The sequence below is a fragment of the Carettochelys insculpta genome, chromosome 5 (assembly GCF_033958435.1).
Source record: "Carettochelys insculpta isolate YL-2023 chromosome 5, ASM3395843v1, whole genome shotgun sequence".
Taxonomy (NCBI): domain Eukaryota; kingdom Metazoa; phylum Chordata; order Testudines; family Carettochelyidae; genus Carettochelys; species Carettochelys insculpta.
In genome coordinates, this window is record NC_134141.1 from 100732305 (window position 1) to 101020662 (window position 288358).

Here is a 288358-nt window from a genome sequence, read left to right on the forward strand (position 1 = left end):
TATCTTCTAAATAGAGACCAAATCTAGGGAAAGATAAGAAGATAGTTCAGTCTCCAGGTCCAGTTAATCCTTGGTCTCTCTCCTCAATCTTCCAGAAATCATTCAAATCAAAGCCAAACCTGACTGCAGCGGTACGTATGAGGTGAACACATCCTAACGGAAACAACCAGACACAGAATTAATATCTCCATTTTACAACTTTATCTTCTGCTAGTGGGAAGGAAAAGATAAAATGGGATAAGGAATGCAGTGCACAGTCTGGATGTAAGAGGTAAAGTTCCAAAAAACAGTGTCCTGGAGAAGATGTTCATGGCTCACTAACACAAAACAAATACCCTAGCAAGCTCTGATTTCTGTGAGCTCTATTTGAGAGTGGAACAGGTTGGTTGTGTGCATGAAGGTTTGAACAGGCAAACACTATTATATTTGCCTCAAAAAAAATCTAGATTCCTCTCAAGTTAGTATGCAGACTAGGTAAAATGGATATCCATAATGTAACCTTCCCCAGTATCTCATGACTGGACCTAATTCATCTCTGCTGTAACTCCATTGAAGTCAAAGGAATTATACTAGGAATTAATTTAGCCCAGTAATTCTGAGAACTGTAGCTGAGATTATTATTCACCGGTATTTATAGCCATCTGGACCAATGGCCACTGTGAGCCCAGGGCAAGGTTTATGGGTGGGCCTCAGCTCCGCACCCCCAAAAGAAGCAGGTCCAAGGGTGGAAGGGGCAGAATCGAGGACGGTCGGCCCTTCACACTATCCAGACAATGGCGTTGTGCCCATGTCCCAGCCCTCAAAGCCATGTGGAGTGACACTTCAGCACTCCAGTGGCAATTCTAAGGTGCCCAGGGCTCTGGCAGCTGCGACAGCCACAGTAGCAGTGGTAAGGGCCAGGTCCTTTGAATCTCCATACCCCTATGCAATTGCCCCCTTTGCCCCTCCTTGTTCCTGGGTCTATTTACAGAAGCACCTAAAGAGCCCAGCATAGACTGGAAGTAATATTCCTTTCAGCTGTGCACTTGTGCGGCCGCTCAGACAGCAGGGCCAACAGCCACCATTGGCCCCAAGGCAAGGTGTGGGTGGAGGTCCACCTCTCCACCCTGATAGGGCCTGGCCTTGGTAGAAGAGGTGGGGTTGAGGGCAGTCAGCCCTTAGTGCCACCCAGACCATGGTGCACCCCTCCATTGCCTTCAGACCTGTGCAAAGGGGACTGGGGCTCCAGCTGCCACAGTAGCAGTGGCAGCAGCCAGGAACTGCAGGCTCCTTTGAATCACTGCGCCCCAGGGAATGTGCCTTCTTTGCTCTCCTCCCTGTCAGGAGGCCTGCACTCAGGAGAGATTCAAATGCTGCCCAGCAGGTTAGCAAAAGGCACACAACAGAGTATTTTGTTTCTACCAGTGCACATAAAAAAAATTATTCTGCAGATGGGTGGAAAAAATCCACATATGGATGGAAAAGATTAGAGGAACATTGATTGTGACCCCATTCAGATAAGTTGTGTCCAAATATGTCTCAAGGTCAGAATCACCTTTTTCAGAAAGCTCAAGGTGGAATTCAGATGCCATATTTGTATAGTTTCAGGGGCCAGACACAGAATGAACTGGGTTGGCAGTCAGGTGGTAGGTGGGTTAGGAGTCAAACTGTGTTCTTTACCTCAGATACCACCTCTAGTCGTAAAAGGCCAGTCAATTCTCTCCCCATTCTTACACTGTGGAAACACAATGGTAAAGATGGACTTCAAAACCAAGAAGGCCTGTGGCACCTTATAGACGAACAGATATTTTGAAGCATAAGCTTTCATGGGCAAAGACCCGCTTCATCAGATGCATCATAGAACACAGAAGGACACTTGAGACCTCATCTAGCCCAGTCCCCTGCACTCTTGGCAGAGCTATTACCTACAACATCACTAAAAGATCTCATCCTTTGTACAACATGTTTTTAAAAATCTTGGGGTGTGTCTACACTTGCATTCCTCTTTTGAAAGAGGGATGCAAATAAGGTAAATCAGAAATGCAAATGAGGTATAAATTTTCACATTTGGTACCTCATTTGCATATTCTAATTTTGAAAGAGCTTCTTTGGAAAGAAGAAAGCCAGTGTAGACACTGCTTTTTCAAAAGTAAAACCCATCTTTGAAAGAATCCTTCTTCCCATTAAATAAAGGGAAGAAGGATTCTTTTGAAGATGGGTTTACTTTCAAAAAAGCAACATCTACACTGGCTTTTCTTTCGAAAGAAGCTCCTTCAAAATTAGAATATGCAAACGAGGTGCCAAATATGCAAATTTATACCCATTTGCATTTTCAATTTACCTCATTTGCATGCCTCTTTTGAAAGAGGAATGCAAGTGTAGAAGCACCCTCAATGTTTTCAATCTTCCCTGCTGGATCTTATTTTTTAGACCTTTAATCATTTTGTTGCTCTTCTCTGGACTTTCTCCAATTTGTTCACATCCTTCCTGAAACATAGCATCCAGAACTGGAAGCACTGACCCTGGTGAGGTTGAATCAGCATGAAGTAGGGTGGAAGAATTATTTCCATCTTGCTTACGACACTCCAGTTAATACATCACAGAATGGCGTTTGCTTTCTTTTGAAACAGTGTTCTGTTGTTAGCTCATATGTTACTTATGATTTACTATGACCCCAGATTCCTTTCTGCAGTTCTGCTTTCTAGGCAGTTGTTTTCCATTTTGTATTTATACAACTGATTGTTCCTGTCTATCAGGCATACTTTGCGTTTTTCCTTCTCATATCTCATTCTATTTACTTCAGACCATTTCTCCAGTTTGTCTGGATCATTTTGAATTTTGATTCTACTGTCCAAGGCACTTGCAATCCCTCTTAGCTTGATATCATCTCCAGCTTTTATAAGCATACTCTCTATGCCATTATCTACATAACTCATGAAGATATTGAACACAACCAGTCTAAGAACTGATGCCTGAAAGACATCATTCCATATGTTCTTCCAGCTTGATTGTGAACCACTAAAAACTTCTCTGAAAATTGTTTTCCAATCAGTTTTATGCTCATCTTACAGTAGCTCCTTCTAGGTTGTATTTACATGGCTTGTTTACAAGAAGGTTGTGTGAGGCATTGTGGTTGATACAGCCCTCAACACCATCAAGCTCCTGTCAGTCATGGATGAGCTGGACCAGGAACCAACTGTGGTCGAATTGAAGAAAGCTATTGACAGCACTGCAGTAGGAAAGGCCCCAGGCCAGGATAGTATACCACCAGAGGTAATCAAGTGTGCCTTGGACACACTCCTGGAACCCCTACATGAGCTGCTGTGCCTGTGCTGGAGAGAGGGTGAGGTTCCACAGGATATGCGGGACACAAACATTGTAACCTTGTATAAGAATAAAGGAGACAGAAGTGACTGAAACAATTACCATGGAATCTCCCTCCTAAGTATCACTGGTAAATTGTTCGCTCGTGTCATCCTCAGCAGACTCCAGAAGCTGTCTGAGAGGGTATATCCTGAATCCCAGTGTAGATTCCATGCTGAGAGATCTACCATTGACATGATCTTCTCCCTGAGGCAGCTGCAGAAGAAATGCAGGGAGCAGAGGAATCCACTCAGTCGTTTTCATCAACCTGACCAAGGCATTTGACTCGGTCAGTAGGGATGGACTGTTTAAATTGCTCCACAAGATAGTCTGTCCACCACGGCTACTCAAGATGATCCAGTCTTTACATGAAGACATGAGAGGAACCATCCAATATGATGGCACATCATCGGATGTCTTCAGCATCAGGAGTGGCATCAAACAAGGATTCGTCCTTGCTCCGACATTGTTCAGGATCTTCTTCGCACTCCTCCTGGAGCATGCCTTTGGATCCCCAACAGAGGGCATCTTTTTGCACACAAGATCTGACGGGAAACTGTTTAATCTTGCAAGGCTGAAGGCTAAGTCTAAGGTGAGGGAAGTGCTCATTAGAGACATGCTGTTCGCAGACAACGCTGCTGTAGTGACACACACAGAAGGCCAGCTTCAAAAACTGCTGGATCAGTTCTCCAAAGCATACAAGGACTTCAGGCTTACCATCAGCCTAGAGAAGACAAATGTACTTGGTCAGGATGTTTCTGAACCTCCATCAATCGACACTGACAATTACACACTAGAGGTCGTCCATGAGTTTACTTACCTCGGGTCCACCATCACTGACACCCTGTCGCTGGAGACTGAGCTAAGCAGGAGGATTGGAAAAGCAGCCACAACTCTGTTCAGACTTAGCAAAAGAGTGTGGAACAGCAACAAGCTGTACACCCACACCAAAATGCAAGTCTACAGAGCCTGCATCCTCAGCACCCTCCTCTACGGCAGTGAGTCTTGTACCTTGTATGCCCGCCAGGAAAAGAGGCTGAATGTCTTCCACTTGCACTGCCTCAGGCACATTCTTGGGATATCATGGAAGGACAGAGTGCTCAACAACGCTGTCTTTGAGCAAGCTGGAATTCCAACAATGCATACCCTCCTCAGGCAGCAGCAGCTCCCCTGGCTTGGCCACGTCCACAGTATGAATGATGGAAGGATCCCAAAAGACATCCTGTACAGTGAGCTAGCCTCTGGCAAAAGACCTCCCGGACACCCCCAATTGCGTTATAAAGACGTCTGTAAGAGGGAACTCAAGGAGGCAGACATTGACCCAGATAGTTGGGAAGAGCTGGCAGACGACCACAGCAGCTGGAAGCAGGAACTACCCAAGGGCCTTCAGAAGGGCAAGATGAAGATCAGACAGCTGGCAGAGGAGAAGCGAGCCTGTAGACAGGACAGCAAGGACCTGCCAGACACCTACTACATATGCAGCAGATGTAGCAAGGACTGTCACTCTCGTGTGGGCCTCCACAGTCACAGTCAACACTGCAAATGACGATCTTAAATGGAGTTATGAAGGGCGTGAGCCATAGTCTACTCAGACTGAAGGATGCCTAGGTCTGTGTGAGGCAGTACCAAATGCTGATTTCAATTACTTGTAGCCAAAGTGCTCTATTTTATCACTGATAAACATTTGGGTGTGGGGGAATGGATGGGCTACAGAGAGCTCTGAGGATCCTCCCCAATTTTCTCCCATCCCCATCCTCAAGATGGTGAGATGGTGCATCACATTCATACCAAGAATGCCTGGGTAGGTCTTCAAAGCCCTCTGGTAACAACATTTATTCCTTGGGTGGCTGGGAATGGCTACTAGGCACCCTAGTCCACTGTCAGCTAACTATAATGCTTCGCTGTGTTCCCAACTAATGCTGCCCTAGAGAGCAACAGAGTGAAAGATCAAGAAGTAAACTTCACTGTGCCACATAACAAAGAATTTTATCCCTGGGGCACTGAGCTGTCACCATGGTTACATACTTGACTATAAACTAGACAAGAACAGCTAAATATCTTACTCCCAACAAAGGCCTCCAGGTCACCAAGGCGTAGAATCATGAACAATGGCAACAAGCTCTGCAAGCTGTTCTTTTCCAGCTGACTGCTTAGAAACACAAAGAAGTGGAGTAAATACCTTATTAATAGATAGTCCTTGAGATAGAACATCCAGCTGTATAGAGTCCATATGAGGACAGTCTGTATCAAAGAATGCTGTAACTTACACATCATTAGGACCAGACCATGCATGTAAGCACCTAAGTAAGTGGATGAAATAACACAGTGGGATCACAGGAATATTAACTAATCTGTATGCAACACAGCATTTTTCCAGCTGTGCCTGGACTTTCTTGCATGATACTAGAATGCAGAGAGTATTTTTCCAATAGGAAGCACATGTGAAGATCACCAAGACTTATCTACTGCTGTGACCTATTCAGCTGAAGGTAATCTTAAGGTGCCATTGTAATCCTTTCACTCTTAAAAATAAATGAGCTTTGTTTATATTCATAACCCAAGCTACTATACTTGAAATAGGAATTAAACATTTTGGCCATGTCTACACTAGCCCCAAACTTCTAAATGGCCATGCAAATGGCCATTTCGCAGTTTACTAATGAAGTGCTGAAATACATATTCAGCACCTCATTAGCATGCGGGCAGCCGTGGCACTTCGAAATTGACACAGCTCGCCACCGTGCAGCTCGTTCAGATGGGGCTCCTTTTCGAAAGGACCCCGCCTACTTCGATGTCCCCTTATTCCCATCTGCTCATAGAAATAAGGGGACTTTGAAGTAGGTGGGGTCCTTTCGAAAAGGAGCTCCATCTGAATGAGCCGCGCGGTGGCGAGCCACGTCAATTTTGAAGTGCTGTGGCCGCCCGCATGCTAATGAGGTGCTGAATATGTATTTCAGCGCTTCATTAGTAAACTTTGAAATGGCCATTTGCATGGCCATTTCAAAGTTTGGGGCTAGTGTAGACATAGCCTTTAACTCTGAAAATGAGAGATGAAGATAGTACACGTTAATCCAGGAATTTGCATATGAAATTCTCAGCTAGAGGTACAATAAACAAATTATTACAATACTCCTACAAAATTCTGGGGAGTAAGGACACTTGGAAATAGCGTGGGTACTTCGAAGTGCCTGTGGCTACAAGCATGCTGGCCCTTCGAAGTTTGACACTTCCAAGTTGCCGCGGGGGAGAATTAGCCTAATGAAGTGCCACATATTCACCGCAGCACTTCATTAGTAATCTCCTGTCGCCCTGATTGACATGCCCTCTTCAAATTTGGGGGCAAGCCCTGGGTGTGAGAGTTCTATATGCAATATTGCTAGAGGATATGTCTACATAGTGCTTACATGCTCTTAGTACAATCTCTCTCCCTCTCTCTCTGGGTATGGTTACACTGACATGAACTGCCGGTAGCAGAGTGCAAATGGGCAGTATTGAAAATGCAAATGGAAGTTCATCTGCATATTTGTTCACTGGCATACACTGCAGACAGCACAAAAAAAACTGTGTAGATGTCTTTCTGTTGGCGAAACCCCACTTTGTTGGCAGCTTCTTATGCCTTATTTTCTCCAGGCATGAGAGGCTGCCAACAAAGGTGGGGATTCACCAGCAGAAACATGTTTACACAACTGTTTGTTCTGGCAGCAGCGTATGCCAGTGAGTGGATATGCAAATGAGCAGAAATTTGCATTTTAAGACCACCTATTTGCATACTGCTGCCAGTGGTTCACATGAGTGTAACCATAGCCTATCTGTGTGTGTGTGTGTGTGTATTTATATATAAACTGCACTCAATGCTCAATAGAGCCAGCCAAGACACTATACACTTTGCTGGCTAAGCTTGTGCAGTCCATGAACTGTTCTGACTCTGCTCTCAACTATCCATGACCCCAGGATCCCGATGTAGCAGCCAAAAACAACAAAAGCGTGGTGCCACTTGACTGCAAAGCCCCAACAGTGTGATTAAGAACAGAGTAGTGTATCTTTGCTATTCTGCAGTAACTTCTCCCAGAAGCTAGTTGATTTTTATCTAAGGCTATGTCTACACTACATGATAAAAAATCGATTGTAAGTCAATTAGCCTGATTTGTCCAAGTGCCTGTCCTCACTATGAATTCCATTAGCTTGAGCACTATGAAGCACTAAAATAGACATAATATCAGTATCACAACATCATGGTTACCTGACGAGTGTAGTGTTCAGTTCGAATTTAGAATTCCAAATGAAGGGAAGTGAGGAAGCACCATGTCCTTAAATCAAATTCATTAGTCACCAGACATGTCCCATGTATGCCCCCACAGTTCTCCACTCTGGCCTCTTCCATCTCCACTTCTCTCAGGCATGGAGGAATTAGGCAACAGGAAAACCATTTCAATTCAGCACTCAGATGCCCGTAGCAGTAGGGTCATGAGAGGCTGAAACGGCATCTCTCTTTTTGTTTGCTAGTAGCATGGGTGTGGGGCCTGTGGTTCTGTCTCTACCCTCCTAGCTGTCTTTAATTTTTTTGCGCTGCCTGGCGCCAGCCACTGCCCACCCCTGCCCATACCATGTGGCAGCTAGGCTGTGGGTGGGGCTTGTGCCTGTCTGATAGAACAAGGAACTTCTTTTCAGCCGTTTACGTGTTGTCCCACTCCCACGCATCCCCTCCCTTCCCTCTCCAAGAGGTACCACGCATTCTGGAACTTTCCCTTGCCTGCATCATGTGTCAGCTAGTCTGTGGTGGGAGTCATGCTTTGACAAGAAACTTCTTTTCAGTCTCTTGCATTTTGTATGGTCTTCTTTCATGCTACCTGACCTCTTTGGGTGCGTCTACACTAGCCAGCTACTTCGAAGGAGCTGGCACAATGTTGAAGTAGCACACGTTGCGTCTACATGCGCCGTGTGCTATTTCGACGTTGAAATTGACGTTAGGTGGGGAGACATCAAAATCGCTATTCCTATCCGAAGATGGGAATAGCACCCTACTTCGATGTTCAATGTCGAAGTAGGGCATGTGTAGACGATCTGCGTCCTGCTACATCAAAATAGCGGGGTCCTCCATGGCATCCATCAGCTGAGGGGTTGAGAGACGCTCTGCCCAGCCCCTGCGGGGCTCTGTGGTCGCCATGTGCAGCAGCCCTTAGCCCAGGGCTTCTGGCGGCTGCTGCTGCTGCTGTTGCTGCTGCTGCAGCTGGGAGGTCCATACCATGTGCACGGGGTCTGCAACCGGTTGTCGGCTCTGCGGACCTCGTGCTGTGCAGGCCAAGTATGTCTGGGAGGGGCCCTTTAAGGGAGCGGCTTGCCGTTGCCCCAGAAGGGCTAGTCCTGCCTATGACCCCATCCACAGGCTTTACTGGCCCCTTTTTTTCATGGGAAGTGCTTGTGTGTGTGGACGCTTCACTTTTCCTTCCAGGGCAGCTCCTTTCAATGTTCCCCATCGCTACTTCAACATGGAACATCGACGGCACCAGCCCTGGAGGACATGTAGACGATACGTGTCAAAGTAGCCTATTTCTATGTTCTTACTTAGAAATAGGCTACTTGGACGTAGTGTGCTAGTGTAGACGTAGCCTTTATGTTGCATAAGCTGATGTGCATCTTCAGTAACTACAGGTCAGTGGCTTTCAAATGGCATCATGTTTTCTATCTGCAGTATACAGTGAGCACATATCTCTCTCACCTTTGGGTGTCTGAAGAAATTAAAGCAGGTCAAACATCAGAGCATAAATATGGCCAATAATGTAGCAACTGCAATGTGTGTATTTACGAACCTGTTAAACTGAGATTAGACCGGTCATGCTGCTTTCATCAGAGGCCTCAACGTCAAATCTGAATATAAATAATAAGTAAACAAAGCCTGTGACCTCACCTGACTTCCCCAAAAAGGGATTTTCCCACTCCCAGAACATATGTGTCATTAATGTCTCTGTGGGATATCAACCAACTGGAGAGCTTCACCAGGTATAATTAGGTGCCTCAGTACTAAGTCCAACTGCTCCAATATCAGATTATCTGGAAAGTGTCAAGATGGTTAACATTACCATGTGCTCCTTGCATGCTGACAAAGATAATAAGGCAGCACTGAAATTTGCCTTAGGACTGCTGAGAGTTTATTTACAGTTCTAGTGATGGGCAGCCTAATGATTTAAAGTAGTGGCCTGACAAATAGGCCTACAAGCTTTTATTCTCAGCTCAGGCAATGACTTACTATATGACTTCTGACAAGTCACTCAGTAGTTCAGTGATCTCTCTTTTAACATTGGTATATTTGTATTTGATATACGTACCTCACAGGGATTAGGGCAGGCTTAATTATTGTTGGTAAAGTGTTTCAGGATGTTCAGATGACAGGCTCTATTGAAGTGCAGAGTGTTATCAGATGTATTAATGTTGCTTCTATCTATCTTACCCAGTGTTTTGTGAGCTTCTTTTCAAAGTCATCATTTTAAAAATTTCCAAAAGACAGTAGCTGTGCTGAAGACATTTTGTAGACATGTGTTTTTTGTTTTGTTTTGTTTTTTTAACTTGCCAATAAGGCTAACATAAAATGAATCAAATAAAACTCCCCCACTCAATTCAGGCAGAATCTAGGTTATACAAAAATACAGACAGGTCTACACTATGGAGAAGAACTGATTTCAGATATGCAACTCCAGCCGCATGAATTGTGTAGCTGGAGTCAACGTATCATAAATCGATATTCAGAGAGTAATTCTTAATGGTTCTCAATCCTGCTGGAAAAGTATAATAAGTGGGGTTCCGCAGGGGTCTGTTTTAGGACCGGTTCTGTTCAATAGCTCCATCAACGATTTAGATATTGGCATAGAAAGTATGCTTATTATGTCTGCAGGTGATACCAACCTGCGAGGGGTTGCAACTGCTTTGGAGAATAGGGTCATAATTCAAAATGATCTGGATAAATTGGAGAAATGGTCTGAGGTAAACAGGATGAAGTTGGATAAGGACAAATGCAAAGTGCTTCACTTGGGAAGGAACAATCAGTTTCACACATACAGAATGGGGAGAGACTGTCTAGGAATGACTACAGCAGAAAGGGATCTAGGGGTTATAGTGGACCACCAGCTAAATATAAGTCAACAGTGTGATGCTGTTGCAAAAAAAGCAAACATGATTCTGGAATGCATTAACAGGTGTGTTGTGAACAAGACACGAGAAGTCATTCTTCCGCTCTGCTCTGCACTGGTTAGGCCTCAGCTTGAGTATCGTGTCCAGTTCTGGGCACCGCAGTTCAAGAAAGCTGTGGAGAAATTAGAGATGGTCCAGAGAAGAGCAACAAGAATGATTAAAAGTCTAGAGAATGTGACTTATGAAGAAAGGCTGAAAGAATTGGGGTTGTTTAGTTTGGAAAAGAGAAGATTGAAGGGGGACATGATAGCAGCTTTCAGGTATCTAAAAGGGTGTCATAAGGAGGAGGGTGAAAACTTGTTCTTTTTGGTCTCTGAAGATAGAACAAGAAGCAATGGACTTAAACTGCAGCAAGGGAGGTTTAGGTTGGACATCAGGAAAAAGTTCCTAACTGTCAGGTGGTCAAACAGTGGAACAAATTGCCAAGGGAGGTTGTGGAATCTCCATCGCTGGAGATATATAAGAACAGGTTAGATAAATGTCTATCAGGGATGGTTTAGACAGTACCTGGTCCTGCCATTGGGGCAGGGGGCTGGACTCGATGGCCTCTTGAGGTCCCTTCTGGTCCTAGTATTCTATGATTCTGTGATATTTCCTGCCATCCACACAGTGGGAGGTCGATGGCAGAAATTCTCCTGTCAACTTCCCTTACTCCTCGTGACTGCAAGGAGTACCAGGGTCAATAGTGGAGCCCTGATGGTTCAATTTAGCGTGACCCCACTAGTTGCGCTAAATTGAACCATGGAAGATTGACCACCACAGCGTCATTCTTCCAGTAAGTGTAGCTGTACCCTCCATTTGCCTCACTCTCACCTTGCCGCTGAACTACACCTTTGTAATTATTCTTGGAAAGTCAGTACAGAATCAACTTCAAGATTTTTGTCGATACTTTTGAAGTGTTGGTGAGCAACACATGAATGTGAAACCAGCTCTGCGCTACAGAATGGACAGAGAGCAGTCAATTTTCTTTTGAGGGGATAGACAGCACTTGTTGTGTCCTGCCATTCTTCAATTAAAATGACCTGTTTGATCCTGTAATGCCATATAAGTCAAATCACTCCAGTGATGAGGGTCTTCTGCATTATTCAGCACCTATGGTGGTGTTTTGTGGGTGATGGAGACAGAGGATCAGCTGCACAGGGCATGCTTTGTACCCATTACACACACAAAAGAGTCTGCACTAGGGAGCAGGCCGGGGGGGCTACAGGGACACAGAGCTGCAGTTGTGTGGGGTACGTGGCCCTAATGTGACCCATCCAAAATCACTGTGTCTGTGTTACAGTTGTGTGTTCATGAACAGTGTTGTTAACTCCAAGATTTTATCATGAGTCTGGCAATATTTAGCAAGTTTCACAAAGCCCCAGCTTCTGGAGTCCAGGGATTAAGTGGGAATCTCATCTTTTATTTTCTTTTTCTTTTTTATGTAGGATTCTAGCCCTCTTGGTTGCAAAGAAAGCTTGGAAATGTAACCCAAGTGCACTGTGATGGTCCAAAACCAGGAAGCTGAGAACTGAACATTTATTATTTGTTTTACTTTATGATTTCAAATCAATCTTGCATCTTTTTTTAGGACTCCCTCAATTCTTGAACTCATGGACTGTCATATACTTAAAATAAAACAAATCTATATCTTCCAGGGAAGCTTAAGCAGTGGACTTCACCTCACCACAGGTAGGTGAGTGTGAAAGTCAAGCTCCTTCAGAGGATTTTGGAGGAAGAGGCTGTGTTTGTGTGTACACGTAGGCAGTTGTGTCTATGTGCGCATGCACATCTGGCCCAGAAGCAGGGGTTGTGCTTGATGTCTGTGGTTTGTCTTGTGTGAAGAAGCAACTTGTTTCTTAAACACAAGGGAATTTTCTGCTGTAACATTAATGTTGATTCCACACACTGTTCTATGGCAGAGCAAAGGCTGTGTTCTGCTTATTATGAGTGAGCGTGTATACACAGCCAGCTGCTTTTTGGAAAATATATTGAAAAGATGTTTTTTCTCTGTAGCATTTCAGTGACCATGGAGCTCACAGAGGCAGCACAGAATATTCAGAGGCATTCTTCTCAATTCAGTTTAATTTACAGTAATTCAAAAAATAAGTTTTACAGCAAAGACAGTTTTGACATGCACGCTTGCTCTCCAGATACAATGGTCATGACACACAGGTGTTGGGGGCACATAGCTTCATGGAGAGAACCCACGAGAAAGGTAGCTGGTGGATCTTGCGGGAGCAGAGGCTGCAGACCTGAAAGGTGGGACAGACTCAGGCGTGGGGGGATATATAAGAGGAGGTTCCTTGTGCAGAAGCTGGGCTTGGGTACACAGGCACAAGGGGAATCCTCAGGAGGGGAAGATATGGTGTGATATGAAGAGGCAAAGACTGTTTGTGAGGAGAAGAAAGAGGAAACTGAGAGGCGTTTGATAGAGGCAATACTTTGGAAGTGATGAGGAGAAATTAAAATAAAGAAGGAGGGGTGAGGGGACAGAAGGTGGGAGAGAGAAGAGTTTCTAACCTTCTTGAGGTCAGAAGGAAGATGACGACAGTCTACTAGGAAAGGACCCAGGGGGAATGCTCGTGGTACTGTAAAGGCCTGTATGGGTATCCTCCCTCACCTGTCATTTTTCTTATTAAAATCACTCAAGTGTCCTTTTTATACAAAAATGTGCCTAACTTGTATTGTTCTTAATAATCTCCACTCATAGAAACAGCCTTAGAAAGGCCTTTACATGCTGAACTGCAATGTTCTTTGCTTAAATGCCTCGGTGATGGGCACACTGGGAATACTTGGATTATAGCTAGGAGAAGGGCTTTCTGCCGATAGTAGTTTCACTGTAAAATATTTCCTCCCATTCTTTTCTTTTCTGAGTCTGAAGTCCTTCTGCTAGTAATCTGGGACATTGCAAAGAGCCGCAGTGTTTAGAAGAAAATTTATTGTGTGCTATGAGCCTTGAAAGGAATTTTGGAACACTCTGTTTACTGAATGTTAGCAGCTACTTGAAACTGAACTTTTTCTATGTGTATACATTACCATCCTCGAATCCCACAGGAATTATACACAAGTATCCAGCTTCACTGATGGAAAACACAACTGGGTACATTTGTCAAAGATCTCTCATTTGGAATGGACTTCACTGGCTGGATTTAGAGGCTTATACTGCATTGATTGGACTGTTGTTAGCTAGCACTCCTATTTCTACAAACCATCCACACTATAGACAAAGCTAACTCATCACCTTACTCTGGGTCATTTCTTTTCCATTTGGTATATGCTTCCTAGTGATTACAAAACACAGTGAAGGTTGCCACAGCTTCATTAAACAGTCACACACAGGCCCTGATCTGCTCCCAACTGGAGTTTTTGGCTAAAGCCCTATTGAATATAAAGGCAACAAGACTGGGACTAATTCATAAAGCCATATAGGGATAACTTGTGCAATCCCTTGCTCGTGTGATGTAGTGATTAAGCGCTCATCACAGGGAGTAACATATCTCTGCCATGCCTTCCTCAGTAAATTGGACCAAGATCTGTTAGAAGTCAGTAAGGTGCCAATACACTATCAGGGCCGAAAGAATCCTGATGAGATTTTATTCTGCAATCTTCCTTTTAGACTCTGGCAGGAAGTACAGCTATGTAATGCTTCTCACTTGACCCCATCCCTCCTCTGCATGACTGAGATAGACTCAGCTCTTCATATCTCTTCTAAATGGCTGAAATACACTCAGTTCCTTACCATGGTCCTTCATGATCATTATAGATATCCCTACACACACCTAGCCAAAGTGGATTTCAGATTGTGCAGTATCCTTAACATCTCATCAACAAGAGCATGGCAACTTGGTACCATATGCACATGCCATGGTCTGGAGGAAGTGTCTATCAACTAAATTGGATTTTTTTCATTTTATTTCAATTCCTAACAAGTAACAAGGCTTTGCACCTTGATTTCTGCACTATTTATCGGATCAGAACAGCAAAATCTCAGCCACACACAGGACCAAAGTGACTGTAGGTTTCCAGATCCTGGGGTTGTCCAGACCTCAGAATATGTTATAACAGTACTTCCCAGCCTTTTTGCTAGTGTATGCCCCCAATCAGACCCCCATGCCATTTGCGGACTCCCAACAAAGCCAATTCTAGCCGCTACATACACTGCATCAAATGAAAAAGGAAACTACAATATAGATTTTGAACAGCAGTTAACAACATTATTGGAAGATATTTATTTTAAAAATAATAGATTGTAACTGCAATTTATTTAAAACAATTGCTATGATCATCTTTATCTAGCTGTTGTTATTTTTTTACAGACCCCCTGCAATACCCTCGCAGACCCCCAGGGGTCCACGAACCCTGAGTTGGGAACTGCTGTGTTAGAGCACTATCTCTCTATTCTGACTTGTACGCAGCTGCTCACAGAATCAAGCAATTCCTCCCATATGTGGGGGCACCAGAGCTGAGTACCCATGCCATGCTCCACACCCCCAGGAGAACATCCCATGAATCAAGAAAATAGGAAGGATGTATGGCAGCAAAACAGTGCTATGGCAGCTGTTTGCCACCCAAGAATTGCCTTTTCATGGAGGTATCCCCAGGCCCCTACTTAAGCCAGCTATCTGCATCTTTGCAGCCCCAGAGCTAAAGTCAGTTAGTGCAATGTGGCTAAAGTTGGACACCTAGAATTTGAGGTCAGATCCTAAATGACTTCTTGAAGATCACATAGAAATTTGCAATGCCCAGGATAGAATTCAGACTCCCTGATTCCCAGCCCACTGGACTACACTGCTTCCTGAAGGCATAAAAAGCCCTAGGTAACTTACTAGTGGGTCCAAACTAAAAAGACAGGAGTATTTCCAAACATTCATTACTAAATTACATTTTTATATTTGGTAGTCACTAATTATAGCCCTCTGGAAAGAGATACAATCAGTGTCATTACATATAAAAGCTAAGCAACTGCAATATTCCAGCTGATATTTTAAGACATAGTTTTGCTTCCACTGAAGTGAAAGGTAAAACTCCTACTGACCTCAGTGGGAACAGGACTGAACCTTTAAACAGAGTTGAACATAAGGTCATTTCTTATCCTTCCTGTTTTCTTTGTGTTGCAGGTATTTGTTTGTTTGTATTTGTGTTTACATTTTCCCAGGCTCATTTAGTGCCTCAGGAAGTCATTTAGGGGGCCATAATAATCTAACACATTATTACAAACCCATAAATTACTCCTTGAAGCATTACAAGAGCCTGGGAAAATGTAAATACAAACACAGTTATACAGATACAAAGAATGCATTTGATTGAACAAAAGTTAGGAAACACTGGTGGTGAAAAATGCAATAATTAAAAAAACTGGGAAAGTATTTTCCAATGTGTTTGCTTTTTCTAGAATTCAAGAGAGAAAATAACTGTCCAACACTCAAGCCCTCACAGTTATTTCTTATTTGTTTGCTAATGGACATTAAGCATACAGTAATTAGCAGTTCCCTCTTGTCATATTGAGAATTCCAACTGTTATCTGTACTGATGTGAAAATTCAGTGAGTACTATAGGAAACCGTGGTGACGCTAGCTAAATGGCAACAATAGATTTACTGACCACATTGTTTAGAAAGCCTAAATGTTTAAAAGCGAGGTAATGAATATTTAAGAAAATCTTAAATATTACACAGGCCACAGCGTATCTATTTGTACTTAGATAATCTCTGTAACCATAGAATCTGGAAACTTAACAGTCATTAATGTTATTTATTGCAGCTGGCCAGAGAATCAAAATCCCTTCAAAAACTCTTTAAATAATTTCACACACACACACACACACACACACACACACACACACACACACACACACACACACACACACACACACACACACACACGTGTTATGAAAAAATGTCAAAAATATGAAATTTTTCACAAGTGTTTTAAAGAAAAACTGCGTTTGGGGAGAATCAAACCAGAAGTTTTCAGCTGCCTGCCTGGAATGCCACTGGAAAAATTTGGTTTTGAAAAGGGATTTTTTTTTTCCTGAGAGAAGGGAGTCATTCCTAAAAGCAATCCCTGCCTATCTCTATTATCCCTGTGCAGCAGTAAAGCACTATTATGCCCATTTTGCTGATGTGGATCTGAGGCCCAGAAAAAGTAATTGTCTTACTCAAGATCACACAGGAAGTCCGTAGGGCTATGGCTACGCTATTGTTGCTATATTGGGAGACAAATGTATCCCAAAATGGCAACTCTAGGGCTAAATGCTGTGCTCAAAATAGCAGAGCTATTTCAAGCCTGGTATTCCACTTCTTCTACCCTTCATCATGAGAGGAGTAGAGGAAACCTTGAAATAGCCCCTTATTTTGAATTTTAGTGCCATTTGGATGGCACCAAGCTTGAAATAAGGAAACTCAAAATACCTTATGTAATTTGCCTAGTTGAGCAGGAAGATGAACGAAGGTCTCTTAAGATCTAGCATAGCACAGTAACTGCTCAACTGTCCTTTCTGTCTGGGACAGATTTTGACTCTGCTATAGTTCCTGCAGGCCCATCATGGAAGGCTGTAATAGGAACTCTCTCTTCAGGCGGAACCTTTCTCCTTAACTTGGCCTGTGCTCCCTGCATGACCTGATTCCCATTCCCTCTTTCACACAGGGACCGGACAAGTCACTTTGAAGAATAAAGGCCAGGGAAGATTTAAACTGTGCCAACACTAACATGAGGCATTGGTTCAATATTGTTTCAAAAGGCAGAAGGCCACCTAATGTCTCCACACCAGCTCATTTCCAAGCCTATCACTATTTAGCTTGTGAGCTGAAGAGATTCCCGAAAAAGAGTGCATTGCCATAAACAATCTCCATTTGAGCTGTAATCATGTGAATAGTTTCTTCCTAAGAAATTTTGGACTCAAAACTTAATCTCTGAATATTCAAATGAATGTCTGCGATAAAACAAATGTCTCCATGTTAATAACAACAAGAACAGGCCTGTGTTAGATGATTCCAAAGGTTTTCTTGACTGCTTGGTCTTAGAGGATATGGATTTGAGAGAGAAGTGTTGATGTCAATTACATTAACCCTAACAATGGGCCCTCTGGGACTAATCCCTTGTATATTCATCAGTAAGTGGTGCTCTTGGGCCTGAATCTGCCATCAGTTAATATGCAAATCAAGCATTGGGAAAGAAATCCTAAGATTTGTCTTGTAATATGTTATAGGAGGAACTCTTGGTTATAAAATATTATCCTAGCTATGATGATGATGATGATGACATAGGGTTTGGAAAATGTATTGTTCCCCCTGCAGAAAAAAGATAAGTAGAGAGAACACAATTTTGATCAGATGGGACAGATACAGCTTCTACAAACAGATGAGACTGTCCACTGCACAGTGAAGAAGGGAACAAGGATGGGAGCTTATGGAGGCTCCTTGATCTTCAGCACCTGGATACAATGTTAGATTGACCGGCAGCAACTCTAACTTACACCTCTAATATAACAATGTCCAAAGATGGGAAGTCCAGCATAGGCATTTTAGCATTTGAGAATGATGTGTGGAACAGCAGAATTCCACTAAGTTCAACTCTCCATTGACATGAGTTCCCTGAGAAAAAGGATATGATACAGCCTCGGTACTCTCTTAGACACATCTCTCTCCCTCTCCTTTTTCAAGGTTGTGATGGAAGTAGGAAGAGTTGCTGCCTTTGCCAATGGGCACTTCTTCACTCACCACATGAAGATCACTCAGTGCAAGCTGGACTAAGCAGACTTAGAAAATCCGACACCAGCTTATTTAGGCCACTAAAATAAAGGGCCCCAAACTGTAATTCTTATACAAGTAGTGCCATTGACTTTGAGTCCTTTTTGTGATTTATGGTCACAGAATCAGATCTCCTTACTCTAAAAGCCTTAACCAAGATGGTAATACAATCCAAAGGGCTTACCAACACTTTTTTTTCTGAAAGCTTGAAAGTTATTAAATTATAACAATGTGTTCATCTAACAAATAATTTGCTCATCCCAATTTATTGAACAGCAAGTAGGGGAACAGTTAAGGACATTGCAAGTGGTATACAATCAATAAGCATAAATCCACTTTAATATGTGCTTAAACTGTGCTGAAATTATAAATATCAACTTTTATAAAATGGTTGTAAAGAGGATATTACCTTCCAAAAACTGTGTGATTAGTTGGGGTTTCTTTTTTTTTTCTTTTTTTTTTGGTTGGTTGGTTTTTTCCTTTTATGAGGCTATGTTCAGAAACATCTAAACAAGTGAGACATTTGATTTACTGCAGGCTGCAAACAGAGAGTTTAAGAGATTGGTTTCATTTCACAGGTTTTATAAAGAAGCTACCATGCCATTATACTGCCTGCAATTTCAAAAACAGGCATATGATTAATTTTAAACAAAGTCCTGGCAAGTTAAGAGACTGAAGCTAGATACAGGTTGAACCTCTCTCATCTGGCACGCTCAGGACCTGAGCAATGCCAGATGAGAGAATTTGCTAGACCATGGGAGGTCAATATTTTCTAATACCAACACTCCCACTGCTTACTGGGCTTTTAGAATGGGAGCTTCAACAGCATAAGGCAGAAAATTTTTGTCTTCTAAAGTCAGAACACACTTGACAGTTGGTTCAGTCAGTGAGTTGATTTTGTTTAGTGACACAGAAATAGTTTACTTTAATGCATGCTAGATAAGGCATCATACATTTGCAAAGGACTCTTAACTGGTGTCTAGGATACACACTGCAACACAGAATAAATGATGTGTAGCAGAGAAGTCCATTCAAATATCTGTGATCAAACAAAAATGAGACTAGGTAGGCTGAAAACAGCAAAAATGTAAACTGTTACTGAGCTTGTGACCTTTACGTGCTCTCTCTCTCTTCCTACCCTACAACACATTAGCAGGGCATACCTAAATCCTGTGTCACCTGCCTTTGTATAAGCCTCCCTAAGTCAGGACTCTCCACAGAGCCCTCATGGAGTCAAAGATCCATAGGTGTAAAGAGGATGGGCCAAGAAACCCCCCTCATCTTTCCCTAAAGCCTCATAGGAAATCCAGAGCAAGATACATTTAGCCAGAGACTATGTTAATATTTGCATGTGCTCCATCTCCACGCCCAGAAACTACCCTTATAAAGGTGTCCTGGGAGCTTGTGTCATCTCATGTGTTTGGAAAACATCACAGAAAAGGTTTGCGTTTTCTCCAGTTGTCATAGAGCTCTGAGTATAACACTGGCTATGATATAAAGTAGTCCTCTTTGCAATGACATTGCCTTCCTCACAAAATGCCTTTGTGGTAAAGACAGAGGACAGGTCCACTATCACTTGGCTTTCTGGGAATCCTCTCTTTGCACTGAAACAACCTGAGGTTTTTCAGTATAAATTACATTACAGATCAGAACTCTCTAAGAACTGTCTAGGCTATGGAGCAGCCACTGTGTAAAGGCTCCTGTTTCAGCCATGCAGAATAGCTTCAAAGTACAGAAAAGTTAACTGCCTGCATGGATCGCCATGCCTTTCCCTCCCAGCTGATCAATGGCAAAGTAGGGCCTACTTCAGCTCTTAGGGTAGGATCTCCATCGGCCAGCTGAGTTATTCACATTGGGCACTGGACAGACAATTTAGGACTACAAACAAGGACTAGTTTATGGGCCTATTGTGTGGTCTGTCATCACAATGTGGAGAAGACTACAGAAAGGAAACAGTTTGTTTGGGTACAATAGTAAATATTACGGGCTAAACTAGAACATCAAACTCATTCAGTGGAGAGAAATAAATTGTATTTTAAATTACAGTTTAGAGGCCAACATATAAATGTAGGCTGCCATACTGCTCTTAATCCTGAGCAGAAGTCTACTGATATCAGTGGCAGATTTGCATAGATGAACAGGATAGAATCTTGTCTACAGCAGAAGATTGAATTAAGGTGCACTATTCCAGTTATGTTAATTACACAGCTGAAGTCGAGGTACCTTAATTCGGACTTCTTCTTTAGGAGCAGCAGCCTTTGTTTCACTTTCTTCTCCATCCTCCTTTCTCTGCTTCTGTGCTTTCTCCATGTCTTTATACGTAAATGTCCTCTGTTCTTCCATTACAGAAGCTTCCAAGTCTCACCTCCTCCTAGATCTGTTTAAATGATACACAGTTAATTTTATATAAGCATTAGCAGCTTATCATAATTATGCTTTAGAGTTAATATGCCAATCAGATGAATGATAGTAGGGAAGTTCATACCTTCTGAAGTCATTGTTTCAGGCTGTCTACAGACTCAGGAAGACAGTACTGCATCCACTGCATTCAGATCATATTGGAAGGTTAATTTTGCAACCACACAGGCTGGAAACTGACTGAGTCTTAGCTTTTTAAATTAGTTCAATCATGAACAGAAAAGAATATGTCTTATTGGCCACATAAATATATCACACAGGCTGGAATGTAGCCTGCATGGTGAACATTAAGCTTTTTGGTCTTTTTACACCCTGAGGGGTTCATTAATTGGATATGGTTAAACAGATTTAAAACAGCTTGTGTCTAAATGTGTGGGTTACCTTCACTAACTACCACCATAAAACTGATTTTTGTTAAAACATAAAAGATAATACCTTAAAAACTTCAGATTAAATGCTCTAACATTGCACCAGATCAGTCCCCAAAATGGGTCTTTTATATCTTATTTGTAAAACAGCTTTAAAATCTTACTGCATTTCCATACACAGTAAGCTGGTTCTTATTGTGTTCTTTTGCTTTCCCCTTAAAGAGAGGAATCCCAAGAAGACTATGATTTTCTGTAATGTAGTTTGGTAACACTTACTTTCTAGAGATCATCCAAATCTTCTGAGTCAATGCCTCAGAGTTCACCATTGGTCCTCTTCTATGATAATTACAAAATATACAGTGATTTTAGCAGATGGCACAATGTTCCTTGAGAGAAGATGCAGTACTATGGCCCCTTTACTCCACCTGGTTCTGGTTTGTATCTAGCTGTCATTCTTATTTGTGTGCACTCTTTTTAATACACTGTTTAAATATACAGTAACGTTGCTGCTTGTGTCATGGCATAAATATCAGACACCTAGAGTAGGTGACCACAACTATCTTCCATTACCAACTTTCTTATTCCGAACCACAGAGAGTTTCAACTCAACTGGGGGAGTGTTAAAAGGTGTCTTTAAAAAAATTATTTGCATAATTTTTATAAGGATGCACACAATGAAAGAGCAAAAAGAAGCATCCACTTTAGAAAGCCTTTTCTGAATTTTGGCAGGGAAATTTGATTGAATGTTCAGTAATTCAAAATGGTAAAACCTCCACTCAAAGGAAATTTTTCCTTAAAAAGTTTTTGGGAGTGTTGTTGGAGGGAGAAGGTAGTAAATGCAGCCATCAGCAAATATTTTGTTCCAGAAAGCATCCTGCCTTAGGGCAATGGATCTTAAAAGAGCAGAGTTATGTGGGGAAAAATGTGTGAGGATCTCTTTAAAATCTCACAAGGAAAAAAATTAGAGAGATTTTATTGTATAACAAAATGCCTGGTCTTTCCTCACAAAAGTAGTTTGATTGATCTCAGCAGGATTGCTCATAAAAGAACCATTCACATGACTTTTGGGTTGCAGGGTGAAGCCTCAGAGGGCACTCTTGTTAGGTAATGTACTGTAACATTATATATATATATATATATATATATATATGTATATATGTCTGTATTTTCATATATATATGAATTTCTCTAATGTTACATAATGCTCTCTAACATATAGCACATGAATCTTGACTTCACTATGAAGTTCAAAACTCTAACCTTTTTTAAGCTTTTCTGTAAGATTACCCTTTTAGTTACTAAATACTCTAGAGCAGTTTATATTGACTCCAGATACAGCTGTTGGGGAAAAAAATCTACATTTCAAACCAAATATGGAGTTCATGGCTTAGCTAAGGAATTGGAAACAATCCAAGAATTTAATACTTCTTTTTTTCCTCATGTGAGTTGTCCAATGTCCCCCTTTCTGCTCCCCTCACCTCCCCCCATTCCCAACTCTAAAGTAATAAAATGTAAAGCATCCCTAACAAGCTCTCTGTACATATCATATATTTAAATGAGCAGTGTCAGATCAACCAAGGCTTCAGATTTAGGTTTTGTAAAGCTAAGCTTTTATAGAATATAAAATGTATAGAAAAGTAACATGATTATTTAAAAAAAATTCCAATGAAAATTACTGTATTTAAAGGGGGCCCTGCAGTATTCAAGACTCCATGTAATGTTGTTATTACATAAGAACCAGGAAGTGAAACTAACTATAAACAAAATTGAAACAAATTAGGCTTCTTTCGTTATCCAAGTAGAGAGAAATTCAACTAATAAACTGCAATCATAGGACAAGAGGGGACCTCATGGGTCATCTATTTCAATCTCCTGTTCTCATAGCTGAACTAAGTACTACCTAGACCTCCCTGGCAGGTGTTTGTCTAACCTGCTCTTAAAAACCTCCATTGAGGAAGATTCCACCATCTTCATAGGCAATTAATTCCACCCTGGCATTAAGGAAGATTTTCCTGCTCTACAACCTAAACTGCCCTTGCTGCAATTTAAGCCCATTGCATTTTGTCCAATCATCAGATGTTAAGGAGAACAATTATTCTCCTTCCTCCTTGTAGAAACCTCTAATTTACTTAAAAATTGTTATCTTGTCCCCTTTCAGCCTTCTCTTCTCCAGATTAAACAACCCCAGGGTTTTTTTTCCTGTCTTCCCTTATATGTCATGTTTTCATAACCTTTAGTCATTTACATTGCTCTTCTCTAAACTTCCTCCAATTTGTCTATATCTTTCCTGAAATGTGGCACCCAGACCTGGACATGATACTCCAGGTGAGGCCTAATTAGTGCAGAGTAGAGTGGAAGAATTACTTTTCATGTCTTGCTTAAAACACTCCTGCTAATACATTCCAGAATGTTATTTGCTCTTTTTGCAGCAATGCCACATCATTGACTCATATTTAGCTTGTGGTCCACTCCAACCCACAGATACCTTTCTGCAGTACTTCTCCCTAGGCATTCATTCCCAGTTTGTATATGTGCAGCTGACTGTTCCTTCCTAAGTGAAATACTTTGCATTTGTTTTTATTGATTTTCATCCTGGTTACTATGGACCATTTCTCCAATTTGTCCAATTCATTTTGAATTTTAGTCCTACTGTCTGAAGCACTTGCAGCCCCTCCCAGTCTGGTGTTGTCTGCATACTTTATAAGTGTACTGTCTGTGTCATTAGGTAAATGCTTGATAAGGATCTTGACCAGAAGCAAACCCAGAACTGATCCCTGCTGCACTACTCCTTGATATGCCCTTTCAGCTTGGCTATGAGCCTCTGATAACTACTCTATTGGAATACACAAAACAAACCAGCAGTCATGTAGCACTTTAAAGACTAACAAAATCATTTATTAGGTGATGAGCTTTTGTGGAACAGACCCACTTCTTCAGATCTGGGAATTCTGAAGTTACGATGACTGGTCTATAATCCCCCAGGTTTTACTTATTTTCCATTTTGATAGATTGCCACTGTGTTTGCCCTTTTCCAGTCCTCTAGAATTTTTCCTGTCTTCCCTGACTTTTTGAAAATAATCACTAAAGCTGTGTCTACACAACCCCTCCCATTCAGAAAGGGCATGGAAACGTGGCCAACTGGAAATGCAAATGAGGCACAGCTTTAATTAGCTCATGCGTCATTTGCATATTCCCATGTGATCTGGCTTCCAGAAGTGCCATTTCTGAAAGCCAAAGCAGCCGTGTGGATGGGGCTCCTTCGAAAAGAAACCCCCCTTTCAAAAGCACCTTTATTCCTGAAAAAAAAATGTGTATACTGATTAATAAAGTTTTTACATTCTCGATACTTATTTTCTAACACATACTGAAACGTTTGTTTGTTCGTTTTTTCATATGAACATAAATGAAATTTCCATTGGTTTGAATTATGTTAGGCAAGTTGAAGAGGACCCTGCTAATTGCAGGTGTGATAAGTGGGGACAAACCAAAAGTTTGCTCACTCCTGGTTTAGCCTACCATTTATCTGGTTGCTCTTGTTGGCACACACATATTATAACACAAGAAGCATTGACCAAATACTTCTCAATTCAGTTGAGGGATATATATTAATGAGGAAATCTATATTTGTTACAGTAAGCATCTCAATTTAAAATTTGTTTCATGGAACATGGATTCTATAGATATTTCTTCATTCGGCCTGTGTTCGTTTGAGTCTGAGAAAAAAACATCAAAGTGAAAAAGAACATAATGTTAACACAGCAGGAAGAAAAAGGCAGCCTCGTAAAGACAATATTGTCTCCAGCTAGACAGAATCAGTTACATGAGTGGTAGGGAGAGCTGAGTGGTTTGAGCATTGGCCTCCTAAATTCAAAGTGGTGAGTTCAGTCTTTGAGGGGGACATTTTGTGATCTGGGGGAAGGTCCCTTCCAGCTCTGAGATAGGTATATCTCCATGTATCTTGCAGTAAATACTTTCAACGGATGAGAAACCTCTTAGCAGGCAAAATGGCTGCCCAATTATATTCAATAAAATGGGTGTTGTGTGTAGAGTTGAACACAAATCTGCAACTGATAACTTCAAAAGCGTGGAACACTGAGAGCAAATAATGCATAATCCAAGTGATAGGTGAGGCATTTTACAGTTTTTTTTCTTCGGTTGCAAATATCTGAGCAGCTATGCATTTCACAAAAAATGTTTTTTGAGTGATATGGCACATTCTTGATGGAGGAAGTGAATCTGACTGATGTGGGTCCAGCAATAAATGCTAATTGTGATCACATTGTGGCAGGGTGCCCCCTGCCCTGCTGCTTCCTGATTCTGGAAGACTATTTCTGAGTCATACAAAAAAGCCTCCGAAACCTACCAAATCACTAGTGATTAAATCTACTCAAATTTACATGGATGTTCTGAATGCCTAGATGCAACTAACAGTACAGAAACATACTTTCTGAAACACTCCCTGAAGCTCTATACAGACCGGATAGCCCAGTGGCTAGGGTAGTAACCCAGCACTTAGAAACACACCTAGGTCCAGTTCTCTGTTCTACACTGGCTTCTCATACGATGTTGGAAAAGCTGCTTGTTCTTTCTGTACCTCAATTTCCCATCTGCTCAATGGGAACGATACCAGTTTCCTTCCTCGCAGGTGTGCTGTGAGATTGACACCATGAAGTATTCAGATACCGTGGTAATGGGAAACCACCCGGATTAGGGAGAACAATTAGTTTTGATGGGGGAGCACACTACAAGAATTTGGTAGGTGGCCAACTGTTGCACTCTTCCATGATATTAATGGAGGAGTTGCAGGGTCTGAAATCAAGGTGGGGTGCAGAAGGGAGTTTTGGGGTAAGGACTGGGATCCAAGAGGGGGTGTAGGGTCTGGGAGGGACTTAGGGTGATGGAAAGGGTTGTTAACTGGGGCAGGGAAAAGTTTGTTTAGGCTGGGGAAGAGGAGACTGAGAAGGGATGTTATAACAGCTTTCAAGAGTCTGCAAGGTCAAGTGTCTACAAGGAGAAGAGGGAAATATTCTCTTTAGCCTCTGAGGACAGGACAAGGAGCAACGGGTTTAAGCTGCAGCAAGGGACGTTTAGGTTGGACATTAGGAAAAACTTCCTAACTCTCAGGGTGGTTAAGCAGCGGAATAAATTACCTAGAGATGTTGTGAAATAGTTATCACTGAAGATTTTTAAGATCAGGTTAGACAAACATCTTTGAGGGATTGTCTAGATGGTACTTGGTCCTGTCTCGAGTGGAAGGGAAGGGACTCGAAGACCTCTTGAGGTTCCTTGCATTTCTGTGATTCTATAGTAAAATATATCATTTTTGCTAAGACAAATTTCCCTTTATGGAAGCTGGCCACACTTCTCAGGTGTCCTTTAAATGTTATTTGGAAATTCCTGAAGTGAGAGAGGAATGCTGGTATATGACTGTTATCCTTGGAAAACTGATGAATTATTGACTTGAGTCTGAGTATGTGTTTGTAAAGAATCAATCTTTCTGTAATTCAGCAATCCCACTAAGATATCCAAAATAGTTCTTCCTGCATTTAAAATGCATGATTCTAGTTTGCTCAGAGACACCTACATAGAACCGATTCTCACAGGTACATATATATGCCACCAGCTATTGCATTCACTTCATCAATTCTGCCTGAGTGATAGCTCACTGATACAAGGTATCATTTTGGGATTCATACGTACTGCCCTCATGCACTCAGTTGCTTGTGCTTATAACCAAGGCGGCAGCAATCAGTCTAAGATGGACAGAGCAGAAACGCTGATTTTTCAGACCAGAGGGAGAAACTGGTAATCTGCACAGTTACTGTACTGCTGCCTTTGAGTCTCCATAAACAGTAATAAAAAATAATGACACAATCAATCAAACCCAGGGAGTAGGACTCAATGCTGCCAGCAAAGGGTGGAAATGGGTAAACCAGTCACAGACACTTTTCACTTTTGGTACAAGCTTTTTATGATGCTCTCTCATTCTACCTTCATTCAATTTGACTGAGTGCAGTATTTCTTTGGAAACCTTTCCCTGTTTTCTTTTAATGGTCTTTTTCCCTCAGCCAGGAAAGTCTGATAGAGGTCCAATGGAGTGTCCTGCATGAACTGTTGTAGCATGGACCCATTTGACTCTTTCATAATATAATCATTGGTTTGCTCACTGGTCTGCAGAAGCTATCTCTTTTCACCCCTGTGAGGGGGAAAAGCCAACTAAACATCCCTAGCGATAACGAGTCAATGCCAGATTAAGGCATAAGATAACTAAGCTACAGTTTGGGATCATGAAATAAAGGAAAAATCTGACTCCAGTTCCAATTCGGTCAGAATTGGTTAGTAAATAAAGGTGATATGGAAAAAAAAGAAGAAGACTCTCTCTAAATATGGACACTTCCATTCAAGTATGACAAAAATATACTCATCTGGCTAAACAAATACCCCTATCTCACACTAACTTCTCACTGTTCATTATTGACAGGCTGAAGGGCAGAACTGAGAAAAAGTTATTAATGCCCTTGTAAAATTAGTATGTCTATGTGTGAGTTTGCCTTTAGTCTCCCAAGGCAACATTTTGTTGGCCAACCGCTAATGGTAAAACTTTGACTCTGGATATACCAATAGGGAGCAGATTGCTTTTTCTATCTGTTTTCGGTTACTATATTTCATGATTGTTTCTAAGAATAAAAGTTTTGTTACATTGCAACCTTCCAGAAAAAATATTTTATGCTTTTATGTAACCTCTCTAGGTAGGCACCTGAACACAACACTACAACTCTGCATATAGCTTATGAGAGCCATTTTCTACTGGTATCTTGGTAGACAATATTACAAAAGTCGCTGCCTGGAAAAAAGTGTTTCTACCATTTTGGTCATTTGGCTTCCTTTTCTAAAGGAAAGATGAGTTTTGTTTGAGGTACATGTTACTACTGTGATCATATTTGCCACAATGCAATTATTAGTGCAGCAAACTTCATGTAATCAGTGTCAAGTGTAGATAACCATTAATGCCAACATTAATAAAATAGCTTGTATCTGTGCCAGGAAGTAGTCAGTCTTATTCTAACAAATTTTACTTCTTTATTCCCACTTCTGGCCTGAGAAAGTAGAACTAATGGCATTTTCTCTCTTGCAGTGCCCCTGTTCACCAGAGTACTTTGCATAACACCTATAGTTATCACACTAGTTATTTGGCTTGTACAATCATGGGGTCCTTGATAAAGTCACACTTGGAACCTCCAGGGAAGAGAAAAGCTGTGCTGCTGCAGTTCTGCTAAAGTGGAGTCCTGGAAAAAAAATCATGTAAACTGTGCATAGCTGTAATGTGAAAGAGACCATTTGTTTCTTGAACAGGAATTAGTATGGTGCAAGAGTTATACTGGCAGATAAACAGAATACATTTGGAAAATGTGTAAACAGTGTTTTCTTCTGTGAAAGTGTAAGCAAATGAGCTACTTCTTTTAAAAAGAAAACATGCACCATCTCCTTAACTTCCATACACACTAACGCCAACCTTCTCTTTACCACAGTTGACTTCGGTTGACAATTTTGACCACAGTTAATTTACTGATTAGCAGGAAAAGTGTCAAATGTCAAACTGAAAGAAAATCACTCATGCAAAAACATTGACACAGATAAATCTTCCTATAAAGATGATTCATAGTGTGGGAAAATTGCTTTTCTTCTGCTATTTCCTATGGGATTATTCATATGAACTCTTTTTCCATTACAAAAAACACTTCACTCATGGTTCTCCCTGCTTTAATGAAATGGGTTCTTCTACTGGATGAAATGCTAGCCCTTTTAAATTATGGGCAACAAAGTTCATCACTACTGACTGACATACAGGAGTGTAAACTCCTTAAAGTTATTGCAGCGTAAAACTAGAAGCCCACATTCCTTTTTTGCTCAAGTCACAGGTGGGCTTTGCTTTTGAAACAGCTAGTCCTAGGTTTAGGCTCAGATCCTCAAAAGTATTTTGGTACATAATCACATTGTAGTAGTAGGCATCCTTCAGTCTGCATAGACTATGGATCACGCCCTTTATAGTTTCAATTGAGGACTTCATTTACAGCATCTACTGTGACTATAAAGACCCACAAGAGAGTGAATCACATTGTAGTTCAGCTCCTAAACAGCTTTGAGGATCTGGCCCCAGGTCTACACAACTATAGTATAGCTGTTGATCGTATCTGTGTCAGCAACATATTTGTAATAGTGTCACATTACCTGGTTATTAGAACTGGCCAAAAAAAAAAAACACAAAAATGTAGTCAATATTTTCTCCTCCATTTTTGGCAACAATATGAAACATTGACAAAATAATTCAGATTTTACCAACTTTACTAATTATCTACAGTAAATCTATCAACAGTAGGGTGCCCAGTATTTTATCCCTTTTCCATAAATATTTATTTACAAATCATCAGGGGCATGGGTTTGTTTATAATGGAAGGTTGCCACATATATACACAAGCAACCCTTTGATAACAAAATAACTCTTAACAAAGGAAACATCTTTCCTTTCAAAGGAAACACATTTAGAATTTCTAGCTTTTTGCTAAAAACAAAGAGTACAGAATTCTAAGACAAGAACCAATACAAATGAGTAACCTCTGCTATTATCAATTATATTTACTGTTTGCGTTACAGTAACATCTACGTCCTCATTGTGCTAGGCCCTATAAAAATGCAGACCAAACAGACATGCCCACCTTTTGTCCCTGAGAACCTGGAATCTACCAATAAGACAAAAAAACAACAGAGGGTTATGGTCAGGAGAGTACAAGTAAATAATGAGACAATATTGGTCAGCACAATGAGCAGAGGTCTCCACAATCCAGCAGCATGACTGTTGTCAAGATTTTTTGCGGGAGTCATGGCATGCATAGTCAGTCATACTAAATAGATTGAGACATGTTCCTTTCTCAGGTCTTGATAATAGGTCCCTTACCTATAGAATTTTAAGAAGTCTTTGTATATCATGTTGTATAATTCTAAATACTTCTTTTCTCTGGCTCTGACTTGTTTGTGATGCTGAGAGAAGGAAAACTCTAGTAGGCCAAGTGGTTTTTGTTAGCACTTACTGTTCCTAAATCCTCAGTGCTAGCTCAATGGGAGTTAATTATGAAGTTTTATTATTTCAATTGGCTCTCACATAAGTATTGAATAGCAGCTCTAAGGGTCTATGAGGATTTTCATACAAGCAACAAGATTTTCTGTTGGATGTGGTCTTTTGAGGCATCAGGAATCATGAAGTTATCATGAGTCAGGGTAACGTTTAGTAAGGCATAATTGTGTTCAAGGAGTGGGAAAGTTGGGCTCTAATAGAATTAGCAGCAGAGCTCATTCAAAGAAGCTGATAAAGGTGGAGCTGATTGATCTTTACTTGCTTTGTCTATGGTAGGAGTTACCTACTAGTTGTGGGGAGGTATAACTACCTGGACAATAGTTGGAAAAGTAATAAGTTCTTGAATATTTTGTGGACAATTTTTGTTCCAGGAAGAGGAGGAAGTAATCAGGCCATTTTAGATCTGATTTACAACCAAAAGGCAGGAATTAGTAGTAACTCTGAAGGTCAGATGCAATTTGGGTGGTAGTGAAATGAGAGATTTCATTAGTCTAAGGAAAGGAAAGAGCGACAACAGTGGACTAAGAATTAAAATAAAAAAATAAGACTTTAACAAACTCAGAAAACTGGTAGGTAAGGTCCCAAGGGAAGGAAACATAAGGAGAAAAGGGAGTTCAGAAAAGATGGAGGTTTCTCACAGAGACTTTACTAAAGGCAAAAGTTAAAATTACTGTGGTGTGATGGGAAGAGAGGAAGAACAGAAAAAGTTCAATATAGCTCCATTAAGAGCTCTTTATTAGCTAAAAATCAAAAAGGAATCCTACAAAAAGTGGAATCATTGACAAACGTCTAAGGAGGAACACAAAAGCATGTGTAAGAACAAAATCAGAAAAGCTAAGGTATAACATGTTATACCTGACAAGAGACATAAAAGGTAATAAGAAGAGGTTCTAGAAATATACTAAAAGCAAGAGAAAGAGGAAGGAAAGTGTAGGACCTCTAATTAGCATTGAGAGAAAGCTAATAACTGACATCAAGAAAACTGAGATGTTTAATGTCTGTTTTGTCTCAGTCTTCACTTAAAAGGTCAATGCTGACCAGCTACTCATTACAATTAATATTGACAACAAAGGAGGGAGGAGGAATACAACTCAAAATAGGAAAAGAAGAGGGTAAAGACAATTTTCATAAGATGGAGGTATTAAAGTTGTCAAGACCTGATTAAATTCATCCTAGAGTACTTAATGAACTAGCTGAAGCAATATCAGAACCCTCAACAATGATCTTTCAGAACTTCTGAAGGACAGATGAGGTCCCAAAAGTTTTGAGAATGTCAAATGCAGTACCTGTCTTTAAAAGGGAGAACAAAAAGGATCAAGGGAATTATAGACTAGTCTCAGCCTAACTTCAATACCTATGCAAATATTGGAACATGTTGTTGATCAATTTATAAAGCACTGGGAGAATAAAAGGGTTTTAAGAATAGCCCAAGATAAGTTTCCAAGTACTAATCACGTCAAACCACCTTAATTTTCTTCTTTGACTGAGTTACTGGGCTCTTTCTTTAGAGGGTTGGGACGTGGTCAGTCGCTGTCATAGATCTTGATTTTAGTAAGGCATTTGATACATCATCATCATCACCAATAACCGTGGGCTCAGCACCCGTTGGTGTCTGATGCCTCTCTTACTATTTCCTTCCATCTTTCTCTGTCCAGTGTGGAGTGGCTTAGTTTCTGTAGACTCGCTCTGCACCAATCTGCTATATCATCTATCCATTTTCTGTGGGGTCTGCCTCTCCTATTCGAACCGTCCATTATGCCGAATACCAGGGTCTTCATTTTTCGTTCGTCATTCATTCTGGAAATAAACCCAAATAGTTGTAGCTTCTGTTTTATAACCTTCTGCAGCAGAAACTCTTTCAGCTGTATCTTTTTATATAATTCCTCATTGGTGACCTTCTGCATCCATCCTATTCTCAGAATCTTTCTATAACAACTCCTTTCGAACGCCAATATTCTTCTTTTCAAATCTTTCATTATCACCCATCTCACACCTGTACAACATGCTCCTGAATACATACGTTTTCAAGATGCCCAGCTTCACTCTTGAGCTAGTTGCTTTGCTTTTCCAGATCTTATCCATCTCCTTCAAACTCGCTTTTGCTTTCACTATTCTATTTACCATTTCCTTCTTACAGTCTAGATCATACGTTATGCTGCTCCCCAGATATGTGAACTTCTCTACATTTTCTAGTTCAATGCCATCCACACTGATCTTGCTTCCTATTTCTTTTTCTCCAAATACCATTGTTTTTGTTTTATCGACGTTCATAATCAGTCCGTACTGCTTCCCTTCTTCGTTTAACACCTGCACTGTTTTCGCTAGCTTCTCCTCATCTTCCTCAATGATAACTATATCATCCATAAACCTCAAGCTGTTAATTCTTTTCCCGTGCATAGATATCCCTTCTACTTCTTCCTTGATCTTGTCCATTGCTCTCTCCTGATGTGTGATGAAGATACTTGGTAATATTGGATCTCCTTGTCTCGTACCTCTACTTGTTTTAAACCAACTTCCCACCTCCCCGCATGTTTTCGCTGCTGCCTCCACATTATCACTGATATCCTTCAACAGTCGTATCAGTCTGCTATCCATTCCATGTGACTCCAACACCTTCCAAGTCACTTTCTGATCTGTACTGTCAAATGTCTTTTGAAAATCGACAAAACAAGTGTATACGTTCTTGTTCTTTCGTTGAGCTTTCTCTGCTATCAGTCTTAGTGCCAATATCTTCTGCATGGTGCTTCTATCTTTTCTGAACCCTGCTTGCTCGTCTGCTATATGTTCTTCTACCTGTGATCTTAATCTCTCAGTCAGTATCATCATCAGCACCTTACCTAGATGACTCATTAGTTCCAATGTACTTCCTTTCTTGGGTATTGCCACTAGCACACATATTGTCCATTCTTTAGGTGCCTTCCCTTCTTTCCATGCTATATTACACAGTCAGTGTATTTCCTAAATCATGCTTTCTCCACCGTATTTGATCCTATCATTTCCAGGGCTCTTGTTCTTTTATCATTTCACTGCTTTTTCTACTTCCTCCTTTCAAATATCGGTCTCACTCTCGATGCTTGGTGGAGATATCTCTTTCCGTTCTTCAAACAGTCTCTCTGAGACATTCAGGTCCAACTGTGCTTTGTATAGATCGGTGCAATATCTCATCCATTGCTGCACAATCTTCTCCCTGTTCATGAGCACTTCTTCATTCTCATCTTTGGTTGCCATCTGCTTTGGTTGCCATTTCCAATTAATATTCCTAATTGTCTTATATACCTCCCTGGTCTTACATTCACCGCAGTACCTCTCTATATCTTCACATTGCTTGTCTAACCATTTCTCCTTATCCTTTCTGGCTGCTTTCCTTACCTCATTGCATTTCACCATATATTGCTGTTCTGCCATCTCAGAAACATCTCTTCTGATCTTCAGTGCTCTCTTCTCTTGAACCAACTTCAGTGTCTCCTGGGTAATCCACTTCTTATTGATCTTTTCTTCTTCTGGAGCAGTTTGCTCAATTTCCTCTTCTATAGTGGTTGATATCCTTGCAACTCTCTTATCTAGGTCTTTCTCTGTGGCTATATTCTTAATCTTCTCTTCAAGCCCTGCTCCATATGCATTCCCTGTTTTTTCCTCACATAACCTCACCACGTCACTTCTTTTCTTAAACTGTGCCTTACATTTTGTTTTGAGTTTTATCTTGATGTTTGCGATCACTAGACTGTGGTCTGAGTCTATATCTGCTCCTTAGAAAGTTTGGCACTGCCGTACTGATGTTTTCCATCTTCTTATCAAAATCATCTCCATCATGTTCTTGGACTTCCCATCATTTGATTGCCACATCCACTTCCTACAGTCCTTTTGTTGGAATCTTGTGCTGCAGATCACCATCTCATGCTCTGTAGCAAACTCTATCAGTTTCTCACCTCATTCATCTCTTTCTCCACATCCAAACCTTCCCATTACTCTCTCCCAACCTTCATTATCCGTTCCAACCTTCGCATTCCAATCTCCTCCTATGATCAACACATCTTTCTTTGGTATCTCCTCCACTGCCTTTGTCAAGTCTTTATAGAATAGCCCAATATCTTCCTCCGTACTGTCCGACATGGGTGCATAAGAACATAAGAACATAAGAATGGCCATACTGGGTCAGACCAAAGGTCCATCAAGCCCAGCATCCCATCTGCCGACGGTGGCCAATGCCAGGTGCCCCAGAGAAGGAGAACAGAAGACAAGTGATTTATCTCCTGCCATCCATCTCCTGCCCTTGTACTGAAGGCTAGGGCACCATACTTTATCCCTGGCTAATAGCCATTTATGGACCTGACCTGCAAAAATTTATCAAGCTCTTTTTTAAACCCTAATAGAGTCCTGGCCTTCACAGCCTCCTCGGGCAAGGAGTTCCACAGGTTGACTGTGCGCTGTGTGAAGAAAAATTTCCTTTTATTAGTTTTGAACCTACTACCCATCAATTTCATTTGGTGTCCCCTAGTTCTTGTATTATGGGAAAAGGTAAATAATTTTTCTATATTCACTTTCTCCACACCATTCATGATTTTATATACCTCTATCATATCGCCCCTCAATCGCCTCTTTTCCAAACTGAAAAGTCCCAGTCTCTCTAGCCTCTCCCCATATGGGACCCTTTCCAAGCCCCTAATCATCTTAGTCGCCCTTTTCTGAACCTTTTCTAATGCCAATATATCTTTTTTGAGGTGAGGAGACCACATCTGCACGCAGTACTCGAGATGTGGGCGTACCATAGTTTTATATAGGGGAAGTATGATATCTTTTGTCTTATTATCGATCCCTTTTTTAATAATTCCTAACATCCTATTTGCCTTACTAACTGCCGCTGCACACTGCGTGGATGTCTTCAGAGAACTATCCACTATAACTCCAAGATCCCTTTCCTGATCTGTCGTAGCTAAATTTGACCCCATCATGTAGTACGTGTAATTTGGGTTATTTTTTCCAACATGCATTACCTTACACTTACCCACATTAAATTTCATTTGCCATTTTGCTGCCCAATCACTCAGTTTGCTGAGATCTTTTTGTAGTTCTTCACAATCCCTTTTGCTTTTGACTGTCCTGAACAACTTGGTGTCATCTGCAAACTTTGCCACCTCACTGCTTACCTCATTTTCTAGATCATTGATGAACAAGTTGAACAGGATCGGTCCCAGGACTGAGCCCTGGGGAACACCACTAGTTACGCCCCTCCATTGTGAAAATTTACCATTTATTCCAACCCTTTGTTTTCTGTCTTTTAACCAATTCCCGATCCATGAAAGGACCTTTCCTCCTATCCCATGACCACCTAATTTACATAAAAGCCTTTGGTGTGGGACCGTGTCAAAGGCTTTCTGGAAATCTAGGTATATTATGTCCACTGGGTGGCCCTTGTCCGCATGTTTATTAACCCCTTCAAAGAATTCTAATAGATTAGACAGACACGACTTCCCTCTGCAGAAACCATGCTGACTTTTGCCCAACAATTCGTGCTCTTCTATGTGCCTTGCAATTTTACTCTTTACTAGTGTTTCTACTAATTTACCTGGTACTGATGTTAAACTTATCGGCCTATAATTGCCAGGATCTCCTCTAGAGCCTTTTTTAAATATTGGTGTTATATTGGCCGTCTTCCAGTCATTTGGTACCAAAGTGGATTTAAAGGATAGGTTACAAACCACTGTTAATAACTCCGCAATTTCACATTTGAGTTCTTTCAGAACCCTTGGGTGAATGCCATCTGGTCCTGGAGACTTGTTACTATTCAGCTTATCAATTAATTCCAAAACCTCCTCTAATGTCACTTCAATCTGAGTGAGTTCCTCAGATTTGTCGCCTAAAAAGGCTGGCTCAGATTTAGGAACCTCTGTAACATACACCTGAATGACTGAGATGTTGAATGGTTTTGCTTTGAATCTCGCTACCATCATTCTTGCACTCACTGGCTTGTATCCTAATAATGCTCTTCTAGCTGTTTTGCTAAGAAGGAATCCAACTCTTGCTTCATGGATCATTTCGTTTCCTGAACAAATGACTTTGCAACTGCATACCTCTCCTGATGCCATCCAACGCATCTCTGTCAGTCCAAGTATATCGTGTTGGTATCTCTCCATCTCCTTCCAAAGCAGCTCTAATTTTCCAGTTGTCCACAGTGTTCAGACATTCCATGTTCCAATGGATAGCATATGTATTAGCTGCAATTTTCTTTCAGGAGCCAACTTATCAATCTAACCCAGATCACTCGATTAGTATCGTGGACCTCATTCATCTGGGTGACGTCCAAGCTGGCAGCTTTTAACATTTACTTGTACTGGCATCAAATTTCATTCATATTGTTGTTTGACGGTCAGCACATTGACACACATCTGACGAACCCTTCTCATTCATCCAGGCTTGGGACTGACATGGAGCTCATAGTGGCTTCATGACAGAGTTATTTGATACATCCCGCATGATATTCATATAATGCAAACTAGGAAAACATGGTCTAGATGGAATTACTGTAAGGTGAGTGCATAATTAGTTGAAAGACTGCATTCAAATAAAAAACAATTAGGAGTCCTGTGGCACCTTAAAGACTAACAGATTTATTACAGTGTAAGTTTTCATGGGCTGCAGCTCACTTTATCAGATGCACTAAGTGAAAACTTCAGTTGGCTGGGATATATACTTACAGTGCTAGTGAGGTTAATTCAATGAGGATGATGTGAGTCACTTCCAACAGTGATAAGATGGTGAGAGTACCATTACTTATTGTAATGAGAGAGCCATTCTCAGTCCCTGTTCAGGCCCATTCTGATGCACTTTAAATGAGTAAATTCAAAGTGACCTTGACAAATTGGAGAATTGTGATATCAACAGGATGGAAGTCAATAAAAAATTACAAATGACTACACTTAGGGCAAAAAATAAAATGCAGGAGGACTAAATGGGGAATACATGGCCAGATGCTAGTACTGCTGAAAAGGATCTGGGTGTGATAGTAGATCACAAATTGAATATGTCTAAAAAATGTGATGCAGCTGCAAAAAAAGGTTAATACCATTCTGAGGCACGTTAACAGGAATGTCACATGAAGATATGGGAGGTAACTGTTCTGCTCTACTCAGGACTGGTAAAAACTCAACATGAAAACCTTGTCCAGTCTAGGCATCACTCTTTCAGAAAGATGTGGGCAAACAGAAAATAGTCCAGACAAGAGAAACAAAACTGATGAAAGCTTGGAAAACCTGTCCTCTGAGGACAGTTTAAAAAACTAGGCCTGTTTAGTCTTGAGAAAAGAAAACTCAGAGGCCTGAAGGCCTGGTAAGTCTTCACATTTGTAATAAACAGGACAGTGATCTATTTTTGTGCAAGTACTGTGATTTTAAGACAAGAAATAATAGGCCTACTTTGCACCCACAGAGAACTAGGGTAGACGCTAGGAAAAACTTTCTAACCATAAGGCTTCCACATGAGATTGTAGAATCCCCCTCATGGGAAGATTTTTAAGAGTAGGTTGGACAAAAATCTGTGAGGGATTTTCTAAGATTACTTAGCCTAGCCACATTGCAGAGGGCTGCATGTAATGACTTCCTGAGGGCCCTTCCAGCCCTACATGTCCACATTTCTATGTTTTTTTTTCCTAAGGATCAGACAGATTAATCTCCTCTACAACATGCTGGGGCCCTGGAAGGAGGAACATTCAGGCTATGTCTACGTGGCAGGCACTATTTCAGGATACAGAGGTATATGCCATGTGACTGTTGTCTCGAAACAGTTTTTGAGATAAGGGGCACACTATTCTGGCATCCCTGTACTCCTTATTGCATGGGGAGTAAAGGGATGCCTTGAAATAGGGCTTTATTTCAGCATGTGGCACCATTTAGACAATGCCAAATGCCAAAATAGCCTATTTTGAAGTTGCCTAGCTTATTTCGAGGTTAGGGTGACATCTAGACATAGCCTCAGTGAAGTTGTCTTGTGCAACCTTCTCTCAATTCTGTCAGGCGGAGATCTGTGACAGGTGATGTTTGCTCCTTGCTGACTCTAGGTTTTGCTTCTCTTTCACTCTGCTGCTGCCTTCACAACCCCTCTCCATGAAAAATCGATGAAAACTGGAAGGATTTTCCACACCAAGAGCGTTGCAGAAAAGGGAATATTGTTTGTGGGCCTCCTTTAGGGTAGAATTTACACTGCCTGTTGTTCATGGACTGAAGGTGAAGACATGATATATACCCTCCCTTCCCCTCACATATGGAGCCCAGGAGCTTTGGTCTATCTCCAGACCCAGCATCTGAAGTAGGACAGGACTTTTAAGAATGTTCTTCTTCTGCAAATTAGGAATGATGTTAGCACGCAGAAAGCCCCCTCCATGAAGAATCTTGGTGGGAATAACCTTCTACCTACCCTATTGCCAGGATCACATCTGGGGAAGGGGGGAAACTAATTTGAGATTTCACAGTGGTATTTTGACGTAAGACAAAAAGGGTTTTGAAGAAGGAAAGTGCATGGTGGTGGAGAGGGGAGTAAAATATGAACCCTTAATTGCTTAAGCACACACTTGTGGTCAGTAAAAATGCTAACATATTTCCACTTACATTTGCTAATTAAAACATTCAGTGGAGAAAGTGACTACACTTCACAAGAAAAACTGTTTATAATCCTTGTAATCTGTTGCTAATTCCTTTAGGGCATCATTTACCAAATTTGACCAATATGCTTAACCGTTAAAACAAAATTAGCATAGGCTTGTGTTGTACAGCACTTTGAATGCATGTAATTAAGAGTGCATGAGCTCAGTTTTCCCCTCGGCATTAAATATGGCTTTATAGTTAACAAGGAGAGCCAAACATCACCCTGGGGTAATTAATATTGTATAAAATAATGAGACACAGGGGGAAGAGTCTGGCTGTGGAGGTTATAAGATGCAACAAATTGGAGAGTCAAAGCTGTTCACAAAAGACATGAACCTGGCTGTGATAAAGCAAGAGATATGAAATGCCTGGAATGATGACAGAGCCATACTTCGCTAAAAATAGAAAGTGTGTAGCCAGTAGCAATATTGACACCTGACCATGTGAAGTATTTCCTACCTGGTCCATTTTGATATATCATGAAAGAGTCAAGATGTTGAAAGTACAAATACAGGAAAAATGACTACTAATAATTTTCAATTAAGAGTCACGTAATAGTCGTCTTCAGTGTTGTTCTGGCTGGGTTGAACCCAGGAATTAGAGAGGAAAAGGTGGGTAATATCTTTTTATTAGACCAATTTCCACTGGTGAAAGCCTCCACAAACTTTCCAACTATTTTTAAAGTCTGGGAAAAGTACTCAGGGTACCACAGCTAAATACAAGAGGGCAACAGATACAGTGTTCATCTTGAATTGTTTTTTGAAACATGTGCTAAAGCAGCTATTTATAACTCTATAGCCTAGGGTAAAACCAGGGTCTTCATTAAATCTGTGATGTGTGGCATCTAATAGGGTTATGAACTTAAGTTCCCAGTTTCATCTTTTGAAAGTGTTACACCGGTATTCTTTGAAAATGTGGACTGACAGGTCAGATATGGAATGGTTATTTTGTAAAAAGCTTTTGCCCATGTGTGAGATGGTGTTTGTCTTTCACTATTTTTCTGTGAAAGTGCATTCAAGAATGCAATGATTGTCAGATTTCCCCCATAAAGTTGTTGTAGAGCCTTTTGATGCATTGGATGAGGTATTCCACATTATGACAGGCAAGTGTAGGATGAGTGGATCTGGACAGGTGTGTTGTGAGGGGTAAGGAGGATCAGAGTAGTCAAGATAACACCGAAGGCTTTGCATTTGTTATCTTGGCAGAAGCTGGTGCTCCTCTGAGATGATGTCCTGGCCTGTAGGGTGCTTGTGTCTCATAATGAGGTTGGCAAGGCAGGAAAAAGGTTTGAAGGCCGCCAGATGAGGGGGTTCAGAAAATGGGGGTTTTTTTCAGGATGTTGTCCCTGTAAGTATGGGTTATAACTCTAATTGTTTAATCATACATTTATTCCAGTGCATTTGATCCATGCATTTATACAGCAGTATAACTGATTTTTGCATGTACAGTTTGATTAGGGTTAAAATGAAGGTTAATGTTTTGGTGCATAAAAAAGTGAATTATGATTTTGTTTCCTAACTATTTCTCGATTTGTATGAATTAAATGCTGTAAAATTCAAGAATAACTAAATGGGTGAAATCCTGCAGCTTTGTGAGTAAATGGAAATACAGCCATTGGCTTTAGCGAGGCCAGGATTTCACCCAAGTGCTTGTAACTTCTTGAATGTTTCCCTGCAGTTTCTAATCTTGCCATTCCATCAGAATAAACTGGTCAGCAGCATTGCTCAAGAAGTTAATGATATTTCTGCCAGGACTTATCAATTCCATTTTCTCAAGCACTTGTAGGGAGCTAGACCAACTGTAGCTCCTGAAGTTCAGTGAGAGAAAAATGAGGAATACATTAATTCTCCTCAGTAATGTTATAATAGAAAGTCATTTTCTACTATTTGGTTGTGAACTGGTTTGGCCTCTGATTGTAAAATGGGTGAGATAATCATCATCTTGGTCACAACTCGGGACTGAATTGGTAAATTCCAGGGCTAAAAGTATGGGCCTGTACAGTTGGGAAAAAATGGTTCAGAACTGTAAAAGAATGGAAGAGAGACACCACACACTGGTTACATATGCACATACTGACTTCTGCCCAAGAGAAACTTAACCCAGCTCATGACTGCTTAACCAAGAAGAGACTCCTGTTTTACATCATCCAATAGAGCTGCTAGCATACAGTTCAGTCTTAACTGTGGTAACAAGCAGGCTTCAATTCCACTCTCCATGGCTACAAACAATGGCTCCAATTCCACTCTCTCTTCCCACGCCGTACTTTAAGAGTAAACCACTGTGAGATTACAATTCAACCTACTTAATCCATCCAGCCTCCCAAGATGGGCAATTTAGTAAATTCAAAGTCTGTGGTAGATACTATCTATGAGAAAACTTTGTTTCTCTTTCCTGTTTTTCTCCTTTCTTTATCCTCTTTGTTGCATCTCTTCTTTTAAGACTTAGTTTTAATTCATGGCTTTCTGTCTGTTTTTGCCTTTGAAAGATGAGCTAAGGGAGTGGTGACGAACCCACCACAGCCTCTGCCTTATGTTGCAACCACGTCTGCAGCTGCACAAAAACTCAGAAGCTTTGGTGTGAACGTGACCCGGTCTATGTTCTGAGTCACATTCATGAAGCCAGGAAAAAGCAGGCCTAGTTGTGTGGCGAGTTGAGAGTCCTTCTCCAGCTGCTAATCCTACAGGTGCCAGTGATGGAGAAGCAAACATTGACAGATCACTCAAGAATGTGGTGTAGCAGGCTGGGTTCATAGCTGGTGAACACAGATGACTTCTTGCTATAGATATCTCACACTCTGAGTTGATGCTTAAACACAGGGTATCCCACTTTGACATCTATAAGAGGGAGAGAAAGCTTCTGAGTTAATATCCTCTATCTGCATCTTCCTATCTTGAATAGACTCACAAAAGTATTTTCTCTGCTGCCAGACTATTAACTTGCCAGGTATATTTGTGTGAAACAAGTGACCTCCAGTGGCTGGTTCAGTTTATTACAACTTGTATTTCAAGCTTTCACTTTTTGAGCCAGGTACTCTGATGATCCTTCCTTCCCTTTCTCTCTCCTTTTATTTGCTTCCTGCCCAGGCTAAGGGCTTGCAGCACATTAACCTTTTCTTCTGACTGAAGATAACTAGACAGATCCTTCAGGTGCTGGCCCACACGAGCATGCCAAAGGAGGACACCAGGATTAAGAGGGCAGATAAAGAAGCAATGACCTGACTTTATAACAGCCAGTAGATCTCATGTTTTGTGCCACCATTTGACCACCAGTTCAGTCGTGTCGAGCCTGCTTTGAATATTAAAGCAACACTGACAATGTTTTTATGAAATCAGAGATTCCAGGGAGCTCCATGGTACTTTGGGTCATAAGGAAAAGAAGGAAGGTAACTGCACTTGGCAAAAAATCTAAAGCTGCACTTGACTGTGGGCATTTATGCTTTGCTTCTGAAAAATAGACATTGATAATAAAAAATAGGAGCAGCCAATGAACTCTCAAGAGAGGGTAAGGAGTGAGACTGTAGAGGAGGCTAATGGCAGCCTCCCCAAGAAATGTTTTAAAGCTCAGAAAATGACTTGGGCAGTGTTGGAGTCTTATGGAGTAGATAGCAGACTGATATGGTTGTTGAAGTATATCAGTGACAATGTGGAGGCAGCGGTGAGAACACAGGGAGAGTTGGGAAGTTGGTTCAGAATGAATAGAGGTTCGAGACAAGGAGATCTGATAATGTATGATCTAGACTGTAAGAAGGAAATAATGACTAGAATAGTGAAAGCAGGAGTGAGCTTAAAGGCAATGGATAAGATCTGGAAAAGCAAAGCGATTATCTTAGGAATGAAACCGAGCGTCTTGAAAAACGTGTGTATTCAGCAGCATGTTGTACAGATGTGAGACGTGTGATTATGAAAGATTCGAAGAGAAGAATATTGGCATTCAAGAGGGGTTGTAACAGAAAGATCCTGAGAACAGGATGGCTGCAGAAGGTCACCAACAAAGAATTAGATACAGACGGAAGAGAACCTACTGCAGGAGGTTATACAACACAAGTTACAGCTATTCGGGCACATTTGCAGAATGAACAATGAATGAAAAATCAAGAACCTGGTATTCAGCATATAATGGATGGTTCGAATAGGAGAGGCAGACCCCACAGAGAACGGATAAATGATATAGTAGATTGGTGCAGAACTAGTCTACAGAAGCTAAGCCACGCCCTACTGAATGGGGAAAGATGGAAGGAAATAGTAAGAGAGGCATCAGACACCAATGGGCGTTGAGCCCATGGTTGATGATGATAATGACCTAAAATTTAGTGTGACCACATTTGGAGACATTTTTGTGAGTTCCAGAGATCAGTTATTCCTGTAATGGACACTTCTGTAGAGGATGCCACTGACACAGGTAGGGAAACCATCACTGTTTTCTCATTTGGAAAGAAAAAAAATTAACAGGATGCCTCTGAGGATCACATGTGGATGCAGCTCCTTGAACAGAGTTTGGCAGATCTCTAATTTGGACATTCTGGAATGATTTCAAAAAGTAGGAATAAACAAGATTTTCACTAGGTGTGATCTGAATTACAATTTTTATGTAGTTATTTTTGAAGTGTATCATAGATGTAGGGTAGCTGAGACTCTTCAAAGCAGCACTAGTGAATCCTATGCTATTTTAATACTGCCAGATCAAATATGCAAAAATACAATTACCAAACCATTTCAGAAATTGAAGACAAATTCTGCTGCTTAAAAGAGTGAGGTAAAAAGTGAGTACCAGGAAAAGTAGATTAATGTGGTCTATGTGATAGAGACACAACACGAGTATCTCCCCCAATATGCTTAGAAAAATGTTGGTACAGAAATGTATTAAATGGCATAGATTTTTAATAAACAATCCAATTAGCTAATGAATAGGTATTGCACACTGTGTGATTGTTACAGATTAAAATTCGTTAACCAATAATATTTAAAACAAATATCTCATAAAACATTTTCTTTAATTTCTTGGGTGTCTTGCACAAACATATGGGGACATGCACAGTAACATGACACACAATTTTTCACATACTTCTGCTTACTTAAAAAGTGTCTTGGATAAATGGAAGCAATCCAGTGATCATTTGTTTGTTTAGTTTCTATTCTTTCCAGGTTCTTCTATCCTGCCTATCACTGGGGTTTATGAGTAGCTTGCCTAAATCTGCTTATAAACTCAAACTAGACTTTAAATGTCTATCTTCTAATGTATATTTTGTGACTACAGTGCTTCTGAAAGATCCTGGAATCAAAGGTCTGCAGGCTGAATCCTTATGTTGGAGAACAGAGAAGTAGAAAGTGAGGGTACCAGTACTATTCCGCCAACATGCTTCAAACATGGGCTTGAATACTCAGCCTCCAATGAGACTTAGCCAGCTCTACTGTGACTGCCAATTAAATGTCTCCGTTTTGCAGGCTGCTATTGGCTGAACTAAAAATTCTTTCATGGAGGCATTCATTATATGCTAGATTTTTACCTGCTACAGTAAAATACTCCAATGGCCTAGAGCTGACAAGTGCTCTCTAATTCTGAGACATCAAGTCTGAAGTGAAAGTATTTTAAAGAGCTTTTTTTTAAAGGTAATTTCTGTTTTATTGCACTTCTTTAAAGTTGCTTTTTGCAACCCTATGCCACATACTGTCTCCATATTCTTGCTATGCTTCTTACTTGTACCATAGTGCTTTACTAATGGCTGTGTTACTGTTAACATGCATGCTTTATTATACATTTTCAAATCACGGTTTTCAACACATCAGAGTTAAAATAACTGTTGCTTAGAGGGAAATAGCTATGGAAGCCAGAAATATGCCAATGCCAGCTACAAGATTCAGTAACAGAATTTTAGGACTCCAGCCAATATCGCCCATGAGTAAAGTTTATTAGTAGAAAAAAGTTAAAATCCATCATGGGGTTGGCTGACAGTACTGAATGCTGCCAGTACTTGGGAAGCGCAGGCCGATATGTCCTGCGAAAGGGTGAGTTTAGCAATACTTAGCTCTTACGTGTAATGTAAATACAGTGGTTATAACTTTTCAAGTTGTATGTTGCACCAAACAAGTTCTAAACTGACACTTCAAAAAGAGAATGGTGATCTTAGAGTTGATGTGCTTATAAATTAAAGGCAAATGTCATCTTCATGTATAGTCTGCATGTTAGTAAATCCCTCTTAAAAAAAATAAGTACATGGGGATTTTTGTCTCATAAGCAATCAAGAAAGTAAAACTGATTTTCTGATTTAACATTTAAACAATTTTTTCTATCCACATCTGTAATCTACTATATATTTGAGTTTGTTTGTGGGCATGTATGTCTGTCTGTTCAACAACTCCTCTCCGACAGACTGCCCCCCTATGCTTTAAGCAACTTGACTGACAAATGCAAATATGCATCAGAGAGATGCTTTGGACAAAATACCTTTGGTAAACTATTAGTTTTAATGTTACAATCTGCTGGATCTGTGTATTCTATTTTTGCGCACGTATATGTATCATTCTTGTATGTGAAGTTAGAGATATGGAGTGTATACCTTTATAGTTTTAAATGTGCTAATAAGGACCATTCCTGGTCCTTTTTCCCTCTCCCCCCACCTTAATGACTGGGGGAGGTGATTAACTTAATGACTTTTAAACAGCCCTGTAGCAGCCTCCTGCAAGTCTAGAAGGTGGTTGGTACTAGAAAGACACAGGTCCTACCATCAGGTACTGAAAGCCATTTTGATCCAGTGTTTTACCATGGGAAGGAGGCTTGTAAAACAGGTTTCCCACCCTATGGGAAAGTCTATTTAAGCAATGGGTCTCTATTAGGTCTTTGTTTCCTCTTAGGGTGTGTAGGGCAGAGTCCAAAGCAGGCTGCAGACAAAGAACGATGAAAGGCTGTTGACCCAAATCAGCTCTGGGCTGAAGATTTTAGCTGACATGAGAACAGTTCTTTACGGTGAGAATCTGTATGCAATAAATCTCTTAGGGAAGTTAGAACTAGAACTCTTCTGCACAGAGATTTATTTAGGGTGTTGATTTCCTGGCTGTGGTGCTGTAGAACTTCATCCTCCCAGAGCAGGGAGTAAACCCATGTCTGCATTGCTCCGTGAGCAGGCAATAATCTCAACTCTGTGCTTTAGCTGAGGGAGAGCAGGATATCTGGACAGGGTGATGGGGAGCCCCAAAGAGCAACAAGGTGAGTTTCAGTGGCTAATCAGCACACCCTGGAACAGTCCCAAGAGATCTTCTGTGACAACACCCACATCACATCCTCTTGAATGGTAAGAGCTATGACTATCAAATTCAGTATACAGCTCCCCTTATCATAACTTAAAGCAAGGTCAGAGTTTGATAGTGCCAGGAAAATGGGCTGTGCCTGAAATGGGATTACTTCTCATCAAATCATACAGAAGAGACAATCACCAGGCAAGTGGAAGGGGCTGTCTGGGGGTCTGCCTCCTCCTGGTACTGCCCCAGCTCTGAGCCTTGCAGGTGCCCTTTAGGGAGTGCAGGGGGGAGGCTGAAGCTCCCTCCCCACACGTGTGTGGGAATACTCTTGTAGTGAGGGAAAGTGCACAGTTTGTTGCATTCCTCGCTCTGGATAGGGAGCACAGAGAGCCAACAAACCTGGACCTGCCTCAGGAAGGGCACATGTACTTCTCTTCCTCCCCCCTCAAAGCTGTGCCTCCTGGAGCTGCAGAAACCATAGAAAGGTACATCTCAAATGACCCCAAGCTGCTGCAGAGAGAGGGCTGGGGTAGTCCTCTCTCACCAGGGCAGCTGTCATACAGAATCCCTCCGCACCAGACTCCTCCCCCCAAGCAATGATTTAAATGAAGCATGTACATTTTTATTTTAGTATCCAAAAAACAAAAACTACTTGAGTTGAGGACCTGAGCAATGCCGGGTAAACCTTCTAGTAGTTTAATAAAGAGAACAGGAAGCAGCTATTATTGCATGGGACAACTAACATCTGCTAGGGCTTTTAAAATGCGTGCTAGCTGTTAGTTTCTATGCCACTGGAAATATTTTAATTATTGGGTAGACTATGTAACCAAATAATTTTGTACTGCATTAGAGATCAACCACAATCTTTTCTGTAGACATCTCTTATTGAACATGAAGCCCTCTCAGCCCTTTTGTGGCTTCCTTCCCATACTGGAGATGTGGTTGGACAAGAACCAGCTCTCAAGGTCTAGTCAGCATAGAACTGGGGCAAAAGGCCAAGTAGCAAAAAAGACCACATAGGGCTCGTATGAGCTCACCCCTAAAGGCTGACTGCAAAATATCTACAGTGCAGGCAGATTAAAATAATTATTCAATAAAAGTACATGTGCTACAAAGAGCAAACTCTTGTCCTACACAATAGTTCCCCTCTTCATAAACAAAATGTAGACAAAGCTATCTCAGTGGGTCACTAATTCATTTTTGTTTTATGATTACTTTGTTCCTCTAATTACTTCAAGCTTGTAAACAACTTGCTCTCTTCATGGAAAACTATTGTCTGTTACAAGACCATCACTTAATCACATAGCAACAGCCAGCCCGGTTCAGATTTTCTCCCTGTTTGTATATTAAGAAAATTGATATGAGAGCAACGGTTAAATATGGTTTATTAGCGATTCTTCCTTTGTTGATTCTACAACTGCCTTGCCAGGATTAAAATGCAACCTATATAAAAAGGGGCCATTCAAAAATTTCAAGAGTGGTAGATTTAAAAATTGGATTGAAAATAGCCTCCTGTATTTCATGTGAGTTGTTTTTTTTTTAAATGAGGTAATAAGATGGACCCCAAAATACCAGCATTCTAAACCAATGTTGTTTGCAGAACTGGACTGGATGTTAAGATAGATGACTAAAATAAACGGTTAAGTTTTGTTCTCCTTAACATTTTTCTTCACTGACTTACTGTTATCCCAATGGCTCATATCTATGTTTATGATAATAAAAGGTCTCACATCCAAAAAGGCACTGCAACCAATGTCCCAGGAGCAGCGATTCAATTTTAAAATAATTTTAATTCCAAGCATAGTCTTTCAAAGCAAGAGTGTAAAATAAGTGCTGCAGCAAAATACCTAACCAAACATTTTTAGGAACTTGCATCTTTCAAAGTTTTAAACCAGCTATAATAGTGTTTTCTGCTTCTTTTATACAACATGAAGCATCACAGGAGAATAATCTGTAACCTAATTAATTTAATATTTATTTCCTACAAGCAACAGAGTAGCTGGATTATGCAAGTCATTGCCATTTTAGCAGGGGATTTTTTTTCCCCACCATCCTACACCAATCACAGTTGCTGAAGCAATATGCAGTAAACTGGCAATTCCCATAAACTGAGTATTTGAACCACACTTCCTTGATATACAAATGGGGCAGCCCAACTTTTCCAACACTCAATTCTTGAAGGCAGAAAGTTATCCTGTGGGATCAAAAGTTTGTTCAAAATATACACAAAGTTTATTATTATGGTCATTACAGAGAGTAATAAAGTAAGTCATTACAAAGAAAATCCACAAGATTGGAAGAAGTGAATTGATGCTCATGGTGTCTCTTCTAATGCTTTGAATTTCCATCACTTTCCATCTCTGAAGGAATTGGAATCCTACTATATTTTCCAGGTAACATAACCGTTGTTTCAGTAGAATATAAGCTGTTCATTGCATTCTCATTTTACAGAATGCCAGGTCAAAGCACAAGTTTAATCCCTGGTGGGGTAGGCTTATTCATTAAGCGTTCCTTCTTAAGAGCCACATTAATGCAATATACACTGTGCTGTTACGATGTAAGTTGGAATATAAAATGCAAGTAATTCTGTTGCTAAGTGCTTTTGTTCCAGGACTGCAGAATACTTTACCAATTTATTAATTCAAACTATATATTGGGATCACTTCATCGCCCCACCACTGAATGCAAGCCATATCTAAAGTCAAGACATAACAGAGAGCAAAATTACAGTGTAGGCCAGAAAGTGAATGTGATACTCAGTAGAACATGATGGAGAAATGGAGAAAGGCATGTTGTTGCTGAACCTGAAATGTGGCCTGGGATATTGTATTAACACAGTTTAAAAAACATGTGGACATGTTATTCGCTACAGAGGTGCAAGGACTCTTACAATTTAACCAAATTATGGCACCATGAAGGGTCTGGGCTCCAAGCTGGACTAATCAATCAAGAAGAAGCTACCTATTGAATCAAGAGCTGTGAGTGCTGCTCCTGGATACGATATTTCCAAGAAACAGAAAAGTTCTGACCAGACCCAAATTTGAAGAGACAGCTTCTTTACCATCTTGGGACACCTCTCTGCAAGATGGGCTAAAGTTTGATTGTGTAATTAAATAAGATACCATATGGAAATCATCCACATGTATTTTAAGCATCTTCAAGCACAGTAATGTCTAGCATCAATTACTGATACCAATATAAATAAGACTTCCTCCCACTCCCCCCAGATAAAGGGATTAATAGCGAACAATATACCGAAAACATAAGAATATTATCTCTTCATATCAAGATTTTAAAAAGCACTTTATTTTTTATTTCACATTTTAATCAAGAGCTTGTCAGCTAAGACTGGTAACTATCAGTGAAAAATAGAAGCATCCGAAGAGATTTTGTTACAAAGGGCACACAAGCCAACCTGCTGTCCCTTCAGTGTAATTTTGATGCTGTAACTCCCAGACTGGAGTGTCAGTCTAGTTCCCTTTTTCAGCCATGCTATACTGGATAGAAGACAACAAATGACTGTGAATGAAAACCATGTTTTTAAGCTTTTTTAATTTGCTGATGTTTCATGATAAAAACACATTTCTAAAGTTAACACTGGCACCTCTGATCCATAACAAATAGCATTTTTCACATCAAATACAAAGGAAAATTACCTGTTAAGAAGATATTACCTTTTAGTTAGCTACAAGCAGAAATAAGTTGGACACTGCAGCCAATACTACTTAAATCAGACTTGATCAAGGAGAAAAGTTAATATTCCATCATTACAAAATTGCCCTCTAAGTCCCTTTTTCCCCCTTCCTCTCAAGTGTCTTTTTCCCCCTCACAGATTCAACAGAAATGTAGGTACCAAAATAACTATATTAAGAGGCAATACATATTGCATAAAAACATAGCTGCCCAAATATGTAATTTAGAAATAAATGAATCAAGTATTCAAATGCCGTGTAACAACATATTCATGCTTACGTGGCTAATTTTATTTTTGAGCTATAGAAAAGACAGATTTCTAAAAAGGCTGTTCCATTCATTATTACATTTGATATACTACCTGTTCAAAAATGGGTTTTAAGTTATCGTTACATAAAAACAGAGGTAGCTAAGTGATAACAGTTCTCAAATGCTATTGAGTTATGAAAGGTCCCAAGACATGATGTGCTTAAAAAAAGTCAGTTTAATAAACAGTCAGGATGGATTAATTTTAAAACTTACTTCATAGTAGTTCACCTTCCCAGGTGTTAATGCTTTCTAACACAAGTACAGCTATTTGTATTTAGCCTTTGTCATCAAGGACAGCTGCTACATCATTGTGCAAACATGATAAATTCATTTTATTAGGCAACTATTTGAGTTCTATTCAAGTACACTTAACGTAATAAAAATAAAATAGGACTATATGTCATAAATTGATTTACTGCTTAGCTGTATTTATAACGAACATTTAAATAGGGATCATAATTAGGTTAAGGGAAAGTCAAATACTCAAAACATTGATTGTAAGGTTGGCATACTTTTATGGTCCCCAAGTGACGATTTATTCATTTAAAATGTCTGATAATGAAAGTCTTGATTTACATCTTCTCCAGCACCTCAAATACGTTAATTAAGAAAGTGACTTTTGCCAGCATCACAAAAATGTTGATTAAGAATGCATCAAAATACATTTGCAAGTAACAAAATATAATTAAAATCCAAAAAAGTGAACCGAAATTGAAAAAAAACATGCAGTGGCCAAAATTTCGTAATGAGTTAATGTAGGCAATCATTTGTGCTCATACAGAACTGAATGCAGAACTGGGACCACAGCGTTCTCACAATAGTTAGAAACAGCAACAACTGCAGGCAGACCAAGATTTGAATCGCTTGCATTTGCTGCAAAATATTTCACCATTTTAGATACATAATGTTACATCATGTTATACTTGGAAGTTAATAAAACAGGTCCATGAAATCCTGCATTTCAGTTTATATTACACAGTTGGCTTTCAGGGGACAGGAAAAATAGTCACTCCAACTGAATTCATCAAAAGATACTCATTCTGCTGAAGTGTCCCTGATTCATAAGATCCATAAAAGCCACAAAAGAAACACAACTCCGGTTTTTCTATATACTTAGGGAAGTACTGAGGTTTTTCTTCAGAGGTCAAAATTATAAGTGCTAATTCGTGCACTCATGGGTTTTTTCCCCCCTTCTTCATACCTTTGTCTTACATGTTGATGTACAAAATAATGGTGGTTTTGTTTTTCATACTAGCCAAATAATAGTTTTGATAGGTGGTTATCAGTGTTTATTTCTGGTAGGATTCTCTGACTTTGGCCTGCAGGGCATCACAGGTCTTCTTGGCATCTCCTAAAAGCATAGCAGTGTTGGGTTTGTAAAAGATTGGATTGTCGACAGCTGCATAACCAACACCCAAAGATCTCTTCATCACAATGACCTGCAAAGGGAAGAGGTTTATATTTTACATCACATGTATCAATCTTCTCCCTCAGTGCAGGAGATTTGAAAATAATCTCTATAGACAAAATACACACACAAGGGACTGATGATATGCCCCATAATAGTCCATAACAGACCAAGGTCATTATGCCACATGAACAAGGTAGACAATAGCCTCCAAATAATGTTCCACATTCCTATGCAGGAAACACAGCATTGCACCCCTTGTATGGGCAAGGGGGTTCTAGGATCCCCGAGAAAGAATGGCTTCCTTTAATCAAAAGCAAGATCAACAGCTGAGTAAGGACTGTACTGGCACACACAAGCCCTAACCCAATCCTCTCCATGGTAAGAATAGCAGTATGAATGTTGTGACTAGGATAGACGCTCAGGCTCTGAGTCTCAGCATGAGTAGTTAACCCAAGCCTCGGCCAAATCCACATTGCTAGTTTTAGGATGTTAGGTCAAACCAAGCTAGCACAAGTCAGTCTTCCCAGGCTGGGAATCTCACTCCAACCTCAGGAAAAACTTACCCTGAGGATGACTGAGAGTGTGAAGAATTACTATACTAAAAGACTCCCTGGGTTACACTGGACACTATACATAAATACTAGACTACAATGAAAACAGGCATAACAAAATGAAGGATATGAAACCTCAATTTCAAGTGCATGTAGCTTCTCAGAATCCCAGCACACAAGATTGGGTCCTAAGGATCCAGTTAAAACATCTTGTGGCCCACCCAAGTTACTTGTGGAAACTACTCCTGACCAACACATTTAGGCCACTTCTAGCCAAGAAACCACTGTCAACAGGAATTACTGTCGGAAGGGATTTCCTAGCAAAACTTCTATCAACTGATTGCTCTTTTGCTCAGCTTTTATGTGTTAATGAAATCTGCTCTGTCAACAGAGAGTACCCAGACTGCCCAGCTCTCTCTTGATAGAACAGCTGCCCAGAAGTTCTGCAAACAGGGCTGCCCAGTGAACTGGAAGCCCTGTCTGTCGACAAAAGGGCCCCAGAGCATCTACATGACTGTTTTGTCAACAGAACACTGTCCAGAGTTGCATTATACCTGAACAGGAAGAGGTATAACACTACCGATGGATGTGCCAGGTTTTGTTGACAAACTGTCGATAAAGCGCATTTTGCATGTAGATGATCCGTGGTTTTCCCCAACAAAAGCCCAGTTTTGCTGGGAAAAGCCCCTCATGTAGACACAGGCCTGAAGTTTACTATGCAAGGGAGAACATGTTTAACTGGGCAGAAAAAGGTGACTACAGACAGATGTCAGGAAGGCCCTTAAAACACGACTACCAAATCCCCTGACATCAGTCCCTAACATTTGACTGCAAAGGCTGGGAACTGAATAAAGTGAATAATCCTCTTTTAAAGGTGAATTATCTAAAATCCATTGGTGGTGTACTGAGTCGATTTGATTCTCCGCAAGAGTCTTCCACACTCTGGAGGGTGCTTAGCTACAATCCACAGTTAACCGTTTCTGGCTGTGTCACTCCCAAAAGCAAACATAGCTTGGCTAAAACGGTGCTTTCCTAATCAATACAGATTAACTGAATTTTTATCCTCTAGAAGATGAGCAAATTAAGATTACGCCACCTTCAGGTGTACAGGTTTTCCCTGATACCTTCAGGGAACTCCCTTGTTCTCCACAATGTTTTCATCAGATGAAGGGCAGCTCTACTTTACTATTACACCTTGTCTATCTCAAAAGGAACCAAAGACAGACTTTGGCACTCAAGAATATTATCCAAACACCCCACCTTTCTTTTAGAATCCAGCCTTTTGATAACAGCAAAAAACTTCCGAGTTAAGGTCCAGCACCAATATTGGATGAGATCACATTCTTGGTAATTATTTCCCAAGATAACTCTTCAGGAAATAATGGGTTGTCAGTTCAGACATGTGTCTTTTAGGACAGACATTCTTAAACTGTGGATTGGAGACCCCATTTCAATGGGGTCACCAGAGCCAGTATCGAACTTGCTGGGACTGGGGGCTGAAGCTGAAACCCCAGCTCCACTCCTGATGAGGGTAGTGGGGCTCAGGCTGAAGCCTTTTTCCAGCAGCAGGGCTTAGGCTCTAACTCCTGTCCCTCCTCTCAGGGTTATGCAGTAACTCTGTCGTCAAAAGGAGGTCACACTGCAATGAAGGTTTGAGAAGAAACAAATAAGTGTGGGATAATAAATGTGTGAGCCAATTAAAGAAAATAACCAGTGAACTTGGAAGAAGGAAGTTGACAGCACATAATGTGAAATGAGGCCATAACAAGGCATTGTGAATGGATAAAATATGGTTATATGGATTCCTCCAATCATGATAAAGGACTATTGAGAGAACACTAATAATAACCCCATTGCTCTGAACACTTGAGTGTTTCAGGTTGGCAAATCTGAGTAGTCAGAATGCACACTAGTGATGACAAATAAACCACCTGTGCAGCTGCAGAGGCAGAGAGACTGTTTAGGCGAGATGGGATAAAAATTAGAGTTACACTTGAGAATTTTCTACATGCTAGATCTTTTCCAAATCAGACTAACTTCTTAAGCTGCTTTCTTAGCTTTTTTTTGTATCTGAGGAACAATAGCTACCAAGGAAAGTACATAGCGGTCTGTCCACTCTACCCTTCCCTTCCCCAGCCCAACACACGTTTATTTTTCTAATACACTGCTCTCTGGAAAAGATGGACTCATGTTTTTATATTCCTAAATTTCAGTCCAATTCTTCTGAACTTTAAAAGGAGGCTGAAGTTACTAGCTTAAGATTTTAGTGTTGCAAATACTTGCCCACAGAATTCTACTCTTTAGACCTTGCAGCCTTCATTATTTTCACAGATCACAGCAAAATCATTGTACTGCAACCTTACTAATGCTCTGCAGTGCACTTCTGAAATACAGAATATTCTGCCAAGCACAGCACAGTAGAGGATGGGAAAATTTTATATGCAAACAAAGGAGATTTATTCTATTAATAATGCCAAACAAAAGCTGTTCTAAGAAAAGATGGATAAATGAGGTTGCCACAACAGTAAACTCTTTCATATCAAGCAGCCCCAGGACCAGGAACTTGCAGGATATTCAAATATTCTGGATAACAGACAGGCATACCTAGCAATACATAACACTAAAGAAAAACAAGATTAGATACTAACAAACAAACAAAAGTGTATGCAGAATACTTTCTTTACCAACAACAGTTGTATTGACTTGTACTGTAATTGCTGTATTTGTATTTACTTTCACTATACTGTATTTATGGAAAACATACCTAAAATTTACTTATAATTAAAATGCCAGTTATTTGAGAGTTCCAGATGATAGAATGCCAGATACGAAAGTGTTTACTGTACATTTTATTTGTTCACCTACCTGTTTTGATTTCCAAACTTCTAGAACTGGCATTCCAGCAATGATAGAGTTAGGATCTTCCTGAGCTGCTGAATTAACTGTGTCATTAGCACCAATCACAAGGACCAGGTCAGTTTCTGCATCAAAAAAGAAAACCTTGAAAAATAAGGAACCACAGTACTCACAGTATCTTCTGTATAGAGTTACCTTATGGTAGCACCTACAGTGCCAACAGAGAGCATACAGTACCTCACACAATGGAGCCTAAATTCACCAGTAGAGTCCCCGCCCTGAACAGATCACAATCTAAATACACAAGAAAGACCTAAAGCAAAAGTGGACACGGACTATGAAGAGATGAAGTTTTTCATTCAACTGGTCAGTGGCAGAGCCAGGAATAAAGCCCAGGTATCCTGACTTCTGAAGCCAGTGACTTATTCATTACTCTGTGCTGCCTCCCTGAAGTAAATCCTTTTAAATTCCCATAAATTTTCAACAAATTGAAAACTGAGTTTCAGTACATGCAGCCACACTGTCCCACAGAAAAACACAAGTTGAACCTTTCTAATATGGCACCCTCAGGACCTGACTGGTGCTGAACGAGAAAATTTGCCAGACTGCTGGAGGTCAATATTTTCTAGCACATTACCAACAACTCCACTGCTTACTGGGCTCTTAGAAGTCATCTAGGTATAAATTAGAGCTAAATAACAGCACAGAACACTGAGAGCCAGGACTGGTGGCTGTAAACAAACTTTATGGGACCATGGGAAACTTGGCCACACCCATGATAAGTGGTTGTCCAGCTAGCTAACCTCATTCAGGATTACAGATGTTGCTGGATGAGAGAGTTCCAGATTGGAGAGATTCCACCTATAGTACCACCGAAGCTTTTAGATCCACAGCCACTTCAACTAATGGAGTATCTAGTTGCAATTATCTCCTGTTGACCAGCCACTACAGGGAGATGTGGCACATCACATGCCATTGGTTCCATAGCTGGTAGATTTTCACAGCAGAGTACTGTGCTGAATTTTACATTCTGGGGAGGGGTATACTCTAGTACTGTGGTGTCCAACCAGTTCTGAAGCAAACTAGCCACACTATTCTGAAAATTTATTTGTCATTCAAGCAACAAACCACACTCAACCATCCAAACAGCTGCCTGTGGCTAGTAGCCAGCATCTCGGATGTTAAAGATCATTTTACCCATTCCCTGCCTGACTGTCTTAACATATCCCTCTCCTAGCCTGTTCCCTCTGATCTTATGTTCCTCACACTATACTCCTACTGATCCCAGTCTTGCTCCTTTCCCTCCCCACCCTTAGCCTGCCTACATCTCCTCTTTGCTACTCAATCCTCTAGCTTTAAGCCAGCCTTCTTCTTCCTTCTTCTCCATGCTCCCATTGCATCAGCAGGGGTAACAGTGGAAATACACAAGGGGTGGGGGGTCCAGTCTTCAGTTCTAATACTTGGTACCATATCCAAGGGACAGTCCTACTCAACCCCTGCAGTCTTGGGTTTGGGCATGCTCGGGGCAGATGGAATGGTGCAGAAGTCAGTTGCCAGCCTCTGGCAGACCTCTACTGAACATGTGCAATGACAATTTTCAGAGGCATATACCTTGACCAAATTTGTGTGACACATCCGTGAGACAGAAAGAGGAACTTTTCTGACCCCAAGGCCAGGGTGGGCAATAATTTTTGCCGTGGGGGGAGGGGGGGGGCACTGTAAGAATGTGGTAAACAATCAAGGGCTGCACTTTTCTATGACATTAAGGGAGGCAGTGCAGGGTTTGGGATGGAAGTTGGGTGCAGACCAGAGTTCAGAGTGGAGGATTGTGGAACAGGAGGGAGTATGACGTCCTGGAGGGAACTGGGGTAGAGGAAGGGGTTTGTGACCTGGAGGAGGAGGGATATAGGAAGGAATGCAGGGTCTGGAAGGGGGTTGTGACCTGGGGCAGAGGTACAGGAATTTGGGTGGTGACATAGGACAGGAGGTGGCTGTGACCTGGGGCAAGGATTTGGGATGTAGGAGCTGGGTATTGGTACAGATGCAGGGACACAGAAGGTTTGGGTTGTGAACTGGGGCAGAGTGGATGTCAGGTGCAGGCTCTGGCTGTGAAGTGTTATCTTAGGTGGCTCCCAGCCAGCAGCTCAGTGGGCCCTCAGGCAGGCTCCCTGCCTTCCCCTCCACCACAAGCTGCTCAAAGTGGTTGGCTCTAGGGGGTGGGGAGGGAGAAGGTGGGGCAATTGTGTCTCTGTGTCCCCCCATTGGGAGGTGAGGTGCTCCACACATGACCCGCGGTTTCCAGCCAATGGGAGCTCTGCGATTGTACTGGGGGTGGGGCAATGTGCAACGGCCCCCTCCCACCCGCACCTCCCACCCACAAAATCATGCAGCATACAGAGACATTCATGATCCCCACAGCCAGTCACTCTGAGCAGCATGCAGGGGAGGGCAGGCAGGGAGCCTTCCCAAGGCTCCCACTGGGCCATGAGACAGTGCTGGGCTGGATGCAGCCTACAGACCACATTTTGCCCTCCCCTAACCCAAGGCAACCCTGCTACCACATTTTAAGTCCCTGCTCCAGAGCACAAAGGCATTAAAATTTGTCAGTGAAGCATATGTTAGAATGTTTTAATCCTGGGGGAAAAAAAATTTATCTAACAATCTTCCACTTTTGCTGAAACTTTCCAAAAGATTCACCCTGAATGGTTACAATTTGGTAAATGTATAAAGTGTCTAATAAGAAAGTCTTGCAGTAGAAAGCCTTAAGCAGAGATGGAAAATATTGCCTATCATTATCCATGCCCCCCCCCCACACACACACACACAGAGTCCATGTTGGCATCTCGTTATGTTTGAAAAGTAATCAAAAAATAACCACTTCAAGTTTAATATCCTACCAATAACGTAGTTATCACTCCCTCTCACCTGGGAAGTCTTCATTGATCTCATCCATTTCCAGCACAATATCATATGGCACACCTGCTTCTGCTAGGAGCACATTCAGCTGACCAGGCATACGTCCAGCCACAGGATGAATGCCAAACCTAGCCAAAAAAAAAAAAAAAAAAAAATCAAGAACAGAAGAAACATACCCATTAGCAGATATAGCCTGTATGATTTCATACTTTTAGGAAAGAGAAGTTACTCACCGTAGTAACGGTGGTTCTTCGAGATGTGTCCCCGTGGGTGCTCCACAATAGGTGACGGGCTCGCCCGGCGCCGCAGATCGGAACTCTTCCAGCAGTTTCTCCTGGATCGCGCATGTGCCGGCGCGTGCCGCTCCCTTGCGCACCCCCGGCCACGTGCACGATCTGGTCCCTGCCAGTTCCTTGACCAACCGCCTCGGATGCTCCTGAAAAACACTAGACAGAGATCCGAAGTGGGGAGGATGGGCGGGTGGTGGAGCACCCACGGGGACACATCTCGAAGAACCATCATTACTACAGGTGAGTAACTTCTCTTTCTTCTTCGAGTGGTCCCCGTGGGTGCTCCACAATAGGTGACTACCCAGCAGTAACCCAAGTAAGGAGGTGGGTAGTTGGTTTATGTGCAGCTTGCTTCCGAAAGGACTGCTGCCGACAGACGGGTGTCCTCTTGGTATACCCGATGTAGTGCATAATGCTTGGCGAAGGTGTCGTAGGATGACCAAGTCACCGCTCTACAGATGTCTTAACGCGATGCCCTTGAAAAAGGCTGTTGATGCTGCCACCGCCCTAGTGGAGTGAGCCCTGGGCAGGGCCAGCAAAGGAATCTTTCGAAGTTCGTAGCACATTTTTATGCAGGACACAATGTGCTTTGAGATTCTCTGTGAAGAGAGACCTTCTCCTTTTGACCTGGGAGTGAGAGATACTAGAAGCCTGTCTGTTTTCCGGAAGGACTTAGTTCTGTCTATGTAGAAGGCCAACGCCCTCCTCACATCCAGGAGATGTAGGCGTGCCTCCTTGCTGGAGCTGTGAGGCTTCGGGTAAAACGAGGGTAAAACTATTGGTTCATTAAGGTGGAACTCTGAAGAAACTTTCGGAACAAAAGCTGGGTGCAACCGTAAGGTTACCGCCTCCTTTGAGAATACTGTGAAGGGCGGCGCTGCCATAACTGCTGCGAGCTCACTCACCCCGCGAGCTGACGTAATTGCAAGGAGGAAGGTTGTTTTTATCGTAAGGAGATGCAGGGGAACTGTGGCTAATGGTTCAAAGGGTGGACCTGTTAGCATGCTGAGCACCAAGTCCAAGTTCCACGATGGTGGAAGCGGTTTCTGAGAGGGGTACAGGTTTACCAATCCCTTCAGGAACCTGGTAACGATAGGATAGGCAAATACTGTGGGCCCCTCCTCTGTATGCCGGAAAGCAGATATAGCTGCGAGGTGGACTTTTATCGAGGATAGGGAAAGCCCGCCCCTCTTGAGGTCCAATAAGTATTCTAGTATTACAGTTATAGGAATGTCAAGTGGAGCTAACTGCTTGGCGGAACACCAGGCTGTAAATCGAGTCTATTTCTGCTCATAAGTCTTCCTGGTGGAGGTCCTTCGGCTACTTTCCAGGACTTGTTGTACTCCCTCCGTACATGTGCTTTCTAAAGGAGCTGAGCCATGGATTAGCCATGCTTGTAGGCGCAGACCCTGAGGGTGCGGGTGCACTATGGACCCCTGGGCCTGTGTGAGTAGGTCTGGCGCCACTGGAAGAGGGAGCAGTGGGCGATCCGACATGCGCAGAAGCAAGGGAAACCATTGCTGCCGGTCCCACGTTGGGACTACTAGAATCATGCGGGCTCTCTCCCTTCTGGCTTTCTGCAAGACCTTGTGGATAAGCGCTGTGGGGGGAAACGCGTAAAGTATGGGGCCCTTCCATGAAATCATGAATGTGTCCCCTAAGGAGCCCCGCCCCAATCCTGCCCTGGAGCAGTACTGGGGACACTTCTTGTTGTGCTGGGTGGCAAACAGGTCGATCTGGGGAAACCCCCACGTATGAAAGATCGGTCGTAGCAGATCGGAGCAGATCTGCCATTTGTGCGTGAGTGCGAAGCGCCTGCTCAGCTGATCCGCTTTCACATTGTGAGCGCCCGGCAAGTACGAGGCTTTCAACGTTATGTTGTTGGCAATGCACCAGTTCCACAGTCGGACTGCTTCCGCACATAGGGCATGGGATCGGGCTCCTCCTTGTCGATTTATATAAAACATAGTGGAGGTATTGTCTGTATTGATCCCGACTACTTTGCCGTATATGTGGTCTCGAAAATGTTTGCAGGTGTTGAACACTGCTCTGAGCTCCAGTATGTTTATATGCAGTGACTGTTCCACAGGGGACCATAGCCCTTGCGTCACCTTGTCGCCGATATGTGCTCCCCATCCTATGTGGGAGGCGTCGGTAGTAAGAAACAGAGATTTGTGGTTGGTGAAAGGGTACCCCTGCTAGCAGGGTTTTGGGGTTTACCCACCACTGCAGGGATTTGCGCACCTCTGTCATGGGCGACACCACCCTGCGGACAGTGTGGGATGTCGGTTTGTAGACGCTCGCCAGCCAATGTTGCAGGCTGCACACGTGCAATCTGGCGTTCTGCACCACAAACGTCGCTGCCGCCATGTGGCCCAGCAGCTGCAAGCACGTTAAGACTGGCACCGTGGGGCTGTATGTAATGCCTTGCACCAGCAAACTGATGGCGCGAAAGCGGGCGTCGGGAAGGTACACCCTTGCTGTAATAGAGTTTATACATGCCCCTATGAACTCTATGTCTTGTGTGGGGTCGGTCTTTGACTTCGCGAAATTGATGACTAGGCCCAGCGAAGAAAACGTGTCCGCTGTGACGCGTATCATGCGTAGAACCTCTGCCTTCGAGGCCCCTTTCAGTAGGCAGTCATCCAGGTATGGGAATATAAATACCCCGTCTGTGCAGGTAGGCTGACACCACTGCCAGGGTTTTGGTAAAGACTCTGGGGGCCGAGGACAGGCCGAACGGAAGAACTCTGTACTGGAAGTGTTCCTTGCCGACCATAAAGCGGAGGAAGCGTCTGTGTGCCGGATGGATCGTTATATGAAAGTAAGCATCTTGTAAGTCAAGGGCTGCAAACCAATCTCCATCGTCCAGTGCCATGAGTATGGAGGCGACTGTAATCATCCGAAAACGTTGTTTGCGTAAGTATCGGTTGAGGCCCCGAAGATCTAAGATGGGCCTCCAGCCTCCTGTTTTCCTCTCTGTGAGGAAATAGCGTGAATAAAAGCCTTTCCCCTGGAATTGTTCCGGCCCTCTTTCCACCGCCGCTATGAACATAAGGTGGTCCACCTCCTGCTTGAGTCTCGCCTCGTGGGTAGCATCCCTGAAGTGGGGCCTGGAGGGAGGTTTTGACGGTGGGAGCGACTGAAAGGGGATTGCGTAACCCGTGGCTATGATCTCCAACACCCATCTGTCTGCGGTGATCTTTTGCCATTGGGAGTGAAACGGTCTGAGGCGATGATGGAACAAGAGATGGCAGTGGCATGGCGCGATGGTGGTGATAGTGCAGCCCTCGACATGCCCGTCAAACTTGTTGCCTTTGGGCCTGTCCCAAGGATGTACGGCTTTGTTGAGAACGTTGCCTGGGAGTTCTGTACTGTTGCTGCTGTTGATGTCGCCCTTGGTCGTAGCCCCGTTGATACTGCGCACGCTGTGGTTGGTATGGGTAGCGTCTTTGCTGAGGGTAATATTTTTTCTTCCTAGACGGAGGGATATAAATACCCAGGGTTCTAAGTGTAGCTCTCGAGTCCTTACTGGAGTGGAGGACCGAGTCAGTTGAGTCTGCGAACAACTTTTGCATGTCAAAGGGAAGATCCACAATCTTCACCTGTAGGTCCCTCGGGATACCCGATGTCTGGAGCCAGGATTCTCTATGCATGACCACTGCTGTAGCCGTTGAGCGTGCCGCCGTATCCGCCACGTCCAGGGCGATCTGGACTTCCGTCCTCGAAGCTGCGTAGCCCTCTTGCACAATTGCCTTTAACACCGGCTTATCATCTTCCGGAAGTGAGTCCATGAGAGAAGTAAGCCTGGAGTAACTATCAAAATTATGGTTCGCTAGGTGTGCCGCATAATTTGCCACTCTCAATAGCAGGGTGGAAGAGGAATATACCTTCCTGCTAAACAGCTCTAGCTTCTTGGCATCTTTGTCTGATCCCCCCCGATTTGTACTGAGAAGTCTTTGATCTCTGCTGGGATGTTTTGACCACCAGTGAGTTTGGTTGTGGGTGACTGAAGAGGAACTCCATGCCCTTTGCCAGGACGAAGTACTTCTTATCCGCTCTCTTGTTCATAGGCGGAGCGGAAGCCGGGGTCTGCCATATGGTAGTGGCTGACTCCATAATGGCTTCGTCCAGCGGGATAGCAATTTTGGATGAAGCTGGGGGTCTCAAATTTGTCAGGAGTTTGTGATGTTTCTCCTGCACTTCTGCCGTTTGGATGCCTTGCGTGAAAGCCACCCTTTTAAACAGCTCCTGAAACTGTTTGAGGTCATCTGGGGGAGCAACATCCCTGGGGGCCGTGGCCTCATCTGGGGAGGATGAGGAGGAACCACTAGGGTAAACCTCCCTCGAACTCTCAGGTTCCTGCAGCCGATGATACACCCGCTCGCTGGAGGATTGCAAAGGGAAGTCTTGGGGTTCTAAAATTAACTCCCCTTGAGATCGCTGTTTCTCCATCCCCGGCTGGGAGTGTCCCCGGGGGTATTGGACAGCAGGAGGGGACCTGCCCCTGGGTGTAGGCCCAGGGTGTCTGTGTCCAGCATGATAAGGACGACCATGGCAGCACGGGTCCGGGGATGGAGACCTGGACCACTCCCGGGGTGTGTACCTCCGATGTCTGGGACAGCGAGATCTCCGCGACGACACAGATAGAGGTGAAACTGGTTTGTGATAGTACTCCAAGGGATCCAGTCCCAAGAAGGGCGAAGGTGGCCCAAGCCATGGTGACATTGGCTGGAGGAACGGAGAAGCGGGTTCTGGATAGGCCGGTGGAGACCCCGACCTTCTGGGTGGCGTGTGCAGCATAAGGGGAGGGCTTGTTGATAGCAGCAGTGCAGCCCTATCCAGAGAAGGGCTGTGGTGCCGGGTTTTTCCTTTTACATTTCCCCTCCCCTGCAGTGCTGGCGCTGCCCCCTCCTGCGCCGGGGATCTCAGCCCTGCTTTTGGCGCCGCGCTTGGCCCGCTCAGCTGCGGTGCCGCGCGGATAACGTCCTCCGGTGCCTGCAGGCTCCTTGCCTGTTGGCCCTGCACCGTTGGTGCCGCGGGAGTCGGTGCCGCCTGTGGCAGTGCCGCCGGTTCCGGTGCTTGCCTGGCTACTGGTCTAGGTGCCGCGCGTGCCAGCTGTTTTGTAATCGGAGGCTCAGCCTCTGCCACGTGTGCTGCTGCGCTGCCGCTTGTCTGAGTATGCGGCTGGGGGCTGTGTGCTCCGCCCGTCCCGCTCGCTGAACCCGCTGGCGGGGATCGGGCTGGGGAGAACTTCCTCCGCTTCTGCACCAAGGGGGTGAGAGAAGCCGCCTTCCTCTTGTGGAGCCCAGAGGGCCCTTCTGGTTGAGGCCTCTCCGGCAAGTCCGGCTGGAGAGCCTTATCAAACAGGAGCATTTTAAGCCGCATTTCTCTGTCTTTCCTGGACCTGGCTGTGAGCTTAGCACAGTGGGAACACTTCTGGGTAACGTGTGATTCCCCCAGGCACCAGATGCATTCACTATGCCCATCGGAGGCTGGCATAGCTTCGCAGCAAGACTCACACTTTTTAAAGCCTGAAGAGGACATCGCGGTGAGTCTTTTTACTGTTAATAGGGTACTTGACACTTAATTCGTGCCTGTATACCGGAGTCGCGGACACCGGCCTGCAAGGGGAGGCCTACTGGCCTTCACATCCACTCATCTTCTCCACTCCTCTCTCTCTTTTTATTGTGTGTATGTGTATATATTTTTAATATTCTCTTGCTTTCTCTCTCTTTTTTTTTTTTTAAACCAGAAAAAAACCAACAATTTACACGTAGAAACACTATCTAATCTGACTCTGGCCGTAGCCTGAGTGGATTCCGTCTGCAGCCGATGGTGGTTGAGAAGGAGCTGGCGGGGACCGGATCGCGCACGTGGCTGGGGGCGCACAAGGGAGCGGCGCGTGCCGGCGCATGCGCAATCCAGGAGAAACTGCTGGAAGAGTTCCGATCTGCAGCGCCAGGTGAGCCCGACACCTATTGTGGAGCACCCACGGAGACACTCGTAGAAGAATTAGCATTCTAGGTCACACTTGGCCACATCTTTAATGCACTAATATCAGCAGAATTACTCAAAAAAATTAATTTTTCCAAGACAAATTAGATGTATTTTCCAGACTTTCCTGGGAACTTGGGGAAAGTGTAGAGGGAAGAAGATATTTGAAATTGCATAAAACCACTAAACAGATTTTAAATCTTCAACCCTCTGCTTCAAGGACCACAGATTAAATCCTTCAAAATAAAGCTCTGTTCAAGACCAAATTCATGTGGTGGAAATCGCAGGCAGGAAATGCTCCTAAATTTGGCTCTTTCCCTGAAAGGAGATGGCCATTTTTAAGATTAAAGGACCACTCAGGAATCCAGAACAAGAGAAAAAAAGTTTCCAATTCCAGCAGATCTTACTGAAATTGAGTTGATTTTAACATCTAATTTATGGAGCAAGCCCTTTTAGTAAGCTGATCCACATGGAAACTATCCTGTAGGAATGAGAATGACAGAGGCACTCCCAATTAGAGCAAGGGAGGAACTAGTGGTAGAGGCTTTCAAGGATCTCACCATCACTGGTGAGCAACATAGCAAAGTAAGTTACCACAAGGCAATATTCTGCTTCAGTAGGGTGGGTTTTTAAAAATTATTCTTAGAATAATTGGCTTTTACCTGCTCCTTCTAGACTCACAACTACCTTCTGTCACCAAAGTGAAACATTTATGTCTATCTCCCAAATACTATAAGAATTTAAAAAAAATGCATAGCATATTTGTCTCATATTTAAAAATAAGCCCATCACCAATAAGAGTTGGATCCCAATACAGATGTTGTGAACACCCCTTAGGTTATCAAGAGCTGTAAGTGTCACATACAGTAAGGGATGTGGGCCAGAATCAAGAATTCTCCTATGAAAAATGGAAGACAACGTGAGGTGTTCCAAAACCAAATGATATCTTCCAACTTTTGCCAGAAGAATCTGTAAGGCTAAAGGACAGAGGGAGAACTTTACTCTATTGGTTACAAATAAAATGCATCCTTGCAAGAATTCACACAGGAACACAGTTTCCTTAAATTAAAGATTGTCTCAATTATCTTCGACTTCAGCTGCTTCTAGGTAAAACTATTCAAATTACTGAAAAATGGGAACCGTTGAATTTATCAGGGTAACAAATAATTGCCATAAAATTACTCCCATGAATTGGTAAGATAAAACTGGGGATGGGTGGGGTAGGAATGCAGAAGGCTGGCCACTCCATTTTATTTAGTTCATGTAATGAACTCCAATGGGCAATTAGAAATCTGTTTTTAAGAAGCTGACATGCAGCTGTTTGCATCTTTCAAAAACATGACATGCTCCTCAGAATGAAAGAGGCCATGTCATCTCATAGTATGTATTCCTCTGTTCCCCAGATTCTATCATTAACAACTTTATTTCAATAAGACAGACAGGAGTAAAATAAGTCATCTGTATTTCGCCCAATCTATTATGCTGTAACTTTCAAATATGATGCTATAAAAATGTAAGATGGGTGACAAATGTGAGCTACTTGTTACAAATTGTCAGAGAATTATGACAATTTCATCTGGTAGTCATTAAAATAAAAATGCAAGCAATTAAAGTCTTTACACTAGGAACAGACGTCCGATCTCTTTTTGTGATTTAGTCTTTACTTAAATTTATTATTTTCTTAGAGTGCACATTCTGAGAGCTCTCCTTTTTTCTCCATTCAATACTTCACCACATCAATACTCTGACATGAGATATGAGTGAATATGGCAAATCTATCTACCTGACAAAGCCTTACTTAACAGGTGACCCCTTTCTTTGCCTCCAGCACATATTTAGGTGACACCACAGGACACAATTACAAGTATATAAAGTTTCCCAGAACCTTACGGGTGCAGCAAAACAATAAATAATGCAGGCTAGAATAGGAAGTTTTTATTCTAGTGACATCATAGGGCAAGTTTAAGAACATAAGAACGGCCATAGTGGGTCAGACCAAAGGTCCATCCAGCCCAGTAGCCTGTCTGCCAACAGTGGCCAGTGCCAAGTGCCCCAGAGGGGGTGGACCGAAGACAATGATCAAGCGATTTGTCTCCTGCCATCCATCTCCAGCCTCTGACAATCAGAGGCCAGGGACACCATTCCTACCCTTGGCTAATAGCCTTTTGTGGGCCTATCTCCATGAATTTATCTAGCTCTTTCTTAAATTCTGTTATAGTCTGAGCCTTCATAGTCTCCTCTGGCAATGAGTTCCACAGGTCAACTATGCGCTGAGTGAAGAACTCTCTTATTAGTTTTAAACCTGCTAGCCATTCATTTAATTTGGTGTCCTCTAGTCCTTCTATTATGGGCACATGTAAATAACTTTGCCTTATTCACCCTCTCCACACCTGTCATAATTTTATACATCTCTATCATGTCCCCCCTCAGCCTCCTCTTTTCTAAACTGAAAAGTCCCTATCTTTTTAGCCTCTCCTCATACAGGACCTGTTCCAAGCCCCTGATCATTCTAGTTGCCCTTTTCTGAACCTTTTCCAGTGCCAGGATATCTTTTTTTAGGTGAGGAGACCACATACCATAGATTTATATAGGGGCAGTAACATACTCCTTGTCTTATTTTCTATCCCTTTTTTAATAATACCTAACATCCTATTTGCCTTTTTGACTGCCTCTGCACACTGCGTGGATGTTTTCAAGGTACTATCCACAATAACTCCAAGATCTCTTTCCTGATCAGTTATAGCTAAATTAGCCCTCATCACATTGTAAGTATAGCTGGGGTTATTTTTTCCAATGTGCATTGCCTTACACTTATCCACATTGAATTTCATTTGCCATTTTGTTGCCCAATCACTCAGTTTGATGAGATCTTTTTGAAGTTCTTCACAGTCTGCCTTTGTCTTGACTATCTTGAACAGTGTAGTGTCATCTGCAAACTTTGCCACCTCACTGCTCACCCTCTTCGCCAGATCAGTTGTGAATAAAATGAACAGGACTGGTCCTAGGACTGACCCTTGGGGGACACCACTAGTTACCTAGTTCCAGAGCCCCGGGGAAACAGCATCAGCGAATAACTGAATTCACTAATGTTGCACTTGCAAATGCCGCAACTTTACTGCATAGATGCAGTAGTGTTCTCTTTTTAATACTTACTGAGGGCTGAAAAACTTCAGAGTGGCATTTACTATTTCCAGTAAATGTCTTCAGTCTTTTTACTCAAAACAGCTAATAAGGAAACCATACTGTTGTCCTCAATACTAAACAAGCTTATTTGTATTTAACCTGTTGCAGAAGTGGTTCAAGATCACATCGTCATCGTGTGACTGTGGAGTTTACATTCAGAGAATGCATTTTGCATGAACGATAAGCACGACGCACAGGAGTCAGTGGCGAGCAATCCTGCTCCCAGAGCATTTCAGCCATATAAATATAGGGTTTCTGTAATTATGCCAAAACTGATGAAACATGGAGTGCGCTAAGTAAATTACATCTGTTGCTTAATGCTTATTTTAGCTGGCTCGACAAATTTCCTTTCCTCATGTCTGAGCATTTGTAGAAGTTAGACAATCGCTGAACAGTTTGCTCATAGAGCCCAGCTTCTCCTCTTTTAACTTTCTGTGCCCTCTGTCCTACACGAGCAGCCTCTGCTCCCAGTACATATACATCTGCCAACTCTCTGAAAAACACACTCTGGTTTCAGGGAGAGATCACATGGGTGACAATTTACATACAGAGGGAATTCAGATACTCTAACACTTGTTTATTGCTCATGAAAATCTGAGTTACACAGAATATAAATCCTGATTGGAATAGTGTTTTAAACTATCCATTTCTACAAAATAAACCTTTCAGTCAAGAAATGCTCCCAGCTTTTCCTCTATAGAGCTAAGTCTTTCCTCTGCAGTATGGGGAGCGGGTCACTTGCCAGGATTTTCTGGTTATATTTCACCTAATCAATTCCCAGGGATCGCAGGGCACTGATGCACCTCAGTGCCTACCATTCTTTCCCTGTGGCACATAACAGTATTGCAGACCACATGACAGCATGCTGTGGCTGAATTTCTGTTGTTGGGGTTGATGTGTGCATTCTGGCACATGTTTGTCATCTGTGACATACAGCTCAGACTAGATAATCTGAAATTCCTTCTGACCTTAAACTCTATGGCTGCATCTACACAGCTCCCTCCCTTCTCAAAGGGGCATGGTAATGAGCAAATGGGAATACTCAAATAAGGCGTGGATTTAAATATCTCACACCTCACTTGCATAGTCCCGCGAGATTTCACTTCCAGAAGAGCCCCTTCTGGAAGCCACAGAGCCATGTAGACAGGGCCCTTCCAAAAGGAACGCCCACTTCCAAGAGCCCCCTTATTTCTCAAAACACCTCTCGAGGTAATGCATTCCAGTGTGTCACCACCCTCCTAGCAAAATAGTTTTTCCTAATATCCAGCCTACACCTCTAGCTCTTTAACTTGAGACCATTGCTCCTTGTTCTGCCATCCATCACCAGTGAGAATAGTTTCTTTCCATCCTCTTTAGAGTCCCTCTTCAGGAAGTTGAAGGCTACTGTCAAATCACCGTCACTCTTCTCTTCTGCAAACTAAATAAGCCCAGATCTTTCAGTCTCTCCTGATAGGTCATGTGCTCTAGCCCCCTAATCACTTTTGCTGCCCTCCACTGGGCCTCTCCAATGCATCCACATCCTTTCTATACTGGGCAGCTCAAAACTGGATGCAATACTCCAGATGCCAAACAGAGGGGAATAATAACTTCTCTAGATCTGCTGCAAATTCTCCTCCTAATGCACCCCAGTATGCCATTAACCTTGACTAGAAGGGCACACTGTTGAATCAGATCCAGCCTCTCATCCACTGTAATCCCCAGGTGTTTTTCAGCATAGTGCCATCTGCAAATTCAAAACTAATTAATTTTATTTAAAATGAAAGAAAAGCTGAAGATGGCACCCTCTATATGGTCAGGAAGCCCTTGGTGAAACTGAAATACAAAATCTAGTATCCTACATGCATCAGTACAATTTGACTACATCCCAGCCCTCATAACCTAGGTAAATTTTAACTTCAAGTCCATCTAGTTCACAATTTCCCCCATTTTCAAATTCCTGGGGGAAAAATAAAAAGATTAGAGCTTTTTCTTCTGTCCTGAGATTGTGGGATTCTGGTGCATAAATCCTTCCAAGATATTAACCTATAAAAATTAGATAAGACAAGCCACCTAGGAACTGAAGTCTGAGGAAACTATTCAGAACATAATCTAGATTTTTCTCTCACAACTGCATATTCTGCTGACGATGGTCACTAAAAAGTAAAAAACCCACATTCCTATGGCATTATTCAATGGATTTAGGAAGCGCACACACTTAAGTTTAAGAATGAACTTGCGTGCAACTTCCTTTACCCTACTATAATCTGTTACTACTGCAACTTGTGCAGAAATTTTGAATATACATGTGCTAAAAGAACAGCTAATAAGTCATTCAAAATATAATGAATCTCAGACCACTTCAGAATGCCTGTAGATGGTGTTCAATATGCTATGTATCTGAGCATTTCTGTATTTTAAACAAGCCACATATTATATAATATTAAAATTCTATGGTTGCATGTTTAGGATTTACCTACTCTGAATTTAATTTAGATTAAGGTAGGGCATGAATTTAAAATAGATTAGCTTTTCCTGATTAACTCCCTACACCAATGTTTTTACTATAAATTAAGAATGCCTTTTTCTGAATTATGTTGATCCACTTTTGCAGTGCATTAAGGTAATTCAGAATCAACCCCTTGCATCCGCTGCAGTGAACTATTCAAGAGGTATGGTATATAGAGAACTTTCAAGACAGTTCTGTACTACTACAAGGGCAGTAACAGAGAATAAAACTGATTGAAGACCAAGTGTCTTCCCTTAACTTCTAATGGATTCTGGGAACCTTCCAGTCTATGACATTTTTGCTGTTCCACCGGTCAACAACAAGAAAGGAAAAGCCAACAGGAACCTTGAGTAACATGCAGTTTTCTTACATGATTTTGCCAATACATTTAATGTGATCTGTTGCAAGAGAATTTCCAATCAGTGGTGATGCTAGCAATATATTTTAATAACTAAAGCAGATTCAAGTTTCCAAACCCACCTGTATTTCTGCATTTAAAACCTAGTCATAAAATGTTATACATCATGTTATATAATCTAGGCTCTTCACTAAGCATGTTATGGCTATAGGCAATGTTAAAGAACCAGCGTCCCTGAATCAACCAAGAGCCACGAAGCAAAAAAAAGACCATATGACAGATGCAATTTTTCTTGGCACAGTATGGGCATAACAAATTGATGACAATCGTATGTCCATGCTGGCGCTCTTCCATAGCGGATGTGTGAGTGTGTCATTGCATCTGGATGCTGAGCATGCTTGGGTCCTGAGGCACTTCAGCCCTACTTGAAACCAGAACGACAGCAGCTGCACTCAATGAGCACTGTGGGAGCTCCACAAAGTGATGAAAGGCCCAAATTACCACATACTGTAAATACAGATTTATTTCATTAAAATACTAGGTAACCACTGCAGCAATCTCTTCCTGAAATTGACTCATTTTAAATATAATCAAGTTACTTCACAAAAGGTTCATTCATATTCCTCTCATGAAAAGCTGAAAGAAGGTGAAATCAATAATACTTTATATGATCATGAATAAAGGAAGCCCACACAGAAGCTATAAAAAGGAAAAAGCAAAGAAAGAACAAGACGTTGTCATCACATTACCCAAAATAAGGTTCTTTTGTTACATGCCTAATGGGTCTTCAGTGTCTAACACAATTCAGCTATGCAAACAGCTTCCACAAATGGTGAGAAAATAATGGATAAAAAAGAATTGCCATGGGAAAGAGAGACATCAGGACCTTAATCGATTTTCCTACATAGCAAGTAAACCGCTACACAGAAGTATATTATTTTGGGCAATTGCTAATGAACGATTTCACTAACTGGTGCTATTATGCATCAAATTATATACTAGACACACTGCAAGGCACTATCAGTATAATTTCTAAAAATGTGGAAAGTATCGGAGAAGGAAAAACACGCTAATTGCTGGAACACTAACTTTAAAGCAGAGTCACTATGTATTTAAAAGAAACATGCAGAAATTAGAGAATGAGACTGGCTAACCAACATCTGTTAAAGTATCTTTGGGGGGGGGGGAAGGCCACCAAGACTTAACTAGTTTTTAAGATATTAAATTACCATAATTAAAAGTAGTTTCCAAAACAATTTGGCTATGGAGAGTACTGAAAGCTCTAGAAAGCTAAGGTCAATGAGGAAGGAAGGAGGAGAGGCATAAAGTTTCCATTTTGTTAACTTCACTGTGAATTACTTACCCACTTTGTAAAATTTTATTGAGAAATTCTGTGGAGTTTGACATTTGTTTTGGAATTCCAACAGCCTTTACCTGCAGAACTAGGGGAGTTGATGTAGATACAGTCCAACATGCAACAGTAAGTACAAGATAAGAAACCTGGCCTCCCAAGTCTCATGACTGGACACAATGGCAACAAAAGCCTACCTCTTCAGAAAGCAGCCAGCGCCTGGGGTATAAAAGACTAGATAATCCAGCCCTGTCATTTGGGAGAGCCCAATGGTGATCTGCCAAGAGATCAGAGGGCTCAAACACAGCTCTCAGTATATCCTTTGAAAGTTACAGTCTCCACACTGACAACAGAAACAAGACCCTCTGAGGGCTTTCAGGAATATGCTAAATAAGAGAGCTAACCTTCTTGGAAGGGATGACCTGATCTTGCCCACCTCATGATTAGAGGTCCCGGAGAAACCTTTTGACACAGTTTAGAGCATGTGCTAACACTTAGAATCATAGATTACGAGACTGGAAGGAACCTTGAGAGGTCATCGAGTCCAGTCCCCTGCCTTCATGGCAGGACCAAGCACCATCTAGACCATGCCTGACAGATGTCTGTCTAACCTGCTCTTAAATATCTCCAGTGATAGAGATTCCACAACCTCCCTAGGCAATTATTCCAGTGTTTAACCTCCCTGACAGGAAGTTTTTCCTAATGTCCAACCTAAATCTCCCTTGCAGCAGTTGAAGCCCATTGCTCCTTGTCCTATCCTTGGAGGCCAAGGAGAACAATTTTCTCCTTCATCCTTGTAACCCTTTTAGGTACTTCAAAACCACTACAACGTCCCTTTTAAGTCTTCTCTTTTCTAAGCTAAACAAGCCCAGTTCTTTCAGTCTTCCCTCAGAGCTCACGTTCTCTCGACCTTTAATCATTCTTGTTGCTCTTCTTTGTACCTTCCCCAATTTCTCCACATCTTTCTTGAAATGTGGTGCCCAGAACTGGACACAGCACTCCGAGGCCTAATCAGCACAGAGTAGAGCAGAAGAATGGCCTCTCGTGTTTTGCTCATGATATTCCTGTTAACACACCCCAGAATCATGTTTGCTTTTCTTCTGCAACTACATCACACTGTTGACTTGTATTTAGCTTGTGGTCCACTATAACCCCCTATACCCCTTTCAGCAGTTCTCCCTTCTCGACAGTTGCTTCCATTTTGTATGAAGCTGATTGTGTCTTCCTAAGTGAAGTACTTTGCATTTGTCCTTATTCAATTTCATCCTGTTTACCTCAGACCATTTCTCCGGTTTGTCCAGATCATTTTGAATTATGACCCTATTCTCCAAAGCAGTTGCAACCCCTCCCAGCTTGGTGTCACCTGCAAACTTAACAAGCATACTTTCTATACCAGTATCTAAATAGTTCATGAAGATATTGAATAAAACCAGTCCCAAAACAGACCTCTGCGGAACCCCAGTTGTTATGCCCTTCCAGCATGAGTGCAAACAATTAATAACTACTCTCTGAGAATGGTTATCCAGCCAGTTATGCACCCATCTTATAGTAGCCCAATCTAAGTTGCATTTGCCTAGTTTATTGATAAGAAGATAATGTGAAACCATTATCAAATGCCTTACTAAAGTCTAGGTATACCACATACACCACTTCTCCCTTATGCACAAGACTTGTTATCCTGCCAAAGAAAGCTATTAGATTGGTCTGGCATGATTTGTTCTTCAGAAATCCATGCTGGCTGTTATCTATTACCCTATTTTCTTCCAGATGTTTGTAGATTAATTCCTTAGTTACTTGCTCCATTATCTTTTCCAGCACAGAAGTTACACTGACTGGTCTGTAGTTTCCTGGGTAATTCTTTTTTCCCCTTTTTATAGATGGGCACTATATTTGCCCTTTTCCAGGCTTCTGGAATCTCTCATGACTTCCAGGACTTTTCCAAAGATGATCGTTAAAGGCTCCAACATCTCCTTCTATCAGCTCCTTGAATATTCTAGGATGCATTTCATCAGGCCCTGGTGACTTGCAGACATCTAATTTTTCTAAGTAATTTTTAATTCCCCCACTCCCTCAAATCCTGTAAACCTATCCCTTTCCCATTAGCATTCACCATGTTAGGCATTTCTGCATCAGAATTCTTGGTGAAGACCAAAAAAAAAGTCATTAAGCACCTCTGCCATTTCCAAGTTTCCTGGTATCATTTCTCCCTCCTCACTGAGCTGTGGACCTAGCCTGTCCTTGGTCTTCTGCTTGCTTCTATATTTATATTTATAGAATATCTTCTTCTTACCCTTTATGTCTGTAGCTAGTCTGAGCTCATTTTGTGCCTTTGCCTTTCTAATCTTGCCCCTTCATACACATATTGTTTGCTTATATTCATCCTTTGTAATTTCTCCTAATTTTCAGTTTTTAAATGACTCCTTTTTGATTTTGAGATCATGCAAGATCTCCTGGCTAAGCCAGGGCGGTCTTTTACCACACTTTCCGCCCTTCCTACACATGGATATAGCTTGCTTTTGGGCCCTTAATGATGTTCCTTTAAAAAACTGACAACTCTCTTCAGTTGTTTTCCCTCTTAGGCTTGCTTCCCATGGGACCTTACCTACCAGCTCTCTGAGTTTACCAACGTCTGCCTTCCTGAAACCCACTGTTTCTATTTTGCTGTTCTACCTTTCACCATTTCTTAGCATCATGAACACTTTTTCCCAAGCTGCCTTCCACTTTCAAATTCTCGACCAATTGATACCTATTTGTTAAAATCAAATCTAGAACTGTTTCCCCATCTAGTAGCTTTTTCCACCTTGCAAAATAAAAAATTGTTGTCAATAAAGTCCAAGAACTTTCTGGATAGACTGTGCCTCATTGTGTTAGTTTCCCAACATATGTCTGTATAGTTGAAGTCCCCCATCACCACTAAATCCTGTGCTTTGGATGATTTTGTTAGTTGCTTATAAAAAGCCTCATCCACCTCTTCTGCCTTGGTAGGTGGTCTGTAGCAGACCCCTAGCATGACAACACCCTTGATTTTTTAACCCCTTTTAACCTAACCCAGAGACTTTCAACTTGTCTATCTCCCACATCCATTTCCACCTCTGTCCAGGTGTGCACCTACTTAATATATTAAGCAACACCTCCTCCCTGTTGACCCTGCCTCATGAAAGATGTCCAACTGCTCAGTATGCCTTTCCTACCCCAACATCAACGTCTCCTAAGGGCCCCAGTATCTATCAGCTTGCCAGCACTTTGACATTTAAGAATGAATTTCCCACGAAGTACTCTGCATTCTTAGCTAACTCATTAACAGTTCAGATGAGGGGACATTTAGTGGGAATGTGTCAAAGTTGGAGTATAAAATTTTTCTATAGCTTTTTTGAGACAGATTTGTCAAATACTTTAAATGAAGTTCTCTTCTCCCCCAGCCGCACCCTTTTTGGTGTAAATAAAGCCATGCAGAGTGGGATCCCACTTTCCATATTTTTATTGGCTACTACTGTGTGATTTACTGGCTCCTGAGACACTAAGCATTGATCCCATGTGTATAAATCACTTACTCTGGATTTCATTGTTTAGTTTCCTGAGGGAAATAAAGCCTGAAATCATGTTATAAAGATTGCTGTCTGAGGTGGAGGTATCTTAGCATCCTTCCCATCTGTTATTGGATTGGTTTTTCCTAGCATTCCCTTCCCCTTCTTTTTTGTCCCCCAACCCGTCAAGTTCCAGGAAAGCCTCTTTTAAATCTCCCCAGAAGACAGTGACCGTGTAAAAGGAATGGGGCTTGATTCCCCACAAGAGAGGCAATATTTTAGGAAACAGAAAAGACCACAGATTATATTTCAGTGAAGCAGTGATTCTGGCACAAAACTCTCCTGTGTGTGTTGTGTCTAGAAAAACAATCAAATGACTGCCCTTTCTCCAAGGGAAAGGGACAATAAATAAAAGACAGACTGAACTTTCCAAAGATATCAGGACACTTCTATTGAGCAACAGTAGTAAAAGGTTAAAAAGAGTATTGTCACCATTGCTTGTCAGGATGGAGCCACATCACAACACCCCAAACAAAGGAGTATTAAGCTTAAAAGGATAAAGGTTAGTGCTCTAATCAAACATCAGATTAACTGCTGGCATAAGTGAAATCAATAATTGGCACCAATACCTAGAATATAATAGAAACATAGAAGTGGAAGGGACCCAAGAGGTCATAGAGTCCAGTTCCCTGCACTCACAGCAGGACCTAGCACCATCTACACCATCCATGACAGATGTTTATTTAACCCACCCCAAGAAACTTGAAAGCTGTTATCACAAAATACATTTGAGGTCTGAACTCACAACCCCTGGTTTACAAGGCCAGTGCTCTAACCATTGGGCTTTCTGGGAGTACATAGTACCATGCAATTATTAAACTACTGGATACTAGAGCATTCCTCTAATTAGCTCCGTCTCAAGACACTGGCACAAGCATCACCGGTGGCAGCAAAAAGCAAATGTCTAGGGAAGTTTCACACAATGAAACACCCTTTGTTATGTCTACACGCACACACACTCGTACTTACCTGACATGTTTGCCTTGTTCTCTCAGCATCTTCACTAGATCAGCTATGGGGTACTGAGCTTTTGCTGCGCACAAACCATAACCTGAAAGAAACATTCCCCGTGCTTAAACTGGTTCTCCAATTCAAACTAGGGAAACAAAAAAAAACTTTTCCTATCACATGCAGCAGAACATCTAAGCATAAAAAAGCTGCATTCAAACATCGCCATAACTCATGAGAGTTTCAGCACCACCTAATTTTTCCTTCTTTTTACTCTCCAGACTTAGTCGGAAAAGGGGAATGCCAGGTTTCCTGGCCCCAAAATGTTGGGAGGGCCAATTGTGGGGTGAGGGGGTTGCAAGGGAGCAGCAAGGCTCCCCCTGTGGGGCAGTGGGTGGGGCAGGTAGAGTCACGAGGCCTGTCTCCACCTGGCCACTGTTTTCTTGCTGTGGCTGCATCCAGTGGCCATTCTGCAGTATTACTTTCCCTGCGTTCACTGCCGCAGTGGTGAGCCTGAAGTATGTTGTCCCTCCTGTCAGTGCCCCTCCCTTTCAATGCTCTGGGAAATCCTGAGATTTCAGGCGTTTCCCACTTTCCAGGCACAACCAATCCTTGACCTTGGTTTAAGGTAAGGTGAGAGGAATCTGCCCATCAAATTTCGAGGTTTTAGCTCTTGCAGTTTAACAGGAATTCTTGAACAAACGTAGCAATGACAGACCGAAAGACAGACAGACGCAAGTAGATTGTGCTCGATGTTGGCCGTACAGACAGACAGACAGACCTTAAAAGTTTATGAACAAAAACCAGATAAAGGGTAGAAAGACACCAATACACACAAAACTGAAGAGACTTGCCCAAGCAGACTACACAGGTGGTCAGTGCCCAATTTAGGAATAGAACAAAAGCACTACTGCCTCCAAGTTTAGTACCTTAACCACTAATTCACACTGATTCCTCACATAATTATGAACCATGAAGATTTACAACCTACATCCCATTAGTATCTTACAACATTCACTGTCACCACCTCTTACCTGGAGTAATGATAATGCTATTGGCCTCCCTTATCATTTCAACAGCATTATCCAAGTTGACTTCTGTGTGAGTACCAGTGATTTCCATAGGTTTCCCTCCAGCTGTTGAAGTAGTACCATAGCCACCAAGTATGACATTAGCAAGAGAACGATTCATGGCCTGAAAAACAAAGCAATTTTGACCGCCTGATCACCAATTCTAAGGACAACAAAAAATAGCTTCAGGAAGCAAACTTTCTATCTTATTTTTTCTGAATATACACTCTTTTTTATTTATTTATTTTTTAAACAACAAATTTAAAACATTTCAGCAAAAAAAAACAAACAAACAAAACACTGACATTTCAACAACAAAAGGGATCTTGGGATTGGAATAATAAAATTGCTGCAGAAGATGTTCCTGAGCTTTGACCAATTCTTCGTGTAACCACAGAATCTCTAAACCATAATATGACAATTAAACGGCCTGTACAGGAAGCCCTACACAGTGCCACCACAGCTTCAAGAAGAAAAACAAAACAAAACAAAGGAAAACACACGAAGTAAAGCTAACCAAAGGCTGACTCAACACTCTAGGGAACTGCAGAGTACCAAAACCAGATACTGTCAGGCCACCAAAAAGAGTTCTAAAAACAAGTGTTCTCAGCTGAAAATAGTATTCCTCCTGAGAACTGATTCCTTGGACTGGCAACAGGAACACCAACAGACACTAACACTTATGAAGCATGCTCCTTCTAATAGCTGGGTCCCAAAACATTCACGTACTCAGGTGAAACAGGCAAAATTTGTTGTAATTGCAGTCTAACAAATTTCAAAGGGGAATAAAAAGGGAAATAATTTGGCTCTTATGTTAAGAGTATGTGCACCATGCCAAGTTACAGCCCAGGGCAAACCTTTTAATAAGGATGGCTGCAGATTTGCAAACATGTAAATGAGAGGAAAACCCACAAGAAAGTATACAGTTTCAAATTAAGCATTTAAATTTCCAACACCTCTAAGAAGTAGGGTTGCTGAGCTTTCAGTTTTCAATAGGAATGTTATTAAAAGTCTGGTTGGCAGTGCAGTTGGGGGTGGAGCTCAGGCAAGCTCCAAAGTTCTCTGTAAGCTGAGCATTTGGGCAGCTATCCACAAGAGATTCAAATGCCACCCAGCAGAGCACCAACAGTTGGCAGCACATTTCTCTACTGGTGGTGCCTCAGTTCACACAACAAAAATTATTCTGCACATGGTGGAAAACATTAGAGAGACCAATGACAGGCTCCCTAACTGCCCTGGCTCTGCGCTGCTCCCAGAACCAGCTGTCAGGTCCCTGCATTCCGTATGCCCAGGGATGCTCCATAAACTCCCACACTCTGAATCCCAGTTATGAAGCTCCCATTGGCTGGGAGCCACAACCAATGGAAGCTGCAGGGGTGGTACCCACAGGCACAGCAGCAGCACACACAGCCTCCTTGGCTACCCATGTGCCTAGGGATAGGGGTGAGAGGGAGATAGCTCAGTGGTTTTTGACCTCCGAGTTCAATCCTTGAGAGGGCCATTTAGGGATCTGGGGAAAATAGATTTTATTTTAAAAAAAAAGTCAGTCAGTTTTGGTGGTAGGTCCTGCTGTGAGGACAGGGGACTGGATCTGATGCCCTCTGAAGGTCCCTTCTAGTACTATGAGATACATATATCTCCATATTTCAACTGATTCCTAAGTGCCAGGCTAACTGCTGCTGGGAGCCCACACCCTGAATCCCGCCTGAACCACAACCTCCTGCCCCAGCCCAGAGTCCCCTCCTGCACTCAAATTCCCTCCCACAGCCCATACACTCCCATACCCCCAACCTCCTATTTCAGCCTTGAGCCCCCTCCTGTACGCCAAACCCCTTATCCTCAGACTCACTGCAGAGCCTGCCCTCCGAGCCATAGACCTGTGCCTCCACCCTCACCCAGTGAAAGAGACCAAGTGTGGAGAATGGTGAGCAGTGGGGCAAGCAGGGGGGCAGGGCAGCAGCTGGGCCTGAGGACAGAGGGCAAGGCAGAGGTGTTCACTTGCGTGTGATTAGAGAGCTGGCAACTCTACTCAGAAGAATAAAGAAAGGGAGACAAGCATATTACAAGTGGAAGGCCATGGTTGGCAAGTAACATGGTAGTAGCATTTTGGATATCAGGAGGACACAGGATAGTCCTGATCCAAAGTCCACTGGAATCAAGGACAGTCCTTCTCTTGACTTAAACGAGCACTGGATCAGAAGCACTCTTAGACCTATAAGTTGAACACAATTGTCGATGTATGCTTTGCTCATTTAATTTTTCCCCTGTTTCAAGGGGAGAAGAGAAAAACAGAATATACTAGTAACTGCACTATAGTGGCTAATCGCCTGGTAATGTGGTCTGGAAAGAGAAGGATGCTCCCAACAAAACTTAAAGACACATGGGCTAACTCTGCAAGATACAATGCAATCACCAATCTCAATGAAGTTTGTGCATCGGGAGGAGAAAAAGCAGCAGCTCCCTAAAGATGCACAGAATGCCAAAAAACTTGTACTTTTCTTGGAAGGTCTTTACAAAAGAAGTTAAGCTACTTTACTGTGCAAGAACACAAAAATCAGAAAAGGAAACTGTGTCCCAATATATTAACAGAATAGCTAAGTCTTCTGCCTAAATTTCACTGTGCATTCCAAAGGACCATGCAGATTGCCTGGCTAAGTATTAATTAAACAGCCTGTCCACTTATATGTGCAAGCCAAAAGCAAATAGGAAAAAGGTTCTTTCTATCAAAGCAAAAACCTTCTAAGAAAAAAGGCCTGTGTTAAGGTTGTAAAGAAAAGAACCAATTCCAGTGAAAAGGTGGTTCTCAGGTGGTTTTCTTGTTTGAGGTTAAAACTATGTTGTTAACTCACCTAAGTTCAAGGCACAACAGGGAAAGTCAAGCAGACTCATCTACGAATGTCTTAGGAAAATTTTGAGATTATTGGAATGTTTCTCGAGATTAAGTTAGTTTTAATCACAAAAAGGTTATTAAAAATCCCACAGAATGAACCTTCAACCATTAAGACATTTCCACAAACATCTCCTCTGCAAGAGATAAGTTACGATAAAAATATTATTTTGGATGGAAGGTCACATTGAGAAGAATGTTGTTTCACTGGCACCTTTTAAGTCATGTTTGCATTATAAAAGTTCATATCAGCTTAAAGCTGACTGCCTACCAGTTCCCTTTCATTACAGCTTGCTGAAGAATAAAAGCTGTTCAGTCCCATGGAGTAAAGTAATGTATTTAAAGTGACATTTTGGAAGGCAGTTCATAACATAAAACAAAGTCTGTTAGTTAGAGGAGGTTAGATAATGGTCACCTGCTGAAAAATACCACCACATTATTGTGTTTATTGCTCGGCAGCAACTCATTTGCAGTTATGATAACTGACTTCTTATACAGGGTTAAAAACAACACTAGAGTCACTGAGCATCATCTTAAAAGGTGAACTCTAGAAAGTTTGCAAATAAGATGATTGTCCCTACTGTCCAAACTTCAGTATATAGACTTGATTAGGCCATGCACACCATCGCATATCTGTTTAGTCAGTTACAATCCATTTCTGTTGTCTCTTTTGATGTAAATATCTCAGCACTGCCTTTGCAAGCTCATTGAGAAGCAGCAGGAAAGGGATATGAGAAAAAAAAAAAAGAGAATCGAGGAGGAGTGTGGAGCAGGGTTAGGAACATATTTTGGTAAACAGGTGCATACTATGAATTGACAGGAATTTGTTTTACGTTTGAATGAGCAGACTGCAAATCGGTATTTTCCCTCCAATCATTTGCATTAAATCACACTTACTCATTTCCTTTAACCATCAAGTTTTCAAGTGGTTTTGGCTCAGTTGCTGCCTAGGACAAGAAAAAGCTAGAGATGGATTATGTACCAAATGATCTCTTATTTTCAAAAACAGGAAATATGAGGCACATTGGAAAGCACAAGGAGCTTCCAAATCCAAATCGGTTTTGCAAAATTTGAACTGGAGCACCCCTCTAGAGATCTGTACCAATATTCCTTTTTAATTTATCTTTCTTGAGCAAGAGTTGAAAAAAAAAAATCAAACAACTATACATGACATTTCACAAGATACCAACTCTAGTGGAAGTGGAACAGAGTAATGGAACACCTTCACAGTTGGCAACCAGGAAATATCAGAAGGGGAAGAGAGGACAACTTTAAATATGAAATAAAGCAAGAGTTGGAAGAGAAATGGAAGGCCCAAAATTATATAATGGAACTGACAGGAACAGCCATTATTGCACACTAAGGACACAGATTTTCTGCTACCTAACTTAAAATATGAGGAAGATGGAAGAAAAAGAAAAAAAGACTAGTGTGGAAGCATTCAAGGAGCACAGACCATTACTAAAACTAAAATCACACACGAAGGACTAAACTTAAACCCTTAACATTATTCCAATGCAGAGTTGTCATAAGATTAACGCGCATCTGCTGCCACCCAGTGGAGATTCCGATATCATGGCACCCTGAACAAACCAATCAGACATCATTTAGGACTATAGATTACCAACTCAAATGGTGAGTAAAGACATCATCAGACTGAATCTCACACACATCCCAGGCTTTGTAAAGCTTCATAGCAGAATTCACTCGGGAAAATAGGTTTTCCTCTTACCATAAACAGACAAGTCTCAGCCTCATATACACTGCTAATGGGTAAAGATTACAAAGATGTTCAAGTCTGAGGAGTCAGTCTCTAAGTATTCATCGCACAGTCCTCAGGCCAATGAAGCCACTCGACTGACTCTCCTTGATTTCAGCAGATTTTGCATCTGATTCCTGTGCTCCAGTTCTACAGAGCATGCTTGATTTTGAACTGAACGCTGAGCCAGTGGGAATTAAAAGCGGAGTCTAGTACTTCACTGACTAGGGAAGGGGTTGTTGAACTGTGACTTTATAAACAAAAAATGTTTCAAAATTGCAGCAAAGTCAGGCATGATTAACCTCCAAATCACTTCTACTTTCACAAAAGGTTTAGGCTGTCCAGTCCAACACTTAATTAAAGCCCATAAAAACATTTACCAGTCTCTAAACAGCCTTAATGTGCCATAGCAGTTTTGCTTCACATCCCTTCCCCGGCCCAGTGCAGATTCGGAGCATTGCTCCCCTGTTATTTTATAATACAACTTCAAGTACAAACTATTTCTATTTCATTCTTACCACACACATGATGTAAGAGAGGATGGCACCAGAGGAACCAATGAGAGCGCCAACAATGGTCAGCAAGTTGTTATTGAGCAGGAAGCCTTCTGCACACAGAGCCCATCCAGAGTAACTGTTCAGCACAGTAATAACTACAGGCATGTCAGCACCTCCTATAGCTGCTGTTAAGGTGACACCCTGAAGATCGGGGGGAAAAAAAAAATCACACACACACTTCAGCATAATCTTACAAACTATAAGTTTCACAGAGATGTTAGTCTTACTGCAGATATTTAATAAAAGGTATAAAGTTAGATTCCAAAATTATTTGATCCACAAACCCAATATGTCCCATATAAAGGTAATTAATAAGAGAGTACCATACAGGAATTCTGATCATTTCTGCCTTCAAAGATTGGATACCAAAATACTTCACACAGTTTCACAAGTAAGGTCTTTTGTTAACACTGATCGAGATTAAAAATAAGTGAATATACCTCTAAAAGCAGCAGGTTTACAATTCAAAAAGAAATTGTGCTGCTGATGTACCAAGGTGAAGAAATATGATCATTAAGTGCAAAAAGAGACATGCAGAAGATCTAGAAATGTGTTGTGGCATCATTATACTGGTCCCTCCATTTTCCCCTATTTGTGAACAGTTCCATGATTTGACATACTTGAGGTTTAAAAGGTGAACTGCAATTCTACTGTATTTTATTTATAAAGTGAACTAAAAGGTGTTTGTAAGATGATGGATGAGCAAAATAGCAAAAGCAAGACGGAGATTCAGCATAATAAACTAGTTCTTTTGCTCACCAAAGTCCAGATTTAGCAGATCTAAACATATTCTTAAATACTTTGCTAAATCAAGGCCGAATTTCAGATCATTTAAAGTCTCGTGCCAGCACCCATTCCACTCTGTAGTACTACAGTTTTTACCCAGGTCATCAGAGCAGAGTGGTCCAACTCATGCAGCTTATGATATAGCATAGTTTAACAAAAAGGGGTATAAAATTACACATCTTGCACAGCTATAAACTAAACCAGAATTCACCAGCATTCTGACAGATTATCGCGGAACCCTATGTGCAACTGAAGCTACAGTCACTCTGGTTTATGGCATCATAACCTGCGCATTGCACCAAGAAGTGATTGTGGGGCAATTTTAGTATGTGGAAGAAACAGCTGACAATTCTATACATGCTGACTCCCGTTGGCTCCCTTGCTATCTGGTGATTCAGCACATATTGCAGCAAAACAGATCCTGCAACAAAACGAAGTCCATACGTCAGTATTCGCTGTTCACTTTGAGTAGCACGTAACCCATTGGCTTACCATAACAGCAGAAAGTGCCGACACTGAACCTAAACAGGTAAGTCCTGTAGTGTAACTAGGATCGATCATATATGGAATCATTCCACCGATACTGGCAGCCAGCAAACCTGCATTCAGTAAGTGCCGGCCTGGCAGAAGCAGTGCTGCAGAGTTCAGGATACCTGGAATCAAACATACTATCACATTTAAAGCCTAAAATGCACGAGGGAGAGTTTACACATGCACCTCTGAAAAGAGATTAAAAGGAAAATAAACCACTGACGAACAAAGTGATATTCAAAGCGAAGTCAGAAACTGACAGCTATGGCAGTATCTTGGGCAAACCTTATGAAACTAACAGAGAGTAAGCCGTGCTAGTCTATACACTATCAAAACAAAAAGCAGTCAAGTAGCCCTCTAAAGACTAGCAAAATAGTTTCTTAGGTGAGCTTTCGTGGGACAGACCCACTTCTTCAGACCATATCCAGACCAGAACAAACTCAGTATTTAAGACACAGAGAACCAAAAACAGTAAGCAAGGAGGACAAATCAGAAAAAGATAATCAAGGTGAGCAAATCAGAGAGTGGAGGGGTGGGGGGGAAGATCAAGAATTAGATTGAGCCAAGCATGCAGACGAGCCCCTATAGTGACTCAGAAAGTTCACACCCCGATTTAAACCATGTGTTAACGTTCCGAATTTGAATATAAATGTCAATTCGTAGCTTCCCTTTCTACAAAGGAGCGATAATCTAAAAGAGATTATCTAAAAGAGATTATCGCTCCTTTGTAGAAAGGGAAGCGGACGAATTGACATTTATATTCAAATTCGGAACGTTAACACATGGTTTAAATCGGGGTGTGAACTTTCTGAGTCACTATAGGGGCTCGTCTGCATGCTTGGCTCAATCTAATTCTTGATCTTCCCCCCCACCCCTCCACTCTCTGATTTGCTCACCTTGATTATCTTTTTCTGATTTGTCCTCCTTGCTTACTGTTTTTGGTTCTCTGTGTCTTAAATACTGAGTCTGTTCTGGTCTGGATATGGTCTGAAGAAGTGGGTCTGTCCCACGAAAGCTCACCTAAGAAACTATTTTGCTAGTCTTTAAAGGGCTACTTGACTGCTTTTTGTTATGAAACTAAGTTTCCCTACCTTAAGAGCTCGTTATATTAAAAATGCAAGTGTGTATATACTATTGTGGGATTTTGTGTAATGTCTCTAGGGCAAAGACACAGCTGATGAATACCCAGGGAAGTGTTATGAGCTTCAAAGGACTCAGTGAAATAATGCATTAGATCAGGGTGTACCAAACTTTATATAGTTGGGACCCGGGTTTTTTAAGTGCCTTTTTTTACAGCCCGAAAATACAAACGCATATTTAAAAAATGAAAAAAGAATAAATTTTCACGGGTTTATTATTTCTTCACAACAATAGCAATACATAGAGATAACCTGTATATTCTCTAAGGACTGGTACTGAACCAAAGACCACACTTTGGGAAACGCTGCATTAGATAAAGTTAAGCAGGACTCTGAGGAACATCTAATCTTTTCTTGCTTGAAAACGTTTTTGGTGGGCCCTTGGAGACGAGTGCTAGGACTTTGCCAGGAGGAAGGAACAAATATGTCCTTTCTCCCAAGTGTTAATACATATGCCAATGCTTAATTAACAAAAATAAAAGTTTTAAACTGTCAGGAGTGTTCTGCCGACATCCCGGTCTTCCTCATCCCACGAGGAAGAAGGGATGTGTTGGCAGAGGGTTTTCTCCCAAACAATGGGAAAACATCTCCCGACAGAACTGTCAGCAGGAGATAAGAAAACGTGTTGTGCAACTTGCGTATCTTTTGCCAAAAATTCTCAGCAATATAGACATACCCCTAAAGGTTGCAGGGAAGTGGCCAGCCAATCAGAACCCAAGATGCTCAGTTTAAAGGAGCTGTAGGGCCTAAGCACATCAGTACCTGTCTGGCACCTGAGAAGCAAGAAACACTGATTGTTGCTGGTCACTGAAGCTCAGGAATAAAACTAGTAGACAGGTTCTGGTGGTTCAGCAACTAGAAAAAGGGCTTGAGAATCTGAGTTCAAAGGTCAAGGAAAAGGAAAAGGAAAAGGACCAGGGAACAGCAGCAGCAAATTGAAGGAAGCAGTATGCGGGCTGCTGGGTGTAGGGTCCCTGGGCTGAGACTTGGCATATTGAGCATGCCCAAATCCCTGTACCAGCCCCTGAGAGAGGGACAAGGCTCTCTTTGGAAGCCCAAGTGAGGAGAGGAACGTAAGGGGACCCAGTGGTTAAGACTCCAGTGAAGGGAGGCCAACCATTCCAGTTGGACTCTTCACTAAAGACCCAAGGAAGAGGCTAGATTTGAAGGGCCCCAAGACACTGCTGGAGACCCTAGTAAGAGCAGATTGTGAACTGAACTTCTGCTACCCCAGGAAGGGTTCATTCATCAAGTGTGACTTAGCCACAAGGCTGAGCCACTGGAGACCTATCCAGCAAGGGCAACAACTCATTGGGAATGCCTGAAACAAGAAAAATTGCAGCCCCTCACCCAGACAACAGGAGGCGAGTGTCACAAGCCAAAGCCTATTTATTCAGAATTAGGACCATTCTCAGGGACAGGGCAAAAAAGGGGACATCTTCTGGGGCTAGGAACAAAGAAGAGTAATCTTGTATGTCTGGCTCACTACTATCCCAACAATGGTACTATAGAGGTGAAAAGGGGCAGTCATCTTGGTATTTGAGTTCACGGGATAGTGAAAAAGCAGAACACATTAAGTGGCTGCTCAGATTAGCAGGGTGTGTCAATTGTGACCTAGAGAAATAACCAAAACAACCACCTTATTTGTATATTATAATTCCACCTTCAGTTTGAAACCTGATTATGCAGCAGAATTTTAGCTAAAAATTCCCAGTGGGGCTCCTGCAAACTATACCAGCTTTAGCACTGCTGGGAATTTTTAGCTAACGTGCCCTCAGGTGGACATGGTCTTCAATATCTTGTAACTATGCATTAAAGTGCTCCTTCAATGTATTCCGCAGCAATGAATTCACGAGATAACTTCAGTCACAGAATAAGCATCAGGTGCTGATGAATCTTTAAAGATCTTATGCGTCATGGGAATGTTTATAAATGTAAAAAGAACAGAGATAAATTTCACATGGTATGTTAGCAGAAGGACATCTAAATAAAATTACTTTAATGAATTACACTGCTTAAGTAGAGTCATGTCACATTTGCAATATCAACTGGTCTAGTAAAAGAAATCTATACTCAGAAATTCGATGGAAGTCAATGACAGAACATGTAGACTTTAATCCTAAATTGTCTACTCAGCCGGATGGTGAATACACTTTTAATTTTAGTAAGTTTTATGAAAAAAAAATTATGTCCAGACAATAAGAATGTAGAGTGCATTAAACAAAATATCCAAAAAATACTAAAATTTTGACAATGTGATTTTGGGATTGTTTACAGTATTTGGTAATTACCATGGGAAATACTCTCCATAATTTGACACTGACTGCAGATCATCCATAAATAAAGCACTACACAATAAAAACAAATTAAAAAAGAGCAAGGTACTAATTTAATAAAACTCTTAAATTAAAACTATATTAACTCATCTCAGACATTTTCTGTAAAACAAGAGGTTTTTTTTAACTCTGCACACATAGAGTTTATTAAATGGGTCCTAGAGTCAAAGAAGCGACAAAAGCAAAATCAATTAAAAAAAATTAGCTTGTATCCAACATGGACAACACTCACCTTGTAGTTTCCCATAAGCTACGAGGGAGCCACTAAAAGTCACACCACCAATGTATGTGCCAAGATACGCCACAATCTTGGTGAGGTTTGCCGCTGGATCAGTAGCAAAGTGAGGATACTCAATCATGTACTCTGCCACACAGGTAAGCACAGCAGCTAAGCCTACCAAACTATGGAAAGCAGCCACTAATTGAGGTAAATCTGAAATCTGGATCCGTTTAGCAATTGTTAAACCTGGCAAGAATTGAAAACAAAGAATTAGACTATCAGAAGGTACTGTTTGTGTGATCATGAGCTTGTGCATTCTGTTCAATAAACAAATTAGGGGAGAAAAAACAACAAATAAAATACGAATAAAACTTGCTCTGCATTACGAACGATTCCAGCAGAAACATTTACCGCAAGCCCTAATGTTATTTTTATACCTAGCCGACACTGCAAATGAGGAAATCAAAGTCAGAAGTATTCTTCGCTGCCACCTGAGATGCTTCCACTGGAGCTGGTGTTCTGCAGCATAACCCCAAAACGGGGGCATCCGACTAGACTTAGGAGACCAGATTTCAGTTTCTCAATCAGTAACTAACCTGCAGTGTGAGCCTGGGCAAATCATTTAGCCTCTGTTTCTTAATTTTCTTACGGAGCAAGTGGGGCAACTACAGATCCATTAGTCTGACCTCAATAGCATGCAAGCCTTTAGGACAAAATTTTGAAGGAAATAAAAAGTAAAGACATGGTGAGAAATGGAAAATTGGATAAAATGCAACAGGGTTTACCAAAGACAGACGGTGCTGTGCTACCCCAATAGCTTTGATAATTGATTTTTTTAAACAAGGAACTGTGACAGATTTAATCTATTTGGACTTCAGCAGCAGAGCTGATAGCCCTACTGGGCCTGTGAGCAAGGTAGGGGGCGCTCCATGCCCCTGAAAGGGGTGTGGCCTCAGGCAGAAGAGGTGGGGCTGGGGATAGGCAGCCCTCAGTGTCAGTTGGAAAGTGGCGCATCTTCCCCAGGCAGCCCTTAGTGCTCTCCAGAGCATGCCATGCCCCCTTGCCCCTACTGCTACCCAGAGTGTGCTGTGTAGTGCTTAAAGGGCTCAGAGCTCAGATATTTGAACCACTGGGCCCAGAGACAACTCTCTCCTTTGCTTCCTTTCCTTCCCAATTTGGCAGACCAGGACGATAGTTTGGCTGTTGACCCATTAATAAATGGGAAATTATTAGTTAAAATGAAGAAAATGGGGATCGTACCAAAATGCAGGTGGGTGGCTAAGGACAAGACACGAGTGATTATGCTGCAAAGTAAATTATCAAGCTGCAGGAAGGTTACTAGCAGAGTGCCTTAGGGATCAGTCTTTGGGGTTACTCTCATTGAACATGTTCATTAATGATCTCGCAGCAAGCCTGGGATCCCACATGTCCCACTGCCATAATAATGGGAGTGACTAAAATGTAATTTGTTGCAAGCAGGAAGTTCCCTAACTGCTAAGTGGAGACATGCCATCAGAGCTAGGTGCTTTGACAGATGGATGAGAAAGTACTCTATATGTGCTCAGCTAAAGATATCAAGTGTGGCATGTAACCATGAGCTACTAATTTTTTTCTCAAAGTTATAAAACTGTAACTTTTGCATGTACTCACCTATGGTGCCACCAAGCGTCATTGCACCTGACATCTGAGCCAACAATTCTGGTGATGGTTTAAGGCCTCCAAGAGTGGCTGCCAACCCTCCAGCAACACCTATCATACCCAAAGCGTTGCCAAGGCGAGCAGTTCCTTGCGTGGACAGACCGGCCAGGGCACCAACACAACACAAGCCTGAGCCCAGATACATCATCTTTAAAATAATGGGGAAACAAATGTATTCATCAAAATATTTCTGATGGTTACACCAAAGACAGACTTTTAGCACTGATGAGTCACACAGGTGGGTTTGATCTTAATCAACACTACTGTGGAGGACTTAGAGATTTTCCTTTGCTGTGCAAATGTTGTTGTTGTAATAGGACTGCGGCCATTTTAAAAGGTTACATTTATAAATCAATTTGGAGGATTTTTTTTCTTTTAATTTGGTTTACCTGCTTCCTGTGACATTAATTTTAAGTTGCAATGACTTCTCAGAAGTTTTCCACTCTAAAGCAGTCCAGAAGCAGGATTTTCTTATTGTAACACCCATAAATGCTGTCAGAGTTCAACTGTCTTAATGGGCATGAGAAATACTTTTGAGGTTTACTCATGGTAACTTTGGCTTCCTTTTCACAAAAGGAAACAAAAATAGCTTACGTGGCAGGAATACAGCCATGAGTTGGCCTGAGCAGGTCATGGTCCACCCAGTTTGCAACCAGGATCAGCCCTGTGCTAGCCTGCCCAGCATTTCAGACAGAGAGCGGGATCAGAGCCAGTGCTCACACCACTCTGCTCTGACACTCCAGCTGGGGAACAGGGCTGAGGCTTACTCTGCTTCATCCTGGCACTTTGGTTGGGGTGTAAAGACAGGTCTTACCCCCACCATCCCTCCTGTCTGACTCCCCCTCAGACCCTCATTCTTGCCCACCCACCCAAAGTCAGGGTTCACCCAAATGGGTCTTTCTGACTATGACATTGTTACATGGATAAACTCAATTTAAATAATACTTTAAAACAGCATAAAATGGGTGTTTGTAAATTACCATGCTCAAAATCCTTGAGACAAAGTTATGTTAAATTCAACAAGAAGTCTTGTGGCACCTTATAGACTAACAGATATTTTGGAACATAAGCTTTTGTGGGCAAAGTCCTGCATCTGGCAACGTGGGTCTTTGCCCACAAAAGCTTATGCTCCAAAATATCTGTTAAAGCTATAAGGTGCCACAGGACTTCCTGTTGTTTTTGAAGATACATATCAACTCGGCTACCTCTCTGATACTTATTTTGGATTGTTACTTCCACAAAAAATAAAAGGCAACTGACTTCCATTTTCTTAACTAGTCTGATTTGAATCTGAACATTTCGCCATTTTGTGCAAACCTGCAAATATGAGAAAAGTCGCTTGACCTTGTCTTGCTCAGTTTTGATCCCTTGCCCATGTCATCTTTATCCATTGTACAAATAAGAGAAAAAACAGAAGTAATTTGAGGATGAGCTGGATGAGAGATGAAGATTAGCAGCATACAGCCCTTTTGTGGGTTTATTTCAGAACATCAAAGTGATTCGAGCAATGTATACTTTAAGTCCAGTTGCCAAATGGGAAAAGAGACATGTTGAAAGCTGGATCTGTAAATGACAGAAAACAAGGGATCTTCCTACCTGTTCAATATTATAGCCACCCTGGAGAGCAGCAGCATATCCCCCTACAAAGACACCAGCAGGGAGCAGGTACAGATAATTGTATTCCGGGGGATCAGTAGGACGCTTGAACATATCCAGCATTCTCTGCGTAACCAGAAAGCCACCTTGCCAGGTACAAAAGAAAAAAATAAAAGAAAGCTGAAACTGGGCCTCAGCCAATCTCCTAGAAAAAACATTCAGTTAGTCCTAGTAACCACTGGGACAGAAGTTAGTGACTGACGTGTTAAGAGCTTTGAAAAGCCTGGACCTGATGCACCAACCAGTATAGAGGTATCTAGGATTAAATTCACATATTACTACTTTCATGGGACTACACAGGAAATTCATCCAAATGGAGGGAGGGGTTTGTGGGCTGGCAACTGCAAAGTGACCCCAAAATCTGCAGGACACCCCACAGATTTGCAAGATGGCCTACCAGTCTGCTCTTACTCTCAACTGTCCACCTGCTCAGCAACCCAGTTCATTGATGATCACACCACTGCCTCATCATCAACCCAAGCCTGTATCTTCCCTAGTGTGGGACAGAAATGCATTGACACACACTGGAGTTTTCAATGAAAATTCTGGTCTGGGTTTCCTCTGTTGATTCAGCCAAAACCCTAACCATGTGTCACAGCTTTTGCCAACAAAGAGATAAGAAGGGAGATTAAGTCTGCTCCCTTCCCTCACAGTCCCAGCTCCAGCCAGGAACAGTCTTCATAGGAATCAGGTGTCCTTCCATGTTATACAGTGGAAAGGATGTTATATCACCTATTTTTATTATGAGTCTTTTTGTAGCTTAATGGTCAAAACTGTGGCAAAAAAAAGGGGGCGGGTGGGAGATGGACACATACAATTGCAGATCAAGACACAAAGGAATACTTGTATTCCATGCAATCACTGAATTGATTAAACTATAAAGGACAACAGGTATCCCAAGACTTTCTCCAACAGGAAGTCACAGAAGGGACAGACAAGGAAGGAACTGTCACCAACCATACTAGCTTGTTTGCCTTTTTAAGTGATCCCAATCCATAAATTAGAGTCCTCTAAAACTATACAACTACCAACGTGGAAAGCACTAGTTGACTCTGGTCACAGTGGGTTTTGATTCATGTTCCTAGAAAGTTAATGTGCTCATACCAGCAATGTTGACAGATGACACAAATGCAGCAAACACGGCAAGACCTTGAGGAGTAGTATCAGGGAAATAGTTTCCTCCCATCAATGCCAGACCACCAACTGCAGTCAGTCCTATTTAAAAGATATAAAAAAAGATATTAAACATAAACGGCTCATTGTAGGGCAAGCAGCAATCTTTGATACAAGAATCAACACATATCACTTGATTAAAGTTTTAACAAGCACTGTACACAATCACTGCAGTTTAATCCCTCTGAATGAAGATCACCAATACCTTTTATTTCACTGCAAAGCTACCCCAGTGTGCCACAGAACACATTAGAAAACAGACCAATATATCTTTAGAATATAAAACATCAAGGCCATGTCTACACTAGCCCAAAACTTCGAAAGGGCCATGCAAATGGCCATTCTGAGGTTTGCTAATGAAGCACTGAAATACATATTCAGCGCTTCATTAGAATGCCGACAGCCACGGCACTTCAAAATGACACAGCTCGCTGCCGCGTGGCTCGTTCAGATGGCGCTCCTTTTTGAAAGGACCCCGGCAACTTCGAAATCCCCTTATTCCTATCTGCTGTTAGGAATAAGAGGATTTTGAAGTTGCCAGGGTCCTTCGAAAAGGAGCCCCCTCTGAATGAGCCACATCAATTTCAAAGTGCCGCAGTTGCCGGCATTCTAATGAGGTGCGGAATATGTATTTCAGCGCTTCATTAGTAAACTTCAAAATGGCCATGTCGAAGTTTTGAGCTAGCGTAGACGTAGCCCAAATGTTAACTTAAGCAGGGAGATGCTACTGTGCATCTGAAAGGCTGAGTTTTCAGGCCACAGATATCACTTACTTTGCTGCTCATGAGAACAACAACTATTTCCAAAATGAGAACCAGTTTACCATCAATTCAGATTTCATTACTAAGCTGGCAGCAATTCCAATTTTGCACAGTGCTGTACAAACATTAAGAGGAGACTGCCCATGTCTGAAAGATCTCACAGTCTAAGGAAAGAATGACAAAACTGCCCAGACTCATTATCTGAAGTGTTGGTGTATTTTTTTTCCTTTCTAAGGAAAAGAAGAAGTTATAAAGCTCACGGAGGTCACGAGTGGAGGAGTTTCCAGAAGAAAGTTTTGAAGAGGAACACAAAAGATGACCAGGAAAAGGAGAGAAGGGGAGAAATTAGGTGACAGGCTTGGGAGAACTGAAGTGATTAAAATGGGAAGTAGAAGAAATGAAAACAGATGTAATCAGGGCAGATTTGTTTAGGACCTGAAAGGTGAGGGCTAAGGCAAGGTCGACACTATGGGTTAAAAAACTGATTTAAGATATGCAATGCCAGCTACTTGAATCACAGCTGGAGTTCACGTATTGTAAATCAGTTTTTCCTGCCATCCCCACAGTTGGAAGTCCACAGGAGAATTGCTCCCATTCACTTCACTTACTCCTTGTGACTGTGAGGAGTACCAGGGTTAATGGTGATCATTTAATTTAATGCAGCTCCCTAGATGCGCTAAATTGAACCCTGGAAGATCAACCGCCACCACATTGATCTTCCAGTAGGTGTAGATGTACCCTAGGAGACTTGCATGTGATGTGAAAGGGGAGGGAAGCAGCAGCAAATATGCCAGAAGGAAAGGAAAGGGAGATGATTTAAGCAGCAGGATTTTGGACAGACTGGAGGGAGACACATGGTATGCAGGAAGGATGTTACCAAGTCTGAGCCAAACCAAACCAGTTCCATGGTAGATTACTTAAAAATACAACATGTTTGCCTGCACAAATTCTCTTTGAGGGACACTACCAGCAGTCAGAACCACATATAAGGGCTGTTATCTTTGCTATTTATAACAAAAGATTAAGTTGGGATAGACCCAGAAGTGGCTCCCTGGCATCTTTAAATACAAAGGACTAAACTTTTATTAAAAGCTCAAAAAATGTCACAGCTGTGCCCAGTATTTCCTCTACACCAGACAGCTAGCAGCAGGACAGTCACCTACCTGAGATGGCATTAGTCACAGACATGAGTGGAGAGTGAAGTGCAGGGGTTACACCCCAGACTGTGTGGTACCCTATTATTCCAGCTAAACCAAATGTTGTCACCATCTGTGTGAATGCAGAATTGGGAGCTGCAATGCCCAGTCCCAGCAAAGTACTCAGACCTAGAGGAAGAGGACATGGTTAATGCAAAATTGGGATCTCAGAATGGTTTATTTATGTCTCCACTGAAACTGTAAATATGTAAATCAGATTTAGGAGTTGATGGATGTATCTTTCCCTGTATCCATCCCATTTCCCTAATGTATCCAACTGTTGTTTCCAATTATTGAACACATTTTGTTTAGTGAAATTTCTTGGTACTCAGATACACTGATAAAGCAGCTTGGATTTAAAAGCCTTCCCTCTTCCTCCATTCCAGCATTGTACGTACATTCATTCATTCATTCACACCTTGGACAAACTGAACAGTGTACACCTAACGCCAACATTATCCTGTTCGGAGAACAAAGAGGAAGTGCAGACCTACACTGGAAAGTTTTCCTAATTATGGAAATGTGTAGTTCCAGTGTGGTGTACCCAGCTAAGTCTGTGCCACTTACAGAAATAAAATGTTTCTGTCAGCCCAAGAAAATGGCACATGGGATATGAAAATCAGATGGCTGTCAAAGAGGACTGGGAGAGAGCGTTGACTTAGGTGGCATCACCAGAGACCTGCAATCACGAGGGGCACTGGGAATATCACTCCCAATCTAACCAGCCCACGAATACCAGAGAACATAGCCAACTATGTCATCCTGTCTACCCTCCTGCTGACCTGTGTAGGAAGTAGCACTGGCTCTCCACCTCTACTTTTGCAGAGAACTAGTTGTTGTGATGGGAGCCAACAGAAAATGTCAAAATCCGAAGACCAAGGAAGATTACTGCCTTGAAAAGTAAAGTGTGAGTGGAAGCCAATTATTCCTTCTGGCAAATCTAGACCCAAATAAAAGCCAAGGTGGCAAGACAGAGAGATCTCTTTTCTATCAGTTCTCTCCCAGAAGGAAAGAAAGAGGGAAGTGCCATCCCCTTTAAACTGATAGTCACAAACAATTAAACGAATTAATCTCAGCCAGACTTGCATTGCGATTACTATTTTAATCCAGTTACCCAATAGCTTGTAATAGCAATCTCTCAAGCGAAAGAGTCCACTTGGAGACTCCTTGATCAGTGATCATTAAGCCAGCAGTTATCATGTGGAAGAATTATGGTCTATCATCTCAAAGCTTACTTTGAAATTTGAGTTGGCAAATCCAATAGACTAACTGCTTGTGTCAGCCCAGTACTGGGTGGAGTTCATCTTCTATTACTACTATTATCCAGACTGCAAATGTAGTTATAGCTTTAAATTCTGTACAATGGCAGTAAAGAACTTGAGAAAGATTGTCCAAGGTACTGTCACAAACTGACTGCATTAATTTTAACTTAAAATGGAAAATGCTAATTGGAAACCTCTTGACAACTCCTGTGGCCTGTAGCTAATTCTTCAAAACAAAAACACTTTTTCTTCTTACTTGGCAAAGTTTGAAGGCAATCAGCAGCTCTTTTTTACTAAATATTTCACAAATTCTTAAATAAGTAAGCCAAGCATACACACATGTATCTCATTACTCTGGGCTTTGAAATGCTGAAATAAAAAGTTTCACTCTACAAGAAACAATTATTCCATTATTTTTGCAATAAGTCAACATTCAATCAGTCCATTTTTTTTCCCACATGCACAAAAATGAGGTTAGAACTAGTTATTAATGGAATGATTACAAGTTATTTTTAATTAAGGACTTGTCTACATAGAAAATTAATTTGAAGTAACTTTTAAAGTAGATTAAACTGTATCCTATGGGGCTGTTTTTATTCAGAATTAAAGTGATATTAATTCAAATTATTTACTTCCAAAATGACTTAAGTTGAACTATTTTTCACCATGCAGAAAGCCACTGAGTTTTCAAGAGGCTGAATTTGGCTTATAGCACACTGACAATCGAACTATATCCATGATTAGGTGACTGAGTCCTTTCACCTGCTGTGTAGGCAGATGCTGTAGTCATAGTTTTTCTAAAAGGTGTTATTGTGGCTGCTTTTTCAGCTTCCAGCTCAGCCACAGTCTTCTGTTTCACAGGGACTCCCTGAGGAATGTTGTTTGGTGGAGGTGCAGGAAAAATCACCTTGCCATCCTGGCAACACACAAAGTTACAGTTACCCTAACATGACAGACAGCTTGCACAACTCGACACTGCTTGTTCTCAATAAATAAATAAATAAATTCTTCAGACAAGTGTCAAGACCAAACCCAAAGAATGATGGGTGAAAATCTGGTTTGTGGCTTTCCAAAAGGAGCCATAATTATAAAGAGGATTTTCTTCATAACAAATCTTTTCAGTCAAAACTAAAGATTATTATTTGACCCAGTAGAACTAGAGTTGGGCAGGGAGTTGGTATGCCTGTAAGGGAAATATTGAAGGGATTGATGCTTGTTTTTTCCCTCCCAACTCCACCTCATCTCTCAGAGGTCAGGGCAGGATCCACATATGTTTCTGACCAAAGTTAGGTGCAAGAGTGGGACCCAGAGCAGGAGCTGGGACTTGAGACTAGACTGGCCATGAGGCAGCAAGTATGAACAATTCTCCTCTCCTCATCTTCCAGCCACTGCAGGTCCTTCCAGACACCCAGCCTGGGTTGGGGAGACAAGGCATTGGCCATCAGCCACAGAAGAACTGACATATATAGGAGTAGGAACTTGCAAGTTATCCCTTTGTCAACCAGGATTTCCCCATCCCATCTCAGTTGTGTCAATTGCTCCCTCTTCCTGTCCTCCCTTTTCCACACAGACAGAAGCTTCTCAATCCACTCTACCACCACCTCATTACTTTGAGTCACCATATAATGACAGAGTACGCCACTGAAAGGGAGTGTATCTGTATCAGTATGTACCAACTAATGTTGTATTAATGTTATAGTAAAAACAACAAGAAGTCCTGTGGCGCTTTATAGACTAACAGATTTTTTGGAGCATAAGCTTTTGTGGGCAAAGATCCACTTCCTTGGAATATGCACCTGATGAAGTGGGTCTTTGCCCACAAAAGCTTATGCTCCAAAAAATCTGTTAGTCTATAAGGTGCCACAGGACTTCTTGTGGTTTTTGCAGATACAGACTAACACGTCTACCCTCTGATACTTGTGTTACTTTATTCATAGTATATTAATACAATGTGAATTGGTAGATACTGAAACAGATACACTCCCTCTCAGGGGTGTCCTCTTTTTTGAGACGTCAAATATGGTAACCCCACATTATCTGCCCTCTGAATTAACATTGTGCTAGGCACCTGAGGGAATACTAACACCTACAATCCCCAAACAATATCAGTACCCTGCTGTGTTAGGTACTGTGAAACACACAGAAAGAAGAGAAAGTCCTGTTCCACAGAACTTATGATCTAACTACACAAGACAAACAAAAGGACAGAAGGGCAAATAGAAGTACAGACAGATGAAGTGACCTGTGCTTGCTTATTCAGCATATCAATAATAGAGCGGGAAATAGAACTCCGGTCTCATGACTATCTGCCCAGTGCCTTATCATCTGCTAAGCCACGGTGCCTCAAAACACAGACAAACATTTCATATCCAGAGGAATTTGTCCTGATTAAGTAAACTGTCAAGCACACATCAGGACAAAAATTCATTATCTGAATATAGCTCACCTCCTTCCCAGCTAATGCTGAAATATGAGTAAACTAATTAGATGTCTTTGTCCACTATGGCCTGCAGTGACACTGATATCACAAACCATCAGCCACAACTGACACCTTTGTTAGGCCAGAAGAAACAAGGACAAGGAATCAATCAATGAACTATCCCTCTCACAAGTATTCCATAATATCAAAAACAAGCCACATTAATATGGAGAGAGAGGAGAAATCTGCTTTACCATTGCGATGTTGTATCTGTTCTATGAACTGAGGTCTTCAAGTTTCCTTTGACCTAAGCTAAAAAAATAACTGAACAGCACTGTCAACTTGACGCCTTTTGAAATATAATATTAAAATTCCATTTCTGCTAGAGCTACCACTAAATAGCATCTCCTAATTTTTATTTGTTTAAAATTCCTTGAAAATAGATTTTAGAGGAGTTCCTTTTGGAATTTGTATATGGAACTTTTCAGCAAGGGAAAACTCACTGTATGTGGGAACAGCAGAAATGTCTACTCAGAAAGTGCTGTCAAATTCACAAAGCAAACAAAAAAATAAATAAAAATATTTTCTTCTAGCATCTATTAATTAGAGAAATCTTAAGAGTTTTTTGTTAACTGTAAATGGCACAGCATTTTCTGACAAATGCGATTTTCAAGTTGATGGTGGCCCTTTAATAACAATGGTAGTGATAACACAATCATTACACAGAGCAGAGGAATGTTTAACATGAACACAAAAACAAGGTTGCACACCTTGCATTATGTGTAGCTTGTGAGACAATGTAAACAAATATTTACTTCCTTAGATGGATTTAAGGAAATTTCAATGATAGGTCTGGAAGTAAACAAAAAACATTATAAAGACATAGCATGCTGACTTACCTTCAATACCACAGTTCCTCTAACCACATGGTCCAAAGTGCCATAGTCAAATTGGTCCTTCAGATCAAAGTAGAAGTTTTCCTTGTCAGGACTTATAGCCTTTAAAAGCTTGGTAATATTGTTGGAGTAGAGAGTACTGGCTTGGGTAGCCATTCTACTTGGAAGGTCTGTGTAACCTATGTGTGCAACTCCCTAAATAAAACCAAGAGAAATAGTTAAAACTCCAGTACAATTCTCAGAAGAAGAAACACTGGGTCTAAACACCCAAAACTTTTCTGAACATGCACATTTCAAGTAGCAAATTTAGTTTTGGTATGAGATTGATTCTGTTTTGTACAGATTTTAATGAGCTACAAAACAAATTGTTACATTAAGATTTACACTATTTATGGCTTTTTTTTTAAACCAACAACGTTTATCCAACAACAATATATACTCATCCTCTTCGCAGATGACTGGCATTATGCCTGAATATGTAGAGGAATGCTCTGCTCGAGCATTTTTTCGATCTGTGTCACTAATTTCTAAAATACTCTTACAATGTCAGTTACTTTAAGCAGCCAGGTAAGAGATGGACAGTATAGCCTATTAAGTCTTTTCAGTCTTTCTGGAGAGTGTGGAGTGTGAGTTCTCAGACTGATGAGGGCATGAAAAGGAGATTTTTTGTAGTTGGCTGTCTTCCTGAGTTGAGTTATTTGTCCTCTGTGCTTGCTTTTTTAATCACCGATTCAAAAATATGGGGCTGAAAAAAGTGACCTTAAAAGTTCATCTAGTCCATCCCCCCATGCTGAGGGAGGATCAAGTATACATACACCATCCCGGGCAGGGGTTTGTCTAATCTAAACTGATCATAAGAACTTCCAATAGTGGAGCCTCAACAACCTCCTTTTGTAACATATTCCAGTATTTAAATATTCTGTAGGTAGGATGCTTTTCCTAATATCTAACCTAAATCTTTCTTACTGCTGACTAAGCAGATGACTTCTTAACAGAGGTTCAATTTAAATGTATACTCCAAATTAAAAAACATAGTAAGAGGACCAAAAAATTGCCACTGTGACTTAAAAGCCAAGTAAAAGAAGTAGTGAGAGAAAAAAAGGCATAGTTTAAAAAGGGCAAGTTAAATCCTAACAAAGAAAATAAAAAGGAGCACAAATGCTGGCAAAACAAGTGTAAAAATATAATTAGAAAGAAAGGCCAAAAAAATTGAATAGCTAAGCCCAAAAATCAAAAAGCAATAGCAATTTTTTAAAACTACAGAAAAAGCAGGAAGTCTGCTAAACAACCACTGAGTCCCCTAGATGACTGAGATACTAAAGAAGCACTCAATGATAATATCACTGTGGAGAAAGCAAATTAATTCTTTGCATTTATCTTCACAACTAAGAACATGAGGGAGATTCACAAACCTGAACCATTTTTTTAGGTGAGTAATATGAGAAACTGTCCCAGATTAAGGCATCATTAGGGCCGGTTTTGGAACAAACTGATGAACAAACAGTAATAAGTCAACAGGATCAGATGGCACTTGCCAAAGAGTTCTGAAAGAATTAAAATGTCACTTTGCAAACCTACTCACTGTGGTTTTAAGGCTATCTTTTAAATAGGCCAAAGTACCAAATGACTGGAGGCTAATGCCATGCCAATTCTTAAAAAGGATTCCTGGCAATTACAGGCTGGTAAGTCTAACTTCAGTGCCAGGCAAACTGGTTGAAAACATAGTAAAGAACAAAACTGTCAGACACGCACACATGAACCTAATGTGTTGAGGGAAGAGTCAACATGGTTTTTGAAAAGGGAAATCATGTCTGACCTATCTGTTAGAATTCTCTGAGGATAGGTCTACCAATGGCTGTTAGGCAGGATGGGTAGGGATGGTGTTGCTAGCTTCTGTATGTCAGAAGCTGGGAATGGATCACCTGTTCTGTTCCTTCCCTCTGAGGCACCTGGCATTAGCCACTGTCTGACAGAATCGTACGGTAGAAGGACCTTTGGTCTGACCCAGTATGGCTGTTCTCATGTTCTTGACCTACTTTTAATTGATAGAGAACAACTGATCACCACTGTCTTCATCATACTGTTCAATATACCTCAAGACTATTTTCTTCAGACTTCTTCCCTTAAGACAAAAAGCATGCCTTTAAAAAATAAACACTTTATTCATACGTCAGGTTTGCTAAATTTTCTGATGCTCTCCTTTGGTCTATCTTCAGTATGTCCACATCTCTTACAGTGTGGCACCCAAATCGGGCAAAATATTCCAGAAGAGGCAGCACCAATGCCTAGTAAGTGGTACCAATGCCTCCTGTGTCTTAGTGTCAACAGTCCTATTAATTCAAACACACACCGCCAATAATATTCGCCATTTTTGCAACTTACTTTCATTGTTAGCTCCTGTTCAATTTGTGATCCATTATGACTCCCAGATCTTTTTCTGCAGTACTACTGCCTAACCAGTTGTTTCCCATTTTGTATTTGTGTATTTGACTTTTCCTTCCTAACAGTACCACTAAATGTTGCAGCTTTATGCAATGTATCATTTTATTGTTCAAGTTTAGAAAAATAAAACAATTTAACTTCTAAGACCATGAAGACATATTTCAAAGGTGTGAAAGTGAAGTTTGCCAAGGAAATGTAAATTACATTCACTACAAAAACAAACAGTTGTTACTATCCATTTTCAACAGAATACAACATTTAACTGAAACAGTAAAATTCTGAGGAGTAAAGGCACTTTAAAGTGCCCGCAGCTACACAGCATGTCATCACCTCAAAGTTTGACACTTCGAAGTTGCCGCAGGGGACAATTAGCTTCATATTCACCGCAGCACTTCATTAGTAATCTCCCATCACCCTGATTAATATGCCCCCTTCTAAGCTGGGAGCAAGTGTAGACCCAGCTGTGGAGTTAAATAGAGGAGGAGAAAAATGTATCAGGCTCTGGCAACAGTACAGCTTATGTCAGTATGTCACTCAGAAGTGTGAATAAACCACCCCAAGTGACATAAGTTACACCCACCTATGCACTGATGTGAACACTGCTATGCTGATGGAGTAGCATCTGCTACCAATGTAGCTACTGCCACTTCTAAGGGTTGACGTAATTAAAATCAAGGGCAACATTCTATTCCATTGGCCTCGCCCGCTGACAAGGTGCGCCCAGGGGACAGGGGGAGTGGAATGAACGGAACGGATTGACAGACATGGACAATGGTGTCACAATTGTTCCAGGCCCTGACATTTCAAAGGGGCCCCAAAGCTCTGGCCACCACTGCTGACAAAATAGCAGCAGTGACAGCCAGAGCTCCAGGCCCTTCTGAAAAGCTGCAGTTGCCCTAGCCTGATCCTCTGCATGTACCTGTGAGGGAGCATGGGGGAAGGGAGGGGCACCAGGGCTGACTTCCCTAAGCCCCACCCCTTTCTCTGCTGCCACTGGCACAGAACACCTGCACTAGCGCCACAGCCTGTGTGATACCTGGGTCAGATCAGTCTCAACCTAGTGTAAGGAATGATGTCTTAGGCAGTCCCTCTTGAGCAGGCCTTGAATTGCATTTGTCTTAATAAAATGACTGGTGACAAAATGTTAATCTTAAAAAAATATATTATTTACAAGCCAGTATGGTAGACCAGGAAGCGACACATTTTGAGTGTTGAAATTTATAAGCTATTGAGTCCACAAACGATGTACATTCTTATAAATCTAAAACAGCTGCTTAAGAAAGTCCATACCTTGTGAACATAAAGCTCTCCTGGCTTAGTAGTTTCAAAGTTTCCTCCTGCTTCTGCAGCTAAATCCACAACAACTGAACCTTCTTTCATTGATTCAACCATGTCTTTACGAAACAAGATAGGAGCTTTTTTACCTGGTAAGATAGGAAAACAAAGCCTGCTACATATCACAGTGATGTTGGCCAATAATGTCCCAAAACGAAGTTTTCCCCTCAGAGAAATGCTATCTACAGAACTCAACAGAAGTTGCATGTGCATATTAGAGAGAGAATTTGGTCTCTAATTTGAATATTTTCAACTGATATGCGACCTACATTTGTGTGTACTTAGAGAGAAAAGATAACAATTTTTTTCCAAAATATGTGGAAACCACCTCATGAGCCCTCAAGAAATAAAATGTTGTTCTCCCAAAAGCATATTTTACTCATGTAAAAGACAATGTTAGAAGATGTATTTTGCAATTACTTTTATTTTATTTATCTTTAGGTTATGACTTGCAAATTTAGGGGGGGACGGGGGAGGGGTGTGAGGGCAGTGGGACATTTCTGAAGTGCCTCTGGTATCCAAATGCCAACAGAAATGGTATTACAGTAAGTGAACCTTCACTATCTCTCTGACGGGGACATATGGTTTCTGCAGAAGGTAGGCTTGGATCCCATCAAGGGATTTACCAGTGGAATCCCAATGAATCTAACCCAACTCTGTGCAAATGATTCTCTTATGCATTAAGAGCCTTAAAGCACATTTTCCAGCTTGTTTAATTGAGAGCACGAATTTATTTCTGGATTTTTCCTATGTGAGCAAACACCAAAATACCCTGTTGACAAGAACTTTTGGTAAGAAAGGTCTATGAGAAGACTAGTGCAGCATAATTTGCTGGTTACTCCAGCAAATTTGTTTTTCAGAAGGCATGAGCTGTGACACACATGGTAACCTCTTCAAGAATGGGAGCCCACCAGCAAAAGCAGAGAGCAGATACACATAAAGTTCAATAATCAACAGCTTCTCTGCCTTCTGGAACCTCACCCTGGAGACAGACAGCCCCAAAGATGTACAAACTTACCTGAGGTTAGTGGAGATGGGATAATAAAAGTATTCAGAGCAGGAGAGGAAAACATGTCTGCTGCATTGGTGACGTACCAGGAATGAGAGCTGTACTGATGATGATGTCAACTTCTTGGCATTGTTTGGCAAAAAGTTGCATTTCAGCTTCAATAAACTCTTTGGACATTTCTTTTGCATACCCGCCTTGCCCCTCTCCAGATTCCTTTAAATCCACTTCTAATGGCTCAGCCCCAAGAGATTTGAACTGCTCCAAAGCTGCAGCTCTAAAGGGTTAGGATGAAATACAGACCACATTTATAAAATCAATTGGGGGGTGTGTGTGTGTGTGTGTGTGTGTGTGTGTGTGTGTGTGTGTGTGTGTGTGTGTGTGTGTGTGTGTGTATGTATATATATACACACACACACACATATAATGGGCAGAAAGCTCTTTTCATAATCGAGAGCTTCTGACAGAATGTTTTCAGCATTTCAGTCCATAAAAATTATATGTAACCATTTGTATTACTTCAAATTTTATAAAAGATACATACAAGCCCTGGGCACTTGAAAACAGTGAGATGTGTAACATTACTACACATACAACATATGTGCGCAATAAGTCAGTATAAACAGGTCCTTTAATAAGACAAGTAAACATTTAAGGCTTCTGAGTGAAATTTTTTTCTGGGCCACTATTAGTTCTGCCTTGCCTCATAAAAATGCCTTTGGGACAGGGAAACAATTGCTGAAGTAGAAGAAGTGGTCTCAGGAAAGCAGCATTTAAAATGGCTCATACTCATGATTCTGCTTCTATAAGTCATTGCTCATGTTCCTGGAGCAAGATAGGTTGGATCTCCTCTCCCCACTCAATGACATGGAGAATGCCTAGATCAGGAATTCTCAAACGGCCTCACTCTGGGATAAAGAGCAGCGGGGTTTCTGGAAAACACAGTCCTTCCTGGCAGCCACTTCCTGGTCTGAGGCAAGGGAGGCTGGGAAATAAAAAAGTAAGTCAGCTTTGCCTCCTCTATTTCTTGCCTCCCTTGAATCTTCTAAGCTGCGTCTACACGTGCACGCTACTTCGAAGTAGCGGCACCAACTTCGAAATAGCGCCCGTCGCGTCTACACACGTCGGGCGCTATTTCGAAGTTGAAATCGACGTTAGGCGGCTAGACGTCGAAGTCGCTAACCCCATGAGGGGATGGGAATAGCGCCCTACTTCGACGTTCAACATCGAAGTAGGGACGTGTAGACGATCCGCGTCCCGCAACATCGAAATAGCGGAGTCCTCCATGGCGGCCATCAGCTGGGGGGTTGAGAGATACTCTCTCTCCAGCCCTTGCGGGGCTCTGTGGTCACTGTGTGCAGCAGCCCTTAGCCCAGGGCTTCTGGCTGCTGCTGCTGCAGCTGGGGGTCCGTGCTGCATATACAGGGTCTGCAACTAGTTGTTGGCTCTGTGTATCTTGCACTGTTTAATGAAAGTGTGTCTGGGAGGGGCCCTTTAAGGGAGCGACTTGCTGTTGAGTCCGCCCCGTGACCCTGTCTGCAGCTGTGCCTGGCTCCCTTATTTCGATGTGTGCTACTTTGGCGTGTAGACGTTCCCTCGCTGCGCCTATTTCGATGTTGGGCTGAGCAACGTCGAAGTTGAACATCGACGTTGCCGGCCCTGGAGGACGTGTAGACGTTATTCATCGAAATAGTCTATTTCGATGTTGCTACTTCGAAATTAGCTATTTCGATGTAGCGTGCACGTGTAGACGTAGCCCTAGATGAGCAAAGACCTGAAAGTGGATGATGGGTTTCCTCCTGAAAGGCTGGTTCATTTACTCATAGTCAGCAGGTTTTTAAGTGGATTTTGACACAGCCACTTCTTATGAACAATGTAAATGATTGGGAATACACTTTTTCTATTTTGGGGTGAACTGGAATAAAATCCTTGGCAGGACTATCTGTTGACAAATTCAGCAGATGTATTATGGTGGATGTGGCAGACCAGAGAAAACACAACTGTCCCCTGTGCCACCCCCAAAAATCACTTTTCCCAAGTCCCTCACTTCACAGAGCTCAAAAACACAGTTATGCTGACAGCATGTTCTGTCAGTAAGTTCAGATCTGTCAGATCATAAAAAGAACATACAATTCCAGAGCTGAAGACCCTTCAAATGCCCTCCCAAGAGCTTCCTCCCTTTAAAACTTGGAAGCTGTCAGCTTGAGAAACTCCCCTGGTTGCAAGTGTTGCAATATCACCCTTAGGGCAAGTCCATTCCTTCAGGGTCTAACTAAACAAACACCAACTGGCAGATAATTAGGGAACACAAAAAATGGAATACTCAACTAAACACAAAGGCTGCATCTACATTACATTCCCCTTTCAGGGGAGGAATGCAAATGAGGAAGATTGAAAATGCAAATGAAATGCTGATTTACAAATCTCACACCTCATTTGCCTAATCTCTTCTGATCTCTTTTCCAAAAGCAAAAACAGTCACATAGACAGGGCTCCTTCCAAAAAGAATCCCCATTTTCGCAAGAACCCTTCTTCCTATTTTATTTCAGAAAGAAGGGTTCTTTCAAAAGCAGGGATTTTTTCCATAGCAACCCCATCTACATGGCTGTTTTTGCTTTTGGAAAAGCTTCTTCCAGAAATGCAATTGGACTAGATTATGCAAATGAGGTATAAAATTTGTAAATGAGTACTTCATTTCCATTTTCGATCTCCCTCACTTGCATTCCTCCTCTGAAAGGGGAATGTAGTATAGCCGTAGACAAAGAAAAAACATTACTCTGCACCATTTCACGAAAAACTAAAGATGAACTTCAGTTTCCACTAACATTTTAATAACTCAGACCTACCTGGTATCAAAACCACGAACCACTGCTCCCATTGACTTAGCTGCTCCTGCAGAAGCCAGCCCGGCAACTCCCCCTCCAATTATAAGGACCTAAAAAAACATTTGTTATTAAAGATCAAGCTAAAATCAAAGTATCTGGAAAAGCAGCAGCAAGTCTGTTTGACGTAGTACCAGAATTCCCCATAGGGAATGTGGCTTACTGACCAGGTCTACTGAATAGGCTATCTTAGCGTACTGGGTATAAATTGACTGGCATACAGTTAATAATATAGTATTTAATTAAATTCACTTTTAACTTTAAATTATTTGGGAATTAGCCTATATGTACAATGGAACCTACACAAGACTGACATAAGAAATAGACATTTCCTCCATTTTATTTAAGCTTTGGTTTCCCATGCTCAACTGATTTTCATTCCCCTCATCAATCCCAACCAAAGGCTACTTCTGTTCAGATTCTAAGACACCAAAGTTCCAGCCTGACAATCCAAAAATGTTTCCACAATTCTTTTCACCCTGGAAATTCATGAACTGATTTTATGTCAAAAGCTTGGACTGAAAAGTTGAGCACAAATATAATTTATTAAAGTTCAACAATCTTTATACTGAGTGTAGCTTCCTTTGCAGACAATGGAAGCTTTGTCCGAATAAGGACTGATTTAGAACTAATAAACAGGGCTCTAAATTCAATCTAAACCCAAAACATTGATGTACAAAACATTTAACACCCATGAACAGTGGTTTACTGTACTCATGAGATAGTCTCTGCTACAGGGTAAGTTCTTACTTTACACACCTTGGCAGGAGGAACTTTACCAGCAGCTGTGATCTGACCAGTGAAAAATCGACCAAAGTGATTTGCTGCTAGTACAACAGCCTTATAACTGTCAAAGGAAAACGTAAGAACATGTGTATCAATATTTTTTCACATCCATCTCCCATCCAGCCACCACAGTAATCAAAGTAGTACATATTTAAACACAGGTGTAGTCTGACTTCTATATTTGAGGGGGTAGCTCCAGTCTGGCCAATGTGGCTACATGTGTGGGGGAGAAGGAAAATGTCTCCCCAGAAAAGTGCTTGTTGATTAAGGACGCAGCTAGTTTATAACAACGTACTTTAAAGGCTTATTTTTGCACCTCTAACTTTGACTGAAATTTGCAATATTTATTCTGAAGATAAATATTCCTCAACTTTTTCAAATAATATGTCTTTAAAGTTCCAGATTATTTTAAAAAAATAGCCCAAATGAAACGTGTGCCTGCAAGCACCTCTTTAGCTCAAAATGTTTGTTATTTCTTTCTACATAGTTATTTAAGACATCTTCAAACCTTATAGTACATTTCTTTGCACTTAAGATCAAGTATTTGCAAGCAGTGGAAAATTTCTGATGTCTTATCACACATTCTTTGCTGGAGTGATAAAATGTGAAATACATTGACACTTGGCAACTAACTTTTACACTTTACAACCTCTGAAGTTAAGGTTGACAGCACCAGCTGTTATGTAGGTACAACGTGAGGAACTGTTACAGAGAAACAGCAAAATCAAGCACAGTAATTGTGCAAAGATGACACAGCACTGGGAGTCAAGGACTTTCTCACTCCAGCTTTACCAACAAATCCTTGTGTGCCTTCGGAAAAGTTGCTTAATTTCTGGGCCTCAGCTGCCTCATCTGAAAAACTTAATGCTTTACTTGGCCATAAAGAAGGCCTGGCTGATGTTACTACAGCAGTGTGTAAACATAACATGCTTATCACTTGGTGATGCTCTATTTCCTTGGCCATGTTGCATTCTATAAATAGCAACAGGTTGCCCAGTATACTCTTTTCCCCATTGTGCTCATTTTCCCCCGTCTCCCTGTGATTTTCCAGAGGGTAAACTGTAAGAAAAGGAGTAAATGTTATTTTATGTTCAGGAACATCATTACTAATGTTTCCAGTGTAGAATGTGGACAGACTGATTTATTACGGGCAGCTTAGTCTAGCTGAGAAGGAAAAAAGACACTTTGGGGTCTCCGTAAGGGAAAACGTTTTTCTGGTGTGCACTTTATGCCCGAGTTCCCAATTCTCTCTTTTCGTCTCTGGTTTTGTTAGAAAAACTGAGACTTACTTCCTGCCCAATGTGAGTCCAGATATTTTATTCTGGAGATATGAATAGTGACAATCCTATTATCTAACAAAACAGCATAAATGTAGCACTCTAAAGACTAACAAAATGATTTATTTATTTTGTTCGTCTTTAAAGTGCTACATTTCTGCTGTTTTGTTTTGTTGGAGTGCAGACTAACACAGCCACCTCTCCGTTACTAATCCTGTTATCTGTGCTCAATAGGTGCTTCATGTGATTAAAAATAATGGTTTGGTGTATCCAGAACAATTTACAGATTTATAAATGTATCTTCTTTATTAGGTCTTATGATGATTTCTGGTTCTATGCACAAAAGAATGCCTAAAGCTTACATTTTTCAAGTTCTAAAACGTGTACTATTATTTCCTATCACATTTTATTAAAACTATACCAGGTGAATGAGAGGACATGCTGAATAATTATTTGGGCTATTACCTTGTTTCCTCTGGCATAATTTTTTTAAATCAGCTGTACTCATCCACTAACAAGTTGTATTTTGCCTAGATCAAGAAGCTAAATCAAGAAGGGCACAAAATGTTTTCTTACTTTGAAGAATGATACTTCCACCTCTGTACAAATGCTCATAATATTTGCTGTCAGACAATTTATGAACATTCTAGGTTGCCACCACAGATGATACAGAAAAAGCAAACCTTAGGGGTAGTTTTGGCTTTCAGTCTCCTCTGTCATGCTGCTGAGTTCATTTAGAGCATTTTATATTGTCTTATCCTATGCATCTATGTGGGACATTAATCACTTTGTGTCTCTTATCACTACAGAAACCTTAGCTTAAGCACACTGATTCAACTCACCCAGTGAGGCACTACATGCAAGTTCACAGAATAATTGCCTTCCAGTGGGGAGGGGGGAAAAAACAACAACAAAAAAACCCTGATCATTGCAAGGCTGACAAGTTTAAGTAACTCTTAGTTACTGATTCTCCTTGAAAGAGCTTCGTGAAAACAAATGCAGAATTGCTTTGGACACAAACACAGTAATATCAGAATGTCAGATTACTTTAATCTAGTTATATACACAGTCAAGCTGAAAAAGTGAGTTCCATACCCAGCAATGTTGGCCATGGAGCTAAGAGCATCATATCCCTGAGCAATGGTGACCCGTGGAACCTGATCCATAGCCAAGACAGTAGTTTTCTTTTCTGCAAGTTTCTTCAGTAAGTCTGGGTTTTGAGCTGGGTAGATAAAACTAATCAAGGTAGCACCTGTCTTAAAGAGATCTGCTTCATGTACTCCTAGCGCAGGGTTAAAAATAGGAGCCCTCACCTGAAGGAAAAGAGAAGGATTCCGATTAATTAATACAACACATCAGTGCACGTCCCATGGAGAAATATCAACAATTAGGTTAATTAAGGATTGTTTACACAATTAAACTAACAAAAGGTGTCATTCACCAGTAGGTCCTTGGTTAAAAAAAAAAAAAAAAAAAAAAAAAAAATCACACCTAGGTAATGAAGTAACAGTACAGAAACAGAATTTAGGGACCTGTGTGAAATGAATTAATGACCCCTATATAGTTGATAGTTTCTGTGATGTTCATGTTTGCCTTAGGGTAACTAACAAGTACGCTCACCTTCTCAGACCTACTCCTAAACCAATCTGGAAGCCAGGGTATTCTTAAAGAGATCCGGCTTAGATGTCCAAATCTGTTAGCCTAGCCCAGGGGTCAGCAACCAAAATAGCAAGAAGAGCCATTTTTTACAATCTAGTAAAAAAAAAACTCAGTAATTCAAGAGCTGCAATGCATAGGAATACAAGATTCTTTAATTCAAACCATACTTTCTGGAACCCCTGTTTAAGAGCAGCATACACACAATGATTTGTTATGCAATGCATATTTACTGCAGAACATTCACAAACTTTTCATATTTCCTCACACTTTATCTGCATGTTCCTACCACTGCCTTCCCGACTTTCACTCCTGAACCTTCTCTTTCTCTGGAGTATGCTAGGTGGAATTATCCAGTGTTTTCAGATCACGTATGAGTTGCTCTTTCTTTTTTTTAAATACTTTGCAATTACAGTGTCAGGAGTCACAAACAAGTCCTTCAGGAATCACATGCAGCTCTGGAGCCACAGGCCTAGCCAGGGCTTTTCTTAAGCATATATTTAAGATTGCTGGCATTCCATTATAAATCACCACTTTTATGAAGGGTCAATATTGTGCCAATAAAAACCTTTCTATGTCATACCTAAACCTTAAATTAAAGAAAATTAGATTGATCTGAAGAACTGGGTCTGTCCCATGAAAGCTCATCACTGAATAAATCATTTTGTTAGCCTTTAAAGTGCTACATTTCTGCTGGTTTATACCTAAATCTTGACATGCAACTAAAATTTCCAGAGGAAGTCCCACCGTTAAGCTTAAGTTTCTCTACATTATTTTCAAAGGTACAACTTGCCTACAGCTTCTGTCTATGAATACCCCTCATGCTTGTTTTCAACATTCTCACAGTATCTGCTGACACTGTTCTGTCTCATAACCACTTCAGAACACACTGCTGCTGTGTAGTCTTTGAATGGCAACTAGAAGGAGGCGAGCGGCCTTCATTCTTATATACTGCTACTTCAAGTACAGCTATTTACTATTGCTCAAAAAAATAACTGATTTCTTATCTATTACTAGTCTTAAGAATGTTCATTCCACGGGAAAGGGATCCACTCTACTTGGAGCTCTCCCTGTTTTGCTGTGGGAAATGCCATTACTCTAAGTGGGTGAACAGTATGAAGTTGTCTTCAAATCATTCAAAACTGCCATTCAGAGGTTTGGTTCTGTTTTCCAGTTTAGTAGAGAATTTTGTGCCCAGAACTGAGTCATCAAATAATGAACTGATGAAAACTGAAAACAAAGGTAAAACCAAAAATGCATAAGATGTGAATTTAACAGGAGTTCTCACTTGGAAAAAAAAAAAAAAAAGAAATACACAACAACAAGGAAAACAACCAGACTTCAGCAGACTACATGAAATGGTTTGGGAAATGTTATATCCTTAAAAACATTTAAATACATTATAGTGAGGGAAAAATAATTACTTTCAGCACTAAATCAGAAGCCAGTACTTCCTTGCTTCCTTGGATTTTTGCTCCTGCCTCCCTGTAGTGATCATCAGAGAATTTGGAAGCTTCTCCAGCACCTGATTCCACCACAATGTTGAATCCTTGTTTAATCAAAGCCTGAACACCAGCTGGTGACAAAGCTACCCGCTTCTCATTCTGGAATATCTCCTTAGGAACACCCACAGTCAACTGTTTATATGGGATTCCTGTAAATACACAGGAAAAGATGGCATTTAGTTTAGCAATAGTAAGAACTACTAGATTGTTCCATTTCAGCATTTTTCTTGTACTTTGTTTTACACTAACAGATACATCCCACATATAACCGTCCTCTTTCCTCAGACTAAATGTAAGAGACTAAGCAATTTTTTATGGTAATATAACTTACAGTTCATCTGCTCCCAAGAATGACTCTCCTTTGATTATCAACAACAGCTGACAGTACAAGTTCAATGTTGAAAGAGAGTCAGCTCGCAGGTAGCAAGAAGGCTTTTGAGGTTCAGATGGGTATGAAACTATGTGCAAATGGTATGGCGGGGTTGGCAACCTGCAGCTCCAGGGCCACTTGCATCTCTTTGGCTGTCATCTGGTTTCTGAAGAAACTGAATGTACAGCACGTCATGCCACGGCCCCACAATGCTCCCTAAAGTAAGGCTGGAATGTCTACATGCCCCGGGGGGCGGGATATGTCCTCAGAGCTCTCATTGGCTGGCTTCCAGCCAATAGGAGGAGCTGCACAAGCAGTGCTTGAGGGTGTAAGCTGTCCCCAGAGACCCACTGTCCCCTTCCTTAAAAGGTCACTTGGAGTAGTACAGCAACCAGATGCTCATAGGAGTGGTGTGGGGCCACTGTATGCAGGCAGCCTGCCTGCCTGAACCTTGCTGTGCCACCAGCTGGGAGCTGCCTTCTAACCAGAGCTGAACCTCCTATCCTCTTCTGAACCTCAAGCCCCTGCCCCAGGTCAGAACTTCCTCCTGTACCCCAAGCTCACTCCCAGACCTTGAAACCCCCTCCTGTAACCCAATCCCCTGCATAGAGACCCCTCCTGCACCAAATTTCTTTCTAGATACCACCCCCCTCACCTGTACCTCCAACCAAACGCACCTTCCCATGCCCAAACTCCCTCCCAGGGCCCATATACCTCACCCCTTCCTGTACCCTAATCCTCAGCACCAGCCTGGAGCTCTGCATGTGTTGTATGTCTCAAAATATTTTGGTCAAACAAAAAACAAAAAAATGCTGTTTCTCTGAAAGGTTGCTGATCCCCATACTATGAGCTTGACTGGCTTATTGAAAGCACGGTAAAGCCAGATTTGAGCCTGTACTTATTCGAGACTGAGTGCACCTTTTTTACAAATGAACTTAATACTCACCTACCTTCCAGAGGTGTCTTGTAAAACATAACTGTTTGTAAAGCACTTGGGCATCTTGGATAATAGTTACTATGGAAGCTGTTAAAGACTACATGAATTTAAAAAAAAAAAAAAAAAAAAAACCTGGAATGCCAGCCTTTCATTTTTCTCAGTTTGGAAATTACACCAGACATCCTCAAGAGAAATTAGAGCACAGAGTTGGCTTTTCACTCCCTCAGAAGTTGTGTTTATTACGAACATCTTTGGTTCTCTAGTTATCAACACCCCCCCGCCTTCTTTTTTTAAATAAAAGTACTGGTTTTGAGTCTCAACTGCGATATAATTTAAAATTGTTCTAAACCAACTAGGAATGTCTAATATCCTCCAGACTGTTAGAGATAGATTTATAAAATGCATCCTTCACACACAGTCAACCCACAGCATTTTGGCACAAGAGCATTGAAACAGTGTATGCTTTACCCAGTCTCATCCCAGTCCTGAAAACAATTACTGTCACGGCTAATTATTCCCCACTCTGGGGCTTCAAGTGCAGGTAATGGGGTCCATCTAACCACATAAAACACTGCTAGACCATGTCTCTCTAGTTTCCAAGGACAAAAAAAGAGTTTTCCTGATTTCAGTTTTTCCTGAAATCCTTCACAAACTGCCACCACCAAATGTTCAAAATCACCTTTCCACGGAAGAAGTCACTTGGACTCTCTTCCCTGAGGGCAAACCCTCAACCTCCTTTTCCCAAGGAGTTGGAAGGGGGAGGGGAAATCCTGCAGGGAACAGTGAGTTCTATGGTAACATGTCTGTGGCCAGTCACATAGTTTTAAGCCCCCACAGGACACAAAGGATCAATCAGTACTTGTTAAAAAAAAGTAAAGCACTTTTATTATTAAAACAAGACTAGCTTTGCAAGCATTGCACATGGCTTTAAAAAAAAACAAAAACCGTGAATTAAAGCAAAACATGGGGATTTTTCCCTGGGTCAGATTCTTGGTTGCAGAAGAGAACAAAAGGAACAAATAATCATGGTGTCGGAGGCTGCTGCCCACTGGCAGGCTGAGGGCGGCCACACTCTACCTTCCTGCGGGTTGCTCGGAGCCAGGGGCTGGAGGAGCCACCGCGCTGAGAGCTGCAGGAGGTGGAAGGAGCCAGGCCACCATTCAGCTTCTCTCCTGGTAATCGGGAGAGGGAGATGGAGGTATGGCGGGGAGGGAAATGGGGCAGGAAGTGGGAAGGGAAGAAGAGGGGCAGAGGACAGGAGTTGAGTGATGGGCTGGGAAGGTCAGTACATCATCATACAGTATAATAATTCTGATATAACAGACCTTCAGCATTAAATATAACAGACCTTCAGCATTAACAGACAGCCCTTCCCCCATTAGTCCTTTAAATCAAGGGTTTCCTGTGTGTCACAAACCATGAAATCTTGTTCTCCTTCCATGAAACTGTCTTTTGTGTGCTTTACCCCACACTAATCAGATTTCTCAAATTGGGGGTCCTGACCCAAAGGGGGAGGTGTCACAAGGTCAATTCAGAGGCAGTCACTGAATCCCTACCCTCACTTTTATACTTCCTTCAGGCTGGGTGGCCAAAGAGTGGTGGCTGCTGCCAGGTGCCCAGCTCTGTAAGTGGCACCCCCACCAACAGCAGCACAGAAGTAAGGGTGATAATGCTATTCCATGACACCCTTACTTCTGCACTGCTGCCTTCAGAGCTCGATGGACAGAAAGTCACAGCTGCTGACTGAGGGCCCAGATCTGAAGGAAGCAGCACAGAAGTAAGGGTGGCAATACCATGCCTACTTCTGCACAGCTGTTGGCAACAGCTCAGAGTTGGGGTCCTGGCCAGCAGTCATCACTCTCCAGTTGCTTCCACTCTGAAAGCAGCACCACAGATGTAAGGGTATCCGTACTGCAAATCCTCCTTCAATACTGTGAAATACACACACAAACACAAACTCCTTTTTTTGGTCAATTACAACACTGAAATTTCAGATTTAAGAATAGCAGAAATCATGAACTTTACTACTTTTTAAATCCTATATCCATGAAATTGACTAAGATGGACCATGAAAGTTGCCAGAACCTAACATACAACCCACCTAGTTTGTAACATTAACAAGATTCTACAGAAATCAAGTTCAAATTGGAACAAGACAACATTCTTGCTGCTGTGGTGCTGCAAAAAGTAACCAGCGAACTCAGCTGTTCACTGATAAGACTTTAAAAAGCAAACATGGCTGTAAAAATCTCTTTACAACACTAAATAGGTAGATAATTAGATTTCCAAGAATTTAATAAAAAATTGAAACTGACCCTATTAGGAGTCTAATCTCCTTTTAACTTCCACTTAAAATGATTAAATCCTGAACAAGTTACTGTATTAAACTAACAGGACAAGTTAGCAAGAATTGTGTAGAGAGATCAAAAATAAAATACAAACTCCTTTCTTCATAGTACTGTGACTTCAGGGAGTTGATACCAGTAAACGCTATCAGAGAGGAGTGTCATAATTTGCAGGGGAAGAGAGACTATCAGACTACATGCTCTCCCAAGTATGGCGAGGAAGGAGGCAAAACTCTGCTAGTTACCAGCTTTAACATCAGCTTCCAAAGAAGCTGCTCACATGTTTTCAGAGTTCTGAAATAAGATGAGGAAACATACTGAAAGACAGGGATGTGAAAAAGAAATGAATGGTGCCGAGAAGACAAAGTAGATGCTTTCATCATCAAAGTAGATGCTTTGATGGGGGAAGGGGATGCCGAGAAGACAAAGTAGATGCTTTCATCATCAAAGTAGATGCTTTTCATGCAAATTCAGCTGATGAAAGAAAATGTTCAATTTTCTTTTTTTTAATAAACACAAACTGTTGGCCTATGGAACTCGCTGGTGCTACGAGCTTAACAAGATATTGAAAAAAATGACAATTTTTTAGAATATGAACTATTACAAAAGGAAAGATTTTTTTAAAAAGCCAAAAAAAAAAAAAGTGTTTTGGGAGGGATAGACATCACCACACTTCAGGAGATAAAACAACCTCTAAGGGCAGATGTAAGAAGAAACTTTCTCTGTAAGCAAGTTACTCCATACTGGCCTACTGGAGGGTTATTTCCACTTTGCTCCGAAGCATCTGGTAGTGGCCACAGATATAGACAGGATACTGGACTAGATCGACCACTGGCCTGCTACAGTATGGCAATTCCTATGTTCCGAACAGATGAAGAAAATGGCAACCAGAAAAAACAGTGACTTGAAAGAACCTACTCTTCAGGTTTACCTTTAATTTCAAATTTTCTACAGAGGTTCTTTCTCTAATCTGTTTTAAAGACCAGACATGGAATGCTATGCATCAGCCAGTCTGGAAAACAATCTTCCAGGGCATCTTCCCTATTTCGCTTAGACTATTCAATCCCGTGAGGAGGGGAACCAGCACAAAGTTTCCTTTCTTAAGGCTTAGTCTCTTAGCAGTACAAAGTGAGACATGGGAATATATTCCAAGGTAGCAGCTACAAGCCTAAACAATGTATTAGCATTTTTCAAATCATCATCTTTATAATGAGCTGATTCTGAATACCAAATAATGTGAAATCAAGAGCAATTTTACATCAGGATGTTTGTTTTTTTTTAAATAGAAATTGTGATTTTGAGACTGCAGTGAAATTTAGTAATTTAGTTTATATGCAGATGAATTTCTTTACAGAAACCCCAACCCAAAGAAAAGCATTCATAGAAATAAAAGTATATGTAATCAACAATAGGGATGTGCATGAGAGTCTGTTCAGTTGTTTTCACTTTATTTGCTTTTGGTGGTTACCGAATCCCAATGTTAACATTGACAAAAACAAAAAAAGCCAATGGGACAGTTTAATCATTGACTGATAGGTTATCAAGTTTGGTTAGTTTCAGTTTTAAAATACTGAATGGCAAAACAGTAAGAGTCACACTTAAGTGATATTTCACTCCTAATGACAGTTCTGAATATAAAAGTACTGTGTAATTAGTAAATACTTCAGTACATAACACCATGTATCATATGACAACATCCTAATCTATGGAAACAATCACTAATAACTACAAAGGAAGCTATCAAACTACAATCTGGTCTGTGGACTACTAGCAAAATCATTTGAGGGCCAAAGGCTAAATTTCATCTTCTGATTTTAATCCACTGAATTTCCATAAGACCCTAGGAAGGATCCAGATTTTGGGATGCACATACTTACACACATTAGCCTCCTACACCTCATCTACAGCAAGAAGGATTTGCCTACATAGCTACACCAGCAAACATCCCTAATGCAGAAACAATTTGCCAGCAGCAGTTCTTTATATGGCATATCTTATGCTACTCCATGAACTAAATGAGCTATCCTCCCAGAAGAGCACTTGTTGAAATGACTGCATCTACCCTACGGCATGGTTACACCTGTTGGGATGTGCATTTTTCCACACAGCCATATGAGCAAAACTTAAGTGTAAATCAAGCCTTAGACTGGAACAGAACCTAAATATATGCATAAGTACTTTCCTATCTCAAGGTTCTATTCTGTCAAAGCCCAGGAATGCAGTGGGGCGCTAGGGTGTTGAAAACTGGGAGAGCAGACAATTAAGAAGAAACTGTTACACAGTTTGATCCATGAAACAAATGTAAAGTTGATAGCCTTTGATACATTAGTACTAACACAAATTAAGCAAATTTCATACAGCTTCACTGTAGCACAGGACCTTTTCAAAATATACCTACTTAAGAAAATTACTATCCATGTTCAGAAAATGGAAAACTATCAAAAGGGTAGCCATGTTAGCCTGTATCCACAAAAAACAACGAGAAGTCGGTGGCACCTTATAGACTAGCAGATTTTTTGGAGATTAAGATGAGAAAGCAGGTCTTTGCCCAAGATAGCTTATGCTCCAAAAAATCTGTTAGTCTATAAGGTGCCCAGGATGTCTTGTTGCTTTTAAATGAAAAACTAGTTACTCTACAAGATTCTTTTCTTAAAGTAACTTACCTGGTTTTACAGGTGCCTGACACCAGAGTATCTGATGGGTTTGGAACATTCGCAAGCATGGGGTCTTCACAGTCTGCATTTTTTGCGATATTACATTGCTGAAGAAAGGATTTGAGCAGCTGGTAACTGTGGTACGCAGGAGGCTTGCCATGTTGCCTGGGATCTAACAAGGACTGCCACGTGTAGAATGCTTGCCGCAACCTTGCTGTGCACAGAAATCACAAACAGGGGCATTAACAATTAGTGGTACTAGAAAGATGAACTGTATAGAGTCAGATGCTTATTTCAACTGATTAAAAACCACAAATGCAAACCTGTCCCCTTCCAGTGGAAGGCAAAGGTCAGCTTTTCTAAGAAGTCTGAGCAACCATCAAAACTACAGAGATTCATGACAAGAATAAAAGCACAGTCAGTTTACACAGCATTTTAGACATACTACTTCAAACTTACAACACCCAATGGGCAGGAGAGAGATCAGTCCCCTTTTACAGAGAAACAGAAAAAGTTTACTTGCCTTGACAAAAGTTACACACTAAGTCAATGACATCATAGATCTATTTCTGTATAGCCATGGTTTCCAACATGCTAGTCGCATTTGGCTATTTGAGTATGGCTAACAATAAATATATTTTAAGAATAACGTGGCTAGTTTGGTATAACACTGTAGTGGTCAACTGCAAAAGAACTTTGTACACGAAACCTTAGGGGTGATGAGGCATGCACAACCCCCTACATATCTAATGAGCCAGGAACAAGCCTCAGGGAAAAACTACCAAAACAAGATAAGCAGTGACACTGTAGCAGAACAATTTGTAGATAGCGCTAAGAGGAATGGCATAAACATGCAACAATCTTGTATGATGAGATGTGGTAGACACATAAGCAAGGTTAAAAGTACAATGGCCGTGTCTACACTAGCCCCAAACTTCAAAATGACCATTTCAAAGTTTACTAATGAAGCGCTGAAATACATATTCAGCGCCTCATTAGCATGCGGGCGGCCGCGGCACTTCAAAGTTGACGCGGCTCATCCAGATGGGGCTCCTTTTCGAAAGGACCCCGTCTACTTCGAAGTCCCCTTATTCCTATGAGCAGATGGGAATAAGGGGACTTTGAAGTAGGCGGGGTCTTTTCGAAAAGGAGCCCCATCTGGACGAGCCGCGTCAACTTCGAAGTGCCGCAGCCGCCCGCATGCTAATGAGGCGCTAAATATGTATTTCAGCGCTTCATTAGTAAACTTCAAATTACCATTTACATGGCCATTTCGAAGTTTGGGGCTAGTGTAGACATAGCCAATAAGTAACAGAACCAATAACAGATCAATAACTGACAACTAAGGAAATACCATAAATGGTACCGAGTGACCTAATGGAACTGTATGAGGCAGAAAACTTGCATAGAACCAACACAGAAACCAATGCAATTTGGACCTCACCCATGGGTATGGCTGGGTGCCTTTGACTTGAAAAAGAATTCCCATTCATCTGCAGCTGACTGGGGTCCCCAGCTAGCCAAAGGGATATAAAACACCGCTTTCCTATCATGCTTTTTCATTAAGGTTTGTTAAAACTTGTCAGGAAATAAACTGCTTGGCTGTGTCTACACTTGCATTTCTCTTTTGAAAGAGGCATGCAAATGAGAGAAATTGAGTATGCAAATGTGGTACAGATTTACATATATTATGCCTCATTTGCATATTCTTATTTCAAAATAGCTTCTTTCGAAAGAAGAAAACTAGTGTAGACCCTGCTCTTTTGAAAGTAAAGCCCATCTTTGAAAGAATCCTTCTTCCCATAAAAAAAAGGGAAGAAGGATTCTTTTGAAGATGGGGTTTACTTTTGAAAAAGCAGTGTCTACACTAGTTTTCTTCTTTCAAAAGAAGCTATTTCAAAATAATATGCACATGAGGCACCGGATATGTAAATCTGCACCTCATTTGCATGTTTGGTTTCCCTCATTTGCACGCCTCTTTTGAAAGAGGAATGCAAGTGTAGACACAGCCCTTGAGTTTAACTAGTATCTTGTCAGTGTGTTTTGTACTCGGAGAGCCCAGTGTCGAACCTGAGATAATTTTTGACTGCAACAAATACTACACCCGCGGTGTCCAATACGCTGTCCAGTCACCACATGTGGTGAACAGGACAGCATGGTGTGGTGAAGTGGCTCCTTAGAGCTGCACATGTAGAGTGCCCTCCGGCCTTCTGCCCATGCACCGCACCACTTAGTGGGAAAAGCACGCAGTGAAAGCAGCTTGCTTGGGGCTGTGGGATGGCTCAGGGTGAGTCACCAGCAGTTTGCACAGAGGGGTGGAGGGAGCTTTGTGGCGATTGCTAAAATTTTCTTTTGGACACCACTGCAATAGATACTAAAGTTGCACCTGCTTCAGAACTGGGATGGACACCATAGCCCTACAGTCACATGCTTCTTCAACAGCCATGCTGCCTCTTCAATATAAGAGGCGTTTATGACTTTCAATCAATATTTCCTCTAACTTTTTTTATCCATGTGCAGAATAAATTTTGTCATGTGCACCAAGTCATGAGCAAATGAGCATCACCAATGGAAATGCATGCTACCCACTGTGGGCACTCTGTTAATCAGCTGGGTGGCATTTGAAACTCACCTGGGTGGTGGCCCAAACACTTAGCTTACAGGGAACATTGGATTTTGTAAACTGATATTGGACCATTGACACTAAACTTTCTTTTAAGTGCTATAAACTAATGTTGATTCAAATAGTGAGAGCCAACTTTCAGTGACCCTCCTACAGAGAAATCTGCCAATTAATATGCTTACTTTTGCATTAATTTTAAATACAGACTGATAAACAAAAGCAACTGACTATACACATTACCTTTTTATTACTTAATTCAGAGATTTGTATTGCATATCAAAAATAGAGACTATGTTAATGAGGTTTAGCTGCAATGTACACACCACTATACATAGCTACCAACTGCCTCACTATTAAAACAAAAAGCAGTCAAGTAGCACTTTAAAGACTAGCAAAATAGTTTATTAGGTGACCTTTCGTGGGACAGACCCACTTCTGTCTGAAGAAGTGGGTCTGTCCCACAAAAGCTCACCTAATAAACTATTTTGCTAGTCTCCAAAGTGCTACTTGACTGCTTTTTGTTTGGATAGTGTATAGACTAGCAGGGCTCCCTCTCTGTTACTATGCCTCACTATTATTATCAGTATATTGTCCTTCAGGGTTAAGTCAGGACTTATGAAACCTGGGGTACGAGGTGCACTCTGCAGAGTCTAGACTGTGAAATCTGATAAAGCCAAACTGTGGAATAAATCACTTGTAAAAAATGAGAAAATGGAGACCAAAACCAACTTGCACAGATGGCACGTAGATGTTTGGAATAGTTCTTAAGAAATTCAAAGTACAGTTTCTTCTCCTGAGAGTTTTAGCACCAACCATTCCAATTTTGGACCCTAACCACAGCTAGCAGAGATGTTTTCAAATTTGGGAGGGAGAGTTGTGGCCAGCACTGTCCACTACACACAGATGGATCTCTGCACCCCTGTGTGGCCCCATGAGGGCCTAGTCACATACAATGGCTTTCTGATGCATCTGTCATGCTTGGTACCCTAATTTGCTGGCCTCCTCTTCAGTGCCTAGCACAGCTCTGAGAGCATGCACCAAGCACTGGCAAAATAAAACAGCCATTAACCACGTGAGTGCATTGCATCACAGGCAACATTTAATTTTTTTAAAAAGAGCACACTGAAATGTGAGGCTAATTCCCCTCTTTTGGCAACACACAGAGCCCTCCTAGCTGTAAAAAACTACATCCTCTTCCCCACCTTCCCCCAATCACCCAGTCATCACACAGCGTTCAGCAGGCAGCTATGGTTTCCAAAGGACCTACCAAAAATAGAGGACAGTACAGCGCAGTAAGTTACAAGTGTGTGTGGCACTTATGCCGACTGACACTTTGGGTTAAAAAGAGAAAAGAAAAAGAAAATCTACCCCTTCACTAGTAGTAGGAACACACAAACATGAACCCGTGCCACGTCAGTTACAAAGCAACACCTGCCTGGAAAAGCTCCCCGCTTTAGAGGACAATCCTCACCCCCAAACCCATCCCAGCCCGCCCTACCACGTCTGCAAGCTCCACAAGCACAGCAGCCGGCGTCCCGACGCCGCTCTCATTAGCAGCGTCTCATTGGCTGCTTGCAGACAGAAACGCTATCCATGCCTCACCAAGAGCCGGTAGGATTGGCTACCGCCCCTAGGCTTGTCAATCACCCTCTCCTTGGGGTCTCCACGGCCACTCATTGAAACAGCCCTGAAATCACATGAAATTCCTTGCCTACAGCTTCCACTCCTCGTTTAACTGCCTAGCCTGCTCCTCTGTCAGCCACTCGAGGAGGCACGCACAGAGAAAAGCAGCAGGGCCTGGTTGTAGCACAAGAGCGGAAACAGCAGTTTTATTCCTAGTGGCCATCAACAACCTTTCTTTTTTTACCTTGGCCAAAGTATTCCAGCCTCATTCTGTTCGTCTGTATTTAGACTCTGGGCCAAATGTCTTGTAGCTAAGAACTGTTTAGCATAGGTAGTTGCTGGTACTGGACAAGCGATCAGCTCTTCATTTATAACTATTTGTCACTCAGAGTTAACTTCTACTAAAGGAGTATTCTGCAACTTTTAATGAAAAAAATGCTACAGCCATGCAAGCATGACAATGAATCAAACAGATTGCAGCTTCCTTCCCCTCTACGTAAAATACATGCATGCACCGAGGCAACAAGAGCCTTTTCTTAGTTGGTCTCGCGTCCCGCCCCTAGACCTTTACAAACACTGTTTCCATGAAAGCTACAGTGTGTCACGGTAAGACAAGGTCATCTATCCCCTTTGTACTGTAGCTCTGTCCTGCATTCTTGCCAAAGTCAACACATGAACCTTCTTTATAACAGTGAATTTATTGAAACAATCTTTGCTCCCCTGCAAGTGTGAATCGTCAAACTTGATTTTTCCAAGTGTTCTTGATCACGAAGTTTAATTGGACAGTATATTTAAATATGATAGAAAACTGAAAAGGGCTGAACAAGTTGTTCGTACCTCATCCTTGTTCTGCTATTGTGTAAAATAAAATCAACCTTGTATTATTATTTTCCCCCTGAACACCTTTTTACATTCAAGGTCTCTTGAATCACCCAGTTATACTGAGTCTTCAGGATCTAGTTCCGCTTAGTTTTGCTTGGTGTCCCCCACGTCTCGCAACTTAGCGCAATGGAGGTAGGGCAGGCAGCAGCTGCAGCTCCAATGAGACCAGCACGGTTTCACCTGCTCCTTCCCTGTTCCCCAAGCCCTTACTGCACTTTCAGTAGAAGGAAGGCGATAGAAAGAATAAAATCAGCCTCTAATCCATTGAACGCGAAACATTTGCGACACAAGCTAGAGGGACAACAGCAGCGGCAATGACAACGGTAAGGCAGGGTACACAGCAGCCGCTTAACACGCGGCTCCGCACGCAATCGCAGCTGATACCCTCCTGTCTACCAGAGCATAACTAAGACACCGCCCCCTCCCCCCTTATTTGCAGGAAACAATAGCACCCACCAGCCTCCACGCTGCGCTCCCGCCTGTCTCGGCTCACGCTGCACTGACCTTCGAGCTGGAGCCGGCGCGCGCCAGGGCCCGGCTGAAGGGGCGGAGCGAACGTCCTCTAACCCGGAAGTGCTGGGAAGACATCTGGGTCCACTGCGCGGCGGTCAACGCGGCTCACATGATCTGGGGAGTTCTTCATGCAAATACTGGGGGGGGGGAGCGGGTAGAAAAGCGCTTTAGGTGCTTGTTCTCTTCTTCAGACAACCTTTTATGAGGATCCTCGCAAACAGCCACAGTCTTTACCCCAGGAACACCAGTCCTGGAACCTTTCCCTGCTAGAAAGCCCGCTGCCAGCTTTGTCCACATATCGTCTCTGGAAATACCATCACCGGACCCAGCCAGGTTACTCACAGAATCACGGGCACTTTCTCATGCCCCTCAAGTAACATCATATATGCCATCATGTGCCAACAATGCCCAGATGCTTTGTATATTGGACAGACTTGTAACTCCCTTAGACAAAGGGTTAATGGGCACAAAACAGACATAAGAACATACAAATGGCCATACTGGGTCAGACCAAAGGTCCATCGAGCCCAGCATCCCATCTGCCGACGGTGGCCAATGCCAGGTGCCCCAGAGAAGGAGAACAGAAGACAATGATCAAGTGATTTATCTCCTGCCATCCATCTCCTGCCCTTGTTCTGAAGGCTAGGGCACCATACTTTACCCCTGGCTAATAGCCATTTATGGACCTAACCTGCAAAAATTTATCGAGCTCTTTTTTAAACCCTAATAGAGTCCTGGCCTTCACAGCCTCCTCCGGCAAGGAGTTCCACAGGTTGACTGTGCGCTGTGTGAAGAAAAATTTCCTTTTATTAGTTTTGAACCTACTACCCATCAATTTCATTTGGTGTCCCCTAGTTCTTGTATTATGGGAAAAGGTAAATATTTTTTCTATATTCACTTTCTCCACACCATTCATGATTTTATATACCTCTATCATATCTCCCCTCAATCGCCTCTTTTCCAGACTGAAAAGTCCCAGTCTCTCTAGCCTCTCCCCATATGGGACCCGTTCCAAACCCCAAATCATCTTAGTCGCCCTTTTCTGAACCTTTTCTAATGCCAATATATCTTTTTTGAGGTGAGGAGACATCAAAACACTACAGATCCACAAACCAGTTAGTCAATATTTTAATGAAATGGGGCATTCTATTAATGACCTAAACGTATGTTACTGAAAAAAAACTTTCGCACTGCTCTTCAAAGAGAAACAGCCGAGCTGGCTTTTGTATTCAAATTCAGCACATTAACACATGGTTTGAACCCGGATGGGAACTTTCTGAGTCACTATAGGGGCTCGTCTGCGTACTTGGCTTAATCTAATCCTTGACCTTCCCCCCACCCCTCCACTCTCTGATTTGCTCACCTTGATCCTTTTTTTTCTGATTTGTCCTCCTTGATTACTGTTTTTGGTTCTCTGTGCCTTAAATATTGAGTCTGTTCTGGTATAGCTATGGTCTGAAGAAGTGGGTCTGTCCCACGAAAGCTCACCTAATAAACTATTTTGCTAGTCTTTAAAGTGCTACTTGACTGCTTTTGTTTTGATAGTATAGAGACTAGCACACCTCCCTCTCTGTTGCTTTCTATCATGTGACGCTCCTTGAATGCCCGTGGCACAGAGAAGCGATGCCTGCCTGTAACCTTTCCCCCAGCTGGCCTCCATGCAGCGCTAGTGGACAGCGTGTTTTTAGGCTGCCGTGTGGGACCCCCAACCGTGAATGAGAAGTAGTAAAAGCTAATCGATGGGCGGACGGGAGGTTATTTGCATTGTGGTTTCTCTGTGCCTCGGGGGGTAGGTTTCCAAACTTTTTTTACTAGCTCTGCAGGTTGAAACCTTAAGGGAAAGCTGAGAGCCTCATACCATGTCCCCATTTCAGCAGCTGAGGATGTTAAGAAAAACTCCACATTAAGAAACTTGTCTTAAGAAAAAGGAAAAAAAAAGCTGACTTGGAAGACACTGGTGAGATGTCCTTTGTTCATTGTTCTTGTCATTAGGGCTAATGGTACCTAGGTGTGTAGCTGCACCTTTGCTGTGTGCAGTCTTGTGATGTGGGTGGACGGATGCATTCAAGAAAGCTAAGTCTGGGGTAAAGAGTGCCTTCGGTATCTTGTTTAATTAGCTGTGCATTTTTCAGAAAGCAGTCTGACAACGTAAAGCACTGTGTAAATAGCACATTTTATTTCTTGAAATATGTGCTTTGTAGCAAAAGATCCCCGCCTTGTTTGTCAAGTTTAGTGTGGCCTACACTCCACAAAAAGGAGCAACTGTATAAGTTCTAATTATTAGGATTAGTACCTACTAGTTAATAAATATGGTGTTTTACAGAGAGCATCCCACAAAGAATAATTTGTCTGTTTTGCCCAAATTGCCTTCCATTTGTGTAGTTACAAAATTCCTCTCTAGTGTAAACAATTTATTTGCAGGTGTAATTTAGACATTTATAATATGTAGTCTATGCCTCTGTACAATGAGTATCTGTGAGTGCAAAATCCACACCAGTTCAGGTTTGTAAATAACTCAGATAAGTCACACCAATGAGTTCTAAAGGCTGATTTTGTACTGTACGAAGAAGTACTTTTTTAAACCTACTGCCTATTAATTTCAAGTCCACAGACAATATTCATAGTATTTCAAATTTTAAAATGTTAAATTTAAAATGGATTTGAATATAGATGAATGTGACTTGTAAGAAGATTTTTAAAGAAAGAGGCCCTACCCCTAAATCAGAACAACTGGATCAAGCTCAATAGCAGAACTCTAGTCCTGTAACAATACTCAAAATATCAACCTCAAAAGTTCAGAACCACAAAAAGTAATTAAATTATTATTTTAAAAGGATTAAATTATATGTTGTCCTGTCCAGTCTCATTTTGAACTATTCCCCCTGCCACACACACTAAGGGGACAAAATCTTGATTAACTGGTTAAGCACTAGCAAAACAAAAAAGCAGGCATAGAGCACTTTAAAGACTAACAGTGTATTAGGTGATGAGCTTTCATGGGTCAGACACAGTTCTTCAGATCTGGAGATAGTGCTGTGCTGGAAATAGTAGGTTAAACCTACCATTTAACTAGTTAATCAATTAAGGGGGTGTTAGTCTGTAGCATCACAATAAACAAGCAGTCCTTGAAGACTAACATTTATTTATTTTATTTAGGTAATGAGCTTTTGAGGGTAAATAGGAGAGCTTACCCAAGAAAGTTCACTACCTAATAAACAAATATGTTATTTTTAAGGTGCTATGGGACTGGTAGTTTGTCTAAAGATTGCACAGGATCAGATACAACCAAATTGAGGGAATGGCAGCTACAAAATATGGAGCAGGATCTTGGAAATGGTGCCAGGGATCCTTGCCTGCATGCTGTGTTTCTTCATGTTTGCAATATTGTAGCCTTGGATGTGGCAGTTACATATCATATATATCTCGCAGAACTAGAAGGGACCTTGAGAGGTCATCACACCCAGACCCCTGCCCTATCAGCAGGCCCAAGCCCCATTGCTGACAGATTTTTTTTTAAATCTATTTGCCTCAAACCCCTAAATGGACTCCTCAAGGATTGAACTCACCACCCTAGGTTTACTAGGCCAATGCTCAAACCACAATCTGAAGCTTTATTTTATTGTCATTCAAAATGTTTATAAACAATCCTATTAGGCCTTTTCAAGTAGAGTTGTCCACTAATCATATCTTGATAAATGTTCATTTACCTGGAGACAGCCATCCTTGTCATCAGCTATAAATACCATCTTCTCACTCTGACTGATGTCAAGAGTGCAATCCATACTTACAGCCTAATACTTAGCTTTGCAAGCTGCAGTAATATGTTACCAAGCAATAGGTTCAATTTGATTTGCTGCAGCAATAATCCATAGCTTCTTTATGAACTATAATACATGTGTGCGCATGCATAACATCATCATATTTCCCATGGAGCTGCAACAAACTGAGAAAATTACCATTATGTTTAGTAATAACTTATCTGCCAAACCCCAGAAAGCCAAATTATTCTTTGCCGGGAAGAGGGTAATTGAGATCAGGCACTAGAGCACATTCCTTCAATGCTGACTTTTTATGCTAATAATGCACTGATGTTCTTCTAAGCATGTATTCAGATTGAGCCTGGACTTGACAGCCATCCATCTGGAGTACACAATAAAATCTCTGGGTAAATTTTTGTTGATTCAGAGTATCAACTAAATTATGCCAGTGACTGTACCCAGAAAGTGCTAGCAATGATTTGGCATTCTGACCAAATATTTTGCACAAAAACAGAGCACGTTGTTATCCGATTTGGAGAAAACTAGATAGCACCAGTTCACTTTCTCAACATTCTGGAGCGCTCTTTTGCAGGTTGATTTTTGAAAGTGTCACTTCTGCTTATTAATTGGAAATGTTGTAGGCTCAGTTTTGCCCAGCCCCTCCAAAATTGTACAGTGAATACTGGTAGAGGGGCTAGCATGGTCACAGCCACTGAGTTGTGGTACCAGGCTCACCAGGTGGGGTAGATAGGGGTGGGGCCAATGACACAGTAGCTGTAGGGCCAGCACTTTAAAAGGGGCAGAGGCTGCTGGCTACCATGAGGGCAGCAGTGGCTGGAGCATGCTGGATAGAGAAAACTAGCCCCTAGCCTTGTCTGTTCCACGGGCCAGAGCTGCCCCCTTTCCTGTTGCCCAGGATGGGTGCTGGGCAGGGAGCCATGCATGGTGATCTGCCCCTTTTATGGCTGATGACCTTCTAGGGGGGTTAAGGGAAATGTTCCCACTACACGTGGAAAGTTCCATGAGAGTCTAGGCAGGCCCAGGCCCTTCTCAGAAGTTAGTGCAGGGTGCTTCCACACTGAATACCCCAATCAGAGCTGCTACTCCCCTTCTCTAGCTAACCAAACAGCCCCCAGACTGGTGCTCTCCCCCCACCCTGCACTCAGGGCCTCCTTATGTCTTTGCTTGCCCTACAGCCCAAGCACCTGCCTCTCCCCCGCCCCCAACGGGGAGCAAGGTAGCGACTCTGCAGGAACGTGGGAGCTGTGGTTGGGTGCGGGAGCAGGGCTGGGGGGTGGGGAGCAGGTGCACGGGGGAGCGGTGCCGCAGGACATTGGGGCCACCGGAGCTGGGGTCGCTTAGACCAGGGGGATTCGGCCAATGGGCGGCATAAGGGCCGATGGACTGAGCCTGCTTGAAGCAGCGTTGTCCTCCGCCTAGGCTGGGCATACGCAGGCGCAGTACGGAAGGGGACAAATGGTGCCCCACGCAGCGGCGTACTCTGCGTACGCCTGCAGATGGCTCTGCTCCCACCCCAGCTGCTCGCCTGGGATACGTGCCGCTAAATCCAGCCCTGCTGCCGTGCAAGGCTCCAGCTAGCACACAGCGCGGCCCAGCCGCCCCAGCCCAGAGCGCGCCCTTACCCGAGGCGGGGCAGCCCTGTTCTACTGAACGCCCCGAGAGGGACGGCACGGGGCCCGCGCCCCCCTCCCCGCCTCCCTCCCTTCCTTCTCCGCAGTGCCCAGAGGGCCCGGCGGGGCCGGGTTGCTATGGTAATGGGGCGGCGGGAGGCCTCCCGGCCGCTGGGGGGCGCTGTGAGCCGCCGCCGAGCGTGGGGTGAAACTGAAAGTGAAGGGCTCCGGCTGCAGCTGCCGTGGGAGGGACGCGGCCCGCGGGAGCTGCCTCGGCCCCGGTGTCTGCCCCGCTCCCTCCCCCTCTCTCTCCCACGAGCGCCTGAGCGAGCCGGTTCGAGCATGTCGGACTGTTTCGACCGGGCTCCAGGAGCCGGCCGGGGTCGGGGCCGGGGCGCCGCAGCGGAGAGCGGGAGCGGCGGGGCCCGGCTCGGAGGCAGCGGCTTCCACAGCCCAGGGGCCGCCGAGGCGCAGCACAAGGCGGGCTTCGTGCAGCAGCAGGAGCCGCTACGGCCGCCCAAGACAGCGCCGCCGGGAACAGGAAACGCAGGTACTGCGCAGGCCTGGCACTGCAGCCCCGGGGAGCCCCCTTCTCCAGCTGGCGGAGCCGCCTGCACAGCAGCCCTGGGGAACCCTCTCCTTCGCCTGCTGCTGCTGCTTGTTGGGACACCCTCCTGCCCACCAGCGCACTACAGCCCAGGGACAGCGGCCCCGAGACTCCCGTCCCGTTTCACTGGCCCCTGAGCGAGCAGCGACCTAAACCCCGCCAAGGGTTGAGTTTTTCCTCCACCCTTCGCACGCCCCACGCAAGCAGAGTCGAGCCTGGGCGGGCATCTGCCCTTCCGTCCCGTCCCCCCCACTTCCCCCACGCCTAGGCGTTATCCTCTTCTCGCTGACGCCCGTAGTCAGATTATTAGATGTGATGCTGCGTTATGTACTGTACCGCCAAAGGCTTCCTCCTGAGCAGTTGTGTTCTGTTTTCTGTATCCGGCCCCACTTTTCTTTTATTTGACGTCAGATTGTGAGGTCTTTAGTTCAGCCTCTTATAAATGCTTCCCTTCTTAGCGGTCTTCCAAAGGATTTTTTTTTTCGGGGAAAATAAATTAATTGAAATGGGTAACAAAGACACACTGCTAGGTATCAACATTTTGACTTCCACAACTCACCTAATTCCAAACTAAAAAGATACAAATGTGCACGTGAAAATGCAAACAACTTTTTCAGACAAGAAATAAATCTAGATCAGTTTCTCAGGCAATCATTTATAACTGAGTAAATAAAAGAAGCTGTCTGCTGAATTATTAGTTAGTACTTGTCAATAAATGATTCTTAGAGTTATTTTAAACTAGTTGAGAAATCTACCAGATTAGCCAAGTGTTTCTTCAGCTATCCTGTGATTTAGGAAGGATGATTGTTCTAATTTCAGATTTTTTGTATAATTGTCTTCTGCATCTGAAAAAAGAATAGACTTTTGCTTCTTTCCAATGTATCAGAAGCCTGAAATGATATGTTAAACAAAAGCATATATGTAGTGGTGTTTATTGTGGGTTTTTTTTAACAGTTAGAAAATCAGATCTTCATTCTGGAAATTTTTGTGGTGAGTAGAGAAGTATTTAAGTTTCTGATCCTACAAGCCCCGATGTACACACGTTACAGTACTACCAGGTGTAATTTACTACTATTCTAGTAATTTCCCTACTTATGGTAATAAAGAAAAGCAGGTGTTGGTGTTTTTATCAGTCTAAATTATGAGAAACAAGATTTGTTTCAGGTATTCTGGGGGTGGAGTCATTAAATCATAAGAAACAGAAAATCCAACGGTTGAAGGAAGAAATTTTTAGTTAAATGGTATAGAAATACATTGTTAAAACATCTGGAAGAAACGATGTTTGCTACAGATTCAGAGCCTTCTCTTGTTTTAGTTGAGGGGTGAGAAATCACAAAAATCTGAAATACTCACTGAAAGTTTTCTAGCAAAACCAGTGAGGACCAGGTTTGATATTTCTTAGAAATACTAATTTAAAAAAATCACTTGAAACTAAAAACCTTTTAGGCCATTTTCCACCTTAATGGTCACAATACTAACTTTAAAAAGTTCTTTGCGGGTTGCCTTATGTGGCCTCCTGAAGTCACCATGCTTTCTCTTTCATGCCCCAAGAATACAATTCCATTGTATGGCTGTTTTTCTTGCAGAAATTTGATAAATTATAGGATTGAGGTGTTCCTGTAAAGTGATGACTTTTAAAATCTTTACAGAACATGTGCAACAGACAAAAGTCAATCCTATATCCCTGGATAAAATTGCAGCTCACGACTGTGGATCAGCAATGGTTAACCCTCAGTTGGTTGTGGCGCCTGTGGCAGCATCAAAGTTGTCGGTGAATGCACCGGAGTTTTACCCATCAGGATATAATCCTAATTTTACAGTAAGTATTTAATATTCTGTTTTTAGTATCTAACTCAGTTAAAATTGTCAGGTTTTTTTTCCTTATAACATTTTGGTGTGAGATGTCACCATCTTTTATACTCCACCAACTTCAGCCATGCCACTGGTCCAATTCCTTTGGAATGTTAAGTAATGTGAATGAATGTCATTGTATACCCAAAAGTGTTTATTGTGGTTTGATTTTCTGTCCGAGATAACTGCATTCCTTCCTGATTACAGCACGCATTGATTTGACCAATTTCCCAACAAGCAATCTCTTCCTGAGACTTTACTACTGCTTCATGACCTGCTTATAAGCATAATGCAGAATAGACCTCCCTGACCTACCCACACTATTGTCTTGAGTGGTACCTCTGTAATAAATCCAGTCGTGAGGAGGCATGTGTGAATTCCTGGGGTCTTAGTTTCCATTTTTTCCATGATAATCACTCAGATAATTTACCATTCAAATTGCATGGTCTGGAAAATCAACCCTTAAAGTTTAATACTCTCATTTTGTGAATGATGGAACAATACTTTTATACTGAAAAGCTGTTTGAAAATTATAGGTGGAAAAATAAAAAATGTTTTTTTTTTCATGTCCTTTAACATCAATTGTGACCAATTAAATGCTGATGTGTTGAACTGGCTAACGGGATAAACAATTGTACATGGATGAAACTAAATTTGTGTGACATCTGTGGTTGGCAGCTTCCTATTTTTTAATCGTATTGTCAATTTTAACACCAGATATACTAAAACATGGGGAAAGAAAACTGATAATTGCCATAGAATCCATCACCTTGAAATGAGTGGCTTATATATGGAGCAACTCGCAGTCAGCTGTCCCATCTCCTTATAATCTGCAAATTGAGTACATGCTTGCAGTAGCAAGTGTACTAATTTGTCAATTTCTGAAAACAAAGGTGTAGGGATGGAGATTGATCTAAACCTTCTATGAAGGAAGTGGCAGAGCAGGGCTGCCCTTGCGGGAGGTAGAGGCTCAGAGTTGGAGTGGGGAGGGAGGCTTACATCCAGTTGAATGGGAATTGGGGTTGGGGATGGGCATGCAGCATTGCCTGCAGATGGGATAGGTTTCTGTTGGTGGAAACCCCAGCTTTTTCATCCAGGGTAAGAGCAAGTTTTATCCCTTCCTGTCGTCCCTAGCCCAGCTGGGAATGGCAGCTGAACTTCACATAGGACAGGGAACATCATCTGGGGCATTCCTGACCCTTTCCCTTCCCTCCTGTTCTCTCTGTGCCAGTGGTGTTTTAGCTCTCCATTGCCTACTCTGGGAACCCAAAATCAGGAGCCTATGTTGCTGGATAGGGGCACATGATCATTCTTGGATTTTCTCCTTGCTTCCCTATTAGTCATTTTTTGTGAGAGAAAGCAAATAAATCTCTGGAGGACATGAATTCTGTGCCTTTGCAGTGACTCAGAATTCCCCAGGAATAGAAAATAAGAGAATAATGTGACTGTAACTCCAGCAGAAAGCTGATGTAACTTTCAAATTAAGGTGGAGTCCTTTTCTTGCCCACCACAGTCCCTTTGCAGAGGAGGCAAGTCCTGTAAGATTCAGCTGTTGCTCATATCATCTGAAGGGAGTGGAGTATGTTTTTTCTGGAAAATCTAAAAAAAAAAAAAAAAAACTATTTAAAATGATAAATTTGTGGGTATGTTGGAACAGTGCTCACTATAACTTTTTACTGCCCTGCCAAACCTCCCTGTGCTAGAGGTGGGACATATTTGGCTGCAAGTATGACACAGCCTTTCATCGTTTCTTTTTGTTCCTCTAAAACAAACATTTATTATTGCCTCTTCAATTTTTTTCATTAATTGCATTTTCTAAATTAAAATATTGGTAGGCTGTGTCTATACTACAGTAGTCAACAGAAGGGGCTTTCTGTCAACATAACTCAGGGAGCATCTGCACGCAGTGTTCTGTTGACAGCGTCTTGAGAGAACTCTGCATTTGTTTTGACAGCGTTATCCCATGAAAACTTGAGGAATAACACTTCTGTTGATGGAGAGGGCTTCCGGTTCACTGGGCAGCCCTGTTTTCAGAGCTTCCAGTCAGCCGTTCTGTTGACAGAGCAAGGCGGTCTCGCTGCTCTCTGTCGACAGAGCAGAGCAGATTGCTCTGTCAATCTGCTTTTGTGTGTAGATGCACTCGTCAACACAATTCTGTCAACAGACACTTCTAATGTAGACATAGCTGTAATGTTTGGGGGGAAAAGTAGATTTTGTTATGGATAGATTGGATTCTAGTCTTGCCCGACTGCTGTTAACTTTAGCTGGAGGAAGAGTAGTTACTTTGGGCCTAAAACAGATCTCTTTGAATTTAATAAGAATTTTACAACTGCTTTTAGTGGCATAGGATGAGACCCCATATGAATGTGTGCACATACTGTCTTTTATTAGCTGATGGCCACTTAGAAATAACTTGGATCACTTTGGAGTTGCTGGCTGGCAAAGGCCTTAGTTTAGTTAACATATGAGTGATGGTAATGATGCTTCTCTTCTTTTGTAAAGTGCTTTGAGGTCTACCCATGGTGAGTGCTATATAAGAGCTAGGCATTATTTATTACTTTATTAGTTGCTTAAGGGGATTTTGAGACTGTTAAATATGTGTGTGGAACTTAGTCGTAGGAAGTTATTGAGGACAGATGCTTAGGAAGATTCAAAAAAGGATTGGAAATTTATATGGATAACAGGAATATCCAGAGTTATGATACTAGATGCCAGCAATATTTTTGGAGGGGATATTAATTTTTGTGCTTCCTAATTAAACCAATGTCTAATTATTAGAGATTAGGATGGGATTTAATATGGGAGGCAATTCATCCCACGCCAAGGTTCTTACACTTTCCTTTGAAATATCTGGTATTGGTCACTGTTATGAATGGGATATTGGCACATATTATTCTAGGTTACTTTTTAAATAGCCTCTAACCATAGGTATACTACTCCATTGATCTAGGATTCTGCTTTTGAAGATGGATGTGATGGTTATCCAACTCTGACGGAGTATGTGCAGGATTTCTTAAATCATCTCACTGAGCAACCAGGCTGTTTTGAAACTGAAATAGAGCATTTTGCAGAGACACTGAATGGTTGGGTCACTACAGATGAAGCATTACAAGAGCTTGTTGAACTCATATATCGACAGGTAGCCTGTATTTTTTTCCAATTTCTAGCATTTTTCTGTTGTAGGGTTTTGTTACAGAGCACAAATGTACTAAGATACATATTGCCATGAATCCTAGTTTTCTGAGAGACCTCTCCGCCCCAAAAAAATTTCACATTTAAAAAACAGAAATTCATGGTTTTTTCCATAATGAAAATAAAATCCCTATTGCCCAGAGTTTACAGCATCGATTTTCCATATTTCTATGCATGTGCTGGCAGTACGGAGTTCTACTGTGCGTGTTGTTTTTATTTCTACAGAATGTAAAAACTAAAGATTCTCTATAAAAACTTATTTTGCTGTTTTTTGCAGCAAACGGAATTCTAGCATTTCTGTGTATATATATTTTAATAGTGTATTTCCATTCATATGTGATATTGAAGTTACTGGGAATAGGGGGTTATTCTTTAATTATTGCAAGGCAGAGGATAAGTATCACGTTTGTTTGTGCTACCATGTCTTGGGCATAAACGTTATTTCAAGCACTTTTAATTTAAAAAAAAAAGACAAAGCAGTGAGCCTCAGAACCTAGGTTAAAGGATTCAAGTGTAGAGTGTTCTTTCTAGGGGGCTAAAAATAGCAGTGTAACTGCTGGGACTGGAGACCAGGTTCTGAAACCTGGCAAGACAGCTGTGTCTTAAAATCCGGGTTCTGGCCTGAGGCCCAACATCTCCTCTGCTATTTTTAGCCCTGTAGCACTAGTCCTTTGACCTGAGGATATGAGACTTATTGCCACAAATCTATTTTTGCGCCCCTGTTTGCAGTGTGCGTATACCCTTACTGTAAGACTTACTATTTTGTGGGAATTGAAAATATACTTGTAGTCTTACTTTGGAGGCTCGGTTTTAGTCTCTTGACATTTAAGAAAAGCTGAGACCTGTAAAACAGTAGACAGCTGTGCCCATATCCCTTTGAGTGCCTGACACTGGGAATGCTTCTCTGTCTGCTAGAAGTTCTTTGCTGCCATTGGTATATCTACTTTAGAAGATCGTGATTGAAGAAAGAGCTAAACCCTGGAGTAGGCAGGTCCAATCCCATGGATGGCCAGGATAGGTGAATGGAGATTCTTAACTGAATGTGGGAGAAGCATTGGAAAGAACAGTGTGCAGGTTGAGCCTCTCTTGTCTGTCCCTCTTGGGACCTGACCAGTGCTGGATGAGAGAATTAGCCAGACCACAAGAGGTCAATGTTTTCTAGCAGAATTACCAACCCTTCCACTGCTTACTGGACTCTTAGAAGACATTTAGGAATTTTACATCCAGATAACAGCACAGAACACTGAGAGCCAGGACTGGTGGCTGTAAACAAACTTTGTGACCACGAGACACTTGTCCACACCCATGATAAGTGGTTATCCAGTTAGCTAAAGTCATGCCAGATTATGGATGTTGCTGGACAAGAGTTCCAGATTAGAGAGGTTCAACCTGCAATTGCATTTGCTAAAATGAGATTAATATTAATTTCTGTTGCAGGGGTTTTGTGTAAAGTTGTGAAAATTTTAATCAGAATTTGTTACAAAAAATGAAAAATAACCAGTGTTGATTTAAAACAAAGATTTTATCCAGTTTTAAAATAGGATCTGAGAATGATCCTAAAATATTTCAGGAGGGTATAAATTTGTAAAGTGCTTGTAGTATCTGAAGTGTGAGATAATTTGAAGAAAAATAAGCTGGATGAACAGTTGATCAATCATATGGGAGCCTAGTCTGTATTGAGTTTATTTCTATTTTTCAAGAAGACTAATTCAAATTAAGCAAACAGTTGATCCTGCCTTGCTTGATTCCATTATCAGTGTTTCAGCTGGCAGTATCATTATTTCTCCAACTTCTCCATGTAGCACCAGGAATAGAGAATTAGTGCATACAACTCAAGCTTAACGTGCGGATGGGAGGGAATAGTTAAAATTATCTCATATTAATATGGAAGAAGTCAAGAGGTTTCCTGTGGGGTAAAATTGTCCCAGTATTAACCAGTTTTTGAGTTGTGATTTTCTCAAATGGAGGATGTGATCCAGTGGAGGTATACCACTCAAAATGATACAGCACATAATGTATCTTAACTGCATCTTAAACATAAGTCTCTTATACTAACCAAATTTAAAAAGCTTGCAATTCTGTATATCCAATACAAGGCAATAATATTTGAGTTCCCAATCTACTAATTAGTTACAATTATTTTCCTATTCCTATCTCAGTCTAGACAGCATTACACTTTTCCCAACTTAATTCATCTTTTAGCATCTGACCTATTAAAAAATTTTTCAACCAATTTCAGTGTTATAAACTCTTGCTTAATTGATGCTGTCCTAACTAGGCAGAAATACATATTCTTAAAACAAACCCTCTGTCCGTTCTAAATTCTTTCTATTTACAACTTTATACCATTTTGATGCAGTGGCATTGTCACACTGTCCTTTAGGAATGGATTTGGGCTAGAAAACTGAATATTCAATTTTTAAATATTAGCACAGGACAGAATTTAGGATTACATTCCATCAGCTACATTTTGGGTGTCAGGGTTTGAGGAAGCAGGATTGTTTTGGATTCTGCCTCTAACGTTTGGTGGATCATTCATGTTGGCAATGTAATGAAAGGTTCCATAGAATCAATTTTCAGTTTTGTTCTTGTGTTTGGTGTGATCTAATGGAAGAACTACACCAAGTCCAATGAAGCTGCAGCACTTTCATCAGCCTGTAGTCTTTGAAGTTTCTTTGAAACCTCTTTCAGTTAGGTTTATAATGTTAGTAATCTCTTGTGTCAAATTTGAGCTGTTTTTGATGGCTACCTTTTTGCACAGTGCAAAGTTGAATGCAAATACAGACACAGTCTTATCAAGAGATGTAGTGTGTCTTGGGGAAGCTGGGGTATAATTTCTTTTTTCAACACACTGTCTCTGTCTGTCTGTCTCTCTGTGTTTTTTGAATGCCCATATATCAGATGTTTCAGGTGACCATATTTTATTTTCATTTTAAAAAAAAAAAGGTAAAGACCTCCATGTTGGTATTTTTCTCATCCTTCTTGCATGGCATATTTCGTGTTTTAGACATAAAGCTGTGTCTTTGTAAATCTAGATGTAGAATTAATAATTAAGTCAGAATGCATTTTTCCTTTATGGAACGTAGCCACTGTTAGTTATTTTCCCTGTTTTGACAAATTTATGTTGTCAGTGTTGATTCTTCATTCTTCCTTTACTTCTTCCTTATTTCTCTCCATTTTCAGTCTCTAGCAGTGGAGTTATAAATGTATATTTGTCTTCAGTATATCAGGGGAAAAGTGTATCAAATGCACAAGTGCTTTGATCATCTCTTAAGTTACTCTTTTTGTGCTACATTGAAGGTGGTATTAGCATGAAAGAACTTTGTATCTTTCCTGTTAAGTTCAAGTCTAGTGTAATCACAGAATTTTCTAGTCCCCTGCGCTCATGGCAGGACCAAACACCATCTTAGACCATCACTAACAGATGTTTGTATAATCACCACTGAAGGAGATTCCACAACCTCTCAAACCAATTTATTCCAGTGCTTAACCACCCTGACTGTTAGAAAGTTTTTCTTAATGTCCAGTCCAGCTCTCTCTTGCCCCAATTTAAGCCTTGTCCTATCATTGGAAATTAAGGAGAATAACAACTTTTTATGTACTTGAAAACTGTTATGTCCCATCTCAGTTAACTAAACAAAGACACTTCTTTCAATCTGCCTTCATAAGTCATGTTTTCTAGACCTTTAATTATTTTTGTTGCTCTTCACTGAACTCTTTCCAGTTTGTACGCATCTTTCCTGAAATGTGGTGCCCAGAACTGGGAACGGTACTGCACTGAAGTTGAGGCCTAATCAGCACAGAGTAGAGGGAAGAATTACCTCTCATTTGTTGTTTATAGCACTCCTAATATGTACCAGAATCCTTCCTTTTTAAAAGTGTCATGCTGTTGATTCACATTTGGCTTCTGGTCCACTAAGTCCTGGACGTCTATCTGCAGTACTGCTGTCTGGATAGTTAGTTCTCACTTGTGGGTGTGCAACTAACTGACAAAAGATAGTATTTAAGTGATTGCAGGTTAAAACAATCAGACCAAAGTAAATCACGAGATTAAAATGAACAAAAAGGCTTAGCTAGTTCTAATTCACTAAGAAACTTGCTTTGTGCAAATTCTTATCCTGAAGAGCTGTTCTTATTTCAGGTAAAAGCTTCAAATTAGAGTTATATTTGCTCAGACTTGGATCTACAGCTTCTTCAAGGTTCTTCGCCCCCTCTTAGGATTAACCAGGCAGTTTCAAAGGCCAATTTAAGACAAAAACTAATTACTTTCTAATGTTTAAACAGACTCCCCCCTCTCCCCAGCAGAAATACTTTGTTTGGCATTCCTCATCCCCATGGAAAAACATCAGGTTGAAGATGGATTCCCATACCACGTGTTATGGTCACAAGTCCTTCTAGGACTAAGCACAGTTTGGACTTACTGGAAAAACAAGGCTGTTCACAGGTTATTGATTTGATCATCGAGCCATTAAGTTTGCTGGAGCATCAGCAGTGATCCTCCTTAGCACTTTCAGACTTATAAGCAGAGTCACACTTCATATTTCTAACTTCATATGCAAAAATGATACATGCATTAAAAACAGGGATATACAGATCCAGCAGATTGTAACTATAAAACTGATGTTACGTGACCTGTTTTGCATAAAGCATTTTTGAGTTATGCATATTCATATTTTCAGTTTTCATAAAGCAGGGGGAGAGCTGTTACACTCGCTTCTTCCCAAAATTAAGTACATCTTTTTTAGGAGAGCAGGGAGAAAACTAAGATTTTTGTAACGTTGTACAGTTTATAATGGTTCTGAGACTTTCTCAGGTATTAAGTGCTTTGCCCATTGAGTGATACACAAGCATTTTTAGTTAAAGTTTTGGCTATGTTGACAACATTCTTAGGGGGTTTCTAAACTTTCATTTAAGTATTGATGTTTAGATAGACAATAAAGTACTAGTGGAAGATACAGTAAACTCTTTCATATCCAGCATTCTGTCATCCAGAACTCTTAAATAACTGTCATTTTAACCATAAGGAAATTTTAGTTACATTTTTCATAAGTACAGTATTGTAAAAGTAAATACAGAAAATACAGCAAATACAGTGAAGTTTACAGTGTACAATACTACTGTTAATAAATAAAGTACTCTGCATATATTTTATTTCTTAATACCTAATCTTGTTTAGTGTTACACATTACTAGGTATACTTCTCTGTTATCCAGAATATTTGAATATTCAGCAACCTCCCAGTTTCAGAGCTGCCTGATATGAAAGCGTTTACTGTAACTTTCAAATACACTAGGCATTGGGATGTGAGGGGGAGGAGGAATTAGGGACACACAGATTCATAAGGTTAGGGGGAATCATGAGGGTCATCTAACCCCTAGTCAAGATGCAGCATTTGTTGTAATTAATCTATCCAAGACGGGTGGTTATCCAGACTCCTTTTTAAAGCCTCCAGTGAAGGGCTTCCACAACCTTCCATAGTAGTCTGATCCATTGTCATGCTGGTGGATGTTGTTATTTTTACAAAGTGAGGAGGACTTCAAGGTATAGGAAAGCCTGAATAATATTGAATTACCAGTAGAGTCTGAGCAATCCCTTGCTGAAAATAAGCATGTTACAAATAACAATTATTGAAGCTCTTTCTGCTCAGTCTGCTACTCAATAATATAGCCAGCTTTGTAGAAATCTGTTGGTGTTGATCAAGTGCTAATATCTTTGTTTCCTATTGAGCTAATTTTCATTTATTGTGAATAATTTATTTTCTGAATTTATTTTGGAAGGCCACGTCTGTCCCCAATTTCTCCTACATGGGAGCACGGCTGTGTAATTATCTATCTCATCATTTAACCATTAATCCACAAAGTGGAAACTTCCGGCAGTTGTTACTTCAGAGGTCAGTATCTACATATATTTTTATGCTGAGGGAAAACTAGCATGCTTAAAAATAACTTGTTTTTCCTCCTTTTGTATTTACCCTTGAACTTTATTTAAAGAAGTCAAAATATATATTTAATATATGCAAGGTTTAGGTTGAGATTTTAAATTAAATATATGTATTTTTGAGATCAAGACCCCTCATTTCTGATGAATTAGTGAATTAATAAATTACTAATGAATCAGATTAGAAATTATTTCCTCCAGAAATCAGTGTAGAATCCCCCACAGTCTTTTTCCAATTTTGTATAACTTTTGAAGAGACCTGTAGTAGTCTTTTGTTTGAAAAGGAAAATACGCATCCTCGGTGAACAAACGTGCACCTTCCCCTTGAAATTCAAGAGTGCCAGATCTCTGCGGTGTGCCTATATCATATTGCTTCTCAGTTTCTCTTGTATGTCACTGTGTGGTGCTGGTGTCACTAATAGTTCTTTAAATTCCCTGAATTCCCTGTGTTAAAAATGTTTTTAGGATTTTGATATTTCACTTTTTTCCTGTCAGGTTGTTCATGTCTTCTAATTAGAAATGTGGAAAAATACACTTATGAGACTGAGAGGTTAAATGCAGTACGAAAGTAGGATTCTCTCTTCAGAGTTCTTTTGACAAGGCACATTATTTTGAACCAAGGGTTCTGTTGAGGTAATCCTATTTTGAAAGAGGTTTTTTTTTACTTGGCCTCATGTAACTTATAGGGGGCACTTTTTATTAGCCTGCATGATAAAAGGAATGACAGAATAGTGCACTGGAAAGGTATTCTTAAATTTATAGTTTTTCTTCATAAGTGTCTCTAAAAATAAATCTTTTTTCCAGGGTCACTGTCAGGGCTGTAAAGATTTATTTTCCTCTTACATCTTTTACATTCCCCTGTAGTTAGTATATTTGTAGCTAAACTCATTGGTGAGTATTAAGGCTATCATATCAAGTGAATCGGGAGAAATCTACTGCGGAGCAATAGGTGACACTAATTCTTTCCCCATTTGAGTATGAATTTCTAACTCTTTGACCACCCAGGAAAAATATTAGATGTCGAGTAATTTTTCTTAAATTACTTTTGACTACTGTATTTTGTTAAGGATCTCTCCAAAGAATTCACTGCTGTATTTCGTGATGAATACAAATCTTGATTGGAGTAGGGGCCGTTAGCATGTTGTTGAATTTCCTTCTTTCCCTGAGTGATTTGCGAGCATTGTAATTACAGATTTTTTTTATAATCAATATTATGCAGAATGTAAATACAAATCCTATAATTATCAAGTTATATATACATTAATATCGTCGGTCATGGAAAATTCAAGGTGACTTTTGATAAATTGTTCCAATAGTTTATTATCCTCACTGTTTAAAAATTTATACTTTACATTGTAGGTAACTTTATTCTAATCAGAAAGCTATTCTCTGCTGAAAAGGCAAGCTTGATCACAACTCTGTGAAACTGTAGTGCACAAGTGATTTGAGAGAGATTATTTTCTTAGAAAACAAATTAAGGGCTTGTTCAACCTCCCTTCTGGTTCTGTCCACTTCTTTTATTATGTAACAAATAAAATGGGGGGTAACTCTTGTTACACCCATAAGAGTGTAGCTTTTGGAAATCTGCTATTAGATATATATATTAGTTTGAGGTAGAGGGCTAGCTACACCTCTGTCCCCTTTCTGGGTTGGATTTCTTGCATTTTCCTGTCTTAGACTGGAAAATGTCTTCCACTCTTAGGCCACATTTTGCGATACAGACCAACATTCATTACTGAGGCTCCCCCCCTCAACCCCCTACTTTAAGTCATTGTTAGAATTCAAGTTGCATGGTTTTGTTTGTGGAATTCAGTTTTTGAAACGTCAGGCTGTCAAAGGCACTCATGGCTGCAAGTGTCATCTTAGGACAGAGTACTACAAACCCCAAACTGATTGTAAGCTCTGAATCAGATTTCACCCATCAGTTAACAAATGTTAACTTTACAAGCATTATGAAAGACGGTCCCCATGTGTTCTCCGGCCTATCTTGCCACCCTCTCAAGCCTGTCTTTGTGGTAGATGATCCCTTACACCAAAAATCCCAATGATATTCTGGTTACTTTAAATCTCAAAGGGCCAGTCGATTACCAGAGGTCAGTTGTATCTTTGATCTCTTGCCAAAGACAGTGCTTGTAGCCAGTTGTATAATAAAGGAATGATTTATTAACTGGGGAAAAGAAATTAGCTATTTACAAAATTAAAGCACATAAACATACACACAAGTGAGTTACATTCTTATATTCCAAATAGGTGATAGTAGCTGACATATATGCAAGTGCTCTGTGTCTTTTAGCGCTAACAAACTAAGCAATTTGGGGAGCCCTGACTTATGCTTAGAAATATTGCTTTCCCAATTCCAAGCAGCATGATGATTTCCCCTTAATGTGGATTTCTGTTCCCTTCCTACAGTATTCAAGATGTAATGGGATGATGGCTTGTGTACCTAGAACAGTGGTGGGAAACCCTTTTTATGGGTGGGAAAGCTTAGGGACCAGTGACCCACAAAAAATCAGTCAAGGGCCTCACATAAGTGAGAAGCAAAAATACAGACAAAAACCAAACAAACCTCACTGACCTGGCTCCCGAGTGAGGAGTTAAAAGACCCTCCAAGATGTGGCCTGCAACTGAGAGATGGGGTAGGGAGAGAGAGACATTTCCTTGGGGCTTGGTTGGAGGTGCCAAAGCTGAGGATATTTTTTTTCCCCCATCACCCCAGGGCTGGCTTAACACTTCTAAGGGCCTGGGGCTAGTAGATTTTGTGAAGTCACATAGGCTGTGGGGCAGGGCCAAAAATGTGGGGCTCAGAGCCCAGTTCAGACCCCAGTATGCAGTAGGGGTCTGCTGGGAAGTAGGGTGGGACTGTGTGGTCTGGGAGGGAAGTAGGGTGCAGGAGTGGGCAGGGAATCTGGGGTCTGGGCAGGAGGAAGGGTACAGGACTGAGTGTGGGGGTTTGGAGTCTCTGTGGGAAGGAGGATGCAGGACTGGGCTGGAGGTGTGGTGTCTGGGCCAGAACAGGCTGTGTGTTGAGAGTGCAGGATCTGAATGGGAGGTATGGTGTGGGAGCATGCTGAGGGTGCAGGGTCTTGGTGGATGGGTGCAGGAGCAGTAGGTGTGTGTAGAGTCTGGGCAGGAGAGAGGGGTCAAGGGCTTGGGGTGCCTACCCTGGCACAGATGGCTTTGCATGACTATGCTTGTAGGGTCTGCTCTCCACTGCTCCTGTTGGCTGCAATTCCCAGACAATGGGAGCGAGGGGAATGGAGCCTGCAAGCAGCGCAGGGACAGCACTTCCGCACAGTGCTCCCTTCCCCCTGCCAGGCAGAGCATGGATCCCAGATGACACTTTGGAAGAAAAGCTATATAATAGTTTGAGCTTGAAAAAAGCAGAAGTAGGGAGAATAATAGTTACCCAAGACCAATACAAGCAAGTCATCTTCAGTATTTGGGATTAAAACTTTATGGTTCTCAGTCTTAACATAAATCATTTAAACAAGAATCATGCTCAGCTGTGGATTTTGTATCAGTGTTGACATCAAAAATCCAAAAAGTAACAATATGACAACCTGAGCTTGCAATATCTTCTATCCAAACATAATCCTAAATCAGTCGTGCTTCACAGCCAAGTCCCTTTCTGTTCTATCAAGTTATCACTGACAACGCTTGATAATGAAAAGGATTGGTCCATGAGAGTCTCTGTTGCTGTGTATAGGTATGCCCATTTCCAAAGACCTTGTTTGATAGGGATGCTTAGAGTTCTGTCAGAATTGCCCCCTTTTCCCTTTCATCTTTTTGTTCTGTATTTCCATTCAACTGTAAGTTTGCCATTTCATCTGATTTACAGTTAAACTGTACATATTAGTTATAACTGATGGGCCTAGGTTAAAGGGGTGATAAGTGGTGTGAAATAGATGTGACAGTGCAAGCAAAGAAGCTGTCAGGAGGATATGAGAAACTGTCATTCAAAGAATCCTTACGCAACTTCTGATCATGTGTGTAAGTTACATTTTTTTAGACTTGCCAATATTATATTTGTATAGCAGTAGTATAGGGAAATGTGGCACGTTTGGAACGAATTTTGTTCTGTTCCATTCTGCTGTCTGTTTCCATTCTTTCAGCACTCGAACACTTTTCCTGTTTGAAATCATACAATTAATGTAAAAGAAAAAGTTAAATTCTCTGTGTGTAGCACTATACATTCCTTCATGAATCAATTACTTTTTAATTCATGTCTGTTGTTCAGTGTCCTTGGGCCACTTTCTGTCTTATCTGGTAGTTTGCAGCGTGATAGCATGTTAAACAGTTCTCTTACAAGCACCAGAATTTCGACCAATAACAGTAGTTTGATTGTGAAGATATTTTTGTAGATGTCGAACGGAATATGAAAACAGAGATCAAGCAGCAAAAGGTGATGAGGCTACTCGAAAACAGTTTCATGCATTTGTGTTGTTCTTAGCTGAACTTTATCTTAACCTCGAGGTAAGAAAAAAGTTCTGCATGGCATTTTTTTGTTATCCATTTAAAGTTTCTTTAAAAACAGATTAGTAAAAGCAGATCTTCTGTTAATCTTTTGTCATTCAGCCTTTAATCAACTAGGAAATTGAAAATGTAATCAGAATTTCCAAAGAACAACATAAGAGCAAGCCATTTAGGGAACAAAATTGCTTCTAATAGTAGATGCTATCTTAAGCTAGAGCAGACTAGTCAGAATGAGGTATCTCCTTTCTCTGTTTTGAAACGAGATTTTTTGCCTGGTAAAACCACCACAATATATGCTATACTTAAATTCAAAAAACAGTTCATAGGGTAAATATTTTTCTTAACTCGTCAGTTAGAATTTGGCTTATTCCTTACCCTAGAAACCCTATTTCTATTTAATTGCATGGTCCAAGTAAAATATACACTTTACTGGTTTTGGGACCTAATCACAAAAGGAAAGAAGTATTGTACATTGTTTATAACTAGACCTCAAAAAGCCATTTGCTGATGCAGTCAGGTAAATTTCCCCAGGTGACCATCCTCAGCTCTCACAGAATTTAATCTCTATTTTTCAGTGTTTTTAAGAAAAAGTTTCTAAAACTTCTCATTTCAAAGAGAACCTCCCAAATATGAGGTGGAGGGCAGACAGGGCACATAAAGGTGTGGTAGAAGGGGGTTTAATTCTCAAGAGCATGCTATGTCTTTTGCAGCTCATGAACGGTGAAGTCATACAAACATTTATGTAGGTTTTCTTTAACAAACCATCCAGCATGTATTTTGTGTGTAAAATTTTGTGTTAATCGGGAACTTTTGTTAAATTTATTCTTCAACTTGCCAAGTGCAACTGCTGTATTGTCACATAAAACTATATAGAATAGAAGAGGGGAAAATGTATAGCAATTTTTGGAAATCATTTGACTCTATTTTATGTGCTCAGACGTGGCTTTTGGTCATTTGTAGATTAAGGGAACAAAAGGACAGGTAACAAGAGCAGAGATTCTGCAGACTGGCCTTCGGGAATTATTGAATGCGCTTTTTTCTAATCCTGTGGACAACAATTTGATCTGTGCAGTAAAGTTACTGAAGGTAGGAAGAGTGCAGTATTCAGTATTTTTCTTTCTTTTAGAAATATATTGTAACTGCTACTTTTTGCAAACTTAAATGTTGATGAAATGTTGCAGGTTTTGTCATAATATAACCAGATTGCCCTGCTATATGAAAGTGAGTACTTGACTAACACTACTTTTTATATGAAAATATAACTAAGTTAATATCAATTAATACCAATATATATTAAGAAAAATTACTAGTTCATTATTGTTTTCATATTTTCATGTTAAAATAGATCCCTAAAATGGTTGCTGTATTTTTTTTGATAGTTGCCTCTAGGTAAAGAGAGAGAAAACATTCCTTGCCAGTGATGAAGAGTGCAGGAAATGCAATATAGTAGTTGCTGTGGTTTCTGCTGGCAATTTGCAGATTATGTATAAAAGTCTATTAATTGAAATTAATATGTGTAGCCATAACAAATGCAAATGTTCATTTTTCAAAACATTTAAAAGCATATGTTTCTTTGCACATGCAGCTCTTCAGGTCTGGAAATTTTATTCAGGGCTTGTGTACATGTACATGTACAGCCCTGCAGGAGCACAACTGCACCACTTTGTGAAGAAGCTGCTTTCACCTGTCGCGCTTCAACAAGGATATTCCACCTCCCTAAAGGACAGTGTTTTTGTCAATGAGAGAAGCCTTCCTGTAGTGCTGTTCACACTGGCTTACACTGCAATCCCATCAGTCAGGTCACACTTCCTCTCATACAAATGTGGTCCAGTCATAGAGGCAAGGCCAGACTTGCTCAGCACTGCAACCTGGAAGTTGCAATGCCTGCAGCAGAATGGCCAGCCCTACAGCACAATTGCTGTCAAGAGCCATTGCTATGGGGTAAGTGCAAGGCAGGATTCAATGGAAACCACCTCAGGGCTTCTGCCTGCCAACTATTTAGTGGTTCATGACAGGGCCATAAAAACTTATAATGGGTCCTGAGCCCAAAAAGGTTGAGAGCCACTGGTGTAGACCAAGCCTCAGAGTTAAGCTTCACAGCTGGCTACAAAAATGAAACTGGTTGTTTATCATAAGTGGTTAACACATGTCAAGGAAATATTTAAGATGAAATGGCCCATGTGACTGGAGGGATGTTAATGGGCTACTTCACCTTGTCCCGGCACTTTGAAGTACTGGCAGGTGCGTCGCGGCTAGATGTGTGCTGGTACTTCAAAGTTTAAAACTTCGGAGTTGTTATCGGGGGGGGAATTTGCTTAATGAAGTGCTGCCTACGCACGGCAGCACTTCATTAGTAAACACCCAACACCCTAATTACCATCCTTCCTTCGAAGGAAGGTGGTAGTATAGATACAGCCCGTGCGTAGTCCTTTGAAAATGTTAACTTCTTATCGATGCTGTCCTGAGGAGGAGCAGGGGGTGGGCACAAAGCCACTCCCCCTATAGCTGTGCAGGTCCCACCCCTTCCGAGCCCTACCCTGCTCCACTCCTGCCCTCCCTCTCCTCCAAGAAACTACCCAGAAGATTGCAGGGCCTGGTTCTGCAGCAGCAGGGGCTGCTGCCCGCCATTCACCATGTGAGTGGCAGGAGCCAGAGCAACGCTGTGCGGTGACACCCTCTCAGGCCTGCTGCTGCACTCAGCTTCTCTGTGGCAGTGGGAAGCACAGCACACTGGCACTTGCTGTTCCACTTCCCATTGCTGAAGCTGGGCACGGCGGGCCTGAGACTGGTGCAGAGTGGAGCAATCTGCTGAGCTCCTGCCGCCCGTGTGGTGAGGGAGGTGAGGGGAGTCAACCCCTGCTTCAGCAGCACCAGGCCCTCACCCCCAGGTAAGCTCCCATCCATAGGAAGAGGTGGAGTAGCCTCTGTGGGGCCCCACGTTGACTTAACTGTATAAGTGCCTGTGCTAAAATGTAGGTCCCACTGATGTAACTTATCCACTGCACTTAAGCACTATGCCTATTGCAGAGGTGGAGTTAGGTTAATGTAGAAATTGCATTACTTTGACTGTTGCTGCCTTTCAGAAGTTGTCTCAAAATGTCCCAAACAGACAGTTAATTTGCCCAGCTGCTCCTTGGAGAAAATGCAGAACAACACAAGGAGTGTAGTGTGGGCGTGCAAAGCAATTGGATGAATAGTGATGGTAGCATGTGGACATAGTATAGGGGGAGAGAGAGATTAGTGGTCAGAGTATTGGCCTTGTAAACCCAGAGTTGTGAGCTCAGTCTTTGAGAGGGGCTTTTCAAGGGTGTGGGGCAGGTTAGATTTAATAAATAAATCAGAGATGGTGATGGGCCCTGCTCTGCATGCAGGGGACTGGACTCCATGATCTCCTGAGTTCTTGACACCTCTTTCAGCTCTGAGATATGTGTATCTCCATGTTTCTTCAAAAGGAAAACATAATTTTGAAATATAGACTTGCCCTTGAGTAAGGGCGGGGCCTATACTACAAATTTGCATGATCACAGTTGCCCCAGTGCAGCACTTGTAGTCAAGATACACTTAAGGAGGCAGAAGAGAGCTCTGCCATCAGCTTATAACTCCACCTCCTGGAGAAGCCCTTGCCTGCCAACAAAACACAGGATTTTTCACAACCCTGAGCTTTGTAGTTATATTAAAGTGTGTGTGGCATTGTAGACCTTGCCTAAACTTCCCAGACATAAAGTGTTCTTTGTAAACCTGTCTCTGTCATCAACAGAAGTTGATCCAGTACCAGTTATTATTCTACCCACTTTGTCTCCTTACTATCCTGATACTATCCTGCTACAACAACACTGCATGGAACAGTCAGAAGTTTAGCAGATGAATAAGGAAGCAATTACTTGTCCTTTTTTTCTTTTTTCTTTTTTTTATTATTTTTGCATGTTTTAAAATGTAAATGTAAAATGCATTGTTTGAGGCTACACATAACTTCTGGAAATCATTCAGAATCTAAGTCATTCATTTTTCACTGTTGTAATTTAAGAAAAATAAAATTCACCTTTGAAAATTCACCAGTAAATTAACAGAAGCATAGATATAGGCTTGGAATACATCTAGTTATGAGAAAGGTTGTGAATAATTGGTGTTGGAGAATAGGAGATTATGTTGTTCTAAGAGCTGTGTCTGCATTGTTCCCTCTAATTGTTTACATCTATGGGCAGAATAAACAATATTGTATGCACCAAGATGTGTGTGGATGGGCACCACCAGTAGAAACGTGCTGCTGGCTGGGGATGCTCTGCTAATCAGATGGGTGGCCCCCCCAGGGGAGATTTGGGTGCTCCCCAATACTCATCTTACAGGGAACACTGCATCTGATACCATACAAGGTTTTTGATAGCAGATATAAGTCAAAAACAGCTTCAAATAAAATTCAGTTTTGGATACCTAAAATTAGTCTTCTCATCATATTTAGCCATCTCATTAAGAAGACTGATGTTCACAGGTGCTAAGCTTCCTATGATTTAGTTTAGTTATGAATCGACTTCAGGGCAGGAGATGCTGCAGATGCTCAGTGCTCTGAAAAGTTATTTAGTATACTAAATCTAGTTTTTATATTGTCCTGTAGGTGTCCAACCTTCAAATTTCTGCAAATACCTACAGAATAAATATAAATTTAAAATGTAAAGCTTTGTATGAAAGTTTGTCTGCAGCATTAAGATTTGGGGGAGCTTATTTTTTAAAAATGAGTAGGGCGACAGAGAGGTTTATTCTTTCTGTAGCTTTCTCATATATTGTATTTTATTTGTAATGTTTTTCAAACAGCGTTTAATCTGTTTTACATAGATTTGTGGTTGAATATTTACTACACCTGAGGAAAGATCCTGAGTAGTTCATGAAGTCTGTGTAGAAATATATGTTTGGCCTTTTCCATTAAGGTAATACGAATAACTTTCTAGCTTACCATGACCCCACTGGATATCTGCTCTCAGTTACAAGTTAAAACTGGAAATCAAATATTTGATTGTAGTGGGCTTATCAAATGATCTACTGTATTTTATCTTCTGTTTTTGAACTCATCAGGACAAACATGCATTTCAGAATCATTACTCTAAGAAAGTGGTACCAGCAGAATCATTTTCTGTTGATCTGAGACTTCAAAAGAAGTGTCACTGTCTCTTGTTAATTGGGTATAAACTGGGGTTTAATATGGCAATGGTTCAGTGGCATTTTCTTAACTGCAAAAAATATAGCAATATAACTTTAATATTTTTAGTTTGTATATAATAACTGTAATCTCCAAGGATTGTGACACCAGTGCAATGCAGCAACTCTGAACAAACTAGTGTATAGTACACAATAGTGGAGGCATGGAAAATTTAGTGTCAAGCAGCTGTTAATCCTGGCACAGAACAGTCAAAAGGGCCTTTGGTTTTTTTTATCTTTTTTTATGCTGTCAGCAGTAAGGTGTGTATTACTTAATTTATAACCCTCAGAGTGAAGAAGGGCCAAATCACTCAGAGATTCATGTCTGTTTATTGAATCTAACTTTTATATGTGATAGTAATCAATAGACCAGCATTAGCAGTTGTACAATGCACCAATCATAACTTCTTCAGAAGAAAATAGGTATATTAACTTTTAGTAATAAGGGTTGAAATCTTTCGGGGGCAAAATTTAAATTGAGTCAAAAAAAATTTCTGCGAAGGTCTAATCATGCTACTTTCTTTTCTTACACCTGTAGCCATCTTGGCCTTTTGTGATTCCTGGAAGTTCTACGCTTGCATGCAGGCTCTCTTTTTTTTTTTTTTTTTCCTTAATCTCTTATCTAATATGAGATATCCTAAAAGTGTTTGCTTTTTTTTTTTTTTTTTTTTTTTTTTTAAATGGTGGAATTTAGGAACTTCATATCAGTATGTGTATTTTTTCTCATAAATCTATTTATTGTGGAATTTAATTTTGAGTTAACATTGAATCTTCATTTTCTGATATCATTTTTGCCTAATTGCAAGACCTGTGAGATAATGTCTACACTTCATACCTGCATCTCCCAGTGATCTGTGGATTTTTGGGTGAAACCAGTGATATATTCCTCTCTTCAAGGGAAATAATTATCATGAAAATATTAAAATGGAAAAGTCTATATTGTTTGAAATACAGATTCAGGTTGTGTGCATGTTTAAAGAGTGAACCATACATGATTGCTTTAAAGCCTTGTGAAGTTATTGAAGAGTTGGTTTTCAGCTACAGTCTTGATGATAACGTAAGTGGCAACAGAGTTCTTCATTCAACTAAGTATTAAAGAGTGGACGTTTCACTGACCAAACGAATTTTGTTTACAAAAACCCAAGGTTGGCTGTTGAGGAATTGCCAGCTCAATTTGATGAGAATTCATCAACTTACGCAATTGGTAATGTTGTGAAATTAAAGCTATATGGAAAATCAAGGTTAGCTCTTCCTTTAGAAAAATTAAAGAATGAATCCAAAGTTGTCACAGAATTCTGTAAACCATAACAACTTTGCTTTTTAAGGTTTTTTGCAGTGCACTTACTTTTCTATTAATAAAGTATCTTTTTTCTTTCTTAGTTGACTGGGTCAGTTTTGGAAGATGCATGGAAAGAAAAAGGAAAGTCTGATATGGATGAAATGGTTCAGAGAATTGAAAATGTTGTCCTGGATGCAAATTGCAGCAGGTGAGAGGACAAATTAGTTGAGCATTAATTAGTCACTGCTTTCTCATATCTGTGTGTGGATTTTTGTAGTTTTTTAGAGCTCAGTGTGAATTTGAATACAATAGAAATATTAAGTCCATTAATGTATATTCCTTGAAGAGTTACGTTAACCTCAGTGGGTCTCTATACTTATGGGCCATGAGGTAGTATTTTTTATACTAGAATAATCACATTTCTGAAAACCTATTTCTAAAGAATGTCTGGGAAATTTGTACCTGTATAAATTAGATATTTTAAGCAATTAATTTGTTTTAACTATAGATGCTTAAAATCTCTTTTCAGTGTGATGGTCCTTTAGTTGACATAATTTTAACATTTGTTAAAGTAATTTTATCAGTTACAATATTTCTTGATTTTTTTTTTCTTTTTTTCATAACTTACCACATTCTGATGTTTGTTTACCATAGAATATCATGGATATTATATGTTTGATTGCAAATATATCTCTTCGCTGTGTTCCCTAATTTCAACCAGCATCCCTTCCAAAATGAACTTCCGTGCAGAAGGGTTAAGATTAGTTTTCTACGAGAACAAGTCAAATTCTATAAAGTGGCAAAACTGTTCCCCATACAGTATATTTGTATGAGGGTTTATTGACTTTATTCAGTGTTGCTGATCATCTCCAGTGATCTGTATGCACGTAGAGAAGGCGGGTATACTCTGTCTCCACGGTATCTACTCTGTCTCTTATGGGTCTGATTAAAGGTTGGAGAAGTAATGGAGAAGTGGCTGGGTAAGTGCCACTTTCTGCTATGTTCAACTTATGGACTTTCACATAGGAATCTGATTAGGAGTTCATTCCATCTCTCTGGCCATAGCCACACCAGCACCTCCTTTTGGAAGGGCTATGGTAAGGTGGCACTTTGGCTTATGCTAATGAAGCACTGCACTAATGAGGCACTGCCATGGATATGCAGTGCCTCATTAGCATAAGCCAAAGTGCCACATTACCATAGCCCTTCTGAAAGGAGGGGTTAGTGTGGCCACCGCCTCTGAGTCCTTCCAGGGTCACTATTGTACAGTTGAAGTGGGACCCAGAAAATTACAGCAGGTTTCCTGCAGAGGGTGGAAGACCAGTGGTACAGTTATCCCTGCAGGAGCCTGGTTGCCGCTCAGTAGAATCTGTAGCGGGTATTATACCTGAAAGCTTCTACCTTTTGCATGGAAAGAAATTCATTTTTGTGGTCCCCCAAGATTGTTGAGAATGGAAGGAGCTGTAGTGTCCATCAGAACCAAAGCCTCGTACCAGAGGAAAAAGTCAAAAGTAAAATAAGTGAATGTTGCATTTTCATCTCTCACGGCTTTCTTATGCAGGCTTTTTGGAAGGAAAGGTAATAAGTGGAATTGCCATTATATGTAAAATCACAGGCAGCAGTGCTGACATAAAAGGAAAATGTTAGACTCCGCTTGATTTATTTGTAGTGCAGCTTTGATATTTTACTGGAAACTGAACTATTGTCTGTTGTGTATCATCTTTTTGATTATCTATTTCAGTATGTGGGAGGAAACCTTGCTTGTGTGCTTGTGCATTCTGTAGTTCTGGTTGAGAGAAAGTACTAGAAAACCATCTCACTTCATCCAGACCCTGCCAGGGAAAGAAAATTTATCTGAAATAAAGCCTGGCACAAAATAAGTGTGAAGGGTTGGTTCTTTCCTGGGTCCAACTTTATAGAGAAAAAAAATAGCCTCTTGTAGGGAAGGACCACTAGGAGAATTCAGTACTGTCTTCCCAAACATGATTGGATTTTTTTTTTGTTCTATTGCACCAAATTTATGGCTGTTAGCCAGTTTCCACAAATCAAAAGCCTTTATAGTATTAACACTCAACTTTCAATTACTCATGAGTTGTTACTTTTCATGGTTTTATCTTTATGGATGCTCACAGATGATTTCTTTTAGAACAAGTGAGCTTGGAAATATGACAGTTTTTTTTCATTGCACGTGTTTCATGGTCATTTATTAAACTACAGTATCTTCCGTCACAAAAATGGGTAAGGGTAAAAATGAATTGTATTTTACCTTCTGCTGCAAGTCCAAAATGATCATGATTGAGTTAATTAACAAAAATTTCTGTAAAAATTTCTCAGACCTTTCTCAGATAGTCATACAATAGACCTGTTTTTCATGTAAGCTGTACACTTGTGCAGCTGCTCAGGAAAGATTCATATGATACCCAGCTGATCAGCAAAGCACCTACAGCTAGGTTTTTGTTTCTTGTGGTGCACAAGAAATGTGCAATCATGTGCACATAAAAATGTATTCTACTCCTGGGTGGAAAAAGTCCACACATGCACAGAAAAGACTGGAGGGGACATTGCAATAGACATTTGGGAAAACTTCTTTTTACTCATAAAAGAATGCAAGTACAGTGCAGCTTCTAATTTTATAAATAGGTACTTTTTATAAATTTTTTTTGTTTCATATTGCATTAATTTTAAGTGGATGTTCTAGTTAAAATAGTGAGGAAACCTGGCCATTTGTAATCATACTGTGCAACGTATAAGGAGCAGGTAATGACCTAAGACATCATTTTGAATATGGTTTTTACGTATACTGTTTAGTTCTACCTAAATGAAAATATATCTGGGGTGGCTAGTATTAAACATTTCAGTGTGATTCACTTGCTTGCTTTCTGTAATTGATTACATTTATACAATCAGAATTACTTGCATGCACCATGGTAAGAAACTAGTTCAAATGTGTGTTTTTTCAAAACCAATTGTGGTGAAAAAACAGATTTACTAAAACCATTTTCTGCAGACTTGTTTAGTAACTGTTAAGGTTTTGATAGCTTACTGTCCCTGTTTCTCTTCCCCGTCCCCCACCTTTTGCTATAAATATGTATGACGCGTGCTCTTGAAATTATTTTAAGGGACTTCAGTTTAAATAGTAGCATATGCAGTGTTAGAGGTGTTTAGTAAAAAAAACAAATTGGGATTTTTACATTTTCAGTACAAAATACTTAAGCAGTCCTTGGTGTGTTTTGTCTATTTGCAGAGATGTAAAACAGATGCTACTGAAACTAGTAGAACTACGCTCAAGTAATTGGGGTAGAGTTCATGTAACCTCAACATATAGAGAAGCAACTCCTGAAAATGATCCCAACTATTTTATGGTATGAATATACTCAAATTTCAATTGTTCAAGTTGATTTATATACATAAAAACATAAAGTTGTAAATCTTGATAGTCTAGAAGTAGTAAAGGCAACAGATAATTATCCTGTTTATTTTAAGCATATGTATAATTTACTGTGTCATTTCAATTTTAGAATGAACCAACATTTTACACCTCTGATGGTGTTCCTTTTACTGCAGCTGACCCAGGTATGGAATTAGTATCGTCATTTTCCTTAAAAAGTTGAATTGAGTGAGATCCTGTCTAAACAGGCAGAGTGTGCACATTTTTTTTAAATAATGGAAATTAATGTAGTTTCAATGGCAATAGTGTCTTGTGTTGCTGTCTTCATGCCTTTCCAGTGTGCCCACAGATGGGCAGAGCAAAAGTAAAGATCTTATTATGTCACTTGCTCTGTAATAGGGTATAGCTGGCTGATCCTGCCTTGGTTGGGTTTTTTCCCCTCCCGTCCCCTCTCTTGTTTTCTAGCTAATGAAGGAGGAAGAAAGGAGACAGGAATAAGGAAACTAAGTTTAGCACAAGCATGTCAAACATGGGGCCCTGTCTTTTTTGTGTGTGGCTCTGGGGCTGGGAGCTGGCCATTCCGCCAGCACCTACATCCCTACGGACTCAGCCATAGCCAGAGGAATCCCAGCAGCTACAGCCCCAGGACCCCGGCAGCCCCAAGTCTAGGAGCTGGTGGGACACAGAGTACCTTAATTTATATTTAAATTATTATATATGAACTAATAATTTTACACATAACATTTTATGAACTATTAATAAAATTATAAAGTGATAACCGTCATATTAAGTATTAAATTCACAATTAAAATTATTGTATTATATTCAAACAAGACCTGAAAAAATGTTATAAAATACATCTGAAACATAACCTCTAAGTATTTACGACTTTCCAGTAAAAGTACATGTTCTTCGGTAGACCTGAAAGCTGTCAGTTTTCTTTTGTGTGGCCTTCAGCTGGCTTTGAGTTTGAAATGCCTAGTTTAGCTGCAGATTGCAAATGTGACGTAATCAGTGACTGGAGAATTTTACTATGACAAGAGCTGAATTTAGATCAAAAGCACCTGTTGAGGCTTCAGCACACATGCATCTGACGCTGAAAGAGATCTGAGCCATGCAATGGTGGTGGTTGATTTAGTGGGTTATAGATTGTAGTAATAAGCCATAAATCCAGTGTGTCTATTTTGTGATACAAACAGACACATTAACTCAAGGCAACACCAGACCTTGCCTGAACAACAGGTGCAAAACCTGCTGACATACTACCACTGTTAAAATGTTCAGTGCCCCCTACAACACAGCTTTCTTGGTCCATGAGTCTTGCACATTGCCTGTCACATGTGGTGTACTTCATCCACTGCACTAAATGCTCTAATAGTGACCTATGTAGATGAAACCAGACTGTCCATTATGCTTTTTAATGGACTCTCACAAGAAGTTTTCCGCTGCCCGCTAAGATTTTTGGAGGTGGGGGAACATTGCAACCAGCTCTGCAGTCACAGACCTCCAGCCCGTGTCGCCAGCCCGTGTCTTCCCCCCGCCACCCCGCCGGCCTCTCCCTTCAACAATGTTTTTGTGGACTTGCTGCCCATTGCAGACACCTGTGGCTTTTTTTTTTGTAAAATTGTCAATAATTCAGTTAGTTTTATATGGAGATATAGCTGTGTCATAGAACTGAAAGAAAGGAATGTTAAGAGGTCAAGTCCGGTCCCCTGCACTCACAGCAGGACTTATCACCATCCGGATAGTTAGGTTTTTTTTTTTTTTTAAATCTCTTTGCCCTGCTTCATATACTCCCTCAAGGAATGAGCTCACAACTCAGAGTTTAGCAGGCTAATGTTCAAACCGCTGAGCTATCCCTCCTCGCAGTTGCAAAAAGCAATCAGCTTACAGAAACAAGAGATTTCCGTTAATTTGGTGCTTTTTGTTGATGCTATGCCCTACTTTTCCTTCCTTCCTCCTGGAAAAATGCCCGTTTGCTTTCCATGGGAGAGGAACTAGGGCAGAACAATGTGGGAAGATGACATCACCCACAACCATTTGCAGGACATTTTTTTCCCCATGCTGCACCTGCAAAATACTCAGAATGCCACGGGGCTGAGGGAACAGTGGAGTAGGTTCCCACAATGCAGTGCTGCAACAGTCGACGTTTGGTGATTGAGTGTGGCAGCAATAAATTGAATTTGTGAGGGACGTGGGAAGGTGAGGATGCTCAAATTTGACTTAATAAAACCCAGCATTATAAAATCTATTTTAATACATTTAAATTTATCGCATAGTGTAGTCGTAGCCTAAAAAGGTTCTAATGGCCTGCTTCACCTTGACTGGAGCCTTGAAATCTGTTAACTATGCCAAGTAATTTGTTCCATCTTGTATTTATCTGTGATGCTCTGAGTATATTTCCCAGCTTTGAAGAACTCTGTGTAATCTTGAAAGCTTATATTTCCCACCAACGAAAGTTGGTCCTGTAAAAAAAATATTACTTCATCCAACTTGTCATTAACATCCTGCACTGATACAGCTGTAACAACACTTCATCCAACATTTGAAATTAAAAAAGGAATGTAATTGAAGTATATACATCTCATTGTTTATATTTCAGTGGTTAAAAAGGCCATGTTCATACTGTGTCATTGGGGGCAGGACTAATCATGCTCTCTATTTCAATTTACGTTCTGCATTTACAAGATATCTCAGAAATATTTGTATATTAAAAGTGAACCATATTTCTTTCTTTTGTAGATTATCAAGAGAAATATCAAGAGTTGCTTGAGAGAGAGGATTTTTTTCCAGATTATGAAGAAAATGGAACAGATTTATCAGGGGCTGGAGATCCGTATGTTTTGTTTTAGTCTGATACTTTTTCGAAAAATGTCTGTTACATTTCAGGGCTTTTTGTTACTTAAATTTATATATTGTTGTTACTTATTTTGTTACTTATATTTATATCTATATATATATATAGATATTATAATATGTTAGTTATATACTTATATATTGACTGCAGAAAGTGGGGGTTCTGCAAAAACCTTAAGAATACCTTAGCTCTGTAGGCCCTGCTTAAAAAAGCTCCCCAAGGTCACAGATTCCTTGACCCTGAAGGATTCCTGCCACCACCAAGAGAGGGGGAAAAAACCCTAAAACTCAGGAAGGCACACTTGGTTGTTTCCCTATGGAAACCCAAGCTTTACCCCTCCCTTAAGACAGAATTGGAAACAAAGAGAAGAAATTAAGCCGCAATCTGATAGCTGACCTTTCAGTCCAGGTGTGGAAATACACAGACGTTTCTTTAGAACACAGGAATCAAATGACTGGCTTAAAAAAAGGGTTTTTTTTATTAACAGAACTGAAGATAAAATATATCAGGAAGGTGGTCCAGCATATTTGGTTGCTAGAGGTTTTTAAAAAAACAAAACAAAAAAAACAAACAAAAAAAAAAAACCCTAAAAGATACCAAGGTTACAGCGCAGAATTTTTACTTCGCTTGAATTCATCTTAGAGTTATAGAATACAGGGGAAATGCGTCAACCAGCCTAGAAAGTCTAACACCAACCCAAAATAAAAATAGCCTGATTGCATCTAATTTAAACATTTCCTTTCTACTAACTTATCTATGTGCCTGGATTATGATGTGGCCAGGATATTTACTGGATTTATTCGGCCTGCTTAAAATCAGTCATCTTGGTTTTTCTCTGCCCAGCCACAGAACAAAAGACACTCTCAGCCTGCAATTGTGTTTCATTTCAAACCATCCCTCTCTTCTCCCATTGGCTCACCTGGCTGTGTGCCAACAAAACCCCCACTCGCTCAGGGTTTAACCTTTTACAGGCATTTATTTATGACAAGCATGGATATGTTTCCAAATACCAAAATATCCTATGCTGCATGGAATCTCTGAAATAATTATGTAATTTGACAATTGTCAAAGCTGTAAGACCAGACAGTACTACTTAGATGTATTTGTTGGTGTGGGGAGAGACTGTGATAAAATAGCAGAAGACTTCCATGAATAGGGAGATGAGACAGAGGACGTAGAAGTAAGTAAAATGGAAATTTGGTATTTTTTGATCCATCCAAGAACTAATTTTACAAAAATGGAAAAGTAATCTAATGCTCCGAATAGAGCACTGCAGTTTTTAGAACACAAGCTATACATAAAATACAAAGTATCTTATTGAAGGTTATGGTGAGATTAAAAATGGGGAGTTCTGAATATCCAAGTTGGGAAATGAGTATTCATTTCCACAATAGTGTCACCTTGGATGCATTGTGCAAACTGTGTGTAGTTTATAGTTTAATGAAACACAAAAAATTACACCAAATTAATGAACCAAAGTCAAGCACTCAAAAGATAGGAAATGCCAGGATTAAAGTCTGGTTTAAGTGACTTGCCCAGCTTCACATAAGAATTCTGTAGTGGAGGAAGAGAGAGAATCTAATTCTCCAAGGCAACATGCAAAGACCTTGATAGTGACAACTACCATCCTTTGTGGTCCTACAGTCCACTAGTTCAGTCACTACTCACCTTTCATCTTCTGCAGTGAATCAAGTGTGAAGGCTTACAAGCGGTAGCCCTTGTTAGTACACAACTTTGATCCATTCACAGAGCACGGTACAGCCTGAGCATTGAATGAGATGGTTCGTGTGGAAAAGGAATGTGTGATCATGTAATTAGTCTGGCATAATGCAGGCACACAAGGGAACTGAATAAAGGTTGCACTTTTTCATATGTTAGCAAACTGGAAACCAGTTTGTCATCTCAAACTTACCCACCTACTTTTTCCTGAATAACATAGTTTGATTAGTATTTGTTTGGGGGAATGGTGTGTATTTGAGAGAGAAAAGGTCCATGAAAAATGGTCAGATGCCTTTTGTACCCTGCTACCATTGGCTGCAGTTTTGTAGCACAACTAGCTCCAGTTTTTGTAATATTTGGACACTAAATTATGTGGTAAACTTCAGGTCAATTTAAGAATAGACCCTTTTGTAAATGTAGTACGGAAAGCAATAATCAGTGCAGTAAGCCTTGAATTTATTTTAATGCTGCGTTTTATCATATCACTACATTTTTCACTTCTGCAAATGTTAATGACAGTTCATAATACTGACACTGTTGCTAGTCTTATTCAACTCATGAAGTAACGGTTGAGCCTTATCAGAGTACATGAATGTGTGGAAGTAGGGTTTGGTGGTTAGGTTCAGTGCTTTCCTTCTAGAAAAAGGAATACATCCTAATACTTAACAGCAATCATCCACTTCTCTGTTCTCATAGCAGTGACCACTAGTGAATGAAACAGTGATAGACATGGACATTAGCTGGACATTTTTACTACAATGAGGAGCACTGAAATAATTACGTATTGACTTGGTCTTCAGGTTTTAAGGCTTCATCCACTGATTGCAGTAAATTTCATGTGTCTCAGATACATTGTTGCACACTGTCTGTATGCTTGGGGAGACAACAGTGCATTCTTTCAATTCACTTTGCAATTGGAAGGTTATTTTTTCCACAACCAAAAAAGCTAAAAATGACATCTTGAACCTTAATACTGTAGTGGCAAACTACTGCTGCCTGCATTGTGGCTTCCTGGCTTTAGTGGGCCTCAAAGGGTGTGTTACTATAAAAGAAAGAGAGATTCCAGCAGGGCTCAGAATACACTCTTTCATTGCTCTATAGGCTTCCAGGCTCAGGCTGGTGCTGGGGCTCTAGGACATGTAGGGTGGAAGAGTCTTAGAGCTTAGCCCAAACCTGAAAGTCTGAAAAGCAATGAAACAGTCCTGTGTCCTGAGCCCTGGGAGCTCGTGTCAGCCGGCACAGGCCAGGCTCAGGTTTGCCTTTGGTTTGTAGACATAATGCTTAGTGCATGTGTAGCTCCACCTGCATGGGTTGTATTGCAGGATTGGGGTCTTAAATTATACTAAACAGTTTTGCATCAGTGATTGGTTTTAAATGTCAAAATTCCACATCTTCAAAATTTGCTTACACAAGACCTAATAATCAGATTTCTAGACTACTAATGAGACAATTTGTCATGATATAGGAATACAAGTTGAATACGGTGTTTGAGCTGGGAAGCTGACAGAATAATCTGGTATTTTGGTATCTAGACATATGTCAGCAAGTATGCATTACTGAATTTGTGCAGGAAAGTTGTTTTGGGTCATGATGATCATTTTATGGTTCAAAAATTTTTGTGAAGCGCATAAGTAAACAGAAAAACTGATAAAACAACTAAAAATGGCATATTGGTAAAGCATTAGTGTTGGAGTTCTGCTGTTTAAGTCCTCAAAGGTCATGGAATGACAAAAATAAAGTTGTAAGCATAGTCTTTGTATTGGTTCAAATGCAGAAGACTTTGGAAAATGCAAGCTTCACCATTAAATCTGATAGTGAACAATCATGTGAAACTTCTAAGAATACCCTAGATACTACAGGATTTAATTTTGATTAGTCAGTTGATGTTACTCTTCTATTTTATTACCAAACATTGTCACAATGTGACAGTGTATTCTTAGTGACCCTGAGGTATTCTAACCCTTGATTTGTTTTGTGATGACAATTATTTATTAAAAGACATTTTTGTCTCCAAAGAACACCTTGCCATTTAACGTGTCAAATTTTTATGCATAGTTTTAAATATTTTTGAGGCTAAATTTGTAAAGTTTTCTTTTAACAGCAGATCTTTTTAAATTTTTTTAGGTACTTTGATGATATTGATGATGAAATGGATCCAGAAATTGAAGAAGCATATGAAAAATTCTGTTTAGAATCAGAATGCAAGAGCAAACAGTGAGATGCTACACACAGAATTTAGGTTAATAAAGCAGTTTAGGTATGTTTTAGTCAATGGGGAAACCAAGAGAACTTGTCACATGTATACCAAATTAAGGCTGTTGAGTTTCTCCTAAGTATTAAAGTTATGCAATTTCCATTTTGTTAAACTGAATCTGCCAAAAATTGTAAACTTATGCCCTGTAACTTAAAATGTTGTGTATATATCATAGTTTATTTTATGTACAGTTAAATAAACAGTGTTTTGGCTGCAATAAAGATGTTTTCAAAAGTATCACATGGAAATAAAATTTTACTAAGAGGTAACTGTCCCATTAAAATGCTAAATTCCTCTTGGAAAAATTAAAACCTTGAATTAAAAATAAATTGCTCACTTATTTTAGAATAATTAGGATTTCCTCACCCTTTTTATCATACAGGAGATTTCTGGGGTTATATTTTAGGTTAGGAAACTTAACTGCAGATGGGTAGATTTTTTTTTTTTTAATGTGTATCACAATCATGAAAAAGCTACTAATTTTTTTCAACGTGTGGCAGTATTTGGGGTTCTTTTCTGGAATAAACATTTTTAATATGTGACATTAATATGCAAGCACTGCTTTTGAAGCCAGGTGCTATAAGGATACTTGTCTATTTTCAACTTTTACCAGCAGAAGCTTCTACTCAATATTTTGCATTCTTGTACAAGAGTACATTAATCTTACTCAGTTTTAGCTCATGCTCTACTGTTTGCAGCTTTGAATCTATGTATTCTTGATTGTGATTAATGTGTCTACCCTTCTGAGTGAGCTCTAGGAGACTCTATTCCTCTAATTTATACAATTTATTGTGTTGATTTTGTAGTTTGATTTGTATCATTTTTTACATTTCAGATATAGTAACATTCAGATGTCAACTGCTGTTTGTCTCCAGTCTGATAGTTTGTTTTGTAGTTATTCTGGAATACCCAAAGACCATTATCATTGGCTATCATTCTGTTGTAGTGGTTCATGCTATTTGGTATTGGACAGATGAAGTAGAGCCCATTACCACGGTCAAAATGCATATGTTTCTAGCTTCCCAAGAAGTAAGTAAAATAGCTTATGTAAAGAAAATAGACATTGTAAATACGCATGTAAATAGTTCTGTTAATACTGCACTGTAATACATTTGGTACAATAATTCATGTGTCAGCTAATACAGTTAGCATTGACTACATTTTCTCACTGTTTGTTTAGAATATTAGTTTAGGTTGAATTTTGAAAAATAAAATTTATTAGCTTTGTTTCCTTTGAAATATTTTCATTATGCTTTTTCTTTTCTTTTTAAAAAAGGTCTGACCTATAATTTTTTGTTTCCCTGGGTTTTATAACAGTATGTTCCAAGCAAATATAGGATCAACTTAATATGGGTTGAACCTCTTGAGTCTGGCACCCTCTGGATCTGACTGGTGCCAAACCACAGGAGGTCTATATTGTCTAGCAGCATTATCAACACTTCCAGTGCTTACTTAGCTATTAGAAAACATTTTGGCTATGTCTACACTAGAAGTATCTGTCGACAGAAGTTATTGTCGACAGGGAAATCTCAACAGATTGCGTCTATGTGCAACTCATTCTGTCGACAGAGAACTGCCAGAGTGCACTATCCTTGGGTGCCAGAAAGAAGAATGGCAGCTCTGCAAAGTGGGCTGCCCAGCAACCCAAAGTCCTCTCTGTTGACAGAAGTATCTATGGTGCATGTCTGTCGACAGTTCTCTATATAGAGATTGCTATACCTCTCATTTTTGAGGGATAATACTGTCAAGGAAAATGCAGAGTTCTGCTGAGACTGTAGACAGAATGCTTTGTGTGTAGATGCTTCCTGAGTTATGTTGACAGAAGGCTCCTTCTGTCGACAAAACTCTCTAGTGTAGACCCAGCCTTAGAGTTAAATAAAAGCACAGAATATGGAGAGCCAGTACTGATGGCTGTAAACAAACTTCATGCAACCACAGAAAACTTGGCCATACCCCTAAGTGGACATCTTGTTAATTATTATAATCATGCTGGACCATGGATATTGCCAGACGACAGAGTGCTGGGACTAGAGGTTTAATCTGTATCTTGTATTCAAGCATTTATCAAATTATACTTCAAGAAGGCAGCAAACTAACATTTTTGATTACACAACTGCACTGAGAATTTTTTCTGTAATACAGATTTAAAAAGCAAATTCATAAAAGGATGATAGATAGATATATACAAGTATATTAGTATTTAAAAATCTCCATACACAATCTGGAATGTGTAGGTAATAAATTAAATTTTCTTTACACAGTGGCAATGTCTATTCTGCACATTTTCAGGTACAGTTGTATCACCATAGAAATAATATTACTTGAACCATCAAAGCAGTGTTCTTGAAAGGCATATTTCGTCTAAACCCAAGATCAAACTTATAGGTAACTTTAAAGTTTTCCTCAGCATCAGTCCTGAAAAACTGAAATTCTCTCCAACATATGACCAAGAAACATGCAACATATCAACTCATTAAACATTTGTTTGTGAAACTATTGTATATTTGCAGTACACATCTAGGGATTCTGTGCCTCACTGCAAAAAAAAAAAAAAGGTAAAACTGCCAAAGCATTTTTTTCAGTGGAAAATAGCTTGTGTATGCCCTGTCTACAGCAGAGGTAGAATGTATTATAGGTGGACTCAATTAATACCATTGGAAATGTATTGCAATATAAATATTTTAATGGTTTCGATATGGGTTTCACTGTTAATCCTATATTTAAGGTTCTGCTTTCGATAGAACCTCCAGATTGTGAACACCAGAGCTGACCAGTCAACCAAACGCCTCATTTGGAATTAGAAGCACACGATAAAGGAGCAACAGATTTAAAAACAAATACAGAACAGTTCTGTGCATAAAATAAATGGGCAGCAGCATTTTCCTTCTGCACAGTAAAGTCTAAAAGCTGCACTAAATCAATGTGCAGTTGCAAACTTTTGAAAGAATGTTTTCAGTTATGACTGTTAGTGTTACAAACAGCTTCCATTCTTGAGGTGTCTGTGACTGAGTTTCTACTGTATTTGCTTTTTTGAGTTTTCTTTAAAACAGTTACCATATTAGATCTTTCAGAAAGAGAACACTCTTGATTTGGTAGATACTTATACAGATGCTCCCTCTCAGGGGGGGTCCTCTTTTTGAAAGTTCTACTGTGGTAACCCTATTTAAAACAAAGATCTTTTTCAGAACCTTTCTTAGCTGTATTAAACAGAAGTAGTCTGTAGATACATAGATGCACAAGATTTATAAGCAATTCAAGCTTATATTTTATTGAATTAGTACATAGTCATATAAGGCTTTTACCTTAATTCTTGCTTTCAATATGGAATGGTGATTGAAAATTAAATACAAACATCAGAAAGTGCAGGTAGGATTGGTGTTAAAAGTTCATTGTACACCTCTCCACTTCTTTTTTTTTTTAAAGGAAGCCATTTTTACAGTCACAATTGGGGTAATTGCACCTGCATTTTTCTTTAGTGATCCTGCTAGGGCTTCCTGTTTCTCTCGCTGTTGCCCCTCTTGAATGGAAGTCTGTCATATACCTTTTGACCAGCATTTTTCCAAGCTGAACCATCCCGTGCCATCACTGTGTTATTCCCAACTAAAGATGGGCTGCCTAAACTGGTTTGTCTATCAAGGCTAACAACAAAGCAGTTGTCAGCAGTTGCTGTGCCAGTATTTTATACTTAAGGTAAAAAATGTTGTTGGGGTTTTTTTTCCTCAAGGCACAGCTTCAAAAGGATGGCCTCCACCCCCACCCCCCCCTCTCCAGGTCATTGCATTCTCTTGACCCTCAGTATTTTCTAGGAAATCTGTTTCACCACTTATTGTTCAAAAGGACTTTTTTTTGTTCCTGATCCTTTCCGGTGATTGCATTTGTTAGTCTCCAAGAGATGTGAAATACAATTCCAGAATGAAACATAGTTGAATTTTAAATACAGGAAACCCCAAACTTAATTCAAGTGATTCTTCTTATCTGTCACAGTAATAAAGTATCATGAGAGCTTTAAAGTAGGTTTGAAACAGATGTTGCTTTTTTCCTCTTGCATGCCTCTACTTCTGGATATAAACAGGAGATTGCTTCCAAGCTGAAGACTAGTGCTAGAAACCAGCAGGCTGCTGAGCAGCGTTTCAGTTGCTAGCCTGAGAAGTTAGCAAATTTTTTTAGGTTGGGCCCTACTTTTTACCCCTTCAGTTAACAGCACCCCACCCCCACCCTGTCTAATGTAATCCAAACTAATGGAAATTTTTATGTTCATAGGAAAAAACCCTTCCAGCACAAGTAAGAAAATAAGCATGCTGCATGTAAAACCTTTATTAATCAGTATAAATGTGAATACACTGAGTAACATTTCAATTTTTTAATGAGATGGATGAGTCCGAGACCCAGCAGTCAATTGTGTTACACCCCCCTTATGAAATTTCACACCCCCTAAGAGGGCCTGCCCCCCCCCCCACTTTGCTCACCTCTGGTCTAACCCACAAACATGGCAAAATTAATGTATTTTTTTTATAAGCCAGCTGGTAGCAGAATTTCATCCATTAATTTTGGTGGAGAATTCAAGTCCTAGCTGTATTCAGAGGTTTGAGTCTGTGCAGTAGAGTTGCTTGGAAGAGTATTTCTGTAGGATCATGGAGACTCCTTAAAGGAAGGACCTTTATCTTCATCCTGTCTGTTTCTATGTAAGGTTTAATATATTCTTTATTATGCTGTTTTATCTAGCAAATACAACATTTTTGGTCCCTGACAGCTCTTCCAGCATTGACTGTACAGTAGAATAGGTTGATACTAATACAACTAAAAAGTGGGCTCCCTAAAGCGACCCCAACCACAGCCAGTTTTTCCTAGGACTGTTGGTTAAGAGCCTAGAATGCCTAAGAGCCCTGTTTTCTAGCTCTCCTCATTGTCTATATATGATTTTTTTCCTTCTCAACCCCCCCGGCAGGAATTTGGGGGGGGGGGTTGTAAATGTGGACTTAACCCTCCCCACCCCACATCGAGTCCTGCCCTTCTCTCTCCCCACCTCTCCCGCTGTCCGTGCTGGATGGGAGAAGAGGTGAAAGCAGCCCCCTGCCCAGGGCAGATGGATGGTCTGGCTCCCTACAGCTGCCCTAGACTGAGCCCAGCAGGACAGGCTGAGGGGGGGAGCTAGTGCGGTGTTTTGGAGCCTTCACCTGTTCTAGGCAGTTGGGGGAGGACTTGGGAGGGGAGCACAGCTCGGGGCCGCTCTTATTCCCTCAGCCCCGCACTGCGGGCAGGTGGAGGGTCCCGGTGGCTTCCCTCCTGCCCAGGCTCCTCCCCGGCCTGGCCCCTCGGGGGGCGAGGAAAAGGGGGGCAGGGCAAAGGCCCACCACGCAGACACACTTCGCTTCCACACTTTCAAAAAATAGGCGGCCCCCGGCCCACCCCATCCCACTCCCGCTTTTCGGAGCCGCTGCCGGGGTAGCGTGCAGAGGGCTACGCAAACCCGGCTCACAAGGGCACTCACCGCCCTCACTGGGAGCCGCCCGGACACGCTCTGTGCCCCCCAGGCGCATGCGCGGCGTCTCCACGTCCCGCCCACTCCTCTACTGATTGGGCCTGTCCCAGCCCGCCGGCTCGAGCGGGAAACTCGAGTTGCAAGGCGGTGCCGGCTGCGGTTCCGGTCTGCTCCTGCTGCGCGGTTTGTCCCCCGCGTCAGTTATTCCTCCCTCGCCGGTCCCGTGACCAGCTCTGTTCATAAGGAAACACCGTTGAGCGCGGGGACGCTAAAGCACCTTTCCCGCGCGTGGCGGCCTGGCCGGCCCGCCCGCGGCACTGCCGTGTCCCTATTCACTTCCCTCTCGAGCTGTTGATGTTTGCTGCGGGACGCAGCAAAGCCGCAAGCGACGCCCTCCCCGCGGCGCGTGTGTTCCCCATCGGCGAAGGGGCCTCAGCTGCCGCTGTGTGGTCTGTGCAAAGCAGCAAGTGCCTCCAGCGCCCCGGGACAGGAGGGGATAAAACTGCACGAAGGAAATCACACCACCACCTTTTCTTACAGATGGGCTGCTCTCCCCTGAGCCGCACGCGCGCCGCGGGAGGACCGCCCGCATAGTCCGTCTGCTCCCCAATGGAGGCGCTCTTCGACAAACCTCTTCCTCTCCCTCTCCCTCTCCCTCTCCCTGCAGCGGTGCCTGAAAGTCTCATGATTCTTTTCGAGGATGACTCTGTAGAGGTGCATTATACGGATGGAGCCAGACTGCTGCTTTCTCCCTGTGGCTCTGAATTCCTGTTTGAAAAGGCACGTCCTGCCTCCTCCCATCCTCTGCAGCCGCCTGAAAGGATTCGCCAAAGGACTCAGTTTGTTATTAGTAACTATAGAGTACGTGAGTTAATTTTTTCTATGCTCTCCCGAAATACAGTAAGAAGAAAGTATGGGGGGGGGCTGTTTAGTCTGTACACTCATCCCTCGCTGTAGGAGCGCAATTGGTTCCTAGCTTTTTGCTCGTAGGCGAAAACTTGTAAGAGGGATGCTAAATTCCTGTTAAAATACGTGTGAAAGTCTTTGATTCCCAGTGCTTGGAGTGGCAGCAGATGGCCCTGCTTTTGAAAGGTAAGTGAAGGTGGGGTTGGGAGGGGGTTAAAGGCGGGGCACAGTTTGGGGCCATTAGTGGGAGGGAGGGTTAAAACCTGCAGGCAGCTCAAGTGGAGGAGGTGGCAGCTTGTTCCTCCTGGCTGTAGCAGAGGTGTGTGGGGGGTGTTGGGAGGGGTCTGATGGGGTTGTGGGGGGAACTGTGGGCTGAGGGAATTCTGAGACTGAGGGGGTGCGTGGGGAGTTGCCACACAGAGAGTGTTGGGAGCTGGCCCTGCAGGTCTCCATGTGCCCCAACCAGGGACCCTGAGGTTCGCTCTGGGTCAGCCCGCACCCCAGCCAGGGACCCCCCAGCCAGCTCCGCTTGAGCCAAGGGGCTGCTGGTCAGCCTGTGCCCCCACCAGGGACCCTGCAGCTCGCTCATATAAGCAGGGAAGTTCGCTCCCATCATGAACAATTGTAAGTATATGTGTCCCTCATTTTAGTGAGTACTCGTAAGTAGAGTACTCGTTAAACGAGGGATCAGTGTATCCACTAAAACAAGGCCGGTGGCACCTTTATAGACTGTACTTTGAACTGAAACTTGAAAATGATTAAACTGTGTGTCAAACGTCTACTTAAATGGATGCATGGTCTTCATTGCTGAGTAATAAAGATATCGCTGTATATTGTTTATGTCTATAAGGTGCCATAGGCCTTCTTGTTGTTTTAGTAAAAATAAAGAAGAATAATGCCACGGCCTATTTTTTTATTCTTCCTATTATAGCAGCAAACCTCATAAAGAGAATGTTCTTTAAAAAAAAAAAAAAAAAGTTGAAATAGTGAATGAACACCCATGTTGGCACTCAAAGTAAATATTGTCCGTCAGCTAACATAACAAAACAGCAGAAATGTAGGACTTAAAGACTAACAAAATGATATATTGGGTGATGAGCCTTTGTGGGGCAGACCCACTTCACCAGATCAATCTATTTCCAATACAGACTGACATAAGTACAGAGGACCAAAAAAAATTGCAATAAAATCTGACAAATCAAGTACATAGGACTGAAGGAGGGGGGTCAGGAGAGAGGGGATGTTAAGTGTCCTGCTTGAGATAATTATCAGCATCAAAGGAAGGGAAGCAGTCCCTGTAATGTGTGAGGTAATTGGTGTGTCTGTTCATACCAGGTGTTAATGTGTCAGCTAACATCTTATTTTTAAATATATAAAAGCCAGTTCATGAACAATATATGTGGGCTTTAATGTTCCTAAAGGTTGTTAGCCATCTTAATGTTGATTGGTAGTTCATACAGTGCCTTTGCATTGTAGAGAAATTGTGACCGTACTGTCGGTCATCTGGCGAAGCAGGACTTTGCCCACAAAAGCTTATGCTCCAAAATATCTGTTAGTCTATAAGGTGCCACAGGACTTCTTGTTGTTTTTGAAGATACAGACTAACTCAGCTACCTCTCTGATGAGTGTTATATATGAGACTGAATTCTTAATCATTATTTCCCCTCCCCCGAAAAAGAGCTAAAGCAACAACTGAAATGTTCCCATTGCACAATCAGTTTCATTATACTTTTTCCTCAGGAGCAGCTCCTACGAGCACTGGATTTCCGGAACCAGTTTTGTACTTGCCTGTATTTACCTTCAAGTATCATACCTCCTGAAAGGAAAAATGTAAGTTTTTTTGTATAATACTTGTGAAAAATAAGCTTCTGTGAGAGTCAGATACAGTAACTTTGTTTAGTTTGTGTTATTCATATAGTGGGTTTTTTTATGTTCTGCAAAATATAATTTGGTTGGTTATATCAGATAGTCTTGATTTTAAGTACGTAAGAATGGCTTTACTGGGTCAGACCAATGGTCCACTGGACCAAAGCCAGGTTCTTTAGAGGAAAGTAAAGAATGGGCACTCATCAAGCAAGCCATCTCCTGTTCCTGTTCCCAGCTTCTGGGAATCGGGCGCTCGGAACACTTCAGAACATGGGTTTGCATTTGTGCCCATTCTGGCTAATAGCCATGGATGGAGCTATCCTCCATGGATGTATATAGCTCTTTTTTGAACCCTGTTGTAGTCTTAGACTTCACAGTGTCCTCTAACAAAGAGGGTCACAGGATGACTATATGTTGTATGAAGAAACACCTTCCTTTTGGTTTTAAATTTGCTGTCTCTTCATTTCATTGAATGAGCCCTTGTTTTTGTACAACATACCCTTTTGTACTTTCTCCACACCAGTCGTGATTTTACAGACCTCAATCACAGTCACTCTGACTAGTCTCTTTTTCAAGATTAAGAATCCTTTGAATTGAAACTTGGAAAGCGATTAAACTATGTGTCAAACTTCTACTTAAATGGATACATGGTCTTCATTGCTGAATAATAAAGATAACACTTTATGTTGTTTCTTTGTTTTGTTGTGTCAGTTTATCAGTATGAGTAAAATCAAAGACTTGTTGCAACACATATTATGTCTTCATTTTGGCCTGTATCAAAGGTCTAAGGTAGAAACAGATCAAAACAAAAAGCAGTCAAGTAGCACTTTAAAGACTAGCAAAATAGTTTATTAGGTGAGCTTTCGTGGGACAGACCCACTTCTTCAGACCATAGCCAGACCAGAACAGACTCAATATTTAAGACACAGAGAACCAAAAACAGTAAGCAAGGAGGACAAATCAGAAAAAGATAATCAAGGTGAGCAAATCAGAGAGTGGAGGGGTGGGGGGAAAGATCAAGAATTAGATTGAGCCAAGTATGCAGACGAGTCCCTATAGTGACTCAGAAAGTTCCCATCACAATTTAAACCATGTGTTAATGTGCCAAATTTGAATATAAAAGTCAGCTCATCCACTTCTCTTGCTAAAACGGTGCGATAATTTCTTTTCAGTAACACGCATACCTTGAGGTCATTGACAGAATGCCCCATTCCATTAAAATGTTGACTAACTGGTTTGGTTTGTGGATCTGGAGTGTTTTGATGTCTGTTTTGTGCCCGTTGACCCTTTGTCTAAGGGAGTTAGAAGTCTGTCCAATATACAAAGCATCTGGGCATTGTTGGCACATGATGGCATATATGATGTTAGTAGAGGAGCATGAGAAAGTGCCCGTGATTCTGTGAGTAACCTGGTTAGGTCCAGTGATGGTATTTCCAGAGAAGATATGCGGACAAAGCTGGCAGCGGGCTTTGTTGCAGGGAAAGGTTCCAGGACTCGTATTCCTGGGCTATAGACTGTGGCTGTTAGTAAGGATCCTCATGAGGTAGGGAGGTTGTCTGTAGGAGAGAACAGGCATGTCACCCAGGGCCTTCTGGAGTGTAGCATCCTGATTAAGAATAGGTTGTAGGTCTTTAATAATTCGTTGCATTGGTCTGAGTTGAGGGCTGTAGGTGATGACCAGTGGTGTTCTGTTTTTGGCTTTTTCGGGGCGATCTTGGAGTAGCTGGTCTCTGGGTATGCGTCTGGCCCTGTCGATTTTGTTTTTTTACTTCTCCTGATGGGTAATTCAGGTTTATGAATATTTGGTAAAGTTCTTATAGTTTTTCGTCTCTGTCAGTTGGATCAGAGCAAATGCGATTGTACCTAAGAGCTTGACTTTAAACAATGGATCTAGTCACGTGTGCAGGATGGAAACTAGAAGGGTGTAGATAAGTATAGCGATCAGTAGGTTTTCAGTACAGTGTGGTACTGATCAGGCCATCCTTGATTAGTACTGTAGTGTCCAGGAAATGTATCTCTTGCATGTTGTAATCGAGGCATAAGTTGATGGTGGGGTGTAGATTTTTAAAGTCTCTGTGGAATTCTTCTAGAGCCTCTGTACCATGGGTCCAAATCATAAAGATGTCATCAATGTATCTTAAGTAGAGGAGTGGTAATAGGGGGCGAGAGCTGAGGAATCGTTGTTCCAGGTCAGCCATAAATATATTAGCATATTGTGGGGCCATGCGGGTGCCCATAGCAGTTCCACTAATCTGGAGGTATAAATTGTCCCCAAAACGGAAATGATTGTGTGTGAGAACAAAGTTACAGAGGTCAGACACCAGATTGGCTGTGGTGGCATCAGGGATGGTGTTCCTGATTGCTTGTAATCCGTCTTTATGTGGAATATTAGTGCACAGAGCCTCTACATCCATTGTGGCAAGGATGGTGTTATCAGGAACTTTTCCGATGTTTTGTAATTTCCTCAGGAAGTCGGTGGTATCTCGGATATAGCTGGGAGCGTTGGTGGCATAGGGTTTGAGGAGGGAGTCCACGTAACTGGATAGTCTGGTGGTAAGGGTGCCAATACCTGAAATGATAGGGCGTCCAGGGTTTCCAGGTTTGTGGATTTTGGGAAATAAAGAGAATAATCCAGGCTGTGGCTCAGATGGTGTGTCTGAGTTAATGAGGTCTCCAACACCACATTTTACAGACCTCTCTCCGCTGATCCCACTTTGGAATTCCAAAAGAAATTACAACTACTGAAGGAACTCCCTGCTGCAACTACATAACTGAGGTGTGAATGATCTAAGGTCAAATTTTGACACTTTTCCTTCCTTCAGGAGCATATTTTCGATATTTACCAAAAGAGATCCACATCACTAAATCACCATAGTTGCTGCCCTATTGGTAGGCTTGGAAGGATGAGCTGGTTTTTTTTGTAAATGTTGATTTCACTATGCACAATGATTTATCAATCATTCAATTGAAATTTATGGACAAGCAAAGTTTTTAAACAAATGCCACTTGAGGACTGGAGTTTCAAGATAACTGCTTTGTATATTCTGGCATATGATGTCATCAAATTGTTTTTCATCAGTTAAAAAGCTTTTGAGTCCCAACATCTACTGTCATTAAATAGCTGTTGTCTGACCTCCCTTTCTGTAACTTTACATAACTGTGAAAATTTAAAGGGATAAAAATAAAAAACCCTTACAAATAAAGTAGCTCTATCCATTGAAATTATTTTTAGAAGAATCAGATGCTGCCAAGCTGCCTTGTTGGCATTCTCCATCAAGAGAGGAGGAGGATTAAATGAGCATAAGCATAGTACTAAATTACTCTGTTAGCATTGGATATGGTCCTGCTAGAATAGGAAGAGGCATACTTGAGAAATAGGGTTAGATGTGTTGTCTTCTGTGCTGTCCTATTTTATAGACACACAGGACTCCGCTACTGTCATTTTTCAGAAGAACTGTATTCACTTACCATAGCTTCTACTACCTTCTGTTCCTTTTCCTCTTTTTAGATTCTGCTCTCTGATATCTCAGAAGTCAATTGGCCTAGCTCCAGTGCTACTGATGCAGCAATACCTATGGATAATGGCAGCATAAAAATCTCATCTTTAGATGGTCATGCCTGTCTCTGCATGTCAGAACTGCAGCAAGAGTTTACAGTAGAGTTTTTGTGCAAAGTAAGCCAGAAGTCTGCAGTGTCTTCATCATTCTCTGAAAAGAATAGCAATGATCAAAACAAGGGTCAATGTGGATCAAGTCACAATTTTAGCTCCAAAATGTTTACTAAACAAATGAGAATAGACAATAAGAATGAGGACTGGACTATAAACAAATACAGGGAACTGGACAAATCAAAGGACTATTCAAACCAAATAAACGGACAAGATGAAGCCCCATTGTCTACATGCTGTTCATCTGAGCACGTGTGGGTTACACAGCGCTGGTCTGTTTCCTTATGTCCAGAAGAATGGAAATACCCTTTGTCCTTGGCGTTAATGTTCTATCAATTGCCCACTTACAACATGCACAGAACATATGCAGAGAATTTATGCGCTATGAAGGAAACTGGGGGATCTGTTATTTTAAAGGAAAGTGAAAAATCAAAGGCAGTTTCTCATTTGCCTAAAGCTTTGCCACTCAGCTGTAGTGCACCACATCTACACAGGTAACTGAGAAAATTTGTTTGCATTTCAGTTTTGTGCAATGTATTTTATAGTTCCCTCGATCTGATTATTAGATTTTCAGCAACCTAACTGAATGATGATTGAATATTAACCATCATAAATGTACATCTACAATCCAACATGGAACACCTTTTTCTTGCAAACTTTATGAAATGTAGTTTTTATCAGACAAACATTACAGAGATCAGTGTAACAAACTGTAATAGTAAGCTGAAGAAAAATGCTAAGCTGTAATATTTGGTATATTATGGCAGGGTGGATTCATTTTAATCACGGTGATTTAAATCACCAAGTAAAAATCATTTATTTAAATTAAGTTTCCCACTGATGCTCCTTCACATGCAGTAAACCCTTGATTTAATGGACTAGTGAGGGGGGAAGGCTATCTGTTAATCCCAAAAGTCCAGTAAATCTGAGGGTTTACTACCCACCAACCCCCATGAGGCTCCCCCAACCCAAGTTCCCCTCCCCAACAAAAAAGTCAGGGACTCACCAGGCTGCCACTGCTGGAGATGAAATGGCTGGCGATGCCTGACCATGACTGGAGCTGCCTGACCACAAGCTGGAGACACAGGCATAATGTATCCCACTACTGGTGGGAGGAGAGTGTGGCAGTTCTGGCGTTGCTAGCAGCTTCTCCAGCCACGTGCCACTCTGGTGGCAGCTCCTCCAGACAGCAGTAGTAACTCCCTTAACTTTTTTTTGGTGGGGAGGGCACTGGGAGGGTTAGGATTTTACAGACCCCAGCAGACTTTGGGAACAACAGGGTTGTCTGTTTCTGAATTCTGCTAAATTGAGGTCTGTAAAATTGAGGGTTTACTGTACTTTTTAAACAATGGTATAAATCTGATCACGAAAACATGTTCATTTACAGCTCATTATAGTGTTTTTCAACATTTAAGGGGCTATAGTTTGCGTAATTTAAGATAACCTTGATTTTATTAATTTAGAAAATGGTACCTAATGTTCATTACCTGTATCAAGCTGATGATGATGCAGCAGCAGTACATTAAAAAGGTAAGAACCAAATCTCGTGTGCGCGTGAGATTTGGTTCTTAACATTTCTAAGGTACTGCTGCTACTGCATCTGCTGCTTGATACAGGTAATGAATATTGAACTAAATCTTAAATGTTACATGAATGCTTCACACTTGCAATTGCAGCAGTCTCCAGAGATTCCAGCTGACAGCTGTCCTTAAACTTTTTCTTTTAATTTTTAAAATTCATAAATTTTAACAGCCATATTAGTTTTTTCTGTGGCAAAAGTGTGGGGGAATATAGGAAGCTGTGTGCGTGTGTTGAATGTTTTTCCTTTCTCTTTCCAGTCCACTCCACTGTTCATTTCTATGCTGCCTCCATCCTTTCTTATATATTGTCTCTTTGCCTTAGGACAGTGTTTTACCTAACTCCTCTGCTGTGCTTTGCCCTAAGTTCATCACCACATAGGGAGAGAGGGGAAAAAAATCCAGCACAGCCTGTCTTTCTTTACATGTTACTTCAGTCTGCTGAGAGACAAGAACAGAAAACATAGAACTCTGAAAAATCAAAAGCTCGTAGTTAGGATGGACAGACCAGAGCCATTAATTCATTTTTATGACACTGTAGGCATAGCGTGTTTTTGATGAGATTTTAATTGTAACTGCTATTTTAAATTAAAATATTTGGTTTAAAAATCAAAATCAGATTTAAATTGATAAAAAAAATCTTAAATTATGAAGCAAGAACCAGTACTTACACAAATAAGTTAATAATAATGAGGATATTGGGAAAAAAATTATAGGTTGAACGTCTCTCATCCAGCACCCTGGAGTCCTCACCGTTCCCAGATGAGAAAATTTGCTGGACTGTGGTTGGTCAATATTTTTTAGCATATTGCAATACTTCCACTGGTTACTGGGCTCTTAAGACATTTAGGAGTAAAGTACAGCTAAAAAACAGTACAGAACACTGAGAGCCAGGACTAAACAAACTTTATGGGATCATGGGAAACTTGGCCACCCCCATGGTAAGTGGTCGTCCAGCTAACTAAAATCATGCAGGATTACAGAGTTTGCCAGATGAGAGCGCTCTGGATTAAAGAGGTTCAACATGTACAATTCTTTGGCTTTTGATAAAATGTTTGGGAACGTTGTTAGTGGCAACAACTTTTTTTAACTGTGTATTTTCCTTAAAAAGGAGGAGCATAAGGTGTGCATGTGTTAATATATGTATACACACCTCAATTCTTGTTGGCTAGTCACAAAAACATGATTCAGAATTGATTACAAGTAACTTGTTCCACATAAAGAATGAGAGGAAAAATACAGCTATAACTTAGTCAGGTTAAATGGTAGTAATTGAGCAGATTGAGTTTCCTTGAAACCATTCGTCTCACACACCTGTTTACTCTGAGACTTTGCATGAACTGAAGAGTAACTTGCTGGTAGGGTGTTTCTCAGTTCATCCATTTTCATAGCTTCTTTAAGTGAACTGAGTGTTGCATTTTTTAAATATATTTTATCAAAAATTAAGCATTGAGCAGTACAAAATACTAGTAATAATACTGATAAACTTCAGATTTGTTGCATCTTTTCTTTCTGACTTTTGCCCAGGTGGAGTTTCTGTGATTTCTTTTTACAGAGGAAGCAAGACAGTGAATGTTGTTCACACCCTCTATTAATAAAAATTGTCTGGTGCCATGGTATTCTTTACAGGTAAATAAATAATATTGATAGCTTTTGCAAGCTTGCGCACTTCTATGGGAATTAGGATTTTAGAAGGTGAACTTTCTAAATTCGCATTCTATTATACTTCCTGAAGTGGTATAATTTAAGTTCTGATCATGTTTCTGCTGTATTTATAAGGGGACTTCTGCTTTAGGCAGGGGGCTGGGCTAGATGACCTCCTGATGTCCCTTTCAGCCCAAGAAGTCTGAGGGTTTATTACTCTGAAATAAAACTTCATAGACTGTGACTTGGCTATTGTGGTATTAGCTTGGAAGTAAACATTTCTTACTGAATTGAAAAATGTTTAATTCACTTTTATTATATGAACTTTTAAAAATATTCTTCAGAATTTCTTGTGTTTGAAAATTCTGGGCTGATTATGTATTGTATAACTAAAGTTTAGGATTCTGACGCCACATTTAAAACTCCTAAATAAGAGGACTGATTTAGCAGTCAGCAAAACTCAGTTAGGGACTACTAGTATACATTTATATGCAAGTCACTGTAAAGTAACAGATTATTTAAATGCTGCTTTCATGTTTGCTGTTTAACTGTTTGTCTGAAAATGTTACATTTGTCATTAAGACGCTGAGAATTTTGTGTTCTGTCCTTTACAATAGCGGAGTGGGGAAGCAAATACTTTAAAGCTACATTCTTTCTCTTGATTATTTGCCAAATAATGTGTCATTTATTTCTAAATTTTCCAAACGTTTAACCCACATGAGCAGTCTGATTATTAAGGCTCCAGTTCTGCAACTCATTTCACATATGTTTCCATATACCTAGGGTCCTAGCAAAGTCACAGCCATAAAAAATGCATCCTGGACCAGGAAATCTGGTGTCCCTGCTGATATCTGCTCTTTTGTGTGTTTTTATCATATAGTATACAGATTTGAGGAAGGAAACAAGCATTTCTCAAGTTGAGGATCTTGACCCAAATGAGAGTTTCAGGGGATTGTAAGGTTATTTTAAGGGGTGTGGGTTCCATGGTATTGTCACCCATGCTTTACTGCCTTCATAGCTGTGTGGCCAAAGAGTGGCAGCTGCTAGCTGAGAGCCTGACTCTACAGGCAGGAGCATGGCAATATCAAACTATGCCATCCATACTTCAGCGCGGCAGCTGGTGGCAATTCTGCCGTTGAGCTGGGTTCCTGAATGCCAGCCGCCACTCTTCTGCTGCCCAGCTATGAAGACAGTGCTGCCACTAGTAGCAGCACAGAAGTAAGAGTAGCGGTCTCTCTCTCACACACCCTACCTTTTCTCTGGGTCAGGACCCCTGTGCTTACAACACTGTGAAATTTAAGATACAAACAGCTGCAAGCATGATTTTTAAATTCCTATGTCTTGAAACTGACAAAAATGGAGCTTGAATTTGGAAGGTCCCTAACAATGACCACTAAAGCTTCCTAGATTTCAGTGGGGCTTTTTGTGGACAGAGTGCACTGCCCACCCAAAATAAGTTGCAGAATTGGGCCCTGGAATAATCATAGACTACATAATACTATGCGTAGAGCCTTTCATATGCATGGATATCCTTTTCATATCTTCTGAGAGGAGAGCAGATACTTGAGCAAGGCTCTCACTCCACCTGGTCACCAGGCAGGGGGAAGGGAGTACTGTCAGCAGGGAAGAGATGTAAAAAGCTCCTAAGTCTCCCTGCAGGAGAGGCCGTGTGTTGGCCCTGCTTGGTCCTCTTCTCCCCTAGCCTGATGAGCACTGTCCCACTTGAGGACACAGGTTGCCCACCCCACATGCTGCTGTGTGCTGCCGACTAGTTTAGCTGGGAACCTGCATGGAGGAGCGACTCACTTCCAGGAGAGAAGGGGAGTGCCCAGCAAAGTACTAAGCTTCTCCTCCAAGGCGGGAGGGCCCAGCTCTGTGGGGCTGAGGATGGAGTGGGCAGGGCCTCAACATTGTACCCCTCTACCTTGCTGTGATCTGACAGAAGCTATTGCTGCCTGATGCCATTGCTCAAGAGCCCCTCAACAGCAGCAGCACATGGTGCAAGTCTGTCCCCTTCCCCTGGCACTGACACCCTCTTGAGACCCTCACTGTGCTGCCACGCTATTACCCCCAGTCCCTGCTTTTGTACTACTTGCCTCTCCCTTGCAAGACCTTGCCCTCTTCTCACTCAGCAGTACTGCCTGCCCCTCCAGAGGGCTTGCTGCAAGGATGCAAGTGAAAACCAGGTTGCAGATGATGAGCCTGGCAGGTGTGGATTGGATACATTTGTATCCCTACAGGGCTCTAATTATGTGATCATGAAATGAAAAATCCTGTATCCTATCAGAATAACTATATACAAGGAAGAGGTGGCCAGATTGTTAATGTAGCATTAAATCTAAAAATCTTGCCTCCTGTGGGGTTTAATCAGAGCTTCCTTCTAATGCGGACGCATATCCCACTCCATCATTGGTATATTTCACTTCCATTGCCTGTGGATGAATTATGTTTTTATGGGATAGCTACTTACATATAAGAAACTGAAAAAACACCATCTCCAGTTTTGTAAAAACATAATGCTAAGCTTCCCTTTTAAAGAGGAAAATAAAAATTAAGCAATAAGGATACATTTGGGGAAACAAGGAAATAAGTTTTCACATGGAGGCTTTGGTAAAAGGATGTGTATTCACATCTAGTAAATTACAATATTTTTTTCTTTTAACTGGCAATATGGATAGTTAACATCTTTTGTGTTTTATTGTCCTGTCTCTTATCTCTTGTCTCTAGGTTTGCCTATGATATTGCAAACTTTATAGAAATTTATCCTGGAGATGGATCAGTTTTCAAGTCAGAAGGGGCATTTTTGGGAAACTATTTCACACACTATTTGGTTCACAAAGAAAGAAAGCAGGTAGGATTCACAGTACTTAAAAAAACAAACTGTTTTACTACTACCCTAATTTTCCATTCAAGGTTAGCAGCATATTTCATTTTAAGAAATTGATAGGACAGTTACTAATTATCTAGTTTAGGTTATAGTTAGTATTTTGCATGATAGCTTCTCTGCGGTTTTTTTAATACTCTCTTTCACTAATGTGCCCCACCCCCCGCCGCCACTTGTGAGTGAGAGAGAAATCTGGTTAGAACATTAATCTCAAATGCAAGAAAGTAGGCATTTTAATACAATTTCCTCTCTGTGTGAAGTTTTTAAAGGGGAAAAATCCTTTTTTTGAAAGTTTTTTTTTTTTAAACATTAGGGCTGTGGCCACACTTGGCCAAAATTTTTAAATGGCCATGCAAATAGCCATTTCGAAGATTACTGATGAGGCACTGAATTGAATATTCAGCACTTCATTAGCATTAGGACACTTCCAGCTGTGGCGCTTCAAAAGTGCTGCTTTCAAACACACATGGCTCGGCGCGGCTACACAGGGGTCCTTTTCGAAAGGACCCCGCATGTTTTGAAATCCCCTTATTCCCCTCATCTGAGAGGAATAAGGGGATTTCAAAATGTGTGGGGTCCTTCTGAAAAGGCCCCCTATGTAGCCACACCGAGCCATGCACATTCGAAAGCGGTGCTTTCAAAGCACCATGGCTGGAAGCATCCTAATGCTAATGAGGTGCTGAATATTCAGTTCGGTGCCTCATTAGTAATCTTCAGAATGACAATTTCAAAGTTTTGGCCAAGTGTGGCTCCAGCCTAAATGTCCAGCACATCAATTTTAAGCAATAGCTCTGAGTTCTTAAGCTGTTTTGGAAAATTCTGATTTTTACAAATTAAAGAGGCAGTTTGGTACAGTGGATGGACCCAGCAGACCTGGGGTTTACTTCATATCTGTGGGGGAGGGATAACTCAGTGGTTTGAGCATTGGTCTGCTAAATCTAGTGTTGTGAGTCCAATCCTTGAGGGGGCCATTTAGGGATCTGGGGCAAATGTGGGGCGAAGGGATGGTGCTTGGTCCTGCCAAGCAGGCAGGGGACTGGACTTGATGACCTCCAAAGGCTCCTTCCAGCTCTATGAGATGTCTCCAAACATTAATATGTTAACTGAGCGAGTTAATTTTGTACACTTTGCTTCACCTCTGTCTTCCCTCTCACCCTTTCTTCCTTATTTATTTATGTTCTTTGGAGCAGAGACTGAAGTGTTTTTACAGAGGATACAATGGGTTTGGGGATATATTGATTTTAGCTAGCGCTACCATAATATACCTAATAAATGCATGAGTAGAAAACAACAGAAAATGTCCAGTTGCAACTTGGGTGTATAGGATGCAGTTGAGTTGCTAAATGGACACAGATGGTATAGCAAATAACTCACAAGCCATTCACTGTAGAGGTTTCAGTGAGCCTGCCATGGCCAAAATGGCACAGCAGAGTGTTACGAAGTGTCACTTCTTCCAGATGTTGAAAACAGGCTCTAAAAATGAGGAACTTGAAGGGTGTATGGCAAACAGGAACCTTTATGTTCACATCTTAGGAGTTATTTTGGAGACATGGGCTACGTCTACACGTGAAGCCTACTTCGAAGTAGCTTATTTCGATGTAGTGACATCGAAATAGCCTATTTCGATGAATAACGTCTACACGTCCTCCAGGGCTGGCAATGTCGATGTTCAACTTCGACGTTACACAGCACCACATCGAAATAGGCGCAGCGAGGGAACGTCTACACGCCAAAGTAGCACACATCAAAATAAGGGTGCCAGGCACAGCTGCAGACAGGGTCACAGGGCGGACTCAACAGCAAGCCGCTCCCTTAAAGGGCCCCTCCCAGACACAGTTGCACTAAACAACACAAGATCCACAGAGCCGACAACTGGTTGCAGACCCTGTGCATGCAGCATGGATTCCCAGCTGCGGCAGCAGCAGCCAGAAGCCCTGGGCTAAGGGCTGCTGCACACGATGACCATAGAGCCCCGCAGGGGCTGGAGAGAGAGCGTCTCTCAACCCCTGAGCTGATGGCCGCCATGGCAGACCCCGCAATTTCGATGTTGCGGGACGCGCAACGACTATATGGTCCCTACTTCGACATTGAACGTCGAAGTAGGGCGCTATTCCCATCCCCTCATGGGGTTAGCAGCTTCGACGTCTCGCCGCCTAACGTCAATGTTAACTTCGAAATAGCGCCCAACACGTGTAGCTGTGACGGGCGCTATTTCGAAGTTAGTGCCGCTACTTCGAAGTAGCGTGCACGTGTAGACAACGCTATGATGATTTTTATTCCGTCACAATTATCCAGTCAAAATAAGTTTCTAGTGATCCATAAAGGGGATGTTGTTTTGTTGTTTTACCACAGTTTGGTAACTTCTCCAAATGAAGGTGTATTCACTCTTTTTATATTGTCTTTCACTCTCTTCCCTGCTTCCTCTTAATGTTGTTCACAGGGTAAAATGATTCTCCTGCCATCTTTCAACCATTTTGGATATTTTAAGAGTTTAAATCAGGGTAAGAGTCAGCACAACAGTCCTCAAAACTAGTTCACTACTTGAATTAACATCTGCCCTTTGACAAAGTACTAAGTGCCTGTGTAGTCTGTGCACGTTCTGGCCTTATATCTGACTGTAGAATGTGGCCTAATGAATGTGGACGGCCTTTTAGCTTTGAAAAGATACTCTCATATGTCCTTCAACATGAACATGCTACTATAAGAGTTCACTAGGTGAAAGAATCACCAAAATTTGATACCTTGCTAGCATGTAAATACCACAGTATGTATAAATAATGCCTCTACTTTCTGGTATGTTCCAGCGAGAAGAAAAGATGTATTCAGCAAATAGTCTGCCTCCTGATAGACCAGAAAGTCCATACTCTGTCTGTTCCATTATTACCCAGGCAACCAGGTGAACTATTCCTTTATTTTATTTTTGTTGTTTTTGTTTGTTTTATTTTTGTTATATTAATTGCTCTAGCCCAGGGATGAGCAAAATATGGCCTGTGGGTACCATCCAGCCCACCACAATACTCTGAGCCACCAATGTCCCACAGTCCACCAGGACCTTCAGACAGAAGTGGGTTTTACCCATGAAAGCTTGTGACCTAATAAATCTGATGGTCTCTAAGGTGCCACAGGGCTAATTGTTATATATAAACATAATGAAATAGATTACAAAATAGACCCTTAACAGTAACTGTGAACAAAGCTACAGTAAGTGTGCAGTGCAGTGTATTTTCTGCATGAGATATGTATTTTTCTTTCCCAGAATTCTCCAGTACTGTTACAACACAAAACTTTCATTAACGCATAATTACAATATCTGCTGCTGGAGAATGGTATGTAACTGAAGACTTGTAAGTATGTCAAAACTAGAACTGTTATGTGATTAGTAGGGTTGATTGATGACAGCTCATGGGAAAAGGAGAGGAAGTTTTGGAATCAGTAAGATATTTGAAACTATTAATATGAGAAACTACCGAATACTAATTTAACCATAAATTGCTCTGTTAAATCCAAAGGCCAAACGTTAGGTATAAAGTTGCTCTAAATATGGTTACAACTCTTAAGTAAAAAGCAATTTACAATGTCTAAACAATAACAACATTTATGAGCCTTTGATGCAGATACTTACAAACCTGGGTGTGCTTATACCCATATTGGTCAGCTCTAATGTCATCAAGTAAGTATCAGCACCGACCCCATCTTAAAAGGTTTACCTTTTATACCCTTTAGCAAGCAAGTAATGTCACTGCCAATCGCTGACATCAGCTGAAAATCAATTTGAGACAGTTTACTCTTCTTTCTGGTCCTAATCCAGAGATGATTTACAACCTGCTTTCTTCCCAAGGTCTTTCTCTTCCCACCCACAAACAGTACAGGAGGAAGATTTAGACTGGTTTATTTGAAGACAATTTTTCTTTATCTTTTTACTGCAGCTTCTTATTTTATTAATAATTTTTGAAACCATACATCCTTCCCACACTACAATATTACTTGTTTTTCTCCTGGCCTTCTTTTATTCGCTGAGTGGGGCCTTCTTTACAAGACACAGACCCACATCTGCATATCTAGTGCTGAAATCAGTATCATAATCTTTTACCTTCTGGACTGCTAATTTTGAAATGGTGCTCTGCTTCTCCATCTTTCGTTGGCTAAGGCACACTCACAAACATATAGATCCTTAACCAAATTTAAGCCAAATTCAACTCTTTAATGTTCTGCTTATCCGACAGGCGGATATAAGCTAAAAACAAAGACCCTAGGACTAGATGGTGAGATCTGAACCCATTGAATGTAAGAGGATGTTAGCAAGTGAGATAGGAAACAGGTTATTGGTGTCTCTAAAAAGCTGCACTGTGAATCTTGGTACAGTTTATATACTAGTAATGACATAATTTTAAATACAGTAACTTTTTTATTTTTATTTGTATACTTGTTTCACATTAGGTACCAGGGTCAGATGGAAGAGAAATGCTGCCAGTTCCATTACATGAAACAGTTATTCCCAGTATAGGAAGACTTGTTGCATATTCAGATAATAAAGTCCATGCTCTGTTTTGTGATGGGATGATGCTGAACATGGTTTGGGATTTCAGCTCTTGCTATGAAAAAACACAGGTAATTCTCAGGAGCAGGGAAAGAGCTGTTCTTAAGATCTTCAGGTGGAAAGGTGATGTCTGTTAGTTAATAAATGAAGTCATGGGGAAGTTTTATATTTGGTTATGACTTGCATAAGAATCAAATTTGTGCAGTTGAGGAGCCTCCATCATCCCTGGGTTCATGAATCACAATGGTTATGCACTGTAGTTCATTGTCGCAAGCTGGTAGATTGATATTTCAAGTGGTTGAAAATCTGACCTGTTCTTTTTATTGGCAGTAGATCAGACATGGCAAACTTTAACCAGGAGAGTTGCAGAAAATTTCTCCTTTCAGCTTATAATGATAAGTCTTGTCTCATAACCATAACTATGGAGAGAGGCACTGCTGCTTACAAGTTTGTGCTATTAGGTGTATTTTACTGATACTTTTTATCTTTGAAAAACATGCTAAGTGTGTAAGATAATATGAGTGTTCAGTTTATTTTTATAATTTGGAATGTGGGTTGTTTGTCGCAGATGGCTGTCTCTTTTTCTTAGAAAAAGTGTTGAAGTAAAAGTGTGAGGTGTAATTTCACTTACATTTACAAATTCTACAGCATTCCCCACGTTTCAGAAATGAGTAAGTCACTTGAAGATCCTGTCTACACTGGACAAGGAAACCACATTAATTTCCTCTGCCAAGATAACTAAGCTAGTAATGATTGTATCTAAAAGCACGTGAGCTATAGCTGGTTAGCTCAAGCTGAGAGCATCTTTCTTCCTCTTCTCTTGGATCCTTTAACAAATATTAACCACATTTCCCAAATACCCTTCTCATAATCTTTACAAAAAGGAGACCCACAATTTTTAGATGGATTTTTTGGCATCAAAGACATCTTTTATCAGCAAATATTTATTATAATGCAGTATATGCTTCCTCTGTGATAAGAGGCCCTGTGGAAATGGGATTCCATATTTATTTTGAAAACTGATTCAGTTTTCAAGTAAAAAGACACTTTTTTTCTCAGTGCCAAGTTGCATAGTCAAAATCGATGGTGGGAGTGAGAGTTGCTGCATGATTTCTACTTCATTGCTGGTAATAAAAGTTTAAGAATTCTACCACTAATGCAGGAACTTGAGGGAAGAATCAAACTCCTTCTTTTGCTCTGTTGCCTTAGAATGTCGACTGTAAAAAGTACTTGGGGGAGGAAGTAGCATCAGCAGATGTGACTCAGTACATGCAGAGTAAGATTTGTTAAGCAATTATTTCTATAAAGTTGCTATTCTAACAATAACAGAACTTGAGGATAAACTCAAATCTATTATCTCATTCTACGGATGAAAATAGAAGGAATTAAAAATTCTGAAGGACTGGAAATTTGTCCTCTTTGGGTCAGCCAGGAGTGAAGGGGCTGAATTTTCCGTAAGGCTTGGCATCAGGAACTCTCAGTAATTTCTTTTTCTGTGCTTGTGCTGCCAGACCACATCTTAAATCAGCAGTTCTCAAGCAAGTGATTGGGACCCCAAAGAGGGTTGCTTACACTTGCTGGGGTCTGGGTCTAAAGCATGAGCCACGTCATCTGCGACTGAGGGTTTCAGCTTTCCTCCTCTCCCCCTACCCAACACCTTCTGATGTAATGCAGTAATTTTTGTTGTCAGAAGGGAATCACAGTGCAGTGAAGTTAGAGGACCCCTGCCTTACATCCATAGCCAGATACAAATGCTTTACTTAAACGTTTGAAGCTGTCTCTGATTGTAGATATTACTTTTTGAAGTAGTATGTGGTGTTGCTGTTACTTAAAGTAGGTATACTTATTTGATTCCGCTGCAGAACAATAATGGTCTTTCATCTTTCTCTTCCAAGAAAAATCCAGGTGCAGCTACCGGATGGTGTAAAGTAATTTCTCCTAATGGGGAACAGCAGCTAATCCAGATAAACTATCCTGGACCCTATGAAAGGTATAGCTAGTTCATGGAACAAATGTAACAAATTAAATAATTCAGGATGAGTCTTTTGCATCAAGAAGTGTAAATAGTGTTTCTGTAAAACAGACTTTGGAAAAAGTTGTACCTGACTGGCTAGCAAAGATTCACACTGCACAGCTCAGAATTATAGCCAGTTAATTTGATGGGATTTTCATGTATTAATTTAATCCTTTTCCCATCATTCCAAATAATATATATTAGAAAGTGACCAGATGCAGTCACAGTGGCCGTATTTTAGAGATGCTGGCTTAGGGTGTCCTGATACTGTTGGGTCATATCTTACATTTAACTAGCATTTCCCACCACAAAGATTATCCAAGTAAATTGACAAACTATACACACCATATATTATATGTAAATGAACTCCGAAATTACTTTATCAGTGAGATGCTACCTGGTGGACTGCTGGTGCACTTCACAATGTTGGAGGGGGAAACTGGTCAAGGACTATCGGTGGCACCCTTTGTTCTTACAAAATTTTCTGTTCATTCTTCAGTATCCATGAAGAGAAGATGTATTTAAAGTTGCATACAAAACACACATGCATATTGAACTGAACTTAATTCATGGAACTCCTATATGGTGAACTCCTATATAGCATTCAAGACTTTGGTTTGTGGTTCCAGTGAGTCTGAGCATATCAAGTCTGATGCTTTAGACAACTAGGCTATTTCTATCTACCCTCTAGTATCTGATCTCCTCTTCATCCTATCACCTGAAACGCTAAATCTGTGATGTCCAATATACTCCCCGATCGCCATGTGTGGCGAACAGGGCAGTGGGGTGTGGCGAAATGCAACTCAGCAGAGCCCCACATGTGGAGCTCTCCTCTGACAATTCCACGCATGCAGCCCACCACTTGGTGGAACACATGCATGGCAGTGGAGGTGGCCTCTTCAGCAACTTCGCTGGTGCAGCTCCTGCCAGGCGCCGTCAAGCTCCTTCAGTCCCCGCACAGCTCCAGCTGGCAGCCGTGCGGCTTCTGCTGCCCTAACGCAGCCGTGGCCCTGGCCCAGAGCAGTGTGGCTCCTGTGACCCCAGCAGCCCCAGCTCTAGTGAGTTGCCAGAATATACAGTTAGTGCAGGGATGGGAGATGCGGCTGGGGGTGCCTGTCTCTAGGGGAGAGGGGAGGCATTCATTGGCTTGAGGCTGTGATGAATATGCAAGGATCATGACCCCAAGTTATTATAATAATTATTATTGGACTCCACTCCTCTAAAAGGTGCTATACAAGCAACAAATTAAATGCAAAATCATGTTAAAAAACATAATTAATTTTTTTGTTAAATTATTCGGTAAGGTTCTTTTCATGTATATTTGGAATTTGTAAAAGTACAAGTTTCTTCACTGGATAATCACTAATTCTGAAGGGTCATTTGTTTTGCTTTTTTATGAAATTCACGTAATGGTATCCTGGAGGTTAGCTTTCTTCTGTTCCAAATTTACTGTTCAATGCTGTCAACTTTCTGCTGAGTTTAACTGAGGTATATTTGTCTGATCTAGATGATTTTTCTTTTTATGAATTACCTTTTTAATACAGGTACATCAGAACAGTAGAATTATGGTGCAGAAGTCTGAATGATGAGAAGAGAGACATTATACCTGCAACTGAGAAAAGCTGGTACTCATCACCTAACTTGTTATACAGAATACAGAGGGAAACCATCAAAGAGTTAAATCTTAAATATGAGATACTGATTTTTCTAAAAGATGAAAATTTAAACCCACTTATTTTGTGACTCCACCTGATTTTTCTTTACGGTATTTCAAACTACAGTAAATTCTTTCATATCTGGCATTCTATTATCCAGAACTCTCAAATAACCAGCATTATAACCATAAGTTAATTTTAGTTTTATTTTCCATAAATACAGTATAGTGAAAGTAAATACAAATAAATACAGCAAATACACTAAGTTTAGTGTACAATACTACTGTTTGTAAATAAAGTACTCTGCATACATTTTTATTTTCGTAATATCTAATATTATTTTTCTTCAGTGTTATGCATTGCTAGGTATACCTCTCTCTTATCCAGAATATTTGAATATCTGTAACCTCCCAGTCCCGGGGCTGCCGGATATGAAAGAGCTTACTGCGTATAGGCAGTTTGTGTTTAACCAGGGGCTTGTTTCCAAATATAGGTATTCTCTGCTTCTGTATTGAAGCCGTAATGCTGAAGCTCTTGCCACTGAAGAAGAAAAATATTAAATGGTGTTTTGATTTTATTACAAGATCAGAGAAACTGGGCTATGAAAGAAGCATTCTTATTAAATACTTCCATAACAGCATAGAAATTCAGAAAATTCTAGTCCACGTATACTGTTTTTTCCCAGAACAAATGTTTCCTTGCAACAGTCTACTTCTATAATCTTATCAGAAGAACAAAGTCTTTCTCATTGTAAATTCTGTGTACACTCCATCATTTTAGGAAGTATTCAACATAAGCACTAAGAACATAGATTTTATGTATATTCATTTTGAAGCATGGGTGATAGTTTTTCATTCTTCCTATTGCTAAAATGTTTGTTTTTAATAGTCCCTGCTCTGTCAGAGGAAAACATCTTGTTCTTCTACAGAATCTGTAACAATAGTTAAAGGGTCTACTTAATCATACTTGTGTCTGATGTATTTTTATACATTCTTGTTACAAGTAACATCTAAAATTACTTTCTCAAAGATAACCAAGGAAAACTTTTTTTTTGTTTTGTGCACTTCAGGATTTTATATAAGAATTTTATATATAGTTTTACTTTTGTACTTATGTCTATTATATAGTAAGAAAGGAGACTTTTTTTTAAATTAAGGAAGTGTTATTAAAATGCCACAGTAAGTGGCAAAGGATCAGAGGGGCAGCTATAGTACTTTGAAAATTCTTCTGATCTTTTTACATGAACTAGATTTCTCTAATAGTGTCACTTTTAACACATTCTTTCTCTCTTCTCTCTCTCCTTTAGCACTCTGCTGATATAATTTAAGATTATAGGTGAAAAAGCATAATTTGGAATTAAAAACTCTAGATAGACTGAATTAAAATTTGTGAGGAGAGAATATTCTTGAAGTAGAAGCCTCATCCTGCAAACTATTGTACATATCTTTATACACATGAGCAGTTCTACTTACCTCAAAAATATGCTGTGTGGGATAGAGGAAAAAGGAAATCATTCTTTTATGTCCAAGTCATCTATAAAACTGTATAAGGAAATAAAATCATAAGGGCAAAAATACACTTGAGGAACTTTCCATTATTTATCTTGATGCCTAAAGTAAGTTTTTAATCTTCTACCAGGTCTGTTGTTGCTGAACTTGAGAAAATACAGCGATTTAACTGTATCCTTTCAACAAATGCCTTTAGCATATTTTGACTGTACATATGGTAAAACATTGAATAGGGTTTAATGACCCTCTGCCCCTTTATTCCCTTTTTGTGTGGGTATCTCCTTTCAGTGGTTACTATTTTTTTAAAGTCTCTGCTCATTTATTTATCCTAGGAATTCTCCCTGTATCATACCACTGAAAACTCCAAAAAAAATTGGCAGACCACAAACAAATCCTCAGAAGGAAATAGCTCTGTCATTCAATCTTCTGTATGACATCTTTTTTTTAAACCTCCTCTTGTAGAGAGGAGTGAGGTGTATGCCTTTGGAGCATATATTTGGAATAGGTAACAAAGGCATCAAGTGCCTCAGCTTTGCTCCATTGTTTAGCTACCTACAAAAAACAGAAAGTTACTTCATACTAAAAACACCATGTAATTGTCCCTAAATTTATTTCATCTTTTTTAATAGTCAATATTCCTTTACACTACACAATCTGAAATCTCCCTTGGTGGGTTTTATTTTAATTATACTTTGATGTGTGCAGAAAAAATACTGATTTTACATAAAGATTTGATTGAACTAAGATGTGGAAGTTTTAAAGAACTTTCACTTATTTATTAGTTGCAATATGCACTGGCAAACTACCAAATTAACAGTGGTTAAAATATTTTAACAGATCTTCTTTCGTTGCTAGAGGGGAGACCAAAACAGTTTGATGTTTCCTTAACACAGCAACTGCTAGTCTTACTGGAGAACAGCAACATTCCAAACCAGATTCCTGCTAAGAAAAATAATCCATCTCGTATTACTGACAGACAACCAGAAAACAGTTCACCTGAGGATATCAGTAAAAGGAGGATATCCGAAGCATTGGAAAAAACTTCAAAAGTCATCCAGGATATTGAATCTCTCCTAGCCTCCTCTGGGAAGTGATGCTTGAGCAAGCACTAAAAACCTAGCATTATTTAAAATATTTATGGGTAAGCAAAAAATGAAACAGTTAGAAGCCAGTAATTTTTGTTCTGAATAATTGACTTTGGCCTACTGTAACATGAGAAACTAAAATGCCACAGAGACATATGAAGGGTAGAACAGAAATAACTTGTACAGTAGACTCCTGACTTATGCAGAGGTTGTGTTCTTGGCAACCTCTGCATAAGACGAATTTTCACATAACTTGGGAGCCAGGAAACTGGCCAGCACATCACTGGCCAGTTTCCTGGCTCCTGCCAGTGGCAGGAAGCCAGGCATAGCTTCTCCCCGGCTTCCCCCTATCTGGGAGAAGTTATGCTAGGCAGACAGCTGTGGTGAAGCCGGGGAGAAGCTGTGTTGCTGCTGCTGCTGCCTGCCCCACTTTCCCCAGCTGGGGGAGCCAGGTGGGCAGGCAATGGCAGAGCAGCTTTGGCTTGCACTTAACTAGTGTTAATGCAAGTTAGGTGCAACTCAAAATTGCGCATTTCGGGGGGGGGGTGTTTACTGTATTTATGTAATCTTGTTCTTTATACTGGTAAGGTTTCAGCAATGGTGCCTTCTTTAATAGAAACTAAAATGATTGCGTGTGTTTGTAAACTCTAGTGTACTTGATTTATATACAGAATGGTTTTAACCAACTGAGTTACTGGTTTAAAAAAAATAAAATATACTCTGGGTAAGCAATTTTTTTTTAAATTTAAAGTCTTTTATTTTAAAGAGATCAACTTACCATTAAATATGGACCCACAGCTATTTATGCTGGAGAGCCTACTCTGGGTGGTCATGTGCAACCAGTGGAAGGAAGGCTGGAGTGGAGGTGTTTTTGCTGGCAGGGGTGAGCTGAGCCATACCCACTGGAGGGATGTGCCCGCTTGGGTAGTGGGGCGAGTGAGGGGCTCTCTGAAGCTCCCCGCCCTGACGCCGCTGAAATTATGGAACTAAATTCAGTTGGTTTAATGACCCGATCCCTCCCGCTGCCCTGCCAGCCGTTAAATCAACTAAATTCAGTTCTACTGCTTCAGTGGCAGCAGGGCAGGGAACTGCAGAGGAGTCACCCATTTATTTCCACTTGGTGGAGCCCTGGGGTTCCGCAGAACTCCATTTGGGAAACACTGGTCGAGCCGCATTGCTAGCACTTTGACTCCTTACTCGGCTCCCAGAAGACATAGATGAGAGCTAAATTACAACACAGAACACCAAGAACACTTTGTGGGACCACAGGAAATTTGGCCACACCCATGATAAGCTGACATATGGCTAACTAAAATCATGCCAGACCAAAGATGTTGCTGATCAACAGAGGGTCAACCTGTATCAGCAGCACAATCCTTAGGAGGGTGCAGGGTCTGGGACAGCTCTCCCTGCAAGCTCCAACCTGCTCCCTCTCCCCCATGTATTGCATTTTCCTGCCCCTCCTCAACCCCCTTGTCAGTGTTTCCTAAAGCCCCCTACGCCAAGCAATGCAACCTGGTCAATTACTGGGGGATGGCAGGGAAGTCTGGCACTAGTATCAGGGATCACCCTCCACCTCTCACTCACATCAGTGAAAAGTGGAGTGACCTTTCTGAGATATGGTGGGGTGAGGTGTGAAGCACACTGCTCAGTCATTCTGCTTCCTGCTGCTGGTGAGCATGGTTGTGAGCCTGGCCCTGCTACTGGTGCTAAGCCCCCACTGCAATCCTCTGGGACATCCTGAATCATACAGACCCAGCCCCCCCCCAACTCTGACTATAAATAGGACAATGGAACAAACTGCCTAGGACCGTGTTTCCCTCTGGTGGGTGTGGCTTGGCTCACCCCCACCAGCAAAATACCTCCACGCCAGACTTCCTTCTGCTGGGTGCATGGGGCTGTCCAGCATAGGCTCCCCACCCACCACTGTGGATGGGTTAGTCCTGGGGGCCAATTCGGGCCTGAGACAGGTTAAGCCTGGGAATAAGGGCTGTGGGTTTGGGGCTGAGAGGGGGTAAGCCTGGGGAGTTGGGGAGTGGGTTTGTGGGCTGAGGCAGGTATGGGGGCTGAGGTGCGTAGAGCCTGGGAATGGGGTTCTGCAAAATCCTTTCTACTTTAAAAGGGTTCTGTGGATAAATACAATTGGAAAACACTGGCCTAGGGAATCTCCTTCACTCAAGGTTTTCAGAAGGTGGTGGGATAGCCAGCTAGGAGGTTTTGGACTCCTTGTGTTAGACAACATGACTCTTGCGGTCACTTCTTATCTTAATTTTATGTGATTCTGATTTTTCAAAAGCTGCTAGTGACCACAGCATCCAGTTGAAAAGGGACCCAGGCAGCTCTGGCCAGCTGCAGTGGGGCAAACATCTAAGTTCCCTACTCATCCTCATAGGGTGACATGTCCATCTGGTTACTAGATGCAGGGGTAGCCCTGGGGAACTCTGCCAGGATCTGCAACCAGTGCGGGTTATGGAGGTGGTGCTTGTCAGCAGTACAAGGGGCTAAAGGGACATGTCCCCACTTCTAGGGAGCTGCCAATAGTAAGCACTACCAGGAACCTGCACCCTGAATTCCTTCCTGCATGCAAATTCCTGAAGCTGCATCCCCTTCTGTATGTGACGTCTGGTCCCAGCCAGGAGCCCCCTTTTGCACCTCAGACAGCTAATTCCTGGCCCTAGGCAGAGCCTGCACTTCCCAGCTGGAGCCCTCACCCCATCATGTATTCACATTTTCAAGATGTTCAGCTTTGTTCCTAAGCTAATTGCTTTGCTTTTCCAGATCTTATCCATCACCTTCAAACTTGCTCTTGTGTTTGCTATTCTAGTCGCTATTTCCTTCTTACTGTCTAGATCATATGTTATGTTGCTCCCCAGATATGTGAACTTCTTTGCATTCTCTAGTTCAATCCCGTCTATACTGATCTTCCTTCTTATTTCCTTATCTCCAAATAAGGAGATAAGTTGTTCCCCTCTAGTCTGCAGTTGTGAGGCCACATCTGGAATATTGCATCCAGTTTTGGGCTCCCCGGTATAGAAAGGACATGTATGTGCTGGAGCAGGTTCAGCAGAGGGCAACAAAAATGATTAAAGGGGAGCACATGACCTGTGAGGAGAGACTGAGGAATTTGGGCTTGTTTAGTTTGCAGAAGAGAAGACTGAGGGGTGATTTAGTAGCAGCCTTCAACTTCCTGAAGGGGAGTTCTAAAGAGGATGGAGAGAAACTTCTCAGTGGTGACAGATGGCAGAACAAGAAGCAATGGTCTGAAGTTATAAATGGAGAGGAGTAGGTTGGATATTTGGAAAAACTATTTTGCTAGGAGGGTGCTGAAGCACTGGAATGTTACCTAGAGAGGTGGTAGAATCTCTGTCCCTAGAGATTTTTAAGTCCCAGCTTGGCAAAGTCCTGGCTAGGATGACTTAGTTGGGGTGATCCTGTTGGAAGCAGGGAGCTGGACTTTTTGACGTCCTGAGGTCCCTTCCAGCCCTAAGATTCTATGACATGACCTCAGCATGAGTAGCTTTGTGCAGCAAGACTGGCTCAGTCTGGGAGGGAAACCAGAGGAGCCTACCGGTTGTACTCAATATCTGTGTCCTAAAAGGGAGAGATTGGATAGTTCGGAAGAGTGTTGATAGCACTTGTTAAAATTAACTGTCTGATGACTCCTTGGCAGATCCTCTGTCTTTTTGAAGAAATAACTCTATTATAATTGGCATTAATTATCTACCAATAGGCAGTCGCCTTGGAACCTTAGTCCTATGCCCTCCCTGTGCTGTCTGACTACAGCCTGCAGGCGCCTCTGCTCTCTCCATGCTCCTGCCTGGTGTTCGCTGACTAGAGCTGTTTGGCTGTAAGTTATGCCAGTTATTCAAGCGTGCTGGTTGATCAAATAGCTGTTAAACAAGAGTTTAATGTAGCTAGAGTTTAATAAGCAGTAGTAGATGGTGCCTAAACTATGCTGCTGGAGCTATCTGAAAGCAAGTGGCCCCCACCAATTTTCTGATAACATTTTCCATGCGTGTGCAGAATAAATTTTATGTCCACCATACCATACACACGTGCACCACCACTGAAAACAAAGCCTCATCTGTCAGTGGCTGTGGGCGGTATGCCAAAGAGCAGCACAGCACCTGAAACCTTCTTAGACATCTGCCCTAGTGCTCAGCTTTTAGGGAACCTCTGGCCCCCACCCTCCCAAGCTGAGACCCTGTACTCCCATCCCGCTCATTCATACTCCCAGACTAGAGGCAAGTCTGGTTGCAAAATAATAAAATTAATAAAATTAACATTTGTGTCAGGCCAACAGACCTGGCTCATTGGAGCAAAGAATTAAACCTGTAACCTTATGCACTAAAGTCCTGTGCTCTACCCCGTGAGCTAAGAGCCAGCTGGTTCTCAGCCACTGCTATAGAGACTTCCCTCTACTTTGTATGTGGTCTCAGTGCCTCTGGGGTTACATTTGTGACAGAGAGATAGCCGTGTTAGTCTGTATTTTACCAAAACAAAGCAGTCATGTAGCACTTTAAAGACTAACAAAACAATTTATTAGGTGATGAGCTTTCATGGGAGAGGCCTACTTCTTCATATCATAACCATACCAGAACAGACTCAATACATAAAGCACAGAGGTCCAAAAATTGTTATCAAGGTTGACAAATCAGAAGAATTGTTGTCAAGCTTGGCAAATCAGAAGAGCAGAGGGATGGTGGGGATGTGTGTGGAGTGGGGAAGTTGAGTTGCATAAAACATCTAAGTATGTAAAAGTATGTAATTGCTGTCCCTGTTCAAACCACATGCTAATGTGTCAAATCTGAATATGAATGTGAGTTCTGAGTATTCCCTCTGTAGACAGTTGTTAACGTCCCTTTTCACCAGAACATATACTTTCATATCTTTAACAGAATGGCCCACTCCATTAAAGTGTAGTAACAGAGAGGGAGCCGTGCTAGTCTATACACTATCAAAACAAAAAGCAGTCAAGTAGCACTTTAAAGACTAGCAAAATAGTTTATTGGGTGAACTTTTGTGGGACAGACCCACTTCTTCAGACCATAGCCATACCAGAGCACATTAGCACATAAAGTGCTGGCTGACAGGTTTGTGTACTTGAAGTTTTTTTATGTCTGTTCTATGTCCATTCCTTCTGTGTCCAAGAGTGTTTGCAGGCTGTCCTATAGACATGGTGTGTGGGCAATGTGTGGGCATTGTTGGCACAATGTGGCATGTATAGTATTAGTTAAGGAACAGGAGAATGTGCCCGTGATTCTGCAATTAACGTGGTTAGGTCCAGCAATGATATCTCCAGAACAGATATGTGGACAAAGTTGGCAATGGGGTTTGTTGCAAGGAAGAGTTCCAGTATTAGTATTATTGTGGTATAGCCTGTGGTTGCTTGTGAGAATCCTCATAAGGTTGGGGGATTGTCTATAGGAAAGAACAGGCCAGTCACCTAGGACCTTCTGGAGTGTGGCATCATGATTTAGGATAGGTTGTAGGCCTTTAATGATGCATCACAGTGGTTTGAGTTCAGGGCGGTAGGTAATGACAAGTAGTGTTCTGTTATTGGCTTTTTTGGGCCTGTCTTGGAGTAGTTCGTTTCTGGGTGCTCATCTGGCCCTGTTGTTTTTTCACTTCTCCCAGTTACATTTGTAAGGGAACAAATCTCCGGAAGAATGGGTTACAAGGAGGGGAGTACAGTGCAGGGAATCCTGGGGAGAACTCACACAATGAGAACTTGTAAGAAGTGTTAAGAGACTTGAGCCCAGGTGAGAACTGGTAACAGACCGTTGTGCGCAGTGCCCAGCGCCGAGGGAGGCTGAGTGTGGCAGTGGAACATGGGGCTCCCAGCGCCGAGGGAGGCTGGGTCTGGCTGGGAGAGAGAAGGCTTTAGTGCAGCTGTAGCTTTTCGGGCGAACAGGCAGCTGCACAGGCGAGACCGGTGTGGAACTGAGAGAGGAAACTCGCCCTTGTCCCCTCACCCGGGCTGTGCACACCCACCGGGCGGGAGGCTGTTACCCCTCCTGAGCTCTTTGCGCGGCGGGGGGGGGACTGCAAAAGAACCCCTCCCCCTGCTTTCTCCCCTCCAGCCCGTGGTCGGCCGCACCCTGCAGGTCACTGACACCCCCCCCCCCCGTTTGGTTCGTTTCTCCCCCCGGTTACACCTCGCTCCGCTGCGCGGTGCCCCTAGAACGCGTTGCCATGTGTGTAAAGACAGGGCCGCAAGAGCTGAACCGCGCTAATGGCAAGAGTAAGGGCAGCAGCTACAGCCGCGCTGACTGAGCATGCGCAGTACACCTAGGTGTGACAAAAGCTGAGCGGCAGCCTTTGTTGGCATCGCAGTGCCTTCTGCCGCCGGCCGCGGCGCTATGGTGACACACGGGTCTTGCAGCGGGTCGCGGGCAGGAGCGTGGGTGGAGCCGCCGGCCGGCCGGCGTAGCGGGGAAGAGACGGCGGCCGGAGCTTGGCAGCGAGGCGGGGACTACAAGGTCTGTGTCGGGGCTGTTTCCCCCGCCCTCACCCAGACAAACAGACGCTGGGATGAGGAGTGGAGCCGCGGGGCTGGGGCGCGGTGTCAGTGCGGGCGAGCTCAGGAGCACCTGAGTTAGTACGGGCTGAGGCAGCGGAGGGAGCTTCCCCGCCCCCACCCCGCGCTCGTGGTCTGCCGGAGGCTCAGCCCTGCTGCAGGGCCTTGCGCTGCCGTAGTTGGGGTCACGCACCCGGGCGTTGGGGCAGAACAAACGCCGAGCGGAGCTGCTGCTGCTTTGCCCTCGCTGTTGCCTGGCGGGTTTCAGCTCTGTGGAGCCAGGCAGTGGTAGACTTCCGTTTGCGTCAGACCTGCCTCTGCCCGCCTGCTGACCTCTTCCCTGGGGAGGCCTTGCCCTGCGAGGAAGTCATGGCACCAGTGCCCTGATCCCTGAAGCGGAGTCGGGCAGCTCGCCGGTCTGTACAGCGAGTGGGGGGTGGGGGGGGGTAGTGGCAACTAACAAAATAGTCCCCAAAAGCCAGGATGGACCTAGGTGCTGGGACATAAGAACAGCCACGCTGGGTCAGACCAAAGGGCCATCTAGCCCAGCAGCCCGTCTTCTGATCGTGGGCACTGCGAGGTGCCCTGAGAAATTAACCCAAGTAATCAGGTGATCCCCATCCCATCGCTTGTTCCCAGTTTCTGACACAGGGGGAGTAGGGACACCATGCCTGCCCATCCTGGCTCATAGCCATTGGTGGACCTATTCTCCATGAATTTATCCAGCTCTTTGTTGAAGCCTGTTGAAGTCCCCTTCATCACAACATCTTCTGGCAAGGAGTCCCTCAGGTTGACTGTGCATTGCATGAAGAAATACTTCCTTGTGTTGTTTTAAACCTGCTACCTGTTATTTTGATTTGCTGACTCCTTCTCCTTGTGTTATGGGAACAACTAAATAATTTTCTCTTATTTACTTTCTCAACACCAGTTACGATTTTCTAGACCACTATCTTATCCCCCACCTTAAGTCTCCTCTTTTCTAAGTTTAAAAGTCCCGGTCTTTTTAAGCTGTCCCCATAAGGCAACCATTCCTAAACCTAATCATTTTAGTTGCCCCTTTTCTGAACTTTTCCGGTATCTTTTTGAGATGAGGAAACCTCATCTATACTTGGATTCACGATGTGGGTGAACCATGGATTTATATAAAGGCAATAAAATGATCTCTGTCTTATTCTCTAGTCCTTTTTTAGTGGTCCCTAACATTCGATTTGCTTTTTTGATTGCTGCTGCACATTGCATGGATGTTTTCCGATACCTATCTACAATAGCTTCAAGCTCTCTCTTGAGTGGCAATAGCAAATGTGGTCCCCATCATTTTGTACCTGTGATTGGGATTATGCTTTCCAGTATGCATTGGTTTTCATTTATAAACATTAAAACTTATCTGCTGTTTTGTTGGCTAGTCACCTAATTTTGTGAGGTTGTTTTGACACTCTTCACAGTCTGTTTTGGACTTTAGTATCTTGAGCAGTTTCGTATCATCTGTAAATGTGGCACCTTATTATTTATGAATACAATAAACCCTCAAAATGCACGATTTTGAGTTGTTTAACTTGCATTAACGCTAGGTAAACGCAGCTCAAAATCCTGCCCCCCCTCCCCCCCCCCCAGCCCTGGCTCAACCTCCGGCCCTACGCAGCCCCAGTTCAACCCCACCCCTCCAAGCCCCACTCACCACCCATGCCCAGCTCTGGCTCCTGCTCACCACCCCTTACATGCAGCTCCAGTTCAAACCCCCTGGCCCTGGTTCAAACCCTTGCCAGCTCACCACCCGAGCACAGCTCTGGCTCGCCATCCTGCGCATGGCTCTAGCTCAGCCCCCCCACCCCATTCAACCCTGCACGCAGCTTCAGCTCAACTCCACCTTGCTGCCCCCCCTGCAGCCCTAACCCACCCCAGGCTAAACCCTCCCTGCCCCCTTCCCAGGGCCCCAGCCCATGTCCAGGCTTAACCCTCCCTAACTGCCCCTCCCAACCCCAGGACTTACCTTTCAAAAGGTGCTCCAGGTTTTCCTGCTGCTTCCTCAGCTGCAGAACATGTGTTCTGCCAGGGGAAAAAAGCCACCCGAGAGTTACACGAAACTTGACTTCTGCAAGGGTGCATGGGAATGCAACCCTTATGTAAATCGAGGTACTAGTGTATGTTAAATAGGACAAGTCCCAGTATGGACTAGTGCAGGACGCCACTAGTTATCCCTTTCCATTCCAGAAAATAACCATATATTCCTACCCTTTGTTTCCTTTCTTTTAAACTTATCAGTCCGTGAGAGGACCTTCCATCTTATCCCATGACTGCTTACTTTATTTAAGAGCCTTTGGTGAGGGACCTTGTCAAAGGCTCTGTGAAAATCTAAGTACAATTTAGCCACTGAATCCCGCTTGTCCACATGCTTGTTGACCCCTTCAGAGAATTCTAGCAGATTAGTGAGGCATGATTTCCCTTTACAGAAACCATGTTGACTTTTCCTCAGCAAATTATATTCATCGATCAGTATCAGAGAGGTGGCTGTGTTAGTCTGTAGCTTTGAGAACAAGAAGTCTTGTGGCACCTTATAGGCGAACAGATATTTTGGAGCATAAGCTTTCAAGGGCAAACACCTGCCTCATCAGATGCATGAGTGGGGAGGGGTGGTTTCAGAGGGGTATTTAAAGAGTGGGGTCCTAGTAAAAGGGAGGGCCAAAGCTGAAAAGGTCTATTCAGCAAGGTGGAAATGGCCCAGTATCAAGGTGGCCTGGGGGACTATGTGGGGAGGAGCCGCCCCTGCACTCACCAGCATCAGAAAGTGAACCACCCCAGCCCTCTCCACTATTCCAGCTCCATCACTCAGGGCAGGGGGTTTGTGGGAAGGGGTGGAACTTCCTCTGCACTCACTGGCAGTGGGAAGTGGAGTGATGTAGCTGAGCACTGCGGCAGCAGAGTGGGCTCAGGCTAGGTCTGGGTCTCTCCACTTCCTGCCATTGCCCCAGGTGAGTGCTATGTGGAGGGGGACAGTTTCCCAATTGCTGCTGCTGCTGGTGCCAGGTGCCCAAGTAGTCCTCAGGCCATGTCGCTCAGGGAAGGAGGCTTGGGGGAAGCTGCCCAGTAAGTGCTTTCTCCCTGTCCCCTCCCACCCAGGCCCTGCACTTCTACCCTGCTCTTGTATTCTCCCACTTGTCCAGACTCCCACCTTGCAGTCCCCAAACCACCACCTGAGCCCATTCATGCACCCACCCTCCTTCCCAGACCCCTCACCCCCCCCAGCTCCTGCATTCTCCCTTCCACTCACCCTTAGCCTGTTCCTGCACCCCTTCTCCCATGTGCACCCCTCGCTTTGCTCCTGCACTCTCCCTCCTTCCCAGACCCCACACCTCTACCCCAGCCATTACTGTAGCCCCTTTCCAGGCCCTTCACACCTATCCCACTCCTACACCTTCTCTTACCTGTACCTTCACCCCCAGTCTGTTTCTGCACCTTACTTCTCAATCCAAACCCAACACCCTGAGCCTGCTCCTGAATCCTGCATCCCATCTAGACCCTGCATGCTCACCCTCAGCACTTTCCTGCTTCCTCAATCTCACCCACCCCTCATTCTCACACTTAGCTCATTCCTGCATCCTACCTCCTGCTCCAGCTCCCCACCCACTGTCAGCTTACTCCTGTACCCTGCCTTCTATCCAGACACCACACCCCAAGCTCACATCTGCACCCCACCTCCTACCCAGACTTCACATCCCCAGCCCACTCTCTGGCAACCCTCTCCCATGCATTGAACTCCTCATTATTGACCCCACCCTAGAGCCCATAAAAGCCTGGGTGCCCTTAGGCTCTGGGGTGGAACTTGAGGGTAGTGAGTTGAACAGTGTGTATGGCCCCCAACTGATTTTTCTGTAGGTCAAGAAAAGTTCACAATCCTTTAATCAAAAAATCATGTAACTTTTTTTCCTTGCTTGGTTTATATTCATATTAATAAGTATCTGTAGTATAAGGATGTCAGGACTTACAAAATTGTTTGTTTGATGCTGCCAACATGGATTCTTCTGTAGTTACTTGACTGAGAGCATCTTCAGTACTTTGCATTAGTATAATTAGTCTGTGACTACTTCTCTGCTGATAGCCTATGGATAGTTGGGTCAGGTTAAGTTGCATGTGCACAGAGGCATGGTCCAGTTTTCAGTTTCAGTAATTTTTTTCATGGCTTTTCTCTATTGATATGTGTAGTCTTTAATGGAATTTTCTGGTAGAGGTGAAATTTAAGATGGTATTTTTCTCTGGTCTATGATTTTTGGAGCCTGGTGCCTTACAAGAAGAGGGCTAGATGTGTTTTTCTGGCATTATGAATTGCTAGGTGGTTTCATGGTTACATTTCCAGGGCTCTATTTAGAGTGGCACAGGACCTAGCACAACGTCCCTGCCTGCCTTAGGCCCTTACCTGTCCCTCCTCCACCCCTCCCTCTCTCTCCCCGAGCTGTGTGGCCCGCAGGACAAGCTGGGGCCAAGTCATTTGGCTTCCCACCACTGCCAGGGAGTGTGATCCTGCTGCTGGTGCCATGTCCTCCACTGGTCTCTTGGGCCAAACTGGGTCCCACGGGGCCAAGAGTAGCTGCCTGGAACCAGAGGCTACCAGGGTGGGATCCTAGCCGGGGCATTGGCCACGTGCGCATTCCTTGGCCCTCCCTTCCTGCCTTTGCCCTGCCCATGCGCCACCCTCCTCTTCCTTTGCACCCCCCCACACACACACAGAAGCACCACACTACTTCTGGTGGGTGCGAGGGCAGTCCCGTCATCCCATGGAGTGGCACAGTGTAGGAGCAGAGCAAGCTAGGAAGCGGCAAAGTGCTCGCAATGGAGGGGCGGGCAAATCTGACAAGGTGCTTGTGGACCCTTGTGCACCTCCATGTGTTGCCTGTGTCTCGAACCATCCTGTAGATGGGATCAGTGTTCCCTCTAATTTTTTGATGTCCAGGTGCAGAATGAATTTTATGTGCACCAATATGGAGATAATGTCTGACACATGACCACCTTATTGGTGCACATAACACAATTCATTCTGCACATGGGCTATCTGTGGAGGGGGTGAAGCTGAGGGGTTTGGCATATGGGAGGGAGTGCAGGTTTGGGGAGTGTGAGTTCTCTGGCTGGGCTTACAGGCTCGGGAGATCAGGGTTTTGGGGTGCAGGAAAGGGACTCAGGACTGGATAGATGGTTGAGGTACAGGGGTGAGGCTGGGGAGGTGCATCTGCGATGTGGCTGGGAGTGAGGAGTTCTGGATACAAGTTCCCCTGGGAGAGAGGGCTCCCTCCCGTCCCCTCTCACTGCAGCAGCTCCAAACCAGATGAGAGGTGCTTCTCTGTCAGATGTGGCAACACCAGTAAGACTGGTGGAGCACCTTTTTCCCAGCTTTGGCAGGTCTGTTTACTGGGGACAGTGGCGAGGGAGAACTTCGAGAAGGCACCTCTTCCCCAGCCACAGCAACCCTGAGCCTTTGCACAAGACTTACTAGGCAGTTTATTAGGGAACTTTGGATTTAAAAAAGGGTTTAAAAAAGAGCTTGATAAATTTTTGCAGGTTAGGTCCATAAATGGCTATTAGCCAGGGATAAAGTGTGGTGCCCCTAGCCTTCAGAACAAGGGCAAGAGATGGATGGCAGGAGATAAATCACTTGATCATTGTCTTCTGTTCTCCTTCTCTGGGGCACCTGGCATTGGCCACCGTCGGCAGATGGGATGCTGGGCTGGATGGACCTTTGGTCTGACCCAGTATGGCCATTCTTATGTTCTTATGGAGGGGGTGGCTCTTTGTGTTTGATTTGTTTGGAGTGTGTCAGAATTAGCGTATTTTAATGCAGAAATGATGTCAGATTATTTTTTGTTGAAGCCTTGATCTGTAGTTCCTAAGCATGGCATTGATGGTATATAACCTGGACTGCCCTTCAGTGGTCCATTATACTTATTGTGGTGTGTGCCTAAAAGGTGTTAGGTGAAGTACTGTATGTAAACTGGTGACAGCTGGTTTTAAAAATATTTGTGTGATGTTTGAACATCTTGTGTACAAAGATTTATGCCTGTGGGCTGGAAATATATCTTTGAAATACATTTGGGATGCACTTCTTAGACTTCTTGACAGAGAAATATGGATTCACCTCTCTGATTGAACTGATTACAGGTAGAGGACAATGAAAATACATTTACATATAAGGTTAACAAAGCAATTAAATTAAGAAGAAATGGATGAAGAAATTTACTGAGATCATTAGGGGCCAAATTTTCAACCTCAGGAAGTTTTTCTGGCTCTTGAGATGACAATAAGTGACTCTTGAAAATATAAGAAGAAAGCAAAAAGATATTCTAGTTATATATCACTTACATGTCAAAAAAGGCCAGTTCTTAGAATCTGTGAAAGAAGGTTCCTTCAGCCATGTGGGCTGAAGTCTCTGGAAGCTGAATATGAGTGAGTAATTGCCTGAGACCAGAATTATAATCTGATGAATTTTGGGTATTAGAAAGCATGTTTATGTTTGGTGGTTTTTTTGTTACCATCTCTCTTTTGATCTTGGTTAGTATCACTTGCCTTTGTTTTTCATTAATAAATTTATTTTAGTTTTATTACAAAACAGTCTCAGCGCTGCATGTCAAAGTGAAATGTGAGTGTCTTCAGCTAACCTAACAGGCTAGCGCATACACTACTTTGAACTGAGTGAATTTAATAATTTCTCTGTGTGTTATGAAAAGAGAGACTGGATATTGCAGAGTCATCCCTCAGGAACTGGTGTTCCTTGATTATCACATGCATGACAAGGTTTAAAATGACAGTGTCATGAGGTAGACAGTCAGGTATGGCAGGGAGATACCCCACCAACTGACCTCCTGCTGAGGTGAAGGGATGATAGACTGACTTACCATTCTGGATGTTCCAAATAGAATGCCAGAAGGTGTGAAATTTATATCCAATGGGCACGTGTCTTAAGATTTTAACTTGCTACAGAGGAAAGCCATCCCATTTAATCTGTTTTCCTGAGTGCCTTTTTGTTAATTTTTTTTTTACAGTAGATTGTTAAAACTAGTTCTGTTGATCTGCAGTCTTTCATAGGTTATATGTAGTCTAGTTGAGGAATTTCTCATTTGGTCTTAATATTTGTTTCAGAACTTATCAGGTAAAAGTCTGGAGACTGGACACATTGGGTTTCTTCCATATTTTGATTTTGCATCCTGTGCTTATATATATTTTGCAGGTTTGTAAAGTTATGTGGGTGCTTATTGTTACCTGGTTTGATTTGTTCAAAGACTGGACAAGCAGTCTTTGTTGATGGAAGTTTAACTGTTTATGTATTTTCTTAACTCTATATATTCAGAAGTAGGAAATGTGAATATCTCAAAGTGATTTGAGTGCAGCAAGCAGGTGCAGGTGCTGTAATCTGCAAATTGCAAAACAGATTTGCTTTTGGAATAAGCTAAAGCAACTGCAATGAAGTAAATAGAGATACAGTCAAATCTTTGATATCCGCCAGCCCCAGGACTGGGAGGTTGCTGGATATTCAAATATTCTGAATAATAGACAGTTATACCTAGGAATGCATAATACTGAAGAAAAACAAGATAAAATATGAAGAAACAAACAAAAGTGTGTGAAGTACTTTTTTTTTTAACCAACAATACTAGTATTCTACACTGTCAACTTATGTTGTATTTTTTGTATTTATTTGTATTTACTTTCACTATACTGTACATTTGGAAAACGTAACTGAAAATTATTTGTTGTTAAGATGCCAGTTATTTGAGAGTTTTGGTTAATAGAATACCATATATGAAAGAGTTTACTATATGTCCATTTACTCCAACTGTTCATGCATGTGTGCGTAGAACTCTGTGATCTGCTTCTCTCTCCAAATAGGTGTCCTGTGCAGAATACACTCTGACATGCAAATCAAGTGGACATGGTTATCTTTTTACCTATATCTTATAGTTTTTCCGGGTCTCCTTTTTCTCCCCATTGCACTGTGCCAACCACTTCTTTAGTAAGTGCTGCTGCTTAGTTGACTAGTAAAACATTTGTGAGATGCTGGTGGTTGCTTATTTCTTAAACTGGAAAAAATGGAATTTAATTTTTTCAAAATTTGATGTTTTAAATTGTAAATAATCTTAAGAAAAGTACTAAAAAAAAGTGCTGCAACAAATGGTGCATGATTACTCTGAGGAGTTGCAGTCATTGTTAATAGGTTCTAAACTTGACCTACTTTTTCCTCATGTCTGTGCAAAGTTTGTGTATTATTCGTTCATTTTTCTTTTTCAAATGAATTAATTAGTGAACTTTTTTATTTAAAAATTAATATTAGCTGTACGGTATCAGAAGCATTTTTGGCCAACCCTATGATACACCTTCCTGTGCTTATTGATGAAAGAAATATTTGTTAAGAAAATGTATTTAAGTTTAAAAATTGTTATGACTTATAATAACTTATTTGCAATCATGAAGAATTGCTTAACAGTGCCTTTCAACAATCATTTTTTCAGGCCATCACTTAACAGGAGTTTAAAGAAAAATTTAGAAAAACCCACTTTATTTACCAACAAAAAATAAATGTAAAAGGAAAGAATTTTTGTGCTTTTCAAAGCTTTACAGCATTGTAAGGAGATAGCAGCCATAATGTAAGGAACACATTTTAAATAAAGAAAATGTGCATTGAAACTGCAGTTTGTTCTTCCAGTTTCTTGAAATGATGTCAGAGACCATAACTATCAGATGTTTAGAACTGAGATATAGTTTTTTAGTTTTGAATGTAGCACTTTCAGTGCTAAGGAATAAAACAAATTTCACCAGCCACATAAAGACAGCATTCTTCATATTACTATTTATTTGTGATGTTGTTTTCATGAATCATTATTCAGGAGATATAATTGTCCCTAAGGTGGTGCAGTACAATTGCAGCAGAGAGTTTTGTAACAAGTGCGAAGTGTTAAATGACAGATATTTTCAAAGTGGTAAAGAGCAGTTATCACTAATAATCTAATTCCCTTTTTATGAATTTTTGATCTTCTAGTTCAACCTCAAAAGTAGAATTGCTTGTTGACCCAACATTCTCAAAGGTGTCTGATAGTCAAGGCATGTGCTGGAAATAGCAGTAGAGGTTGCTGTTAAGTGCTAATTAGAGCAGTATATTTAGGTTTCTTCTTAAAAGAGTAAAATTCTCCTCAGTTCTTTAACTGAGCTATGTTGGTTTCATGATGCTGTCTGTCCTGAATATTACAGGAAAATGTTTTAACACTTGTTTGTTTTGCATGCTGATCTCTGCTTCAGGACACACAGTGCCCAGTTTGGTGCCTATGTAGTTACGTATAGTGTGCGTGTTAACAAATTGCAGAGGAAAATAAAATGTGTGTGTGAGAGAGAAAAATATTTGTAGAGGAGAAAGAGACTGAATGAAAGCTTCCCATGGTGGTGAAAAGTTGTGTAGTGATGTGAAATTCAAAGCATAAAAAGCTCTGAGCTTTTGAGACTCTAATCAATCCCAGAATCAAAACAACTTAGCTACAAAGTAGAGGCATTATGTGGTGAAAATCCTGCTTTGAGGGGAAGAGGGAATCTTGGAATAAGACTGGGATTTGATTGGATATAATTCCCAAGTTTTGTTTTGTGAAATGGGAAGTGTCAAAAGGTGGAGTCAAAGCATTTGGGTGGACTAAAATATTCATTCTCATTAAAACTCCAAAACTTCCATTCAGAGCCATACTGTTTGTGTCAATGAATTAAGTTAATTGTATTTAATATTTCTGGAGAACCTTAGGTTTTGAACTATGAGTTTGCTATTAGGATGTGGCTTTTTTTTATGGTTGCAGATCTAGTTCCTTTTAAAAAGTATTCAGAGCTAGTTGACCCTTCTTCATTAAGACTTTTCTCTCTGGTTATTTACAGGATGAATGATGAATAAAAGGACAATGGACTGCATGTGTCCTGATGGCATCTTGTGTACAGTGACATGCTATGGCATCTGAGACTGAAAAGGCTCATGCTCTTCTCCAAACTTTCAGCACTGGTTCAGTTATTTCCAGTCTAGGATTGGGAATATTCTGCTTCTTAGCAGATCGACTTCTACAGTTCTCTTTCATTCAGCAGCATGACTGGCTCCGAGCGCTCTCTGATAATGCAGTACATGGAGTGGTGGGCATGTGGTCCTGGGTGATAGTGATTGGGCTTAGGAAGAAGAGTGACTTTAGTGAAGTCATTTTAGCTGGTTTCCTCTCTTCTGTCATTGATGTGGACCATTTTTTTCTAGCTCGCTCCCTTTCATTAAAGGTAAGCAAAGTAGATCAAAGCTCATTTTGTTTTCTGGATTATTTTTGCATTTCCATCACCTCTTAGAGCCTAAATTTTGCAATTAAAATTTTCATTACCTTAATGTGTTTAATTGGTCACAGTGTCTTTAAAACATATATAAAAATACATGTTTTATGCAGATACTCGTTTACATCTCTCAGCAATTTTTTTTAAAGTATAAAGTCCATAAGTGGCATTTTTTCTGTCTTTAGTATCAGATGTTGACATTTAAGTTCTGGAGACTCTATGCATATATCATCTCCTAACATTTGCGTATCATTCACTCTTAGTCAAGTCACTGTGTATAGTTTCATACAATGTGTGTATACTTAAATGAGATTATCCCTTGTTTTCTCTTAGAATAAATAGTAAAAGCAGCCAGATGACAGAACATCCAACTCTTATTGAGTTTAAATAAGATTAACTGTGAAATGTGAATTAAAGCAGGTTCAAAATTAAGCATAGCTAGGGCTCTATTTTCAGCTGCAGAAGGAGAAAGGGGAAGGAAATAATTACAGGTGTAATTTTAGGGCCCCAGCTATTTGTAGTCACTATTTAAAGTCATTTATATGTTGCAATTATTAGTGCTTGCAACTTGTGGAGGAAGAACAGGAACCAGCATTTGAAAAAAATCTCACCCTTGATCAACAATTTGATGCTCACATCCAGCTCCTGTTGGGAGGTACTCAAGAAGGATTTGACACTAGTTGATTATCTTTGGATTAATAAAAGGAGGAAATATGACACTGATCTTAACAAATGTGTATGTAGCAAATAGAGTGATCTTTTTGCAGGACTGTTCATGTCAGAACAGAGTTCTTGTGCCAGCCTTGTTGGAGATACACTGAACACTCAAATCTGGTTAACACATTAGTTCAATCTAATAAAAAGTAAAGAGCAGTATAGAAATGTTTGAACTTGGGGGGAAAAAGTGAATTTTATAAATTAAACCTACAAAAAACCTTTTGTTTAAAAAGAACTATTTGTAACATATTAAAATCATACTTGTGCTTGAAAATGTTGTAGCTCCTGTTGTTATAAGATATACTATACAGTAGGGTCTTGACATTTGTGAGTGCCACATTCACAAATTCAGTTATTCACACGTGGGCTTGCTTCCCCAGGGCTTCGGATTCGGGAGTGCTGGCGGCTGCCGCGGCTTCCCCAGGACTCCACCCCTCCATTCACGAAAATCAACATTCGCAACTATTCTGAACACAGAACCCTCACAAATGTTGAGACCCTACTGTAAATGGTAGATCAGAGAGGGAAGTTCTCAGTTTTTTCAGTTTGTGTACTTTGTGCATTTGACTACACTCTTTAGACAGTTTCCCCTGGTTATTTGTGTGGATCTTTCATATAACAGAAAATAGAAAAAAAAATTAAAATACAAAAATATTATAAAATGATAAAATTATCAGAGAACACTTAACTCATTATTTGAAACTGATTAGGTTTCAGGTTGTCCATGTCCCAAAAAGTTTTAATGGAATGTATGTTAGATCTCATTTTAATGAACATGCGGCATGTGTACCTCCACTTACTTTTTAAAAATCTACTTTGTATATGTGAACCAGTAAATATTATTTTAAACACATGATAGTTTTAAAACAATTTCTTTGCTCTCCTGAGCTTTTTTGCTCAAACAAGAATATTCTGAAAATAAGTTCTTCCGTTTCCAGTAGATGGCAAACTTTAACAATAGAATATGTCAGTGCAGAAAGGATAATGTTTGCAATACAGGATGTCAGCTTGTACCGTCATTACTGTTTACAACTACAGTACTGTGCTTGCTACTGCTTTTGTGAAGGATTATGCTTTATTTAAAAAAAAAAAAGCATTTGTTTGAAATTTTGTATTTCCTTGCTGTTATAGTTTGTAGTCTAGTATAATACTATGTTGCTTCCAAATTCCAACTCTGAACATTGTTATATGTTATACAAAGTCAACCCTCAGTATACAATAGTTAATGAAAAACAGTATGCTTATGAAAGGATTATGACAAGAACAATTCTTTCATTAGCTACTGTCTAGAGCAGTGGTGGGAAGCCTGTGGCTTGTGGGCCCCATTGGGGTAATCTGATTGCAAGTCGCAAGACATTTTGCTTGCTTTGACCATCTGCAGGTACTCTCCCAGCATCTATGGTTCTGTATTCCCAGCCAATGGGAACTATGGGAAGCAACAGCCAGCACATCTCTGTGGCCCCTTTAACTGCAGGTGCCACTTCCCACAGCTCCCATTGACTAGGCACAGAGAACTGTAGCCATCAATGCCTGCAGGATGTGTCGTGGCCCATAATCAGGTTCCTCTGGTGGGCCACAGGTTACTCACCAGTAGTGTAGAGCAGCATGTCAAACACGTGGCCAGGGGCTGCATGTGGCTTGAACAAATTTTTTTTTTTTTTTTTTTTTTTTTTTTTTGCAGCCCACAACCAGATGTTAGTAAAAAATCTAAGTGCAGCCTGCCCAATCACACGCCCTTCTTTGGCACCCATGAGTGGCAGGGAGCATACCAAACACCAGTTCCAATTCCTCAGGCTTTTTGTGTCTAGCACATGCACATTAAAACTGTAGGGAGCCAAAGGGGTTTTAATGTGCTGGACCTGGACAACCTAAGGAGCTGAGATTGGTGTTTGTCCCACCCCCTGCCACTTGTGAGTGCTGGAGAAGGGTGTGTGACCACTCTAAGGAGAGAGACCGTGAAACCCATGTTGGCTGAAGCAGAGAGGGAGGGGCATCTACCTAGGGGAGCTGCAATGGGGTGTGCGGAGCAAAGCGTATAGGACCGCAAGGCAAAGTAATATGGAGAAGAGGTTTGGGGGTGTGCAGTGCAAGCCTCTTGGAGCCTGGGGGTAGTGCTTTGGGGGGTAGTGCAAGCCTCAAGGGGCATGAGGGGGTAGTGTAATAGAGGCTGCACTGCAATGGGTGGCAGTGCAACGAGGGCTGCACTGTAATGAGGAGCAGTGCAGGCCTCACGGAACCGGGGATAGTGCAATAACAGGTGCACTGCAGTGGTGGGAATACAAGCCCCAAAGAGTCTGAAAGGTGGGGCGAAAACAGTGCAATGGGGGATTGCAGTATGAGCTCCAGCGTATCTGAGAAGGGAGTGCAGAGAAATTGTTGCAGGGTACGGTATAAACTGGAGGGGAAGGAGGTCTTAGCGTGGGAGTAGAGTGCTAAGTGGAACCCATAGGAAATCTCCTTTCTGGACTTTGGACAGTAGCCACAGAAGCTGTGAGATCCTGACCTGGGCTCTTTCCTCATTACCACTTCCCCTACTGCAGGCCAACCAGTCCCATCCAGCACCCCTTTCCTCTCTCCCTGCTTCCTCTGTCCAGGGAAAAATGTTGGATTCTGAGGTCTTCTATGGCCCACTGAAAAGGGGTGGGGGAGAGGGGAATCTCTAACCTCTATATGGAAGAGGCTGCTCTTGGGGCAGGGGAGGGGTTTTGCTTTGTTGTACGTACCCTGTACAAAGATGAGAGGAAAATACATAAAATCAGCCAAAGCATCTTTCAAACCTGATCACAATGATTAACAATGCAAACCCTGTAGAGTGGAAATGTTCCAAATGAAGTACGTACATAGGCAATGTCTATACACTACAGAGATCTTTTGAAATAAGCCCTTCCAGTAGATCTCTTCCAAAAGAATTCTTTTGAAAGAGAGCGTCTGCACACAAAAAAGGGGATCAAAAGAGTGATCTGGTCTTTCCAAAGAGAGTGTCCACTGTGGAAGAAACAAAGCTTCACTCTGCATTTGGTTAGAAACTGTCAGACTCATTATTAGAATATACAAGCAGTTACAGGGGAGAGCAACAACTGACAAGAGTTTCTCCTAGCCAGTTATACGCATCTCCCCAAACACCAATTTGGGCAGATATATATACTTTTACAAGTAAAAGAACAATAGTCGCATGGCTTAGTAACAGACAAAGTTCAAAGCTTACTCTCCTAATTAATGAGGAGCTGGCACTGCTTGGGTCTGGCTTATCTCAAAGCTGGTTGGTGTTATCAGTATGCTAGAAGCACTGGGGTCTCATCTCTCGTGTCCACATACCTTCAGTGTAGTACCCATCATTCCTTTCAGGCCAGGCTATAGCTTGACCAAACTTTTGCTAGGCCTCTGGTCTCTTACTTCCACACTCCCCCCCTTTTGTGCTTTAGCACAACCATTACAACATACAATCTTATCTTGCTGCGCCTACATATTAAAGCATGCCTACAAATTGGAAGCTGATATGTGTATGACAGATGAAGGCATTTTTTCGGTCTTTTAGGAAGCTATTGGACACAGAAGGTCTTCTAGTGTCCCAAGGCGGAGAAAACCCAAATATACATTCGTACTTTAATTTGGAGTGGCAAATCCTCTTCGCTCTGGAGTGGCCAATCCTCTTCAGGCAAGGGAGCAGTGACTAGCACGATCACCTGTCATTGGGGCTTGGTCTTTACCGCCAGCCCAAGTTGGGTGCCCAAGGTCACAGCCTATTGACCCGGTCCTTTAAGACCTTGAACGGGCATTTTCGGCTGCTCTGGTTGGTGCACCAGGAGAAAGGGCAGTTCCCAGGATGAAGAGAGGTATTAACCAATATTAAGAGCACATCCACCATCATTTCTCTTGCAGACCTCAAATATCCCAAGGGCTAGTGGTTTGAGCTCATAAGCACATCAGGTGCGGTTGTTGGCATGGGTGTTTCAGTGGGGACAGTAGTCTTCTTGCAATGAGAGGCGTGAATCCACGTTTTGAGTCCTTCTAGTTTGACAGCTACATTAGTTGTCAACAAGACCTGGTAAGGACCCTTCCAATGAGGTTCCAACTCTGACTTTCTTCAATATACCTTGACATGCACCCAATCTCCAGGCAGCAGGGAGTGCTTCCCGTACCTGTGAACGGAAGGCTTTGACACACTTCATTAATGCTTGACAGTAGTTTAATAACGCTTCATTAGTCAAGTGAATATCAGTTTTTGATGCTGACAGCAGCAGGGAGGCTGGGATCCTCATAGGCCTTCCCATTAAAATCTCATGCTCATCAAAGCTAATGGTAGGGCATCTCCCCATTTTAGGCTAGTTTCTGCAAAGATTTTTGCAACTTGTTCTATATAATCCCATTCTGTCTTTGCACAGCTCCTGGTGATTGTGGGTGGTACAGGCAGTGAAAATTCTGCTGAATTTGCAAGGCATTACGTATCTCCTTCATAATTTGACCTGTACAATGAGTCCCTCTGTTACTGTTAGTGGGATTCCAGACCTGGGAATGAAGTCCTTTAACAGAATCTTGATTACAGCTTTATTACCTGCTTTGGTCATAGGGTAAGCTTCTACACCCCAAAAAACATACAAACTATCACAAGTACATATTGATGTTTACAACATTTCAGCATTTGAACGAAATCAGTGTGGATATTTACAAAGAGTAGTGTGTAGATGCTCCACTGGATCTTTCGAAATAGCCCCCTTCTTTCGAAAAAACCTTTTGAAAGACCTTGCTAGTGTAGATGCAGCCTCAGCGACACAACATCAGGATGGTGATCAGTTACTCTCTGTGCTAATCATTCTCAGGGTCTGTACAGCTGCATTCCCGAGATACCACTTCTTTAAGTTAATTCTTGTTGTTCCTTCCAGCCACAAATCTCAAAGCTAGTTCATTCGTGTTGGTAGCACACGATCTTCCTATGTGGTAAGCTATCCTCATTTTTAGAGATGATGAAACTGACAGCACAGAGTACAGACCTAGCCATAGAACTCGGGTGTGCTGACACCTGGCTTTGCATGTTCACTGCGAAACCATGTGTCCCTTCTTTCTTCAGAATGTTTTAGCTCTTCTGATTTGGCTTTTATCCCTGGTCTGCTTTTATCATCAGTGTTTTCTGTGTCTTTCTTCCCTCATTGCAAGGTGTGTCCTTTCTGAAATTTTATGAACTATTAATAAAATTGTAAAACAATAAAATTCATATTAAGTATTAAATTCTGAATTTAAATTATTGTATTATGGTCAAAAATACCTAATCTATAATAATAAGTAATTACCACTTTCTGATAGCTTTCAGGGCCATCAAAGAAAATGTATTTCTATCAGTTTGCATTTGTGCAGGCCCTCTGTAGGCTTTGAGTTCGACAGGCCTGATCTAGAGGTACTATATTATAGAGTCTTGACACCTCTCAATTTGAGTATTGAAAAGCACTTCCACAAATAAAGAAAGGAATAAAGAATAACATCCTCTGACACCTGTCAGATATCACGTTATTAATTTCTTTCTTCAACATAAATCTGTAGACTCTAATCCTGCAGTTGAAATAGTCAGTTTACCATTAACTTCAGCCGTAACGTAATAATGGGGGCTCCTGAAGTACCTAAAAGTATCTAAGAGAACCTCTTACTCATTCTTGTTACAAAATTTTGTTTTAAGTAACACATTTCATTTTCTGGTTAAGTCAGTGTAATGAGTTAAGTATTAATTTATTTATTAACTTAATTAGCTATTTATTAATTTAGTAATAAAGTAACTGTAGATAAATGGATTAGTCAGAGAATTTTTTGCTCATGAGGTTTGTCATTTACCACTATTGAAATGTGCTCTGGATAGTTGTGGCTGTCCAGGTTGCCTGCTGATGAACAGCCACTCAGCTCAACATTTCACATGAAGAATAGGAATTCTAACAATGGAATACCCTTTACTTCTTACACTGTTGCATCAACACTTGCAGTGAGCACACATCTAGGATAAAAAGGATCTTGTACCCAAGATTTGAATAACAACAATTACAAGCTTGATTTTTCATTTAGGAGTTGATCAGTTCTGTGTAACAGTTGTTTTTTGACTCGGGTGTAGGATCCTTCAGGTTATTTTTGTTGGAATCAGTTATTTCTTGGAGTCACTGCTGTTCATTTACAAAAATTGTACAGTCCTGTTTCCCTGAATACAATAGGAATCAGAAAAGGTTTCTCTGTTCACCGTTCCAAGCCTAATTTCAACCATAACTATATTCCAGCATGCAGTTTGTCAAGACTAGCCACTGGAAAGCTGCCAGATGGTTTATGTACCTTGGGATCCCCATAGTCACAGAGCCCTGCAGCTTCCAGTGGCCATGGTTCACCATTCCTGGCCACTGGGAGTTGTATGGTCTGTGTCTGTGTACGTTGTGATAAACAGTCTCATAACTTGCCAGCAGCTAACGCTGATTGATGAACCATGTTCAACTTGTGGGCTGGAGGATCTCCACCCCGCTTTAAAGGCATGTTCTCTGCTGTATCCAATGGGAAATCTTGGCAAGTGCTTGTTTTGGGTGGCTTCTTTGCTTTCTGCTCCTTCTGTGTCTTTCTGTGTGTTCTTCTGTTATGCTCAAACCCAGCTCCATCAGTCAGTCCCCTAGTTCCCACATTCTCTGTATCAGTCCCTGCATTAATCCCTTGGTCCACATATATCAGAGAGGTAGCCTTGTTAGTCTGTATCTTTGAAAGGAACAAGAAGTCCTGTGGCACCTTCTAGACTAACAGATATTTTGGAGCGTAAGCTTTTGTGGGCAAAAACCTCTTTCATCAGATGCAGTGGGTCTTTGCCCATGAAAGCTTATGCTCCAAAATATCTGTTAGTCTATAAGGTGCCACAGGACTTCTTGTTGGTCCACATAGTTCAGCTTCTATACAGGGTTTGTCATGTGCCTGTGTTTCAGGTGGTATTTTTATAGTTTCAGCTACCTGGAGCCATAAATTATACTAGTGGGTCTTTACGCTTGCCTATGAATGAAAGTCAGCTGCTACACCCACCAGACGTTCTCTTGCCATTTCTGTAGCTGGTGTTGCAGGATATTTATGTGCCAGATGCGCTAAAGATTTATATATCTCTTTATGCTTTAATCTCCATTCCAAAGGACATGCAGCCATCAGCATGAAGGGTTCTGCAAATGACCCAAAACAGTGCAGACAGATGTATGTTCATTTTCATCATCTGAGTCAGATGCCACCAGCAGAAGATTTTTTTTTCTTTTTTGATTCAGGTTTTGTAGTTTCCACATCAGACTGTTGCTCTTTTAAAATTTCTGAAAGAATAATCCACAGCTCATCTCTCCCTGCTTTTGGAAGGCGCTTCAGGTTCTTAAACCTTGGGCTGAGTGGAGTACAGTAGTTATCTTTAGAAATCTAACATTGGTATCGTCTTTGTGTTTGTCACATCTATGGTGGAAGTGTTCTTAAAACAAACAGCACTTGCTGGGTTTTCATCAAAGACAGTTATAACATGAAATATGTGGCAAAATAAGGGTAAAATATAACAAAAGCCATACAATTCTCCCCCTGAAGGAGTTCAGTCACGAATTTAATGCATTTTTTTTACACAAGTGTAGGACCCCAAATAGGCAATCCCGTGGCTGGGGTGATCTGGAAATGGTACAGCCATATAGCCGGGAGGAGCTGCTGTCATGAGGCATTGGCTTCCAGGAGCAATGGGACACGTTCCTCTTCATTGTCTGCAGCATCCCTTGGGAGTGGAATCCTGTGGATCATTGGATGCCAATGTCTAACCACAGATATCTTTGCAGGTTTGACATTTGTATCCATGTGGTGCTCCGGTTATTTTCACTGTGTAATCATCTATGGTTGCCAAACGTAATCTGGATCTTTTGGTTTACAGAAGATAAGCCCTCTCACTCTGACAGGCCCCGTATGCTTGCTGTCAGCTCTGTGTCTGAAGAGGCAGCTACTATTCCCTTTAATGTTTCTGTCTGGTTTTATGGGAACAAAATCGGCAGTAATAAGGGGACTGTGTTCAACAATGGCCTCTGCTGTTTCTTTTCCTGAACCGCCTTCCCACCCTGTATCCTCTTCTGCTGATACCTGCATATGCAAGCTTCTTCCATGGATACAAAATTTGTATCCGCATCTGTATCCACACAAATGAGCTGCAAATATCCAGTGACATCCGTGGATGCTGATACCTGTGGATATAAAGCAGGTATCTGCGAAATTTGTAGGATTCTAGATACAAAATTTGTATTTATTTCTGCATCCATATTGGCAAAAAATGAGCTGTTAATATCTGCATCCACATCCAGTTTTTCAGGGCTCTGTTGACGAGATCAGTGTGCAGCCTACTCTTTTGTGATCACCACCAGGCACTAAATAAGTCGATAGCTGATTAGCTTTTGCTAGTGGTTTGTGTGCATGTTATGAAGGAATTTGGAGTTGATCCTCATCAATGGGAAATCTTGGCAAGTGATTTTACCAAATGATGCCATTGTTTCCATCCGGGGATCAAAGTCGATGACGGAAGCTGACTCCCACAGCCTGAAGAGAAAAGAGTCTGTAGGAAGCAAAGAGCTGCCTACCAAAGTACATACATTTGCAATAACTGCCAAAAATCATGCAAATTGCAGATTGGGCTGCTCAGTCATATGAGCCATTACAAACCATCTACATCATAGGCTGCAATTCTCATTGTCTTTCGCTGACAAACGATGCCAGCTAAAAATGTCTGCATGCAGACGGAGGGGTTAGTTCTTTGGAGCCTTGCTGCTACCATTTTATATAGGAAAAAAAAATGTTGCTATTGAAGGGCAAACAGTCATGTGGCAAGACAAAGTTTCTATTTTTTTAATTTTCTTTGAAGTCCAGAACATTGTTATGTCTTTAATTTCTATTTAAATTTGTTGAGTGCTGTTCTGGAACTTTTCTGTGAGGTTGCATTCTAGAAAAATATCAGAATTAATAGTTTTTGGGTTTTTTTTCAGAGCACCGTAAAGTACTAAGACTCTGTAGCAAAGTGTATTTATGTTTTAGCTTTATTGAGCATGTTTAACCTACTACAATAGTCACAAAGCAATGATTAACTCCTGAAGCCCTGTCCCAGCATACCGTGACTGTCGTGTAAAAATCTGGGAAAAATTCTGTGTGTAGTTTCTTCTTTAGTTACTGCAAAATCCTCTTCAAGAATCTGGCGAGGTTATTTATATACAAGGCATTCCATTAGCAGGGGTGGGGAACCTATGATCCCTGCCTGCATCTTGCCTGGATCTGACCCCTGAGGCTCAGGGATCAGTCCTCCTTCCCCCTTGTAGCAGGGAGCCCATGTTGTGCTTAAATGCAGCACGTGAGATCTTCTATAGGGGAAAAGGCAGCATGCCTCATTTATTGAGAATACAGCAGTAGCATCTGCTTTGCAATTATTTACACACATGAACACTATGCACACAGTCCGCCAGACGATGTTATAGTTACCAGTCCAGAGTCTGGATCAATCTAGTGGGCAACCAGATAGATCACAAAGGGGGAGCAGGGCCTTGTCGGTTGTGATCCGATGCTCTCCTGGAGTTGGTGACAAGATGAACCCAAAGTCCCATGCCAAAGCACCCTGCTTTTGTAATCCTTTTTCTCTGTTGAAGTCAGTGGATTTTGTTGTGTCAGTCCATGACTGGTGTGTTGTCTCTTTGATATCAGTTGTTCTCAAAACATCTCCGAAAGACTCATCCTGTAATTAGTCATCTTTAGACTGCTCCACGCTTTAGAGTCATTAGTCTGCCAATCCGATCACTTCTTGTACTGATGGTTCTTTTGTGACACTGTTAGGTCTGTCTTCACCCATGCTTTGCCCCTCCTTTCTTGGCCATCTGGCTCTGAGAAAACCTTTCTACCTTTATCTTGACACAGACGTACCACTTTCATGTGTAAACAAAAATGTTACAAGGGCTGTCAAAAAAAAAGCATTGTACCACAGTATCTCATATTGGACAAAGCAAACATGTGAATCAAGCAATTAAGACTTCAGCCTCCAACATTCTTCTAATCGCATTAACACAGCGACAATACTAAAACTCTATCTCTTTACTTACTAAACTTACTAAATTTTAAAATAATCATATATTCAATTAAAGAACTTAAAAAAACAGTAATAAACTGCTAAATGCATTAATGTTACCCTACATGGCTACATTATTGAATATAAAATGTGAATATAAAGAAAATAAAACTTTCAACTCCAACACCCATGCTGGCTCTCTAGCCCCACAGCCCCCTGGCAAGGATGGAGCAGCAGCTCCCTGCAGCGAGGTTGGGAGGGAGAGCCCAAGCTTCACGGGGTGGCTTCAGGCAAATGAGGACTGGCTATGACCGTGGTGAGGAACCTTACTGGTTGCTCAGACCCCACGCTCCCATCCCACTCCTGCTTCCTCCCTCCTGGGTAGCACCCGGCTTTCTCCTGTACTAGCATTGTCAGACATGCTGCGGTCTGTGAGACGGTCCCCCATTTCAATCCGAAGTCTCGTGTCCTGCATTTACCCAAAAATGTCCTGCAATAAAATTACTGAATTGTGGTAAGTTTGATATCTACGGAACTATAGTAAAACCCCGATTATCCAGCATAATTGGGACCAACCAATGGTCGGGTAACTGAAAATGTCAGATAACTGGGGAGGAGGAAAAGGAGTGGGCTGCCAGCTGTTGCAGGGCGGGCTCCCGGGGCTGTCTGCTGTAGAGCTGGCTTCCCAGGCAGGCAGCCACCAATGATCTGGAACACAGAACCCCGGTTAGTCCCAGACGGGCAGCCACCTCTGGCCTGGGGCACAGAATCCAAGCTGGCCCTAGGCAGGCAGCTGCTGTTGGCCCGTATGGTTCTCCATCTATAAACAAGGAATACTCAGCCAAGAAGATGGCCAAAATGAGTCTAGAGGTGTTCTTAGTTGGTTTTTTTTTTACTTTGATCATCATTTATATGATTAAATAAAGTGTATCTAATATTGACAAATAAATGTATTTCAGCACCCTACTTTTAGTTTAATACAAGATGCTTTCAGGGTTTCTGAAAATAATAGTATGTTATACAGTTGTGTATTTCCTGTTAATTGTCTTATATACTGTATATTGATTTTCACTGCAGCAGCATACTAGATAAGAACAGTTAGCTTAAATCCTGAGAGAGAGAAATGACTAACAATAATAGGAAACACAGTTTTTATTTCCATCTTTATGGGAAACAAATGGGTTCTATTCACTTGGTATTCCATCTGTAAACATCGGAGAAACAGTTTTACTTGTCATGATGGTGGTGGTTGCCAACTGTATTTTTCCTTTCCACAGGCTGCTCTGTCTCTTCCACAAAGACCACTTCTTCATTGTTCTACTGTGATTCCTGTTGTGGCTGTGACATTAAAGTTTATTATGCACCTTTTCAGGCTTAAGGACTCGTGGTGCTTCCTTCCCTGGATGTTGTGTATATCCTGGACTTCTCACCATGTCCGTGATGGAATTCGTCATGGGCTGTGGATCTGTCCATTTGGAAAAACTGCTCCCCTGCCATACTGGCTGTATGTGGCAATCACAGCATCTTTACCTCATCTGTGTTCATTTGTTATGTATTTAACAGGTACTGGGGAACTAATGTCTATAAAGCATGGAATTCGCATTGATGTGTAAGGATGATAGTCATTGGAAGTCACTTGTTTTGAAGATTAGAGTGAAGCTGATCCCTGTGTATTCCTTGTGATTTCTAATTAGGCAATGAGAAGCCATGGAGCCATTTTATTCTAGACTTGATTAATTGTGGCTACAGAAATCTGTTATATGAATGGTGGTAATGTAATTTCCAGGCGTCCTCGTCATGAAATCTCTAATCTTCCATGTCAGTTCTGTAGTAGCTAATTTAAATATAATTCAGTCATTCCTAAATGTTTAAATTTCCTCCTCCTGCTATTATCTCTGCTATAGTAGTGTTATTCATCTTGTCACCCTCCACTTTGAGCGCCCGTCTTCGTTCCCTAATTAACATTTGTGTGTCATTTTGAAGATGTAAAGCGCTATGAAAGTGCCAAGTACTACTGTAGTACAAATGCTGTATATCACTTCGAGAAATATTCAACGGCTGTTTTTTGTAACTTGTTAATTTACCTCATCTGAATCTAACCTCACGTATTCAGCTGTCTGTTCCTTTTTTTTTTTTTTTTTTTTTTAAAGGATTTACTACTGATTATCTGGAAGTACTTAAGTTTGAACAGTGACTGCTATTTCGTAATAGATATTCCAGGCACTTCTCTTGCATAGTCTGCTGATATTCAATTTCCAAAAAATTCTTATAGACATTTTTGGTTAGAAGGGAGAAAACAGTTTAAGGATGTTGTCTGTGAAATTGCAGAAGATTTGCATTATTTAATACTAATAAATTTTAATAATTGTATGTAATATTTAAACTATGTGGTATTAGATCATGTGTTCAGCTTTTTGGATTCAAGAGGAGCCAGTAGACACCAGGCATAAACTCTATTTTATGTTTTATTGATACCCAAAACAGTAAAGGCAAGTAGTACACAATTATGTAAATCTATTTCAATATGGAGAATAAGTGACAATGATAATATTGTGATGCTTGCACACTGGACAGTACACAAGGCACTCTATTTTAGCAGTAACCATGAACTGATTTTATAGATCATGCACAGTTCTACCATAAGCAGACTTAACAATTGTCAGTTGGAAGGTTGTGACCTCTTTCCTTTCCCACATTTATTTTCTGCAGGAAAGTATGATCTTTAAAGGAATTTCGTTAAAGTCCCAAGGAAATTGAAATAACTCCAGAAATATAGCTATTATATTAAGAGTTTACTACTGTATTGATTACCTTTTAAGATAAAGATTTTTAGCTACAGCAGTTTCTACTAAATATAATATTGTTCCTTTACTTAAAAACAAAATCATTTCACCATACTGAAATATGATTATTTTATGCTAACAAAATGCACATTCCTGCCATTTTCATGAATTTGCCACACACACACAAAAATGCATCATGAGCTTATTCAAAATAACATTTTTCCTTCTGTAGAAATCTCTCAGAAAATCCCCCAAACCGAATTACGTGTTAGGTGATAGCATTGTAAGTTGTGTAATATCTGCATCAACATGTTCCTTAAAAATCTAGCCTGAGGGATAGTTCTATGGAAGAGAAGTTTTAGAGTGGTGTTTGCTTAAAACAATAGCAGCAAGCAATAAAAAGAAACTTCTTCTTGTGCATTTTAGAGCTCTCTCAATATTTTTTCCCCTCTGCTACTGCTGACTGACAGGGCAGCACAGACTTTTTGTGCTATGAAGCTGTGGAGATTCCATTTCGAAGGGATACTTCCTGACAGCCTTCTCTCGGAAGCAGAAGAGTCAGCTCCACATGAATGCCATGTGGTAATTAGGCTTGTGAGAAGAAAGTTGATAAAATTAGTCTGCTTAGCATGAAATGTAGAAGTTTTAAAGCGAACACCTTAGAAAGAAAATTTGAAGGAGTGGTATGGCGTGAAAAGAGGCAGCTACTTCAGGGGTGCATTGTACAGCGTGTGAATCTTTCCTTTTACATCCAGCAAATGCTCCCATGGGCAGCAGATATCAAAGGCTGGAGGAAGGCTGAGCCTCACCAAACAAGCCTATGTGGCACTGTCCATGCTCTGTCTCCAGACACCCTTCTGCTTTCTAGTGCTGCGTAGCAGGGTGCTCTTCCTCAATGGCCAAGGACCCAGGCAGCAGCTAATGGGGGGCAGCCTGTATCTGGAGACTGCCTAGTGATTCTGCCCACCCTCAGGACTACAGGGAGCACCAGCCTCCCAATGCTCACAAATTGATGGGGGAGAGGGACTGAAAATTCTTATATTTTCTGGTTGTAGTGAATATTTTGTGCCAAATTCATTTCTGACAGTTTTCCTTTAGAGTAGTAATATCAAAAGTTTTGTTGTTCTTCTAGCAGTGTCCCTATGGATGCTCCATTCTTGGTGCACATTTTCCTAATGCATCCTTGACTGGGAGATTTTAATTAGTAGTGTTAATTTGGCTTGTGCATATGCTGTTTGTATCCTGCGCACTGCACCGAGGCTGTATCTAGCTATGTTGGAGAACTGCCCCCTCAGTTGCCTCAGCCTGAGGTTGAGCTAGCATGTTCACATTTCACCACCTTGGACAGTTATGGAGCTTCTGTTTAGCTTAATTAAGTGGTTTGTTAGTTATAATTAGCTTATTTAAAACAAAAACAAAAAAACCCTCCTCTTTTGGCTATAAAGACTTGTTCTGTTCCTCTCAGGGGAATTCTCTCTGTGAGGCAGAGGCCTGGTTCACTGGAGTTCAAACATTGCCTGTTGTGTTAAGAGGCCATCCCAGTGGGTGTCAGACATTCAAGTACATTTGCTGCCTGGGCAAGTCATACATATGAGAGAAGTGCAGCTTTCATCTAGTCCTGAAATCTAGAGTTTGGAATAACTAAAGTCAAAATTCAGATCATTGTCATGGAATATATCAAATGCTCTCCTTTGGGACCGGCTCTGGACCCCATTGAGTATCAGCTTCCTGGAGTTTCTAGTGCCCCTTCCTCCATGGTGCAACATTTTCTTAGCAAATAGAAATGCTCAGAGCCCTCCTTGCCACTCAAGACATCTAGTTCCTCTCCCAGGGATTCTCCCTCAAAAAGACTTCTGTCTAGCCAGATCCATAGCTTCAAAAAAGTCTTCCCTGAGGCTTGGTACTATAGAGGTGGAAGGCCCCCTCTGAAGGGAACATTAGTAAACGCAGTTCTAGGAAGCTGGGTTTTAGGAAGATCCTTGTACCTTGGCTGGGGACAGCACTAAACAGAAGATATCTACTGTTTATATCCTGATATATTAAGTCTGATTCATCTGTTAATGTCCTTACAAAGTGTCAAAATGTCGTGTAAGCCACTAGCTTCAAAAGCAACATAAGCTGCCAGTCCCATAGGACAAGGACAAACACAACACCATTCCGTACTACAGGACTTCAGATACTACAGAGACTTGGCAGTGACTGCTCAACCAGAATCTCCATTGCTGCCAGGTAGGGAAGATTTTTTTTCCTGCAGAGACCCTCTCAGTCTCTGATCCTTTTACATCTACTATATCATTGTCCTCCCCATTAAGAGAAGAGGATGATGATGATGACCTACCCTCTGCTTCTTCTGTTTCATTGAATGGTTCTCCAGTATACCCTCACGCTAACTCCCTAAGGGGCAGGGAAGATGCTATGGGATCTGATAATTTCTGGTGGGAGCAACACTGGATGCCAGCCTTCTGCCCCGCATGGCCATGCTAGGACCCTTATCATCGCCAGTTTTTAAGGGCCCTGGCCTTATCCCATTGGTAGGATAGAGAGCTAAGCTCCTCTCCCATCCCTTCCACCAGCAGGAGGAAACAGTTGAGCAGGAAGCCAGTGTAGACAAAGAAGCCATGCCTTAATCCACCATCTCATCCTCTTTTCCAGATGTGGCCCAGATGTCTCCCCATCCTTCAGTAGTCAATCTAGGACCTTGCTAAGTAGGCGACAGAGTCTGCATATGCCTTTTGTGGAGGTTCGAAAACCACCCCGGAAGGAGCAGTTGGACGTTCTACATTCCAGCGCCATATGGAATTGCCCTCTCTATTAATGAGATTCTAGCGGAAGCTGGCAAGACCATCTGGCAAACACTGGTTACGTATTGGCCACTTTTAAGAGGTTCCACATGAAATATAATGTCCCCATTAAGAACTCTTAATTCTTCTTCTGCCAGGATAATTCCACCAGGATAAGGTGTCCTTACAGCCACATTCCAGATTTCTCCCTAAAGTAACTTGAATTTTACCTGACTCAAACCATATATCTACCAGTTTTCCTTCCAAAACTGCATACTTCTAATAAAGAGACTCTAGATGTGAGGGTGGCATTATTCTTTTATCTGGAGAGAATGAATCCATTTTGTAAATCCAATAAACAGTTTGTTTTCATTCTAGGCAGGTCAAAGAGCTATGCCATTTCTACCCAGACACTCTCTGAATGAATTGCTGAGTGTATTATTTGCAACCAGATTGATGAGGTTTCACCTCTATCAGCTTTGTGGTGCACTCATCTAGACTGTAATCTGAATCTATGGCTTTCCTCAGAAATATTTCCATTTCAGAAATCTGCAGAACAACTATGGGATCTCCATGACATACCCTTTTTAGACACTGCCCAGATGGATGTTTTCAGATACGCTGCATTTGACAGTGCAGTTCTTGTAATGGACTCCTTTCTGAATCCCCTCTTCTAGTGGGGGTGTTACTCAGGAGTCACCAAGAGCAGAGCACTCACAGGGACACTGCTCAAAGAAGGTTACTCACCTAAGCAGTAACTGTGGCTCTTCTAGATGAGTGGCTCTCCTAGAGGTGTGTTCCTATACGTGCTCAAATACCTGTCCTCTTTCTCCTCCGCTTTGGAGTTTCCTCTGAGATTCAGTAGGCTAGAAGGAACTAAGAATGGTTCCCCATGCTGCCTGATACAGCATCGGTACAAGGCTAAAGGATCCCAACAATGTATGTGTGGGCTGAATGGATGCTACTAATAGAAATCTCTAACTTAGGGCAAGTAGTTTGCACATGCATCAAGAGTGGAACAAACATAGGAGACACACTGTATGGGGGTCAGTATCCTGTTCTTCTGTTTTAAACATTGCAAGAGAGAAAAATCACTTAATGGTGTCATTTTAATTTAACTGTGGCCATCTTAAGTGTTTCAAAAAATGGTGAACTTTCACTATGGCTCTTTCTAGTTTCCCCATCCCCAGGAATTTTTAAACATTTAAATATGTTGTATTTACACACACCTGACTCTGTATTAGCAAAGGTCAAGTCTGAAAAGCACTCCTTGCACTTGGAGTGTGATGGGGATTGTGATTGTGCTTCGACCTGCAAGAGTTTGTTTCATTCTTGGACTAGTTCCCAAAAGATCTGTCTTCTGCACAAAGCTTTTCTCCTGTAGTAGGTGAACCCATTTTGGGGGAGGGAAAGAAGCTTTTCATCTGGAGCTTTAGTCAACTTTTTAAGTAACTTGGGCTCAGGCCTTTGGAAGTTTTTAAGATAAGGATCAAACCCTTGGATCTGACATTATATTCTATGGATAGACAATGCACAGAGAGGAGGACAGGTATGATGTCTGTGGTATCCCAGGCAAGTGAGAAGACATGATGTCATCTTCAATGCTCTACTAGTTGTTTCTGGGCAGATGGCTTTATGTGTGGGCATATTGCAGAGATGTAGTTGAGCCTCATGGGCTATGGCTACGCTAAAAGCATCTGTCGACAGAAGTTACTCTTGGAAGACATGTTTAGACAAAATTTCTGTCAACAGATCCTGCCTACACACAAAAGCAGATCAATCTTTTGATTCGCTCTATTGACAAAAGGGCCCCCTGGAGCATCTACGCAGCTTTTTTCTTGACAGTTTCTGCTTACAAAATACATTTTTGTGTGTAGCCACTCAATGAGTTTTGTCTACAAAACTCTCTAGTGTAAATGTAAGCAAGGTGACAAAGGCCTTTCTGACTGCATTAGCTTATTTGAAAGTGTTTACATTTACAAGTAACTTAACGTATTTCAATGCAGTGTTATGATCTTGTCAGTCCCAGAATATTAAATGGAATGAGGTAGGTGCAGTAATTAATGTGTTTGAAGTTTACTTTGCTCTTTACAGTAAGTGTAAATATGTAAAGTACACCAGTTTTAAATACACAGAAAATGAATATCAAGTGCTGGATAACAGCTTAATTTAAAATGTGAGATACTCACCATTAAGGTTTTTCCAAGTGTTAATCTAACAGTTACTTCAGTGTACAAAGAATCACAAGATGTCAATAAATGGTTATATTTTTGAAGTGCAAATAAATGTATTTCCCTCCAAATAACTTGTTTCAGTGGGTATGTGCTGTTCCTGTATTCTGGTAACTTGTTCTTTTTTGTTAAATATATATTTAGCTTCCCAACTGCTATTCTTAAAAACTGCAGCAAAACTGTCAATGGGACAGAATAATTGTTTTAACCAATGCCCTTATTAGAAAATGAGACATATATCCAACACAAAAATTAAAAAAAAAAAAAAGTAAAGTGAAGTTAATCTTTTTGTGGTTACTGGTACAGTTTTTGCTTTAAAGAACGTTAATAATGATTGTGCCTTAAATTAATCTATGCTAAATTGTGACAATTCACCAATCATTGCCTTGTCCAAAGCTGTATCTTCATGTACTGAGGTAAACTGAATTAAGTATATTGTTAACCATCCAATCTCAGGCATTCACCAGTTTTTTGGAATAACATTCCCTTTGACTGTGTGTTAGCTGATGGCCAAGGATGTTTGGTGAGGTGCCAGCTATGCCCGTTTTACACCATCCATGACTTTAACTGCTAGGACTCACTGTCCCTTTGTGGCGGGCAGCCCGGGCCAGGCTGACAGATGCCCCAAGGTCCTAAACACCCGTGACTTTAACTGCTAAAGCTCAGAGCCCCTTCGCAGTGGGCAGTCAACACTGACTGACAGGTGCCCCAATGGCAGCACTAAGAGCCTTTCCACACCCGTGACTTTAACCGCTAGGACGCACTGTCCCTTCGTGGCAGGCAGTCAGGATTGACTGACAGGCGCCCCAAGAGTTTGCCCCGTGGAGGCGGCACAACTCAACGCTAGGCTCTTAGTACTCTCACCTAATGGCCAGGCTTTATAGCCAAAACGGCTGAAGTTCTTTAATTGTGTTGGCTGCTTTACAGTAACCCAGAGAAACAAGTCAGGCTTATGCACAAACGGTTACCAAAATTTATTAAACTAGATTCTAATCATGTGGTTACAAAATTGCTAGAGCCTACTTATTTAAATGTATAGATGTTACACACACAAACAAGTTACAAAACTGAAGCCACGATCCCAAAGAAAGAAAACAAAGTATAGAGCTCTATTTCAAAATATGTGTACACTAAAGACAGGAGATCAGGTGTGGGTGCTTCTTACCCTCCTTGCATCTCTCGATTCCAGCGGTGCCAGGCCAGGATCGGTCACTCAGTTCCACGGAAAGACGAATAAGGGACAAGGCTTAGGGACCCTTTTAGCTGCAGAAGCCTTGGGAGGCTGTCACTTATCTGACCAGCAGATAGATAGTGAAAAGCACTCAAAAATCATGGTGCTGTAGGTCCCATACTTATACCTCTGTACTCCTTTATTCTCTTTCTCCTTTCTTATGCCAAATTGGGGCTGGTCTGTCTGGGCGATGCCAGCTCTCGCAAGAGTAGTTTACACTTGCAAGGGAGAGAAACAATAAGTTTCGACTACTGGACATTCCTTTTATTAGGGTAAATATTTTCCCACCTAGGATGTTGGTGTGTGTGCATCACGTTATTTAGTAGGGGCTAAGAGCCATGTCTGTCACAGCTTCTCTGTCTGCTGTGAGCCTAATCGTTGTATATGTTCCCAGAGGCACATTGTAGCAGCACACCTGTGCTTCTCACAGCTTCAAAGGCTGTGCTGGAATTTATGTTAAGTGCCCTGTTGTTTTGGCTCCCTTGTGTTCCCAGCAATGCTGGTCTGAGAGGGGGCTGGCTGTCTGGCTACACTGTGAAAAAGCTATTTTATGTGTCTACTTAGGAAAAAAAAATCAATTGAGGCAAGGGGAAACGTGTGTTGAAAAAAGAGAATTTAATTGTATTGAAAATGTCAAGTTTGCAGCTTGTAAATATGCATTTGCATTGTAATCATTCACTGAAATACAAATGAAATTAAGAGCAACATGAACATATCGGCGAGCCTTCAGTTAGCAGAAGCTAATTGAAATAACCTAAAATTCTCTGTTTGTTTAAATTGTAACTCATTACAGTCTGAATTCAGTTCCATTAGTATTACCTTACTTGGAATTTACACCTGTGCAGCAGAGAGTTGAATTTGGTCTTAAGGACACAATCTTGCTCCCTTTCTTTCAGCAACACTTGTGTTGAAAACGGTCATTGTGAGTTCCAGAGAGTAGATAAGACTATCTTTTATTGAACCAACTTCTGTTGGTGAGACAGAAGCTTTTGAGCTACACAGAGTTCTCCTTAAGATCTGGGAAAGTTATTCCCAGCATCACAGCAAAATGCAAGGTGGAACAGATTATTTAGCATACGGAGTTTGCATAGTCTAAGGGACCATTGAAGGTAGAGTTTTGTCAGGTTAAAATATGCTGAAGCAATCCCTAAAATGTATTGCCATCTTTTCCCATTCACATTGTCACCATCGTTAATGACATTTACAGAATCCTGCTGTTCGCATTCTGCGAGTGGAGGGAATCTGTAATTAAAGTATTATACTGGTATCTGCCAGCTCCTTCAAATTTGGTTGTAAGTCTTCTAACTTGGCCATAAGAGTGAATACTGTACTGCAATACCATTTTATTTCCATTGTAACACTAATGAAACATTAAAGTCCTTGACAAAAGTAATGATGGTTGTGCTTTTTTATTACACTTAGCCCTCTTGAATTTCTGGGTAGCTCGATGCTTAACTATTACTTTCTATCTGGTTTCTTTGCATACAGTTGTAATGTGGAGAGGGGGTTGTTTCTTTTTTTTTTTTTTTTTTGAGGGCCAGGAAGGTGGCAATTAGTAGAAAACTTACTGCGCTACAGTTACATTTTGAAATAGTAACAGATATACCAATATAAAGCTAAAAAAAATTTCACTGTGGTGAAATTCCATAATTCAGAACAAATGGTATTTTGTACCTTTTGAGAAGCTGAAAGCCAGCTCTGAATTTATAAAATCATTTGTCTTACCAAAGTCAATTTTATCAAAAATAATAACGCCTGCAAAATGTTGTGAAAGTGACTTTTTGCCAAAGGAGATGAAAAAACCTAATAAAACTTATCAAAAGTGTAATTCTTTCCCGAACTAATTATATACCAAATTTCCACATAGAAATAATTAATATTCTACAATTAAGAATGCCTTACTAAATTCCTATGATTAGTGAGATAAGTGTCTGATTCAATATTTCCTCAATACTGTGATCCTAACAATTTTTATTTCAAAAAGTTTCTTAGTAGGAGCTAGCTAGAGTAGTAGAATTGGAGAAATGAAAAAAGCCATTTTTTTTTTTTACTAAGTGTCATTGGTTTGAGTTCATTTTAGCTGTTTAATTACAACAGCTGTTGAGACTTCCCTGAAGTTTATAGAACATCATGACATTAGTGTCAAATATCTGACGAAACTGTTTGATATTTTTACTTTGGCTGTGTCTACACTACAAAAATAACTTTGAAGTTGCTTACTTTAAAATACAACTTCAAATTTGAGTGTCCACACACACCCTACTTGGAAGTTAAACTTTGAAATAGGGCACTACTCCATTCCTGGGAATGGAGTAATGACTTCGAAGTTGGGCTCCCTACTTTGAAGTTAATTTCAAAGTAAGGAAAAATGTGTGTAGACTCTCTGCTGCCTACTTAGAAGTAGTGCCTAACTTCCAAGTTAGTTCCTAGTGTAGCCGCATCCTTTGTGTAACTTGATCTACTCCTGTTTCAATGGTTTACTTGCAAGTCAAAGTCTTGTGCAGAAACAAAGTTTTAAAGAAATGTTTGCTTCAGTGGTGTTCTAAGTGATGATCAGCATAAAATACCTTCGTATAAGATGCTACTGATATTCCTGCTGTGACCAAATATAAACTGAGATAATTTCCAGACATTATCATTATCTTCCATTGAAGAGAATATAAAGAAACCATCATAAAAGAAATGGAGAGTGGAAAAGCTACAAAGGGCCTTGGAAGTCAGGACAAAAGTGAGAGCAGAGTGGGTGAAAGGAAGACAGTGGAGGGATTCAGGGAGGGGGCAGACATGGTCAGAATAGCATGAAAGAAGAATTTGGTAGCTACATTTTGAATAGACTGGGAAAGAAAAGGTGCAATGTGGGATATGGGTAGGCTGTAGATATAAGGGAGACAGCACATAATGACTAAGCGTTCTAGTATGAGCAGAGAAAATGCTTCTTATTAAACATTTTCTGGAGGAAGGAACATCAAAATTTGAACACAAGTTGACTGTGTCAAGGAAGGGGCAAGAGTAAAAGATGAGGTTTTATGTTTTGACTTGAGTGATTCAGATGATGGTGATTCACACAGCAGTGACAAAGAGTGGGACGTGGCTTGGGAAGAAAGCTAAGCCTTTCCGTTTTGACGCTGTTCAACTTCTTAATTTGACAGGAAAAATATCCAGATGAAGATGCTGGAGAGACAAGTTCAAATATGGGATTTGATGTCAGGATAAATATCAGCAAGTAAAGCTATTAGAATACAATTTGATACAACGAATGAATAAATATAAGACCTGCTACAGATTGGGATTTAAAAAAAATAAATGAAGTCTTGTGTGTTAGAATTGGTCATGTGAAACTTGAGTTCTGCAACTCTGACGTACCAGGTGCTTTCTCATGCCAAGGCCACAGGGCTTTACTGCACGTAGCTGTAAACCAGTTTAGCTCACCCATGTGTTAGCATTATTAAAATAAGTGTTACATTTATAAGAATGTGGTTAGTGTTTATGAAATGGTTGTAGGGTATTACATGTAGTAATCTCACATCATCTCTATCCCATGGTATAAAGTTACAGTGAGTGTTTACATTTTAAACTACTGTAGTTGTGTAACTCACCAAACAGTAAAGAAGCATTAATTAATACAAAGGGCTTGTCCTTCACACAGAAAGGCCCTATTGAAAGCAAATTAGCCATTGTGAAACATCAAAGAACAAAGGCTTTTGATTGCTACAACATACACACACACTCTCTCTCTCTCTCTCTCTCCCTCTGTCCCTCTACAGCAAAGAACAAAGGCTTTTGATTGCCCCTCCACCACACACCCTCTGTCTAAGAAGAGAGCTCTGCAGGTGGACACTCATCTGTCATTTTGTACTCTCATCCATCCATTAGATCTCTGCTGGTGTCTGCCATGAATAAGCAGGGTCAGGTAACAAACCTAAAAAGAAGGACTCAGAGAACCTGGATTTGTTTGGGAGAAAAATTTGATAGACAACATCATCTGACTCAGGATCTCCACAAGCAGGCATTGCTGGGAAGATAAAGGGACTCTGTGGCCCAATTTAAGAATTCCTTGTCTCCACATTTGAGGCAAGAATTTCTGACTGTTCTGCAGGAAGGAAAGACAGTAGCCAGAGCTGCTCTCTAGGCACCAATGAACTCAGATGATTTGGCAGCCCAGGTCAGTGGCCTTGGCTTGTGTCTGTGCAGCATGGTCCATGGCTGCCATATTTGGGGAGCTCCCATGAGGGGCAGTAGTGTCCCCAGCTCGGAGAATAAAATTCATAGGATCAGAGCTTGACTCTACCCAGCCCAGAGCCTGCCTACTAGAGTCTCAGTTCCAAGCTATGTCAGATCTCCTCTATTGTGCATGGCAGAGCCCATCTGCTCAAGACCACCCAGGTATTTTCCAGGATACTAAACCATATGGCACCATGTACTTATGAGTTCCAGCAGGTGTAGCTGCACCTCAGACCCCTGCAGATGTGGCTTTAATCAGTTTTGGTCCCCCTGCAGACAGAATTTGGACTTATTGGTCATAACCCCATTGAATATCTTGTGATTCCTGCTTAGTGGGTGGGCCTGCAATTGGTGTTTGAAAGCGTTATCTTTTGTAGCCCCATCCCCGTTGGTGACATTGGTCTCAAACACTTCAGATCTGTGGTGAGGAGCCCACCTCGACAACATTAGTATGCAAGGTCTCCAGTCCCCAGGACAGTCACTCCCACCATGTTAATGTCAGGGAGCTCAGGGTGATACACTTGGCTTGCCAAGCATTTCTTCCCTACCCTGACAGGCAAAGTAGTGCAGCTGTTGATGAACAATTCCATCACAGTGTTCTACATCATCATCAGGGCTTGTTAATTGGCTCTATATTAAGAGCTCACTGGTTACAGGACTTTTGTATTCAGCATGCCATTCATCATATGGTGTTGCAACTCCTAGGTGCCTAGAATGCACTTGCAGGTCTCCTCACCAGGTCCTATTTTTCTTGCCACAAGTGGTCACTCCATTTAGAGGTGGTTAGTATGTTTTTCCAGAGGTGAGAGACTGCCTGGGTGGATCTATTTCTGTACAGTCACAACAGAAAATGTCAGCATTTTTGCTCAATCTGCAGGCTCGCTAGAGTTTCTCTGTCTAATGCCTTTCTGCTCCCACTTCTATGGCTATGTCTACGCTAGCCCCAAAGTTCGAAATGGCCATTTGCATGGCCATTTCGAAGTTTACTAATGAAGTGCTGAAATACATATTCAGCGCCTCATTAGCATGCGGGTGGCCCCAGCACTTTGAAATTGACGCAGCTTGCCACTGCACGGCTCGTCCCAACGGGGCTCCTTTTCGAAAGGACCCCGGCTACTTCAAAGTCCGCTTATTCCTATGAGCAGATAGCCAGGGTAGGACTTCGAAGTAGCCAGGGTCCTTTTGAAAAGGAGCCCCGTCGGGACAAGCCACGCGGCGGCGAGCTGCATCAATTTCGAAGTGCCACAGCTGCCCGCATGCTAATGAGGCGCTGAATATGTATTTCAGCGCTTCATTAGTAAACTTCAAAACGGCCATTTGCATGGCCGTTTCAAAGTTTGGGGCTAGTATAGACACGGCCTATATGTATTCCCACCAATACCCCTGATTCACAAAGTCCTCCTAAAGGTCAGGCAGGACAAAGTGAATGTAATCATGGTAGCTCCAGTGTGGATGCACCAGCACTCGTTCTGAAAACTGCTAGAACTTTTGAAAGCTCTCCTGTTAGAGCTCCCATTCCAACCAAACTTTCTTTTCACAGAATCAAAGCTGTTTGTTTCACACACCACTGGTGTCCCTGCACCTGACTGTGTTGCTGAACGTGGAGGAATGGGTCTGCTCAGCACAAATCTAGCACATCCTCTTAGGTAGCAGGAAGTCTCAATGAAGGTAATCAGTTTATTATCTAAGCTGTTTGTACACAAGTGCAAGAAGCCTGGGAAACAAACAGGACGAATTAGAGGCCCTGACACAGTCAAAGACGTATGAGGTGATTAGAATAATGGAGACTTTGTGGGATGACTCACATAACTGGAGCACTGTCATGGACAGGTATAAACTGTTCAGGAAGGACAGGCAGGGGAGAAAAGAAGGAGTTGTGAGAGGGCAGTATGTTTGTTCAGAGCTCCAGCATATGAAGGGAGAAGAGACAGTTAAGTGTCTTTGGGTTAAGCTTAGAATCGTAAGCAACAGAGGCAGTGTAATGTTTGGTGTCTGCTATAGGGCACCAGATCATGTTGATGAGGTAGACTAGAATTTCTTCAGACAACTAAGAGAAGCTTCCAAATCACAACTGCTGGTTCTCATAGGAGACTTTAATCACCCAGACGTTTGTTGGGAGACCAATACACCAGCGCACAGACAATCCAGAAAGTTTTTGGAGAACGTTGGGGATAACTTCCTAGTACAAGTGCTGAAGGAACTGACTAGAGGCCATGCATAGCTTGACCTGCTGCTCACAAACAGGGAAGAAACAGTAGGAGAAATAGAAGTGGGTGGCAACCTGGGCTGTGGTGATCATGAGATATAGTAGATTTCAGGATTCTCACAAAAGGAAGAAAAGTGAGCAGTAAAATACAGACCCTTGATTTCAGAAGAGCAGACTTCGACTCCCTGAGAGAACTGATGGGCAGGATCTCCTGGGAAGCTAGTATGAAGGGGAAAGGAGTTCAGGAGAACTGGCAGTATTTTAAAGAGGTCCTATGGAAGGCACAGGATCATACCATCCCGATGTGCAGTAAGAAAAGCAAATAGGGTAGGCAACCAGCTTGGCTTACCAGGGAAATCCTTGGTGAGCTTAAACTCAAAAAGGATGTGTATACGAAGTGGAAAATTGGACAGATGAGTAAGGAGGAGTATAAACATATGGCTGGAGAAAGCTGCAGGGTAATCAGAAAAGCGAAAGCACAATTGGAACTACAACTAGCAAGGAATGTGAAGGGCAACAAGAAGGGCTTCTACAAGTATGTGAACAATAAGAGGGTTATGAGGGAGCATCTGGGGCCGTTACTGGAAGAGGGAGGTAATGTAGCGACAGATGTTATGGGAAAGGCTGATGTACTCAATGCTTTTTTTGCCTCAGTTTTCACGGATGAGGTCAGCTCCCCGACTACGGCACTAGGCAATGCAGCATGGGAAGGGAAGTGGGCAGCCCTTGCTGGGGAAAGAACAGTTTAAGAGCTATTTAGAAAAGCTAGATACACACAAATCCATGGGTCCAGATTTAATGCATCCAAGGGTACTGAGGGAATTGTCAGATACCATTCCAGAGCCTTTGGCTATTATCTTTGAAAATTCGTGGAGACCTGGAGAGGTCCCGGATGATTGGAAAAAGGCAAATGGAGTGCCTATCTTTAAACAAAAAAGCCAGGGAACTACAGACTGGTCAGCTTTACCTTTAGCAAAGCTTTTGATACAGTCTCCCACAATATTCTTGTCCATAAGTTAAGGAAGTATGGATTGAATACATGGACTGTAAAATGGATAGAAAACTGGATTGAGAGACGGGCCCAACGGGTAGCGGTCAATGGCACAGTGTCTGGTTGGTGATCAGTTTCAAGGGGAGTGCCCTAAGGATCAGTTGTAGGGCCAGTACTCTTTAACATCTTTATTAATGATGTGGATGAGGGGATGGATTGCATCCTCAGCAAATTTGCAGATGACACTAAGGTAGGGGTTAGGTAGATACATTAGAGGGTAGGGATAGGGTCCAGAGTGACCTAGACAAACTGAAGGATTGCGCCAAAAGAAATTTGATGAGGTTCAACAGGGAAAAGTACAGAGTCCTGCACTTGGGACAGAAGAATCCCAAGCACAGTTACAAGCTGGGGACCTACTGGCTAAACAGCAGTGCGTCAGAAAAGGACCTGGGGATTACAGTGGATGAGAAGCTGGATATGAGTCAACAGTGTGCCCTTGTAGCCAAGAAGGCTAATGGCATATTGGGGTGCATTGGGAGAAACATTTCCAGCAGATCTAGAGAAGTTATTCCCCTCTACTTGGCTCTGGTGAGGCCTCATCTGGAGTACTTTGTCCACTTCTGGGGACCCCAGTATAGAAAGGATGTGGATGCATTGGAGAGGGTTCAGTGGAGGGCAGTGAAAATGACTAGGGGTCTGGAGTATATGACCTATGAGGAGAGGCTGAGAGAGTTGGGTTTATTTAGTTTGCAGAAAAAAAGACTGAGGGGCAATTTGATGGACTTTCTGAAAGAGGGCTCTAAAGAGGATGGAGAGAGACTGTTCTCAATGGTGACAGATGACAGAACAAGGAGCAATGGTCTGAAGTTATAGAGGGAGAGTTATAGGTTGTATATTAGGAAAACCCATTTCAGTAGGATAGTGATGAAGGACTGGAATGCATTACTAAGATAGGTGGTAGAATCTCCATTCTTAGAGGTTTTTAAGTTCCAGCTTGACATAGTCATGGCTGGGATGATTTAGTTGGGGGTGATCCTGCTTTAGGCACGGGGCTGAACTAGATGACCTCCTGAGGTCCCTTCCAGCCCTCGAATTCTATGATTCCCTACCAGTCCTTGCTACAGTTCATTTTAGATTACCTGCTTCATTTCAAACACCAAGGTCTGGCGCTTTCATCGGTCAAGGTGCAGTTGGTATCCATCTTGACTTTCCACCCCCTGGTCTGAGATAAATCAGTCTGCTCTCAAGACACTATGATCAAGTTCCAGAAAGGTCTAGAACAGCTATGCCTGCAAGTTCATGTCACTATCCCTTTTGGGATCTAAACCTGGTGGTTTCTGGGATCATGGGTCCTCCTTATGAGCCACTGTATTGTTCTCTACTACTCCTCTGATGAAAGGTTTCCTTCCTGGTGACAATCACTTCATCCATATGGGTCTCCGAGTTTAGAGTTTGATGTCTGAACCCTCTTATATAGTGTTTTTCAAGAACAAGTTTCAGCTGTGCCCTCCCCACAATTTTCTCACCTTCAGTGGTGATACACTGTCACAATAATAATTTTGCTCCTGGTATATCTTCTAAGGCCTCATAAGACTAACAAGGAGGGATGGTTATACATTCTGCATGTTACTCTGGCTTAGCCTTTTACATCAAGAAGACCAAACCATTCTATAAATTGACTTAATTCTTCATTACAGTGGCAGATAGGATGAAAGGTCTTCTCAGAGAAGCTCCTCATGGATATCTGCTTATGGTATGTTCTTCTATGAACAATCAGGGCTGTCACCACCAAGTATCCTGGCTGCCCACTCCACCAGGACACAGTAGCCACCCTCACATGGGTACCAATCCAGAATGTATGCCAAGCCACTGCCTGATCTGCAGTCCAGACCTTCATGCCCCATTACACCATCACCCAATACATGTAGGATGATGCCAGCTTCAGCAGAGCAGTGTTTCAAACAGCATGTCTATAAGTTCTGAGCTCACCTCCAGGAATGCCCCTTGAGAGTCACCTAACATGGAATATACACAAACAAGCATTCAAAGAAGAAAAAAAACAGTTATTTCCATTTGTAACTGTGTGTGGGATTAAGTTCTCAAGTATTCATTACTTTGCACTTATTTGATTTTTATCTGCCATTTTACCACCCACACATGCATTTTTGTGATCTGGGTGGTACCTTCTGGTCTTTAATCACAAGAAAGGTCTTTGTAGCATTAAAAGTTGCTGTTTTGACAATAAATTCTGTAACAAGGCTTTTAACCCACAGATGAGTCGGCTTTTTCCTATGAATTTCCTGCAGCTGAAGCAATCCTTGAACAGAGTACAATGAATGATCAGTTACTATAAAAGACTGACTCCAGTACATAAAGAGCAGTCCTGCTGTGGCTGGATTAAAAAGAAGCAGGTTCTACCTGTTTGTCTCAAATGTATTCCAATAAATGCTGAAGGATTATTTTATTCTTTTTCGTTTAATCAGGTTCTTGGCTTGGTTTCATATTCTGTCAAAGACTCCTTAGTCATCAAGACTGTCTCCTGTGCCTACATTTTTCTCCAGAGTTCTTGCATTGTCAGCAGTTACAGTGTATTTCAAACTGTGGTTATGCTGGACGAATTAGGGTCATTCTTTTACACAGAAGAAAAATGTGTGACATTCTTGAAACCATTCTCACAAATCAGGTAACAGTTATTTAAGTATCACACCAAGAAGATACTGGATAACACATCCATTATATGTTTAAAAAACATACACAGCAGGCTATAGGTATATATTTTCTAGGAAAAAAACAAATGATACCACAAAGAGAGGTTTCATCCAGTCAGATGAAGAACTGAGATTCATATCTCTTTAATTTCTTTGTCCATTTGTTCTACATCCCCAAACTGCTGAATGTCGTTAGGCTCAGTCTACGCTGCCTATTGAATGACAAAACTTCTCTTTCACAGGTGCTTTAAAAATCCCCACCCTGAAATATAAAAGTTTTGCCACAACAAGTGGCAGTGTGAATGGCTCATTGATGGGAAGTATTTTCTAGGCAAAAGTGCCCCAAAACCAGGTTTATACTGCCTGACTTTTGCACCTATGTTACACAGCCCTGTCACTGAGAGCTATATAGTTCAGAGCAGCCTTACACGCATTGCTTGCCTTACCTCATAGTGGAACTAGCTTATACTGAAGATCAAAGGTTTCAGATGTTCAGGTTCCAAAGTTACAAAAGAGATCCCTGTGCTCAAGCTCTGTTAAGAAACAGCTGGCTGGCACTTGATACCCACTGCTGCCAGGTAAACAAGGAAGTCTCTCTAAAAGGGGAGTGTTTTTGTAGTGAAGGGAGAGTGTAGGTTATTTCCCTGGCTGTGGTAACATTTCCTCATTCTGAGGAGTTCTGAAGTTTCCCTGCCAAGAATTACTTCATTGATATCATTGAAGATACCATCATAAGCAAGAAATAAAGTACTCCCCGTTACTCAGTGGTGTAGGATCTGCCTCCATGAAAGACCACCTCTCTCCTTTGGGTCAGAGCCAAAGCCCAGAGAAATTAATGGGCATGCATGGGCTACATGTCCATAAGGCAAAGGAAGGCACTGCCTTCCCGCACAGGGGCCTCAGGTATGCTGCAGAATGCTGGGGCTGTCTGGCCCTGGCCTCTGTTGACAGGAGAAACGTTGTTATATTTTGTTCTCATAGAAACATTGTTTTGTATATGAATGCTTACTGATGTTCCCATGAGGTTCAATATTGTATTTAGCATTGTTAGTGAATCCTCCTTAATTTTCTCATGAAATTCAGTATTGTTTTGCTAATGAAATCCTGTTCATGTTCTATACAACTGAATAACTCTACCTCCCTGTAACTTACATTCTGTTAATAATCTATTGGTACTTTACCTCCTGATTAATAGGGAATTACCAGAGCGGAATGTCATATGAGCAGTAGAAATTCAGTTTGAGCTGGAGGAATGGATAAAGGGAGTATGCGAAACTCTCCCCTGGTTTGTTGTGGGGGGTGGGGGTGAACAAAGGAGGAGAGAGGTATAAGTATTGCTCACTTCTTGTTCCAAGGTGTGCAGGCTTTGAGGAGAGATCCCCCTGCGCCTTACTTGGCATGCCAAATAAAGATTCTTCTTCCACTCTCGGTGTGTTATTGGGCCAGCGTTGCACACCGGGCACGAACTGCCACTGTGCCACCTTAAGGAGGCAACACCCCCGTAACTTTTTTAAGTATTGTTCAGGCAGATTTTGGGCAGCTGGGAAGCAGGCCCCTCAGCAGGGAACATATGCATGGCTTGAATTTCAGTCACAACGGCTTTCCCCTCTGCTGCAGCCTGCAGTTTTCTCCAGCACACCTTCTCTGAGACAAGTGCCAGCCCTGCTCTCTGGAGATTCTGCCCAGCTTATGGTGTTGCTATTGCTACTTGCTTGCTGGCCTGTTCCCTCTTCTGTGCTCAGCCCCTCACCCATTCAAGTCCCCTTCCTGACACTGTGGCCCACCATGGACAAAGTGGGATTCCTCCTTACTGTCCCCTCCCTCCCCGCTGCCTTCCTCCTTTGTCCTCTCCCTGCTCAGTTGGCCCCAGTCAGTGAGTTCCTTGTCATGCCCTGTCTCTGCTCAGCCTCTCCTATTTGCTCTGCGTAGGGTTTCCTCCTCTCCTCCCCGCATTGCACCAGCCTGGCTACTATCACTCCTCCAGATCCTCCCCTTGTCTTCTCCCTGCTAGCTCATCCCCATCTCTTTACTAGTGTGTGGAGTGGAGGTGAGTTTGGTTCCCCCAGCCTGAGCTGCTGCTGAGGTCGCTGTTGGGTCCACCTCTCCTGCCCTTGTCCTCTCCCTGGACGCTTTTGCCATAGACACCTCCTTCCTTGCTAGTGTGTGGAGTGGTGGTTGGGAGTTTGCCTAGCCCAACCCTGCAGAGCTAGATGCCCCACCCCTCCTCTTCTTGCCCTCTCCCCATACGCTGGCCAGAGTTCCCTCTGTTCAGTGTTCAGCTTCTGCCCCCTGGCTAGTGTATGGTGGGTTTCCTCGCCCCCTACTATGTCACCCACCTGTTCCTGGGTTCCATCTCCTGTCCTGCTCCTCTCCCTGCTTGTTCCCCCTGCCAATCACTTATTGAATTCCCCCTCTCCCCATTCACTCAGCCCATCCCCTCTCTAGGTGGGTTTCCTCCTTGCCCTCCACTTGTCCCTCCACCCACCCATCTCTTTCCTCCTCTCAGTGGCGTGCTTTTCCCCAGCCCCCCACTGTTCACTACTGTCCCATGCCACCCACCTCCCCGCTGCTCCCTTGACCTACTTGAGTTTCTTGATCATCCCCTTTGGCAGGCCCAGCAGCAGGAAGGGGATCCACAGCTGATACACATGATAACTGTGCTTCTGTTCTTCCTGCTTTCCCCTGGACTGGGGCACCAGCCATTTCTCTTCCATCCCTGGGGGGCCGTGCACATGGCTTGTCACTCTCTAGAGATGGCAGGCTATTTTCCTGTACTGGTCCTGCTGGGGCAGGAGAGCAAGTGGGACCATGTTGGTGCTGCATCCAGGCAGAACTTCATCCTGCTGCATGGCTGGACTCATGGACGTGGCAGAAGGGCAGAGGTTGTGTCTGTAGAAAATGCAAAAGATGAAAGGATACAAGTTCTCTTTGATGGATTTTATTGTCTTTCTGAATGGCCCAAAGGGCTGGTCCTTGTTTAGTGCTTCAGAGGAAGACAAAATACCTCCAGAGTCTTTGGCCAATCTGCCCTGACGGAAAATTCCTTCCCAACAGCAAACATTGGTTTGACCCTGTGCATGCAAGCAAGGACCTGCTGGTCACTCTGGTTACATACCCTGTTCTATAACAGCAACGAAGGGTCCTGTGGCACCTTATAGACTAACAGAAAGTTTTGAGCATGAGCTTTCGTGAGCACAGACTCACAGACTCACAGTGAGCACAGACTCACTTCATCACTTCATATGCTGGTCTTGGAAATCTGCAGGGCCAGGTATAAATAAGCCAGAGCAAGGCTGAGGATAACAAGGTTAGCTCAGTCAGCAAGGGTGAGGCTTACTACCAGCAGTTGATCTGGAGGTGTGAACATCAAGGGAGGGGAAGCTGCTTCTGTATTTAGCTAGCCATTCGCAGTCTTTCTTTAAGCCAGAGCTGAGGGCGTCAAATTTGCAGATGAATTATAGCTCAGAAACTTCTCTTTGGAGTCTGGTCCTGAAATTTCTTTGCTGTAGGATAGCTACTTTTAAGTCTGCTACTGTGTGGCCTGGGAGGTTGAAGGGCTTTCCTATGGGTTTTTGTATGTTGCCATTTCTGATATCTGATTTGTGTGCGTTTATTCTTTTACGTAGAGACTGTCCAGTTTGTCTGATGTATATAGCAAAGGGGCATTGTTGACACATGATGGCATAAATTATATTGGTAGATGTGCAGCTGAATGAACCCACGATGGTGTGGCTGATCTGGTTAGGTCCTGTAATGGTGTTGCTGGTGTAGATATGTGGGCAGAGCTGGCAATGAGGTTTGTTGCATAGATGGGTCCCTGAGTTAGAGTGACTGTGGTGTGGTGTATAGTTGCTGGTTAGGATTTGTGTCAGGTTGGCAGGTTGTCTGTGGGCAAGGACTGGTCTGCCTCCCAAGGCCTGTGAAAGTGGGGGATCATTGTCCAGGATGGGTTGTAAATCCCTGATGATGCGCTGTAGAGGTTTTACCTGAAGCAAATCCTAACCAGTTGCCACTGTTTATTTGTCTGACCTTCCCTGATGTATTAGATTCTTGTATGTATGAGTGTTTCCTGTCTGATCTGGTGCATATTATATCCTCTCCCCTCCTCTCTTCCTGACTAAAATCTAGAGAATCTCTATCACTGGACTCTGCTCCTCAAGTCTCCATTCCATCCACATGCTCCTCTGCACCAGTCGGCTTTCCCCCATCTCTTAATTTAAAAACTGCTCTACGACCTTTATAATGTTTATTGCCAGCACTCTGGATCCACCTTGGTTTAGGTGAGCCCATGCTTCCTGTATAGGCCCCCCTGATCCCAAAAGTGTCCCCAGTTCCCAATAAAACTAAACCCCTCCTCCCTACACCATCATCTCATCCACACATTAAGACACTGAAGTTCTGTCTGCCTTTCTGGCCCTGTGCATGGAACAGGAAGCATTTCTGAGAATGCCACCATAAAGGTCCTATATTTCAGTCTCTTTCCTAGCAGCCTAAATTTGGCCTCCAGGACATTTCTCCTACCCCTCCCTATGTCATAGGTACCTACATGTACCACAACACCAGTTCCACTCCAGCACTACACATAAGTCTATCTAGATGCCTCAAGAGATGCACAACCTTTGTACCAGGCAGGCACAAGAGATCCTCAACCTCTGCACCAGGCAGGCAAGTCACCATATGGTGGTTCTGGTTATCGTAAACCCAACTATCTATGTTTCTAATGATCGAAGCACCCATTACTAACACCTGCCTCTTCCTGGAAACTGGTGTTCCCTCCCCCATAGAGGTATCCTCGGTGCAAGGGGAATACCATAACATCCTTTGGAAGGAGGGTCCCAACTCTGGGATGATTTCTCTCTGCTTCCATTGACTGCTCTCTTCCCCTGAGCCTTTCATCCTCCTTAACAGCGCTGAGGGTGTCAGACTGGAGGTAGGACAGTACTACAATGTCCTGGAAAGCCTCATTAACAAATCTCTCTGCCTCCCTTAGCTCCTCTGGTTCAGCCAGCCGGGCCTCCAAAGCCCGAACTCGGTCTCTGAGTGTCAGGAACTCCTTGCACCAGGTGCACACATATGCCACCCGCCCACAGGGCAGGTAATTATACATGTTACACTTGACACAATAAACAGGATAGCCCCCACTCTGCTGCTGGGCTTCTGCCCACATCTTCTCCTAAGAATAAATTTGATTATATATGTTGCTTTTATTTAAATGTTTGGGATATAGTGTTATGAAGTTTTATGTCTAAAGGTGGTCAGAAGTAACTAGCACCCTCTACGCTCCCCCTCTAAACTCCTCTCTCAAAACTTCCTCCTGTTAGCAAATGCCCTGTTTGCAAGCCTTATCTCTTGACGGAATTGATCAGTCCCACTTATTTCTTTTTGACTTTTGATAAATAAGTAACAATGATCAATCTTGCAAAACTGCAAAAAGTGGAATAACTCATCTCTGGAAATGTAAGAGAACGTTAAAGCTCCTTTTCATTCTGTGGCTAGTTTCACTTTTTCTTTGAAACAACATCACAGCTATCTCCTTGCAGGAACAATCAACAGTAATATCTGGAAAGGGAAAATGAGGAGATATCACGATCATTGATTAGAATTAACAGCTGCTTTCCTTAGGTCTGAATAAGTAGATCCTGATTTTTCTTGTGCTCTTTAGAGAGATGCAGACTTCATCAGTTACCATTTCTTCCACCTGAGAATATGACCAAAACCAATAACTCTTATGGGAATATATATTGTATTTCTTACCCCCTGAAAAGGATGGGTCAGCTAAATCAGATAATTCCTTCCTGTAACCTGCAGCCCTCTGTCGTCCTTGCATCTCAGAATATGACCAGTTGCAAAGATCTATGTTTGACAGGCAGAATTTTTGTCAGTCAACAAATATAAATGATTGGTCGTTGGATTAATTTTGTAACAGTGAGTAAAATGCATACCTTCTATGTAATGAACTGCTGTATTGGTTTGTTTGTTTCCTTCTGTACAATCAGCTGTGTTGTTTAGAATCCAGTAGTTATAAATTACTGTTCCCTTATCCTTGACTAGTACATAGGGTTACTATCCGTCCTGTATTAGGAACAAGTGTCCCTACTTAGTTTTTAAAAGGGACTAATCCCCACTGATCTTTTCTGCCAGCAGCTCTTGACCATCTCTCTAGGAGGGATCAATGTGCCCCTTTGCCCTTTTCAGGGAATGTGTGTTTATATCCTAGATTTCTGTTGGGACATTCTTGTACCATCTTGCTAGGATGTGTTTAGTGAATACCTAGTGCGTACAGAGGCAATGCATAGGGAGAGCACATGGGGTCACACGCACACCCCAGTGGCACCCCCCTGCACACACCATCAGTACTATGTTGCATCCAGTGAGCATGGGTGTGGTCCTACCTATCCCCCAGATCAGTGCAACCTAAGGGTGGGGGTACACGTCCTAGCTTGTACTGATCTCTGACGATGCCATCCTGGGGGGGACACTGCCCCCACTCTCAATGAAAGTGGTGCAGCACTTGGTGTGGGACTCTAAATCTGAAGTAGCAGCAACGAAGGGTCCTGTGGCACCTTATAGACTAACAGAAAAGTTTTGAGCATGAGCTTTCGTGTTTGTCTATAAGGTGCCACAGGACCCTTCGTTGCTGTTACAGATCCAGACTAACATGGCTACCCCTCCGATACTTGACACCTTGCATCGATCTGAAGTGTAATTTGACAAATTCGATAGTTTTTAGAACCAAACAGAACCCTCCCCATACAGCTCTGTGAAAGGTACGTCAACTACACTATGTACCTTCATTTGACATTGCCCCTTTGTGTAGACCTGGCCAGAGAGAGCGGGATTCAGGCTGGGGTTACTTCACTTCTGAGAATAAGAGCGTCTGCATGTGCCCAGTCAGGTTACTGCACCTGCCCTTCTCAGATCAAGAGAACCTGTCTGCAGGTTGCCAGCTCCCCAGCTGTTACATCTTGGGTAGAGACCACAGCCCTCTGCCCCAGGTATTTCCTACCTTGCTTTTAGCAAAGGCAGGAAATTGCACAGCCTGTTTTGTAAACCCAGAGTTGATTTGGCTCTTGGGCCCATTTTATCTGAACACCAAAAGATCACGTGGCTGGGGATGAAGCCAAGATGGTGCTGGATTTGGCCTATCTGAACCCAATACCTACATGCTGTCTGCCCTCCCCAGAATTAGCTAGCCACGGTAGTATAAAATCTGCATTTGTGAGCACAGATCCATGCAATAAAAGCTGCAGATGCAGACAGAAAGCTGGTCTCCACTGACTGATTTTGCATCTAAAGAGAAGTTGCTTTGCTTTACAAGAACAGTGGAGCATACCTATAGGCAGAGAGTCTTCACTGAGGTGCCAGCAGGGCAGGCATATTCACATAAATCTCCCCGATCCTCCTGTTTGTGCCCTGTCCCAAAACTGGCTGTTACAATGTCCCCTGCTTCCTAAGAGTTTAAACTGAGTGTCTTTCATTAGGCTGCGTGTAGAGCTGTCTAGCACATGTCAAGATTTTCTGGCCTATTCCTATAGAATTCCTGGCCTTGACTGAGACTGTAAGCTTTTGGACAAAACCCCAAGGCAGAAAATAGCTACTGAGGTAGAGGTGGGGGGCTGCAATTTAGAGTGTGCTGTGAAGCAGGCTAGTTTGGTCGGTGCAGAGAAGGAGCACAGTTAAGGGGGATGCATGCCGAGCTGTTTTTTTGGTTATAGGCATGGGAAAACTCAGGGATGGGTTTAAAATAACATCTTTGCTTCAGTGAGTTAAATATTTAGTAATCTGGAGTGAATAATTTATAAAGGCTTAGGGTATATTTAACATACAAAATCAGTTTAGAAATACTGATTAAGAAAATGTAAAACAGAGAAGAGCTGCACTGTGTATTCCATAGTATTTAAAGCTGTATTCAGCAAGACAGCTCATTTGCCCTTACTATACAGTTTTTGCACATAAAGCTCTGACAAATTTCAGGGTATATCAAAAAACCTGTGACTGACATTTTCTATTTCCCAGTTTAGTGCTTTTAAATAAGTCCATTTTGCATGTCCACTCTTGCCCATCTGGCATGCAGTGGAGAACATGCTCCATTTTTTTTAGAAAGGAAAGGCAGAAGAGTGTTGTTTTCAAATATCTTTTGCTTCATTTGTGTTCAGGGATCTGTCTGGGTGTGTGTGTGTGCAGGGAGTGGGAGGGAAGAGAAGAGGGAGATTGGGCAGAGGATGAGCTCTGCGCAGATTCGGGGGAGGGGAGCAGAGGTGGAAGATAGGCAGGGACAGAGGCAGAAGAAGATGGGTGAGGGAGCTTGCCTCCCCAATCAGCAGCTTTACCCACTGCCCATGTTAACAGGACATGCTTCATTTGCTTTTAATGGGGTTTAGCTCAGACCCCACCCACTTGGACAAGCTGACATAGCTGTGATCAGCAGTTTATTTTTGGTGCTCAGGTGGAAAAAAATCACCTGTAGTGTTCTGGTTCCTTTGCAATTAACGATGCACAGAATATCCGAGTATTTCCTGGTACACACCAGCGGGGACTGTCATATATGTTAATATTCTACCAAAGTGTGAACTCTAGAGCTATTGAGGCTTTGTTGGCACTTCTGTCGGTCAATTTACAACCTTCCCCACCTAATGACCATCACTTAAAAGAGGACATATTCCTTCACAGTTGAGGTATTAATGATTATGATGGTGTTTTTTTTTTTTTACTTCTATTTCCTGGATATCCCAATCAAACCTGATTTGCATAAAGCTTATCTACTTTCCTTCACATTTGCATTCAATGAATTTGCACTTCACCTCCTGGCAGCCATTCTTTGCTTAAGGTTGTAAAACACCACCGTACCAAACATAAATCATTTTCACACAGCCTTTTTAAGCTTCAAAGAGGGAAAAATTGGTGTTTACATGTTTTAAGTAAGATTTTTGAAGTGGATAACTGTATCTAGCTATATGGTAACATATTTGCTTGGCCTGGGGCTATATACCGAGTTTAAAAAGAGAGTGTGTTAGGCAAAGGAAGCAAGGCTAGGTTTGATGTAACTTTGGCTACATCTACACTAGCACACTATGTCGAAGTAGCCTATTTCGACGTAAGAACATCGAAATAGGCTACTTCAATGCGTATCGTCTACACGTCTTCCAGGGCTGGTGCCGTCGACGTTCAACGTCGAAGTAGCGATGTGGAACATCGAAAGGAGCCACCCCGGAAGGAAATGCGGAGTGTCCACACACACAAGCGCTCCCCGTCGAAATAAGGTGCCAGGAAAGCCTGCAGACCGGGTCACAGGCTGGACTAGCCCTTCCGGGTCAACAGCAAGCCGCTCCTTTAAAGGGCCCCTCCCAGACACACCCGGCCTGCACAGCACGAGGTCCGCAGGGTACTCTCCACACTCTCGCAGACCAAGGCACAGCAGATATGGACCCCCAGCAGCAGCAGCAAGAGCAGCAGGAAGAGGAGGCCCTCCAGGTAGTCATCCAGGGGGCAAGCGCCCTGCTAGGTGCTGCCCGGGAGGCCGCCCAGTGGTTCCTGCCAGAGGAGCCCTCCCCGGGGGCAGACGGGGACGCCCCTGACCACCGGGCTCCCCTCTTCCTCCCCCGCCAGGTGCTCCACCACCTCTGGAGGTACCCTAGCAGCTCCAAGTGGTGAGAGCAGCTGGTCATGCAGGAGTGGGACGACAACATGTGGCTGCGGAACTTCTGCATGCGCCGGCAGACCTTCCTGGAGCTCTGCCAGTGGCTCACCCCCGCACTGAGGCACCAGAATGCCTGGATGCGGCGTGCCCTCCCCGTCGAGAGGAGGGTCGCAATAGCTGTCTGGAAGCTGGCCACTCCAGCCAGCTACCGCTCCGTGGGACACCAGTTTGGAGTGGGAAAGGCCACACTCGGGGCCGTCGTCATGGAAGTAAGGAGGTCCAGGCACACACCCATTGGGGGGCGGAGGGGGCCGGGTGTGAGGCTGGAGAGGGAGGGGTGCCGGGGAGTGAGGGCTGGGTGGGGGGTACCCAGGGAGGTGCCCAGGAGGTGGGCCGGTGGGGGGGGCCCTGAGGCACCCTGCACACACTCATGGGTGCCTGTGTTCCCTCCCCACAGGTGGTCTGTGCACTTAACGCCATGCTGCTCCACAGGGTTGTCCAACTCGGGGACCTGGACGCAGCCATTGCCGGATTCGCTGCCATGGGGTTCCCAAACTGCGTCGGGGCCCTGGATGGGACCCACATCCCCATCTGTGCCCCGGACCACAGCGGAGGAAGATACATAAACCGCAGGGGCTACCACTCTGTGGTCCTGCAGGCCATGGTGGACAGTCGGGGCCGCTTCCAGGACATGTACGTGGGCTGGCCTGGCCTGGCTGCACACACGATGCCCGTGTTTTTAGGAACTTGGGCCTGTGTCGCCAGCTGGAGGCAGGGACCTACATCCCCCAGAGGGAGATCCCTCTGGGAGACACCACCATGCCCCTCTGCCTCATGGTGGACATGGCCTACCCCCTCCAGCCCTGGCTCATCTGCCCGTACACCAGTCACCTCAATGCCAGCCAGGAGCAGTTCAACGCCCACCTGAACCACACCCGCCAGGTGGTGGAGAGGACCTTCAGCCATCTGAAGGGCCGCTGGCGGTGCCTCCTTGCCCGACTGGACGTCAGCCTCCAGAACATCCCCCAGGTTGTGGGCGTGTGCTGCACGCTCCACGACATTGTTGAGAGCAAGGAGGAGGCTTTCATCCAGGTGTGGGTGGTCAACGCTGGCATGCGCTTCCCCCAGCTGGTTGCCGCACGCAGCTGCCAGGCCCACCATGAGGGGGTATGGGTCCACAAGGCCCTGCAGGCCCACTTCGATCAGGGAGACCCCTGAGCACCTCCCTGGCCTTCCCCAGAGGACCCCCACACACACCACCCCCAACACCCGCACGCCACCCCCCCCCAACACCCACACGCCACCCCCCCAACAAGCACACGCCTCCAGTTATTTGGAAAATAAAACCTTTTTTTTAAAACTGCTAAGTTTGTTTTGTGCACAACAGAAACTGCAACCAATATACAAAGGGGGACAACTATATACATGGGGGACAACTATATACGTGGGGGCCCAGCGGACGGCTCAGCCCATCATTCCGGGGTGGGGTTAGAGGGGCGTGACCCCAGTGGGTACGGCTCGCAACCTCCCCCGTGTCCGCGGTCCCCAGCATGGCCGGCTGGGGGCTGGGAGGACCAGCAAGTACGGCTGGGATGCCTCCACTGGCCAGTTTTCAGCCCCAGTGGGCCCTGGTCCTGGGGAGCTTGCAGGAGGCATGGCAGGTGGGGCGGCAGGCGGCGAGGCAGGTGGGGCGATAGGTGGGGCAGCAGGGGGCGAGGCAGGCGGCGAGGCGGGGGGGCAACAGGTGGAGCAGCGGGGAGGGTGGCCTGGGTGCAGCAGGGGGCGGGAGCTGGGCAACGGCCTCCCAGATCGACCCAGCTATGTCCCAGAAGACCCCCATGAAGTCCTCCCATGCGACCCACCGCCAGGTGGACTTCTCCCTGTCAAAGTGGAGTCTCTCCTCCGCCACCTCCGTGTGCCACCAGAGAGCTTCCAGGAGCTGGGGGTCCACAGGGGCCATCCCGCTGGCCTTGGGGGTGTCTCTGGGCGCTGGTGGTGGCTGATCACCGGTGGGCTGTCGAGGACAACAGAGAGTGCCTGGCTGCCAGGGGCGTCAGATGGTGCAGCTGCAGAGAGGGAGAGAGGGAGGGGAAGGTTGTTAGTACCGTGCCCTGGCCCGTGGCCCATTCCCCCTGCATCCCCTTGGGTGCTGGGTCTCTGTCCCCGTTGGTGGATGTGATGTCCCTGCTGGTTGTCCCCATAGCACTGTCCCCTCACCCCCGGGGTTAAGGCACAGTGCTGTCCATGGGTGCAGGTGCTGACGGGTGCTGATGGCTGTGCCGCCGTCCTGGGACTATACTGTGGCTGGGCGGTTGCAGGCTGGGGTCCGTTGGGGGTGTGTGAGGCTCCCAGTCGTGTCTGTTGCCCCAGCCCCATGACCCGTGGGTGTGTGCCGTGTGGGGTACATACCTGACCGTCCATTGCCACAGCCAGGGGAAGCCCAGTGGGTGGATGCCCGGCTGGTGCTCCAGGAGGGGAGGTCGATGAGGAGCCCCCCCTCCTCACTGCCAGACCCCTCCTCTGCTGTCCTGAGGGGGGTCTGCTCGGGTGGGCCCTGGGGTGCGGGGCTGGTTCCTGGGCTGGACTCCAACTCCGAGGCCTGCTGGGGCTCATCAGCCATGGTGTCAAGGGTGGCCAGAGGGGAGGAGGTGTCCCGGGGGCCCAGGATGGCCCTGAGCTCCCTGTAATAGGGGCAAGCGGCAGGGGCAGCCCCAGACTGGATGGCTGAGTCCCAGGCCTGGGCATACCCCTGCCGCAACTCCTTCACCTTACTCCGGACATGATCTAGAGTGTGGGCAGGGTGACCCCGGGTGGCCAGACCCTCAGCCAGTCGGGCAAATGCTTCTGCGTTCCGCCGCTTGCTCCCCATCACGTGGAGCACCTCCTCTTCACCCCAGAGCCCCAGCAGGTCTCAGAGCTCTGCCACCGACCAGGAGGGACCCCGCCTCTTTTTGGCTCCCTGCTTGGCTGCTGGGGGTGCCTGCGTCCCCTCGGTGGGGGAGCCCTGGGGGCGCTCGGGGGGCTGGCTCAATGCCATGGCTGGTGGCAGTGCAGATTGGGGCCTCTGGAAAGCGTGCAGGGCTAGCACATGCATGTGCTGCTGCCTGCATGTTCTCAGCTTCCTGCCACAGGAAATCCAGATCTGTGGTGCTTTGAAGACTGCTGCACGTGGGGACCATAGAGCCCCACAGGGGCTGGACAGAGAGTCTCAACCCCTCAGCTGATGGCTGCCATGGAGGACCCCGCTATTTTGAAGTAGCGGGATATGGATCGTCTACACACACCCTACTTCGACGTTCAACGTCGAAGTAGGGTGCTATTCCCATCCTCAGATGGGAATAGTGATTTCGATGTCTCGCTGCCTAATGTCGATTTCAACGTCAAAATAGCACACGGCGCGTGTAGACATAACGGGTGCTATTTTGACATTGTGCTGGCTACTTCGAAGTGGCCGGCTTGTGTAGATGCACCCTTTGAGTATATTGCTAGCAAATGTTCGGAACGTTGGTATCCCTTCATGAAAGGATGGAGTAAAAAGTTGGGAGATACAGGGGCAGATTTGTCATTGGGCTGATAGTTACATGGCACTGGGCCCAAGCTCACAAGGGCCCCATACATCTCCCTTCCTCCCCACTGTGCTTGACTGTGGGAGCCCAGAAGGCATAATGGGAGCCCAGGGGACCCTGGGAGCTGTAGTTCCCTGCTGGAGAGCTGGCCCTGAATCAGAGAAGGGACTACATTTCTTAGCATTCCCTTGGCCACTAGCAAATAAAAGGAAGGGTGTGTGAGAGCCTTGCACAGCACTTGTTGTGAATGGAGAGCAGGCTGCTGGAAGTGCGTGGGGCTGTGAGTTAGGAACATATGTGCAGAGGTAAGTAAATGGCTTTGGCCCAGATCTTACCCTCAGAAGCCTCGGTCTGGCTTAGGAATGTCGGTGCCCCCAGAGAAGGCATTGGGCGGGCTGAGTGGACAGTGCACCTCTGTCTGAGGCCTAGCAAGGGAGGTGCGTGGAGAAGTTATGATAATTAAGGGAAGAAAGGCTCTACTAGAGGGTCTGGGCAGCTTTAGGCACAACAGCAGACACAGGGGAAGATTTGACTCTATTATCACAGCCATATAAGCAGAAATAGCTTTTTCCTTTCCAGAGGTGTCTAATACTCAGAAAGGGAATCTGGCACCTGTCTTCCAAACTTGAACAGAAGTGCTCAAGTTTAATTTGGGCTCCTGTTACATCATTTCTCCCAAATCAAACACTGAGCCACTGTAATTTGTTGTAGAAAAAGTAGGATAAAATTGGGCAACAAATGATGGCATCTTCCCAGTGCTAACTGGGACTGGAGTTGCTACTTTCAGCCTCAGTTACCAAGTTGTTGGGGTTTTTTGTTTTTGTTATTGTTGTTTTTTAAGATTTCTTCTTTTAAAAAGCAGGTAGTTATACTGCATTGGTGATTTTTCCACAGAGAGTGGAACAAAAGAGGAACAAAGACACCTCAATGTTTCCTAGTTATGTGGAACAGTTTTACATTAGTGATCAAGATATCCTCCAATACCACAAACTAAAAACTGTTTCTCCTTTTCTTCTGTAATTGTGCAGGAGCCAGTCCTGTGTTCTGTGCAATTCCAAAATCCCCACTGAATGCAGAATTACCTCCTTTCATAACCATAGTACTGGATCTTTTCACATTTCGTAACTGGATGGGAAGCCTCTCAGGAAAAGTTAATTGTTGCTCCCCTTTGCTTCTCTGAAAAGGCTGATTTGAGCAGGCTTTGGGCAGAACTGATTGTACGTGGGGTAACATCACTGTCGTCTTAGGGTCCCGGGCCCACAGTGGAGGGGGGTGGTGTGAACTTGTTGGAGAGCTGCTGCCCTGGGATGGGATGGGATGGGAACCTTCTTGTGCCCCAGCCTCCAAAATCCTTCAGGCTGCACTTTTGTGTGCTAGCTCAGGGGTATGTGGGAACTGGGATGATGAGCGTTTCAGGTACTTAAAGCCATGCCTTAGAGGGAAGCACTGAACTGCAGCACCTGCAGCTGTCTAGGGCCAGCGCTGAGGATTTAGAGTCCCCAGTGCTGCCATTGCAAGGTTCAAGCATGCTCAGCCTTCGAATTGCCACCTCTCCCGTGGCTAGTAGCTGCCTAAGGCTGACTTCTGGCAACTGGTCCCATGACTCGATCCAGAGAAGTTGCAGGTGGCTCTGTGATTTCTGGGGCCATTAAATTAGCAGTAAATAAATCCCCAGCTGGCTAGGGAGCATGTCCAAGATAGAAGGCAACAAGAATAGGGAGAGGTGATGGTGACCAGGTACTAGACTAGCATGGAGATGGGAACTGAAGGAGAAAGGCAGATTAAAGAGACTAGGACTTTTCATTTTAGAAAAGAGGAGACTAAAGGGGGATATGACAGAGATATATAAAATTATAAGTGGTGTGGAGAAAGTGAACAGGAAAAAATGATTTACTTGTTCCCATAATATCAGAACTAGAGGACATCAAATGAAATTAATGGGCAGCAGGTTTAAAACAAATAAAAGGAAATTCTTCTTCATACAGTGCACAGTCAACCTGTGGAACTCCTTGCCAGAGGAGGCTGTGAAGGCCAGGACTATAACAGGGTTTGAAAAAGAGCTAGATAAATTCATGGAGGTTAGGTTCATTAATGGCTGTTAGCCAGGATGGGTAAGGAATGGTGTCAGAACCTGGAGATGGATGGCAGGAGAGATTGCTTGATTGTTACCTGTTTGGGCCAGTCCTTCTGGGGCACCTGGTATTGGCCACAGTTGACAGACAGGATACTGGGCTGGATGGACCTTTGGTATGACCCATTATAGTCGTTCTTATGACTTCAGGCTCCCAGGAGTGAAGTGCTGGCATTGGGGAACTGGCATTTGTAAGTAGCTTGCGGGGTGCTAGGATAGGGATTTGTCAGAACTCATCAGTTAGCTGTGGAAGTTTATTGAGATGAGACTAGGACTACGTACAGTCACTGGTGAAATAGAGTAGTCCTGGAGAGACTGCTATAGCATGTCTCAGTGAGGAATGACACAAATCTGTGGGAAGTTTCCCCTGATCACTATGAAATTTCTGATCACACTGGACACTGGTAAACCCACATGTGTATAGCTCAGTGAGAAAAACTGAGAGCTGAGGAAGCTGCATACAGCAGTATGTACAATCTTGCAAAGGGTGCTGAGACTCACTATAGGGGTATATTATAGCACTGCCACACCAGGCCCACATGGAGGAGGGGCCAATAATGACTAGATGGGACCCACAAATATATTTAGCAATGGCTGGATTAAATTCATATTCCAATTTGTATGCTACACTTCAGAGAGAGACTGAAAAGAAAATAATACACAGAGGTGTGTATTTATTCCAATACTCTGAGAGGTAGAAGAAATGACTGAAACAGCCTGTCCTTTATACTACCTAAATAAATCATTTGGTAAGGACTATCTGAGAAACCTCACATTCCAGCGAAGCAGCAACTGCAGACATATGGCTGGATTCTGTTCCTGTTGAAGTCAATTACATCGGCTATAAACTAATAGGAAAACAGGGTTCAGTGCTCTGAAGTATAGCCCAGGAACTGTCAAGTTCTATTCCCAGTATAGTGACTCTCTGAGTGGTATGGCAGAGTGGGACCAGGGCAGGAAAGACAGGAGCAAAAACAGGGCGGAGATGGAGCTGACGATCAGACTGGGAGCAGCTGAGGAGTAGGCTGCCCTAAATCATGCAGGCTTTGCGACCGGGTGCTGGCAAACAGGGTGCATGCTAACAGGAGGGAGTTTGGAGAGGCTCTCCTGGAGGAGGAGAAGGAAGGAGCAAACTAAAGCACCTTGGGGTAAGTGGCTGCTTATATTTGGAGGTTTTGGGCTTGTGTGTTTGTTTGGAGTTTGGAGTTTGTTTGTTTGGAGTGCTGAGCTGAGTGTGTGTTTGTTTGTTTGAAAGGCCGTGTGCTCAGGCAGGCAGGCAGGCAGTTGGAAGCTGATTAGGTTTGAATTGAAACACCGTGTGCTGATTGGCTGAGCTGTAGGCAGAGGGAGGAGCTATCAGGGAGGCCGAGCACTTAAACCCTGCTAGTAAGCGACCAGGGAGCTTTGCGACCGGGTGCTGGCAAACAGGGTGCGTGCTAACAGGAGGGAGTTTGGAGAGGGGGAGCTTGGAGGGAGCCAGTGACTTCTGTTGCCCTTAAACTAAATCCTTTATAACAACCTCTATCTGAAACATTTAATTAACCCTCATATATAACTAGAGTAGGAAATGGAGGCAGAAGCCCAGCAGCAGAGTGGGGGCTATCCTGTTTATTGTGTCGAGTGCAGTATGTATGACTACCTACCCTGTGGGCGGGTGGCGTATGTGTGCGCTCGATGCAAGGAGCTCCTGGCCCTCAGAGACCGAGTGCGTGCTTTGGAGGCCAGGGTGGCTGAACTGGAGGAGCTAAGGAAGGCAGAGGTGTTTGTGGATGAGACTTTCCGGGACATAGTAGGGCTGTCCCACCTCCAATCTGACAGTCCTGAGGCTGTTACGGAGGATGAAAGGCTCAGGGAAGGAGAGCAGTCAAGGGGAGCAGAGGGAAACCATCCCGTAGTTGGGACCCTCCTTCCAGAGGGTGATGTTGTATCCTCTCGTGCCGAGGATACTTCTCCGGGGGAGGGAGCGCCAGCTGTTAGGAAGAAGCAGGTTTTAGTAGTGGGGGATTCGATCATTAGAAATATAGATAGTTGGGTTTGTGATGACCGGGAGAACCGTATGGTGACTTGCCTGCCTGGTGCGAAGGTTGCGGATCTCTCGAGGCATCTAGACAGACTTATGGGCAGTGCTGGGGAGGAGCCGGTCGTCGTGGTACATGTTGGTACCAATGACATAGGGAAGGGTAGAAGAGATGTTCTGGAGGCCAAATTTAGGTTACTAGGAAAGAGACTGAAATCCAGAACATCTTTGGTGGCATTCTCTGAAATGCTTCCAGTTCCACGCGCAGGGCCAGATAGACAGGCAGAACTTCAGAGTCTCAATGCGTGGATGAGACGATGGTGTAGGGAAGAGGGGTTTAGATTTATTAGGAACTGGGGACACTTTTGGGGTAGGGGGAGCCTATACAGGAAGGATGGGCTCCACCTAAATCAAGGTGGATCCAGACTGCTGGCATTAAACATTAAAAAGGTCATAGAGCAGTTTTTAAACTAAGAGGTGGGGGAAAGCCGATTGGTGCGGGGGAGCACCTGGATCGGACGGAGACTTCTCTTACACGAGGCTCCATAGACAGGGATTCCCTAGAAGTTAGTCAGATAGGGAACGTGGGAAATAATATATGGGCAAGATCAGATGTGAAACAATCGTGCATAAAAAAATCCACCACGTCTGTGAAAGGCGGACATATAAATAGTGGTAGTTTTCTAACATGCTTTTACACTAATGCTAGGAGTCTGTCTAATAAGATGGGTGAACTGGAGTACCTCATATCAAAGGAGGAAGTTGACATAACAGGCATCTCAGAAACATGGTGGAATGAGGACAATCAGTGGGACACTATCATACCGGGATATAAATTATATCGGAAAGACAGAACAGGTCGTGCGGGTGGCGGAGTGGTACTATATGTGAAGGATAATATAGAATCAAATGAAGTAAAAATCCTAAAGGAATCAAAATGTTCCATAGAATCATTATGGATAACAATTCATTCCTCTAATATGAATATGGCATTAGGAATATATTACCGACCACCTAACCAGGACAGTGATAGTGATGCTGAAATGTTAAGGGAGATTAGAGAGGCTATCAAAATAAAAAACACAGTAATAATAGGAGATTTCAATTATCCCCATATTGATTGGGTGCATGTCACCTCAGGACGGGATTCAGAGATTAAATTTCTTGATGCCTTAAATGACTGCTTCTTGGAGCAGCTAGTACAGGAACCCACAAGGGGAGAGTCGATTCTCGATCTAGTCTTGACTGGAATGCAGGATCTGGTCCAAGAGGTAACTGTTACTGGACCGCTTGGAAATAGTGACCACAATATAATAACTTTTAATATTCCTGTGTTGGGAAGAACACCGCAGCGGTCAAACACTCTGGCATTTAATTTCAAAAAGGGGAATTACACTAAAATGAGGAAGCTAGTTAAACAGAAACTAAAAGGTAGAGTAATTAAACTAAAATCCCTGGAAGCTGCATGGAAACTGTTTAAAGACACCATACTAGAGGCCCAACTTAAATGTATACCCCAAATAAAAAACACAGTAAGAGACCTAACAAAGAACCACCATGGCTAAACAGCCATGTTAAAAAGGCAGTGAGAGAGAAAAGGGCAGCTTTTAAAAAGTGGAAGTCAAATCCTAGTGAGGAAAATAGAAAGGAACATAGACACTCCCAAATTAAGTGTCATAATGTAGTAAGAAAAGCCAAAAAAGAGTTTGAGGAACAGCTAGCCAAAAATTCAAAAAACAATAGTAAAATGTTTTTTAAATACATTAGAAGCAGGAAGCCTGCTAAAAAAGCAGTGGGGCCCTTGGATGATAAAGATATAAAAGGAGCGATCAAGGAAGACAGTGCCATTGCGGAGCAATTAAATGATTTCTTTGCTTCAGTCTTCACGGCTGAAGATGTTACAGAGGTTCCTAAATCTGAGCCAGCCTTTTTAGGCGACAAATCTGAGGAACTCACTCAGATTGAAGTGACATTAGAGGAGGTTTTGGAATTAATTGATAAGCTGAATAGTAACAAGTCTCCAGGACCAGATGGCATTCACCCAAGGGTTCTGAAAGAACTCAAATGTGAAATTGCGGAGTTACTAACAGTGGTTTGTAACCTATCCTTTAAATCCACTTTGGTACCAAATGACTGGAAGACGGCCAATATAACACCAATATTTAAAAAAGGCTCTAGAGGAGATCCTGGCAATTATAGACCGATAAGTTTAACATCAGTACCAGGTAAATTAGTAGAAACACTAGTAAAGAGTAAAATTGCAAGGCACATAGAAGAGCACGAATTGTTGGGCAAAAGTCAGCATGGTTTCTGCAGAGGGAAGTCGTGTCTGTCTAATCTATTAGAATTCTTTGAAGGGGTTAATAAACATGCGGACAAGGGGCACCCAGTGGACATAATATACCTAGATTTCCAGAAAGCCTTTGACACGGTCCCACACCAAAGGCTTTTATGTAAATTAGGTGGTCATGGGATAGGAGGAAAGGTCCTTTCATGGATCGGGAATTGGTTAAAAGACAGAAAACAAAGGGTTGGAATAAATGGTAAATTTTCACAATGGAGGGGGGTAACTAGTGGTGTTCCCCAGGGCTCAGTCCTGGGACCGATCCTGTTCAACTTGTTCATCAATGATCTAGAAAATGAGGTAAGCAGTGAGGTGGCAAAGTTTGCAGATGACACCAAGTTGTTCAGGACAGTCAAAAGCAAAAGGGATTGTGAAGAACTACAAAAAGATCTCAGCAAACTGAGTGATTGGGCAGCAAAATGGCAAATGAAATTTAATGTGGGTAAGTGTAAGGTAATGCATGTTGGAAAAAATAACCCAAATTACACGTACTACATGATGGGGTCAAATTTAGCTACGACAGATCAGGAAAGGGATCTTGGAGTTATAGTGGATAGTTCTCTGAAGACATCCACGCAGTGTGCAGCGGCAGTTAGTAAGGCAAATAGGATGTTAGGAATTATTAAAAAAGGGATCGATAATAAGACAAAAGATATCATACTTCCCCTATATAAAACTATGGTACGCCCACATCTCGAGTACTGCGTGCAGATGTGGTCTCCTCACCTCAAAAAAGATATATTGGCATTAGAAAAGGTTCAGAAAAGGGCGACTAAGATGATTAGGGGCTTGGAAAGGGTCCCATATGGGGAGAGGCTAGAGAGACTGGGACTTTTCAGTTTGGAAAAGAGGCGATTGAGGGGCGATATGATAGAGGTATATAAAATCATGAATGGTGTGGAGAAAGTGAATATAGAAAAATTATTTACCTTTTCCCATAATACAAGAACTAGGGGACACCAAATGAAATTGATGGGTAGTAGGTTCAAAACTAATAAAAGGAAATTTTTCTTCACACAGCGCACAGTCAACCTGTGGAACTCCTTGCCCGAGGAGGCTGTGAAGGCCAGGACTCTATTAGGGTTTAAAAAAGAGCTTGATAAATTTTTGCAGGTCAGGTCCATAAATGGCTATTAGCCAGGGATAAAGTATGGTGCCCTAGCCTTCATAACAAGGGCAGGAGATGGATGGCAGGAGATAAATCACTTGTCTTCTGTTCTCCTTCTCTGGGGCACCTGGCATTGGCCACCGTCGGCAGATGGGATGCTGGGCTTGATGGACCTTTGGTCTGACCCAGTATGGCCATTCTTATGTTCTTATGTTAATGAAGGCCAGCTGATCCCACTCAGGGCTCCCTTTATGAGTCCTTCTCCCTGCAGGGTATGGGTGGTTGAGGAGAGTTTGGAAGGTGAGAAAGAAATGGGAAGGAGACTTGGAGGAGTGCTAGAGGCCATAGAAGAGCCACAGCAATGTGGGGGCTGTGCTGCCCCAGTCCAGGGGACCTGAAGCTCAACCAGAGATTGTGGGGAACTGATCAGCTGGAGGAGCCAAACAAAGGAGGGGACTTGTTGCCATGGCTACTGGTAGGCAGTACCAGGGGTGGGGCAATCATCTAGGGAAATGGCCCAGGGAGAAGTACTGCAAGGGCAAAGGAAGTCAGCCCTTGCCAGGAGTGGCCATCCAGGGTACCTGGGCTAGAACCTGGAATGAGTGGGTAGGGGCTGGGTTCCCCCAGACCCCCTACCTTTGCCCTAGCAAGGGTAATGGGGTTTGTATGGTGGGGCCAGTGGACTAAATGGAGGACCTGGGGCCCAGGAATGAGAGTGACCCTACCACAGTGGTCACAGCCAAGTCTCTTGACTGTCCTGCTTCAGCTTCTCACTTGAAAAAGTGAGTAATAATGCCTTGCTTGCAATAAAACTGAGAAATAATTGATTGATTCTTGTAGAATACTACCTACCTGCAACAAACTGTCCTAAAAAGCCATTAGTAAGACAACATCAAGCCCTGAAATGTTAGAAAGTGCAAGAATTAAATCTGGCTGTGAAACTTTAATCTAGCCTCTTGTGTATGCCTTATGATAGTTTTAATTGCATGAGCACATACCATTTTTTCCAAGTCTCTTACATCAGTCAGGGCACAGGATGGATCCACTTTGTGGATAAAGTCAAGGTCTGTGAGGTATAGTAGTCTGTTGAAGTAGCCTCTTAATTTTTTGCAGAAGTTGGAAGGTGTGTCATGAAAGAAGTAGGCCATGACCAAAAAGAGGATGGTCTTGTGGTTAAAGCAACTCATTGCTGCCCAGGAGAGCTGGATGCTCTCCCTGCTTCTCCCACAGCATTTGTGACTGATGCTAGGTAAGTCGCTTAACTAGTGAACCAACTGTGAAAAGTTTAGTTTATCTATCTAGCCTTCATTTTCTGGGTGCTGTTTTCAGACACAGTCTGATTTGCAGAAGGGCTGTGCACACTCTGTCTAACAGAGTCCAGGGGCAGCTGTGCTTTACATACATCATTCTTTATAATGCTAAGTCCTCTGAAAAATCATGTGTTAATAGTCTCAAATAGGAGACACAAACTTAGTGGGTATTTCTGAATGTAAACTTGTCTCTGCTCCTTATCAATTCACTTCACAAAGAATGTGTGAAGAGAGATGATTTGTGCAGTGCTCTGGTATTTTGGTGATAAACACCCTAGAAAAGCCCATGCAAACATGATTGCTTCTGTGTCAGAGCAGGGTTTGGATATTGTGCAGTGTATAAGGTAGGAGGCCACATAGAACAATGAGGAGAAAGCAAAACGTTGAACAGCTGCTCATTAAGCAACATGCAGTCTGTGCCCTTTTTAAATGCGTGATGTCCCAAATTAGTAATGCTCTTTCAACACAGGTTTGTTTGTATTTCATTTCCTATTTTATCATCCAATCTCTCGCTTTCCTGGCTCCTTGTCCAAGCACTTTTTCCCATTTCCAGTTCTCTTCTCTCACCTCAGCTCCTTGACACAGTGTTCTTCCCTTCCCTGTCATCCAGGTCAGAGGTTGGGGGCAACCACCCAGGGCCCCACACTTTGGAGGGTCCTGTGGGACTCAGGTTGCTCTGCAGGGGGGGAGGAGGGGCTGGCACTAGCAGCAGGGTTGAGGCCTTCTTCCCCACCCCTCCCCCACCCCACACCACTCAATGGTGACAGGAAGTGGAATGCCCTGGCCCCAGCCTGCCCCACTCTGCCAGCTCCTAGCCATGTCACTTGGGCAGGGGGCTTGTGTGAAGGGGTGGAACCTCCCTCCACACTCACTGGCAGTGGAAGGCAGAGTGACACTGCTGGGCGCTGGAGGAGCAGAGTGGGATGGGACTGGGTCACTCTGCTTCCTCCTGCCACACTGGGTGAGTGCACAGGCAGCTCAGCTCCTGCTGCAAAGCCTGGCTAGTTGTCTGGGCCACATCACTTGGGACAAGGGGAGGAGTAGGAGTGGGGTGGGACGAAGCAGGAATGGGGCTTTGCAGAAAGAGGCAGGGTGGGGTTGGGGCATGGGGAAGACAGAGGAGGGGTTGTCTTGGGCCCTATACCCCACCCTCCTTAGGGCCAACTCTCTGATCAAGATAATCCCAGTCTCTTGCTCCAGCTCCTCATCTAGTCCAAGACCTCACACCTATTGGTTCTCCGGCCCAGTCTGCATGCACCTTCAAGCTTTTCATTCCAACCCACACTTGCTACAACCCTCCCTCCAACCCCACCACCTTGCAGGCTTGTCTCTTATCCCCTCTGCATTCTGCCTACGCACCAGGCTCAGCTGGGAGTAGGGGTACTGTCACCAGGAACCCAGTAAAGACTGCCAACAACCAGTGCAGGTACCTGGAAGCTGCATGACCCAAAGCAGCTCAGAGGTACAATTGCAAGGTAAGTCCTACTAAGCTGCAGGCTGGAGCATGTACAGCGTGGATGGAATCTTTTGGGAATTTAGCAGAAAAATAAGTCTGCTGACTATATGCAAACTGGTGGGGGGGCGGGGCTTGTCTTTTAAGGCATATCATTTGGCCAGATTTACATGGCTTTTCACAGGGATGGCGGAAGGCACACTCCTGCCAAATTTCAGGTTTCTACTCTAAAGCATGGGAATGCTAGAGGTATTCAATAAAGGTCCCCACAAATACTACATATATTAGCAAGTTTGTCTGTTTATCTGTGTGTTCAAGAACTCCTCCCAAACTTTAAGAGCTAGGACCACCAATTCTGATATATAGCTTCCTCTTACCATAAATAACCAGGTAGTTGAACAGGGCTGGCTGGGAGCATGTCTGTCATCCTGTCTGGGACTGCCCCAGCCCTGGGCCTCACCCTGCCGGGTATTTTTAGGGATGACAGACTGGGAGCTGAAGCTCCCCTGCCCCAGAGTCATACAGGGTGGCTGCTAGTTGTTCTCCTTCCTCGCTGTCAGGGCACCATGGGAAAGTGTAGAGATTGCTGCATTCCTTACTATGGCTGGGGAGGGCAGGGTCAGACAAGCTGTGCACTTTCCTCTTGTTCCCTGACAGGGACAGGAAGGGGAAGAGCAAGCAGCACCTGTACCCTGGTACTAACCTGGGTGTGGCAGAGAGGAGGGTTCAGCTCCCCTCTTCTTGCACACAAACACAGCCCCATACTGAGGCCCTCCTCACCCCCACACTTCTTGCCCTGAGCCATCCACATCCCCAATTCCCTGCCCTTAGCCCACTGCACTCAACCCCATACTTACCTTTCTTTCAGATAGTGGTGTATCATGACCCCCCACCTCAACCACCTGTACTTAGTCCCCCCCCACTGTGTGTGTGTGTGTGTGAGAGATGGAGGTCAGGGAGTAGTGATACAACAAGACCTGTAAGAAATTTGTTACTTTCACCCCAGACTTACCCAAGATGCAGTAGAAAAATAAGACAAACCTGAAATGAAATTGCTTCTCAATAAATCTAACAGGAAAGAGAGAAAACAGAGAAATCTGAAGTAGTGCTCTGTTTTGGCATAGCTAAATCTATGCTTAACATCTGAAAGCTCCACCTTGTTTGGGTTAGAACCACAAAATTGGGTGTACTGCTTCCTTTTATCATGACTTAAAGCAAAGTAAGGGTTTGGTTGTGCCAGGAAAACAGGCTGTACCTGGAATGGGATTGCTTTTCCTAAACTAAACCAAATAGGATAGAGACAGAATGACCAAATCAAGTACAGTTGCCGAACTGACATAACTGAGTCTCTGTTGAAAGAGCATGAGCCAAGATGAGTCTGGAATAGGATTTCTTCCCAATAAACATTACAGAAAAGAGAAAATGGAGAAATTTTGGAAAAGTGCTCTTTTTTGGCATGGCTAAACTAATGCTTAAGGTTTGAAAACTAGAAGAAAATATTGCTGCAAACAAAATTGACTATACCTAGCAAATGAAGAGTTTACAGGGATTAAGAAAAATACAGTAGAAGGAAATTCCATTTTAGGAATTAAAAATCTCTCTTATAAGAGAAGCTGAAAAAATAACTCCATTAAAAATAACACTTTTTTTTTTTAAAATTTTTGGACTACAGGTTTCAAAAAGTGTGTAGTTGACTGCTCAGTTCATAACTCTGGTGTTCCTAACTCTCTGAGCTGCCAGTGTAGACTGTTGTCCATAAAATGCCTGCTTGGGTGCTGCCTAAATTCACTCAAGCCTAAATGTTGGCTATGAAACTTCTCTGGGCATGTGAGCTACACCTTCAGCCAGGTGTCTAGATGCCCCGCTCCACTTCAGGACCCACTCTCACTCCACCCCTTCTCCAGGGTGTCTCCATGCTCCACCTCGTTCTGCTCCCACTCTGCCTCATCCCCATAACTCCTCCCCTTCACTCTGCCCTCTCCCCCCCGCCCCCCAATGCCTCCTGTGCTCCACTAAGCCCTGGATCTGTATTGGGCAGGAGGCACTGGTTGGGGGTGGGTAGAGGAGCTGATTGATAGGATAGCCTGCAGATCAGGGGCATGACCAAGGCAGGAAAGGAGCTGATTTGCATGGCTGCTGGTGCATCCTGAACACCAACTACTTTTTTCCTTGGGTGCTCCAGCTCAAAAGCACCCATTGAATCAACATCTGTGTTTGCTAAGTTAAGCAGCTTTGTTTTGCACTGGCTAATGCTTCCCGATTGCCTTTAGAAATAACCACACACAGAGCAGTGTGGCAGTGACAAATCACTAGTAAGTCAGAGTGGAGGGATGGGTAACTAATGCAAAAAGCACATTTGGAAATAAAGGAGACAACTGCACAATCAAGCTGAGACCAAAATAAGAAACCACTGAGAATCCAGTAAGATGACACCAAGCTGTGAGTTTGAACTTCTGATGTTCCCCTGGTTTTCTATTAGCTTTAGGAGACCAAAGCAAGACATCCATTCACTCTCCTGATGTGAGGCCTTCTCCAAAAGGGCAAAGCAAGAGCCAAGAAATCGGATGAAAAGGGAAGTAGAGAAACATTCGTACTTGGCTGCTTTTTTTCCCCCCCTTTATCCATGTATTGAATCTTATTCAAAGCACTTTTTGGAGAGTTCAGAGGAGTAGTCCAGACTCCTGAAACAAAACCTGAACTCACGCAGACAGGACTTCTTACATCTTTTGCTTAAAAGAATGTGTCTGGTATAGTGGAAAGGAGAATTTGCCTTAAATCAAAGGGAGGTTTATTGCTGTTATAGAATTTTATTCTAGCTGTAGTCTTATGACTTAGAAGCTCCCCTGTCCTTGGTTCTGCCTATGAATAGTGAGGACCTGTTTCTGGGCACTGGGTTCTCTCCACGCCTGGTGAATGGCTCTGGCGTCTATCGACAAGGTTTTTTTCTTAAAGATCTCACCCAAGGTGCCCTGCTGCCTCACAGAGCCTTGGTCTCTAATAGTACACATCCCTATCCCACTTTACTTTGTGATTGTTGTTCAAATAGTGGGAGCTGGGAAACAATCTTACTGGGATCCAGTCTGAACTATAGATTGTGCAGATCTTAGAATCAGAGAGCGAAAGCCTTTTTTTCCCCCCTCCCCCCACCCCCATCTAGCTTCTGTCACCATTTTATATAACCCAGGAGAGTTTGCTTTGCTTGGACCAAGAAGCCATTTGAGTTCAGTTTTCATCTTGCTTCACTTTTATGCAGTGTGTGAAGCTGTTCCAAAATCTGGATGACTTAGTACCAAGCAGGAAACTTTAAATGTCAGCTTGGAGATGTGCCTAACTTTAGCGAACACTAGTACTCTTCTTTTTTTGCTTCAGATGAATAGCCATAGGCCCAAACTCTCAGGTGCCTATACATTACTTATTAACCCTGAAAAAACCCTGATAAGAAATATGGTTAGAATTCTGCAGGCTGATGAGGCTGTCAGCAGGTCTAAGGATCTGAAATTTAATCAAGTTCAGATATCCACTCCTTATGGACTTTGAGTGGATACAACCTGCCTCTCTGGTATCACTTTGTGCTCATGTTCAAGTAGGTATACAATGAAAATGCTCCGAGCTGGTTTGTTAGTTTATCCTGCATTCTCGAGTCTCTGCTTTCCTAGCCTCCATGCCCTGGGCCCTCCAATCCTTTAACTCCCCCACCCCAACCCCTTGTTCTGTGTACTCTTTACAGATCCCTTTTCTATCCTTTGCCTTTTTAGCGTTCCTCAGCTCCACCTGTTTCTCCCTCTTGACGTTCCTCCTGGCTCAGTCCCCCAACTGCTTTTGCCTTGATCGCTTTCTTGGCCTCCCTTCCTGGTGCTCCTGCCCCTCCACCTCCCAGTTCCATTTTTTGGCAGCGTCTGATCAGTATGCTTTGGCCAGGAGGATCCTGCTCCTGCAAGGCATCTGCCTAGAGCTACATCCCTGAAACATCTGGTCAGAGTGGCACAATGAGCAGAGGAACTCCTTGTTGTCCTGATGCTCTGTACTCTGCCAAGCACTTCAGGCATTTGCAATGAGATGGTGCTTCTTGAAGGGGGGGTAGGAGCTGTCTTTCTCCATAGGAACACAAGAATCGACCCTCCATGTTGAAGAATAACTGTAGGAGTCTGGAACGTTCAGGATCTAGCCATAAGCTTATACACTTGTCTACTCTTTGCTAAAGTAATTTTAGGAACATGAATGAAGAGCAGAGAGCTGATTAACATTACCTCTAATAGGACAGTAAGGTAGTGGAATACATAACTGGCAATGGGATCTGGGACCTTTGTCACAGTCCTTGGTTCAAACCTTGACCAAAACCTATTCTTCAACAGCTTTTCATGGCCTCATTAAAATGAGCTGATAGTTTTGGTTCTGGACCCGGCATGCAACTTTCCACATCCTGTTTGGCGCTAATTAACATCCTTGTTGAAAGCCTGAAACCACACACAGTTCAGCTCCACAGCTAATAAGTCAACCTTGCTCTTGCAGCTCTAAACTGAGGCATATTGCCCATGGCAGGTGGGAAAGCCTGCACTGCTTTTCCCTGTGCTATTCTTTTTGCTCAAGGAGGAGTCTTTGGACCAAAAGAGCCATGAATTTGGCACCAGTGCCCCATTTACACACACAATGTTAAATGTTTCAGAAATGACTAAGCTTACAGCTTAAATGTTTGCTTTTCATCCTCATTCTTCCCACAATTGTTCTGAATACCAGGTTAGAATCCCATTGCTGGGTTTTTTGTTTTCCTTTGCCTGCCATTCAGTGATTTCTTTTTAACCTCATATGGTGCATAAGGCAACATAGCAGATTATTTACACCCCCTCGGTCAAAATTGTAACTATTGCCAGCCTGGGCTTGGTGAGCTGATCCACTGACCGCTCATGTAACGTCAACTAGCTACCTCTTACTGGTATTGTTAAATACACCAGCAAGAATCCCTGATGTAGGCAGGGGTCAGTGTTCTCTCTAATTCTTTTCCTAGCCAGGGGCAGAATTTTTTTATGTACACCAAGGCCTGTGTGGATGTGCACCACCAATAGAAACACACGCTGCTGGCCCCAAGAGGCTATGGGCACTCTGCTAATCAGCTAGGTAGAACCTGAATCTTTCCCGAGCAGCTGCCCAAGCGCCCAGCTTATGGGAAACACTGGCAGCAACCTGCTTTTTTGAATGCCTTATAGTACCAGCTTTTTTTATTTTAAGTGGGTGGCGCAAGCTCCCAGTCTAGCTTCCTCCTTCAAAATCCACTGAATGCGGGGTTTGCGCACAGAGAACATTCCAGGTGTTATACCCATAAGAGCAGAGACAACACTTGATCTTAGCCACCATCTGTTAGGAACCCCACCTAAGTATTCCAATCATTCCCTTTGCTATAGGCCCACAGTTCAGTCATCACTTGCCACGTGGCGAATAGGTCCACTGCAGTGTGACAAATGTGGCTCACGGAGCTCAGAGCTGGAGCCTGAGCCTCTGCCTTGGTGGCGCCACTCTCCCCCCACCCCCGGGAACATGAGGCCAGGGCAGCAGCCCAAGCCCTTGCCGTGGTATCCTGCCAGAGCGCTGGTCCAGGGCTGGAGCCTCTGCAGTGTATCTCCCGCCAGTAATGGCGGATCCAGGGCAGAGGGATGTGGAGGGAGAGGCCCAGGCAGGGGCTTGGAGGATGTGGAAGTCAGGGCATAGGGTGTGGGGGGACCATGCTGCCCAGCCACCCAGGGCCCACTGGGGACTGCTGTGCCTGGCTGCCCAAGCACTGGAGCTGGCTGGGGACCACAGCTGTTCAACTCTGAGCACCAAGACTGGTGCCTGGATATGCTGTGGTCATGCAGCATAGGGTGCTGACAAACATCCAAAGGCCCACCCCTACCCAGCCAGTCTGTTATAAGTGCACTGCACCAGGGCACACCAGCTTGCTTTCACCTTTGGGGAAGAGGGAGACCTGTGCATATAAAATCCATTAAATTCACAAGCATTTACCATGGCTACTTGTGCAAATTAAGCAAGCACGTCCGCAAACAGCGGTATAGGTACTAGCTACCTGCTAACAGAGCTGTGCAATTTACTCCCAAATTGTGGCAAATGTGAATGTGGTATGTGAATATTTGTACAACTGTGACTATGACTTTCACACACCAATCTGGGCTCCACTTTGAAAATTCTGACACATGCCTACGGTGAACCAGAAAAAACCAGTGTGATTCTGTAGTAATGGCAAGCCTACATGCTAAACGGTAAAGCTCTGCATCTTAACTTTTGTTAATGAAGCCATTGTAAATAGGACTATTGGTGACCTTTAAAAGTATCACTGGCACGCAGATGGTACATAGAGGTCAAACTTCATCACGCTGCCTCAGAAAGTTTGCTAACTCCTGGGCTGGTGGGAGCTTGGCTCTGGGAGCGGGGGAGGGCATTTGTTTAGAGTTGAGGGCTGAATGTAGCGAATACGGAAGGACCACAAGTGTGGTGATCTTTGAAGTCCAATTGGACATCGCTGCTATAGGCTAATGGCCTCTCTGGAGGTGGGGGGGAAGGTGAATAAATTGAAATCTGATCATCTTGATTGACTGGGCTATTATGCACATAGTCATTTACAAAGCATGTTAAACAAGGCAAGACACATGCCCAAAGAGTTTGCAGTCTGAATTGATTGGACATATAAAACTTAACTAGAAGAGAGTGAGAGAAAGAGAGGAGGGCTTTGTGACTGAGTACATCTCTCCTCACACACTACATGCTATTGTGATAATTTTTGTACAGTGTATGTCTTGTCCAGTATCATTTGAAAACTCACATTTTGCTGCTCTGTAGTGTCCTGATAAAATGTGTGTTGTCACATTGTATGTGAAATAATAAGATCCTGCACTGTTGTGTTGTTAACACCACAGCCCTACCCAAACTGAAGTTGGCAAAGGCATGTGTGCTTGTGTAAACCATGTACTTGATAGGGAGCTATATCTTTAAGAGACCCATGTGGAGGAGGTAGGAGTGAGTTGTGTGTGGGTCATTGTTGCTAGGTGGATTTAGCATTTCATAGCCATACCTGCAATTGGGTGTGGTAGATTGTGGTCTGCTCCCAGAGGTTGTGTCTTTGTTGCTGGGGTGAGACTCAGTGGGGTCCAAGCAGTCAAGGTAGGTACTTTTCTGAGGCCCGTGTGCCCTGCCTGTGCTGGGAGAAGCTGAGCCAGGAACGTCTGTCCCTCACTCTGAGCTTTGCAACAGGTTTGTGATGATGCTTATCCTCCGCCAGGGAACATGGACAGTGTTAACTATAGCAAGGGGAAACTGGGAGAGAAAAAGATCGTCTTCTGTTTTCATTGTATGCTTTGGACGTTTTGATTTTAGCCAAACTGTTCTAATTAAATTTCTTAACAAATCTTTATTCACCAGCTTTTCTTTCAACGTAGCAATGGGGAGAGAGTCATTTCTGTTTTGTTCTCAGTTTTTGTATTTTCATGAAACAGGGTTTTCTTCACCAGTCCATTAGTTGGCACAGGAGCAAGCAAGCTTTTTACATCGGGGGCCCCCCTTTTTGTCCCTGCAGTTAGCCGGCACTCCACAACCTGTCTAATAAAATTCAAACCAAACCAAGCCTGGACTCTTTCGGGAGCTTGAAACAAAGGGTTGTGCCCATAAAAGGACACAGCTCTTACCTCCTTTCATGTGCCTCTGCAAAACGTGAGGGGGAGACAAGAAATAATGACAAGAGACTGAGGAGGGGCAGGGAAGCAGACAGCTGAGCCTAGAGAGGCTGCAGGGAGGCAACAGAGGGGCCACGTGGCGGGGGGGGGGAAGGGGCGGAAATGAAGCCAGCTCTCTGCCAATGGCAGAGATGCAGGCATCGCAGCACAAGCACAGCACAGCTGTGCACAGAAGCTACAGAGAGGTAGTGGAGGGCCCCCATGGGGGAAGCTGATTACATTGCACCCCCCTTTTTGAAATTCGTGCCCCCCCCCAGTTTGCATACCCCTGAGTTAGCAAACTGGCTAGCAGTGATCCTCACCAGAGGAAGCATCTGCATGGATTCCAACTGAGGATTCTGACAAACAAGCGGAGGGAAGATGTTTCCGATTTGGCAAGTTGTTTAGATTTGGTGATGAAAGACACTTGCTGAGACTTAAGGGAACTAAACCTAAGCTTTCTAGATCTCTGTTTCGTCTTACTGAGTTCTGTGTGGGCTGAACTGTTCACATTTTAATTTTGGTAGTCTGCTTGTTAAAACTGTGAAGATAATGTCTGTGGGCTATAAAATGACTGTCATGTTGTAAAAATTAGACATTTCTGGAGTATAAAATTTTATAAAGTTATTTGATTAAATGTGTTTCTTCAGGGACTTGAATGTGGGCAGGCTGACCCTGTGCAATCCTTGCTGAAAATCCTTAGAAACTGAACTCTGACTCTCCAGCCACTTTTCTATGGGAGTTGGGATTTTAAAGGCACTGGAGGGCAATGAAGTGAAGTCTATTCCACCCAATGTTACACTTGACTTAATTTGCACTTAGTCAGTAAACAGAGTCATCAGAGAGGGAAGGAATAAGAGAGAAAATTCAAACAGTGGAACATTCCTTCACATAGGCTCTTGGGTCTCATCTGGAAATGTTTTTCAAGAGGGGAACTGAATCTGTAAAAAGGAGGGACAGATGCCCCAAGGGACTCCTGTGTTTTTCCCTGACCCATCATACTCACTCCACCCTATAGAAACAACAGAAGCATCCATTAGTGTGTGGTCAGCAGACTCTGATCTAACTAGTTTGTTCAGTAAGACTTCTGAAAGCCTATTCTGTGAGAACTTGGGTTTGAATCTACCAGAGTTAAGTTAGGCCCCAGTGAGCATTTTATCTTTATTTTTCTTCTAACCATTTTTGATGTCACTTAAAATCTCTTTGTCATTAGTAAACTTGTTTTACTGTTTTATCTAATGTTGTGTGTTCAAGCCAAAGTGGCTGGGTAACTCTGTCTGAGTAACACGTTGGGTGAGGGGCAACATACTCAGTAGACTTGTACCGTACTGTCCAAGGGAGTCTGGACTTTCCTTTAGAAGGAAAAGGAGGAAAATGCACAACAGGGTGTTTGTTTGGGCTTGTCCTGAAGCGTAACCAAAGACTTGCTTTGGCTGGCCGTAGCACACAGGCACATACTTAGTGGCTAGAGGATGTTTGTGAGCAGGTCAGGCTGAAGACTACCGCAGCAAGGCTTTGTAAGGGGCACCAACAGTTACAAGCCCAGGGTGACACAGCTACTAATTCATCTGAACTTTATCCTGGTATGACACAGGCTCACGGTCATTTAACTGCCTCCCCAAGGACAAAAACAAAATATACATGGGCAAGAAGCTGCTTGAAGAGTTTGCCTGCTGTCTAACTAGCATAAATGCATCCTAAAATGGTTTTTCTTCTACAGTTACTAAATGATTGTTTTAGCTGTTTAATTTAATTTCTTTTCTTTTGTTACTGTTCAGTTAAACTAGTGTAACTGCTCAAAAGATAATTATTCTTTCTGGTTTTTTTCAAACTTCATTGCAGCATTTCACATTTTTCTGAGTTATAACAATACCTCAGTTAAGTAACTTAATTTTTTGAAACAAGATGGAAGCCTCTATCTAAAGGCTAAGCCTGTTGCAGACCATAACTCTTAGTGTTCTTGTTGTTATTCCAGTGGTTCCTACAGTAGGGTCGCAACATTCGCAAGGGTTTGGTGTTGAGAACCTTCAAACGTTGAATTTCATGATTATCATTTTGCAAATATCATTTTATCCTGGCTGGGGGAAAGGAACTCAGCAGGCTCCTGGGCAGCTCTGGACAGCAGTGGGCGGAGCAGGAGACCAGTGGCGGGACTATGGGCCTGTGCTGTACCCCTGGCTGGCTCGCAGAGTCCAGGGGAAGCAGCCGCTGGCACTCCTCCCAAGGAGCCCCAGGGAAGTGGCAGCCACTCGCGAATAATTGAATTTGTGACCGTTAAACTGGCAAACGTGAGCTTGCTGCATTCTAATATACTAGTTCTTCATAATATGTGAGCAGTCAATTGACCAGTTATTTTTGGACAATACTGTATTAGATTAGCACAGTTTTGGAAAGAGGTTATTTTAGATACTATGTTCTGTTATGATAATTGGATGTTGGACTGTGATAGTTTTAATTTGCTATTGCACATTCATTATGTTGTTTCTTGAGTTTGATTTTGTTTTAAAATTTCTCAGTGACGTAAGAATGAGTTCTCTTGTGTTTTGAATATGCTGTTTAGTATTCACCTACCAATATTTTATGTCAATTAAAGTTGCCGTCATAAGTTTCTTAATGTTGTATTCATGAAAAGGATAAAAAGGTACCTGTTCAAACCAATCCTGTGTGTTGCTGTTGAAACAAGTAAACATTTTGTTTGCTTTGGTTCCAGGAAATTAAAAAAAAATGGCTTTGCAAAATCTGCATGAACTTGAATACTGTCAGCTGTTGATTTTATTCTGCATGTAGTAGTTATGTCTGTTAGGAAAAGTAAAATTTGCTGCTGCAGAAAAGTAAAACCAGTTAATTGTGTATTCTTGAAAACATAGTGGAGTGTGCATATGTAACCCTTCTGTTAACGCCAGATGCCTGCCAGAAGGGCCGGGTTCAACTCTTGTGGGGTTTTCCTATCAAGGATACAATCAACCGGCTCGAGCCCCCACCCAGTGGCCTGGGACAATTTCACCCCCGTGCTGCGTGCCTGTAAGGCGGTTCTCCCCCCCACTCGCAAGCACAGAGTCTGAGATATAGAAATGGCTTGTTTAATGACCGTAACCTACCCCAAGGTTACAGCGACAGATGCAGTATATCTCAGCACAGAAGAGACAAAACCCCTTTTACCCAGATACCATCCCCATATGCAGTAGAACCCAGTCTCTTGCTGGGGCTCTTGGCCCTTTTCCACACACACACAGTTACAGGGTGTACCCTCTGCAGTACAGTCCCAAACTCAAAGCCCACAGATACATCACCAGGGCAATACTAGCTGTCCACTTGTCTGTAGCCTCCCCTTGCTGTCACCAGCCGCCCGCCGTCGGCCGCCGCCGCCGCTCCTACCGCCTGCCGTCGTCGGCCGCTGCCGCCGCCGCTCCTACCAGCTGCCCGCCGTTGTCGGCCGCCGCCGCTGCTCCTACCGGCCACCCGCCGGTCGCTGTCGTCGGCCGCCGCCGCCGCTCCTACCGGCCGCCCACTGGTCCTGCTGTTGTCCGTCAGTCCTAACCCCACTGCTTGGGACTGCCCTAAGGCAGAACCCAGTGATTTCAGCTCTGTGTGGCCTCAGCTGCCACTCTGTGATTTCAGCTCTTGGTATCTCTAGTGTGGGGTTTCACAAACACCCTAGTAGCCAGCTCTATCTTTTAACAGGTGGGGAGGGTTAGTCAAGCCAGGCTTATAGCTATATGGCCAAGGCATAGGCAGGGCCAAGGCACTCAGCAAGCTGGCTCAACCCATACCCCTCCCCTTCTCTCTCACAATGCTTTAAACCAGGGAGCCCTGTGTAATCAATGTCTTACACAGCTAAGGCGACTGCCCTGTCCCCCCACAACAACCCAGAGCATTGGTGAGATCTCACAACTCCCACCTTAAGTGTCAGCTTAAATTGTGATTTTACAACTACATGTTTACAATAGACCAAATCTCATGGCTTACTTGCTACCCATTAGGCTTTGCCTGAAAAGGTATCACACATGCACACCTTTTGCATTCTCATGCAGATGACCTCTGGGAGACTCATTCCTCCCAGCCTTCAGCAGCACTGCATTCCTTCTGCCACATTCCCTACACATATATCTGAGTAAGGCACAGAGGCACAGCTGACGACATGCTATGTGAAAGTGTGGTTCAGAATGTAGTTCTCCATTGTCTTTCTTCCATTGCAAATGCCTGTGCAGGGATCTGTTTCCACTCCCACTGAACTTAGACTTTTGCCATTGATTACAACAGCAACAGGTCAGGTCCTTAGTATTAAGTTAAAGCTGGGCCTATGCCAAAAAGTTCAAATCCTGATCCAAGATGGGTGACCCTATGTGAGGACTCTGCTATTTAGTTATTTTGTGAGCCAAAAAGCATCACAGGTCCTATTTTGTATCCATAAGATGACCTACAGAATCTCCTTTAAATCTGTTACTGCCAGCTTTCCAACTTGGGGCATACTGCTGTAACATCTGCTTTATCAGCTTTCCTTTTCGCTCATTTGTTTTTCTGGGTTACGGTGAGGACCAGCTAACATATAAAACAAAGCTGTAAGTTCTTACCTTGGTATACAAGCAGCTTGGCATACCTTTCTGAATGTTACAAGTCCCTTTCTGGCTTAACTATTGTACAAACAGTATTGGAGAGCAGGTGCTGGCTATGAATATCCACTCACTGAGTTAACACACAAATAACTTCTTCCATGCCAAAACTAAATGAACACTCACTGTGTTGTATTTATCTTCTTAAGAAACACACAAATTTCCACATGGGTTTAGTGTGCTTCTGGCGTCCCAATCAGACATATTCTGGAGGATTAATGAACTAAGAGTGACAATTAGAGCTCTAGGGGGATTACAATGGACAAATCATAGTGCCATACCAAGTTGATTGCATATTATTAGTTTTGAATTGCAAAATCAGTGTTGGAAATAACATACAGGTTGAACCTCTCTAATCTGGAACCCTTGGAACTTGACTGGTGCTGGACAAAAGAATTTGCTGGACTGGAGAGGGCATATGATCTAGCAGCATTACCAACATATCCACTGCTTACTGAGCTCTTAGAAAACATTTGGGGTAAACTGCAGCTAAATAACAAAACAAAATTCTGAGTGCCAGGACTGGTGGCTGGAAACAAACTTTATAGGAACATTGGAGACTTGGTCACACCCATGCTAAATTGTCATCCAGCTAACTAAAATCATGCTGGATTATGGAGCTTGCCGGGCAAGAGAGTTCTGGAGTAGAGAAGTTCAACCTGTAGTAGATATATTGAGATGTCTCTAGACTTTAGTAGTATGTGATTCTGAAAATTTTACTGTAAGTTTAATGGAGGTAACCATATTCCCAGTAACAGGCTGGGAGCACTCACATTTTAAGGTCAGAAGGGGCCCTTATAATTTTCCAGTCCAGTGGTTCTGCAGCAGGGATTCATTCACGCATCTCAGTATTTGCCTAGTTTTACAAAAGGCAACACAGAAAGCACTAATGTAATCAATCAAGACAATGACTTTTCATTTTCTGTTTTCATAAAGACAATGATTCATTTTATATTGCTTTGTATGCTAAAATTTAAGTACAATATTTATATTTAGACTGGTTTGTTTTATAATTGTATGGTCAAAAGGAGAAACTAAGCAATCTTCCCATAATAATGTGTGCTTTTGTATGTAGGATGGTTAACCACACCTAGGTGCATGGGCTACACAAACATCAGAAAAGGACCGTCTCATGCAACCCACAGAAATACAGAAAGCAGCCAGCCTTACAATTTAGCTTGAAATGATGCACCAAAAATCAACCAACCCATTTTTGTTCACAATGAACATTCGACTCCTGCCACAAATGATCATTCTCCCCTATTTCTCACTTCCCCACCAATGGAAATTCTGTATTGGGTTCAGAAATATGGGGACAATACCAGGGAATGTGAACAGGGTGATGATGTCAGAGGTACATTATAACCCTGGATGCTCTGGTTCTGTGGTGGCACAGAAGACTTACTTCTACAATGTAACTGAAGTCTGCAGGTCAGTCACTGCCAGTGTTCTCTCTAACTTTTTCCATCCATAGGTGGAATACATTTTGTCATGAGCACCCCGGCATCTGTTGTTGTGCCCCACCAAGGGAAACACATGCTGCCCACTGTGGGTAGCTACAGGCACTCTGCTCATCAGCTGGGGGCCACCTGAATCTCTCCTGGGCAGCCACCCAAGCGCTCAGTTTTCAGGAAACAGATTACTGCTGTTGTTTGCAGTTCGAAAAGGCAGCCGGAGGTGGATGATATGGGACTGTTCACTTCCACCCTCACTTATGGTCATGCAACCTCATGGATATCAATGGACCAAATTCAGCACTAGTGCAACTCTGACTTCAGTGGAGTTGTGCCTGTTTTGGTCACAGCTGAATTTGGCCGGTTTATTTTAATGGAGTTGCATGGTTGTTACAGACATCAGAATTTGGCCCTCATATTTGAACTGTATGAAGCAGTGAGAAACAGTGATTCTTTGTATCAGAGGGGTAGCTGTGTTAGTCTGGATCTGTAACAGCAACGAAGGGTCCTGTGGCACCTTATGGGCTAACAGAAAAGTTTTGAGCACGAGCTTTCGTGAGCACAGATTCACTGAGCATCTGATGAAGTGAGTCTGTGCTCACGAAAGCTCGTGCTCAAAACTTTTCTGTTAGTCTATAAGGTGCCACAGGACCCTTCGTTGTTGTTAGTGATTCTTTGGCTCTTCTTAATCCACATTTATCTATTTAGCACCCTTAATACCAAAGCACAGGGAGCTGCCAGGTCCATCAGAGACATACACACACACAGAAGTTGAATTTGATCCTGCAAGATTCTGGATACTCTGACCCAATCCCGTAAATATTTAAATCTGTGCCTGAAGTTATGCAGGTGAATAGTCCTACTGAAGTCAGTGGGACTGTTTACATGTGTAAAACTTTGAGTGGGCACTGAAGCATTTTGGTAAATCAAGTCAGAATGCTTAAAACCTTGCAGCTCAAGCCCACTTGCAGCATTTGGAAAGGGTGGAGCTTTAAAGTTAGTTTCTTTTACTGCAGTCCAGGAGGTAGGATCACTTTTGTTTGCTGTAATTTACAACCTGGTCTGTTACAGTAAGTTCAACAGCAGTGGAAGAAATGGATTTGAAACTACTCACTCTCTCTTCTGCTCTTGCATTTGTGCTTGTTCAGACAACTGAAGGTAAGTTGTACTGTACATTCTCTTTTTACTACATTTATAATAGCTCTGTTAAAAATAACATAAGGCAGTGTCTCTCTTTGGAAATGGAGTTGTTTTATAACCACGGCGCTTTGAGAAGTTGGGGACTATCACTTTTGTTTTTAATTTCTGAACAGAGAACAGGGAGAACTGTAAGCACCGTGTCCTGGCCCCACTGACATCAGTGGCAGAATTCCCCTTAACTTAATGTCAAAACAAAAAGCAGTCAAGTAGCACTTTAAAGACTAGCAAAATAATTTGTTAGGTGAGCTTTCGTGAAAAGCTTTTTGTTTTGATAGTATATAGACTAGCACAGCTCCCTCTCTGTTAACTTAATGTGTGTGGGGGAGGAGGGGTGTTAACTCCTTAAATTTAGCTAATTACAGTTTGCACAGCCAAGGACAGTTGAATGGTTAGGTTGGGAAACTTTTGGTAAGCTGTTTTAACCAAGGAAATGCCACATCTTCAGAAAGAAACAATACAACAAGATATTTGCCACATTAAATGTTACCATTTTCACAGTACTTTGGAGAATGTAGGACAATGTATTTGAATAAAGCTACTCACATGCAGGAGTGTCTATAGGATACTTTAGATGCAGACTAAATTAGCATTCTTTAAGCCATGTACGCTCCTGGATAGGTCCAATGCTTAAGTAGGATTTTATAGCTAAAATGTAAAAAATGTTTTTTCTCACATTTTAACAGTAGCAAATTTGCACAGTAGATTAAATCTCCCAATATGCACTATGCTTTCTGATGGCTGTGCTAGGTGCATGTATGAATTGGGTCCACATACTTAGAATTTTTTAGCCCTGACTCCTCATGTTTTTTATTTTTTTCCTTGTAATTTTGTATTACAAAATAATCTTGTTAAACTCAGTGATATAAAAATCTTGACCAAATTCAAGAGCTTGATCCTGTGAGATGTTGAATGTTTTCAACTCCCAGTGACTTCAGCAAGAGCAGAGTTTCAAATGGCAGCACATCCAACTGTATTACAGAACTTTTAGTGCATGGTAGTATAGGCTTCATGCAGCCAGTTAATGCACACCAAGCCAAGGTATAAATCTGCACTGCCCTAGCTTGCTGGGCACTAAAACTGTGTATTTAAACAGGCCCTCAGTATGTTGCAGGATAATGCCACAAGTGGGTAAAAAAAAAAAAAGCCCCTTAAAATCCTACCCTGTCAAAATGGCCTCTGCACCTGCTGGGCACGCATGTGCCTCCACACTACGGGGTAGGGTATTCAATAAGAGCATAGAAGTTCTCTTAATGTCTTTTATTCTGTATCTCAGGTGGCTCAGTACAGATGAGAAAAATAATTAGGTGACTAAGACAAACATACTCTGCATTTAATGGCACAAAAATATTTAAAGGCAGATTTTCATGAAGCCTTGCAAACACACTAGTCTTTTGAAACTGGAGGATGTGGTAGGAGTTTTTGAGAACAACAAGAAGTCCTGTGGCACCTTATAGACTAACAGATGTTTTGGAGCATAAGCTTTCATGGGCAAAGATCTGCTTCGTCAGATGGGAGATGTATAAGTTTTGAGCCAAATTCTGCTTCCGCTACACTCCATTTACTTCAGTGGAGTGGCACAGATGTGAGACTAAGATCTGGCTGTTAATATTCAAATGTCTGTGTGTTCTGTTTCCTTGTGGCTTAGCATGTGGTTGTTTAACTTCTGTTCCGTGGAATATGTGAGAGCCCTCTGGTGGCCAAAATAATACTAACAGAGAGAGAGGTGCTAGTCTATATACTGTCAAAACGAAAAAGCAGTCAAGTAGCACTTTACCTTATCAATATTTTTTTCTGATTTGTCAACTTTGATTACTATTTTTGGTTCTCTGTGCCTTAAATATTGAGTCTGTTCTGGTATGGCTGTGGTCTGAAGAAGTGGGTCTGTCCCATGAAAGCTCATCACCTAATATATTATTTTGTTAGTCTTTAAAGTGCTACTTTACTGCGTTTTTGTTTTGATAAAGTAATACTAGCGCACTCTCCTGAATCAAGGCAAAGAGTACAAGAAGTCCTGTGGCACCTTACAGGCTAATAGATATTTTGGAGCATAAGCGTTTGTGGGCAAAGACCCTAACAAGGCAAAGATTGTGCGTTTTAGTGGATAAGGCAGCTCCAGAGTACTTCAAATGCAAGCCTGCCACTGAGGGGTTTAGGGGCAACTGCCCTTGGGCCCAGTGTTTCACATTTCATAGAGCTGGAAGGGACCTGGGGAGGCCATCAAGTTCAGTCTCCTGCCCTTTTGGCAGAGCCAAGGGCCCACCCCCCTGGCTCCCTAAATGGCCTCATTGAAGATTGAGCTCATAACCCTGGGTTTAGCTGGCCAATTCTCAAACCACTGAGCTATTCTCTGCCCCCAAGGGGGCCTGGAGCTGTGGCTGCTACCAGCATAGCAGTGGAAAGACCTTCAGCCCCTTTGGAACAGCTGCAGAGAGGGGGAAGGGGGAGAGGGGCAGGAAGCACGGACCTAGCGTCTTTTGGGTGTTCCAGAGACACTTAGGACACTGATTGTGTTGCTTCAGGCAAGAGAAGGGAAGTTTGAGGGACTATTGCTAAGGATTAGCAAATGAATGGTAAATGGTTAGAACAATTAATTTTTAATTAAGATAAAAGAAGTAAGTTTAAAAAAACTTGTAGAAAATGAGAACTGCCTTCTCACTCCTTCAAATAAATTGCATATAATAAAGATTTAAAAGGCAAGTGGTAAAGGTTACCAACAAACAACAACAAAGTCATAAAGGGGAGAGAATTAAACAACTAAAGTTAAGCAAGGGGGCATAAACATGAATAGGCAATATAAGAGAGGGTAAGGGAGGAAAATTATATTTAAGTGTAGAAATTACTTAAGTAGTCCTCTATATTTTTAAATTAAAAACAGTCCTAGGCTGTGTCTACGCTACAGGGATCTTTCGAAAGAAGCCCTTCTGGAAGATCTCTTCCAAAAGAACTTCTTTCGAACGAGTGCGTCCATGTACAAAAAGTGGATCAAAAAAGCAATCTGCTTTTTTTGAAAGAGTGTCCATGCAGCCCCCACTCTTTTGAAAAAACAGGCCAGGAATCAAAAAAATTAGGTGCCATGAGGACTGCCCTTTCGAAAGGAGGGCCTTCTGGAGCGTCTACATGTTTTCTTTCAGAAGACGCTTTAAAAGAGGGGTACTCTTCCTGAAACGGGAAAGGAAGAGCGATTTCGAAAGTAAAGCCACGTTCTTTCAATTTACTTTCGAAAGGACGCTTTTTGTGTGTAGACTCTCCATGGGATTTTTCAAAAGATCCCCCTTCTTTTGAAAGAACTTGCTAGTGTAGACGCAGCCCTATAGTTTAATGGGGTAAAACAAGTAGATCAGCCAGGTTCCAACCTGAGGTTTTTGGAGATGACATATTTTTCTTCTTTGCTTCTGTATTTTGACTTCCTGCTTAGTTTCTGCCTAGTTTTAATCTTCCCTCTTCCTGTCCTGTATCCGCTCCCCTTAATTTGTGTTTATCTTCCTCCTCCTTCACCATGCACCTCACAGAGATGTGGCTTTTTGACAGCAGCTGGCAGGTGGACAGAGCTGAAGGAACTATTTGCCTTTGTTCTTATCCCCCGGAAAACTTGCAGAGTTCCAGCTAGAAATTCTGGAAGACTTCAAAATAAGAAATCCTGTCTGTGTGACTTGAGGGTCCTGTCAGAGATGGGTGAAGACTGACTGGTGTGCTGGCTTGAAACCCATGACACAGCAGTTCAGCGGATCATGTTGTTGCAAGAAAGACCAGGGTATACTGCGTTGGAAGTGGCTGGTGCTAAATCCCTGAGATTTCCCAGCACGTTTTGGGATGTAGGTATGGTTGAGGGGCTCCTGGCTCCTCCATGGGCCTGACATCGTAAAACAGGAGCTCTGTGTGGTGAGGAGTGGCAGGACATTTCTCGAACAAGCCTCTGATGGACCTTTCTACCTGTTTGGATGATTCAGCTCTTTGTTTATAAAAGTTACAAAGCTTCTCACAAACAATTGATGTCTCCCTGGTGAAAGTCCCCAGGCAGAAGAAAGGAGTAGAAATTGACAGTGCGGGCAGAATCGCGGGCAATAAACCCCCCGCTGACCCCGCACCAGCAGTCCGTCCAGATCCCCACGGGGCCTCAGACGAGGGCAAAGAGGAGACGGCAGGAAGCCCGCCGACTGGCAAAGGACCGCTCCGCTCCTCAGCAAACCGACCCCACCCACCTCCGGCAGGGGGCCTAGAGCGCAGTGCAGTGTAAGTGGGGAGAGACTGGGGAGAAGCTAATCCCTGGTAGGTTAGGAGCTGGCTTGTTTGTTGAGGGCAAGGGTGAGATACGGAGAGGAAGGTTGGATTAAATAATGATTATATTTATTAACAAAAACAGTAACTTATAAACAAACAGCACAATAATTGAACTTGTAACGATATATATATATATATTAACTTATCTACTTCTAATTATACTTTAAACACTTACAATAAACAGCAACAAGGGTTCCATGAGGGAAGTCTGTATGAGACTCTCCTTGTAAAACACAAGGACACAAAAATCTAATAAGTTTTTCCTCCGGGTTATAGGGGATAAATTAGTTTGTCACCCCTATGTACCCTGAGTGACTAATAGTGCCACTCTATTGGACACCTTGAGGTCCACCCTACAAGGGTCCTTCCCAACTGATTTTTTCAGTGGGGATTGGAGAGAAGGGAGGAAAGGGAAAAAAGGGAGAAAAGGGGTTATAGAAAAAGAACACAACGATAAACAGTTAATTAGTAAAACTTCTAGTTATGGGCTTGTTAACCAGGTGTGCAGCTTTAAGCCAATGGTTATAGCCCCAAGTAATAATAGTTCCCAGTTAGAGTTACTGGCTTGGTAAGTATCCCCACACAGCCCAAATTAAGCTAGAAAGTTAGTGTTTAGGGCGTAGGGGGTTTTACGTGTCTGATCCGGTGGTCTAATCCGATAAGATGGTCACGTCCGGTGGAGAAAGGCTGAGGCGTTGGCAGCGAGAGCGGTGGTGCTGCGATGGTGGCAGACCTTAAGCCTCAATTGGAGTGGACGCAGTACCCCACCCTAGGGATGGGGCCAGTTCGACCCACTCCAAATCCGCTCTCAATCTGTTTGTTGGCGGCGAGATCGGAGGTGCCGCAGTGATTTTTGGCAGCCTCTGGGTGCTAAGGGGTGAGGGCGCAGTACCCCACCCTAAGGGTGAGGCCAGTTCGTCCCTCACCCAATTTACCTCAGAGCGGAGACTGCCTTAGCTCTTTTAGTATGTGTGATTTCAGCTATGCCTCAGCAGAGCGGACTCTGCTGGGCGGATGTAGAATTGCAGCTGAGGACCTTCAGGGAACAGGAGCTCTTCACAGTCAGGAGCACTTCGCAAAGTCTTCTTTCAGCGCCGGCTGCCGGTGGATAGTGGAACCCCCGAGCGCTGCGGGGCACTGCCTTATATTCCCTGTTTTTATGAATTATTCATGAGGTCATTTGCATATAAGCGTTCTGAGGGGCCTGTTTTCAATCAGGTCCCTTTCCAGGAGCTACCTCATCTCCGTCCAATGAGGAGCCTGGATTTTGAAATTCATGATTTGAAATGTTTGTGAGTTCAGGTTACCGGTAAAACCAACCGACACAGAGTGACCGTTACGGGGGCTGCTAACTGGCAGCCTATGTACCTTTTAGGGTCTACCTGCCCCTGTAATAATATTAATGGCCCAAGGCTTGTTTCCCCTGGCCCACGGGGACGATTATGCCCAAGGGATGAAAAATCCCTGACAGAAATAATGACACAAATAGGGTGTATCCCTTGTGACAGAGAGGAGGCAAGGCACTGGGGATTCCTTTCTGTACCTGTCAGTCCTGCACTCTGGCTCTAGCTTGCTGGTTGAGGAAGACAGACAGCTTGTGGCAGTATTACCACACTGGGTCTGAGCCCTGGCCTGTATGAAGCAGGAATGGACTGGATTGCTCTCTGCGCTGCTGACTGCAGCGGAGGCAGGCAAAACAATGGAGGAGGAGGAAGGACTGGAAAAGGCTGGGGTGAGCCAAATTTCAGTTATCTTCTAGCAACTAGTTGACTCATGGGTCACCAGCCAAAGGGGACCACACAACCTCTCCACCCCCCAGGGCACTCCTGCCTGCACCATCTCTAGCCTCATGTTTCCCCATCCTGTCCCTTTCCCATCCCATTGGGCAGCAAGCAGTGTTCCTGGAAGCATGGCTGGAGGGTGCCTAGGAGTGTGCAGCCACGCCACTTCCTCCCCTCCCTGCTTGACTGTCCCTAATCAAGTGCAGGGCCTGGGACAACCCCCCACATCCACCCAAGTCCTGGCCCCTACCCATTTCTTCCTGTTGCTGCTCTGCCCCACCGCTTTCCGCTGCTGCTCTGCACCCTCCCTGCCCCCTCTCCACCCCCTCCTCCAAGTCTCTGCCCTGCTCCTTCCCTCAAACCCTGTCCCTGAGCAAGGAGGCCTGAGGGACTGGACACTGTGGACTCAGCAGCATGTTGTACAGATGTGAGACATGGGTGATAACTAAAGATTTGAAGAGAAAAATATTGGTGTTTGAGAGGAGTTATTATAGAAAGATCCTTAGAATAGGATGGATGCAGAAGGTCACCAATGAGGAATTATAAAGGAAGGTACAGCCAAAAGAGAGCCTACTGCAGAAGTTATACAATGCAAGTTACAGCTAGTCGGGCATATATGCAGAATGAACGAAAAGTCAAGACCCCGGTATTCAGCATAATGGATGGTTCGAATAGGAGAGGCAGACCCCACAGCAAAGGGGTAGATGATCTAGTGAGCTAGTCTACAGCAATTAGGCCACTCCACCCTGGGCAGGGCAAGATGGAAGGAAATAGTGAGAGGCACCAGACGCCAATGGGCACTGAACATAGGAGGCTTGGTTCTGAACATGTCTGGGTTGTGGGCTTAACTCATGGGCTAGATTTGCTTACCCAATCGCTTGTAGTTACTGGCTGAGAAGTCCCTACTGGATTGGACAAGACAAGTTTGTCTGACAAGAATCGCCCCAGTAACATTTCCCAAGTCCAATAAAGCCATAATGGGGGGTGTTCTACATGTCCTAGCTGAGTTTCCTATTTTTCACTCACTCCTCTGAACGTTTTGCATGGCCTCTTCTCCCTTCATGCCTCCCTACTGGAGGGAAACACTAGCGAGCAGGGGGCACATACAGGCTCAGCCCAATATTGCACACCCTTGTGATAAGTCTACAGTACCGAGTTGTGTTGACAAAGCTAATGTCAACACCCAAAAGATGACAACATAAAAATCACCAGAGGGTGTTCACACTTGCTCCGTCTGTTAACAGCTTGTGTCCACAGGGGGGGCACCATCCTCCACAGCGTGAGCAATACACTGTGGGTATGTATCCTACAGTGCAGTGTTGTGGAAAGGCAGAGCTGGTGCCTGTGAATTTTGGGATTCCCCTTGAATTTTCCCACAGCATCCTCAGCTGCTGTGAGTGGCATTGTGAATAGCTCTGTGACCTCTACATGCTGAGGAATGGCAAAGCAGCACAAGGAGCCTGTTCCCCAGCAGCTGTGTTCCCAGTGCAGGCCAGAGGAGGAGCAGAACAATGATTCCTGATCTGCTTGTTCCCTAAATGAAGCACTACTCAGCTGTCAGGTACTCCCCAGCGGTTTGAAAGCAGAGAGGCTATTTCAGGGCCACAGAGATCAGACTTAAAGATTAACAAATTCATTCGGTCAGGAGTTTTCATGAGATGAGCAGTTTCGACTGGTTGGTGGCTGCAGCAGGCAGAGATCCTGTCTCAGGGCCCTACTGGGCTGCTGGCCAGGAGTTGCCCAGCTGAGTTGCCCAGCTAAGTCTCCCAGCCGTTGTCTGCCTCTGGCACTCCAGACCCTCCCTCCCTCAAAACCCTCTGCTCCCCCCACACATAACCCAAACCCTCTGCCCCCTCCTGCACCCCAGTCCTCTGCCCCATGTAAGGGGACTGTTGGCTCCTTACTAAAACTCAGTGGGGGAGTTGATTGGCTAGTTCCCAGTACTAAAAGGGGAAGGGTCCATGAGAAACCAGGGCCCTGAGATGATAGTCCCCAGGGCCAATGGAAAGAGGCCACACTCCAGGTCAGCCAGATTTACAGGTTGGACAGGCCAAGGAGGGAATCAGGAGGCCAGGTCCCGTCCTCTGTGTGAGCTGGGTTTTGACTGGGCCTCTTGGAGAAGAGGGAGAGAGGGCTAAGAAGAACAGCAAGGAATGCAACTGTACTGAGAAGCAGACCTGCGGTGAGAGAGCTAGAGGCCCATGCAGCCCAAAGAGCACCGATCCTGTGCAAAGAAGCAGACCTGCATGACCACAGAGCTAAAGGGATCAGAGAAGTAATGCAAGGAGCTGGAGGCTGGCAACACAGCATAGTCCGCAGCTGGGTGTGGTGAGCAGATGGGACCAGCAAAAGGAGGGGAAAGGCTCTGGGCAGGCAAACACCACAGCTGGGAGGCCTTGCAGGCCAGACTTGGAGAAAGATTGTAACTCCAGCTAGGAGAGGGGCCCTGTTACTTAGAGCCTGAAGTCCTGTGGTCACTGCCTGAGCAAACATGTTCAACCTGCAGCCCCACCACCGCAGCACAACCAGGGCCAGAGAGAAAGCCCTAGGACTAAAGAGGAACAGACTGTGAACTGTGTGTATGCTCAGCAGACTGCTGGTTGTGATGTCCCTCTGCCACAGAGCGGGGCTCTGTGTTCCCTGTTGCCCTTTCTCATTTTGCCTTATTCTTTTCTTTTGAATTGGCCACTGTGTAATAAACTGTATTCGCTTTGAATTACAAGCGGTGATCAGGTATCGGAGGGGTAGCCGTGTTAGTCTGGATCTGTAACAGCAACGAAGGGTCCTGTGGCACCTTATAGACTAACAGAAAAGTTTTGAGCATGAGCTTTTGTGAGCATAGACTCATTTCATCAGATGCTGGTCATGGCAGATTTCCATGACCAGCAGCTGATGAAGTGAGTCTTTGCTCACGGAGGCTCATGCTCAAGAGGTGATCAGCGGCTCAGGAAAGCACCCGCTGTGAAGAGAGCACCCTGGAGTGGGGACACCCTAGCCCCTGCCCTAAGTGACTGCGACATTGGGGGTTCAGCCCCAGGAAACCTGGGCCCAGCCTTGTTGGGATTTCAACGACTCTTCTACTCAGGAGGGTAGAAGGGGAGCCCTCAGGGTCAGGGAGGCCACTGGGTAAAGGGAGTGGGAGCGAGGACTCAGATCCTTTCGCTGGTCAACTTCACCGGGGTAGTATAGAAGCCAGGAAAGTTCCCCACAATAGTGGGACCATTCTGCTGCTTACATAATGGCTGCTGGCCAGGAGTTGCCCAGGTACGTCTCCCAGGAACAGCCTGCCTCTGGCACTCCAGACCCTCCCTCCCTCAAAACCCTCTGCCACTTTCTGCACCCATACCCCCTCTCAGACCCTACAGCCCAGTCCTCTGCCCCAGGTCACAGCCCAAACCCCTGCACACCAGTCCACTGCTCCAGGTCACAACCACCTCTTGCACCCAGCCTCCATCCCACACCCTGCACCCTCCATTAATATCATGGAAGAGCACAGCCCTTGACTGCTTTCCAAATTCTGGGAGTGCTCCTCCAACCAACAATTATTGCCCAGCCCTGGGCTAGCCTCACTGATAAGAGTGGAGGCAGGAGTTGATGTCTCCAAAGAGTAGGTCCCTGCTGTTTGAAGACCCTGCCCTCGCCCTCTTTAAACAGCAGAGCAACATACAGGACAGTTTGTCCTCCTGCCAGGTTACGTTTCCAAAGTGTGACAGGGCCATTAGCCAATTATTTGTACTGCAGTGTTCTTTGATGGTCCTTCGCGCTGGGTAGGGGATGATTCCTGTGCCTGGCTTCACAAGTTATAAAACAAAGCTTCCATACGTACACGTGGCATGGAGTACAGACCTAACAAGTAAGAGCAACAAGGAGTCCTGTGGCACCTTAAAGATTAACTGATAGATTGATTTGGCTGTAAGTTTTTGTGGGTAAGAACGGCTTTGTTTCCGGTACATCTGATGAAGTGTTTTTTCCCACTGAAAGCTTATGCTCTAATAAACCTGTTAAGTCTTCAAGGTGCCATAGGACTCCTTGTTCTGCATTCATTTCATTGATGAAGACTTTTTTTTTCCTTTGATTCTTTTAGCTACTCTATTTCCGGTATCCTTTAACTGTTGCACTGAAGTATCGCACCATGTGCCCAGAAGGTTGCTAAGACAAGTCCTAAAATTTGAAATCCAGAAAGATGATGGAGTGTGCAACTTACCAGCTGTGATGTAAGTCATGTTCTGTGTGGTGATATACTAAAGGAAGATTGTCAAAAGTTAAAACTTATTTTGCCTGGTTTTCCAGTGATTTATTCTAATTTTATAACAGTATTACACCTTTGTTAAACCTGAATTGTTTTAAAAATCTGATTTATATTTTACCATTAATGTTTAGTTGCTTTTGCACGACACTCAGCAAGGAAAATGAGAATAGACTTATCAAATCAGATTTTCTTGTGTTTTGTATTCAGTCCAACTGAGTTTCACATTTGCTGTCTTGAGCTAGCAAAACACCACACTGTTTGGTCAGTAATAGCTCATGGACATCTTAAAACATAAACGATACGTTAAATTAAGTTAAAAACCGTGGACACATTCCTGTTCATCGTAATCTTGCTAAGTTTTTTGTTCTGTAAACACTTGCACAGATCTGACTGCTGGGGCTGTCCTGTGGGGGGCGGGGGAGAGCCAGGGCCTGAGGCAACACTCCCCACAGGTTCCACCTCTGTTTGTCCCCACCCCCCTCCCTCTCGCCCCTTTGGCACCCTTTGCCTAAAGTCCCCTCCCATTAGGCTGGCAGATGGACAGCAGGGTGCAGCAGAGCAGGTTGCCAGGTTGGTCTGACTTCCCCTGATTCAGCGAGAGAATGTGAGGAGGCAACCCCTGCTGTTGCCCTGCACTGCCCCCCACTCCCAGGTAATCCCCTGAGCTGCCCTGGACTCCATGGGTCACATCCATTGGATGGTTGAAACGACTGTCACTGTGCGCCCCAAAGCACGAGGCTTAGGGAGGCCTCCCCGAACTGTCCTATGGGTGGGATGACTCTGCTGACTGACACTTCATTCCCAGTGCACTAATTTGCACTGTGTTCTTCTGCTCCAGCAAAAACAATCCCTTCTGCTCTGCAGTATTTCAAGTTAGCAGGTGTTGAGCTGTTATGCAGTAAAGCCACTTCTGCTTTGGAAGGTACAGCTGGGAGAAACATTTTGGATGAATAATTTACTGAAAAAAAGTAGTTCTGGTTGGCCCATAATAGCATCGAGAGTACACTTATAAAGTCTATGGATGATACCAAGCTGGGGGGCGGGGAGGATGCAAGTGCTTTGGAGGATAGGGTGATACTTCAAAATTATCTGGTCTGAAGTAAATAGGATGAAATTCAATAAGGACTAATGCAAAGTGCTCCGCTTAGGAGGGAGCATTCAGTTGCACACTCACAAAATGGGAAGCGGCTGTCTAAGAAGTACTGCAGAAAGGGATGTAGGGGTGAAAGTGGACCACAAGCTAAATATGAATCAATGTGACACTACTGGGTGGGGGGAGGGGAAGCAAACATCGTTCAGGAATGTATTAGCAGGAGTGTTCGTAAGCAAGACACGAGAAGTAATTCTTCCACTCTGTTCAGCAATTATTAGGTCTCAACTGGAGTACTGTGTCCAGTTCTGGGCACCACATTTCAGGAAAGATGCGGGGAAATAGTCCAGAGAAGAGCAACAAAAATGATGAAAGGTCTAGAAAACCTACAAGAAGTTGTTACAGAGAAGGAGAAAAATTATTCTCGTTAAGTGCTGATGATGGGGCATGAAGCAAGGGGCTTAAATTGCAGCAGAGATGGTTTAGGTTGGGCATTAGGAAAAAAATCTGAATTGTCGTGATGTTTAGCCATTGGAATAAATTGTCTAGGGAGGTTGTGGACTCACCATCATTGGAGATTTTTTAAGAGTAGGTTACACAAACACCTGCTGGGGTTATCTAGATGGAGCTTGGTCTTGCTCTGAGTGCAGAGGATTGAACTTAATGATCTCTTAAGGGTCTTTCCAGTTCTGTGATTCTATGAAAACTATCTGTTAATTGGATATAAATTAATTGAATAGTTTTACCCAGAAAGAGGGCCTAGATTAGTAAGATTATGCACTGTTCACAAAACAAGGAGTGTGCACACCCCGACCCATCTCCCTCATAGCCTTTAGTCCACTCTCCTTGGTTGTGGGAGGCCCAGGTTTGTCTCTGTGCTCTGGTGCAGGAATTAGAGTCTGAGACTCCCCTCCCACATGAATGCCCTAACCACTAGGTTGTTCTGGGGGGGTAGATCTCAATCTCTGCTGTTGAAGCTATTCTGTGCCTTATGAATTTACCAGCAAGGACTTGAATTTGGGCCTCCCCCTCCCAGCAGAGAACAGTAGAACCCCAAGGTAGGTGAGGGTTGTGCTCCTGCACACCCTCACAAAATTCAAATTTTGCGCAAGTTGGGAGGGAGCCATGAACCAAGCAGCAGCCTGGCTCCTCTGGGCTTGCAGGAGCTGGGAAATTGCCCAGTGCACTAGCATTGGTCAGCTTCCTGCCTCCCGCCAGCAGAGAGGAGCCAGGCATGGCTTCCCCAGAGAGAGTGAGAAGGGAAGTGAATAGGCTGGTAATGAGTTAATCATCTGGGATATGGGAGACCTGGATTTAAGTAGCTGTTTTCAGCACATATTTGAACCTCAGCCTCCCAAAGCCCAGATGAGTACCCTAACTGCTGGGCTAACAAGGAAGATGGCATCACCATGACCTCATTCTCCTGAAATACTGAAATACTTGTGTGAAGCCCAAACCAATTATTTTAGCACTAATGGATTGTTTCATTTAACCTGCAATGGCCTGCTGTTAGCCCAATTTTGTGTTCAAACCAAGATGTTTTGTTTTTTTTTTGCAGAACAGACAGGAAACAAAATGATTGGGGA

At 42.6% G+C, this 288358-nt stretch overlaps 5 protein-coding genes across 13 annotated transcripts in view; 4 read left to right on the plus strand and 1 right to left on the minus strand.

The window, feature by feature from the left end:
• Positions 1-49320: 49320 nt before the first annotated feature.
• NNT (nicotinamide nucleotide transhydrogenase) lies at positions 49321-123167 on the minus strand. 2 transcript variants are annotated; one of them, XM_074995587.1, is made up of 22 exons: positions 123092-123167; positions 117517-117721; positions 111121-111350; positions 109136-109353; positions 106737-106824; positions 105942-106030; positions 103185-103372; positions 102045-102178; positions 98316-98507; positions 95760-95913; positions 93703-93864; positions 91710-91820; positions 90546-90691; positions 88902-89097; positions 87264-87497; positions 83518-83678; positions 82201-82380; positions 77001-77160; positions 75988-76069; positions 57780-57898; positions 54864-54979; positions 49321-51475 (listed from the first exon to the last, which is right to left on the minus strand). In XM_074995587.1, exons 2-22 carry the CDS (start codon positions 117665-117667, stop codon positions 51326-51328), a joined length of 3261 nt encoding a protein of 1086 aa, XP_074851688.1. In that variant the 5' UTR covers positions 117668-117721; positions 123092-123167; the 3' UTR covers positions 49321-51325. The 2 variants fall into 2 exon arrangements, with proteins under 2 accessions (XP_074851688.1, XP_074851689.1); XM_074995588.1 differs by having other exon boundaries at positions 123140-123165.
• A 5603-nt stretch (positions 123168-128770) lies between these two features.
• PAIP1 (poly(A) binding protein interacting protein 1) lies at positions 128771-162514 on the plus strand. 5 transcript variants are annotated; one of them, XM_074995591.1, is made up of 13 exons: positions 128771-129087; positions 130099-130134; positions 130794-130963; positions 133946-134137; positions 139965-140077; positions 144486-144597; positions 145558-145683; positions 151165-151271; positions 154308-154425; positions 154582-154636; positions 157194-157287; positions 161152-161284; positions 162117-162514. In XM_074995591.1, the coding sequence occupies exons 1-12, from the start codon at positions 128880-128882 to the stop codon at positions 161243-161245; spliced, it is 1425 nt and encodes a 474-aa protein (XP_074851692.1). In that variant the 5' UTR covers positions 128771-128879; the 3' UTR covers positions 161246-161284; positions 162117-162514. The 5 variants fall into 5 exon arrangements, with proteins under 5 accessions (XP_074851692.1, XP_074851690.1, XP_074851693.1 ...); XM_074995589.1 differs by having other exon boundaries at positions 161152-162514; XM_074995592.1 differs by having other exon boundaries at positions 133946-134134; positions 161152-162514.
• A 4855-nt stretch (positions 162515-167369) lies between these two features.
• C5H5orf34 (chromosome 5 C5orf34 homolog) lies at positions 167370-190112 on the plus strand. Its single transcript, XM_074995963.1, has 12 exons — positions 167370-167621; positions 169407-169496; positions 173041-173693; positions 176304-176405; positions 179148-179271; positions 182109-182200; positions 182561-182630; positions 183742-183912; positions 185704-185831; positions 187400-187480; positions 189149-189213; positions 189874-190112. The coding sequence occupies exons 1-12, from the start codon at positions 167370-167372 to the stop codon at positions 190110-190112; spliced, it is 2067 nt and encodes a 688-aa protein (XP_074852064.1).
• Positions 190113-196458: 6346 nt separating this feature from the next.
• TMEM267 (transmembrane protein 267) lies at positions 196459-228111 on the plus strand. 4 transcript variants are annotated; one of them, XR_012645785.1, is made up of 4 exons: positions 196459-196585; positions 206509-206889; positions 218977-222711; positions 223135-228111. XR_012645785.1 is itself a non-coding variant. In XM_074995595.1 (3 exons), exons 2-3 carry the CDS (start codon positions 206578-206580, stop codon positions 219310-219312), a joined length of 648 nt encoding a protein of 215 aa, XP_074851696.1. In that variant the 5' UTR covers positions 196459-196585; positions 206509-206577; the 3' UTR covers positions 219313-228111. The 4 variants fall into 4 exon arrangements, 3 of the variants coding, with proteins under 3 accessions (XP_074851696.1, XP_074851697.1, XP_074851698.1); XM_074995595.1 differs by having other exon boundaries at positions 218977-228111; XM_074995596.1 differs by lacking the exon at positions 196459-196585 and adding an exon at positions 196887-197039 and having other exon boundaries at positions 218977-228111.
• A 46989-nt stretch (positions 228112-275100) lies between these two features.
• The window catches only part of CCL28 (C-C motif chemokine ligand 28), a 16440-nt gene continuing 3182 nt past the window's right edge, over positions 275101-288358 (plus strand). Inside the window, exons 1-2 of the mRNA XM_074994302.1 lie at positions 275101-275332; positions 285518-285647. Coding sequence (XP_074850403.1) covers positions 275269-275332; positions 285518-285647 — 194 coding nt within the window. The 5' untranslated portion in view covers positions 275101-275268. The remainder of the gene's footprint in view (positions 275333-285517; positions 285648-288358) is intronic.

Bases quoted from the DNA above. Each gene is read 5' to 3' on its own strand.
- NNT (XM_074995587.1), bottom strand. From the start codon at position 117,667: ATGGCAAGCCTCCTGCGTACCACAGTTACCAGCTGCTCAAATCCTTTC. The intron at 98,508-102,044 runs GTATGGACTTTC...GGTTTTATTTAG, and splicing joins GAGAGCTTTATGTTCACAAG to GGAGTTGCACACATAGGTTA. The intron at 90,692-91,709 runs GTATGAGCACAT...GTACCTGGCAAG, and splicing joins GTCATCTGTCAACATTGCTG to GTGGCTTTCTGGTTACGCAG.
- PAIP1 (XM_074995589.1), top strand. From the start codon at position 128,880: ATGTCGGACTGTTTCGACCGGGCTCCAGGAGCCGGCCGGGGTCGGGGC. The intron at 129,088-130,098 runs GTACTGCGCAGG...TTTTTTTAACAG, and splicing joins GCCGGGAACAGGAAACGCAG to TTAGAAAATCAGATCTTCAT. The intron at 145,684-151,164 runs GTAGGAAGAGTG...TTTCTTTCTTAG, and splicing joins GTGCAGTAAAGTTACTGAAG to TTGACTGGGTCAGTTTTGGA.
- C5H5orf34 (XM_074995963.1), top strand. From the start codon at position 167,370: ATGGAGGCGCTCTTCGACAAACCTCTTCCTCTCCCTCTCCCTCTCCCT. The intron at 167,622-169,406 runs GTACGTGAGTTA...CTTTTTCCTCAG, and splicing joins TTGTTATTAGTAACTATAGA to GAGCAGCTCCTACGAGCACT. The intron at 173,694-176,303 runs GTAACTGAGAAA...ACTTTTGCCCAG, and splicing joins AGTGCACCACATCTACACAG to GTGGAGTTTCTGTGATTTCT.
- TMEM267 (XM_074995595.1), top strand. From the start codon at position 206,578: ATGGCATCTGAGACTGAAAAGGCTCATGCTCTTCTCCAAACTTTCAGC. The intron at 206,890-218,976 runs GTAAGCAAAGTA...TCCTTTCCACAG, and splicing joins CTCGCTCCCTTTCATTAAAG to GCTGCTCTGTCTCTTCCACA.